The 288,358-nt window shown below is 39.9% G+C and overlaps 2 protein-coding genes and 2 long non-coding RNA genes across 9 annotated transcripts; 2 read left to right on the top strand and 2 right to left on the bottom strand.

The window, feature by feature from the left end:
* Window positions 1–54,711: 54,711 nt before the first annotated feature.
* LOC100979041 (tropomyosin alpha-3 chain-like) lies at window positions 54,712–55,999 on the bottom strand. Of its 2 annotated transcripts, XM_008973228.5 has the most exons (2): window positions 55,932–55,999; window positions 54,712–55,797 (listed from the first exon to the last, which is right to left on the bottom strand). In XM_008973228.5, the coding sequence occupies exons 1-2, from the start codon at window positions 55,997–55,999 to the stop codon at window positions 55,317–55,319; spliced, it is 549 nt and encodes a 182-aa protein (XP_008971476.1). In that variant the 3' UTR covers window positions 54,712–55,316. The 2 variants fall into 2 exon arrangements, with proteins under 2 accessions (XP_008971476.1, XP_063454060.1); XM_063597990.1 differs by having other exon boundaries at window positions 54,715–55,939.
* Window positions 56,000–96,067: 40,068 nt separating this feature from the next.
* On the bottom strand, window positions 96,068–101,637 carry LOC130540868 (uncharacterized). The gene is made up of 3 exons (XR_008954885.2): window positions 101,180–101,637; window positions 98,395–98,613; window positions 96,068–97,403 (listed from the first exon to the last, which is right to left on the bottom strand). It is a non-coding gene; the product is annotated as an uncharacterized LOC130540868 (long non-coding RNA).
* A 2,304-nt stretch (window positions 101,638–103,941) lies between these two features.
* On the top strand, window positions 103,942–159,430 carry LOC130540869 (uncharacterized). The gene is made up of 4 exons (XR_008954886.2): window positions 103,942–105,086; window positions 120,506–120,637; window positions 148,640–148,698; window positions 159,082–159,430. It is a non-coding gene; the product is annotated as an uncharacterized LOC130540869 (long non-coding RNA).
* A 3,551-nt stretch (window positions 159,431–162,981) lies between these two features.
* On the top strand, window positions 162,982–275,393 carry TOX3 (TOX high mobility group box family member 3). 5 transcript variants are annotated; one of them, XM_063597994.1, is made up of 8 exons: window positions 162,982–164,150; window positions 243,124–243,189; window positions 247,497–247,748; window positions 261,251–261,520; window positions 265,574–265,801; window positions 267,447–267,527; window positions 271,841–272,572; window positions 272,846–275,393. In XM_063597994.1, exons 1-8 carry the CDS (start codon window positions 163,938–163,940, stop codon window positions 272,897–272,899), a joined length of 1,896 nt encoding a protein of 631 aa, XP_063454064.1. In that variant the 5' UTR covers window positions 162,982–163,937; the 3' UTR covers window positions 272,900–275,393. The 5 variants fall into 5 exon arrangements, with proteins under 5 accessions (XP_063454064.1, XP_063454063.1, XP_003819867.3 ...); XM_063597993.1 differs by having other exon boundaries at window positions 247,494–247,748; XM_055099202.2 differs by lacking the exon at window positions 162,982–164,150 and adding an exon at window positions 164,545–164,880.
* Window positions 275,394–288,358: the final 12,965 nt, after the last annotated feature.

Raw genomic sequence — 288,358 nt, 5'->3', positions numbered from 1 at the left:
CTGTCTTTCTCTTTCTTTCTTTCTTTCTTTCCTTGTGACAACACTTAAGATCTACTCTCAGTAAATCTCATGTATAAAATACAGTATTGCTAACTATAGTCACATTGCTTATACAGTTTATTTTAAAACAAAAATAGAATCATATTTTGGCATCTTTCCATGTCAGGGTACATATAGATCTACTATTGCGCTTTTGATAACTACATTTAATCCACAAATATGAGCATATGTATTTAGTATTGTCATTCCCTGACTGATGGACATTTCAGTTGCCTCCATTTAAAAAAAAAAACTATTATTTTAAATTCTGCTGCAGTGAATACACTTGTGTATATATCTTTGCCACAAGGCTAAATATTTCTATAAAACAGATCTCTAGAAGTAGAATTGCAGGGGCTAGCACACTTCTCTATTTTAAAGTAAATGCATGAAAGACCATTTTTAGCACCATTAAAGGTATTCCAGTGAAATATCCTAGAGCTTGTTAGGTTTGTCTGTTTTTCCTGTGCTTAGGATCATTTGGGCACGGAGACAACGTGCCTTCTTGGTTGCGCTGGTTGTCACACTCCCGCTGGAGCCTCCTTTATATTCAAGAGCTCATCTGAGTCCCGTCTTCCCTTGAGCAGTCCAGGGCTTAGGTTTATTGTGGCAGATTTGGAGCCAGCTTCCCAAGCTGTGCACATCTGCCCTCTGAACACATGCTGGCTACCTGCAGACATCAGCTGGGGCTTGGGAGCCACTGCCCAACAAGCAGTGACTGGTTGTATCTTCAGCGATACCCACGGCCAAAGTCTGAAACCACTGTCTGTTAAGAGTACATGGGATCCAGAAGAATGGTTGCCTGAAATGGAGAGGCTGAAGGCTTACAGCCTTTGACAAAATCTCATTAATTGGTTCATTCCTTTAACAACTATTTTTTGAGCCTTTACTATGAGCCAAGCACTGTGGCCAGAGTTAGAGATACCAGAGATCACCAAAAACACATGCGGCGACCCTTCTGTCATGGTGACTCTAAAACATGCCAGTTAGGTATATTCTTTTCTCCTGTACAAGTCTGGTTTTATGTCTGGGAAACACTTTAAATGAAAAGTAAGTTTGAAAAGGTATTTTAGAAGCCAGAACGAATCAACCCAAGCTGGGTGACGACAAAACTTCCTTAAAAACTGCAGCAGAGAGTTGGCAGGACACTGGGATAAAAAAAATAAATCAAATACTGTTAATCATTTTGCCTCCATCTCCCTCTCCTCCCTCCTGTAGCGTTGTTTCCTCCACCCCAGCTGAGTGAACTATGTGACCACTTTACTCCCAGCACAGCTGATTGGACCAGGACTGAAGCCCTGACTCAGGCTCAGTCAATCAGATCCTCTCTTGGGGTGCTGATTTTGTAACGTCATGACCCAGGACAGATTTTTTAGGGCAGCCTAATTGGAAAGCATTACAAAGGTGGAACCCGTGGTGAGATGGAGCAGAGTGGACCACACTGCAGAGAAAGCGAGAATTAAACTGGTAAAAGGAAAGAAGCAGGGAAGCAAACCATGAAGCTTCTGAAAGAAACAGAGCTGGAGCGAGTATCTCCCTTTATGTCAGAATTATCTCCAGAGATCCAGAGCACTTCTTATTCTTGGATTCCCTGAGCCTTCCAACCATTCCAACAAATCCCCATTTTTTCTTGAGCTAACCCGATGGCTCCTCTTTCTGATAACCACCCTCATCCTCTGGGATAAGACAGTATTTGCTTCCTTCTTTGTACTATTGAGAAAAAGAGCAATAGAGAAGCTTCTTTTCATCCTGTTCCTCAAGGCTGAACTTGATATGTTCTTGGGAGATATATTCTCTCTGACTCTATCTGCCATTTTTCGAATGGCCTGATTGTTTTGGAGACATGATGAACTCTGTCCTCAGGGACTCCCTAACGAAGGCTCAGCTTGGAGAATTCATGAATCCATTTGTTCATCAATTAGGGAGCCCTGGAAGCAGACACACTGGGCGAGAGGCTCCTCACTGCTCTCTGCTGGGTGGAGATGGGAGACCAGGCACATCCCCTAGAGAAGCTTCCCCAGAAATGTGGCTCACTGTGGAGGCCAATGAAGCCTCTGCTATTTTCCCCTGGAGAAACTGACAACATGGACAAGCCTGTGTAACCAGAATTATAATGTAAATCCAAGCCTAGAGACTCAAAGTCAGTGAGGAAATAAGCAAATTCCCAAAGAGTTTCTGATCACTGGGTGGTGGTGGAGAGCACGGAACACAGGACTGTCCAGAAAAATACTTCCCTGACTAGGGAACCCCAGAGAGATGAAAACAAATTCCTATTTTTGCTTTAATTACACACACATGTACGCATACACAAACACACATGTAAAAAATTTTATTGCTGGATCACTGTGGAGTGAAACATATACACACTTATCATAGGAAAGCCGGAAGAACCTGGACTAAAAAGAGTGGCTTGTGTGGCTGGGTGAGTTAACAGTGAGGTTCAGTATCCCCATGAGAATCTCTGCCAAGATGAATCTCTCCTTTTCCCAGAAGCTTTGAAAGAAACAAAAACTTAATAATCTTGATAGATGAATTTGACTCAAAAGACCTGTTAAAGGACAGGGAAGCATCTTCTCTTGTCTCCCCAACCCTGACTGCCTTGTCCTTTGCCCATGCCAGTTGACAACACAAACCCCCTCTCTCTACTCCCCTTGAGGATTCAGCCTGGATGCCTTTGCCCCCTAAATTTCCATTGCCTCTAGGTCTCCTTTGTGGTTTTTCTCACTCAAACTGGCATTTTGCATACAGTGGAGAGCAGCAGGGAACTCAGGCTGGCATTAGGAGCAAATCTGGTTTCTTTCTTTGTCTTTATTCCTCCACTCCCTTCCCCCCACCCCACCACCCCCTTCCTTTAGATAGGCGCCTTCAGCTGTGTATAAATTAAGCACATTCTTCTGCCTTTGCAGGTCACATCTGGGATATTCTGGACATCTCTGGTATAAACCCTAAATTTATGAAACCAGTAATTTGCTGCTCCCAGCTTATAATGTCTGACATTGTCACTGTTTGCTTAGAGTTTTGGTATCTGATGTTCTTAATGTTAAGGTCAATTTTATTGATACTGAACTCCATGCCCTCATTTTTTCCCCATTGCATTTTGTTTGAGGCACACGCAGAAAGGGTAACTAATCTTAATATCTTGTGTTCACAATTCTATTTAGCATGAAATCAGTAACTGACATATTAATTATAATAATCTGTTAAATATACTTTACCTACATGTTAATTATGGGAGACCATTCTCATTTATTTCTCTGGGTAGCCTATTAATTCAACCCAGATGGTACAGCTTTGTGAGACGGTAACACTGAGCATTTGCAGAATAAATCATGTTGCCAAGATACAGCAGCAAAACATTATCACATCTGAATAAGCTTTAGGATGATATAACCATGAAAGAAAACCTACCTATTACTTGCAGACTGGAGCTTAGTTAAAAACAGGATCCAGATACCAAATGTTTAAAAAAAATTTGAGGGAACATGCAATGGTTTCCTCCAAAAGAGGGGATTCTTTATTTAAGCCCAGTGCCCCATAAATAATTCCAAGAGGGAGAAATGGAATCCTGACCCAGGGAGTTCATCATAACTTGGGGGGAGGGGAAGGAAGGCAGCTGTGCTCTTCTCGGACATTCTGATGTGAAGGCTGGCATTACTGGGGGAAGTGCTGAAAGACCCTTCCTGCTTTCTCCATTTTCTTGCCTTCTTTAAACTTCTTCCTGGATGTGAATAGAACTCTGGGCTTCATCTCTTGGAGGCTCTTTAGTTTGGGCCATCTTTACATCTGGGAGGCTGACTTATCTCCAAATGGAGATGATTTCAATGATAAAGCTTGTGATCAGCCAATGGGATGCCAATATAATCTTTCTGGGGAAGATCTAGTTCCACTGGCCAGAGATACTTTCAGTTCAGCAATGTAATTCAACAATTTAATTGGCACTCACTCTTTATTTGTTTCTAAGTAGACCAGTGCTAGTTCTTGGGAGCTAGTGTGGACAAGCCACACATGGGCTTTGACTTCACAGAGCTTAAGATCTGTTACAGGCAGTTATTATGAAGCATGATGAGGGAACTATGGCTGTTAGAACACATGCAAAAGACCTCAATCCAAACCTGGGCAGAGGCTCAGAGAATGCTTCCCAGAGCAGTAATCTCACCACTTGCCTCTGAAGGAGGAGCAGGAGGTAGGTAGTCAAGTAGAAGGCTAAAGAGTAACCCAGGTAGAAGCAACAGCATCTTCAAATAGCATATCATATGTTCATGGAACTGAAGAAAACTGGTGTAAGTGGACATAATCTAGTGTGGAGAGGGGGATTGTGGGGACTTTCAAGAGATGTGGCTGGATAAGTATGCAGAGGCCAGATTCTGAGGGTCTCTGTGAACTATATGAAGGAGTTCAGCTTTCATCCTGAGGATAGTAGGGGTCACGGAAGGGTTTAAGCATTGAGGTGACATTGCCAGATTTATATTGTAGGAGCTTCATTCTGGCTTCACATAGGATAGCAGGTAGTAGGCTGGAGCTGTGGTCAAAGCTAGAGATGGTGGTGTCTTGGACCAGAAGAGAGACAGGGCCTTTTTCATGTTCTTATCCTTCTCAGCCTTACCTAAATTTCTTCTTCTCTTTCTCAAAGCCTTTCCTGACATCTCCAGTCTTCTCCAAGATCTTTATTTTTTGAACTTTGCTAGCAATGTTTTAGAAAGGATTTAATTTCAGAATCTCAACTTGCTTCTCCATTCCCTTGAACACTGGTACAGGTGCATCTATCTCTGCCATGATGTTTAAGGTTGCCTAATAACTTCTCTGCCCTATCTCTCCTCCATGGACACATGGCTTTTGCATTTGACCAACTCATTGCTCATGATGCCCATGGATACTTTTGCTACATATTTATTGTGAGATTATATTTTGTGCTTGCTCCTTGACCACTCAATCTAAAAACAGCTGTCTCTCATTCTCTCTCAGATCTCCCCTGTTCCTCTCCTTCATAGCGTTGACCACAATGCGCAATTAGAGGTTATAATTTGTTTTGCTTTGCTCTTTATGCTTTTTTTCTGCCTCATCTGCTAGACTGATCCCATCAGGGCAGAGACCGTGTCTGTTTTTCCTCATTGTATTCTAAACACGTAGCACAGAGTCTGCCTGGCACATAATAGTCGTGCAACAAACTAACATTTCTTGATTGAAACACGGTATTAGTTTTCTAAAATTGAAGGCCCTTTAACTCTTGAAGGGGAGCACTTGAATCTCAGAACACATTTCAAATGTGTGCACTTTTAAGCTTAGAGGAAGAAATGAAAACCAGGGGTGCAGAAATGGAAACCACAAGCCCAAAAATGTGGCATTGTCTCAAAAGTGGCCTTCTATAGCAATGATTAGAATGTATATGAATGACAGAATGACTTGGGCACAGGATAAATTTGACAAGCCCATTAGAGAGAGGTTTACCTGAAGAGGGGGACTATAGGATAGCTGAGAAATTCTAATCATCCAAATAACTACTATAACAAGCATGTGAATTTCAGAAGGACATGATTACTTTAGAATCAGTTTTGAGTTTTAGATTCTGTCTTGATTTGTTTTCTAAGAAACAACCAACCTTCCCTCCTTCAATTCTTTCTCCCACCTACCTACCTTCTTTTGTTCATCCATTCATTCATCAAATATTCCTTGAGGGCATGAAACATCCCAGGATCTTGCTGGAAAGTGACTATTAAAAAGGCAATGAGTAAGCCTCAAGATACTGAGAGTGAAGTACACCTCTGTATTGAAGGGCCAGGAAGAGGCCTCAGTAGAAAGGTTCCCAGCTGAAAGACTGTGTTTAGCCAGGTTTGACCCCCTTGGCTTCTCTTTTGAAAAAGATATTGAGAAAGGATTGAGGGCTGACACATCTGCTGAACCCTCTGAAATCACAGCTGAGCCCCACTCGCTGGATTGAACATCAACCAGAATTCCACATCCACTACATGGTTAAGAGGAACTTCTAGCTGGGGAATATAAAATTGTAAATGGCACAGATAACGTCAGTCTGAGTTACTGTTTTCAGAATGACACAGATGTTAGGATAAGGGAGCATAAATGGAAATTAAAGAGAAACAAATTCAGAACAGATGTCAGGAAGCATTTTTTTTCATGCAGAGAATCACAAATGTGTGGAATGGCCTACCAGGCTCGATTGTTAAGGCAAAGACACAGGGGACATTCGAGGACTGATCAGATGGCATCACGGGGGAATTAAGCAGTAAAAGAGGAAATGAGCATGCATACGGCAACTGGCTTTCAGCTAATCCTCAACCATGTCCATGTTCTTATGTTCCTGGTGCTTACATACTTACCTTGGATAAACACACATAATTTCTTTGCTTTTAGTTTTCACAGATTGCACCAATCTCCAAATGGATATTTTCACATCATAAAGATGACATTGGCAGAGAAGGGGAGAGAGAGAGAGAGAAAGGGAGAGAGAGACAGAGCCTTTCCTGCAGTTATTTTATTTTTGGAAGGAAGGTGGTGTTGTTCATGAATCATGCATGAAAAATAACATTTACAATGTATATCTCTATCTAGCACCAAAGATCACGGTTTGATCATAAACCAGACAGGCCTGTGTACTGTCTTCTGGAGCTGGAGTTCTAATTTTCACTAAATTCATGGCCCACAAGGTGTCCCTTGAAGTCCTCCCCAGCTAATGGTGTCATGGTGCTCAAGTTCTTTAAAGAATATTATATGTAGGCTGGGCACGGTGGCTCATGCCTGTAATCCCAGCACTTTGGGAGGCTGAGGTGGGCAGATCACCTGAGCTCAGGAGATCGAGACCATCCTGGCCAACATGGTGAAATCCCGTCTCTACTAAAAATACAAAAATTAGCTGGGCGTGGTGGTAGGCGCCTGTAATCCCAGCCACTTGGGAGGCTGAGGCATGAGAATCGCTTGAACCCGGGAGGCAGATGTTGTAGTGAACCAAGATGGCGCCATTGCACTCCAGCCTGGGTGACAGAGTGAGACCCTGTCTCTAAAAAAAAAAATAGAATATTATATGTAAAAGAAAATGAAGCCAGTTGTCAGCATCCAACAGCTACTTACTGGAAAGAATTTGAACCAAGAATGAGGTAACAGGAAACCTGCAGCTCCACAGCCACTTGTCTTTCTTTGCATTGTGCCTTCAGAGCAGCCCTGGTGAGACTGTAACCAGGTGCCCCCTTACGGGAGTATCACTTGGAGGATATAGCTTATGATAATAGGGAAGGAGAGAGAGGAAAGCAAGGGATATATGCCTCAAGGGAAGGTAGTTGAGGATAAAAAGTAGAGTAAAACCTCATTAATCTGGACCCTGCTAATTTGGAATGTATGAATAATTCAGACCCTCTGGCTGGGCTGAAGTTTACCTTTGTACTAGATACGGAAAAAAGGGTTTGCTAGGCAAATTAATAGTGTAAACAAGATTGAGGGTAGGGAATATATAACCTATTTAAGAGAACAAATTGCTTTCACATACTTCGTAGAACCATCTGCATAGGAGCAATGAATAGGTCAATTATAAGTAATCCGGTCTATTCATTAATCTTGGTCTGCTGGGTATCCATACTTAGCAGAATTTTGTGAGCATTAGAGGGATGAAATTGAACAAGGTGGGGAGGGAGTTCTTGAAAGTTCTTATTATTTAAGGCATGATTTGGTTGATTTACATTGCCTTTTATGTCATAACTTACTTCAGATTTATAAGACCTTAAACAACTCATGACAACCCTTCTTTAGATGCCGTCTGTCCCCTCTTTCTGTTAGAGTTGAGATGATAGAAAGACCAACTTGTAAAACACAGTCCTGAGTAGTTTTGGCACCAGGACAAGTAAGAAAAGCTTGTTTGGGCAGCTTTTGCTTCATAGCCACTTAGCAAGAATAGGGTGCCACAGGTTAGAAAGCCTGAGTTCTAGTCTGGTCTGCCAATAATTACCCATTGGATTTCAGCAGACCTTTTACTCTCTCTGGGGCATCCGTTTCCACATTTATACAGTAGAATAAGACTGATGGTATCTGAAGACTCTTTCAACCCAACAATTCCATTATGGCCATTTATTATCTTCTCTGAGACAATTTCTCATCAGTAAAAAATATATAGTAATCCTCATGTTGTTTTGATAATCCGATAATACAGCAATAAAGGGCAGAGTATAATATATAATATAAGCATTAAGTAAGAAAAAAGTCAATCAGGGGAATTATCTCATCTCTGCTGCTGTCATAGGCTAAGAATGCACTCCTTTACCCTCTCCTTGGGACATGCTCACTGTCTTTTCTCCTTCCTTACTCGTGGACTTTTTTTTTTTTTTTTGAGATGGAGTCTTGCTCTGTTGCCCAGGTTGGAGTGTAGTGGCACGATCTTGGCTCACTGCAACCTCTGCCTCCCAGGCTGGGATTACAGGCGCCAGCCACCATGCCCACCTAATTTTTGCATTTTTAGTAGAGACAGGGTTTCACCATGTTGGCCATGCTGGTCTGGAACTCTGGACCTCAAGTGATCTGCTCACCTTGGCCTCCCAAAGTGCTGGGATTACAGGTGTGAGCCACTGCGCCCGGCTCCATAGACGTCTTAATAACATTTCCCATTAGGTAAGACTGGAGCTTTCACCAGTTCCGCCCCCCACCCCCTAATTTCTTTTAGCCAGTTTGCTCATCTCTTCTGGATATGGAAACCAGAGAGACAGAGCACTTCATGAAATGCAAGATGCAGAAGCAGGAGGGTCCTCTTGTTCAGCAGATCAGTGAGTGGTGAATTGGAACAGGGAAGGAGGAGGGTGGATGGTTTTCTCTCAGCCAGAGGTCTTGTTGCCACTCCCCCAGCCACTCTCAAACACACTACAGGGTTGTCCACAAACATGAAAAAATGCTCGATATCATTAATCATCTGAGAAATGCAAATTAAAATCACAAGGAGATATCATCTTTCATCAATCAGAATGGCTACTGTTAAAAAGTCAGAAAACACGTGGAGAAAAATGAACATTTTTACACTGCTGGTAGGAATATAAATTAATACAGCCTTTATGGAAAACAGTATGGAGATTTCTCAAAGAACTAAAAATAGAACTACCATTTGATCCAGCATTCCCACTACTGGGTATCTACCCAAAGGGAAAGAAATTATATGAGAAAGATATCCACACTTGTATGTTGATTGCAGCACTATTCACAGTAGCAAAGATACAGAATCAACTTAAATGTCCATCAATGGATGATTGGATAAAGAAAATGTGATATATACACCATGGAATACTACCCGGTTATAAAAAAGAATGAAATCACGTATTTTGCAGCAACACTGGTAAAACTTGAGGCCATTATCCTAAGTGAAATAATAGAACATCAGATTCTCACTCCCATGTTCTCATAAGTGGGAGCTTAAACGATGGGTACACGTGGACATACAGATGGAAAAATAGACATGGAGACTCCAAAACAGGAGAGTGGGAAGGAAGTGAGGACTGAAGATATCACATACTGGGTACAATATATTCACTATTTGGGTAATGGGTACACTAAAAGCCCAGACTTCATTCACCACTATGCAATACATGCATGTAGCAAAAATGCCTCTGTGCCCTCCAAATCAAAAAAAAACAAAACAAAACCACAAAACACACACAAAAAAATAGTTGTGCCAATTTTAGTTCTAAAGCTGGAGGTGGACATGGAGCAGCCAGTTGGCACAAGTTTGGTTTCCGACTTCAGTTCATATCAGTCTCTGTTCCTCCCAGTCACTGACTCGTAAAGTGAATTAATCAGTTAAATATTGATTTGATGTGCCATTTCTATTGACATGATTCTCAAATAATGTTTGGTCACTGTACATTCAAAATCTTTACTGCTTAAACAAATCGTCAGCTAGATCTTTTCAAAGGTGGACTCAAAGACCAAGATCATGTTGGGCTGCCTTATCTGTGCTTGACTGAAGACACTTATCTCCTTAAACGTGTTTTTGACACATAAAATCAGTTCTTTATTCTGGTATTGAGAAACTCAGTAGCAGAATAGCTTCAGAGTTGCTAAAATCATATTAAATATCATTTGTATGAGTATGTGGAGATTATGTACTATGTGCAGATTTGGGACCCTTTTTAGAAAATGAGACAAGACTGAGGGAAAAATGTGGTGCGTGCCATGAGAAGATTTTATGGGGTGAGGGTTTTTAATCAAAGCCTCCAGTCCTGCTACATTCCCCAGGCAGTAGGACCCTGCATCGCAATTACGGTTTGGGTGACCTTTATTTAAGTGAACTCACAAGGCTTAGAAAGTCAGCCTCTTCAGAACCACAAACTTTGGTTAAGTCAAATGATTTTGGTGAAGTCATTTGACATCCTTGAAAACTAATCCAAATTGATGCAATGCCCTGTGCAATTGCTGTTGCAGCATTTGTTGTGTTTCTAACATTTGTCAGCAAGACTTACTTTATTTCTCCTTTTTATTGACTGCTTGCCTTAAGTTCCACCCTGTGAAAAGTGCTTTAGGTTTTGCAGAAAAATATCTAGTTCCCCTACATTTTCAAAAGTGTACACTCTTGATGAAGAGCAAGGCACAGAGACCAAAGGCTGCAAAATGGTGGATGTGCTCTGCAGATGTATTTTCTTTGATGTGTTTAGTCTCTGACCAAAAATAAGTAAATATATAAAATAAAAACTGTATTTTTTTTGTTGCTGATATTTAGAATTTGGGACGTTTCAAGAGTCCCAAGAAAATCAAGAGTAAGGCTAGTCTTGAAAAATATCAGATGATGAAGAAACACTCATTCTGAATTCCCTCATGGCAACGACCAGCTGGACCTGAGTAGTGGCCACTTTTATGTGCTGTGAAATATACTGTCTAGTTCACCACAGTCCCTACCACACCCTGTTGTCTTACTCCAGTCTGGCTCACTCATTATATTACCTGCCTTGCATTAGCAGGCATCTGTATTTACAATCCTTGAAATAGTTATTTAAGAAAGACACAGAAACAAAAATGCAACGAAGTATATGATTCCATGATCAAATGAATGGTACAGATAAAGACTGTGGGTGGGATGTTAAGATGATTGAATTATGTGAACTTGTTTACTTGGAAGTTTCTGTTGGTCATGACTGGTTTGGGAGGTGTCTTGCAAAATGACTAATAATTAGGAACTGAAATTTTCAAATGCCTTGAAAAAAGAGAGAGAATTAATGCTGTCTCTTTAATAATATTGTTCACTGTGGCTATTCCTGTATGCTTTTGTAAGAGAAGAGAGGGTGGCATTACAGCTATTGCTAATTTGGTAGTAATACTGTGGGAAACGAGTCACTACATGTATGACTTCTGTCACGTAATATAGACGGAGAGGCTGAGGTCTTTGCAGAATTTAGTATCTGTGAGGCCTGGAAGATGACCCAGGGATAGCCATGGAACAGATACCTAGATTGTTTTCTTTCTTTTCTTTTTCTTTTTTTTCTTTTTTTCTTTTTTTTTGAGACAGGGTTTCACTATGTCACCCAGGCTGGAGTACACTGGTGCGATCTTCGCTCACTTCAACCTCCGCCTCCTGGGTTCAAGTGATTCTCCTGCCTCAACCTCCCAAGTAATTGGGAGTACAGGCATGTGCCACCACACCCAACTAATTTTTATATTTTTAGTAGAGACAAGATTTCATCATGTTGGCCAGGTTGGTCTCGAACTCCTGGCCTCAAGTCATCCACCCACCTTGGCCTCCCAAAGTGCTGGGATTACAGGCGTGAGCCACCACGCCTGGCCTGTTTTCTGATGATTGGTATGATCCCAAGATCAAGCCCTTGTCGAAAAATCAAGTAGAAGATGGTCAGCTGCGGGACATGTGCCGGGAAGGACAGGTCAGAGGAAGACTGCGAAATAATTGTTACATTTGGCAATTAAGATAGCCACAAAGTGAACATCTGTTTTTTGTGTGTGTGTTTGACATGCATTCACTTTTCTTCTGGAAACAGTAGGATGGCTTTTCTCACTCAATTCATGTGGTTCAAGTGGGCTGACTTTGCCCCCATTGCACCAAGGATGGGCGTGTAATTCAGAATCGCCAAATGAGAACTTCTGTGTCTTCTTTCCTAATAGTTTCAGGGATGGACATGTGCCCAAGCCGAGACATTAAAAAGTCAGCCTTGGGGATGTTGCTAATGCTACCAGGAGAGAAGAAGTGTTCATTCTACTGGGGTCATGCAGCTGGTAAGACCTCAGCCTGGAGTGCAAAATGTCATTCTTCTGGCCACTGGAGGAGGCTCTGCCCAACCCTAATGCCAATAGATGAAAGGAGAGATGGGTCCTGTTTATGCTACCTTGTTCCAGCCATGCCTAAACCAGACAGCTATAGTCATTGTTTCTCTCCTTTGGCACTACGCTACTCTGCTTTAGTTCAAGCTTCTCCAACCCATTGCCCATGGGCCGCATCCAGCCTAGGATGGCTTTGAATGTGGCTCAACACAAATTCGTAAACTTTCTTAGAAACACCATGAGATTTTTGAAGAATTTCTTTTTTTTTTTAGATCATCAGCTGTGGTTAGTGTTAGTGTATTTTATGTGTGACCCAAGACAATTCTTCTTCCAATGTGGCCCAGGGAAGCCAAAAATTGAACACCCCACAATTTGACTGGGCACTGCATTATCCTGCTGGAAGAGAACTTTGTCTCTGATGAATCAAGAAAATGCTTACTTTTCTGCTTACTTTTCTACTGTTGCTTTATTATTTTTTTTTTTCGAAGTCTCAAAAACTGTTACCTGGGCTGGAGTGCAATGGCGTGGTCTCAGCTCACTGCAACCTCTGCCTCCTGGGTTCAAGCGATTCTCCTGCCTCAGCCTCCTGAGCAGCTGGGATTACAGGTGCCTGCCACTACACCTGGCTAATTTTTCGTATTTTTTTTAGTAGAGATGGGGTTTCACTATGTTGGCCAAGCTGGTCTCGAACTCCTGACCTCATGATTGGCCTGCCTTGGGCTCCCAAAGTGCTGGGATTATAGGCGTGAGCTACGTGCCTGGCCTACTGTTGCATTTTGAAGCTCAATACATGTGCCTCAGTTTTCCTTCTGCTGCAATAACTCCTGGACTTCCCTAACCTGGGCTTCTGCCATTGCCTACAAGCCTCAAGCCAGTAATCCTGCAAGGTCCTTGCATTCACAAGCAGCTGTGTCTCCTCTTTCTCTCTCTCATGGCTATTGTGGAAGGAAGAATAGGCCACTGCCCCTCAATCAGAAATTGCTATTGTTTGGTCTGGAAGCTCTTTCCAGCACTTTGAAGTCTATGGATATTTTTTTACCAAAAAAAAAAAAAAAAAAAGAGGAAGGAGGTAATGTGGCTGTGGGAAGTTTCTGGAGCCAGGCAGGGCAGAATCAGAATGCCCTTTCTGTCATGTAATAACTCTTTGATCTTAGATGAGTTGCTGAACTTCTCTGAGTCTCAGTTTCCTAAATCTGTAATATGGGAATGATCATAACTACTCTGGAGGGTTGTTTTGAGGATTAAAGGATTAAATCTGGAACTCACCACAAGGCAGCTTGTGATGGTTAGTTTTTGTTTGAGTGACTAAGAGGAGGTACATCATTATAGCTCATGACACAGCTTCCAGAGTCAGACCACCTGGTTCTCATCTCATCTTCACCTCTCACATAGCATCTTTAGGCCTCATCTTTCAAAATGGGGATAACAGTAATAACAAAGTTTCTACTTTGTAAAGTTATTATGTGAATTAAATAATTTAATGCATGCGAAGCACTTAGTGCAGGGATATTGCAGCCAATAATCTGCAGTTTATTATAAGTGTAAGTCTTGTATTTAGTGGTGTACCCAGTGTCTTTAAAAACCTGAAGCAGATCATTTTTAATCCCTCTTCTCTATACAACCATATTATTTTCAATGATAATTATAATTAGTAATAATCATTATTTTATGATTTTTTCCTTTAGCTTTAAAGCAAACAACAAACAATTTTAAAAAATACATTCCAATTTTAAAGATATTTTTCAATTCAGTAAAATATTTCACATATGAACTAAAGTTTGCTTTTACCAAACAAAAGATTACGTCTAGTCATTGGTACTGTTTCATTATTTTAAACACCAATAAAAACTCCCATTGATCACCAAGGATGACAGAACTCAACTCAAATTTCTCATTTTTACATTTACTATCATTGTTTATTTTAAATCGACCTTATAAATGCAGGAATATATCACACTACAGGGCTTAGAGACACAAACTATGCAGAAAGCAAGCTCAAGGGATTTTGAACCTTTACAAAATTGTCCCCTTGAGACATACTCTGTAGCTGAGTCCTCATGGGATGGGGTCCCACTGCATAACTGGGAGTTCTCCAAATTACCTTGTATGTAGAATGCAGTATTTATTAAAGCATAGTGATAAAAATGTGCTAATTTGAAGCTTACATACATGCTGTTAAAACTTAACAGATAATGCAACAATTATTTAGAACTTACACTGAGAAAATTTTTTTTTCAGAGAGAAGTATTTATCACTGACACTGTTTAGACTGGATGGTGCATGTTGATATGAAAAAAACCCACAACTTTTAGTCAGTTTTATTGTTGTTTTTAATATCTCTACAACATGTTTCCCCACAGCTGCACCCAAGGTGGGTCATCCCCACTGCCCTGCCCTTGGGACATCCCTGCTTGTAGATCATGGAGGTGGTCAGAGAACACTTTTCAGTGACACATTATTATTGGCCACTGTCTCTCACTGATCTTTGGGTTGTTTTCATTCTGGCTTTTATTTTTTTCCTTTTTGATTAGATGGAGGGATCGGTAGCTTGGCCATGAGTAAATAGAGATGGGGCCAAGTGAGTTTCCTTGTCAATGTCAGGAGAGAACAACAGGAAATGAGGATGCTAAAAAGAAAATCAAGGATGGCTGGCCTAGGAGATAGCACACTCATGTTTTGTTCAGCTGTTATTGATCGAGTGCCAGGTATGAGCTAGGAAGTATGAATACGTACTAAGCAAGACAGGTGTAGTGGCCTGAGTGGTAGGCCCAAAAAAGACAGGTCTATATCGTGTTCTCTGGAACCTGTGAATATTGCCTTATATGGTAAAAGAGTGAATATTACCTTATATGGCAAAAGATGGAATCAAGGATATTGATAGAAGCTTATCCAGGTGGTCCTAAATCCAATGACAAGTGTCCTTCTAAGAATGAGGCAGAGGGGAGTCTTGACAGACAGAAGAGGAGGTTGCAGGCTGGGCGTGGTGGCTCACACCTATAATCCCAGCACTATGGGAGGCTGAGGTATAGAGGATAGCTTGAGCTCAGGAGTTTGAGACCAGCCTAGGCAACATGGCAAAATCCCATCTCTACAAAAAGTTAGCCAGGCATGGTGACATGCACCTGTAGTCCCAGCTTCTTGGGAGACTGAAGTGGGAGGATCCTCTGAGCCTGGGGAATCACAGCTGCAGTGAGCCATGATTGCACTACTGCATTCCAGCCTGGGTGTCACAGTGAGACATTATCACAAAAAAAAAAAAAAAAAAAAGAGAAAGAAAACAACAACAACAAAAAGAAGTGGTTGCGATGTGACCATGGAGGCAGAGGCTGGAGTGATGCAGCTGCAGCCAAGGAGCACTGCAGCCATCAGGGAAGCGGCAAGGATGGGATCCTGCCTTGCAGGCTCCAGAGGGAATGTGGCCCTCCTCCATTGCTGGCCTCCAGAACTGTGGATAATTAATGTCTGTTACTTGAAGCTATGAAGTTTGTGGTCATTTGCTGCTGTCTGCCTCAGAAGACAAATCCAGAAGTTGTGTTATTAACTTCACAGAGCTTACATTCTTGTGGATAAAACAATTAACCTATCAACCAGTCCTCATAGTTTGGTGATTGTGTAGCATCAGTCTCTCCCAGTAGACTGTGTTCTCCATTCAAGAAGAGACTGCATTTAGTTCTTTCTTGTATCATTCCATTGCCTGGTACATAACAGATGCCCACCAAATATTTATTGACATAACTAATAAAGTAGGGCAAGAGCCTTGATGAGGGAAATACCTGGTTCTAGAAGGTTCTAGAAGGGGCACCTAATCTAATCTAAGATTAAATAATCTAAATCTAAGATCAATTAATTAATTAAAAGTGGGGCAAGAGCTTTGATGAGGGAAATATCTGGTTCTAGAAGGTTATAGAAGGGGCACCTAATCTAATCTAAGAGAGTAAAGAGGGCTTTCCATGGGAAGTGACATTTAAGATGAGCTTTGAATGATGTGTAAACATCAGGCCAAAAGGGTGAGAAGCAGCACTGTGACAGAAGAAGCAACATGCACATGTGCAGAGGCCTACAGGCAGAAGAGAGAGGATTATAATGTGTCTGGAAAGGTCAGGTGGTGGAGGAGGAAGGATGAAGACAGGGAAGGGAAGAGAGCGTGAGAGAAAAAAAAATGAGAATGAGGCAAGAGCCAGGTCAAAATGCTTTGTGGGAAACTTGTCCTGAATGAAGTTTAGACATCATTCTTACGGAATTCAGAACAAGTTTTAGATATCATAGGTATTGTAGAAGGATGGTGATTAAGAGATCAGATTTCCTTTTGGAGGGGCCACTTTGACTGCATGGTGGAAAATGGATTAAAGAGAGAAAAACCCGGTGATTTGATAACTGGTTAAGAGGCCATTGGAGTAATCCAAACAAGAGACAATGATAACTTATAAAGTGTAATGGCAGGCCGAGCACGGTGGCTCACGCCTGTAATCCCAGCCCTTCAGGACGCCGAGGCGGGTGGATCACGAGGTCAGGAGTTCGGGACCAGCCTGGCCAATATGGTGGAACCCCATCTCTACTAAAAATACAAAAATTAGCCAGGCGTGGTGGTGCACGCCTGTAGTCCCAGCTACTCAGGAGGCTGAGGCAGAAGAATTGCTTGAACCCGGGAGACGGAAGTTGCAGTGAGCAGAGACTGTGCCACTGCACTACAGCCTGGGCGACAGAGCAAGACTCCATAACAAACAAACAAACAAACAAACAAACAAAGTGTAACGGCAGGGGTCTGATCATGAGAAGATGGCTTGAGAGATATATAGGAAATAGAACTGGTGTGTGGTGAGGGACTGGCAGCAGTCAAGGATGGCTCCCAGGTTTCTGGCCCAGGCCATGGGCAGACCATGGTGCCAGGAAATGATGCCGAGGAAGGCAGGAGGAGGAGCAGGTTTGGCAATGGTAATTGGAGTAGCAGGATGAAAGCAAGTTCACTTGTGGTGAGTTTGAGATGTCTGTGAGATATCTGGGTGGAGGTAACTAGAAGAGCTAGGTGTGTGCATCTGAAGCTGAGGACAGTGCTCTGGGCTGGAGAGTCAGATTTGGGAGTTATCCACACACATGCATTGAACAGTGCCAGATAGAACTGACTAGGAAGAGCATATAGACTGAGAAGAAAAGAGGCCAAGATAGAACTCTACAGAACAAAGCCTTGTTGGGATAGGTATATTTCACTAGGAGGAGTGGGCACACCAAAGGTAAATTTCTTTTTGCTTTTTTCTAAGAGTAGTCATCTCTGTTACAGAGAAGCACTTGGGATTGTTTTGTAAGCGAAACTTTCAGCCACTACCTGTTTAGATGGATGGAAAAAATCTCCTCTTGAAGGCTTGCTGTAGTTATGTAAACATAAGGTAAGCAGGCACTCCCTGGAACAGATACTGCAGGATTTCTTCTGACCTGGCAAAGGCTGCTCCTCCAAAGAATTTGTAGTGGGGAGGGAGGTGGGTATTTGGGCCATTGGGCTTCTTGGGAGAGAGTCGTGTTCTAGAAAACTTCATAGACACAACCCCCTTTGAGGTACAACATTACTAGAATCTGCCTGATAGTCTGGGATAACCCAACATGAGTTCTGTAGGTATAACTCACCATGAGGCAAGATCACCTATGATCATATGAGCTTGGTGTTTTGCATATATGTTTTTAATATATATATCACAATCTGACTACAAACTAGGTATATGATTTTGTAGAACTGGTGTTCAAGAGTGACGCTATTCCCACGTGACAAGGGGACTTACCTGATTCTCCAACACTTCCAAATAGGCCCTGGGTTTCATAGACAACTATGTAGAAGCATTTAGAAGAAAATACTGGACTCCTTCTCAATATGAGTAGATAAATGCTCAAGCAAACATTGGCAAAAGGAAACAGATTACTGTTACTGTATTTGAATCCCAAGCAGGCCAAAAAGATCACTGAACGTGAAAACCATCATGAAGACCTTCTTCAAGAATACTGTCCCTTGTACTTTACCTCCCCTAAAACCTCAGTTTTACCTACATGGAAATCTGGCAAACATTTGACTTGGACAATATAGGGACTCTTGAATATAGCTAGGAATATACGGCAGACTTTCTTTGCCCTTAAATGAATCCCACTGGATTTTGGAGTACCTTTTTTCCTCTTTGTATGTGATCTTTGAAAATTTTATAAGTATTATCACACTATATAGGTCTTGGAAAAACCTAGCACTAAAAAATGGTGTTTTTTGAAGAAATTTCCTAGAGATGTGGGTTGTGTTGTGCAGCTTCAATTACTGCTCCTTCACCCTTTGGCAAACCTCCTTAATTAATTAAAAAGAACTTTCTACTCTGACTTTTCACCATTTCTTCATGTAATGAAACATGACTGATGATTCTGAATACATGATGGGACTATATGATATATAGTCCCTTATAGTTCCTTAATTAGGAACACACTGGAAACAGTATTAATTCATTTTTATTTGTCGATAAACTTAGAGATCATTATTTATAGTACTTTTTTAAAAAGTTGCAAGATTTTTCATTGATTCAGAGAAAATGATTAGGAGTAATGCAACAGTTAAACTTAACAGATGTCCTTCTTTCCTCTGGGTGCCTGTCATTTCAACATTTTCATTTATTTCTATTAAAAATTTTAAAAGGATTTTTTAATTGTCCTTTGTCAGTAGTTACAATAGTCAAGATTTCTATTAGTTCTTAAATGTCCCATTTTATTTCCTTCATTTTTCTCATTAAAGAGATTGGCTTAGAAAAATGAATTCAATTCACTAGCCAACAACTGCTCATCCACTGTAGCTTCCACATATAAATTGAGTGTCGGTCCTTGTATCACTCTTGAGACTCCAATGATAATCTTGAAAAATCAAAGTTGATTGAAAAAAATTATCTTTAAATGTGATTTCTTAGAGAATATTGAAGACCTTAAAGAACAACTTTAAAAACACACATTGGATAGGATACAATCAAGACAGTAGTTTTGGATTAATGTCATTTATTTACATATTTCAGCCCTGCAGTAGTTGAAAAACATTTGAAACCACTCAAATGAATATAAGAAATAAAATAAAATAGAAATAAATCAGGGACTTGGGAACTGTAGATATAATAGAGGATAAGAACTGGGGGGAAAGTTAATAGAAATAAACCATATTAAGATAATATGGTTAACAAAAGTGGGCCTGATCAGGGAACCAGTTTTCTCTGTTCATCCACTTTCCTCTCTATAACTTTTGTGGAGGCACAGCAAGAGAGCCTGATAAAATGGAAAGTGAAATCACCCAGTCTCACAGTGCCTAGAGGTAAAACTTCCACTAAAGAAAGAGGCCAAAAATAAACATGAGAGAGGCTTCTGGCCTCAAGAAAATTGAAATTAGAGGTGGATTAAAACTAATTTATCCACAACTCAGCCATAACCCATCTTAATCCCTGATTGAATCAAAGTGATCAGCCTTCAACCCATCTCTTTGACAATGGAAAGGGAATACATTAATGTTAATTCTACATACTTTTATATGAGCATCTGACATATAGTAAAAATTGGACACATGAAAAGGAGAGGGAAAATATGATCCATAATTAAGAGAAAAAATAGGCAATGGAAACAGACCCACAGATGACTCAAATATTAGAACTAGCAAACAAGTACTTTAAAATAATGATTAAAGATATGTTGAAGAAAAATGAGAAAAGTGTAGAGAAATGATTGGAAAAATAGGGAATTTCAATGGAGGAATAAAATTTCTTAAAAAGAACCAAATGGACACGCTAGAACTAAATACAATCATCCCTCAGCATATGCAGATGATTGGTTCCAGGAACCCTTGCATATATGAAAATTTGTGTACATTCAAGTTCTGCAGTCAGCCCTGAGGAACCTATGTATAGGAAAAGTCAACCCTCCATATACACAGGTTTTGCATCCTACAAATACTGTATTTTTGATCAGCATTTGGTTGAAGAAAATCGTGTACAAGTGGACATGCACTGTTCAAACTCATGTTGTTTAAGGGTCAACTGTAATATATCATATGAAATTAGGGATGTAATAGGTAGACTCAATAGCACACAGTAAACAACATGAAAAAGAATTAGTAAACTTCACAATAGGTTAAAGGAAATAATCTAAACTGAAGCACAGGGTGAGAGTAAAAAAGACAAAGTAGGAACAGAGTATGACAGACACATAAACCATTGTCAACTGGTCTAACATATATGTAATTGGAAATTTAGAAGTAAAGGAGAGAAAATGAGACAGAAGTAATAATGATGATATCTTTATTGACTAGGAATTTTCCAACATTTATGCAAAATGTCAATCCACAGATTCAAGAAACTCAGCAAACCCCAAGCAAGATAACTACAAAGAAAATATCACCTTGATACATTACAGTCAATCTGCTGAAACCAAACAAAGATCAAGAGAGAAAAATCTTACAGGCAGGCAGAGTAAGTAAAAGAACATATCACTTTCCGAGACAACATTAAGAATTATGGCTGACTTCTCAGCTGAAGATATGGAAGTCAAAAGATAATAGAATAACATCTTTAATACATGAAAAGGAAAAAAAAATCTTCCAACTTATTCTACAGTAGCAAAAAAAAAAAAAATTCTTCAAAAATGAAGGAAAAGCTTCTCTTCTCTGAGAAATACCATTATGAAAGTGGAAGGAAGCTGCAGACTGAAAGAAAATAATCATAATATACATTGGATCCAGAATATATAAAGAACTCTGACAATTCAATAATAAGATAAAGAATATAATAAAAAATGGGTAACATGTTTGATCAAACACTTCATAAAAGCATATGTGCAAATGGCTAATAGACATGGGAGAAGTTGCTTAACTTTGTCAGTTATTAGGAAAATGCAAATCAAAACTACTATTCACTCACTAGAATGGCAAAAATTAAAAGGACTAATACTATCAAGGGTTGATGAGGTTGCTGTACAATTGCTACTCTCAGACGTTGCCAGTGGGAAAGTAAAATGGTACAACTCTGAATAACATTTTGTTACTTTCTTATATATTAAACATGCAATTACCTGTCAGAAGACCCAGAAATTCTATGCTCAAGTATTTACCCAAGAGAAAAGAAGACATATATCTCAAGAGATATCACAAACGTTCATAACAACTTTTTAAAAATAACCAAAACTTAGAAACAATCCAAATGTTCTTAAACAGGTGAAAGGATAAACAAGTCATTCAGGCTGAAGCAAAATATTTACAGTTGAAGGATGGACTGAAAAAAGGAACAAAGAACTCTCAAAAGGGTACATATGTAAGTATATGTAAAAGATTATGACTGCTTAAAGCAACAATAATAACAATCTTATGGCATTAATAACATATGTAAAATATAAAACCACAATACCTAAAGTATGGGGTGGTAAATCAATTTTAAGAAAAAAAATATATATATATATTTTGAGATGGAGTCTCGCTCTGTCACCCAGGCTGGAGTGCAGTGGTGCGATCATGACTCACTGCAACCTCCACCTCCCAGGTTGAAGCGATTCTCCTGCCTCAGCCTCCCGAGTAGCTGGGATTACAGGTGCCCGCCACCATGCCTGGCTAATTTTTGTAGTTTTAGTAGAGATGGGGTTTTGCCATGTTGGCCAGGCCGGTCTTGAACTTCTGACCTCAGGTGATCCACCTCCCTTGGCCTCCCAAAGTGCTGGGATTACAGGCATGAATCACCACGCCCTGCCAATTATAAGATTATCATTTTAAAATTAAAAAATTGACACTGAACCTCCTGGGAGTCAAAGCAAAATGTGAAATATTACTTTCTGAAATCATTTTGTTCATTAAAAAATCCATTTTTATTCCTCAGAAGACATAAAACTTTCTTGTGATTCCTAAAATACAATTTTAATTTGCCATTTACAAAGAGGACAATGAATACAGTGGGTGATATATTCAAAACCCCTCCTATAATAAATTAAGTAGTGGATTTATTGAGCAGTTTATTGAAGCATCTCACAACATAAGTCAAGAGTGTAATGTCCAGGCATAACTAGTTGAGGGCTACTCTATTGATGGGCAGTAAAATGTAATTTATCACTCAGCCTGAAATTGTTATCTGATTTGTCAGAAAACCATTTCTTCTAACCCTTAATCTCACATTAATATCTTGAAATGACATTCATGAACATATTTGGAACAGACAAACCCTGACATACGAACAATTACCTTAAATACAAATGGTCTAAATATACCAATTAAAAGACAGATATTGACAGAACAGATTTTATTTTTTATAAGAAAGTCTTCAGGACACAGAATGAATTTTTAAAATACCATCCAATAGATGCTGTTTATAAGAAACTTATTTGAAATACTCAATACTGGTAAAATTTTGAAACACCAAAAAGCCTGCCAAACTTATACTTTGCTCAAGTCAATAAAAATCAGTTCAAAGCATTTGTAATCTAACAAGCTGTTTATTAAAGTCTAAAATCCAAAACAAAATCAATGTAAGCACTGGCTAGTGTCAAAATTACTGTTCATTTCTCAACAACTTACAGATAAAATATATTCATGAAGTGACTATTTTGGATCAAATTGTGATCTTTTTTCTACCTATGTGACTAAAAATCCTTAGCATATTCAATCACATCATCTCTGCAATTGATCCAGTTTAGTTATTAAGGCAAAGATTTGAAAACATTGAGTTTTGAATAGAAAGCTAACTCCTTTATTCCTAGGACCATGATTATCATTGAAACTAGAATTCAATAATACAATGAAAGATAAATTATATTTTTGAACTGAAGAAGAGGAGAACTAAAGTTAACCAGAGCTCTGATCTTCTGGCATATAGTATAATACCTTTATCCTCTTATCACTATTCTACTAAAGAAGAAAAAATGCTTGCATCTACGATTTTTAATATTTTCATTTCCTTTATCTTTTCATGCTGAAGAAAATTTAAACATTTTATTTCCCATTCCTCTCAGGAATTTCTAATCGGTAGAAGATTTTGCAAAATAGTCAGTCAGCATGTTACTTAGTAGTAGAAATAGAAGTAACTTTTTAATCAATTTCAAGATATTCATATAATCTTAATACTAAAACCTGCTAAAAGAGCACAAAATAAGAAAATCAGCCTCAATTTGAAATATATAGACTATAATCCTGAATAATATATTAGCAAATATAATATCTTGAGCTCAAATCAGGAAAAAGAAAATCTCTCAGCATGAATTGCTGTACATATCTAATTACTTATGGCCTTAGACATATTGATGAAAAGATTCCCAGAAGTTGGAGTTGTCAAAACATTTTATTCCATTGTTTAAAAAAACACTTTGGAGGTAGCTAGATATTTTGAATAATGAAATATAATCCTGTCTGCTAACTGCTTTTCTATTTTTTATTGCTGCAGTAAATTATGGGCATCTTTGTAATGAGATTCTTGATTTATTTTTTAAAAGATGTTAGCCTTATTATTTATTAATTCTAACAGATTTCTTCTATAAATGCTCCATAAATATTAACATATCTAATGGATGGTGACAATCTGATGAAAGTGAAGAAAACATTATGTCTAAGATATGGTGATGATTTGACAAAATCTTCTTTTTATGTTGTTTGTTCTTTATTGTTTTTGAGAGCAAAAAAATGCAATTAATTAACAGCTCATGTCAATGAAAGAAAAAGGTGTAGTGCTAATGTTGAGAGCTTTAGATTTTTTCCACCAGGAATAAATATATTATTATTTCTAGAAGTTTCTGGTTTTATTTTTTGAAGTTTTCCTAAATTCAAATTTATAAAAAGTTTTCTTTCATTTGCTGCTAAAATTTTCAGTAGAATCAAAGTTTTTATTATTAAGCTAGAGAAATGATGAGTGTTACACAGTTATATCTTCCCTGTTGAAAAGTATTTTGAAGATGAGACAGACCTGGGGCTTCCATCTTTAAAGAAGACTTCCATAGTATGCAAGTATTAATTGAGTGTTCATTGTGGTGACAGGCTGTGTGTGTGCACATTAGAGAGAAAGAGAGAGGGACAGAGCTGGGGGAGCTGAAAAAGTAGGAGACATGATCTCCCCCTACGTGGAGAGTAACAGAGTAGAATAATAAATGCAGAAATCTATGTAGCAGAGAGTGCTAGTTTTAAAATGTCTTTTAGTAACTAATCCTATTTCTATATGTAGTCCAGAAATTTTAAAATTAAAAAGTCTGCTAACAAGTTAATATTATAGACCATTAACTTGTCATGGTGACTTCCTCTTTAAAGGAGTCCTCCAGCAATTTCAACGTGTGTATAGAAAAGGTAAATGACAAGAAACCTATCTGTAATTTCCCCATGAAGAAGAAAAATGTATGTATATATTTTAAATTTTAGCTAATATTTCTTGAGTGTCATCTATAAGCCTGGCCCTGTGCTAAGAGTCTGATATAAATTATTTTGCCTATCATACACCCAAATCTACGAGGTAGGTGCTATTATTATCTCCATTTTTTATATATGAGAGAATAAAAGCTTAGAAACAGAACATTAATGAAATTGAATTGCACACTGAGAAAGGTATTTCCTTTTAAATTGCTTCATTCCTTATGATTCCAAGGAGAAAGTCTCAGCTAGGTGCTAGTATATTTTTAACACCTCTGCAACATTTGCTAATCAATTTCTCTCAAGCTCTTTCTCTTTCTTTCAGCAAAATAGAGCAAGCCTCAGACTCAGAGCCCTGAAAAACCCATAGTTTGTAGCCAGCTTGTACCATGTTGTTTTGCATTTATTCAATTTTGAAATGTTTATTTTCAGTTTATGGACAATGATATTGGTACTCCATATGTAATAGTACCCCAAGTTGCTCTTTGAGATTAAGTAAAAAAAGCATTGGGTCATTTAAAGATATAAAGTAAATAATGGCAACTCTTATAAAAGGGGTAAGCAAAAAATGGAAGTTTGGGAAATAGTATAGAATGTTCTACTACTATTTTAGTCATATTGACAAAAGTTCATGCATACTTTAAAATCCACTTGCATCAGAGGCACACATTTTTTGCAGATTTTATAATGAAGTATATAGTGCTGGGATTTGCCATACTTGAAATGATCAATGGTTCTAAAACTTACATGTCTCTGAATATATAAATCTAAGATGACCAAACCAACGTGAACACTATGAGCATCTGTGACTTTTATTTTTGAAGGAAAGAGACATGGGAAAGAAAGAAAGTTATTAAAATTTTTGACACCTTTGAGTTAGTGAAGACAGTTCGGAACATTAGTTTTTGACTATGTAACTCCTGACATCCACATGTCATGGACATTCTCTCTAATTTTTTAACAACCATCCAAAGGTAAGTATTATTAATGCAATAATGAATGAAAGGAGTGGCTCAGAGAAGTTAAGCAACTTGTCCACAAACATATAGTTTATAAGTGGCAGAGTTGGGATTTAATCCTAAACTTCACAAATTGCATATGGTTGTGACCTCATCAGTTTTCTCTGTTTTTTTTTCTCCCTTTTTTAATTTCTAGGGAGATTAAGAGAAGAAAAAAATCTAATCTTTTATATTTATCCTCATATTCACCATTTCTGCTACTCTTCATGCCTTCCTATAGATCTGAGCTTTTATGTGGATCATGTCCATTAAGCCTGAAGAATTTCCTTCAGTATTTTTTGAAGTACAGGTTTGTTGCTTGACCAACTCTCTCAGCTTTCATTTATATGACAGTGTTTTTATTTCACTGTAATTTTTAAAGAGTATGTTTCGCTGCATATAAAATTCTGGTTTGACAGTGTTTTTCTTTCAGCATTCTGAAGATGTTAACCTATTGTTTCCTGGCTACCACTGTTTTTCGTAAGAAGTTGGCTAACATTCATATCACTATTTCTCTGGATACAATGTGTCATTTTTCTCCAGCTCTTTCAGTAAGTTCATTTTTAAAACTTTTCATTTTCAGGAGTTTGAGTAGGATTTGCTAGTTGTGGTTTCTCTGTATTCTTCTTGTGTAGGATTTGTTGAGTTTCTTAGATCTGTTTTTCATGAAATTTAGGAAATTTTACGCCATTACTTTTTTTTTTTTTGAGGCAGAGTCTCACTCAGTCACCCAGGCTGGAGTGCAGTGGCTTGATCTCCGCTCACTGCAAGCTCCACCTCCTGGGTTCACGCTATTCTCCTGCCTCAGCCTCCCGAGTAGCTGGAACTACAGGCACCTGCCACCATGCCCAGCTAATTTTTTTTTTTGTATTTTTTTAGTAGAGATGGGGTTTCACCGTGTTAGCCAGGATGGTCGTGATCTCCTGACCTCGTGATCTGCCCACCTCGGCCTCCCAAAATGCTGGGATTACAGGTGTGAGCCACCGCACCCAGCCGCCATTACTTTAAAAAAAATTTCTGTGTCATTCTCAATCTCTCCTCTCTTTTTGGTAGTCCAGTCACACATGTGTCATGTCACACTGTTGCTATTGTCCCAAAGGTTACTGAGGCTCTATTATTTTTTTCAGTTTTAAAAATACATGATATTCTTGGATTATTGCATTTGCTATTTTTAAAGGTCAGTGACCATGCTTCTTTTATTATCTCTGTTGTCCAGCCCATCCACTGAATTTCAGATATTGTCATTTTCAGTTATAGAATTTCCATTTAGTTCTCTTTATAGCTTCAATTTTCCCAGAACCCCCATGAGATTCCCTTTCTGTTTATTCAGTAAGGTCATATTTTCATTTAAGTCTTTCAGCATATTTATAATTGCTGATTTAAAGTCCTTACCTGTTATTCCAACATCTGAGTTATCTCTGCCTGTTTCTATTGATGGCCTTCTTCTTAATTATGGGTCACATTTTCCTGTTTCTTGAGGGGATTTCCACATCTGTTTTTTAAAAATTGTGTTGCTGAACATAGTAGTTGATATATTGTAAGGGGTTTGAATTATGCTACCTTCCTTTATAGACTGTTGAGTTTTGTCCTGGCAATCAACTTACTGTATGATCTTGAGTATCTCCATCACTCTCAGTGCCATAAGCAATTGTTCTCTGCAAGGCCTTGTGAGGTTGTGCCTTGCTCAGTACAGTCTAGCCTTTGAACAAGCACACAGAGTTTCCCCATACAAACTTCTGCAACACCCTCTTTGTGAAGGAGCTTCCTCTCCAGAACTCTGTTCAGCAAATGCCAGATGCTTCATTCATCTCAAATTCTAGTCTTTGTGTCCTCATCTCGGCAAGACCATCATGTTTGGCTTGAATCTTCCTGTGCTAGGATCAGGAAACTGTCCCCATAGGAAAGTACAGTAAACATGGGGTTCACTCATTTATATTCTTTATTTTTACATTCTTATGCTATATATTGCTCAATGTTTAAAAATAGTTGTCTTACATAATTTATTCAATTTTACAGCCATTTATGGTGGTTAGACAAGCCCAATATTGGTTTACTCCATCAACAAAAACAGAATCTCCCTTTTTTCCTTCCTTCATCATCTCTGCTATTTTTCCTCTTCCTCTCTTAGTTTTTTTTCTTATTCAAAGAGGTTGATGTTGCCAAAGGCCTTATATGTATCATCTTTTGTACTTTCTGAGACATGTCACTGTCACATTTCCATCTTCCAATGCTTCTATTGATGGCATTCCCACTACCCTGACTTATTTAACATTGATCAAATAAAAACATATTAAGTTTTTATGTGGGCTGGTCACTGTGCTGAATGGTGGAGATGCCAAGATAAATCACAGTGTCTGCCTTCAAAGAGTTCATGGTCTAGTGAAAGTGAGGCATAGAAATAATTAGATGTGGGTGAGATAATTGCTATTGCAGGAACAGGTAAAATATGTTACCAAAGAAACTAACTGTAATAGGGACAGAATCAGAGACCTCTTCCTAGACAGGGAGTGTTGGAGAACAGTTCTGAAAAAGTAGCAGGAGATAAACAAGAGGCAGAGAAGGCATCCCGGGCAGAGGATGTCATGTGCAGAAGCATGGTGGCATGACAAAGCATGCTGTGACAGGGCAGCCACAGTTAGTCACAGGGTCTTATGCTTTTGTGGAAAACAACAGGTCACTAGGTTGGAAAAGCAGACTTAGCTTCATTTTGAAGAACCTTTACACAAAGCCTCAGTACAATTATATAAATATAAATACTCATATTTTTCTGCTCTGGTGGCATGTTCCAGATAAACCAGAATTTCTCTCTCTATCCCATGCTGGCTTTCTAAATAAAAAAAAAAAATCTGCTGGTCTTACATCAGGATTAAAACTCGACAGGTATAAATTAGATATTGGGAAAAAAATGTATTTACCCTTATCTCACATCATACAAAAAATTAATCCCAGATAGACTGCAAGCCTAAGTGTGAATGGCAACATAATATAAGTTTTAGAGAAAAATAGGATAAAATACTTATGACCTTGGAATAGGCAAAGCTTTCTTAAACAGGACACAAAAATTGCTAACCCTGAAAGAAAGACAATTGGTAAATTGGAGTTGATTAAAGATGGAAAATGTCAGTCCATCAAAAGATACAGTAAAGTGAAAAGGCCACCTCCAAAATGTGGATATCCATGAGATTCACATAAAAATACACTTAAAACTCCTACAAATCAATATGGAAGAGAAAGATAAACTAATGGAAAAGTGAGCAAAACACTTGTACAGATAATTCACAAAAAAAGGGATCCGAATGACCAATAAACATATGAAAACGTGATGCATTTCCCTAGCCATCCAGGATACACTGATTAAAACTACAGTGCAGTATCACCTGTACATCAATCATATGGCTCAAATGGCTCAAGTGGAAAAGACAAAAAAATGCCAAGAGTTTGTGAAACCATGTGTCAACTGGAACACTGCTAGTTAGAGTGTAAATGGAAATAACCACTTTGGAGAACAGCTGGGCAATATCTACTAAAGCTGAATTTACATATATTCTGCAACACAGAAGTTCCACTCTTGCATATATATTCAGGAGAAATTCATACATGTAATTCATACCAAAGATATGTACCAAAGTGTTTACAGGAGCACAATCTGTAAGAGCCAAAAAGTAGAAACTCCTCAAATGCCCATCCACAGCCACATACATAAATAAATGTGTATGGTCTCACAATGGATAAGTAAATGGTATAGTCACACAATGGGATAATATGCATTGAGTATGAATCACCCACAATCATATGCAACAATATGAATGAATCTCATAAGCATAGGATGAAAAGAAGATACCATAGAAATATACATACTGTTTGATTCAAATTTCTATAGAATATAGTAAAATGAAGCAAAAAGTGGGGGAGGGGGAATTCTTGTTGTTGGTTATGATCTACTTTTTTTTTTTTTTTTTTTTTTTTTTTAGCGGCAGGGTCTCTCTCTGTTGTCCAAGCTGGGGTGCAGGGGTGTGATCATAGCTCACTGCAGCCTTGAACTCCTGGGCGGCAGTGATCCTCCTGCCTTAGCCTCCCAAGTAGCAGGGACAGGTGTGTGCCACCATGGCTGGCTTAATTTCTTTTTACAGAGACGGGGTCTTGCAATGTTGCCCAGGCTGGTCTGGAACTCATGGCCTCAAGCCATCCCTCCACCTCAGCCTCCCAAAGTGCTGGGATTACAGGCATGAGCCACTGCATGCAGTCATAGTCTATTATTTTTATCTGGGTGCTGTAATAAGTTGTTGAGTTGTATACATATGATTTAGGTATGTATATGTGTACATATCAAATCCCTCTGTCTCTCTCCTTCTTCATCTATCTATCTATTTATCAGATTATGTTTTCTTTAAATTGGTTGGTGGCAGAACCGGCAAAGATTAATCTTTTGGTTTCTATTGATTGAATTGAGCTGAATGAGAATTTTATGGTTACGACTGCTCTTCTGTCTTGAGTGAATGATCCAGTTTATATTTTCTACAGCCCCTGTAAGTGCCATTATAAGAATCAGAGTGGCTTGCAGTGGGCTTGGCATCTGTCCCAGCTTCTTTCTTCAAGTGGAAGGTATAATCTGAATTGCCAGCAAACATATCTTGGAAACAAGATTGTTCTTTGGCTAAGACCAATGAGCTTGAGAGCTGCTCAGCTCTGCGGAAGGCTTACTAGATGCACACAGACTTAGAGAGCTGTCATGTGGAGAAGAACTGGCTCAGATCTCCCCTTTCTCAGTGTTTTTAACTCTAGAAGAGTCCAAAGTTCCCCTGAAGAACTCCAGAAAAGTCAGCTCTAGGTGCTGCCTCTCCTGAAGAATAATTATTCCACAGGACACAATTTGGAGAATGCTTCCCTAAGTTTATTTAGGTTTGCTGATGACTTACCTTAAGCCATCTTTACAATGCCATGGTCCATAGCTTTACAGGCTGTACTGGGCACAACTTTAGAGGACATCATTCATGGTGCAATCTGCCCTTCAATAAGTAGTGATCCTAGTTTTGTACCACGTATTCTGTTTTCTAAGTAAATTGTAGTTCTCCTAAGGGCAGAGAATGTATTGTTCTTTTCCTCTTTCTACTCCTAGTACAAGACGAGCTTTCTTTGCACAATGTGGAAGTTCCTTTTGGACTTATCTTAAAAGATGATGGCTTCTCCAGTACACCAAAGCAGGTCAAATTGTGATGGAGGCAGATTTTTTTTTCTATTTTGTTCTGTGCCTCTCTTCCAATCTACTGCATGAATTATCCCATGACATTACTATGGTTTGAACACTTGTGTGCTCCTAAATTTCATATATTGAAATCTTAAGCCCAAAAGTGATGGTATTTGGAGGCGGGGTCTTTTGGAGGTGTTTAGGTCATGAAGGGGAAGCCCTCATGAATGGAATTAATGTCCTTACAAAAGAGATCCCTTGCCTTTTACTATGTGAGGTTACAGTGAAGATGAGCCTCTGTGAGGAATGGGCCTTCTCCAGACACTGAATCTGCCAGCACCTTGAACTTGGACTTTCCATCCTTCAGAGCTGTGAGAAATAAATTTCTGTTATTTATGGGCCACCTGGTTTATGGCATTTTGTTATAGCAGCCCAAAAGGACTAAGACAGATACCTTTTCCTTTCTATCATAATCAAAATAAATGTTTGCATCAGCCATTTACTCCTCTCTCCTAGAGGTATTTGTATCTCAAGGTTTATCTTCTATTGTGAAAATAAAGCTTTTGCTAAAGTTATCTCAGGCACTGGTGAGTCAGGAGGGGGCCACATTTGGGGGCACTGCCCCCACTTGCCAATCATAGGCAAATTGCCAATTTTACCTGTGATTAGGCCTAGACCTGCAGAGGACATCTATTGTTTTTGCAGTTCTGTTTCCTTTAACCTTTCTTCTGCAAGCATACCCTGATCTTCCTTCCTCTACTTTTAGCCCATGTACCAGGATAGAGCTCCATGCCTGGTCATGAATTCAGCACATCACCAAGGCCAGTCTACGAATAAGATTCTTTTGGTCATAGCAATTGGTTCAGGGATGATTTTATCAAAGTCAATAAAAAACAATCAAAGCCAATGAGACATGATAAAGTTTTTACTGGGAACCTTGGGAGAGTTATGGGACCCTAACATTAAAGCAGAGAAGATATAGGGTCTGAAACAACTGGTACCATCTTGCTCCTATATGGAAACAAAGGATGAAGCCAATACAACAAGGCTCAGTTGGAAGAGAAAGGAACTGAGTCTTCATGACACATTTTCCTCTTCCCTACTGCTTGGATATTTCTGAAGAAAGGTTTGAGCAGAAGATCTTAGTGTTTTCCAAATGGTGAGTTATACTTGTGAAATACATTCAACAGGTCATCACCAGCATTTAACAAATGAAGCAGAATGGAGAAGAATAACTGAGTTACAATGAAATGTATGTATTGTTGAGGGTCAAAAAATATTTCAAAGCCACTGCTAGTAAGTGATTAATTTTGGTAGCCTTTTCTTGTATACAAAACAATTATTCACCAGAAAAAATCAGAAGGACTTAAAAGATAATAAATAACACATTTCTCATATATATATATATATATATATGTATATATATATATATATATATATATATATCTCCATGCTGCTACTGTAGCCAGCCTTACCACTAGTCTTCTCAGTTGGGTTTGCCCAATAATTTCCTTTTTGCTTAAGCAGCCATGAGATGGATTTTCTGTCAGTTGTAACCAAACAAAATCTAACTGAAATATTAGCCAAAAAAGGTGCTCCTGGCTTTGTGGGATTTATGATTCCCCTAACTACTTGGCCTAGGGATGCATTCAGTTCATGATTGTCAAAAAAGTAATAGAAAAAAGAAAAAAAAAATTGGAAAGACCTATCCAACTTCAGTATGCAAGTGATACCTCTGGTGGAGATATAGGGGCTGACTTTTCTTTGGGGTCTACAAATATTTCATTCCTAATGCTACTTGTAGGAGCAGTACCATTTCCTCAGAAAAATCCAGGAGAAACTTAATTAACCCTTGTGCATCAACCACATGTTCACATGTTCAGTCAACACAAGAGGGAAGATGGATAGAGTGAAAGAATGCCTCTGGCATGCTTATAAAGCGTGTGGTTTGTGGCTGAGTGGCTTTAATCACAGAAAAGTGTGGTCATTTGTCCTGAAATCTCCATCAGCAAGGCTTCATTGCTATTACCAATTGAATCTACCCAGATGGACACTGTTAAAGTGAACTAAATATGGCCTGAGAAGGACTCCCTACTTATATATTTGAGTCCTTGTGGATGAACCATAACCTAAATAGGCAGACAAAATTGAAAACTTAACTTAGTAGTATGCATCTGTAACAATAGCTAAGTGTTGGCCAATCCCAGCAGCCATACTTCAACCACTCATAGACTGTTCAGAGTTCAAACTGCGTTCAAATAAGGCAAACGCTGAGCTGTAACCAATCTGTTTCTGTACCTCACTTCTGATTCCTGTATGTCACTTTACCTTTTTTGTCTATTAATTTATTCTGACCATGAGCCACCATTGGAGTCTCTCTGAATCTGCTGTGATTCTGGAGGCTTCCCGATTTGTGAATCTTTTTATTTTTTTCTCAATTAAGCTTCATCAAATTTAACTTGTCTGAAGTTTTCTTTTAACAATCTGAATGGCTACCCCTGAAACCTCTCCTAGGAAAAGGTCACCACCCACCTAGAGACCATGCCCAGAGTCTTCTGAGAGCTTCTCCATGTCCCTGTGTATTCAGTCCACCCTCAAGTTCCAAACAGTGGGGTGGATTCTTATAGGGGAGGGTAATGGGACCCCCAAGCAGTACAGAATTACCCCTCAAGAGGATGCTAGGCTCAAAAGTGTCTACGTGGCTGAAAGAAGGGGGGTTTTGGAAGAGATACCAACAAATGAAAAACTCTGGGTGACATTGTCTTCTGTCTTGTCTGTTTAATGAGTGGGGGACTGGAGGATGGGAAAAGGAGTTATTTTCTAGTTCCTCATTGAAAACTTCATAACACCAGCTCTTCAAGACAAAGGTACAAAGTAGGAAGGTGTAAAAGGAGTTTTGAAATAATTGGCAGGGAGCCCAAAGAATCAAATGATATTATTACAAAATCCTTCTCCAAGTCTAAGCAATATCCTGGCAGGGCCCAAGTGCTGCAGCTCTGTTTGTTCTGTAGTTGTTTCATTATGTATTTTTATAGATTATTTTTTCCCTCTCTCTCCTGTTGATGGAGGGCACTTAACTATTTATGGGTCTGCTTTAAGGTGATGTTTTAGATTTCCTGCCCAGAATTCTAAGTGATTAGGGGTGAGTGGGGCAAGAAGAACAGGTCACTAGTATGAACTGGGCTTGTAGGGGGGACTGGGGTCAGGCAACAGGAGGGTGAAGCTTCTGGTATCCTCTCTTGAGCCTGGCCAGTGCACATACATTATGTCACCCTACCCAGCTGCTTAAATGCTTTGGTGGTTCCCCACTGGTTCAGGATCTATACCTGAGGCCTTGGTACAGCCTATATGGTCCCCTGGGATCTGGCCCTACCTCTCTTGGCCACTTGATCCCATTTTTCCCATCTTCTCCCATGCTCCAGCCACTCTTGTCTTCTTTCGGTTTCTAAAAGCAGCCATGAGTTCTCCTGAGTCAGGGGTGTGCATATGCTGCTCTCATTGCCTGGAACACTTCCTCTGACCTCATCAGACTGGATGAGTTTCCCATTCTATGGCTTCATGACTCTCCTTCCTAGCCCTTGGTTTCAGTTTGAGTTTCTCAGAAAGCAGAACCAAGATCAAGATTTGTGAGGCACCCCAGCAAATGTAGAGAGGGAATGGTAGAAAAAGTCTGTGAAGGAAGGAAGGAAAGACAATAAGTAGTGTGTTGATGTGTGTTACGGGTGTGGGTAGCTGGGTCCATTCCCCCTAGGCACCCTCTGAGCTGCTCTAGAACAGGGGGCAGGGGCTACCTGCCTGTTTGGAAATAAAGTTGTATTGGAACACAGGCACTTCCACTTGTTCATGTATTGCCAGGAGTATACAGTTGTGACAGAAACCATATAGCCTGCAAAGTCTAAAATATTTATTTCTGGCCCTTTAAGAGAAAGTTGGCTGAATCCTGCTCTGGAACATAACTCAGAATTGTCCTACCAAGAGGCAAGGGAGCTGGGGTTTTTATCCACCGGCTTCCTTCTCTTGTTGGCTGCAAGCAGTTCCTGGGGCTATTGTTTCCCAGCACCTCTGAATGAATGGTTGGTAATAGACATGGAAACTGAGACTCAGGGAGGTTTGGTGCTTTTGCTAAGGTAAAAGAGATCTGTACCTAGACCTTTTAACAACAAACCTTGTGCATTTTCCTTTTTAGAAGACAAACTATCATGAATTGCCTAATGTGTATGAATGATGAATCAGGAAGGAGAAGGCTAGTAAGGGGTTAAGTCATCATGAAGGAGTGGGTTAGGTTGAATAAATGATCTTGTGTAGAAAGAAAAAAATCTAAGGGATCTGCTGAATTGAGTTTTCAGGAAAGACAGGAAAAGGCAGATGCAACTGCACAGAAGGTAGACTGGATGGAGCGCTATGTTCGTGGGGTCCTGGGGTGAGTCATCTCCAGAAAGCAGAAAAGGTATGCAATAAAGGTTGGATAAGTGGAGGAAGTCTGGCCACGGTGAGTCTTGCTTGTGAGACAGCACTGGGTCTTCATCTGAAGAATCAAAGTATCACTCTAGGGAAGTACCTCCCTTAGTTTACTTTTCCAGCAGAGCTGGGATTCTACTGGGGTGGGCCACCTGGACAGGTGTGTACAAGGACCAAGGTACAACAGGAACAGACTCTAACCTACCTGCAAACTCATGCATCTTGATGACTCTGGGTAAATTACTGATTTGCACTGTGGTTCTGTAAATGGCAAAATGAGTCCTGTAGGAGGAGAGTTAGGCAAACTTTGATAAATAACACCTTACATTTTTTGGGTGCTTATCCCACTGTCTCTTCTTCAATATGTTAATAATAATACTATATTAGTAATAATACTAGTATAATAGTAATAGGTAATACTTATTTAGTACTTACCATGTGCCAGGCACTGTCTAAATACTTCATATGAATTAAATTGTACTTACAACCACCTCATGAGGTAAACATTGCTATTATCATTATTTTACTAAGGAAATGAAGTCAATAAGGGGTTAGAACTCAGTCCAACATCAAACAGCTTGTAAGTGCTGGAGCCAGGATTCAAACCTAAGGAGTCTAAGAGCAGATTTGAGTTGCTCCAAACACCATAGAGACCAGCATTTCCTTCCGAAGTCTCCGCTTGGGTCCTCACTTTAAGTAATGATGTTAATCATCATAAAGTCATAAGACATTGTATTTTTGAGTCAGGCCCAGTGCTCTGTGCTCCATGTGAATGATCTTATTGTGTGTCCACAGCAACCCTGAGAAGTCAGAGCTCTTTTCACCTCCATTGTGCAGAGGAGGGAACTGAGGTTTACAGAAATTAAATAACTTGATCAAGGTCAAAGTGCTTAAGTGGTGGAACCCAGGTGAAAACCCAGGTCTGCTCCTCTCCAACTTGACTGCCATAGGTTACTGTAACACACTACCTTGAATGGATGGGGGTGAAATCATACCTATAGGCATTGGTTTGAATTCTCTGATTGTACCCTTTAGTGTATCAGGAAGTGCTAAGTCTATAACTTCCAGGCATAAAAGTTCTCATGAAACAACTTTCCCTTGGGGAAGATTTTACCTTCAATAGCATTTTCTGCCAACACATGAAGGTGGTTGGGAATCCCTGGGTAACTAATGTTGGGACCAAAGTAACTGGGACTAGAATTGCCAGAAGTCATTGTTATAATTAGGGAGCAACAGGGATCATTCCAACAAACATCCTTCCCCAGTCCTCACTGGGCACAGATATTAATTAAGATATTAATCCCAGGGAGAGTTTTAGGGAGACCCTGTTTCAGTTTAGATTACCCCAGAAGTGACTTTGAGCAAAGATTTAAGTGCAAGTAGTTCATTTGGGAGGTGCAGAGGACACTAGTGGGATAGTGGAGAAGTGGTACAAGGAAGACAAGGCAGCCAATAAAACGTGCATTGTTTGTAAGCTAGCAGAGTGGGTGGCTAGAGTCTAGCCCTAGAAGGAAATACTGAGAAACAGTGTACAACACAGGACTCAGAATTATCCCACTCAAGGGGCCAGGAAGCTGGGATGTTTATATGTCAACTCTCAAGACTCATTAGTTGAGGTCTTCTTCCCGGGTTCAATCCCTAGCACTTCTGGTCTGCTCTGCAGGGACAATACAGCCTTCTGCAGACCCAGAAAAGCTCTTCAGAGAGGCAAACACTGGCAGTTGGAAGTCAGCCACCAAACAGCTAGGGGCAGGTGATTCTCTGACAGCATCTGTGGTATCCTTTAGCTATGGCTGAAGACAAATGGTATTTCAATACTTTGGAGGAATCACACCTAGTTTTTCACCTGGGTTCCACCACTTAAACACTTCGACCTTGAGCAAGTTATTTAATTTCTCTAAACCTCAGTTCCCTCCTCTACACAATGGAGGTGAAAAGAGTTCTGACTTCTCAGGGTTGCTGTGGACACACTATGAGATCACTCACATGGAGCACAGAGCACTGGGCCTGACTCAAAAATACAATGTCTTATGACTTTACGATGATTAACATCATTACTTAAAGTGACGATCCAAGAGGAGACTTCAGAAGGAAATGCTGGTCTCTATGGAGCTTGGAGCAACTCAACACTTGCCAAACAATTTAGAGCTGTCAAAAGAATTCAAACTGTATGAGGCATCTACAAGCATTTTCTTCTTTTTCCTCCCCCAAAAGATCAAACATATGCTTGGAGTGGGACATTTCCTTCAATCACTTTCAAAATAACAATTTGTTGGAACATTTGTATTAACCTTGAAACTTGTCCAATCTGCTGAGAAATAAGAAGCTACACTGACATGTATGATAATAAAGTCCCCAACAAACCTGGCCAACAAATGACACATGGACCCTCTCTTTGCACATAATTAAATGATTTTTTAAATGCCAAAAATGATCGGCACACAGAGCTGGTCCTCTCAAGGGGGAGTGTTCATATGGCAAACTGCCAAAAGAGGATGCACTGCTTTGCTTTAATAAAGAGGTAACAGCAACAATATTTTCCTCCTTAGCCATGAGTCAGGTGTGGACTAGCATGTGGGATGGTGAGGGGTCCAAGAGCTAAAGGCCCAAAGGGGCCGAGTGCAGTGGCTCATGTCTGTAATTGCAGCATTTTGGGGGGTCGAGGCAGGAGGATCCCTTGAGTCTAGGAGTTTGAGACCAGCCAGGGCAAGATAGGGAGACTGCATCTCTCCAAAAAAAAAAAAAAAGAAAAAATTAAGTCGAGCGTGGTGGTGTGTGCCTATAATCACAGCTACTCGGGAGGCCGAGGTGGGAGGGTGCTTGAGCCTGGGAGGTCAAGGCTACAGTGAGCTACGATTGCACCACTGCACTCCAGCCTGGGCGACAGTGACCCTGTCTCGAAAAATTAAAAAACAAAAGATAAAGATGCAGAAGGACTACCTGCAGGGAGACATTTCATTGGTGAAGACCTTATGTGCTCAATTAATCAGGTGTGAGAAGGTGGTTGCCTTGTACTTGGTCTCCTGGGAACAGATTTGTATGTGGAAGGCTGGTAGGGGCGTGTTCCTAGGCAACACTCTTGTAAAGAAGTAGGGAAGGCAGCGTCAGGCAAAGGGGGAAACTGATCTCCAATATGGCTACAACTGGTGCCTCTGTCAATCTTATGGGGAGCTCTGGAGCTGAGATGGTCCTTCAGGGTTATCCCATGTTGCGGCAAGGCAGCAGGAAACAATATCTTTTTAAATTTTTTTTATATGTTGTTATTACATTTTGGCAACGTAGGAGAACAGGAATAGAATGTACTTTATTTAACAGCTTTTAGCTACATTTATAACTTGCAGACATCCAGAAACAGGCTATGTGTGCCTCTACTTGTCATCCTGCCCTGGGACCTACAAATGTTGGAGGGAGCATCAAGGAAGGTGTCCAGTCTCAGAAGCTTTGAATTCACATGCGTGATTACCTGTGTGGAGTTAGCACAAGCAAGGAAAGAAAGTTCTGCCATTTTCTGACTATGTGATTTTGTCTGCCAAAAGTGGGCACTGGTTTTATGACCCTCTTTCTCAGATGCAAAAACTGAGGATCAGAGCGCTTTATTCTCTTGCTCAAATCATGCAGCTGTTGGTAAGTGGTAGAGCCAGGACTGAATCTAGACAAACTGATCCCAGTGCCTGTACACTGAACGACTCTGTGTCCAAGGCTGAGCAGGAATTTGATCAATTCTGAAGATGCTTGCACTGGGTCCACCTCTCCACTTTCTGAAATTCTGTTAGAATTTTAAGGCACAAATGTCACCTCCTCCATGAAGCCTTTTCTGATTTTCTTCAGCCATATTTTTTTCTCCATTTAGCTTGTCTTTCTCACACATAAGCTTATGTACCCTGACTAGTATTAAAATTACCTTATATGCATCTCATCTCCCCCCAGGACTTGCATATAATTTCCTTGATGTCAGTGAGCCTGCCATATTCCCATATCTGCATCACTTTATATTAGTTTTTTCTTGCACCATAAGAAATTCTCACAATTTTATCAGTTTAAAACAACAGAGAATGAGAGAAAACATTTGCAAACTACTCATGTAACAGGAGACACATATCTAGAATATACAAGGAACCCAAACAACAGAAAAGAATTTCATTAAAAATGGGCAAAGGACATGAGTAGATATTTCTCAAAAGACATAAAAATGGCCAACAGATATATGAAAAAAATGCTCAACATCACTAATCAGGGAAATGCAAATCAAAACCACAATGAGATATCATCTTACCCCAGTTAGAATGGCTATTACTAAAAAGACAAAAAATAACAGATGTTAGTAAGGAGGTGGAGAAAAGGAAATTCCACATGGTTAATGAGAATGTAAATTAGTACAACCTTTATGGAAAACAGTATGGAGATTTCTCAAGAAAGTAAAAATAGAACTATTGCACAATCCAGCAAGCTCACTACTAGGTATGTATCCAAAGGAAAAAAAATCAATCTATCAAAGGGATACATGCACTTCCATGTTTATTGCAGCACTATTCACAATAACAAAAATATCAAATCAACCTAAGCGTCCATCAACAGATGAATGGATAAAGAAAATATGGTAGAGGTATACAATGGAATACTATGCAGCCACAAAAATGAATGCAACCCATCATTTGAAGGAACTTGGATGGAATGGGGAGATATTATGTTAAGTGAAATAAGCCAGGCACAGAAAGACAAATATTTCATGTTTTCACTCACATATGGCAGCTAAAAACATTGATTGTGTGGAGATAGAGATTGTGTGGAGATAGTGAAATGATAGATACAAGACTAGGAAAGAGGTTGTTTAATGAATACAAACATACAATTAGGCAGAGGGAATAAGTTATAAGATTTGGTAGCATTGTAGGGTGAGTATAGTTAACAACAATGTATTGCATTTTTCAAAATAGCTAGAAGAGGAGACTTGAATGTACCTAACACATAGAAATGATAAATGTTTGAGTGATAGATACCTCAAATACCCCAAATAGAATTACACATTCTTTGCATGTAACAAAATTTCACATGTACCCCATACATATGTACAAATATAATATATCAGAAATAGGTAAAGGGTAAATCTAAAAAATAAAAATAAAAGGTAAAATAATAAAACAACACAAAGTTATTATCTCATAGTTTCTGTGGGTCAGAAGTCTGGGCTCAGAGTCCTCTTCCAAATTCGCTAGTTGGCTGAATTCATTTCCTTGCATTTGTAGGACTAAGGTTCCCATGCTCCTGCTAGTTGTTGGCCAGGAACTGCCTTCAGCTCCTAGAGTCTGCCCATAGTTCCTTGCCACGTGACTCCCATAAGCAGTTCACAGCATGGGTGTTTGCTTTATTCCCAGAGAGCTGGAGTGCATCTCTGTGACTTTTCTGCAACCTGCTGAAGAAAATTTGATTTTAAAGCACTCACATGGTTAGGTCAGGCCCCCAGGATAATCTCCCTTTTGCCATAAAATTTAACAGTCACAGATATGATACAGTTATATTCACAGGTTCAACCCATACTTTAAGGGGGAGGGATTTTACAAGGATGAGGGCCCTTGGGGATCTTATAATTCTCCTACCATACTGTCTACCACCTGAAATCTATCCTGTGAAAGTTTGCAACGTAGTGAGTGATTCCTCATTTAGTTTTCCTCGTTGATTGCACGTGGCATGGAAGCAAAGTGGCATATAAGCAAAGAATAACCCGGGAGCCCCACATTCTTTCAGTCTTGGAGATAAAAGAAGGAACTTATATCAAAGGGGGCAGATGTGATTTTGGTCACTCTTATACCTCGAATTCAATGTTTCCACCAAATAAGTATACAGCTGAGGGGATGCAAGATGATTTTTAAGTGTTGCATAGGCATGATAATAAATAATATTGAAGCACAGGGTGAAAAATTTATTCCCTTCTAATTTCTTTGCCTGTGCCTCATATTACATTGAGGAGAAAGCCTCAGTTTGGTGCCACTATTTCTTTTAAGACCTCCTACATTTGGGAATCTCCCTTTTAACCAAGAGAAGGATGGCTCAGGCTCAGAAACTTAAAGAGGCAACATTAACAAAGTAGCACCGAACAGCGTTTTTGTTTATATTGGGCCCATTTTTAGTTCTTCTTAAATTATGGCCATGACACCAACTTTTACTTATAGTACTGGTAAAGTATTTGCTTATTAAACTTTTAATTAAAGAAAAAAGTCAACATTAATTTAAATAAAATTTTTATGTAAATAATAGTATGGGTGGTTTATGGATATGGCAAAAGTCATTGATATTGGATGTGAATGATGGAAGTTGGGAAAGGATGCTCGAACCCAGGGATAACACTGGCTGCAATACCTGTGCTGGGGCTAAACCTGCAGGTGAGAGTTAAAGGGAGGCTCAATTGCTAGCACTTGGGAAAAGAGTGGGATAAGACCTTGTTAATAGCCTGGGAACTGGGAGCCTGGCTTCTTATCTTAGCTCAGCCATTTACCAGCTGTGTGACTTTGTGCAACTTTGAGCATTCACTTTCCAGTCTGGACTTGTAGGGTCCTCATTGTGAAATAAGGAGTTTGGATCTCATGGTCTCCACTGTTCCTTGGAACCATGATGTTTTATGATTCTGTGAATGAGGCAGGCCATTATAGTCATTTTGACCCAATTTTAATATGTCGTTACGAAAAAAAACCCTCTTCATAGCTGATCACGTAAAGCGGGGTTTTTCAACCTCTGCACTATTGACATCAGGGGCTCAATAATTATTTGTTGTGGGAGCTGTCCTGTATGTTGTAGGACGTATAGCAGCAACCGTGGACTCTACCTGCACATAGCAGCCTACCAGTGGTGACAACCAAAAATGCCTCCGGATATTGCTAAATATCTCCTAGTGGGCAAAATTGCCCTGGTTGGAAATCGCCAGTTTAGTGAAAACTCGCCTGTTTTTGTGCGGCATCTGTTCCATTGGTTCTAATGGTATAATGCTACTCAAACTCCACCAGCAATTCTTTTAGTCTGCAAATTGCCTTCCATGGAGCAATAGGAGACACTAGGCCACTGGATTTATCAATTGATTCATTGATTAATTCACTCATGAATCATTTATTTCGCATGTACATATTGAACACCAGGCATACAATGGCGAACAAGAACTTTCAAGAACCCACAACTGGCCACCATTGATTTACGCATCATTTCTTGCAAAACATATTAATGTATTACTTGTGTGCCTATTCTACATCTAACACGTATTTCTTGCATTTCTAGTTTTTATCAAGCACTATGATGAAATACTGACACAATAAACAGAACACACATGCTACATGCCTTTAAGAAGATTCCAGTGTGCAAGGCATTCTGCTAGACATTGGTTGGCACTCGACTATAATGAACGCATATGAATATGATGGATTGAACGCTACTTCAAGTAGGCTTCAATGCAGTGAGGACAATCAGGTGCACATCTAATCGAGTCTTTAGGAAGACAAGAAATGGAGAGATTCCTTCTTGGGAGGAGAGAACTCTGCCTACTCTGGCTGGGGAGAGTACATAGACCTTTCTGGATGCATTTGAACTGATTAATTAAATACAACATTTGTAAAGTGTTACTATATACCCCTTTGAGAGATGAAAAAACTTCTTCAGAAGGTTAAAGAGGTTGTCTAAGCTTACCTAGTGGAACACAGTAAATGAAGGGAGGGGTAGGGGAAGGAACTCAAATCCAGGCCTATCTATCAGGCACCAAAGCCCCATGAATGTGTTTACATTGACAGCCAGATACTAAAGGGTGTGGGGAAATTTCTCAGAGAAAGACAGATAGAAGTTATAGAAGTGTGAGGAAGCAACATCAGTAACTAAACATCTACAGATAATCATCACTAAGAAGGCTGTGTAAAAGTAAACATATGACTCTTCCTGGTTTCAGGAGTCTAGGCTTTCCAAAAATCCAGTCCAGTGAGAAAGACATGACATGGCTGAGATGGAGAGAATATGAGGTGGCCACAGCAGAAAAGTTGAGAACAATTTGAAAGAGGAAAATTTGTGGCCAAATTCAAGGTGAGCTGCGTGGGACCTTGCTTAGTATTATCTTGCTTTTGTTGTTTTAGATCTTTGAAACCCTCTTTATGAAACCTATGAAAGTAAACTTTTTCTCATTCTTACTTTTTTAGTCTTGGTTTTTCCCCAAAATTCACTTGGAAAACAAATCCAAATCTCAAAGACTTTCCCCATTACTGGAGAAAGAAATCTCTGCAAGCTCTTTACTAGTCTCACTACTGAGTGAACTGTCTTACCACAGAGGTCATTTTACACATTTGGCTAAGGAGCAGGGGAATATTTTCAGTACATGCTGTACATAAGTGAAGCATGGGTTTCCACGACATGATTTTATGTCTATTTGCTGCCCTTCCCCAGTGATTTGTGATTTTTTCATAAATAATACAAAATCTGAGGGCAAATGAAGTAATTTTTATCTTGTTCCATCAAAGGATTTCTGTTGAAGTGAGTCCTACTCTTTTTTTTTTTTTTTTTTTGCTAATGGTCTTTAAATATCTTGAGAGACTAGTTATGTCTAGCCACAAATGCCATAATGCTAAATAGAAATTACCCAAGAATTCTATTACAGTGTGGGTCTTTAAAATGTAATAAGGTAGAACATTCGGAAGAGATCGTATTATAGCTGCATTGTTACAAATTGTCAACTTTTCAATCTTTGAGAATTGAACCTTTGGGAAACTCACTGTACTTACCTTGATGGGCTCCAAAGAACAATAAGTACTAATGCTGATGTGGGTTTCTTTTGGAAAAAAGCAAAGCAATTAATCAAAATGGGTATGTCTGTGTCTCTACTAGAATATAGGCTCAATGAGGTCAGGGAGAGGGGCTTTAGTATCTCTCATAGCACTTGGCATAGTCACTTGTATTATGGGGTGCTGGTACTGCCTGGGTATCTGTATTTAAAAGATGCAGTGATTTTCCAACCAGTTGCAAAACATTTGGTAGTTTGAAATTAGCCATAGTAGGAATATTTACTTCATAGAAGTTGGTAAACACTACCAACCAGGGTTTTTTTGTGTGTGCGTGTGTGCGTTTGTGTGTGTACTTGGTTGGTTTGTTTTGTTTTGAGAGCTGGTTTACCAGCACACTGAAGCATATAATCCAGTACCCAGGAACTGTTTGCTCATTTACAATTTAGAAGCCTCCATTTTGGGGAAATAACAACAATGAAATCCTAAACTAATGGTCAATTTAGTTAGAATTTTTTCCTTTGTTGCCTGGAACTCACTCTGTACTTCACTTCTCCCTCAATAACTTTGTTTCACACTATGTGTGAAGAGACTAGGGTAGAGAATTATCACAATTTTCCAAACATAAAAAATACTTGTCATATAGGCTATGTCTATGCAAAGAAAGCATTTCCAACTTTACTATATATTATACTCTGTTCACACTCTTTCCTCTTTAGAATTAATACTCTGATACGTCCCTCATTGTAATTAATACTCTGATTCTATTTTGGAACTCAACAGTACACAAATCACTTTCCCAGGAACCAAAGGATGCTTAGCATGACTAAGAACTAGTTTATGCTGTTTGATATTCCTTATCTGGCAGGAGGAAGAGACGATAGCATTTGAGAGAATCTGGGTATGGCCACTGTTATCTTGTTACCCTGATGTGTGGAGTCAATATCCACAGGAAGTGATAGGTCAGGGCCAGGGTCACCTCTTAGAGCTAGAACAAAAAGCATGAGACAAGGTGTAAAATCAAGTAAGGTATAGATCAGGGAGTGTCAATGCAAGAAGATTTGGTGGGGATGGTGGGGAGCTGGACTCAGTAATTCTAGAACCGAAGTCTGGGCAATGAGATAATTCCAGTATTGAGCTGTAGGCATGGGAATGGCAGTTGTTCCAGTCCTGGTGACTGTGGGCATGGGTGTGTTGAGACCATGGAGCAGGACATTAGTAAAACCTATGACTGCAAGGGGCTTGCAGCTGGCTTGAAGAGCCATTAAATATGCAGGAAAATGGATCTTATAATGGAGTCAAAAGAAGAAAGTGTTAAGTATGTGGCAAGGATTGAAATGCAGCACATCTCTGGATTAATGACTTCAAGGATGAGGTAGGATTTTAAATGGTCTTCAAAAGATGGGTAGAAAGAGGCAGTAGGTGAAAATGGTTTGAGTAAGCACAAATGAGAAAAATGCTTAATGTGATATTGGCAGATGAGGATGGTACCCGACTGACTGGAGTATAGGAAGATTTACCATGGCTACGTTTGGATAGTTACAGGTTTTGGTTAATAGGGTCACCAAAACATTGATTTTTATTAAGAATTAAAATGCCATAACATTTTAAATGTTAAAAGAACACAAAAACATATACTTGAGAATGAAACTAGATTCAACAAAACTGTGTTATCTAAAGTCCTTAAATGTGTGCACTTCATCGTGATCAACATTTTTTGTACACTTTACACATTTCTGAAGACTAAGTTGGAGGATACCAAGATAAACCATACATGGTTTTGCCTTAAAAGGGTAGGGGAGAGAGAGCTAATATATGGGTGATGGCAACACAATGAAAATCATAAATGCTTTTAGGAGGAATATGGATAAAACACTGCAGACATTATTTTTAAAATTCTTTAAATTGTCACATAATAATTGTACATACTTACAGGGTACACAGTGATGTTGCAATACATATGATGTATAGTGATGAGATTAGGGAAATTAGCATATTCATAATCTCAAACATTTATCACTTCTTTGGGCTGAGAACATTCAATATCCTCCTTCTAGCTACTTGAAACTATGTAATATATTATTGTTAACTCTAGTCATCCTACAGTGCTATAGAACACTGAAACATTCCTCCTATCCAATTGTAATTGTGTATCCTTTAACAAATCTCCTTATTCCTCCCCTTCCCCCACTCTTCCCAGCCTCTGGTATCATCTATTCTTTTTTAGTTGTATAAGATCAACTTTTTTAAAGCTTCTATATATGAGTGAGAACATGCAATGTTCAACTTTCTGTTCCTAGCTAATTTCAATTAATGTAATATCCTCTAGTTCCATTCATGTTGCCAAAAATGGCAAGATTTTTGGCATTCTTATTTTATGGCTGAATAGTATTCCACTGTGTATCTACGCCACAGTTTCTTTATCTATTCATCTGTTGTTGGACACCTAGGTTGATTCTATATCTTGGCTATTGTGAATAGTGATGCAATAAACATGGGAGTACAGGTATCTCTTCTAAGTACTGATTTTCTTTCCTTTGGATAAATGCCCAATAATGGAATAGCTGGATCATATGGTAATTCTATCTGTAGATTTTTGAGGAAACTCCATACTATTCTTCATAGTGGCTAAACTAATTTACATTTCTACCAACAGTGTATAAGAGTTCCCTTTCTCGGCATTTTCTCCAGAACTTGTTATTTTTCGTCTTTTTGATAATAGCCATCCTAACTGGGGTGAGATGATACTTCATTGTGGTTTTGATTTGCATTTCCCTGATGATTAGTTATGTTGAGCATTTTTTTCATATATTTGTTGGACATTTGTATGTCTTCTTTGAGAACTGCCTATTCAGATAATTTACTCATTTTTAAATTTTATTGTTTGTTTTTATGCTGTTGAGATGTTTGAGTTTCTTGTATATTCTGGATATTAATCCCTGGTCAGATGAATAGTTTGCAAATGTTTTCTCCCATTCTGTAGGTGGTCTTTTTACTCTATTGATTGTTACCTTTGCTGTGCAGACACTTTTTAGTTTGATATAATCTCATTTGTTTATTTTTGTTTTTGTTGGCTGGGCTTTTGAGGTCTTAGTCATAATTTTACCCCAAAACCATGTCCTGAAGCTTTTCCCTTTTGGTTTATTCTAGTACTTTTATGCTTTTGGGTCTTAGGATTAAGTCTTTGATTCATTTTGAGTTGATTTTTGTATAGGGTGAAAGGTAGAAGTCTAGTTTCATTCTTCTGCATGTAAATATCCAGTTTTTCCAGCGCTATTTATTGAAGAGACTATCCTTTCTTCAGCATACGTTCTTGGTGCCTTTGTCAAAAATCAGTTGGCTGTAGATAGGTGGATTAATTTTGGGGGGTCTCTATTCTGTGCCATTGGTATAAGTTACTGTTTTTATGCTAGTATCATGCTGTTTTGGTTACTACAGCTTTGTGGTAATTTTGAAGTCTAGTAGTGTGATGCCTCCAGCGTTTTTCTTTTTGCTCAGGATTGCTTTGGCTATTTGGGGTCTTTTCTGGCTCTATACAGATTTTAGAATTTTTTTTGGTTTCTCTGAAGAATGTCATTGGTATTTTGATAGGGCTTTCATTGAATCTGTAGATTGCTTTGGGTAGTATGGTCATTTTAAAAATATTAATTCTTCCAGTCCATGTTTTTCTATTTGTTTGTATCCTTTTCAATTTCTTTCATCAGTGTTTTGTAGTTCCACTTGTAAAGGTCTTTCACCTCCTTGGTTAAATTTATTCCTATGTATTTTATTATTTTTTGCAGCTATTATAAATCAGATTAACTTCTTGATTTCTTTTTCAGCTAGTTCATTGTGTATACAAATGCTACTGATTTTTGTACATTGATTTTGTATCTGGCAACTTAACTGAATTATCTTTTGTATCTGGCAAGTTAACTGATAACTTATCAGTTCTAAGACTTTTTTGGTACAGTCTTTAGTTTTTCTCTGTACATAAGATGATGTCATCTACAAACAAGGAAAATTTGACTTCTCCTTTCCAATTTGGATGCCCGTTATTTCTTTCTCGTGCCCAACTGCCCTGGCTAGAACTTCCAGTACTATGTTGAATAGAAGTGACATCCTTGTCTTGTTCCAGTTCTTAGAGGACCTTTAACTTTTCCCCATTCAGTATGATGTTAGCAGTGGATCTGTCACATATGGTCTTTATTATGTTGAAGTACTTTACTTTTTTTTTGTTGTTTTGTTTTTTTGAGATGGAGTCTTGCTCTGTCACCCGGGCTGCAGTGCAGTGGCGCGATCTCGGCTCACTGCAAGCTCCGCCTCCCAGGTTCATGCCGTTCTCCTGTCTCAGCCTCCTCAGCAACTGGGACTACAGGCACACGCCGCCACGCCTGGCTAATTTTTTTGTATTTTTAGTAGAGACGGGGTTTCACCATGTTAGCCAGGATGGTCTGGATCTCCTGATCTCGTGACCTGACTGCCTCTGCCTCCCAAAGCGCTGGGATTACAGGCGTGAGTCACCACACCCGGCCAAAATACTTTACTTCTATACCTGATTTATTGGGAATTTGTATCACAAAGGATGTTGAATTTTATCATAAGCGTTTTCTGCATCTATTGAGATGCATATGGGTTTTGTCCTTCATTCTATTGATGTAATGTAAGATGTTTATTATATGTTCAGCCATCCCTGCATTCCTAGGATATTCCGCTCGATCTTGAACTATTATCTTTTTGATGTCTTATCAGATTTGGTTTGCTAGTGTTGAAGATTTCTGTGTCTATGTTTATTAGGGATGTTGCCCTTTAGTTTTCTATTTTGTCGTGGGTTTCTCTGGTTTTGGTATCAGGATTATGTTATCCCTGTAAAGTGGTTGGAAAGTATTCCTTCCACTCAAGTTATCCGAAATATTTTGAGAAGATTGGTATTAATTTTTCTTTAAAGTTTCAGTAGAATTTAGCAGCAAAACAATTGGTTCTGGACTTTTCTTTTTTGGGAGACTTTTTATTACTGATTCAATCTCATGACTTGTTATTGGTCAGTTCAGGTTTTCTATTTCTTCTTGATTCAATCCCGGTAGGTTGTATATGCCTAGGAATTTATCCATTTCTTCTAGGTTTTTAAATTTATTGGCATATAGTTCATCATAGTTGTCTACATAACACTTTGTATTTCTGTGGTATCCATTGTGACATCTTCTTTTCATTTTTTGTTTCATTTATTTAGCTCTTCTCTTTCTTTCTCAGTCTAGCTTATGGTTTATCAATTTTATCTTTCCCAAAAACCGTTTTTTATGTGTTTTTGGTTTTTTTGTATTTTTTTAGTTTCAATTTCATTTATTTATCTCCAGATCTTTATTATTTATTTACTCCTACTAGTTTTTGGTTTAATTTTTCTTGCTTCTCTAGTTCCTTGAGATGTATCATTAGGTTGTTTATTTGAAATTTTTCTAGTTTTTTTTTTTTTTAAATGTAGGCATTTGTTTTTAAGAGGTCTCTTGCCTCTTTATACTGCTTTTGCTGTGTCTCATAGGTTTTGGTATGTTATGTTTCTATTTTCATTTGTTTCTAGAAATTTTTAAATTTTATTCTTAATTTCTTCCTCCACCCACTAGTCATTCAGAAGTATGTTGTTTAATGTTCAAGTATTTGTAGTTATATATATTCCTCTTGTTATTTCTTTCTAGTTTTATTACATTCTGGTTTGATAAGATACTTGATATAATTTTGATTTTGAAAAATTTTTTGAGACTTGTTTTGTGTCCTAACATATGGCCAATTCTGGAAAATGTTCTATGTGTTAATGAAAATAATGTGTATTCTGCAACTGTTGGGTGAAATCTTCTATAAATATCTGTTAGGTACATTTGGTCGATAGTACAGTTTAAATTCAATGTTTCTTTGTTGATTTCTGTCTAGATGATCTGTTCAAAGCTGAGAATAGGATGCTTTGTTGAGTAGGATGCCAAAGTCTTCAGCTATTATTGTATTAGGGTCTATATCTCCCTTTAGATCTAGTAATATTTGCTTCATATATCTGGGTGCTCCAATGTTGGATGCATATATATTTACATTTCTTATAGTTGCTTGTCAAATTAATCCCTTTATTATTATATAATGTCCTTCTTTGTTCATTTTTACAGCTTTTGACTTAAAGTCTGTTTTGTGTGATATAGATATAGTTACTCCTGCTTGCTTTTGGTTTCCATGTGCATGACATGCCTTTTTCCATCTCTTTACTTTCAGCCTAGCTGTGTCTTTACAGATTAGGTTGAGTTTCTGATAGGCAGCAAATAGTTAGGTCTTGTTTATTTGTCCATTTAGCCAGTCTGTATCTTTTAAATGAGAAATTTAATTCACTTACATTTAAGGTTATCACTGATAGGTGAAGACTTATCCTTGTCATTCTATTCATTTTTTTCCTGGTTGTTTTGTACATCCTTTGTTCCTTACTTCCTCTCTTATTGTTTATTTTTATAATTGGGTGGGGATTTTGTAATGAAAAGGTTTGATTCCTTTCTCTTTCTCCTTTGTATATGGGATCTACCAGGGAGTTTTATGGTTTAACATTCTCTCATGATGATGGTTATCAGTTTTTCACTTCCAGATGTAAGACTCTTCTGAAAATTTCTAATAAGGCCAGTGTAATGCTGATAAATTCTTTTTTTTTTTTATTGTGAAAGATTTTATCTCTCTTTCATTTCTAGAGGACAGCTTTGCTGGCTGTAATATTCTTGGTTGGTAGCTTTTATTTCTCCCTTCAGTGCTTTAAAGATATCATTCCCTTCTCTCCTGGCCTGTAAGGTTTCTGCTGAGAAATCTGCTATTAGTCTAATGGAGATTCCCTGTTATATGACTTGATGCTTTTCTCTTGCTGCTTTGAGAATTCTTTGTCTTTGCCTTTTTTTTTTTAATTTTCTGAGACAGGGTCTCACTTTGTCACCCAGGGTGGAGTGCAGTGGTGCTATCTCAGCTCACTGCAACTTTGACCTCCCAGGCTCAAGCAATCTTCCCACCTCAGTCTCTCAAGTATTTGGAACTACAGCCTTGCCCCACAATGCCCAACTAATTTTTCATGCTTTTTGTAGAGACAGGGTTTTGCCATGTTGCCCAGGCTGGTCTCAAACTCCTGAGCTCAAGCAATCTTCCTGCCTTGGCCTCCCAAAATGCTAAGATTGCAGGCATGAGCCGCCACACCTGGCTGTCATTCACTTTTGACAATTTGACTATAATGTGCCTCAGAAAGAATCTGGTTTGGTTTAACCTATTTGGAGTTCTTTGAGAATCCTGAAACTGGATATCCATCTCTCTCCCCAAACTTGGGAAGTTTTAAGCTAATGTTTCCTTAAATATATTTTCTATCCCTTTTCTCTTCTCTTTTCCTTCTACAACACCCATTAGTTTTAAGCTAATACTTCCTTAAATATATTTTCTATCCCTTTTCTCTTCTCTTTTCCTTCTGCAAAACCCTCTTTTCCTTCTGCAACACCCTCTTTTCCTTCTGCAACATGTGAATATTTGTTTGCTTAATGGTATCCCATACATCCTGTATGCTTTCTTTCTTTATTCTTTTCTAAGTATTCTTTTTTTCCTTTTCTTTTTTATCTTCCTGTGTTATTTCAAAGACCTGTCTTCAAGTTTAGAAATTTTTTCTTCTGCTTGGTCTAGTCTGTTGTTGAAGCTCTTGATTTTATATTTTATTTCATTCTTTGAATTCTTCAGCTCTAGGAGTTCTGTTTGACTCTTTTTAAAAATGGTTATCTTTGTTGAATATCTCATTCAAATCATGAATTGTTTTCCTTATTTTGTTGAATTGACTATTTGTATTATAGATAACCTTGTATCTCATTAAATTTTCTTAAGATTATTATTTTGAATTCTTTTTCTGGCATTTTCTATATTTCCTTATGATTAGGGAATTATACTGGAGAATTATTGTGTTCCTTTGGAGGTGTCATTTTTCTTTGTTTTTTCATGTTTGATGTGTTGCTACCTTGATTTCTGTGCATCTGGTGTAAAATTGCCTCTTTCAATTTATGGAGTAGGTTTCATAGGGAAAGATTTATTTGTGTAAATAGGTCTTGGGGTGTCAGTTTGGTGAGGTGTGTCAGCTTTGGTTCCAGGTGGATGCAGTAATGTAGTCTTCATGTTTGTTTCTTCAGCTGTAATTCATGCTACCGACATTTGCAAGTGTCTTAGTGGCCTAGGCTGAGAGAGTTTGTGGCAATGATGGTGTGGGTTCATGAGGGTTACGCTTGCCAGGCTATTTCTCAGGTTGGAGGTGCATGTGTACACACAGTGGGTTGGCCCACTTGGAGCTGGGGTTGGGGAGCTGGGGTTATTATTCTGAACAGCAGCATGCATGTGCACATGGCTGCTCAGCAGGCCTGGGGGCGTGCCTGCCAGGAGGGGCCCATGAGGATGTTTCTCAGGCCTGGGACTCGGGCACACAGCTGCTCAGTTGTATGTTTCTTAGGCCTGAGACATGAACACACAGCTGCTCAGCTGCTCAGGGGTGTGTTTGGCAGGGTGGGCTGTGGGGTTGTTTCTCAGGCCCAGAACATGGCTGCATGGCTTGTCAGCTGTCATGGGTACATGTCTTCTGGAGGTGGTCCATGGGATTCTTTCTCAGACCTCAGATGGGGCTGCATAACTGCTTGGCTGACCTGAGATGTGTCTGCTGGGGTGACCCATGGGGCTCCACAGGCTTGGAACATGAATGCAAAGCTGCTCAGCCTGACTGGGGGGCTGTCCCTGCTGCGGGTGGCCCACAGGGCTGTTTTTCAGGCACAGGACGTGGGCTCACAGCTGCTCAGCCAGTGTGGGGGCTGGCCCACTGGGGGAAGCCTTTGAGGGCTGTTTCTCAGCCTCAGGATGCAGGCACAGAGCTGCTTGGCTGGCCTGGGGCAAGTCTGCCGGGGCAGCCCACATAGCTGGTTCTCTGCTGTTTGCAGTTGTAGGGCCACTGGGCAGGCCAGGGGCTTGTCTGCAAGGGGTGGGGCACCACAGAGCTATTTCTGAAGTTCTGGACATGGGCACATAGCTGTTCTACTGGCCTGGGAGCCTGTTGGTGGCTTGAAGGCTTGGGGGCCTCTCTAGCTTGGGAGAGGACATACAGCAGTTTGGCCCACTCAAGGGCAGGTTAGCCCTGGCACTAACAGACTGTTCCTCTAGCTGGAACTGAGAATGGCAGAAGTTGGTTTTCCTGTGGTGCAGGACCTGAGCCACAGCCAATCCTGGGCCCAGGCTCTGTGCTACGGGGCTCGTGGTGTTCAGCCACCAGTGTGGGTTTGGCCGAATAAAGATGGAACCCCAGGACTGGAGAGGTGAAGTGGCTATTGGCCCCTAGAGGCGGGCACACTCCAGAGTGGGCTCTGGTCTCAAGAGAGTGATGTGCTGCAGCAGCTTGGCTCACAGAAGGTGGGTAGAGAGTGGGGAGTGTGCACACCTTGTGCTCCTAATCTGGGACAACGCAGCCGCATCACTTCTTGGCAGTTCTTCAGACTGGGCTGAGGGCTTGTGAGGACTGTGGGATTCTCCTTTGTTAAGGACTGTAGTGTTTGCAGTGGCAATGGGGGCTGGTAGAGTTCTTCTGCTTACCTTTTCCCTGCCATGGGAAGTCACTCCTGACTCTGGGCAGATCCAATCCAGGTGTCTGCAGAGGCTGAGTGTCTTCACACTGCCCTCCTAGACTTCTAATCACCAAAGGGGAATCTCTACTCCCCCACCCACTGCACTCCAATGCTCTTCCTTTGACAGTCCAGTCAAACCATACCATATCTGTTTATTTGTTGCTTTGGTCTTTCTTTGTGGTGAGGATGAGCACCAGGCCTCTTTAGTCAGGCATCTTGCTGACATCATTCTCAGTTATGCACTGTAGACATTATGAGAAGGAAGAGATTATCTGTGACCAGCAGGAATCAGATATGTTTCATGGAGAATAAGAAGAATGTGTGACATCCATTCAGCTTAAAAGTCATCTCCAAAGAGAGGCTTTCCTCTGCCACCTTGTTCTACCGAAACATGGCAAAAGTGTGTTTTTTTTTTTTGGAGGGACTGGTTCTTTATTTCAAAAAGACACTTGTCAATATTCAGTATCAAAACAGTTGCACTATTGATTTCTCTTTCTCCCAATCGGCCCCAAAGAGACAACATAAAAGGAGAGTACATTTTAAGCCAATAAGCTGCAGGATGTACACCTAACAGACCTCCTAGAAACCTTAGCAGAAAATGGGGACTGGGTAGGGAAAGAAATTTTAAAAGATCAGCAAACTGCCAGCCCACGGACTGCAGAGGCTGTCACAGCCAGATGGGGTGGCCAGGGTGCCACAAACCCAAAGAAGCAAAGTTTCAAAATAATATAAAATTTAAAAAGTTTTGTACATAAGCTATTCAAGATTTCTCCAGCACTGACTGATACAAAGCACAATGAGATGGCACTTCTAGAGACAGCAGCTTGAAACCCAGAAAAGGGTAATGAGATGAGTTTCACATGGCTAAATCAGTGGAGAAAACACAATCTTCTTTCTTTCAAGGAGGCAGGAAAGCAATTAAGTGGTCACCTCAACATAAGGGGGACATGATCCGTTCTGTGAGCAGTTGGGAGGGGGTAGAGATGAGAGAAAGTTTTGGTCTCAGAGGTCTTAACCATCTTAATTTGATCATTTCTAATGAAAAAACTAAAAAAATAGAAATAATATTATCCAAAGATATCTTAAAGCTGAAAACTTGAACAGCACATTTTTGTTTTTGTTGTTGTTGGGCTAACTCCTCCTGGAATCACCTTTCTGGTTTAGCTAGTACTTTGTACAGAGCAATGAGGTTTCCCACAGTGGAGTCTCCCTGGGCTCTGTTTGGCTCTCAGCAAGGCAAGCCTATACCTTTTCCTCTCCTCTATGGAGAGGGGAATATGCATTAAGGTGAAAAGTCACCTTCCAAAAGTGAGAAAGGGATTCGATTGCTGCTTCAGGGCTGTGGAATTATTTGGAATGTTTTACAAATGGTTGCTACAAAACAACAAAAAAGGTAATTACAAAATGTGTACATCACAACATGCTTTTTAAAGACATTATGCATTGTGCTCACATTCCCTTAAATGTTGTTTCCAAAAGTGCTCAGCCTCTAGCCCAGCTGGATTCTCCGGGAAGAGGCAGAGACAGTTTGGCGAAAAAGACACAGGGAAGGAGGGGGCGGTGAAAGGAGAAAGCAGCCTTCCAGTTAAAGATCAGCCCTCAGTTAAAGGTCAGCTTCTGGCAGGCTGGCCTCAGGCGGAGTCTGGGTCACAGGGAGGAGCAGCAGCAGGGTGGGACTGGGGCATTCTACATCTCATTCAGGTCAAGCAGAGTCTGGTCCAGCATCCTTTGTGTACAGAGGTGCTCCTCTTTGGTGCATTTCAGTTTATCTTCCAAGTCATCAATTGTCTTTTCCAGCTTGGCTACCGATCGCTCAGCAAACTCAGCACAGGTCTCTGCCTCCTTGGGTTTATCAGTAAAAATCTTGATTTCTTCCTCATATTTGTCTTCTTTTTGAGAGTACTTTTCTTCAGCAGCACTCAGACACTTCAGGTTCTGGTCCATCAGTCTAATCTGCTCATCCATCTCTCGGCAACGGGACTCTGTCAGCTCAGCTCGTTCCTCTGTGCGTTCCAAGTCTCCTTCAATGGTCACCAACTTACGAGCCACCTCTTCATACTTCCTATCTGCCTCTTCTGCAATGTGCTTAGCTTCTTTGAGTTGGAGTTCTTGGAGTTCCTTCTTTTCTTCATCTTTTAAAGCCCGGTTTTCAATAACCTTCATACCTCTCTCACTCTCATCAGCAGCTTTTTCTGCTTCTTCCAGCTTTTGCAGGGCAGTGGCCAGGCGCTCCTGAGCACGGTCCAGCTCTTCTTCAACCAGCTGGATCCTACGGTTCAAGGAGGCCACCTCAGCCTCAGCCTGTTTCCGGGTCCGCCTTTCTCCCTCAACTTCTTGCTGGAGGCGCTCAGCTCGCTCCTCTGCATCATCTGCCTGCTGCTGCAGAACCTGGATCTTGCGCTTCACCGCCTCAATGGTGGTGATCCCAGCCGTGGTGCCCACCCAGCTACTGCTCGCGCTCCGGTTCCTGCCTCCTCCGCTCGGTGTTGCAGCCTCCTCTCACCGGCAAAAGTTTTTGCCATGGGGAAAAATCCAAGAAGAATGAAACATTAAGGGTCTTCCGTAGCCAAGAGCTGTGTCTGGAGGTTACCACCCCCATTCTATATCCATACATATTGGTTGGTTTGATTGCACTAATTTATTCATTAAATATTTTCTGAAAGCCTTGTGCCAGATGCAGCTCTAGGAGCTGGGGATAAAGTGATTAACAAAACAGACAGTGTCCAGGCACTCATGGAATATATGTTCTGTGAGAAGACAGACATCAATCAAATAGCCATATGAATACACAGTGTCAAACTGCCAAATACTATCAAGGAAAAGGAGCTATGAGAACATGGAGCTGTGATATCTGGCCAGGTCTAGGGGCCCAGGAAGCCTTTGCAGATAACTAACCACAGTAAAAGAATGACTAGGACTTTATGTAGCAGAAAAAGACAGTGGGTAGAAGTTTTAGGCAGAAGGAACAGCAAACACAAAAGCAGTGAAATTAGAAGGTCAGTGTGGTCAGTGCGCAAGGAATGGGAGAGTGTGGGACCTACAAAAAACACACATCTAACATCATATTAGATGTAACATCGAATACTTTTGACCTAACATCAGCACTAAGACAAAGGTCTCTGTTCTTGCCATTTCTATTCAACATTGCACTGGTTCTAGCCAGAACAACTGAGTAAGAAAAATAAATAAAAGGCATCATATTTGGAAATGAAGAAGTAAAGATATCTTCATTTGCAGATGACATTATATTCAACATAGAAATTCTAAGGAATTCACAAAAAAACTGTTAGAAATAATGCACAAATTCAGGAAGGTTGGAAGATATAAAATGAAGATATGAAAATCAGTTTTGTTTCTATATACTAGCAATGAAAAATTTGAAAGTGAAATTAAGAATACAATTTATAATGGCATCAAAATAACAAAATACTTAAGAATAAATTAAACAAAAATATAAGAATTGTACATTGGAAACTACAAAATATTATCAAAAGAAATTTAAAAACATTTAAATAGATGGAAAGATATCCCATGTTTATGAATTGGAATATTTAATGTTGTTAAGATGGCAACACTCCCCCAATGTGATCTACAGATTCAATGCAATCTTACCAATATTCCAGCTGCCTATTTTGCAGAAATTGACAAGCTGATTTTAAAATTTGTTTGGAAATTCAAGGGTCCCAGAATAGCCAAAACAAGCTTGAGAAAGAAAGAGTAAGTTGGAGGACTCACAATTCCACATTTCAAAACTTACTGCCAAGCTTCAGTAATCACGGCAGTGTAGTACTATCATAACGATAAACATGTAGGTGAGTGGAATAGCAAGCAATAAGAGTCTAACAACAAATTCTTATATTATGGTCAGTTAACTGTTAATAATCTTTTCCAAAAATGGTGCTAAATTAAAAATGGATGAAAGATATTAATAGATATTTCCAATATTTCCCCCAAAAAAGTATAAAAATGGACAAAAAGCCCATGAAAAGATGCTAAACATCATTTTTGATTAGGAAAATGCAAATCAAAAGTGGTATCTCATAGACACTACTTCACATTCATTAGGATGGCTAAAATTTAAAAGTCAGACAATAAGAAATATTGGTAAGAATGTAGAGAAATCAGATTTCCTGGTGGTGGGATTGTAAAATGGTGCAGCTGCAGTGGAAAACGGTTTGGCAATTCTTCAGAAAGTTAAAAATAGAGTTACCATGTGATCTAGCCACTCTACTCCTAGGTATCTAACCAAGAAAAATGAAAGTATGTGTCCACACATAACCTTATACATAAATATTTATAACAGCCTGATTCAAAACAGACAAAAAGTAGAAACAACCCAAATGCTCATCAACTGAATGAACAGATTAAGAAAATATGTATAGCCATACAATGGCATATTATTTGCAATAAACAGGAAGGAAGTACTGATACATTGTAGAGCATTAATAACCCTTGAACCATTATGTAACTGAAAGAAGCCAGACACATATTATATGCTTTCATTCACAGGAAATGTCTAGTACAGGCAAATTAATACAGACAAAAGTAAATTAGTGATTGTCATGGAATGGAGGGAGGGAGGAATAAAGAGTAACTGCTAATAGGTATAGAGTTTCTTTTTGGAGTAATGAAAATACTCTAGAATTAGACAGTGGTGTTGGCTTCACAACTCTGTGAACATACTAAAAACGCTGAGTTGTGCTCGAAATTGTGAAATTTTTGGTTGTGAGTAGTAGGGGGAAGTGGATAATGAAGAGTTTATTAGTGGGTACAAATATACGGTTTGATAAAAGAAAGACCTAGTGTTAGATCAACAGGGTGACTATTGTTTACAATAATCTATTGTACATTTAAAAATAGCTAGAAGAGAATAATTTGAATATTTCTAGCATAAAGAAAAGACAAATATTTAATGTGATCGATATCCCAAGTACACTGACTTGAGTTTTACAAATTATATAAATGTATGACATTATTATGTATACCCCAAAACTATGTACGTCTATCAGGCATCAATAAAAATAAATAAATACATTTACAAAATGGCAGTAAAAAGCCAGTCTAATGTAATAGTCCTGGTGAGAGACGATGGTGGCATGGAAATAGGGTGACTGTGAAAATAAAGAGAAATGAGACATATGATGGAAAGCTATTCATAGGAATTTCTACTCACTGTCGCACCACCCTGTACCAACCTAGCCCAAGCCCCAGCTGTGGGGAGTGGATCTAGAAGTGATGGTGGAGTGGGTTTTATTCTGGCAGGCTTTTTTCTCCAGCCAGTAACCGAGCAGATCATAATATGAAGCTGATACAAAGCTGAAGCTAAGCAGTCTCGGTGACATCGAAGGTTGATGCACAGCACAGTTGCTTTATTTAAGGTAATTTGGACATTGATTCAACACCAGCAAGGCCAGGGTTTAATTAGTATCCCCCTCCAGCTCTCGGCTAAAATATGTCCCTCCCTTCTTCATGTCCTTATTTCACTCAACTTGTCTTGACTAAACAGCTAATGGTGTTCACTGACTGAGGCTGTGCTTCTCTTCAAGCAGTGAGCGTGGTACAAACATTGTGTCATTTAATCTCATAATAGCTCATTATTATGTCAGTTTTATAGATGAGTACACAGAAAATCAGAGGTTTAACTAACATGATCAAGATCTCCTAACCAGTTAAGTGGTGAAGTTGGAATTTTTACCCAAGTCTGTTTGCTAAATGTATGCTCTTCATCATTACATCTACATAGGACCAGCTACATAACTTGTAGCGCCCAGTGCAAAATGAAAATGTAAGTCCACTTGTTAAGAGATTATGAAGAATTTCAAGGGGATATCAGTGCATTAAACAGAGTTGGGACCTTCTGAGTTCCCTGTGTGATTGCATAGGTTGTACACCTCCGAAGCCAGCCCTGCTTCCATGTTTCTCCAGTTTACCTAATGGTAAGAATTACCTTGGGAAGGTGCTTTGATTTTACAGATTTCTATGTCTTTCTCCAGGATAATCCAATAGAGGGGGTCGGGGTGGAGCTCTGGAATCTATTCCTTTTTTTCTTTTTATTAGAAATAGAGTCTTGCTCTGTCACCCAGGCTGGAGTGCCGTGGCACAATTATGGCTCACTGCAGACTTGAACTCCTGGGCTCAAGCAATCTTCTCATCTTAGCCTTCCAAATAGCTGAGACTGCAGGTCTGGCTAATTAATGTTTTTTTTTTTTTTTTTTTTTGTAGAGATGAGGGGTCTTGCTATGTTGCACAGGCTGGTCTTGAACTCTTGGCCTCAAGTGATCCTCCCACCTTGGCCTCCCAAAGTGCTAGGATTACAAGTGTGAGCCACCACCCCTGCCCAGGAATCTGTGTTTTTAACAGGTATCTTCAGTAATTCTTATTGCAAGCAAATTGGGGAAATTGTAATATGCCGTGCATCCTGGCTGTTTTGGAGGACTTGTTTCGTGTGTAGCACTGTGCTAGGCACTGTGTGTGTGTGTGTATGTGTGTGTGTGTGTGTGTGTGGTGGGCAGGCATGGGATGCTGGTATTGTCAGGGAATTCAAATGTATACATTATGTGGGACAATCATTTTCCAAATTTGCCCTCTCTGACACCTCCAAAACCAGGAATGGGGCTCCTTTATTCCCCCGTGATTGGAACTGCTTGAATTTTAAAGCACTGCACAATTTATTCAGAGGAAGTCTTTCAAGAAGGAGTGGGAGCTAGGCCACAGGATTCTAATCTTGAATATTCAGGGAAAGCAGCATGTCCTATTCAACATGGCTGATCAATAATGAGTGCATTCACACTCTAAATGTGTGCATTATGTACAGATACAAAATATACAATGCCCCCAAAACGGGGAAAGACATTTCTGATTGAATTTTTTTGTTTGGGTTTATAAAAATAACTTGTGGTGCATCAATTACTCTCCATTTCCATGGATACAGGCAATACTTTATTATGTAACTCTACAGCTGTGCCGGTTTTTAATATAAAACCCAGATTTTTTCATCTATTTCTCTTTCATAGTTACTGAACTGAGATAATAACATCTTTTACCTATGAATGTATTCAGTTCCCCCTTTTTTTCAGCATCCTGCAAACTATTATTGATTAGAATTTCATTTTGTGGCTTTTGTAATAAAATCTGCAGTAAATGTTACCATTGCAGGCAGTAGAAGGGCGGAGTGGGGGAAGGTCATTCTTTATGTATATTGTGTGTAAATATGTATGTATAAAGAATGCCGTTTGTGTGTGCACATTCTTCCAAGTCTAACAAGTGAACGCCTGGACATTGTACTGACTTCCAATTTGCTCTAGGGCAGTTTTCAAATGGCTGTTTATGAAATGTTGAGAAAATATTCCTCTACACTTTTTTTTTAAAGACCCCATCACCCACTTTTTTGTGAACAGAACTTTATTTCTGCAGTCCTACAATTTGCAATTCAGTACCATTGTTTTCACCCTCCTGGTGATGCTCAAAGTTGATTGATATCTTGTTGTTCTTTCCGGGTCTCCCTGCACAGAAATGGCTTCCCATCATCCTAGTGGGGATTGGAACAGAGAGTGAGGGGAGAGCAAAGAAATGATGTGGAATGAAAATCTGAGACAGGCCTAAAAGGGGCAGATTAGGGAAATGGAGCTGGAGGGGATTTGAGGGGCTATAGAAAGGGATTCTGCTTCTGCAAATTATCAACCATTAGGAATTCTTCTGCTGGCAATTCAAATCCTTTGTGTAAACAGGGTTAATCTCCAGGCCTGGAATGAGCATGAAGGGTCCACCAACTCCCTGGAATTTTATGTAAAAAACTGCAAGTATGTGTGTCTGTGTACTTTTGGAGGAAAGGATCTGTTGTAGGTAGATTTGATGGTGATGGCCTGTCTTACAACAATTCTTAGAGAGGTCATTCCCCCTTTTGATGACAAAGCCAGCAAAGAGGTGGGGGCATAGCTAAGCCAGTCATCACCATCCTGATCACAGTGCTTGACTTGAGGGATGAGCACCTGACTCAAGCAGAGCCAGTTAGAGTCCTTCCCTGGGACATTTCCAACTTCATTTGGAGGAAAGAACATACTTCCCGCTTTAGCTGATGGTGTGAGGATTCAGCCATGCCTCTGCCATGTGGCAAAAGCACATCTGTAATAGAAGGGAAGTAAGCTGTCAATCAGAAAAAAGCAGAGATGAGAATGAGAGCCAGGGAGAGAGAATATAAGAGATTGCTGACAGCACTCCACTGATCCGGTTACCCCTTGGACCAGCTCCACCCATGCCCTTTCTAATTTTGCATATTTGAATCACTAAATGGACCTTTTTGGCAAAAGCTAATTCCACTTGGTACCTGTCACCACAGCCAATAAAATCTTGATAAAACATAATCCACAGCTTTCACCAGATTTGTGTGACCACCAGATGGGGTGAAAACAGCCATGTAAGACCTCCTCTCCCAGTAGTTATCTTAAATTGTCATGGCCTCTGGGAGGGATGGCTCAGAAAGTGGTAAGCCCTGGTGTGAATGGGAAGGAGTTGATTATGTACTTTTTCCATTGATAAAAGATCCTAGGAATGAAAGTGGGGGCCTCCAGTGACCCACTTACTTCACAATTTTGCTTGGAATAGTCCCTGGGCTGATGGTGCTGACTGTGAGTAAGCACTTATTAAGGACCACTACATGCACAGTTACTGTGAGATGAAAAAGATTGAGGCTATGACCCATGCCTCCAACTTATATGAGGTTGAGGTTCAGAGAATATTTTCCAGGTATGTTGCAAGTAGGAGTGTGAGATGAGGTATAGCAAAGAGCTCATGTGTGAAGGAGGAGGTGGGGCAACTAGAAAAGCCACCAGAATTATTGCTGGAATATTAATTAAATTACTTAATTGATTAATTCAAGAGATCATCACAGAATAGGATGGTAATAGAACATCATGTAATGCTCAGCATTGGGCCTTTCCCTGTATTTGTGTGGTCCTCCTTCTCAGGAGGAATCAAATGCACAGGAATTCTGCTTCAATGACTTCTTTTTAGAGGACCTCCATGTCTCAGTCTTTCTTGTCTATCAAATGGTCATAATCATTTCAGTCCCACCTACTTCACTGAGGTGTCATGAGGATCTAATGAGATCTTTAAATGTTGTTAAATGTTGTTCAAATGCCCCAAGTAGCTGCATCTATACCTGCACTAGTGTGTCTTGGTCCTGGGAGAGAGACATTCCCATATAGAAGGCCATGCCTCCTTTCTACCTGTGGAAGACATCATCAATAGATCTTAGCAGTCTTTTCTGCCTCAACTTGCTTGAGCCCAACCTCTCTGGCTCAACTTTAGAGTCTTTTTCAACACAACACTCTATGAAGCCTCTGCCACTGATGAGAGCTGGCATGTAAAATGCTATTTGCAGTCCCTGATCTAGGTTCTCAAATGATTGGTACTAGGGTGGCAGGTTGGGGATGAATTTTCTAACTACTTATGGAGGAAGGATGAAGATATCATGATGTGTTTGAAAAGAACCAAATGGCATGACTGTTAGGCAAACATAAACAGGAATTTAGGAGTTAGGAGAAGGGCTTGCCATTTTAGTTATTTAAACATCTATGTTATCATTAAAAACAAAAACGAGGAGTGTTAGCTAAAATCAGCCTAATTACTTCTCCCCAGGCACCCTAGGCTGTGATCCTAGAACTGAACATCTGATGAGTCAATACAGGGCACGGAGTAGGTAAGTCATTATTACTTTTTGCTCCTGGGGATATAAGACAGTGATATAAGAATAATCTGATGAACAGGGAACAAAAACAAATTAGCAAATTTACTTAAAAGTAAGTTTTGAGTAGTTGAAGATGAGAGCATTTGCATTCTTATTGGTATGTTTATCCAGAAGTGAGCAACCACATGCAAAACCATAACTCATCTACCACTGATTAAAAGACACAAGTGGCCTCTGGGCAGGGACTAGAAGCTTTAGCCAAACATAATTCAGAGACCCAGAGCTACTGCATTGCCTCGGGCTCTCCCCATATAGCCAGTGGCTTCTCAGAATACTCTGGACAGTGCTAATTTCCTGATTTCCACAGTGACTGATAGGCCACTGAAGACTCCCTCCAAGGCTTGTCTCAATCTTAGGGATGCTTACCCCCAGGGGTCACACCCCTACTGGCGCTATGGTCAACTGAGTCAGGGCTGGATTTCTCACCCACCCTGGCCAATCAGATTTTCTTTCCCCACATTCAGTATTAAATGACTGAATCTCTATCAGGTGTGACTAGGCTTAGTAGGTCATTTAGATGTGAGGGATAAGAGTTCAATCTTGCAGGTGGAGCAGAGACGCTTTTCTGAAGAAAGGGGTTGGGGAGAGAATTGGCTGTGCTTTCTCAAGATAAAGCCCCTTTAATTTCATCTAGCTTAATTGGGCTTCTGTTCTCTGCAAGCAAACTTGCCTCGAACCAAACTGCTTCCCCAAATCTGGAATGTGTACCCCTGGGGTGCACAAGCTGATATTTAGGCAGCGGGAGAGATGATTTTTACATGGTGCATAGCTGCAGCCTTTTAAAACATCATCATTGATTTCCATTCTGAGAAAGAAATTCCCTTTCAGTCCTTTTGATTTTCTCAGTTTGGTGCTTGTCTTTAACACCTAAGACTTGCTAATTTCCTGTTTCAACAAAGAGAGGATAGGGCTTAGGTTAAGAGCCTTCAGCAATCAACATTATCTTGCTAGACTTGAATAATATTATTTTACATTTATTTTTAGGTTGTCTTTTTTATGGTAGTTCATCTTACTATTTTCATTTCCCTCATTCTGACCTACAGAATCCGTGAGAGATATTAAAATAATTGTTGTTGTTTAAAGCCACTATGTTTAGGGGTGGTTTGTTATATGGCAATAGAGAATGGGAACAGAATCCATACCAGATAATTAAATAGAGGGGAATTAATACAGAGAATCAGTTTTTAAAAAACTGTGTTACCAGAAAGGGTCCCAATCCAGACTCCAAGTGAGGGTTCTTGGATCTCATGCAAGAAAGAATTTGGAGCGAGTCCATAGAGTAAAGTGAAAGCAAGTTTATTAAAAAAAGTAAAGGAATAAAAGTATGGCTATTCCATAGGCAGAGCAGCAGCCTGAGATGCTGGTTGGCCATTTTTATGGTTATTTCTTGATGATATGTCAAACAAAGTGTGGATTATTCATGAGTTTTCTGGGAAAGGGGTGGGCACTTCCCAGAACTGAGGGTTCCTCCCCCTTTTAGACCATACAGGATAACTTCCTGACGTTGCCATGGCATTTGTAAACTGTCATGGCTGGTGGGAGTGTCTTTAACATGATAATGCATTATAATTAGCATGTAATGAGCAGCGAGGATGACCAGAGGTCAGTCTCATTGCCATCTTGGTTTTGGTGGGTTTTGAATGGCTTCTTTACTGCAATCTGTTTGATCAGCAAGGTTTTTATGACCTCTATTTTGTACCAACCTCCTATCTCATTCTGTGACTTAGAATATGTAACCTCCTAGGAATGCAACCCAGTAAGTCTTAGCTTTATTTTACCCATCCCCTATTTAAGATGGACTTGCTCTAGTTGGAACGCCTCGGACAATTAGAAGAGTACAAAAAGCAAATAGGAGATGGTGAGGCAATCCAGATTTAGCAATGGCAAGGAAGCATTACTGCTCATAGGACTGGAGGGACAAAGAGAGCAGGACGAGTTACAAGTGTCCAGGAACCAGAGTCACCTGTGAGAGCTGGAGCCATGGTAGGGACTGCCTGGTGGGAGCTGGAATCCAAGAGGTGATGTAGCTACTGCCAAAGAGAGTCCCAAGGAGATAGGGGCATATCAATACTTTAGCTCTATCCCTTCTCCCAGTCTTTAATCTCCTGTTGGGGCTCCCATGAGACTCCTACCAAAAGCCTGTTGCTATGGAGCCTAGGCATCATAATTGGCAGGGGCCAGTCCCCCGCGATACAGAAGAGGGCAAGGCCAAGGCGGGCAAGGGATTGAAGAGCAAATGGGGCAAGTGACCAGTACACAGGACCATGTGACACAAAGCAAGGCAAAGCACTTCCCAGGAATGACTGTGACCACAATGGCTGAGCGCAGAATCGAGGACATGAAAGGCACGTGGAGTTTCATAAATTGCCCTTCAGCCAGTTCAGGTGGCACCTGCTCAATAGCCATGCCTGATTCCTGGAGATCTGACTTAATTCTTTCCACACAATGCCACTGTTCTAGTAACAATCAGGGCTCTTTTCAGTTGCAAGTGGCCCACTTTTTAAAAATATCCAGGGTAAAAAGGCTTCAGGCAGAGAAGGAAGCAGATGTTCAACGATGTCATCAGGTAACTGTATTTGCCCATCTTTTAACTCTGCTCCCCTGTCTTGTTTTTATTTTCAAACAAAAGCTCCTCATGTAGGAACAACACACCTGCCAGGAACTCCAAGTTTGCATCCATTGGCTGCATAACCCCAGTGAAAACTCAACACCTCTTCCATAGGAACTTCAATAGTTCCAGCCAAAGTGCTGGAGTTGAGTTTCATTGTTCTGGCTTGGGTCAAGTGTCCATGCCTGAGCTGACCACTAGGGCCAGGAGAGTGGAGATGTTCTGATTGTTCAGACCTGGAACATGTGCCCAGCTCTGCAGCCAGGGCATGAAGTAGGGTGGTGTAGGAGTCAGCCTCATCTGAGTGGAAAGGCATTTCATCTAAAGAAAAAAAAAGTTTTTGTCTCCAGAAGAGGGGATGCTGGGCAGGTACAAATAATAGACATCTTCCCTAACCCCTTCAGCACTTCTGTTACCAGCCATGCTCAAGTTTCCCTTTGGTCTTGAGTGGTCAAACTAGTTCTGACAACACATTATACCCCCTTCATCTCCATATCCCCACAATGTCTGACACGGTGCCAGGGACATAGTAAGTGCTCAGTAAACATTTGTGGAAATGAATTGGGTGCAACTGATTGAAGTCTGCATTCATTTCTGGGGTGCAATGGGCATTTCCATATCCTGAGGATGCAGGCTATATTTCTCGTACTTTCCCTAGGGTGAGTAGTGGGCAGAGAAGAGGGAAGCAGCAGTGGCCCAAGTGCAGCCTCCCTCCCACGTTCTGCTGCCTGATCTCTTGGGAACCCTGGCCAAACCAGCTGAGAGCTCATCTCCATTTGCTACAAATTAGAAAACCACCATTTTCCCTTCAGTCGGCCTGAGGCGCAGTCTTTCCTTTCCAATTTGAATTGCATATAAGTCCCATTTCTTCCTGTTGGACGTTTAAGAACAATCCGACACTTCAGTTGTTTGTTCTTGTCTTTCAGATTTACAGGAGAAAATACGTTTTAGAGCCCTGTTTGGTATTCTAGCCCCTTTTAGAAAGTTCCTTCAGTATCACACCACAAAACTGAAGTTCTTCAATCACTCTGCACAAATTAGCTTCAGACTCAATCTTTGCACAGGGCCACCACGTAAGCCCGGACTCCTTTAGTCACTGGCCTCCAGACCAGCCTCCCACTAAGCAGAACCATTATGGAGTCTGTTTATAACAGCACCATTAAAAATGAAGAGCTGTCAAGAATCCCTTATAATGATGTTGGAAGCTGTATTCGCAAAGATTTTTTAATGACTAGATGGTTTTTAAAAGGCAATAGAACACTTTTAATGAACTGTAATGTAATAAATCAATCACAGTTTCTCTGACTTGACTACACTGTCTTTATATTTCTTGCAACTTATGGAAAACCACACAATTAATTCTTTCCTAATTTCCCTTTCCCACACCATACACCTGCAAAACTCAAGCAGACATCTAGGTAAAGCGTATTTATATTTTAAGAGATCTAGGTTTGCCATGAATATTGGTTAACAAACTCAATCTTTAAGCTACCTATTGGAACATGGGCTCTTTTAAATTTTATTTTTAGTGTTTGTTCTTTTAAGGGTGTAGTATTAACTAGAGCATCCTAGTCATAGGCAAAAGAAACTAAGTCCAACTAACTTAAGAAGTGAACATTTATTGGAAGGATATCAGAAGCTCACAGAATTGCTGAGAGCTTTGAGCTTGATTAGAAATGGACAGGAACCAGGACAACTCTGAAGGGCTAGAAAACAGGAATTACAGAAAGTATCTTGTAGCAGAACAGAGGGACGAGAAAGCTACTACCACCTCCAAACATGAAAATACCTCTCTCCTGGTTTCACTCTCTCCTAACACAGTATGCGATTGGTTGAGTTTAAGTCATGTTCCCTGGCGGCTCCCTGGCTGTGCTGAGGAGAGGAGAGGAAAAGATAGGGTCTTTTTGGCTTCCATCATGGGAAATGAGCACCTGATTTGCTATCTCATCCAGTTGACACACAACGGACAAAGTAATTTCCCAAAAGGAAATCATGGAACTGCTCAAAAGTGGTATTAATGAAAGGAATGCCAGCTGCCATACAAGATAATATCCTCAATTTTCTGTATTGGCTTAACACAGTACAAGTTTATTTCCAACTTACATAATAGTCCATTTTGGTTGTTTCTAATTAGAAGGCTCACTTTCAAGGGGTAATTCAGGGATCTAGGTTATTTTGTCTGATACCTCTGCATCCTGACATGTAGCTCCCAAACTTACACTGTAGGTCTTCTATATTCCTGGGGTAAAGAGTTTTTTGTTTTTGTTTTTAGAGACAAGGCCTGTTGCTCAGGCTGGAGTGCAGTGGTACAATCATAACTCACTGAAACCTTTAAAGCCTGGGATCAAGAGATCCTCCTGCCTTAGTCTCCTGAATAGCTGAGATTATATGCCAGGTGCATGGCACCATGCCTGGCAAATTGCTTTTTTAATTTTTTTTTACTTTTTGTAGAGATGGGGTCTCTGTATATTGCCTAGGCTGGTCTCACACTCCTGGCTCAAGTGACCCTCTCACCCTGGCCTCCCAAAGCACTGGGATTACAGGCGTGAGCCATTGCACCCAGCGTTTCTGCCTCTTTTTAATGGGCTACATCTGAAGTGGTGGGCATCACTTCTGTTCACCTTCCATTGGCCAGAACTCACATGATCCCTTTTGAATTGCCAAGGAAGTGAGAAATACAACCCCATCTGGGAGAGCTGTTTCCTAGCAATGCTCTGCATCATGGAATGGGAAGCAGGAACCTTTGGAGGATGGAGACTAACCTTTGCCACAGCAGAGGAAATGGGAGATGGAGATGGATTGACAGCCCCTCCAATGGATAAAGGTCCACTATGGAGTTTGGGAAGGTCATGGACTTCCCTAATTTGAGCACAGGTAATTTCAGGAGGGAGAATTTTTCTAGTTTTGCCAACATATATTTCCCCCCTACAACGGGATTCTGATGCAAAAGTTCCCAGTGAGACTGGAAAGGTGTTGTTATTCCCAATTTTGCACCTGAAAATTTGAGGATTAGGGTTGATGAGGGCTAGCACTTAGCTCTTTTGACTCCTGAGAAAGTTCCCCTTTTACTACACAACCCTGTGTCCATAGCATTTTGACATCTTATTGCTTCCTTGAGTAGAGCAAAACAGAAAGTTCCATACCAGCACTGGAACCAAAACGAAATCCCATTCCCCACTCTAATGGAAAAGATTGCTGCGTACTTGTAATATCCTAAAGTAAAGCAAACTTTCCCTCATCTTCCTCTCCACATAGCTCCCCTTTAACTCGGCTCCCCAATTCAACTCTCTATCTGGGCTTGTCTCATGAATTTATTTTTTTCCCCAGAGACAAAACTTCCTTAGAACAACAACAATTTTAAAACAAAGATCTTAGTTGTTATGCAAACACAGTTTCATTTCCACAAAAGAACATTTCACAAAAAGAAAAATAAATGCACATTTTAAAATGTCAGCTAAAGAAAAGGAAAACCAAACCAAACCAAAAAAAAAAAAAACCAACGTAAACCTGCCATGGGGAATACACGGTATAATGCCATGTTGCCCAAAGAGTGATTTTACCAATGTCATTGAGGTAAGTGAAAGAGACTGGCCCTTGACCAGGAACATTCTGACAATTTAAAACGTGTGTGTGTGTGTGTGTGTATTTGTGTATATATCTACATCTATATTTATTAATATAATAGTGTGTGTATGTGTACACACATTATAGATACACTGTGACATATATATATATATAAAATATGAAAATACATATCATTTAAACCAATGCAGTATATTGGATAGAATGGTAGGCTAGGAACAGAGTAAACAGAATAAGTCACAGAGTGACTGAGGTGTCTCAGCCACCACCACCATTACCCCATCTCCTAATTTCTTGCTTCTGTATCATGGGCTTTTAATGGTAACTCCACTTAAATACATTATTAAGCAAAGTAGTAAGCTGGAAATGTAATTCTGATAAGTGCCATGCCATTTCATGGTGAGGTGGAGAAGGTCATTATTCCTGTGGCTGGAGTGTGCCTGAGTGGTGTGTGTGCTGGCTTTCAGGTTGGTAGAACTGGGTTCATGTCTCAGCCATGCCCATGACGGTGTGCACAGATCTTTATTTTTCTGGGACTCAGTTTCTCCTACCATAAAATGAAGGAGTTAGAGGAGGTGATTTTAGCATCACCTTCCAGCTCCGAATTTGTTCCCTGATTCTCAGTGCCAGAAAGTTATGGCAAAGCAAGTGTGTTGTTCTTTTCCCAAATCACAATTTGTGGCTAATTATATATCTCCCCATTTCCTCTTGCCGTAAATTTTCATTTCAACTCAGTAAGTTGTAGACCTTCGTCAACACCGGTGCAGGAACGAGTGGACATGTCTTGTTGGATTTGCTCGCTCCTGCCTCTGCCTGCTTCCTAGATCCACAGATCCACAGGATGGAAATCCTGCATTACCTGTCCTGTCTCTCACTCTACAAAAGAAGGAACGGAGGTGATAGAACAGCTCAGATACAAAAAGCTTCAGCATGGGATGGGGTTTCCCACATTACTTACTGAGCCTGTTAGTGTACAGTAGAGGGTATGGAGGTGCTTCAGTCTCCACCACCATCACCCCATCTCCTAACACTGTTGGCTGCCTCCGCCTCCCCTGGGGGTGAAGCTGCATTTCAGCATGACCTCCATTGTCCTTGTCTTTGCTCTACCCCCAGTGCTCAGTCTAACCGGTTTGGACCCACAGAATGCAATGAGTGGAATGCATGTTGGAATCGTGGAGGAGAAACCTTTGTGAAGCAAACTCTATCCAATGAGAGGAAAGAGATGGGAAAAAGTCTGCAAATAAACCCCTCCCTCTTCCTTCTTCTCACAGACAAGTTGCAAGTTGCAGAGGTTCCATAGTTTCTTGAGAGATGTCCTACTTGACCAAGCGATGGGTTGTGTTTCTTGCAAGGCTGTGGCCAGCTCAGTAAAGCACCTCCTGGTATTTTTTTCTTCCTTCCTCCCTGATGCTCATCTCTTTTTCCTCACTTTTGCTGTCCTGGTGTTGTGTGCTCCAGTAAAGCCCCAGCCCATAAGCTTTTCCTCAGGCCATTCTCCAGGGAACTGTGCTAGGACACCACCTGTCAGCTGCATCTCCCCCAATACTGGACGCTACCACCAGTGTTTGGGAGATGGTTTTAGATGTTACAGCAGATACAACGTTGAATCTGATGGCGAAGATGTTACTTCTGTCTCAATTTGCTTTCAATCCTTTTAATTGCCCCATGGAGAAAGTTTCTGTTTAAAGCTGTTTTGTCTTAGGTAATTCTCTACCACTCTTAATAAATTTCTCTTCCACAAACAGACACCTGCTCTCAGGAGGAAAGCTTTCAGTGAAAATCATAAGCACATATCATTTAATCACATTGTTTCATTTCCAGTTTATTTATTTTGTGTTTAGCTTCTCTTTAGGGAGATACTTATTTTCTGGTTATAAGTGATACACATCTTTCTTTCAAATAAATTTAACTACAAAAAGTCAATTAAAAATAACTAACCAAATAACACAGAGAGGTGATCAGGGATAGTACAGAAATATACACATGGTGTATAGGACAGGGATGTGGCCTAACCCATGAAGGTGAAACGTGATCATCTGGAATTTGGTAAACGGCTTTAGAGCAAAGGATTTTTCTTCATGCTTTAGGAGCAACAACAATTTGCCTCAACCTTCACTTCCAAATCTGCTTTGTTCCTTGTAGCCTTTCCCTGAGATCTTCACACACTCTAAGAGGCCCCTTTCCTCCCCAGGGTACAGACATCCCCTAGTCTTTAAGCAGATTTTGGCAACTGTGTTTTATACAGTGCAACAGTGAGATTCGTACTTCCCACTGTCTAGAACTACAGGCACTGAAATAACTAACAAGATTGCCAGAGAACAAGTAGGCCCCCACAGCCACCCCTGAGTTTTCTCCCTTTATTCACATGTTCCCCTACCACTCTGATCCCTAGCAATTTCTCTGAACTTGGTCTGGTTGCTGGTGTGGCCCCAGTCTTACCATCTCAGCTCACACTGCAAGGCCTACTGCAATCCATTCTTCATCTTCATTCCAGTTTAGTAGACCCAATGTTGGCCCCAAGGATGCCATTATATTGCCCCACCATTATTTGAGATGGTAACTGATGGCCTCTTAGTCTTTGTATACAGCTCTGCAACATAGTTTGGATATTTGTTCCTGCCCAAATCTCATGTTGAATTGTAATCCCCAATATTGGAGGTGGACTGGTGGATGGCATTTGGGTCATGGGGGCAGACCCCTCATCATAGCTTGGTGCTGTCCTTGCAATAGTGAGTGAGTTCTCTTGAGATCTGGTTGTTGTAAACTATGGCATCCCCCCACCCACCCAACTTTCTCTCTTGCTTCTGCCTTTGCAATGTGACATACCTTCACCTACTTCCCCTTTCCCCATGAGTAAAAGCTCCCTCAGGCCTCCCTAGAAGCTGCGTCAATTACTGTCCCATGCTTGTACAGTCTTCAGAACCATGAGCCAATTAACCCTCTTTTCTTGTTTTTTGAGATGAAGTCTCACTCTGTCACCCAGGCTGGAGTGCAGTGGCACCATCTGGGCTCACTGCAATCTCCGCCTCCCAGGTTCACGCCATTCTCCTGCCTCAGCCTCCTGAGTAGCTGGGACTACAGGCGCCCGCCACCACGCCTGGCTAATTTTTTGTATTTTTAGTAGAGACGGGGTTTCACTGTGTTAGCCAGGAAGGTCTCAATCTCCTGACCTTGTGATCTGCCCGCCTTGGCCTCCCAAAGTGCTGGAATTACAGATGTGAGCCACTGCACCCGGCCAATTAACCCTCTTTTCTTTATAAGTTACCCAGACCCAGATATTTCTTTACAGCAATGCAAGAAATAGCCTTACACACTCTGAAGGCCATCTTCAAGCCCTCCTTTCTACCAGCCTGCTTTTCCTAGACTCCTCCTATCTAGAAATTCTGTAGTTTCTGCTGAATCCTTTCCTCCGTTCCTGTGGCTCATTGCTCTAGCCCACCCCTGCTATCTGCCATTTCTCTAGGTTCTTTCCCTTCCCTCCCTCTTTCACTCTAGACCTCTCTCACCTGGTTTTCTTCTTTCAGGTTCTCTGGGCCTCTTTTTAGGCTTACCCAGTGTCCTGAAAGCATGATGTTTAAATGCCACCTTTCTTCCATAATTCATGGAGAGAGGATTCTCAGGGCTTAGAAAATGCCATTGCAAAGGCCCTTCCCCTAATACCCCATCACTTCCTTCTCCTGCACCCATGCCTTGATCCAGATGCAGAGCTCCTCTTTGCATTTCAGGAGAAAAAGGTTTGTCCCCCAAGCAACTCCCCCTCTGCCAGACCTGGAGAGGACTGTGGCTAGCAGGGCAGTGCCGTCTTACCTTCTGCTACTGCACACTGGGACTAAGGGGCCAGAGGCCTCACCAGAACAAAGGCCTAACCGGGACCCAACACAGAAGGAGCTCATGTGATCCACAGAGGGATATCTACTAAGAACCACAGGCCACATTCGTATGTCTGAGATGCCCAAGAGAGTCTTCAGGACATACAACACCTATCCTGTGGTCCCAGTTCCTTTTTTGAGAAAGAAGCCAAAAAACAAAAGGAAAGAAAGAAAGGAAAGGAAAAAAAAAGGAAAAGAAAAGATGACAGAAAGGAAGGGGAAGAAAGAAAATAAAAAGTAAAGGAGGCCTCGGCCTTGTGCTTATCATGGGAAATGCAGGTCTTGTGCAACATAATGGAGAGCTTTGGCTCTATCAGCTGTTGCCTTTAGCACCCTGGATTGACAGAACACAGCATCCAACTCCACTCTAAATCCAAGGGGGAATGACCTTGGTTGCAATTTGCTGAGGACTCTGTGGAAGTTGGAACAGCAACTCTGAACTCCAGGATTGGAAAGAATGAAGTCTTCCTGCCCTGGGATGGGCTCCCCAAAAATCTGAGGACAAGAGTTGAGGGTACCTCTTCCCCCATGTTCATATACCAAAGAAACTGGAAGGAAAGAGCCATTTTTCTATACCCTTCTTTTAATGTGGGCCCAGCACTACATCCTAGAAGCCTTCTTGGATGACCTTAGCTCATACTGAGTTTCCTTTTTGTAGGAATGGCACAACTCCTAATCTAATTATACACCATCCTGTTTTTCTTTCTGGGACATTGCCTTGTTTTTCTTTCAGCTCTGCCCTCAAATATGCGTGTTTCTCAGAAATTCACGTAGTAGGTGCTTAATAAAGACTATCTGTTGAGTAAACAAACGAGAAGAACTGTGATCTAGGTAGGAAATACTGCGGAATTCTTTGGAAACTGTGTTCCATTTTCATCTACACCATTTATTTAGCTGTATGGTCCCCTGTAAGACTAATTCTTTGACCCTGAGTTTTCTCATCTGTAAAATCAGGATAATACCTACCTTACAGGGAAGTTAAAAAACTTACAAGTGTGATAGGCAGAGCAATACCTTCCCTACAAAGATGTCCACATCCTAATCCCTGGAACTTGGGAATATGTTATGTTACATAGTAAAGAAAGGGGAATTAAACATGCAGATGGGATTAAGGATGCTAATCAGTTAACCTTAAAACAGAGAGATTATCCTGAATTATCTTCGTGGGCCCAATGTAATCATGAGGATCTTTAAAAAGGGAAAAGTGAGGCAGAAGAGAACCAGAGAGATGGCACTACAGGAAGGTGCTATAAGACTAAGATTGTTGACTTTGAAGATGGAAGAATGAGGCCACAAGCCAAGGGATGTGGGTGTCCTGGGAATTAGAAAAGGCTGGGAAATGCAGCTTGGATGACACCTGGCTTTCAGGGCAGTGAGATCCATTTTGGATTTCCAGTCTCCAGAGCTGTAGGAGAATAAAGTTATGTTGCTGTAAGCCTCTGAATATGTGGTAGTTTCTTACAGCAGCAAGTGGAAACTAATACACAGGTGTTGTGAAGCATCTGGCATACAGTGGGTGGTTGAACAGTTGGTAGGCAGAGACTGTTAGTGTTTTCCCACTAGACTATCAGCAACTTAGAGACAATGTTTCTTATTCCTTTTTTTTTTTTTTTTTGAGACAAGGTCTCACTCTGTCACCCAGGCAGAAGTGCAGTGTCAATCACAGCTCACTGTAGCCTTGGATTCTGGGCTTAAGCAATCCTCCAACCATCATCCTCCCACATAGTTTGGATGACAGGTGCACACCACTATGCCTAGTTAATTTTTTTTTTTTTTTGAGATGAGGTCTTGCTGTATTGCCCAGACTGGTCTTGAACTCCTGAGCTCAAATGATCCTCCCACCTCAGCCTCCCAAAATGTTAGGATTACAGGTGTGAGACACTGTGCTTGGCTGTTTCTTGCTTCTTTTGCATTCTTCTCAGTGCCTACCAGGTTACTGGGGACACACCAATGCTCAAAAAAGTTTCCAGACTCAGATTTAATTTTAGATTTGGGCGTTGATTCTGGCAGGAAGGATGGGAAAGAGATTCAGTGTAGAAAGGGAACAAACGGGTTATAGAAGGCAAATCGGCTTTCTCTCGAAATGTGGGTTTAGTTTGCCTTCAAAGGCATATAATACAGAAGCCAGATTTAAATATACCCAAAGAAAAATAAAGTATCTACCAAAAAGACACCTGCACTTCATGTTCATCACGGCATTATTCTCAATCACAAAGGCATGGAATCAACCTAGGTGCCCATCAACAGTGGATTGGATAAGGAAAATGTGGTACATATGCACCATGGAATACTATACAGCCATAAAAAGGAAAAAATCATATTGTTTGCAGCCACATGAATGCAGCTGGAGGCCATTTTCCTAAGCAAATTAATGCAGAAACAGAAAACCAAATATTGTATATTCTCACTTATAAGTGGGAGCTAAACACTGGGTACACATGAACATAAACATGGGCACAAAAGACACTGAGGATGGATGGAGAGAGAAGGAAGGGGGAAAAGGCTGAAAAACCACCTGTTGGATACTTTGCTCACTACTTGGGTTATGGATTCATTCATATCCCAAACTTCAGTATCATACAACATACCTTTTTATAACAAAGTTGCACATGTATCCCTGATTTTAAAAAGCTGAAAAATATTACCGCAAAAATAAATAAATAAATAAATAAATAAATAAATAAATAAATAAATACCACTGTGCCCTGAGATTCCAGGCAAAAATGTTTGGGGAAGATGTGGGGGAAAGACCTTTCACTCTTTTCCACAAAACACAAGAGGCCATCTCTCTGGGTGAGAGATGCTATTCATCAGGGGGAAAACGTTATTATGAGCAAGCCCGTTTCTATTTACCAACACTGTTTGCAGATGCATCAGTTTGAAGTCACCAGTGTGTCCAAAGGGCTGGGCCCTGGCATAGGCTAAGACAGTGAAGGCCATTGCAGAGCAGGATTTTGCAAATTTTCTTCATGTATTTGGCTCCACCCGGAACTCCAGTTTCCAAATAACAGAATCTTAGTTATGGGGATACTGCTGATCAATTGATCAGTATGATGCGGCTTCAAATCCCTGAATGTCTTCCTTCATTTTTAGAAGAAAGGAAAAAATTTTATTTCAGTTCTGAATGCATGGGGTAAGAAACCCAGAGGTCACTTTCTTTTTCTTTCCAGCTCTCTCTCACTCTCATAAATAAGGAGAAAGGCTATATTTTTCCATGGATTAAGTCCAACACAGAGAAAACTGTCACTGTGAAAACAATAGAATTTATCTCCACTGATATAGCTTGACACTGGGACAAGTGCCTGAATTGTTGCCATAGCAATAAATGTGTCGGACTTATGCATGCGTTTTCTGCTATAGGATTTTGATTAATGGTATTGACTAACTGGTGTGAAGTGGGAGAGGCCATTCAGAAGGCCCAAGGAGAGAGAGCCAGGCTGCACAGGACTTGCTGTGGCCCACTTTGGAGGGATGTCACATAGCGTTGGCTAGAAACCAGTTAAACAAGGTGCAGAATCTCTTCCGTGGAGCAGAATCCACTTGCCAGCAGTGTCTTGTGGCAGGGGCTTGGGAGGTGGGTGCAAGACACTGAGGCCAGAGCTTGATCAGAGCCAGAAAGCTATTGATATCTTACGTGTATGGTTGCTTCCTATATGCCAGGCACTGATCCAAGGACTTCGTGTCTCAACTTATTTAATCCTTACATGAACTCTATGAGTTAGATATTACTATTTTTTTCTGATAAGAAAATTGAAGCACAGAGAAGTTCATTAGCTTTTAAAAAGTCATACAGCTAGTTGGTGACAGAACCAGGATTTAAACCCAGTCAGCCTGGCTTTGGAAGGCAAGCTTAACCACCACACTGTGATTTGCTCTAGAAACAAATACTGCCCTCTTGACCTTGCTCATAGATGCTGGCAATGAGGGTAGAAGATGAGAGAGAGAGAGAGAGAGAGAGAGAGAGAATGGCTCAGTGAAAAAATCCCCACCCCTGGAAAATCAACTCAAAGCCCACACAGCTCTCTGAGGGAAGGCAGCGTATATTCCTCATTGCCAGCATTATAGGCACCCATTTAGCACCTGGGCCTGCAGTGTGCTTTCTGGAAGTCTGTACTGAATCTTTCACATTAATCAAAAAGCAGACTGGCGGGATGATCAGAGCAAGGCCTGGGAGCCAGGGAGGCTTGAAACCTGGCTGATGGCTGTCGACGTGACCTCAGGCTATTCACGTGACCTCTTTAGGCCTCCATTTCCTCATCTGCAAAATGGGTATACTAGTACAACCTTGCCTATGGTTGTGGGGATTAAATGAGATGATGTATTGTGACCACTGAATGCAGTGACTGGCACACAGTAAGTCCTAAAATTAAGTCAGATTTTTAAAAGACTCATTTTTACTAATATGCCTGGTGTTCAGAAAACCTTTTCAGTTTGCAGATTCAGACTTTCCTTGAGCTCAAACAAGTTTTCTATTATTATTTTCTTTGATTTTTTTGTTTCTGCTTCCTCTATTCTTTCCTTTTTGATCTTCCCTTTACTTTTAAACCGCACCTCCTTAGGGTGCCCGCTCATCATTCTTCTCTCTTGTTTTCATTTTCAAACTCTTTGTTCTCTTTGGAGATGAGGCTGCTTTTGTCAAGTTTGTCTTCTACTTCACTCATTGGATAGTTTTCTTCATTATTCATCCTATTGTTCATGCCTTTGAAATTATTTCTAATTTTAGGTTATTCCTTTTTGACTAGTCTAATTTCACAGATTCAAAAATAGTTTTGAAATCACTACTCAGAATTCAATTTTTCAACAATAAATCTGTATAGGAAAGGCTGCTTCTCCAAAATGTTCCTATTCTGTTGGACCACTATGTTACTGATCGGATTTCATTCATTCACTCACTCATTCACTACCTCAAGAGTAGTTTACTGTGTGTCTGTTATAAGTCCACATCATTCGTCATGTCATGGGCATAAGGACTCTGAAGGAAGATACAGCAGACTAAGGGAAACCAAGAGTGACAGGGGTAACTATTTCATGTGAAGTGGTCAGGGGAGGCCTCTCTGCACAGGCAACATTTGAGCAGACACTTGAAAAAAGTAAGGGAGTGAGAGATGTGGCTATTGAGAGGAAGAATATTCCATGTGGAGGGACATCCAGTGCAAAGACCCTGCTGTGTTTGCAGAAGCAAACCTGTTTGCTGTGGAAGACAGCTCAAGTGGAAAACTCCAAAGAGATGGTTTTCATCTGGGTAACTCTTTCTCTCTCATGGCTTGCCTGCCCTATAGATTATTGTTTTTAGTGTTTTCTTTAATTCCCAGAAATAAAGTTCTTTCCTAAGAGGGGAAATTTTGAGTGGTCCATGATGCATCCTACAATAAGATTCTATTTGTACTCCAGCAGAAATCCTTTGAGTTTGGCATGTGGATGTCATCTGTCCTACTTTCAGGGACTGTTACTGAAATGCTAATGGCTTGAAAAGGGGACTGTACCCCATACCCCACTGCAGGAGATCAGGGATGGCAAATGCATGACACAAATGCCTTGATTTCAGAGTAGATGGCACATATCAACTTAGCAGTCTTTCCTGCTGAGACAAGAAGCCACTTCAGAAATCTCTCAACAGCTCCAGTCAGTCAAGGTTGGCACCCAACATGAAACCTTTTGGCCAACCTTGATGATGATTTCTGATGAGACACCTATAAATTACATTTTTGTGTTAGGTTGAGCCACATGAAATTGCTGATAGGCAATTTTTTTATCCTCAGTAATGGTTATTTTATATGGCCCAATTTAATGCATCGAATTAAATACAACTCTGTTCAATGGACCCTTGCTGGGAAATCTTTTGCTAAGCAAAGGTCTCTTTGTCTTCTCAGAACACTTAAGCCATAATATAAACTCACTTTTCATGTATTGAATTTTCTTGCAGTGGGACTCACCTGCATTCATTAATTTGCTAACACATCTACCACAGCACCAGCTCCATTTCTGGACCTTGTCTAATTTTTTTCACTTTCTGGGACCATGAGGTGGCTGAACCTAAAATAAGAAGCCCCTGGGCTTGATGTTGTGGCTCACACCTGTAATCCCAGTACTTAGGGAGGCCGAGGTGTGTGGATCACGAGGTCAGGAGTTCGAAACCAGCCTGGCCTATATGGTGAAACCCCATCTCTACTAAAAATACAAAAATTAGCCAGGCATGGTGGCACACGCCTGTAATCCTAGTTACTTGGGAGGCTGATGCAGGAGAATCGCTTGAACCCAGGAGGCAGAGGTTGCAGTGAGTTGAGATTGCACCACTGCACTCCAACCTGGGTGACAGAAAAAAAAGGAGCCCCTAACAGACATACCAATAGACCATAGCTTTCTCCCCTAACCTCCATGTAGTTTCTGTGTTATTGTTCTCCTTTATTCACTCTCCTCCCTGTAGGAGGTTTATACTTTCCCTACCCACTGCCATGTGACTTGTGGTACTCCCTGAAGAAGTGTACTTTCCTGCCCTCTTGACCTCAAACTTGGTCATGTGACTTGCTTTGGCCAATGGAATGTGACACACAATATCTGTGTGCAGAAGTTTTAAAAGACTTTGTATGGTTCATTCACAGTGCTCTTCACCCTGAGCCATGAGACCTGCATCTCAGGTTGCAGAAAACATGTGGAGCAGAGGTACAGAGCCTTCACTTTGCTGCAGCAACAAATAAAGTGAGTGAGAAATGGACCTCCATAAGGCACTGAAAAGTTGGGGAATGTTTGTTACTGTAGCCTTACCTAGCCAAAGCTGACTGATATACCTTGTCAGCATTCAACACCATGTTAAGGAATAATTTTCCCCAGGGACTTGCTGTGGATAAGGGTCATATAGCTGTAGAGCTTGCTGGAGAGTATGTTGGTTTTCATACGTTGATATGAAGGCCATGGATGGTCCACCCTTTCTAAACATAACAAATGATGGATGTGTCAGAAACCTGTAAGAGAATGTATCCAAATCATGGAAGGATCACAGATGCTTTGCAAGAAAAAAAAAAAGAGGTTTAAGGCTCAAATAAGCTTGGAAACACTGGATTCGATGAAGTAAAACAGGTTTCTTTCCAGCAAGACTTCTCAGAGCCTTTAATCTGCTAACATGCATTGTGAAACTCCAAGAAAAGAGGGTATACATAAATTCACTGTTTTCCAAAATTGTTTGATCATAGAGCGTTTCATGGGCTTAACACTCTGCAAAAAAGTTGGCAAATGTTGCCTCTGGTGGCGGCAGAATTTTGCATATTTCTCTTGTATTTCCCATCTCTTCTAACCATCTTTTACACTGCTTGTCTTCTTCTTCTCCTCATTTGTCTTCTTTCCTCTTCTCCCACCTGTTCTTCTGCCTCTACCTGCTCTTCCACATCCTCTCATTATTCTACCTTTGCTTCCAATTTCTCCTTCTCTTTTCCTCCCTCTTTTCTTTATTCTCACCTCTCCTCCCTTTCCTATTGTTACCTCCTCCCCTCTGTTCACTCTCCTCATCCCTTTTCTCTTGTTCTCTTTGGCTTTTCAAGAAGCCAGTGAGTTTTCTTGGACTGGACGACCCAAGGGGATGTCCTGCCTGATTGACAGGTGTCATTCTTGAACAGGAAAGCCAGTGATGGTGCTGCCTGCTCTTCCCAGGTGTGGTGTCAATTTTAGAGTGATGGGCTTTAACATTGCATCAGCCTCCTTAAGGGCCGATCCTTTGTTCTAGATTCAGACAAAGCAGCACAGTCGGCCTTAAAAGAAAAAAAAAAGCTGTTTCATTTTATATTGGAAAAATACAATGTGACATCTGGAGAATAAATTGTTCAGTCAGCCAGAAATACGCCTTGTAAAAATTGCTTAGGTTTCTGTAACAAGATTATTTACTGCGAGTGTTCACCTATAATACAGCACACTTTTGAAATGGACCTTTTATGAAACACATCAAGAACTGTAGAAATGTATTCAGTGCATTAATCTACAACACTGCACACTTTACCACACTTTTAGAGCAGATTTCAAAACTCAGACCATCTAATGAGATAGAAAAAAGTTATTCTCGTCCTGTATTCATTCCAGTCATGTTCTACACCGAGCCCTTGGGATATTTAACATAATGCAATAGGTTTTTCAACATACACACACCCACACACACACTCACACACACTGTCACACACAGTCTCATGCACAAACAAAATATATGACTGTTCAGATGAGTATTCAGTTTAGAATGCACCAGGCCCATATTTCAACAGCCCACGTGCAAGGCAAAGACTGGCTATTTCAGATACCAGAACTTTATAAATATTTAAAGAACTTGATTTAATCCAAATGAGAGATCGCTCAGGTGCTGTCAGTTACTTACATAACTCCTTCTTTTCTGATCAGGGGGTGACAGTTTGGATAGCGATCTCCTGGCAATTTGAGGATCTGACTCCGTTGGAGTCTGGCAGCTGGGATCAGGCCTGAGGTAGCTGAAGCAGGTGGATTGTGGAGAAGTGGGTCAGGTAGGGGAGGCAGAGAACAGACTCCTGCTTTTCTGACCTTGACTCTTTTTTATGTATTCTGATGACAGCAATAAATTCTTCTAGCTGGGCAGCTCAGGAATAGTGATTCAAGCCCTTCTACCTCAAGGTCAACTCAACTGCCCCTTTGGTTCAGTGGATATCAGCTCTAGAAGACAGAGAACAGAGACCCTGCAAACTGGTCCTCCACGTATCCAATGAGAGGCCCAGACTCTCCACAAAATTCTACTTGGTCTCTTGACCTTAATGTTGTTGCTGGGAGAGCTAACCTGAAGGAAAGAAGCTAGCACAGAAATTCAGGAGAGAAGAAATAGAACCTTCCCTAAATTCTCTCTCCAGTGTCAAAGATTGACTAATTTCTCTGCTACCACTTCCCATCCTCTAGTCATCACCACACTACAAAAGTTGCATTATACTCAAGGTAGGGCTCGTGGCAATTGTGCATCCTCTGCACCTTGGAGGATGGAGTGCTGGAGATAGCTTGCCCAGCCCTGCTTCCTGAGGATCTCTCTCTCTCTCTCTGAAACAGGGTCTCGCTCTGTCACCCAGGCTGGAGTGCAGTGACATGATCATAGCTGCAGCCTCAATCTCCTGGGCTCAACTGATCCTCCAAACTCAGCCTCCTAAGTAGCTGAGACTACAGGTATGTGCCACTAAGCCTGGCCAAAAATTTTTTTTTTTTTGGTAGAGACAGGCTCTTGCTGTGTTTCCCATGCTGGTCCCGACCTCCTGGCCTCAAGCAATCCTCAGCCCTGAAGATCTCTTCTCTTCTTTAATTTATTAATTTTTATTTTAATAGTTTTGGCGGTTACAGGTGGTTTTTGGTTACATAATTAAGTTCTTCAGTGCTGATTTCTGAGATTTTAGGGCACCCATCTCCTGAACAGTGTACACTGTATCCAAATGTAGTCTTTTAACCCTCAACTCCCTTCCCCTCTGAGTCCCCAGAGTACATTATGACATTCTTATACCTTTGCATCCTTATAAATTAGCTCCCAATTATAAGTGAGAACATATGATATTTGATTTTCCTTTTCTGAGTTATTTCACTTAGAATAATGGCCTCCAACTTCATCCAAGTTTCTGAGAAAGATATTATTTCTTTCCTTTTTATCACTATATAGATGACATTTTCTTTATCCATTTGTTGGTTGATGGGCATTTAAGTTGGTTCCATATCTTGGCAATTGAGAATTGCATTGCTATAAACATGCACGTGCATGTGTCTTTTTCATGTAATGACTTACTTTCGTTTGGGTAGATACCCAGTAGTAGGAGTGCTGGATCAAATGGTAATTCTACTTTTGGTTCTTTAAGAAATCTCCATACTGTTTTCCTTAGTGGTAGTACTAGTTTATGTTCCAGAATAAAAGTGTTCTGAGAGCCTCTTCTTAATGGACTTCAGCATTTTCCATTTTTGTTTTTCTGAGTCTCATACTCTGGGAAACTAACAGCATCCTTGAGAAACTTTCTTCTTCTCATTGCTTCCATTCCTTTCATGGAAATGTTGTCTTCACTCTTTGTGGTCCAACTCAAGACACTTGTCCTCCTTCAAACCTTCCATGACCCTCTGGCTCCCCCTAATTTTTCATTTTTCTGCTTTTTTGAGACAGGATCTTGCTCACTGTGTTGCCAAAGCTGGAGTGCAGTGGTGTTTTCTATCATAGCTCACTGCAGCCTTGACCTCCCTCAAGTGATCCTTCCATCTAGGCCTCCCGAGTAGCTGGGATCACTGGTACACAACCATGGCTGGCTAATTTTTATTTTTCATAGAGATCGGGTTCACCCTGTACTGCGCAGGCTTATCTTGAGCTGCTGGGTGCAAGTGATCCTACAGCCTTGACCAACCGAAGTGCTGGTATCACATGAATGAGCCATCAGAACTGGTCTTCACTATTGATCCTCTCATGTAATCTACTGGACTGTGCAGTCTAGAAATCCATCAGACATAGCCTTGCCTTATATTTTACAGCATGTCTTCTCCTGTAGGTTAAGTGGAGGCATAGGGGATAGAAAGACAAGTGCACCAAGAAGAATCAAACTAGGATTCTAATTTTTCCTCCCTCACCATTTTTATTTATCATGTGAACCTTGGTCAAACACCTTAACCATTCTGAGCCTCAATTTTCTCACCTATCAAAAGAAGGCATTTCTTATATTGCTTGTCTCATCAAATAGTTATTAGTATTAAGTGAACTAATTGAGTGAAAACATTTCACAAACTGAAAATTTTGGAATGTGTACGAGTATCAAAAATACTTAGCTTCTTGTCTTACATTTGCTTTTATTTCCCCCACAGAAGCTAGAAAATGGTTGAACACAGAGTAGGAAATCAACAAATATTTGTTAATTAGAATGTCTGTTCATTCTTCATGCCCCAAGTCACCTTTCACCAGTTCTGGCTTCTGGAAGGTCTACTAAGATACACAGAGCAAGCCCTAACCAGGATGAAAAGGATTTAATGACTGCATCTATACTTTTCACAAAGATTCAGAGAGGTGGGTTTAGGTTTTCCTTTACAATTTTCTAAGAGCCTAAGTTGAAAGCTTCGTTATGGAAGATTCTCTGGAAAGATTCTGGGTGGGGCTTAAAATTAAAACTTTAACACAAACTCTGAGATGATCTTTTCCCTTCTTTCAGGAACAGAGAATACTAATAAATTAGGAAGACCATTTGATAAGCCAGATGTCACTGAGTTATTTCCTGTAAGGTTGTGACATGTCTGTACTACAGGAAAGTGAGAAACATCTAAAATTTTGGGGAGAGCCTGTCTCCGTCTGTTTTGTGTTGCTATAACAGAATACATGAGACTGGGGAATTTATGAAGAACAGAAATTTATTGGCTTACAGTTCTGGAGGCTGGGAAGTTCAAGATCAAGGTGCTGGCATCTTGTAAGGGCCTTCTTGTTTTGTCATAACCTAGCAGAAGGCATTATATGGGCTCAAGAGAGGTGGGAGGAGGCTGAACTCATCCTTCTATGAGGAACCCCCTCCTGCAATAATGACATTAATCCATTCAAGAGAGCAGAGCCCTTACGACCTAATCACCACTTAAAGGTCTGACCTCCCAACACTTCTGCACTGATGATCAAATTTCCAACACATAAACTTCGGGGACACATTCAAACCATAGCAGAGCCCATTTGATTAAAAATTCAGTTGACTTACTCCTTGGTTTTGTATTTCTCCACAAATGACCCCTCCTTTGTATTCTGAAGAGAGCAATGGATTTCACTGTGGACAACCCTATTTTCCTTCATTGCACTGGTGGCTTGGGAGAGAAATTTGGTTAAAAGGCCTTAATACTGGCCCTGAGGCTCAGAGCCACTCAGATGCTTGAAGATTTCATCTTTAGGCAGATGCTGAAATGTGTGTTGTGCCTGTATATGGTTTGGCTATTCAGATTGGGAGTAAAGGCAGGTGAATCCTTTCAGTCAATCTCACCTGGTAGTTCTAGAATCTCCACCTCATTGTGATGTAAAAGAAATAAGGTGCAGGCTGGTCCAGAGAAAAGAGATAACATCAGGATTGCCAGCCCCCATGGGAGATCCTGGGTTCTGCACTCTGGCTGAAGTAACTGTTTCCCCTGGTTCCCATGAACTGACACATCTCTAAACATAAACTAATGTGGGGGAAACTGCAGGCTCCAAACTGAAGCCCCATTCATAGAATTCACTCCATTTTCCTTCAAATGATGTCAGAAGGGGGCTGAGAAAATCGTATCTCAACATGAGCCACGTACATTGGTGAAAATTTCCCCTAAAATTTTTTTTTAAAGGCATTCATTGAAAGGATTGTAGTTTTAAAGTTTTGTAATAATAACTATGGGAGAAATAGAAACAAGTAAGATGTGATCCTTTTCTCAAATGACTCATCATCTGCAGGCGGAGACAGCTGTACAAATTCAATTATGGCTCTAGACTGTTGTAAGTGTAGTAATATATGTGCAAGTGAAGTTCACTCAAAGAGCAGGGAGGAAGGGATATGTGAGGGCTGAGGGGTCTAAGAAAACTTCTTGGAGGAGGAAGACAATCTAATGAGGGCTATCCATGGTGATGAAACCAATAGCTTCAGCCATTACATTTTAGCCATGGCTTCAGCACCAGATTGATCAATGAGGCATTTGAGGAGTATCTGGCAAGCCAGGTTGGAGAAAAGGTCCTAGAAATGGGGTGTGTTCATGCTATTTAGAAAAGAGAGGGGCAGGCACAGTGGCTAACGCCTGTAATCCCAGCACCGTGGGAGGCCAGGTCAGGAGGATTGCTTGAGCCCAGGAGTTTGAGACCAGCCTGGGCAACAAAGTGAGACTCTGTCTCTACCGAAAAAAAAAAAAAAAAAAAAAGAAAAATAATTAAAAAGTAGTGTGGCATGGTGGTGCATGCCTGTAGCTATTTAGGAGGCTGAGCTGGGAAGATTTCTTGAGCCCAGGAGGTCGAGGCTGCAGTGAGCTGTGTTCACACCACTGCACTCCAGCCTGGATAACAGAATGAGACTCCGTCTCAAAAGAAAACAAAAGGCAGGTGACTTGTTTCAGCAATATTAGTACTTGAGACTTTTTCTCCTCTCCTCCTCCATATCTTCTTAGTCTTTATGATTCCTGGTGGCCACTAGCAGGTGGGGACTCTGATTTAGGTACTGTCAAAACTATCTGGGTTTCAAGTAACAGAAGCCAACTTAAGAAAGCTCAAGCAAAAAAATATAGATTTACTAAGAATATGAATGTCTCATGGAACCCGAGGTGAGGAATATATTTGAGTCTGAGAAAGAAATTGCTCTCAAAAACTGGGAAAGCAGCTAGGAGTCCAGGCAGTGCTCCCACTCATCTCTGCTTCTCTCTGAGCATCTATGACTCTTCTCTTTATACAGCAGTTCTTTCTGCTTCTTAGTCTATATAAAAAATATGACTGTTCCAGAGTTTCTAAGTTTTTACCATGTCCTTCAAAATCTCCAGTTCACAGAGACTATGTGGTTATCTCTGAGTTCCTATTTTATTCACATTTCTGGTAAAGAGAATCTGTTTAAACTAACTTAAGCCATGTGTCTTGTCTCTCTTTGGTCCAATACATTTTGCCTGTAGGGTGGCTGTCAAGATCCTATCCTTCTGGGTGGAAATGTTGTTCTTAAAACATAAAAGGATTGCTCAAAGCATGGCCACATCACCCCCTGCCACCCTCAGCTCTCAAAAGGGTATGCCATCTACCCCATCCCAAGCTCCTGTTCTGCAGGTGAATCACAAATCATCAGTTTAGGGAAAGCTCAGTTATAGGAAGAAATAAAAAGAAAAAAAAATACTGCTGATTTGGGATGCCGTCCTTTAAGAAAACAGTGATATAAGCCTTCTCTTTTTCATAAACTCAAGCTTTCACCACATCGAGGTTGTGTTTCTGGTTGTTCCTGCTGTGCATAAAAGGCTATTTTCTTGGTCTCAATAACTTCATTTTCTACCAGTCTTATTATCCTGCCTCACAGATGTGTATATGATGCTTCTGAACAAGGCAGGTTCAGGAAGGCCCTAGTAAGTCCAAACTCTTGGTATTATACACAAGGCCATTTAAACTCTGACTCCTGACTACTTCTTCTGCCCGAACTATTACCACACTTGATCTTGCAATGAATGTTCCGGGCATTTATAATTGCTTTTAATCCCTGAAACTGCATGGTGTTTGTGACTCCATGCCTCTGAACATCCTGTTTCCTCTTTCTGAAGCCTCCTTCCCATCTGAACCTCTTTCCCATTAACTGCTACTCACCTGTTAGAACCTGGCTTACATATACCACTCCCTACCTCACTTCCAGAAAGCCCTCCCTGAGAAGGAGACTTTCTTTCTTTTCTGTCTGTCTTCTGTACTAAAATGAGATGATGAAGTGGCTTAACACAAAGTAGCACTCTGAGGCTGGATACCTCATTGCATAGCACCACCTTCCATTCCTCTCTTTTTATTTACTCACACATTATTCATATATACTAGACAACACTCTGAGCTCCCTTAGGGTATCTCTGTTCTGTTTATCTTCATATTTGTTCCTCTGCAAACACACACCTTTGTGCAAGAAAGTGTTATAGCTTGGAGATTAAGCACGAGCCCTCTCATGCCAGATGAACATGCTGGGGTTCAAATCTCAGCTTGTCCAATCCTTAGCTGTAACCCTGGGCAAGTTATCCTACCCTCTACATCCAGTTTCCATGACTATAAAATGATTATAATCATAAGACTTACCTGTAAGTGTTCTAATGTGGTGATTTAGCGAGGTAATGCATGTAATATAGTAAGCCTCAACAAATGTTGGGTACTATCCAAAAGTCTTCTGAGCAGAATTTCTCTTTTACTTGATGACTTAGAAGACACTCTATTTCAACAACCAAAAATGTATTGTGCATCTTGGGGGCCTTTACTAAAGACACTGATAAAGTATTTTTCAGTAGATGGGCCAAAGTGCTGGTTGCCAGAAGGTTCTGATCAATTAGAGAGTCTTTCTCTTACTACATTTTTTAAAGGCTTTGATTCCATTGCCCTTTTCCTAGATGGGGAAGAAATGGAAATCCAAGCAACTTTGATTTTGCATCTGGGGATCTCCTTCGACCACCATGAGACTGTTGGATGAAATGTACACCCAGAGCTGCTTGCCAGTCAAACCTCTGCCCAGTTCACCCCAGAAAAATGCTCATCTCGGAACAATAGGGGAGCTTTTGCAAAGTTCTAGAACTCTCAGTTTTTCAAGCAGAACTCAGGACAGAGGGGAATAACCTATTATTCTGAAAGAGAAAACAGAGATTAGGAAAGGAAATCTGCCCTGCTCAACACACACCTATGATTATGAGCTATAGGAATTTTGGATTTGTAAAAAAATACACCTATTTTCTAAGTCTGTGGTGACAGCTCTTCTTTCCAGATCTTATTGAGGGCTGTTCTCTGGGTGTCCCTACATCCTAAAAGGTACAAGGACTGAAGGCTTGCAGTTCCCCTGCCTCCCTTCTCATCCACCTTCTCTTGCTTTCTCTCTAGCCCCTCAGGCACTTGCTCCTTGTTTCTTCTATTTTTTTCATCTCAGTTCTCTCTGCATTTCTTCCCTCTGTATCTCCTCTCCCCAGCCCTCTCTTTTCCTCTTTCCTTCTTCCTACCTCCCTCTCTCTCAGTTATTCAAGAGGCATGTTCATTCCTGGTCATATTCTATTCTCAACTCTAGGAGATGAGATGCATTTTCAGCTCCACAAAACCAGCCCCCGGTGCTGTGTTCATCATGCGTGAGCACAGCTTTTGTGGGCAGGCATATGCCCGGAGGGATGCTGGCACTGGAACACAGCAGAGCAGCCTCTTGCCTCCTCTGTATAATTTGGACAATACTGCTCCATCCAGAAAAGCCTGCATTTCCAGAGCTGCCACTTTCAGCCCCGGCCAAGCGACTCTTTGAGCTCTTTATTTGGAAATCATGTCTTGTTGGATTCTCCAACAGTCTGTCTTGAAAGAAAGAAAAATAAAAAAAGAAAGAAAGACAAAAAGAGAGAAAGAGGGTGAGAAAGAGAGGAAGAAAGAAATAAAGAAAAGAAAGAAGAAAGAAAGAAGAAAAAGAAAGAAAGACCTGATTGCCACCTATTGATTACTGACCACGAAACACAATAGATCTCTAACATGAGGCAAATAACCATTTTAAATCTGCTGCGACTTTTCTAAATATTAGCATTAGGATTAAACAGAAATTTCTCCTGCCCAAAAAAAAAAAAAAAAAAAAAAAAAAAGAAGACTAGGTTTAGGACCAAAGGGAGTTGATTCTGACATTCATTATAGTATTTTAAAAAATATTTCAATTTGGAGAAAAGGAAATAGGGGATAACTGATGACTGGGTACAGAAGAGGTTTTTTATTTATTTATTTATTTTTTTGTGAAAGGGGGTTTGGTCTGAAGCTGTGCATGTCACAGAATTTACCCAGGCGGATGGCAAACCTGCGACAGAGTCAATTTAGTTACAAGATCAAAATCTCTTGACTCACAGGAGACAGTGTTAAAAGGTTGGGAACAGCTACAGATCTGTTAAAATCATGCTTTTGCAGCAAAATCAGATTCTGAATTGCTTTACAGGCTCTCCATTTATAAAGCCCCTTTCAAGCTGGCAGTTTTTGGTCCAAGCAGTCAGGATGTTTAGGAAGCCATTGAACCAAGGCATTGACTTCACACAGCCCTCCTCTTCTATCTCCACCCCAACTCCCAGCCCCTACCTAGGTCAGGTTCAGCTGCTTAAAAGACAAAAGGAAAAAGTAAAGGCCCAGGCAAGAACTGATTTTCTGGTGCTTATAGAATGACAGGTTGCAGAACTAATGTCCAGTGCTCCCTTGTTAATAGTAATAACAAACAAGTTAACAATAGCTAATGAACACTTACTATGTGCCAGATATTGTACCAAATATTTACAGACAAGGGTGGGCAAACTACGGCTCATGGGCCAAGTCTAATCCACTGCTTCTTTTTGTGCAGCCGGCATGCTCAGAATTGTTTTGACATATTTTAAAATAATTTTTAAAAATTCAGAAAAAGAATATTTTATGACTCATAAAAATTACATGAAAATCAAATCACAATGTCCATAAGTAAAGTTTCATTGGAACACAGTTATGTTCATTCATCCATTCAATGAACTGTGTTCATCTCTACCTATTATTTATGGCTTCTTGTGGGCTATGAAGGCGGGGTTAAGCTGTCGTAGTAGAAATCATATGACCCACAAAGCCTAAAATATTTACTGTCTGGACCTTTACAGAAAAAGCTTGCCAATCCCTATTTATGTACAACACCTTATTCTTACAAATGTCTTGGAAAATAGGGACTATGATTATCCCCATTGCTGCAGGTGGAGAGGAAATGGGGGCCAGAAAAGTCACTGCACCTGAAGTACTTCTCTTAATTTCCTCCTTGAAAAGTCTCTTTTAATGAGACTATTCTAAAAGGAAGCACTTCCTTAGATGCTAGGAAGTAGTGAAAAGTGACTGGAAAAAGTCAAAATCCACAAGAGTTTCAATCTACAGTGAAAGTCTATGGTAACTATAGCTAATGTAAATCTTCAAAGTCATAAACACTTTTTGATTTATTTAACAAGCATATATATAGAACTTAGTATGTGGCAGGTACTATTCTCAGTGCTTGGCAAATATTAACTAATTTCATTCTCTCAGCATCCCTATGAAATAAATCCTATTACTACTTCCATTTTATAGATGGGGAAACAGGCACAGAGGTGTTTGTATGTAATTAGCAGTCACACAACTAGTCAGTGGAGAGACAGGATTTGCACTTGGTTGAACTTGGTTGGAATGCCAGTGCTCTGCACCAATGTGTTATGCTGTTTCCTCCTCTCAACCTATCATTGGATCATTACAGCAACCCTGGGAGCAGAAGGCTGCTCGTTATTCCCACTTAACAGATATGGAAACTGAGGACTTATGAGGTAAATGACAGGCCCAGGAATGAACACCTATTTAATTGCAAAGCCATCCCCTGCTTACTTCACTCCACATCACTTTCTTCTTGCTGTTTGCCTTTAAGCCACTCTGACTTTCTTTCAGTTTATTGCACCTGAGATTCCTTCTGCCTGGAGCACTTCCCCTTCACTTTTCATGTGCTTAGTTCCTTTTCAACTCTCATATTAGACAGTCTTACTAAAAACAGGCCCTGCTTTCTCAACGAATAGATTTTCAAATAGCAGTGTTTCTTTCTCTCACATGCAGAAGTGTGGGTTAAAGGGTGTTAGGCAACTACACGGTCATGAAGGACCAGGCTCCTTCTTCAACATGGCTTCTGACTGGAAGTCCAGAAATGTTGCTGTAGCTCCTGCCATCACATCTGACTTCCAACCAATTAGAAGGAAGAAAAGAAAGTAGAACAACCCTCCACTTTTACTCATATCCTATTGGCTAGGATTTAGTCAGATGACCATACCTATCTGCAAAAGAGTCTGAGGGAATCTAATCTTTTTTTGTTTTGTTTTGTTTTTGAAGGCTTTATATCAGCTAAAAAGTAGAGTTCTGGTGGTGAATGAGAAAGGGAGGATGGGCACTATATGGCAACTGTCATAGAACTTTGTATTTTTCCTTTATCACACTTCTCCAATTTGTAATTAGATCTTTATTTGTGTGGTTATTACTCAATGTCTTTCTCTCTCACTGGACCAAAACTATGACCTTCTGACTCATTTCTGCTGTGTCCCCAGCACTTAGCAGAGAGCCTGGCACATTGCACCTGATCAGTAAGTATTTTTAAAATGGCTGCTGTATTAATCAAGGTTTTCCAGAGAGACAGAACCAATAGGATGGATGAATGGATGGATGGATGGATATATAGATAAGTAGATAGATAGATAGATAGATAGATGATAGATTAGATGGATAGATAAATTGTATATTAGATAATAAATAATAGATGAATTGATAGATGTACAGATAGATGAATAGATAGATGGATAGACAAATGAACAGATAAATAGATGGATGGATGGGTATATAGATGAATAGATAGATAATTAGATGGTAGGTTAGACAGGCAGACACAGAGATAGATGATAGATAGATAGATAGATAGATAGATGAATAGATAGATAAATAGATGGATAGGTTAGACAGAGAGATGAGAGATAGATAGATGTATAGATAGATAGATAGAGAGATAGAGATATAGATGTGGCTATAGAGATACAGCTAGAGATAGACATAGATATGTGAGAGGGGACTTATTAGGTGAATTGGCTCACATGATTATGGAAGCTGAGAAGACTCACCGTAGGTCATCTGGAGAACCAGGGGAGCTAATGCCAGCTCCAGAATCCAAAGGCCAGAGAATCTGAAGCTCTGATGTCCAAGGACAGGAGTAGAAGGGTATTCTGGCTCCAGAAGAGAGAGAGCATTCACTTTTCCTCTGCTTTTTTATTCTGTCCAGGCCCTCAGCTCATTAGATAGTACCCACTCACATAGGATGAGGGTGGATCTTCCTTACTCAGTCCACTGATTTAAATGCGTCTCTTCTGGAAACACCCCCACAGACACACCCAGAAATAATGCTTTACCAGCTATCTGGGTATACCTTAATGCAGTCAAATTGAGACCTAAAATTAACAATCACAGATGCCAAGCAGAGTTTGGATGCCAGACACTTATCCTATTTCCCCAACTTTAAACCAGGGTATAGGCAAAGATCACCTTATCCTTGTGAAGCTACAAGGTAAGAGAATTCCAGGCAGACTATAAATGTGAGCACTCCTTTCCTGAACCCCTGGGTAATGTTGTTTCATCTGGTTAGTAATTGTCCACTTGGCGGGAGAGACATCCAATAAGAATGTGATACTTGCCTGTACACGTCCACAGCAATGGCCTAACTTGGTAGCAAGGGGGCTGGTTTCCTGTGTGTAACCCTCTGCCCAAGTCATGCTTGGCAATTTCATTTCGTGATGCCCAGACAATAGGGAGTGTAACCGTAAGTCCATTATATGGGCAAAATTAGCACCAATCCTCCTACTTTTGAATAAGATCTCTGCTAGCCGAGGTCATTTTTCTAGCTTTCTCATAGAGGAATACCTTTTAGAGCCAAATATAATTTTCATTTTGCAGAATGTTAATTAGAGGTATCATTTGTCAACTGCCCTCTATGTGCCTGGAACATCCAGTTCCTGGAACATACATGATCTCAGAGCCCTCAACAGCTATGAGAGATTGCCAGTGTAGCCAGTGGAAGAAACAGGTTATCTTTTCACCAAATCATTTCTTTTTTTCTCTTGGGCTCTCAGGAAGGGTATATTTTTAAGATATTCCTTTTGATGGGAAGATGGAGGTGTGTGTGATAAGATCTGATCAGTGGAATGTGGGTAGGAATGACATTTGCTACCTCCAGGCCTGGCTTTTTCTTTTTCTCCATCTTCCCCTTCCGGGGCATGGAGGCCATGGGTGAAGATGGTCAGGCTGTAATATGGAAGAAGCCTATACCCTTTGTACTCACCTCCCTGGGTCTCTATGCATGAGACATCTCAAATGCACCCCTTCAGATTCTCAAGGTCTCACTTGGACAATGCTCCAGCCACTGCTATGGTTGCCGGCTCTCCATGAGAATTCAGTCATGCAACTCTTATATGTACACCAAGGGCTTCAGTGGTGCTGGAGAACATATGGAGGACAGACATGGGGACAAGTGGGAAAGCCTCGTTGGAGTAAAGTTTTGATCCAAGGGGATGGGAGCCAATGGGATAAACGCTTCACCCTTATCCTACAAGACATATAGTCTTATGGCCCATTTTATGATTTTTTTTTTGAGTCCGCAGGACCACACAGCCCACCGCCCTCAGTGGCAGACAATGCAACAAGGCAACCTTCTGCTCACTTTTCCTCTACCTGCTATACTCTCCTTGTTTTCACTGTTGTTCTCTAATACCATACTTGCTAACAAAGCACTTCCACATAAGCCTTTGCCTTTTCTCACTGTGGGACCCAGTTTAAGACACACTACTGGGTAGAAAGCTATCTGGTAGAACCACCCAACCAGGAACATAAATACTGAATTTTGTGTGAGTGAGAAATTAATTTTGATTGTATTAAACTATTGAAATTTGGGGTTTGTTTGTCAGAGCTGTTAATGCTAATTACCCTAATAGATGACTCTCCTTTTACAGATAAGAGAGCTGAGTTCAAAGAATTGAAATAACTTTTGCATAGTCACACAGTTATGTTGGAACAGAGAGTTCAAATCAAGGTCTGCTAGCTTGTAGTGATTTGTGGTAAATCACAATTTTCATGATCCATTTACAAAATGGTAATCTTTTGGAGGATGATTTCTTCATCTTTCTATCTCCCTCCTTCCAACTCCATCTCATTCAAAGGCTCATGCGTGTATTTGCTTAGCTGAGCTGAGTCCAGATAGTACTTGTATAAGCAACCTTCCCTTTTCCATGAACGAATGCCCATTGATATACTTGGCTGCTTTTTAAAAAAATAGGTTGGGTAGGGGGAAAAACTTCCTTTGAGGATTACAGAAATAAGTGAGTGTGACTTTGAAGGGGTCTTAGTTCCTAATTTTCCATACTAGGATTGTTCGGACAAACAATCATTATTTATTATATGATAAAAATGTTTTTTATTTGACACATTCAGAAAAATAGCAAAAAGAAAGAAAACTAATCTATAATATCAGGGGTTAAATGAATTATTCAAAATGAGAAGGAAAGAATTGCCTCTCCACTCCTTACAAACTCCAGCACTATCAGATTCACCTTCCAAAGAAAAGCATTGTTAAAATTATGGAGCAAAGTTATTCCTCTATCTATCTGCCTCCTATTTGCCCATCTATTTATCTATCTATTGAGATATACAATTTTGAGCAAGTTTTTCAACTACATGCATTTGAAAACAATTTTTGGATGTTACTCAAAATGGCTAAATCTTTTCTCTTAATTCTATATCATTAAAATGTTTCAATTACCATATATTCATTAATGTATACAACAAATATTTAGTGATCACTGTCTATGTGCCTGGTGTTTTTTTAGTGGTGAACAAGACAAAGCTTCTACTCTAGTGAATCATACAACAAAAATTTATATTACGATGTAATATTTCATCATATAGATGTACCAGATTTTACTTAACCAATTTCCCAAAGATGGGCATTCTAAATTGTTTCAATTTTATTTACTGTTACAAAAAATACTGTAATGAGAACACTTGCATATTTATCTTTACATACTCACACTATTATTTTTGTAGAGTAGAATCCCAGAAATAGAATTATTAGGTCACATGTAACATTTCAATAGATACTGGTAAGTTACCCTCCACAATATTGTACCAATGTTTTAATACAGTGTGAATCTGCTCTCCTCTCCCTACTGTTTCCTGCACTTAATGTTATCAATGTTGGCTTTTGGTTTTTGGCCCATCTCTTTAGTGAAAATAATCTCTTTTTTTGTACATTTCTTTAATATTAGTGAAACTGAGCACCATTTGACATGTTTGTTGCTGAAGGTGCTTCTTCTGTAAGTGGCTGCTGATAGCATCTGTCCCTGTGTCTATCTGTTTATTTTTTCTTATGAATAAATATCGAGCTCCTACCATTGTGAACGTGACAGGTATATTCCCTCATGGAGCTTCCAATCCAGCTGGGAAGATAGACCTTGACCAATGGTAAAAAGACCCAGGACGCATCTTATGAACATGTGGTATCAGGTTCTATGGGAGCACATAACAGTCTTGGGTGAAAGTGAGCAGGAAAGGCTTCTTGGTAAAGGAGATGTTCCACAGTAGGAGGAATTGGCCCCGTGGAGGTAGAGACCGGAATTAAATTAACAGGATGAAGAAGCACTAAGCAGGAAGGCGATTAGGAGTCTCTGGTTTGGCTTTATTGCTTTACATATTTATGTAAATGTAATTGCTTGTATCCACTGACTGATGAGAAACAGGTGATATTAGGATTATAATAGCAATTGTTACTTAATAATAATAGTAACTAACATTTTTGAATGTTCGGTTTATTCTAGATAATCTTATGAGCAATTTACATGTATTTTCATTTAATCCCTTCTCCATCTCTTGCACTAGCTACTCTTTCTTTTTTTCTTTTTTTTTTTGTTGTTGTCGTTTTTTTTGAGACAGAGTCTCCCTCTGTCGCCCAGACTGGAGTGCAGTGGCGCGATCTCGGCTCACTGCAAGCTCCGCCTTCCGAGTTAACTACATTCTCCTGCCTCAGCCTCCCGAGTAGCTGGGACTACAGGCACCCGCCACTGCGCACAGCTAATTTTTTGTATTTTTAGTAGAGACGGGGTTTCACTGTGGTCTCGATCTCCTGACCTCTTGATCCGCCCGCCTCGGCCTCCCAAAGTGCTGGGATTACAGGCGTGAGCCACCGCGCCCAGCCACTAGCTGCTCTTTTATTAGTCCCATTTAACTGATCAGGAAATTGAGGCACAGCTAGGAAGTAGTGGGGCCTATTCTTTGCAGTTGTATAGCAAGAATTCCCTGTAGTTAGAAAATTTCTATTTATGCTATATTCCCCTTGGTGTCCACTTTAAAACGTGGGCCTTCAGTATGCTTCCATCACATAATTGCTGAGTGATATTGAGACCACTACTCTGAGCTTTAGATTCTTCTTCTGTAAAATAAATTTAGTGATACTTAACATTGATAGATGACTTTCTGCATGGGTCAGGGGAAGCTGAGTTATACTTCAGTTGAAAAAAAAGCTTCTAGCAACAAAGTGTTATTTATTTCTCACTCATGTTACATATTGACTGGGCTGGGAGCTCTGTTCCATGTCTCCTTTCTCCAGGACTCCCTGTCTCCTTGCTCCAGCATGGCACACATGTCTAGAATCTCTGCAGCAGGGGCAGGGGCCACTTGCTTCCATTCAGCAGTGTTACATACTCTTCCTCTTTCATTGGCCAAGGCAAGTCACGTGGTCATAGCTGAGCTTCAGCAGGCAGAGAATTGCAGTCTTGTCCTGGACAGGAAAGAAGAGAAACAGTACTGTTTATGAACTACCATAATCCACGTGCCAGTTTCTGTTCTACCTGCTTTACTGTAACAATCCACTTACTTGCCAACAACCCTGTGTAGTAACTATGATTGCTATCCCCATTTTAAAGATGAAGTATCTGAACTCCCATGGTCTCTGAAGCCCTGTTCACAAGAGCCAAGAAATGGAATCAACCTAAGTGCTCATCAGTGGATGAATGGACAAAGAAAATGTTACATATAAACACAGTGGAATACTATTCGGCCATAAAAAAAGAAAGAACTCCTGTCGTTTGCAGCAAGATGGATGGAACTAGAGGTCATTGTGTTAAGTGAAATAAGAAAGGCAAAGAAAGACAAATACCATATTTGTTAGAGAGTACAGTGATGGTTATCAGAGGCATAGAAGGGTAGCGTGGAGGGTGGATGAGAAGTTGGTTAATGAATACAAACATACAGTTAAATAGAAGGAATAAGTTCTAGTATTATAGTATTAATATACTACATATTACTAATATAATATAGTATAAATATACTACGTATTACTAATATAATATAGTATATCTAATATTCTATAGAACAGTAGAGAAATTATAGTTAATAATAATTTATTGCATATTTCAAAGTAGCCAGAAGAGAAAAATTGTTCTGTTTCCAACACAAACAAATGATAAATGTTTGAGGTAATGGGTATTCCAACCCTGATTTGATCATTCTGGATTGTACACAGGTCTCAAAATATCACGTGTACCCCCAAAATATGTACAGCTATTATATATCATTTTTTAAGATGAGGAAATTGAGGGAAATAAAGATTGAGTCACTTGCCCAAGGTCACTTGGCTAGAAAGTAATAGATCAAGTTTCTACCCAAGACACAGTCTCCAGATCCCATACTCTTAAACCACCCACTGTATTTACCTTATAGGGTTATTGTGAGAATAATAGATTAGATGGGACTTGGAAAGTGTAACTTACCATAAGGGAGCATTAGCATTATTGTTGTTGCTGCTGGTCCTTCAGTGTGCTGGTCTTAGGAAGTCCTCAGGTGAGGAGATTGATTTGACTCAGCCTCTCCAGTGGCCGTCTCCAGCAACACTCTGCCAGAAAGACACAGGTTTTTGAAGGAGGTGTCACTGCCTTTGCCATGAATGATTCCCACACAAACAATCCTTTTCCAGTCCAGGTCCCATTAACCTAAAAATCATAGGCAAGTGCGGTGATTAGAATGAATCAACATCAGGCGCCGAAGGGCTGGCTCTGTGAATAAGTCATGTAGCACAATGTAAAGTGGGATAACATGTTGTAAATTAATGTTGTTAAAATGAATACTTGATAGTAATCCCAAGGAAGGCTATTTACCATCCGCACTTGAAGCGACAGGAGCTGTGTGGAAGCCAAAGCAATTTGCATTGCACAGAAACACTCAGGTTTGCTGCTGCTGCTGAATTATCAAACACTTTGGCTTCTTTCCATGTGCAGTGCTGTTTAATGTTTACCTAAAAAGCAATGGGGCAGGAATGCGCTCTGTGTACCTTGGGAATGACGAGTGACAGAGGTCAGTGGGATGAACAAAACAAAGGAAATCTATTTTAGTAGCCACCACCTTCTCTGGGCTATCACAACTGGCTTTCATTCTCTCTTGAATTTTGGATGGACTATTCCATCCTGGAGCTGGGTGAACAGAAGCACTGTCAAGACATCAGTAGTCACCTGTTCTTTCTGTCCAAGCTCACTTTCCTGGTCTGGGTCTTCTGATGTCCTGCCTCCATTTTTTAGGTGTTGGAATTTCTATATGCTTCATCAGAGAGCTGATGAATGGCACTGTTCATCAGTGCAAGTCTTGGGCAAAAATTATCTTTGTCTCTTTTAAAAAATATTCACCCCAAGATACTCAAGCTTACCTTGAATACTTTGAGTGCCACATAGAAAATAACACCCACTGTTTTTGACCTCCTCTCCTTCACGAAAATTCAACATTACCCTGTACAATAGCTTCAGAATTCTGCTGCTTATGTGCATGGTTTATTTACATGATAGGCCCAGGAGACAACCAAAAGAGGAGGAGAAAGAAAAATTTAAAAGTCCTGATGATTTTACCCACAGTTCCACTCCATGTGAGGCTGAGAAGGGGAATAGGAACTTAGTTTCCACAGGGCGTGGCGCTTGCCTTCAAGCTAACTACTTTGTCAGGAAACAGACCCAAGAATCCACAATCATTCCAGTGTTAGAAGGAGAACTTCATGTGTTGAACTCACTGAGCTTCTTCCTATGGGATTCTGAAAACCACGACTTGCTTTTCATTTTAAGAGGTAGAAACTATACTCTACTGTAATGGGAGAGTCCAATAATAAATTAACATAATTTAAGCCCATTCTTTTAAACTTAACTTTTAACAGATTTTGCACCTTCTCGGAGTTGTACCAGGAAGAATAAATGATTCCTCTTCCTGGTACTCCTTCTTCCTCCCTGCCACCACTAAAAAGCAAAATCATGTAGTCTAGAATAGGGCAGCCCATTGTTTGATTTTTATTTCATTGAGACTAGGGTTTCTCAAACTTGAGTTATATACAGACCCTTTTGAGAGGAAAATAATTACCATGGATCCCAATGAGTATATAAAAGACTTTTATTAAAATGTTAATATATAAAGTCAGATAGAAACTCTTTGTGCTTATTGTTTTAGTCAATTATGAAACCAAAACAAATTAGAAATTAAATACAAACATCAGTACAGATATAATAAAATCCAAATTAACAATATTAAATAAATATGATGAATCATGTTGTCTGGCTGAAATGGAATCTTCTCTTTAAATGTGGCTGTTGTACTTTGGGCTTTGTTACAAGTTCTCTTGGGGTAGGAGACCTAGACCACCGTGTATGAACAATGCTCTCATCTCTCTTCTCTAGTTCTCATCACTTGGCATGAATTGATCATTTCCTATGAGTTTTTGCACTGGATCTTTCTCTGTTCTTTTCTGCAGGTAACACAGGTAGTAGTATTAGGAGCCTAGAGGATGGCAAATTACAAAAGCAAAGTCTTTTCTGAAATCATATGGCTGAACTCAATGAGAAGGTGGCCATGCAAATAATCCACAACATGCTTCCATTGATTTATTCTTGCTTGTCGCTGAAACTTCATGTGAAATGAAAATTTATTTTGGAGAGAATGTGTGTGGACCCTGAGGGGCTGTGGACTCTAGTTTGGGTGCAGTGTTCTAGATGTATTCTCTTAATGACCTTCGTATTTCCCCACCAGTCATCTTCCTTTGTCCCATATACCATCAGAGCATGGTCAGTTTAAAGGATCCAGCTGGACAATTAGGAGACCCATGCTCTGGTTTTGGTTGTAGCTTTAACTACTCTCTGTCTGCAGTAAAGCCTCCTCTTAAGTCTCTACCAGTCCAAGAAAAGCCATCATTATCTCTTGCCCCAACTGGAATGGCCTCCCAACTTGCCAACCTGCTTCCATGCTTGGCCCCCTGCCCCATCCATTTTTCACCCTAGAGCAGAGGGCAATCTTCTTAAATTGTGCATTAATCATGTCACTTTCTTGTTTTATACCTCTCCACTGAAGTTCCAATTTTATTTACAATAAAACCCATGACCTACTATGCTGTAGGTCCATTTTCCACAACCCCCCCCATTTTCGTCCTACAGCAGAGGGTAATCTTAAATTATAAATTAGTCATGTCATTTCCTTGTTTAATACCCTGCCATTGAGGTTCCAGTTTTACTTACAATAAAATCTATGACCTACCAAGTTGTATGGGATCCAGTCCCACCTATCTCTCCAGCTCCAACCCCTCCTCACTTCTTCACATTCTCCGTGCGCAGTCCTAGAGTTTCATTTCAATTCTTCAAATTGCCCAACTCTTCTTTGCATGAGGTTTTTGAATGGGCTTTTTGCTCTCCCTGAAACACTCTCCATTTCTACCAGTCAGCTCCTCTCTCCCTGGTTTCTAATAATCCTTTAGAGCTTATTTTAATTCCTGCCTTTTCAGATCAGGCTCCTCTGATTACCCTACCTTGGTTAAATTTACCCTCAAACCTTGCTCTCTGTATCCATATTTTCTTGAACTCCATCATGCCACAATTTAGTTGTGTGATGTGGGCATACATTCCTTTTTGCATCTGTCTTCCTCCACTAGAATGTCAGCTCCTTGAGGGCAGCAACATTGTCTGCTCTTTTATCATGGTATCTCCCCGCACCTAAGACAGTGCAGGTATGGAGACTCTATTGAATTATTGAATTAATATTTGTGAAGGAATGAAAGCCTTCCTTCCACTGGACTCATTTCCTGGGCTTAATTTTCCTTAGCTATAAAGTGGAGCTAATAACATCTGCTTTATTTGACCTCCTTTATTTAACACAGAAAAGCCAGTTTTGTAGTCAGGCCCTTTGCTTGGTACCAGGGATACAGAGTGTATTGACAAAAGTTCAAGGGGTCTTGAAGAGAGTCAAGTGCTGGAGGTTTGGTATCAATAGCCAGGCAGAAGGTGTGGGGAGTCAGGCTGACTGCCTGGGGAGCTCCACCCCTTGGGCACCAATAGTCCAATGCCCCAGGAGCCTTCTCTCTCCTGCCAGGGATGGTCTGGCTGCCTTTGACTCAGAATGGAGCGCATTTTACGTGTATTCACTGAAGGATCATGGTCAGTTACTTAGAAGCTCTAAGTCTTTCTACCATTTTTGCCCTTTATCTCTCGTTTAACATAGCTTCTTCCTACTTTTATTCGGGAGATCCTGATGGAGTGAGTTTAGCTTGGTTCATCAGTTCATTCATTCAGTGCACACATGATGAGCACCTTCTATGTGTCAAGCACTAGGATTGTGAATTTTGCTTCTGCTACCACTGAGACAACACAGCTCTGGCCCTAACATTGGGGCTTGGTGTGCTAGTTGCTTTTCTGAAGTCCATCTTCCTTATAGAACTCTGCGGCATCATAACCACGTGGTGAGCTGGAGTGGAATTTAGGAACTCAGCCTTCTTACCTCCTTCTACAGGAACAGTGTGACATTGGGTGGGTTTCTTAACCTCTCTAAATCAAGGATTTCCTAACATGTAAAACAGGGCTATAAATTCCTGCTCCACCTACTTCTTTGGGTTCTTTTCAGACTTGAGATAATGAGCACGAGGGAGCTTAAAAGAAGCATAGAGCAAAATGAAAATATAATTAACTCAATGACTGTAAAATGCCAAGAGAGGTAAAGATAAGGAAACTAATGCTGATTACATATTTACCATGTGCTTGAGGCTTTGCTAGATGCTTCATGTGCAATACTCAAACTGTCATGAAAAGCCATTTTTCCTGGAGAGAAAACTGGGACCAAGAATGCCAGGTCACTTTTTCAAGACTGTGCAGCCAGTAAGCAATGAGGTTGGCTTTCCAACCAGATCTGGGTGACTTTTAAGGCCAATATGCCCACTGCTTCAGGCTGTCCAAAATGACTGAACATTGTGTATCATTGTGGAGGGTCGTTCAGCCTCTACCTAAATGCTTCCATATGGGCGTGGTCCGATTTCTTTGGGATCCTTACCCTGGAGACAGATAGGATAGACCTAAGGTCAGAATATCTCTCTATTGGTAAAGTTAAATCTTTTGTCCTCCCTCCATCCAGCTGGAAGTGCGCTCTAGAAGTCATGGGCTTGCTGGCAATTTGGGGAATGTCTTAAAAAATCCCTTTCTTGGCCGGGTGTGGTAGCTCATGCCTGTAATCCCAGCACTTTGGGAGGCCCAGGAGGGCAGATCACCTGAGGTCAGGAGTTTGAGAACAGCCTGACCAACATGGCGAAACCCCATCTCTACAAAAATACAAAATTAGCCAGGTGTAGTGGCACGTGCCTATAATCCAGCTACTTGGGAGGCTGAGGCAGGAGACTCCCTTGAACGTGGGAGGCGGAGGTTGCAGTGAGCTGAGATCGTGCCATTGCACTCCAGCCTAGGCAATAAGAACAAAACTCTGTCTCAAAAAAAAAAAAAAAAAAAAAAAAAAATCCCTTCTCCTTTCAGACAACTCAAGTTGCCCCAAGTCCTGGTGGTAGGCCAACAGCCTCACAATTCCAGAAATGCCTCCTTATCTGCTGAAAGCTCCAGCCCATTGACAACTGCTTTCTGAATTCTGAGGACGCTCCCTATCCTGTAGGTAATACAATAACAGGGTAGAGGCTGCAGCAAGAGAGATGAAGCCTGAAGCAATTTGGTAGCAGCTAACACCCCAAATACCCTGAGCTTCATCTGTACTCATTCTCCCCAGCGCTGTGGATGGCTCCTGTGGACTCCAGTTTATCTCAGCCTCAAAGCTAATAGAGTTAAACCAGCTGGTCAATTTAAACAGGAACTGAAGCAGTGAGATGTTACTGTATTCTGAGATGGGGCTAATAAACTTTAATAGATTTCAGCTAACAATTTGGTATAAATTAGACATTGCACTGCTGCTGAGGTAATAACTTTTGGCACTAAATAACAGAAAATCAACCTCTGTGATGTGCTTCAAAAACACCTTCATCGAGCCTCCGAGATTCAGGCAGATTTCACTATTGATTACTGCTCACTCTTCCCCAAGCTTTAAGAAAACAGCAAACTGCTCCAAAATATACCCCCTCAAAGGGGCCCAGACTTTTTCTCTCACCTGCTCAGTAACTCATTTACGTTAAAGAGCCCTTGGGCTTGAAATGGGTACAAGGTGGCTGGAAGACTTCTAAGGATGAGTCAGGAGCCAAGATATTAGACAATCCCCTTAAGAGCACTCAAACACTTGTTCATGTTTTTCTGGAATCTTCCAAAATGTTCACCAGCTGAACGAAGTCATTTCCATTAGAGTCTGTTTAACAATGGTTCCAATGTGAGCTCTGTGATGAGCATGGGTTAGGCACTAGAGTCAATGGAGTATGTGGCAAGAGGCCTGACCTGGCTTTAGGAGAACGTGCTCAGGTCTTGGCTGTGGCATTAATGATCTGCATGACCTTAGGCAAGTGATTTAACTTCCCTGAACCAGAGTTCCCACACTCACTTGCCTTAAAAGGATGTGAGGTGGGAGGAAGTTTGAGAATCCCTGAGAAAGTGCGTTGTAGGCTGGGAAGTGCTATCCAAACATATGTTGTGAGATTCAATAGGTTGTGGGACGTTTGGGTGGTCTAGGGTATACTAGGGTTCTAAAGCTCTGGGACATCATCATGAGTCTCAGAAATGGCCAGAATGTTCCTTGCTGCAGATGCATTGGCCCCATCTGCAGGTCCTCTTTGACACCTACCTTACTCTCTCCCTCCACTCACACTCTGAGAACTGTGCTCAGGGGCAGCGCTACAACTTCCACATTGGTCTTTACAGGGCTTGAGTGATTATTTCAAGAACAGAACGCTGTGTGGAAACCTTTACCATATTTCATTGTATCTAAGACACATTTTTTTTTTTTTGTAATTTAACATCTCTAAGGTTGGGTTATGTTTCTTCATCATTGTCAGGTTGGAGCTTAATCAGCAGCACTTTTTTTTAATGTCACACACAGTAATGGTGATGCATCTCACAATTGAGATCATCTTAGACATGATGGAATATGGAATCGTGTGCCTGTTACAAGCCAGGCTCTTGTCTGGGTTCTAGAGATGGTGGAAACCAAGACAGCACCATCCTCTAGTGGTGTTCACATCCCACCACAGTGGAGTCAGGTAAGTCAAACAGGAGCAAGTCAACAAGAGGATTTCATATGGTATTACATTTTGGAACAACATAATAGAAAAAAACAAAGATGATCTAGAGTTTTAAGCTACTATTAAGAGGACAGTCCATGGGGGCGTCTCAGAGGAGGTGAAATTTACACAGGAAGCTGAATGCTAGAAGGAAGTTTACCTGGTAAGGTCCAGGACCAAGAGCTTTCCAGTGTGAAGGAATAGCCAGGTCGTCCCTACAATGAGAATTGTGTTAGCAGGATGTTACTGGTAGAGTCCTTATGTGCATAATTCTCTAAATATGTGCAAATGAGAATAGTCATAGATTTCCCCAAAGATCTTGTGCGTTTATCTTTCCTTGATTTTTTTTAAAACCAAGCTCCCAATCTACCTTCATCAAGGACTGTCTTAGTTTCCTAGGGCTGCTGTAGTAAATTACCACAAACTTGAGTGGTTTAAAACAAGAGAAATTTATTTCATTATAGTTCTAGAGGCTACCAGTCTGAAATAAAGGTGTCTGTAGGGCCATACTCTCTCTGAAGGATGTAGGGGAAAATGTGTTCTATGCTTTCTCATAGTTTTTGGTGTTAGCTGGAAATCCTTGTAATTCCTTGGCTTGGAGTAGACACATTTCTCCAAGCTCTGCCTCTGTAATCACAGGGCTTTCTCCCCATGCATGTCTGTCTCTTTTCCTCTTCTTACAAAGACATCAACCATGTCGGATTGGGACCCACTCTCATTCCGTATGACCTTGTCTTCACTTGATTACATCTACAAAGACTCTATAAAAGCATAGTCACAGGTACCAGGGATTAGGACTTCAACATATGTGTTTAGAGGACACGATTGAACTCATAACAGTTTTCCTAATAATACATATCAAGAGGAGGCCTTAATGGAAATCTGATGCCACTTTGATAACATGAGACCCGAACCCTCTCACCACCAAACAGATCTCCTACATTTTGTTTACAGAGAAGAAAAGTCATGACCCCATCTTTAGGGTTTAGGATCCAAATGCCAGGTTTCCCTGCAAGCATTTTCTAATCTCTCTATTGGCCTAGGTGATTTTGGTGATAAGGTAAAAGCTTTATTTTGGTGGAAGATGGTCATCACCCTAAACCTCCCTAATGGTAATCATTGACTGCAACAATTAATGACACTATTTTTGGAGTACATGGGTGGCAGCCATAGCCAAGTGAGAAATTTCTAATAACTTGGTAGCCAGTTGTCATCAGGAGTATTAGTATTAAAATAGGTAGTTCATTCCTCTGTCTATTCCTGTTACGATATAATGCCACCTTTGGAAGTCATCATAAAATAATAGCTGGCATTTATTGAGTGCTTATCATGTGTTAGGTATTTGCCACGTGGTTTAAATGTATTGTGAACCCATTTAATTATTGCAATAACCTCATGAAGTAGGTACTATTATTCCCCTCACTTTAAGTTGTGGGGAACGAAAGTTACAAAAGCTTCTGTGTCTTGCATACTGTCACTAAGCTGGTGGGTGATGTAAAGAAGATTCAAATTTAACAGGCCTGGCTTGAAAGCTTGTGGGCGTAACCACTCTCTCTACTGCTCTTCAACAGGGCAGCCCCCTCTTTTTATGCCAGACAAGGGAAATGATGTTCTCAAGGTCACACAGCTGAAAGATACCAGAACTGATTAAAGGACCCAGATTCTTCTGATTCCCGGGCCAAGTGCTTGCTCTGCTGCCCCTTGCTTTCCCAAGGCTTCATCAGCATTCACAGCCCTGTGAAATTTCCCAGTGTGGTATCTGACCCCGATCCCTAAGAGCAAGCCTAAGATAGTCCATGAAAAGGTCCTGCTGGCAGAGGCTAGAGCCCTGACAGTGCCGCCCTGCGCAGTGGACACCAGCCCCTGTGAAGTCCAGGTGTTGCTCAGGAACGTATTGGTCATTGTAGGCAAAGGAGTGCCCCTCGATGTAAAGTGTTTTCTGGACCTCTGTCATTGCTACAGAACTAAGTCTGCTCCATCTCAGCTCACTGCTGGCTGAAGCACAGTGGGGTCACTCTTCTGAAATGGAACTAGATTCTAAATCTGATCAGTTTCACCTTTCAAAGCTATTGGTTTCCTAAAATGCTGTCTCACAAGAGATTGAGACCAGGTACCTCGGTCTCCATTTGGGGGGGGAACAGGGTGGTTTGGGGTCAGGGGTGGGAGGAAGGTTTCTCAAGTATATCTCTCCTTTTGTATTTTTTTTTTTTTTGAATGTTGTACCCTGTGAATATATGGGCTATTGAAAAGAAGGTCTGAAGTACAACCTTAGGTTGGTGAGAAAATACTAAATACATTGTAACCAATTAGCAGTGTCTGCCGTGAGTGGGGATAAAGCAGTATCAGTACATGGGCTGACATTTCTTACCTCTGGATACTTTTCATGAGATTCATAATTTATAGCTCATGAGGATAGAGCTCCTTATTTCCCAGGGAGAAGATTGCAGGGCAGTTGTCAATGTTTTGCACATTTCCAGATCTTTTTCAAAGCTCATCATAGCTATGTGAGTGTCAGAAAATGGGTTTTAACAACTTCTCAGCTGTGAGAGGAAGCAAGACCCCCGGGGATCTATTTCATGTCTAACCTCACTCCCTCTTGTTGACTGCATAAAAAATAAGGGGTGGCATTTTTTGTTTCCCTCCAGGGGTGTCCTAACCTCATGCTCCCTGGTGTCACCCCTTCCTCCTTCTGCAGGAATTAGATAGCTCTTCTTCAGGTTCCTCCCGCTACTCAGGCTCCAGCCTCCAGCAGAGGCGCACAGGAGTGAAGACTCAAGATGATCCCATTTTGGGCCAGGCACAGTGACTCATGCCTGTAATCCCAGCACTTTGGGAGGCCCCAGCGGTGGGCGGATAGCTTGAGTTCAGGAGTTCGAGGCCAGCCTGGACAACATGGTGAAACCCCGTCTCTACTAAAAATATAAGCATTAGCTGGGTGTAGTGGTGTGCACCTGTAATTCCAGCTATTTGGGTGGCTGAGGCAGGAGAAATGCTTGAACCTGGGAGGCGGAGGTTGCAGTAGCCAAGATTGCGCCACTGCACTCCAGCCTGGGAGATAGAGTGAGACTCTGTTTCAAAAAAAGAAAAGAGAAAGATGAGCCTGTTTTGATGTTTCTGCCTGGAAAAACTACCCTTGACAAACACATTTGTTGCTCGTGCTTTATCTGTTGGCTATCTACCCATGTGCCCATCTGTTGAGATGGCAGTGTGCCTGATCCCAGGCCCTGAAGCCAGCCCCAGTAAACCTAGGTGTCAATCATCAGTGAGCTGGCTGCAGGAGACTTTGCCCTCTGGGGATCCTTCTCCCAACATTGCCTTGAGAAGACTGAGCCTGCAGGCATGCTTCCGGCTTTCTAGCCTGATTCTTGGCTGGAGGTATACTCCCTGTTGGAGATTCTCAGCTTAGGATGAGAGAGACTTGTCCTGTGGAGGATGAGGCCCAGTCTAAGCTGAGACTCTGTGTTGGAGGGAGAGGAGAGGTGGTGAACTTGAGACGTGTGCTTAAGTCAAATGGGATCCTGCCTGCCTACACTGTGGAGAAAGGCAGGGATGTCAGTGTAGAGTAGAACCACATCTCTTCCACTGAATCCCATATGTGTGAGTGTGTGTATATGTGGGGTGGGGGGACTAAGTTCATCTACACCGCCAGTGACAAGTCAAATGTCTTTATTTCCCTCCCTTGTTCCAAAATGGATTTGAAGAGACAGATAAAATATGCTAACAAGGGCACATTTCCATCTCTGGTGATACATTTAGGCTCCAAAATGCACCTGGCAGGGTGGAGATAGAAAATTAACTATGGCTTATGTCTGGCGTAGCATCAGCCACACAGTATGAATGAGAATATGAATGAATGATAGAGGTTCCCTCACAGATGGCTTTGTCAATGAAATGTGATGACCTATTTGTTTACCTTATATTTTGAGGAACTACTATATGCCAGGGACCCTTCTGGGCTATTGGGAAGTAATACCAAGCAAGATAGACAAGCCCTCTGCTCTCAGAGGGCTTATCTTCTATCAGTGAACAGACAAAAACAAACAAATGAATGTGCAATGAAAACTGGGCAGAGCTCAAAAACTTTTCTCTTGCCCTGTGGAAAATAGCAGAATAGAAACTGGCATACATGTGTGTATTAATCCATTTTCATACTGCTATAAAGAAATACCTGAGACTGGATAATTTATAAAAGTAGAGGTTTAATTGACTCGCAGTTCCGCATGGCTGGGGAGGCCTCAGCAAACTTACAGTCATGGCAAAGATGAAGGGGAAGGAAGGATCTTCTTCACAAGGCAGCAGGAGGGAGAAAGAGAGAGAAGGAGGAACTTTCAAACACCTATAAAAGCATCAGATCTCGTGAGAACTCACTCACTATCATGAGAATAGCATGGGGGAAATCGCCCCCATGATCCAATCACCTTCCTCCCTGGACATGTGGGAATTACAGGTCCCTCCCTCCACACGTGGGGATTATAATTGGAGATGAGATTTGGGTGGGGACACAGAGCCAAACCATATCAACCTGTTAAGCCGTCACCTGTATTTGCTAGAAGGTTTCCAAAGAGCCCCCTGCCACAGCACACATACTCATGTATGTAAACATATACACTCACATGTACACATACTGTCTTCTTGAACTTGGAATGCTGCTGAGAGAAACATAAGTTTTTCCTGTCAAATGTGCAAAAGGCATACCTCTATGACTAGACTGGGGGTCTTGTCAAGAATCCAGAGAGATCCCAGTTTGCTTGGATCTGTTGTCAGGTTTCTGTACCTCAAATCATAACATCTGGGCATCTCTTTGGAGCCCTAACACCTGCGTGCTGACTCTGGATATGTGTGGGAAAGGGCCGTGGCTCCTGTGTCATGTCCCCCCACGTATCTACCCTGGAAAGCTGCGAAGGTGGGAGAATGGCTACTGTAGAATCAGGGCACATGAAATGTGACTTGGGAGAAATTACCACATAGGATCCTCTACTTCTTCTAAGATTCCATCTGCCTTAGAGACTGTGATTCCTGGAAGATTCAAGAGCTCTGACTTCCTTGGGTTGCTTGAATGCTCAGGGGTTTGAAGAGTGATGGGAACCATGGCTTGGTTATATGATTGAAGATATTTGGGTGTCAGGGAGACAATACCATCTAGATCTGAGGGATGGCAGTCAGAAAAATGTAATCTTCCATGGGATGGAGACTGAGTCTCCTTTTTAGCATACAAGGGCCACTCTGATTATGTCTAATAACCAAATCATCCATGAGTAGCCTGATATAGTGCTCAGTCAGCCAGGGTGGTTATCTCCAATTATACCCAGCAGGATTAAGAACCTAATGCCCATTAAGTTCTCCATGGCTGGTGAGTGAGTGCCTGTGAGAGAGAGAGAAGAGAATGTGATAATGGGACTATCTCATGTGCTGAGATGGGAGTAGACTATGAGCCCCAGGCAGTCTACTATGTAAATGGTGGGAAGGATGGTATTGTCTGTCACTATATTATCAAGATCTACCATAACAATGCTGGTCCAAGGTAGGATTCAGTAATATTGGTGTGATGAGTGAATGAATGAATGGTAGTAACTGTTCTTTTCCTCAAAATGAAGTAAATGTGATGGGAACATTTTTGATGCTAGTACCCATAGTGCAGAGAAATTGGTAGTGCTGGTGATGATGATGAGGGAGAGGGAAATTATTATTAGACTGAGAGAAAACATGCTACCTTGGTGCTGGCTGCAAAATCCCAGCATAAATCAAATTGTCACAGATAAAAAGTAATAATCACCATTGTGGGTGACAGTATGGATAGACAGGCAAGTTTCTGCAACTTTTGTAGGAGCATAATTTGATGTACTACCTCTCTGGAGATGCATGTTGGCAATGTTTCAAAAAAATTTAAATATGTGTGATGGTCCAGCTGGGCCAAGCTAAACTAGGACACATAAACTAGTTTACAGGTTTATCCTAAGATATCTAAGGATTTACATGGGTGCTTAGCTACTAGGGAGATCCTTAATACTTTGTTGAACATAGCAAAATATTGGAAATAGCTTAAACATCCTCCAAGAATGGGCTGGTTGAGTAAATGGTGGCCCTTCCATATCCTAGAATACCATGCTGCCATTTAAACAGCATTGTAGACATATTTGTCGACATAGAAGCTTGTGTATTTATTAGGATCTGGTTAGGCTGCAAGTAACAGAGAAGAAAAAATGTGTTGCTTTAACAACAGAAAAAGAAGTTGGTATCTACTGTGGCTTGAATGTTTGTTCCCTCCCAAATGTAGGTTGAAGTTTAATTATAACAGTATTAAGAGATAGGACCTTTAAAAGGTGATTAGGCCGTGAGGGCTCTGCCCTGATGAATGATTAATGCTGTTATCTCAGGAGGGAGTTCCTTACAGAAGGATGAGTTTGGCCCCCTTTTGCTTCTCTCCCTCACCCTCTCTGGCCATTCCACCATGGAATGATGCAGCTAGAACACCCTTGTCGGATGCGGGTCCCATGATCTTGGATGTCCCAGCATTTAGAACTGTGAGAAAATAAATTTCTGTTCATTATAAATGACCTAGTCTGTGGTTTTCTCTTAATGGCAAACGAACTAAGAGTTCCTCTCTTATGTGAGAGTTCAGGGTTATGTTGGGGACTCTTCAGTCTTCTAGGATCAAGCTTCCAGATTTCTGCTGTCAGGATTGTTAAAAAAAAAAAAAAAACCTTGGCACTGGGTAGCCATCAAAGTGTTACAAGCAGCACGTGGCTTTCCTCTGCCTTCTTTGCAAAGATGTCCTCATTCTTCTCAATGAAGTTGGGAGTTGTTCTAGTTTGTAGGACTCATGCAAACTCAGACAGTGCTTATGAGGACTTTAGACAAAGAAGTAAAGATATGGGGCTCCACATAGTCATGACTCTGTATCCCTGAGTAAGCTGCTTTTAATTTTTGTTGGCTGTTTCACTTCCGTTACATTCTCAGTTAATAAATAGTGAAAGTTTAGAGAAACATCTCTCTATTTTTTTTGAGCTTTGAAGCCACAATAGCAAATGAAAGGCATATGTGAAGGATAAATCAGGTTTATTTTAGTACTTCCCAGCATATCCCCATGTGTAATTGTGTTGGGTGATCTCTAAGACACCAAGAAGTGTTTGTAAAGATTTTCTTTACAAGTCTACATTTGCAGCCTTCTGTGAAAGTGAGGCAGCATTTGCTCATTAGGATGGACCCTGAAGCAAGGAAAACATCACCAGTCTTACTGGAACACTCAATTCAGTCAAATTAGATATGAGAGCATCACTTCAATACCAGCTTTGCAAGGCCATGGCCTCAAGCCAAAATAACTACCACTAAGTGTTGACTATGATTACTTCTGGGAGGCAATAGAGTTCTCGGAAGCTGGGTGGGGTATGAGAGTTAGGGGGTCCCAAAGGACTGAAGTCAATAGGGGAGGTGGTGACATGTTAGTGGTGGACAATAAAGCCTCGTTTTACTGGGTTGGAAAGAGCACAGCATTGGTCTTGATAGAGGCCTTAGCAGTTTAGCAGTTTATACTTTATTTGATAGCAACTCCCACTCTGTTGTTTTTAATAGGTCCTTTAAATTTGCATTTTCACCAGAGACACTTAAAACTAAGATAGAGAGAAGTCAATGATGAGAGTGCTTTGTTATAGAAGGGACTCTTTGGGTTGCAAAAAATGGCAATGAATTTGAGTCAGCTAATGTACAGGGAAACTTCTATCAAATAATCAGAGATAGTCCATACACCCTGGGGCAAGAAGTTTGGTGGGAGAACTATAATGCCATTAGGAGTCTGGTGAACTTAACTGACAAGTGCTCTCTGATTGTTGGTGGGAATACAGGGTCCATGGTGGCTATCACGAAATAGCTACCTTGTCCACCTTCCAAGTCTGCATCGTCCTATAGTTTCAGTGTCCAAAGTTAACTGGTACTGTTTCTTCATGCTCTGATTCAGAAATCTGAAACAATCAAATGTGACTGGCACAGTCTAGGTCAGGTGCTTATCCAATCAGCTGTGGTTGATGGGGGTGGCAGGTCATGTGGGGCTCATGAGAGCTGAGTCTTTGAAAAAATGAAAAGGGCAGATACTCTAAGAAGGAACGTGGAGTGGTTATAAATAATCAACAGAGAACATCATTTGTGTCTATAACATATTTACCTAAAAAGAGAAGCAAATATGCTAAGCTCACAGCCTACACAGTAGATTCTTAGGAGACAGGAAGACAATCTGTGTGCTGTGCTGCCCCCCTCTTTGGGCTTCTCTCCTTACTTCTTTACCAGTTTTCTAATTACTACCAGCAGAGCAATCAATACAAGGTTATCAACAATAGGAACAAGTTAATTAAGATGAGCAAATTAATCAGGTAATTAAATGGCCTTCCCTCAAAAGGTGAGCCTGTCGAGATGTTAGTGACATTAGGTCACATCAAGTTGTCTTTCTGCAGGCATACAGGAATCGTGGCAACTGTGGATCATGCCAGCCTGAACCAGGATTTATAATCCTCATCCGTGTGCACAGGATTTCTTTGGTCTTATCCACAGTAAGCTCATATTCCAATGTAAACTCCCAGAGCCTTGATTTTGTTCCCAATGTATGAGCCCTTTGTGTCAGGGGCAGACCTGGGTAGCTTAGTAACCCAATACATATTCTTTCCTTTTACCTGGTAAACAAAACTCCAGTCTATCATTAGTGTGCCTGCTTAAAGACTACATTTCCCAGCATTCCTTGCAGCTGGAAAGTAGCCAAGGAAATTAGGTGAAAATCATTGAATAGTTCTTCTGCACTTCTTTGAATGGCTGATCTGGCTAGGAGACATGCCCTTTCTATTTCTGTTTTATTTTAGAGTTTCTGCATATTTTAGAGTTCTGTGGTTTCCTTTTTTTAAAAAAATAAAAAAACTATTTTTTGCCCAGATTTTATATTTTTTTCATTTGTTTCAAGAGAATGTGTAATTCATTGTTGAAGCATTTCTGTCTCCTTTAAAATCCTTGTTAGGCAATTCCAGCATCTGATTCATCTGAGCATTGCTGTCAGTTGATGGTCTTTTTTAGTTCACTTGTGTTTTGCTTGGTTCTCAGTGTCATGGCTTTTTACTGTATACTGAACATTTTGGCTATTATATTAGGAGACTCTGGATCCTGTTTTAATCTTTTATTTTAGCAGGCAGTCAGCCTGTTTAGGTTTAGCACAGAGGTCTTGGCATACTTTCGTGGACTGTGGTTACAAAGACAGTTTAATTTTCAGAGCCTTTGTGATGTTGTTTTGGTCTGCTTGGTGTATCTGGTGCTGCTGCCTGAAGAGACAGAGGAGTTTCTGCAGACCAGCAGAAAGGTGACACTTGGTGGGGGAGGAGAATCTCAGGCCCCGTGATGAAGAACAGCACTTCTCCTGGATGCTTATTTTCAAGGAGCAAAAAAGTAGAACCCTGGTCCTGTGGACTGGAACCCACCATACCAGCTTTAGGCTAAATAAGCTTTAGGCTGCTCTTTTCTTATGTAAGAGAAAAAAAATTGTATCTTGTTTTAGCCACTGTTATTCATGTTTTCTGCAATATACTTGATATGATTTTGCTGTGTCCCCACCCAAATCTCATCTTGAATTGTAGATCCCATAATTCCTAAGTGTTGTGGGAGGGACCTGGTGGGAGAGAAATGAATCATGGGGGACAGTTTCCTCATACTGTTCTCATGGTAGTGAGTAAGTCTCACGAGATCTGATGGTTTTATAAAGAAAGATCCCCCTTTCACTTGGCTCTCATTCTCTCTTGTCTGCCACCATGTAAGACGTGACTTTTGTCTTCTGCCATGATTGTGAGGCCTCCCCAGCCATGTGGAACTCTGAGTCCATTAAACCTCTTTATTTTTTTTTTTAAAGTAAATTACCCAGTCTTTGGTATGTCTTTATCAGCCTCATGAAAATGGACTAATACACAGAACTTAATCCTATTGCCATAAGAGGGAGGGGGATAGAACAGGGAGTCCCCAAAGTTGGCTGACTCTTGTTCTTCTAGGCTAAGCAATTTGCCAGCCCCATGTCTATGGCCTATGCCACCATCCTTGGCTACAGGAATTCTCTCCTCCAAATCAGAGAATGCTTTCCTGTGTGAAGGGACAGAGTGACTATGTTTAGAGATTAAAGTATGGTCAGCCTGAGTCTGAATCCCAGCTTTATCACTGGCTTTGTGACCTCACGCATGTCACTTCAGTTACAACTGAAAAAAGGATAATAATAACTGGTTGTTATGAAGACTAAAATATATAATGCACATTTGGCCATCACCATCATCTTCTACTTGTAGCAAACATTATTTCATAAGAAATGGGTCACATAAAACACAGCATGTAAATAACCAAAGCTAACATTTACAGAGCACTTACTAAGAACCAGGCACTGGCTTACACACTTTGTGTTAACTCATTGAGTCCATACACACTCATGAGGTAGTTATTATAATTATAACCATTGTTCCCCTTTAATAAGCCAGGGGACTCAAAGGAAGCTGAGAACTTTGTCTCAGTTACACAGCTAGCAAGAACTGGAGCTGAGATGTGATCCCAGGTCTGTCCAACTCCAGAGCAAAGTTTTAACAAGATAGATTATTAAACAGAGAGATATCTCTCAGATTTGGGGATACGAACAATTAATTCACTTCATTCATTCAGCCATTCAAGTAGTATCCATTGAGTTCTTATTCTGTATCAGTTCTGTGGTAGGCACTGCTATGGTTTGAATGTTTGTGTCTTTCTAAAATTTGTGTTAAAACTTAATCACCAATGCAATGGTATTAAGAGGTGGGGCCATTAGGAGGTGATTAGGTTATGAGGCCCTGCCCTTATGAATGGAATTAGTGCCCTTGTAAAACATCTTAAAGAAGTCTGTTTAGTCCTTTTTGCTCTCTGTCATTTTGCTATGTGAGGATGCACCAAGAAGGCACCATCTTGAAAGCAGAGACAGCCCTTTGCAGACATCAAATCTTCTGGTGCCCTGTTGTTGGACTTCCCAGCCGTCAGGATTGTGAGAAATAAATCTCTATGATTTATAATTTACCAGATTTAAGGTATTTTCTTATAGCAATAGAAATGGACTAAGACAGGCACTATACATACAAAGATGTACAAAACATGGCCATGCTTTCAAGGGGCTTCCAGTGTAATTGCAGGAGGTAGACATGTAAAGAAATGTGTGCCCTAAAAATTTAGAGGCATGATGAGGTATGTATATATGGAGTTCATTTGGAGCATACAGCAGAAAGAAGTCAATTCTCAGGGAATGAAGGAATATTTGGTCCCATATCCCAGAAAGCCAATTCTGCAACATTTCCTGAAAGGTCTATTTTCTAATAGAATTTTGAAGGATCCCTAGTTTCTTGTTTTGCTTGTGACAAAGAAGCATGACAGCACGTGCCAAACATACCTGAACAAGGGCTTTTGTTAATTGTGAAGGAAAAGATCCATGCTTCGTTTAAAGCTGGAAAGTACTAGAAGGTGCCTCAGCAGACAAGGTACTTCCCTTTCTAGAGCACATGGGAAGCTCCAGGGCAGGTTAGGTTTGGCTTCTGTTTCTACTGTTGTTCCCTGACACCTCATTGGCCTTTACCCACTCACAGCTTCCACCAGTAGGCACCAGATGGTTGGGTTGATGAGGAAAAGTCCACACAGCAAGAGAGATGGCAGCCAAGTGAAAAAACAGAGGCTAAGCAGGGGTTGAAAGGCAGGTGCTCTTGAATCTTTTCACTAAGCACCACAACATTTCTTTTTCTCAAAAGCAACTTAAGTTCAAAATTTCTGTACTTAGAAAGATACTATGATGAAGCCAGTCATGGTAGCTCACGCCTGTAATCCCAGCACTTTGAGAGGCCGAGGTGGGCAGATCTCTTGAGGCCAAGAGTTAGAGACCAGGCTGGCCAGCATGGCAAAACCCTGTCTCTACTAAAAATACAAAAATTAGCTGAGTGTGGTGGCAGGTGCCTGTAATCCCGGCTGCTACATGAGAATCACTTGAACCCAGCAGGTGGAGGTTGCAGTGAGGTGAGATGGTGCCACTGCACTGCAGTCTGGGTGATGGAGTGAGACTGTCTCACCAAAAAAAAAAAAGAAAAGAAAAAGAAATAAAGGAAGAAAGAAAAGAAAGAAAGAGAAAGAAAGAAAGAAAGAAAGAAAGAAAGAAAGAAAGAAAGAAAGAAAGAAAACTATAAACAAGATGAAAATGAAAACCACAGGTTGGGAGATAATATTTGCAAAACATCTGAGAAAGGGCTTATATCCAGAATATATGAAGAACTCCTACAACTCAATAAGACAAATGACCTAATAAAAAATGAAAAGAAGATTTGAATAGTCAACTCACAAAATAAAATACCCAAGTGGAGAATAAGCACATGAAAAGATGCTCACATTCTTAATTATTAGGGGAATGTAAATTGAAACGATAATGACATATCACTACACACCTGCTAGAATGGCTAAAATTAAAATGATTGGGAAACCAAGTATTGAGAAGGAGGTGGAGCAACTAGAATTTTCATACATTGTTGCAGCGTTGTAAAATGATATAATCACTTTGGAAACAAGTTTGGTAGTTCTTTATAAAGTTAAACATTTATTTCCCATATAATCCAGCTATTTTACTCATGGAGGGTTACCCAAAACAGATGAAAGCATCTATTTATAAAAAGAAAAACTATACAATAATTTCATAGCAGCTTTATTCATAAAAGTCCAAATTAGAAACAATCTAAATGCCCTCACTATGGGTTTTATTAAATGTAAATATCCTAAATGTTTTTAATAATTATATAAGTTGTGGACCATCATTTAATTAACTGGTCTCTATTGTTTGACACCTAGGTCATTTGTGATATTTTTGTCATCTCATAAGTAAAACTACATTTTCATAGCTAAATTTGTGCACAAATCATAATTATGTCTTAAGATACATCCTAGAAGAACAATTTTTTGGTCAAAGGTTGGAAATGTTTTAAGGCTTTTGATATATTAATTTCATACATACATAGTTATTTGATAAATCATCTATAACTGGGGAGATCTGAACTGTCTTCAAATGGGATATTTTAAAGCAAGCTTGTCCTGCATGTGGCCCAGGATGGCTTTGAATGCGGCCCAACACAAATTTGTAAACTTTCTTAAAACATTATAAGAAATTTTTTGTGATTCTTTTTTTTTTTTGCCCATCAGTTATCATTGGTGTTAGTGTATTTTATGTGTGGCCCAAGACAATTCTTCTTCCAGTGTGGCCCAGGGAAGCCAAAAGACTGAACACCGCTATTTTAAAGTGTATGCCAATTGAGAAGAGGAAGATGGTATCTCATTGGTGCCTTACTATGCATTTTTCTGATTGCTTCTACCACTCTTTTCTTGCTATTTTGGCTGTAACAGGATTGGACCCAGGAGTTTATCATGACTAAGTTCAAAGGGTGGAGCAGCAGCAAACATGGATGACTTCTGACTCTCTAAGTCACCCGACCCCAGGGTCAACCAGCTAATATCGGTCTTGACGTTAAACAGATCCCCAGGCAACAGGAGTCTCTGAACCAAATCCTTAGCTCAATTGCAGCACTGGCCAGGTGGGAGAAAAATGTCTCAGTGCCCAAGGATCATGGTCCAATTTCAGACAGCTAAGACCTGAAGAAAGTGAACTAATTCACACTAAAGGGATAAGTGCTACTATGGCCAACACCCCTCCTATTATCATCTCCTTCACAAGCACACAGATCTGTTAAGACTTTGATCCAGTTACTAAGCTCTCCCTTGGGGAATCAACACCACCGAAAAGAAAAAAAAAATGTAATACTCAAGGAGCATCTCTACTTCTCTATTCTCCTTTCAGATTTATCGGAGATGGAGACCAAATAAATGCTTTCTAATATTTATAGAAAAACAAAGATCTTACTGGTAGAGGGGTCGATTTTTCTTTTCTACAACATTCCAAGCGTTAGCACATGCCCCTGACTTTTGTTCGACTTTTCCTGGCCAGAGAGAAAGTCTGTTTATCCTTCAGTCTGAAAGAAAACCTTGGGATGGGAATTCTCCATAAAGGCAGAATTGTTGGTGCTGGTAAAAGAACAATGTTGTGTATTGTGAACACGAAAATTGATGAGGTCAGAACCACCCCAGGGACATGAAAATATATATTTATGTAAGAGGCAGTGAAATTTGTCTGCAATTAAGTTTTACCAAAACTCTCAAATCTGTTGTTTGGTTTTAAGCAGATGTTGAAAAGGTTTATCCTGGATTCTGTCTTTATTGATAGGATGTCTTTTGATCTGCAGCCAAATAAGAAATCTGGATGTTATTTTGGATTTGGAAATTTCTTTTAAATAAACATATTAGTTAAGTATGTAAATCTGCTTATCATCACTTCAGGCATATTGCCAGAGTGGGAAACATCTGGGGCCTGGTGTCAGCCGACTTATTAATTCACACTTAGAGTATGTTTCACCCAGGTTACTGCTGAATACTGTTGTCTTGATTGCCTAAGTCAGCTGTGTCTTGACAACAGTTAGTTACAAGTTTCGAGGCTTAAATTTTGACTCATGAGAAATTCATGGAGTGGGGTCTGCCTGGACCTAGCGATTTAGGCTTCTAGCCCCCTTCAGGATTGATTTTGGAAATTAATTGTTAACGTTTTGGATTATAAATGACAGAGATCTGGGTTATTTATCTGAACCGACCGGCATGTAATTCCGGGAAGGGATTATATGGCCTGCTCCTGATAAGCACTGAAGTGGGGTCATTAATAGAACTTTCTGCCATAAAGCTCTCACCACTTTATGGAAGCGCCTCTCCCTCCAGTTCAAAGGATACTCAATCGACTTCAACCTGTAAGTCTAGGGTGAATCATTTTGTCTGGTGGGCTGGTAGATAATGAATGGGTACAGCCTAGCATTCTTATTAATACAGGTAATGTAGTATATAGATCCAGGGAGTGTGCTGTTCCTCATATGCTTCTATACCAAGAAATGAACACCATGGAATGAATGCGTTTGGAGAGCACCCTCGTGAATGAAGACTTTGCACTCAACAGCAAAAATGATTCTAGACATTGGTTGACAGAGCAGCTGGAATTCACATTCTGAGGCCCTGAAGAAGTGATTTGTGACAAAAAGGAATTTGAGCAAAGCTGTGTTTATGTGTGTCTTCTGGTTAGTCCTTACAAAGCATCGGAAAGACTTTTTGGTCTTCCTTGGCATTAGCTAGGGTAATTAATACTAGCTACTATAAGGAAGAGTCCTCAAATTTCCATGACATAAGAGAAATGAAATTGTGTTTCTATGTCACATTCTTGTGCAATGTGGGACAGCAGGGCAGGGAGTGGGAGCTCTGCTCCACGTGGTCATTCATGGATGACATTCTTTCTGTCTTGTCGCTTTGCCATCTTCTAGGACTTTGAAGTCCTCCATTGGATCTTCTTGGAAGATGAGGGAAATGAGAGAGTGTGGAGAGAGATTTTGTAAGTCCGGTCTGGAAGTGGTCATTGTTCAGAATCCAGCCACGTGGCTACATGGAACTGTAAGGTAAGTTGGAAAATATGCTCAAGTTGTATGCGCAACAGAAAACATTTGATATATATTTAGTCTTGCAGTAGGCATCCTGACCATAATAATAACAAAGATTATCATAACAATAGCTAACAGTTGTGGCATATGTAATACATGCCATGTTCTGAGCTAAATGTCTAGTGATGCATCATCTCATTTAATGTTATTAATTCCATTCTGTAGATGAGTAGTAAACTGAGGCTCAGGGAGCTGAAATGATCCTCACAGTCCGATAAATACTGCAGCTGAGACCTAAACCCAGAGTACACTTGACTTTGGGTCACATGAGCTCAATTATTTTCTCCCCATGCACATCTTCAGACTCCTCTGTCCAGCGCTGGGTCAACCCTGTCTCCTCTCTTCCTCTTTCTCTAGGCTGACACAGGTCGTTTTACTGACCGAGACCTAAAAATTTTCATTTAAATCCCCTGTCACTACCACGAACCTACAGTAAATCCTAGTGGGGGAAAGATACTTGAATATTCAGTCATAAACAATGCAAACTTCCTGCTCTGGGATGAGAAATGGATAAAATTGGTACCAGACATTTTAAGTCCCAAATATCACTCTAGTTAAAATTTTCCCTTTATAAGTATTTTCCCCTTTATAGGTAGAAGTAGTGATGTTTGACAAACATTTAAGTGACTCCTCAAACTCCTCATAATTCTAAAAAATAGGGGTCTTTGTATTTTTTGTTTTATTCCAAACTTTTTTTTTCAAAATAAGAAACATATTTTTCTATAAACTGTTATTTCCTCTTTACTCACAGTAACTGTCCTAGCAGTTGAGTTTCAGGACAACTTAATTTCTTTTCTCCCTCCCCCCCCTTTTCTCTAGCTCCCTCCTCCCTTCTTACCTTCCTCTTCCCTCCTTCTCTGTCTTCCTTTCATTTAATATTTTCTAACCAACAATTTCATACTAGATTTATTATAATGACAAAGATAGCCAAGGTTTCTCCTTTCAATGGGCTTACATCTGGTTTTCTACAACAAAATAAAGTTCTTAATTTCTGTAAGAGTGCTGTCCATGTGAAAAGAGATGAGGACCACAAAGTAGCTTACAACATGAGTGTGAGGAAATTTCACAAATCTCCCCAGCAAAGCAACTTGCTTGCATATATCATGTATGTGGGATTTAAATCTGAACCATACAAAAAAAGAAATTGTATTTTTTGTGCACAAACAAATATATACTTTTGAATAAATGAAAAGTAATAATACAAAATTTGTTAGTGGGATAAAAGGAGTAGAGATCAAGGAAGAAATCAGATGGAGGTAGCATAGAGACTGGATCTTCATTGTGACTAGGGAACCCTACTGGGATGGAACATAAGTGTCCGATGGCAGGAAGTAATGAGGGGTCACTCAGCTCAGTGCTATCCATGTACCAATTGCCATACTCTGTTAGGTGTGAAAGGGCCCGGGTAGAGATGAGAAGTAAATGTGACTGTCTTTAGGTCTCTTGCCATCACAAGGTCCATATTGCTGGGATAAAGAGACCAGTTCTCCTCCTACTCATTCCCTACTCTATTGTATCCTGGGCCATGTGGCTTTCCTGGAAGTGGGGAAGCCATGATCCATTGGTTGGCATGGCCTGTGGACATGGATAAACAGAACTCTGCCTGCCCTCCAGAGAGTGGCTGGAATGAGGGAAGAGATTTCTGCCAGGAGCAGGTGGAGACAGAGGTAGCAGGCACAGGACAATTTATTATCAAGGTGCTTTAGCGGCCTGAGAGCAAGTGTTCTCAGGAGCCAGGATAGATTCTAATTTGTTCTGTGTTTGCGTATGTTTGTGTTTGGGAGGACATGTGTCCTGTCATGGAACTGGTCCTCCCTTCAAGGACACCTGCTCTTCCAGTGCGTGTGTTCACTCAAGAAGGGGGAAAAAACCAGTGGAGTGTGAGGGTGGGAGTGGGACAGATGTGGGAAAACTCTCCTCACAGGGTGCAGGCAGTGAAGGGGCCATAGTCGGTATAGAATTAAAAAACAATAATCAACTAAAAGTTGTTTTGCTTTTTATTATCACCATACTCCACCAATTCTGAGCCACTCTTCCCATCAGGGTGCCATGCCACTGAAACCACATGAAGCCTGCAGGCACCCATGGGGCAGGTAACCCCTGCAGGCCAGATTGGTTCCCTGCCCCACTTCCCACACTACACCCCCACCCCCATTACTGGCCCCATGGGATGTGAAGATTCACAAAGCACAAACACCAATGACTAAGGACACATTCGTTGTAAAGACAATTAATATTTTATGAGCTAAATAATTAATATAAAATAGATTAATACTCTATTTTATTAAATAATCATTTAATGGTTGTTTTCTCTCCCAAGGCTGAGTTTCTTCATTTTTCTTTCAGTCAAGAAGTTTGCATTAAGTCCTATAATGTGCAAGGCCAGGTGCTGGGCATGGGTGGTACGACACAGTAGACCAGACAGTGACAGGGAGCCGACCTCCTAGAGCTAGAGACAGGCAGGGGGCAAGTGAGCAATCCACAAACAAGATGGTTTTAGCTGGTGTGAGCTATCACGAAGGGGCACATTGTAGGGTCATGAGATAGAAAGTGATGGGCAGGAGTGGATCTGTATTGTATAAAGGTGATCAAGGCTGGCGTCTCAGAGGAGATATTGTTTGGGCTGAGATTTCATGTTTGGGAAGGAGCCAGCTATGGCAGAAAAAACAGTGAATGCCAAGACCGGGAGCCAGGAACAAGTCTGGCCTGTTAGAGGAAATGAAGGAAGGCTTGTGTGGCTGGCAATAAGGAGGAGTCCTTTTGGGGAAGAGGCTGAAGGGATGCAGAGGCCAGGTGCAGTCAGTCAAGTAGGGTCATAAGACTGAGTTTGCACTGGGTGAGCCATGAGAAACACACCTTTGACCACTCCCCCCTTATCATCCTAATTTGCACAACTGCTTGTTTTGTGTTGTGTCTTTCATGTTTGCTAGCTTCTGCTGACCCTTTTCCCAGCACTCCAGTCTCCCCACCTCCTCTGCACTTGCTTGCACCACCTTCACTCTGTTCATGCACCTTCGAATGTCTTCTCCTTGGCACCCAATTCCACAATATGGCATCTTCTTCATGCTGCAGCCTTGTCATCTAATGAGGAAGGAAAGTTTGATTGGTTCTGACCACAAGCAATTGTCAGAACTCACATCCATTGTTGAGGTTGGAGGAGATAAACCAAATTAACCTGTGCCTTCCTTTTCTTATAAATGGAATTTCTTATCTTGGACTTTTTCTTGAGTCTTCTTGGGGAAAGAGATGTGAATGAGGAGGAGGGAGAATGAAGAAAGGAAAGATTAGGAGCTGTTGAGGCCTGGGAGAGTTCAGAGAGAAGGGTAAATGTCAGTCTGTGATTCCCTTACCTGACCTCTGTGCTGAAAGGAGTTATCTCTGTCCACCAAGTATATTTCTCTTTTCAGTCTTCAACAAAATCTTCTTCCTTTGGATCTTTGTCTGCAGATCTGAGGAAAAAAAACCCAGCCATTTAAGAATTTAAAGTGTAAACTCACTTGGGTGGGAGAAAGCCTGGTTATCCTCTTATTTAAGAATAAAAATGCTGGTGTATATCTACCTTTTTTTTCGCTCTCTCTCTCTCTACACACACACACACACACACACACACACACATGCACACATGCACACACACACACAATTTGTCAATAATTGGAGAGAAATGGCTGCTGGATTCCACTCTGACATACAGAATAGGTCAGGTGGATTCTACCTTTTTACTAAAGTAGAGGATGAATTCTATGGAATCCCTGCTTTAGTTTTTTCTTCCTTTTTTTGTGCAAAAAGAAGAAAATAAATTGCAGGAATAATGCAGCAAGTTGTAGCAATAAGTGGATGGTGTCCTGGAGGACAGGAAAGGCAGATACATCTAGACCTCTTGCCTAGAAGCACTACATGCCTTTATTTTATTTTAGAAAGAAAAAGATGACATCATTTCAGGTTTTTATAGCAAGGAGGGTAGGATTAAAGCCCAGATTTTTCTGGGTTCCCTTGAGGGAGATGGCAGAGTTGGGTTCCTTAGACACAATGTCTCAGATGTATTTGTTTTCAGTTATTGTGATGGTTGGAGAAGAGCCTTGTATCTTCCAAATTTCTGTTGAGGCTCTAAGCCAAAGAAAGTACAATTGCCCTACAGATGACATTGGAGACTCAAGAGCAAATATATTCTTTGCTCTTCAAAATGTGATTTGTGAATCTGTCAATATGACATAGTCAATCACTAAGTAGTTATTGATCAATCAGTCAGCTTTGGATCCAGATAGGGCAAGTGCTTTGGATAAGGATAAGACAGAATCCCTAACGATGCTATCTAGTGGGGGAAATAAAGACACATCTTTGATGTGTTAACAATTGTTTTATTTCAAGTCACAGAAAACCCATTCCTAACTGACTACATCAAAAATAAAATTATCGGTTCATATAAATGAAAAATTCAGGGATGGGATGTGTATCAGTTATTGATGAATAATAAATCACCTCAACATACAGTAGCTTAAAACAACTGTTTATTTCGCAGAAAATCTGCAAGTCAGCAATTTAAGCTGGGCTCAGTTGGATGTTTCTTCTGGTCTGAACTGGGCTCCCTTATTGATCTGCAGTTAGCTGTGGGTCAGCTAGGCAACACTACTTCTGGCTGTTGGCTGGGATGCCTTGGCTCTCATCCACATTGTCTCTCATCCTCCAGCAGGTTCACCTAGGCTTTTCTGCATGGTGCAGGATTCTGACAGCAAAAGTGCACACCATCACTTCCACTGGAATGCACGGGTCAAAGCAAGCTACAAGAGCAGTCCATATTCAAGGAGTAGGAAGTAGTTTCCATCTCTTAATGTTCTCAATGGGAGAACCTGCAAAGTCACATTACAAAGGGTTTAGATAAAGGAAAGTGTGAAAACTTGTCTATATTTTCTCCCAACCAATACCAGCTTTAGGCATGGCTCTATGTGGGACTTGAACAATGTCATCCTTCTACTCTGTTGACTTCAGCCTCAGGCTCCCCATATATCCACAATGGCTGCAGCAGTTCCAGCCCTCACATTCAAGCCTAGTGAGAAAGGACAGCCTGTCTAATCACTTTCCTAGAAAGTCTCATTGGCTGTAACTGGATCATTTGCCTATAATTAAACAAATCTCTCTGCCCAAGGGATACAGTATATTAATTGGTCTAGGCTTGGTCACATGTTCCACCCTTGCCACAGAGATGGAGCTCCACCAGAAGTGGAAAGTGTGAGGCTTTAAGTGTGAGAGTGAGGGAACCTCAAGTGAAAATGGGTGGCTTTTTCCAGAAGTAATGGATGCTACTTGTGATAGTCATAGTGGTGGAATGACAGCAGATGTCTGCAACCCCACAACAGAACACATTGCATTTGTTACAGCTCTATTTGCTGCTTCCATATGATAAAGCAGTAGGTTAGAAGTTCTATGAAGCCAGATTTGAATCCAGATCTTCAGATGCTAAGCCCTGCATTTTGGCCTGAATTATTTTTCTCAGCACAAAGCATAATTCTTACATGATATGAGAAATGAATAACCCTGCCTGGAAGGGCTTTTACTTTGTAATAGAAATATCACCCTGATTGATGGCAGCATTGGCTCTTCGTGATCATCTTCTAGGTGTTGCAGGATCAATAAACTTTCAAATACTAGCCCATTCACTAGAGCATTATCTCCCCAAACTTCTTTGTCCCTGCTTATATTTGTCAACTTTACAATCCTTTTATTACCAGCAAAAGCTTTGGGAAGCTACAAATAAAAGCAGGGATTATAAAAGGATTCTTATTAAAGCATGCTTTCTTTGAGGAACAGAGTACAATGTCCTCCGTTCTCCCCTTGTGAAAAGATGTGTTTTCTTGTTTAATTAGAATAGACCTCCATTCCATTAGAAGAGGACAAGTAGGGCAGCAGGGTTGAGAGTGCAGGCCCCAGGGGAAAAAAAAAGGCTTATTTATTTCAGCTCCCATCAACTTTAAGAGTGTACTGCAACTTTGTGAAATATTCTATCATATTTGGGAATGGATGAATACACGTAAACACCACCACTTCCCTGCTACAGAGTAATTGGTTGTAGTCTCCATTTTGTTGTTTTTTTGTTGTTGTTACTTTGCAATTAAAGCCTGTGTTGGAGAAATGCAAAGCCAAGTGCATCAATTAGGGTCCTAGCAAGAAACAGATGGCACACTCAATTTGGATAATTCGAGGGGAGCTTAGTAAAGGGGCTTTTTGCAAAGATGTGAGCAGGATTAAAGGAAACCACAAGGGACCGTGCTGTCCCAGAGTAAGCAACCGTGGGGAACTGTATCACTTAGAGCAGGTGTTGGCAAACCATGGCCCATGGATCAAACCTGGCCCTGTACCTGTTTCTGAAAATAAAGTTTTATTGAAACACAGCTGTGCCCATTTGTTTACATATTGTCTATGACTGCCCTCACATTTCAAAAGCAGAATTGAATACTTGCATCAGAAACTGTGTGGCCTACAAAGCCTAAAATATTTATTCTCTAGTCCTTTACAAAGGAAGTTTGCATCAAGGCCGGGACAAGGGTAAGGCAAGTGAGGTGTCCAGGGTGCAAAATTTAAGAAAGAATGGACTCTCAGGCCCTGCATTTGCATAACTCCGAGGGTAACCTTGGCTTCCGAGGCACTTTGCTTGCCACCCCTTAGTCTGGGCCTTGTTTGACAATCCCTGACCTAGAGAGTAGCTATAAGGAGACTGCTGCTTGACAAGGGTGGTGGCTTTGCCAAGAGCGAGGCTGCCAACACTTGAAAATTCTGCAGATAGATAGATAGAGAACAAAACCCACAGCCTTCATCGCCTCCTGCTTTCCAAGCCACCTGGAGGCACAGGGTGAGGGAGGCAGTTGATTGGGTCCATAAAGGTCCACCTCTTGGGGAACAGAATAGAGATATCTTAGGATTCTCTAGAGGGAAGGAACTAATAGGATAGATGTATATATAAAAGGGAGTTTATTAACGAGTATTGACTCACGGTCACAGGATGAGGTCCCACAATAGGCCGTCTGCAAGCTGAGGATCAAGGAAGCCAGAACTGAAGAACTTGGAGTCTGATGTTTGAGGGCAGGAAGCATCCAGCACAGGAGAAAGATGTAGGCCAGAAGACTAAACGAGTCTAGTCTTTTCACGTTCTTTGCCTGCTTTTATTGTGGTTACGCTGGCAACTGATTAAATTGTGCCCACCCAGATTGAGGGTGAGTCTGCCTTCCCCAGTCCACTGACTCAAATGTTAATCTCCTTTGGCAACACCTTCATAGACACTCCCAGGAACAATAATTTGCATCCTTCAATCCAATCAAGTTGACACTCAATATTAACCATCATGAAGTGGAGAAGAGTGGAGAGAATATCCATGGAGTAAACTGAAATAACCTGCTCTAAGCTCCAAGGCAATCCAGCCACTATGGAATCACAGTCTGGAGCTGGTAAGGATGACGGTGATCATTTGGCCCAAAGAAACTGCATTAAAAATAGAATACAAGGAAGAAGGCTGGTGGCTCATCTACTCAGACACTTACTTAACCATTCAGAAGTAGGAAATCCATCCCAGGTCTGAGTTATATAAAAACAGAGTGAACTCTGAATTTCTCCATAACGCACACCACAGTTATTATTAAATGATGATTCTCTCATTATTTAAAGTCTGTTTTCTCTACTGTTGGCTCTACAGTTCGTTGGTCTATGCCCAGGACCCAGACCAGTGCTTGGCACATAGTAATTGTCCAGGAAATATTTGTAGAGGGCCAGATGTGTTGGCTCATGCCTGTAACCCAGCACTTTGGGAGGCCGAGGTGGGAGGACTGCTTGAACCCAGGAGTTTGAGACCAACCTGGGCAACATAGGCAGATCCCATCTCTTTAAAAAATTTTTTAAAATAAATATTGTTGAATGAGGTAATTGGATAAAAAAAGATATGTGAAAGACCTCGCACTTAAAGGTAGCACAGTATGTCTGTGGAAGGGGAAATGGGAAAATGGCAAACAGGAAAAGTAATTATGTGAAAGTCCTTCTATCAGAAGCAATTGGGACAAATAGGTAGGGCTTGAATTCAGAAATGATTAAAAAGATCCATACTTTAAATATTTCATTTTATTTTAACACAAAACCTATACATTGTTTTGGGTTATCGTTTTGACAATCATTTGATATATGACTTAGGCTTTTAAAAAACATGGTTACATTCCATTTCTAAGACGTCTAGATTGCCTTTCTTGTATAAATCACACTCGCAATGCATTGTCCATGAATTTCAGTTCGTTTCTTTAACACAGAATGTGAAGCCTTGGGAAACTAAAAGAACATTCTGAGGGCAGGTTCCACATAGACCATAACTTTTCTCAATTTTTTGTTACAGGTCTGCCAACACTCTTTTTAGTAACTTGCTTTTATCAAATCTTTCCAAAGCGTTCTATCCAGTCTTCACAGAAATATGTTTTTTTTCTGACTCACATTACATTAATGTACATAATGACAATAAGAAATACAGTGAGCATAAACAAGCCTGGGAATGAACCTAATAGACTCTTAGTAAACATAGCACTCAAAGATGGGAGAGCAGGACCTTGGACATGCTGGACAGTAGCCTACTTGCCAAGAGCCTTTAACCTGCATTAGAAGCGTGTTTTATAGGAAAAAGGGAGAACTTTGGTTTGTTTAGTGAACTGGTTAAAAGGAGGTTATTTAGTTGAGATTCTTCCATATGCAAATTAGGAGACAATATTTTTAAGATCATATTACAAAGGTCAATCCTGCTACTACTAACTTTTGCCTTTCTATCTTGCAAAAACAATCACATGAAAGATGAACACAGGCCAGGCATGGTGGCTCACACCTATAATCCCAGCACTTTGGGAGGCCAACATGGGAAGATCGCTTGATCCCAGGAGTTAGAGACAAGATTGAGCAACATAGGGAGACCCTGTCTCTAAAAAAAAAAAAAAAAATTAAATTTGCTGGGTGGGGTAGCACGCACCTGTGGTTCTAACTACTTGGGAGGCTGAGGTAGGAGGATCGCTTGAGCCCGGGATGTTGAGGCTGCAATGAGCAGTGATTGTGCCACTGCACTCCAGCCTGGGCGATGCAGTAAGACCCTTTCTCAAACAAAAAACAAAAAACACTCAAACTGGACAATGAAGCTCCTTACAGTTGACTTCATTGAGGGTTATCACTGTGAACTTTCTCTGGTGGTTTCTGCCCCCAGCAAAGACCCAATGTCGTCATCTGCTGGCAACTGCATGTACTTGTTTTTCCTTGGCCTGATTTTTACCCAATAACTTGGATTCCTCCTGAGTGGTGGGGGAAGAGGAGTGTGAGTACAAAGCTAGATATACCAATCTGAGTATACCCAAGGGCAGGTAATTGTGCTCCAGTCCTTTTTTGGAGGAAGTGTTCTGCATTGAAGAAAGATCAGTCATTACAAGCCTTGTGCTCCAAACCTAGCCCTTCCACTTATAAACTTTGTGATCTTGGGCAGGACACTTAAACTGCTATGTCAGTGTTAAATTATCTGTAAATAGTAATTTATAAATACATAATAAATAATAGCCATTCCTTACCTTTCTCATAGGAATGCTGTGAGTCTCAAGTGAAAAAGTTGCAGTGTAGAAATGTTAACTGTTTCCCTTCACACGTCTTCCTAGCATCTGCAAGAGTGGGGATGGGCTCAGTGATGCTACAGTAGCAAGCAACCATCACACTTCAGGGGCTCAAAATAACACAAAGGTTTATTGCTTTTATCACTCTCATTATGTGTCTATCATAGGTTGGTGGGGGTCTCTGGTGAGCATATTCACTCACTATGGATACAGGTTTATGATGCAACCACCATCTTGAATATTGGCAATTTTCATGGCAGAGGAAAGAGAGATAGCTCTGTAAGGTGTCCACAAGCAATTAAATATTTGATCTGAAAATGAAACATGAAACAGCTGCTGCCAATTCATTGGCCAAACCTATTTACATGGCTCCCACCTACTTCTAAGCAGGGCAGGAAGTATAATCCTTCACATACCTCAGAGACTAAAAACTGGAGATTCTTGGTGAACAGCACTAATGACTACCACACCACCCTTTTATTTCATCTTGATTTCCTTCCCTTTTCCTTTTTTTTTTTTAAGAGAAAATAGAGTACAGTGAAAGTGTAAACTTTGAATCCAAGCCAAATACCATTTCTGTTACCCAGCAGTGTGGGTGACCTTGGGCATATCACTTAAACCTGTCGTCAGTCACCTTATCTTAAAAAGGTGCTTGTTGTGAAGATTAAATGAAGGAATACATGGAAAACCTCCAAGAACAGGGTAGAAACTTAACGAGTGTCTGTTTCCTTCCTTAATTCATCAGTTTCTCCCCTCTCCTTTCTCTGTATTTTACAAATTCTCTTTGGAAGAAAAAGGGGAAGATTTTCGGGTCTGCTGTGGATCCAGAAAGAGAAATCATTTCTGCTTTTACTATGTCCTCTACTTCCAGCCCTGTCTTCAGATAACATGAAAATGGAAGCCAGAATCAACCTTGATCACCCAAGATCATCTCAAGGTCATCTCAAGGTGTTGCAAATTGCAAGGAAATGCTTAACCAAGTAGTTGCTGGGAGATTTGCCTGAGTCACCATTCTCTCAAAAGGCAGTGTACTATCCAATAGTTCCAGTGCTTCTTAAACTTCAGTGTGTGAGAATCACTAGAGGATCTTATAAAATGTGGAGTCTTATTCTGCAGGTCTAGGGTGAGGCCCAAGATTCCAATGAGCTTCCAGGTGGCGCCAATGCTCCTGGTCCCTGGACCACACTTTGAGTAGCAAGGTTCTAGGGGAATGAAATGAAGATTTAGGGGCTGTAGACCTAAATTAGAATCCTGGATCTGCTACTCATGAGTAGCAAGGCTTGGACACCATACTTTTCTACTCCATCATTCTGTTTCCTCATCTGTACATCAGGCACCCTCACAGTGTTATCAGGAGGCCTCAATGAAATCATACATGTAAAAAGCTTTATTAACTGGAAAGCACAGTGGAGTGTTAGCTTTTAGTGGAATCTCTTCAGCTGTAAAGCACTGGGCTCTCTCTAAACCAGAAGTGATTCTGTCCTCTCCCCTTTTTTGCATTGCCTTACATACCAGATGCTGGAAGATGCCTCTTTCCCATATGCTGTGGTAAGCACTTCTCACTTCCAGAGAGATTTACCTTCTGTAACTGACAAGTGTCAGGGAAAAGTGGGAGAGGAGCGCTAAATCTAGACCAGGTACGCATACGTGTGGGCAGGGAGCATGACAGACAGCTGGGGGGTGCGTGGCCCCAAAGCTAAGCAAAGTGAGTATAAATGGTGGCCACAAAGGCATCTTAACCAAATAGAACCTGTTAAACCAGGCCATGAGCAGTGAGACCCTACTTTTTCTTATGGGATGCGGTGATAAAGAAATTACATAGTTATTTGAGAGGAACATAAATAAAGATTAATAGGTTAATGAGTTATTTTCCTTTCATTACTACACTATTGTACTTTATTATAATTGCTTTGCACTCATTTAATTAAATTTGAACTGGGGCCAACACAAGATAATTTGTTTTCCCTGTACTGAACAATGAGTATGCAGATTGGATGTACTGAAGCAGTAATCAGCCCTCTGTTTGCAACACTTTTCTACTCTGAGTAGACATTATAATTGATAATTTGATTGTTGCAGCACTCTGTGCAATATATTTTAAAGCAACATTAACATAATGGAAATTATGTTGTGAGCTTAATCTCAGCTTTTCACTGAGAGGCTATCTGGTTCCTCAGTGTAAACCAGTCAGGTTCTGACAACAGCAGGTTTCTCTCTCATTCCTTCTTTTTGTCTCTCTCTCTCTGCCTCTCTCCTTCCTTCCTTTCTTCTTTCCTCTCCTTTCTGCTCCTTCCTCCCTCGCTCCCCCCCTGCCATCTTTTGTCCCCATTCTGCCCTCCCTTTCTTCCTTTCTCTCCCATCTTTTTTCCGCTTCCCTTCTGCCCCGCTGCCTTCCCTCTGTCTTTCCTCCCTCCTTTCATAATTGCATTATTTTCTTTTCTTGCCTGCTTCTCTAGCTCTATTGAAGAAAGAAAAAAGATGAAATAAGGGTTGTTGATAGCAGCCATTCCCAGCTGCATTTCCTAATTTTGAGACCTGTTCATATCCGGGACATTTGAGAAAAGCAAACAAGAGCCTTTCCCGCAAACACCTAAGTGAGAAATTATTCCTGGTGGTCAGTGTGGTAGTCAGCACCACTCTTTGTGTTGTTGGTCAACATAGGGAATTAATTCGCAAGGCAGTCATGAGCTCTTCAAGGGCATTTCTGCACGTATGGGCAGATGAGGAAAAAGTCACTGGTGTTTCCTTTGTCCAAAGTCCATTCTTCCTTGGAGCTGCAAACACTTTCTTGAAAAGATGAGGCCTTTATCCTTACAAACACATTCTGCACACTGATTCTCTTTGGCTCAAAGATTTCCTGTCCCGTAATGGAAAGTAGGTGTGACGTTCTGTTTGATAATCCCAGGCCAGAGATCTTGGATGTAGGTGAGGAAATTTGTGCCCCTGTGACTTCTATTGAATTTTCATAACTCTGTAAATATTTGTTTCTGTGTTTGTTTTGGGAAGAAAAACACCTGTGAGTGGTTGGAAATGACTGTGTTTGTTTGGAAAAGCTGAAAGAGAGGGGTCTGAGCATTTTTTATTCTTCATTAAACTGTCCAGGCCCTGAATTTGTTGCAAAAAAATCGAATTTATTTGAAGAAAAGCCTATTCTTTAATCTCTTTGTTCTAAGGCGTGGGCACCCACACTCTAGTCGGCTGCTTTACTTTCAAACTCTCTGTCAGTGTGGAGGAAAATTCCTACAAGGAGAAGCATGTTTTTTTGGAGGGGGCAATGTTTTGGAGAAGGCAGATTTTTCTCTGACACATATTAAATTTCTCCATTGAACACTTGGGTGACATAGCTGCATCTGAGTGGCTTTTCTTTTCTCTTTCTATGTTGTTATTTTTCATAGAAAATTGGGCTAGAGCTTATTCATGAATCAATTACTGAGTTGAGAAGTAGCACTCTTAAGTTTTACTTTTTAGCTCACTATTTCCTTATCTGTTTGTGGGAGAGCGTGTTTTAGTCTCTCTTGTTATTATGAGACAGACTTCTCTCAGCTGGGTCTATTGTTCTAATTATTATTATTTTTAAAAAAATGTTTTTAACAGAAACAGGACCCAGAGAGTTAAGTTGGGTTTTGCTTTGTTTTGTGTTTACATTTTAACCTCTGTTAAAGATACAAGAAAGAAAACTTCAACTTGCCTGGATGGAGGGTGCTTCCTCTTGTGCACAGATGTTGCGTTTAAATTGAGAAGCCCACAGCTGTGATGCTGTCACAGCCTAGAGACACAACTGCAGTTTCTTGCATCAGCCCACCCATGGCTCCCTGCCCCCAGGGACATTGCTAAGCAAGCCTGTTGCCAAATAAGAACTCGAGGGTAGATTTGGAGCACAGGTATCAGACATACAGCAGCTTTCCACTGCGGGAAGCCGGGGAAAAGGACCTCTCTCCCAGTGGGCCCAAACACAAATTCCTGGCACTTGCCACGTATCTGGACATCATAGCACTTCGAAAGATTCGTCTTGGCACTTCAGTTTATATCTGTCATAATTTGGTTTCCCCAAAGCATACCTTAAGGCAAGGTTTCTTAAGGTCAGCAGCAGAAAGATGGGTCACGACAGTGCACATGAGCAGCAATGCTGAGACCAGATGGGTGGCACGGGCAGCACTGACTACAACTTTGCTGAGAAAAATCTCATGTGCACCTATTCTATCTGGACTGTAAGCTCCATGAGGCAAGTGCTGAACTTAAGTATCAGTCTGTGTTCCACAGTGCCCACCTGGATGATAACATCACCCAAGCAGCATCCATCCTGGTCCAAGCATTGTGCTGAGCACATTATAAGGGTGACCCCTGTCAATCTTCCCAACAGCCCAATGAGGTATCTCCATCTTACAGATGAGGCAAGAAGCACAGAGTTTAGTAACTTGCTGAAGTGGTAGAGTCAGGATATTTAAACTTAGGCAGCCTGGAGCCTACCCTTTTGCCACTGTGGGGACCATGTCTCATGCCTGTCTGGTTAGGAATCTGAGTCTGGAAGCTTTAGAGACCATCACCACCATAACTAGAGCTGTCCTTTGTTGAATACTTCTCATGTGCCTTGTCTTGGGATAAGTGCTTTACATTTGTTATTTTGTTTTAATTTGCTCATTGAGGCTGCTACCCCCATTTTAGAGCTAGAGACACTGAAGTTCAGAGAGATTAAACCACGCAGCTCACAAGTGGCTCTGTCCAAACTCTATCTACTCCCTGTCACCAGACACCAAAGCCATGACTTCAAGAAGTGACATTTTCTACTTGAGCCTCTGCAGCAGTAGCAGGCAAATGATGATGGAAATCAAGAAAGTTGTGTCCCCTGACTCATCTCAGAGGTAGCAGGTGGGCCACGGGTCATTCAAGAAATGGAGGTCATTGAGGACACCTTCTCCCCAGATTCCTATCACAAACCTGGCACAATCAGGTGAGGTCGTTGCTGTTTTTTTTTCCCAAATAACCTCGATAATATTCAAAGTATTTTACAGTCTGCTTCCCCTTCACCTGGTGCAGTGGCAAGGATACCGGAAAAGAGACAAACCTACCAGGCTTGCAGAAGTCACTATTCCAATTCACCTTTGAAAATCCTTTTCTCCCTATCTGTGCTCTATCTCTGCTCCATGCATGGGGGCAACAGTGAGGGTGCACAGTTGTTATTGGTGGTGGTGGGCTGTAGCAGGCAGGAGAAAGGGGTACCCACCTGTGTTCCTCTGAAAGGCATGCTGGGCACTCCCTAGGTAATAACAACTGGGGACCTTCCTCTCTCTTCCTCTCTTTCCTTCACTAGCTCTTTCTCCTCTTTTGTCACTCCTTTTTCCATGTCCTTTCTAGCAAAGGAAGCCCAGTGTGGTGGAATAAGGTCTGCCTAGGAAGCTAGGCGACCTTGCTAACCACAACAACCATGGTCACCTTGTGTTTAGCAAAGAACGATGAACACTGCATTCGGACTAGACGGCCCCAGCTCTGTGTTTCGATTGCTAACCAGTCAGGCAGCCTTTCTCTACTCCCTAGATTGCAGGCCCCAATCTACAACAAAGGGCAGATGCACTCGATTATGGTTTTCAGCTCTTTTAAGAAAAACAATAAAACTTGCCCTGTGCAGTGTTTACAATTATTCTTGAGCCTGTATTTTGTAAATGGTAGATTTTATATTAAAAACAATCAGTATCACTGGCATTCCTTTAGAAGTCAGATTTGGACAACCTGGACTCAGAGTCCTGCATGGTGCCTGTTCTTTGGCTCTGAATTCTGGCTTCCCCTTCTACCAGAGGCATGCATGTCCCATCCAGTGCCCACACAGTTTGTCCTACAGTCACCTTGCTTTCAGGTTTGCAAGAGGCTAAGGAAAGATATAACCCTAAAGGGACCTTGAAAGTTCCTGAAGTGTACATAGATAGAGAATTTACATGTCTGCATTTTTAATTTGTGAGAAAGGTGGAAAACATAGCAAAACAAAAGGCCAGCAATAACCTGGGATTGACCTTAGGTGATGGTAGAAATGATGTGCCCTGTATGTGCAATTTCAAGGTGCTGACTCACGTGGGATCCCACAGGATCCTCCAACCCGGAGAGGTTCTGCTTTCCACATTGCAAGATGAGGAACCTGCGGTGTGGAGAGGTGAAATGACTTGCCCAAAGTCACAAAGCTGCTGATCATCCAAGCCCAGGTTCAAACGCAGATTTGCTCACTCTTGGCCTGGTGTTCCTTCTCTCCACCTTGATTTTAATACTACTTGATTTTCAAAATAAGTTTCCCCATTGTCTTATCTATCTGGTTCTTCTAACACCTTGGACAGGTGTTCAGGGCAACTGTTCCTAAACACATTTTGACAGATGAGGACACTGAGGCAGTAAGGTCATTGATATAAAAGCAGAGTGAGTTGTTTTCTCTGTGGCAAAATTTGAGGGATAATAGGAAGGATATTTTTACCTCTCTTTTTCCCTCTCTCTCTAATTCTAGATGGGGTAGGACTCTAACACACTCATCCCCCTTTTTTTTAAGAAAAGGAGAGATCAAAGAGTACCAAACACCAATCTTGCTCACTTTGGAAATTTGAAAATATCACCTGAATTCTTTTCTCTTTTTCTCCTCTCCCTTCCTTCTTCCTTTCTCTTTCCTATGAAAACAAAACAAAACCAATCTAACAGTATTTTATATTTTCAAAATGCTACATGGACTTCTCGGTTATTCTTATCAAAATACTTAAAAGGAGGAGTGGAATGATGAGTTCTATTTCCCAACTTAGGATACTGAAGTCAACACCAGAACTAACATGTCCAGTTTCACTCAATGGCTTAGAAATGGGTGGAGAGTGAACCCTAGATCATTTGAGACTTCAGCCTGAGCCAAGCTAAGCTTCTAAGAACTGTTGCTTTGGTTTTGGGAGCACTTACAGTGTGCCAGGTATCTGCTGGGGACTTTATATACAAAATCTCATAAATCCATGCGATATTTCTAGGATGATGTATTATCTCTATCTTACAAGCTGAAGTGGGCCAAAGCTGCCTAGACTGCTTCCCAGGTCATCCTACAGGCCTGGGCCTGACTCCAAAGTCCATATTCCCTCTATCATGCCAATTCTGCAGTAGAAACAAAATTGTCTATAATTCTCCACCCCGACCCCCAATAATCCCATAAATCAGGCCATTTCCTTAATCCATCTGTTGCCAGTGACCCCTCTGGGGTGCTTGGTGGTTTCCTGCAGATCCTCTGGGATTGTCTGAAGGTTAGATAATGTGTGGGCCATGTTGCCATCAAGGAATCTTCAACAATATAAAAGGAAAGACAAAATCTTGCATGGTAGTCAATCGCGTACTGGAATCAGCTCCTGTTTTTCTGTGAGCTTAAAGGGCTGTCACTTTTATGTCACTTTGAAAGAGAGTAAAGCTGGTTGAAACTGAGTAACAAACATTCAGGAAGTGAAAAGCCCATGCCACACCCTTAATGTGGTGTGCTAGGGAGGAGGGAGTAAATATTAACCAGAAGGCAAATACGGAAACATCCTAGAGGCAGTGCACGGAACAAAAATCAGTGAAGCTGGGTAGCAGCAGCTAAGCTTGTGGACTTGGAAACCAGCCAAGGCCTGGGTTCAAATCCCTTCTCTGATACTTACTAGCTGCAGGCTACTAGGCCAATTACCTAACATTCTTAGCCTTAATTTTCTCTGTGAATCTGGGATGGTAATACATTTACTCTGTAAATCTGGGATGGTAATACATTCCTCTGAGTCTTATTATGTAGATTAAATGATGTAATGTGTAGAGCATATTTAGGGGAGTTACTAGTATTATTATAGGCTTAATCAATGGTAGCTCTTATTAGATACAATTAAACTACTATTAACCTATTTTCAGGCTCTTCTCTCAAATGTCTTTGCTATACTCATATTTCAAGCAAAAGTTGCATCAGGGTTTTCATTATATTATGTACTTTTAACTTCTCGAATATGTTCTGTGGACACTACAGGTGCAGACTAAATCACCTGCAAAGTGAATCTGTCAGCCCTAACAATAAGAATAGCTCTTTTATGATGAGCAGGTGAGACCAGGTAATTACCGAAGAAAGAGAGTGATGTGTTCATTGAAGTCTACTCATGGAGGAAAGAAGGTAGGCAGAAAACCAATAGGTTTTCAAAAATATATGCAGAACAGGCTTTGGGGAGAATGCCAACCCTCAGTTAACCCAAGTCCCCATCCAGGGTACGGGTATGCCGGTCAACTGATGTCCCACAAAAATGGAAACTTGGCAGAGGCCGGAAAACAGCAGCCCCAAGATACAGGGAGAAAAAGTTCCTGGTTCATAAGAGGCAGGAGGAAAGCTGACACCAGCCCTTCCTGAAAAGAGAAAATGAGGGTATCCAATAGACAGCACGTGGTATCTGCGATGAATGTGGTGATTCTGGCCAGGTACAAAAGTCTACTGTGTCATGTGGGATACCTTATTATGAAAAGGATATTGTGCCATTAGCAAGGCCCAGTGCAATACAGCCAAAGTGATTGGGGCACAAAGATCTGTGGATATTTTACAAGGGAAGTGAAACTAGGCTTGTATTCTCCAGGAAAGAAGAGATTATGAGGAGGGGATTCACTGATGACACAGCATTCTGAAGCGAAAAGAGAGAATAAAAGTGAAAAGGCTATTTGAGTTCATCGGTCCTTCTTTCTCCCTGACCCACATCTGCTTCCTCAAGCAAGACAGGACGGTCTGAAAGAACTGTATATTAGCGAGGATTTATAATGTATGAGCATTTTTAAAAAGACTAAAAATTTACCTTGGATCAAACAAGGGAAAGTGAGAAAGAGAACAATGCAATATGTAATTAAGAAAAGGAGTGCCTACAGGAACAATTCTGATGATTTTGGCATAGCACCAAATAATTGGAGGAAAAGAAAAGAAACCAAGAAATATACAATTAATATGCTGCAGAACTGGCTTTGGATTCAACCCTCGCCCATTAGCTTTGTGACTTTGGGCTGGTCCCTTCAATACTCTAAACGTTGGGAGCAACACAAGCCCCTAACTCATTGCATTTTTGGTGACGATGACGTGGCCAGGTGCAGTGGCTCATGCCTATAATTTGGGAGGCCAAAGCAGGAGGATCACTTGAGGCTAGAAGTTTGAGAACCAGCCTGGGCAATATAGCAAAACCTCAGCCTCTACAAAAAAATGAAAAAAAAATTAGCTGAAATTTGTAGTCCCAGCTATTCAGACAGGAGGCTGAGATGGTAGGATCACTTGAGCCCAGGAGTTTGAGGCTACAGTGAGCTGCAATTGCACCACTCCACCCCGGCCTGAGCAACAAAACGAGTCCATGTCTCAAAAAAAAAAAAAAAAAAAAAAAAAGAAGAGAATGTGTATAAAATGCCTAGAGTCAGGCCTGTCATGGAATGGACACCCATGGCAGGGTAACTGGTATTACTGTCATTATTATCAGTGTTGGTCTACATATCATCCCTGCAGGAGGGTTCATTTTATGCATGAGGAGAACAAGGCACCAAGGCTCAGAGAGGTTAAAGAATTTGCCCAAGGTTACACAGGAAGCAAATGTTGAAACTGGTATTTGATCCCTGTTTTGTCTGATACATTCAGTCTCCATCCTGCCTTATTACAGGTGATGAAAGGAAAAGAAAAAATCATACATACTAGCTGTGCTCAATCCATGCCTCCTTCATAGATATACATTTTTCTAGAAACCCAAATCATTAGCATATCTTTAGATGATTTCTATACCTGTGAGGGCTCTGTGGTTTTTCTGTGAAAACCTGATTTATATTTGGAGATTCTGGGGAAATGAACATCCTCAAAAGCTAAAATAAGTGGGGCACAGGAGCTGCATGCATTGTAATCAGTTAAAAACAGCATTCAAGACAATGGCTTGGAGAGAGAGGCTTCAGTGATTCACAAGTGACTATGGAGCCTCTCTGAAGATTCCTAAAGCTTCTGTGTGCATGGACATGTTTCTGCCCACAGCAAGATTACTGCCCCATAGGGGCATCTACTTACTTAAGCTGCTCTTCTTATTCACCGTGTAAAGGAAGTTGTGGCCATCCCCTCTTCTTTCTTGCCTATCGTTCAGAGCCTAGATTTTGTTCAGGACAGTGTAACCCCAGCAATGGCTCCTGCTTGGCCTTAAGCTATTTTGATGACCCATTTCCCTTTGCCAATGATAGGTCAAGGATGTGCATGTGACCCAGTTCCAGCCAATGAGGTATGAGGAAATGTCTGCAGGAAACTTCCTGGTTCTCTTTCTTGAGCAAGAGAGATACGTGAGAAGAACACTTTTCCTATGCTTGCTTTGTTCCTTCCTGGTATGCTGGTGTGAGGATGTGATGCTTGGAGCCATAGCAGCTGTTTTGCAACCATGAGGAAAGACATTGCTGATATATTGGGGATGGCAGATCAGGAAGAAAGAGCCTAGGTTCTTGGTGGCATCATTAAACTGCCATACCAACCCTGGAATAACTTATTTCCATACACTTTGCTACGTGAGTTCCTGCTTTATTGCTGACACTGTTATTACTTGGAGTTTCTGTTTCCAGATCCATAATATGAGACTATCTTGGGATGGGACCTGGGCGTGTATGATTTAAGTATTCTCAAGTCATCACGGATAGTTAGAGTGGAGAATCACTTTTCTATACCACAAACATCTCGAATACCATGAGAAGTATTAAGACCACCCAGAAGAGGTAGAGAAACTTCTTTTTGGTTGGAGCATCAGTGAAAACATCTTGGAAAAGGTAGTACTTGGTTTGCACTGAGTGGGATGGGTGGGGTCTAGACAAGTGAGGATAATGGTCTATAAGTGAGCAAAGACTTGAAAAGCAGGGGCTGTGTATCGGGAAGGACAGGTATCTCAATTCGACTGGATAATAAGATGGGAAAGGTAGGAGAGAGGCTGCAAAGATGGTTTGAGGCTGCACTGGGTGTTGGGTGATGATTTAATGCCATCTAAGGGCTTGGTGCCTGACACTGAGCTAATGGCTATAGGCAATTTAAGAGAAATTTAAGACTCAGCCTGCACATTGAAATGCTTCCAAAGCAATTAGGAAGACAAGAAATACTCATGGAATCTCTTAGAGACACAAAGAAGCCATATAATTAGGTTCCCCAAGGAATGGCACAGAGAGTAAAAGCCTCAGGATGTCAGAGTCGAGAGGAAGAGTATGGGATAGAACAGGACTATGGAATTTGAGGATGTTAGAGTAGGAAAGATACTAACTGGCTTAGTCTCTAACTTTCCAAATGACACCAGAATTCCATCTGGGATGCTCTTGGGAAATGAGCCATTGAACTCTGTCTAATCCCTTCTGGGACAAAGACTTCAGTTGTTTGCATCCATCTTTGGACAGTTCCAACGATCATCCAGTTTTTTATTACCAAAATCTATCTTCCTATAGCTTCAGACCACTGACCCTCATTTTGACCTGCTAGTCTGGAGTGGAATAAATTAAATTATTTGTTCCACTACTCTGTAATAGGAATACATGCAGTTCCCTTCCCATGGCCTCACAGTGGCTGAAGTCCCTTAAATTTGGGATGGCTTAACTTGGGCAATGGCTATTGGCAGACATGATATCAGCAGAGGCTTTTAATGCATGCACCCTCTTGTGCCTCTTCTATCACTGTAAGAAAAATATTCCCAGGGGCGCCTACTGATTCCCAAAGAAAAAGAAACACATGGAGCAAACCTGAACCCCAATCATGGCCTGGAGCCAAGCCCAGCCAAGCCTACATTAGATCAGACAAACTCCAGCTTATCTGCGAATGTATAAGAGATAAATAGATGTTATTACAAGCCAACATGGTATTAATGTGACCATAGCTGACTAAAGCATAGAGCAAAAAGAATAGGTTTACTCCCTTTTACACCTGAATGCTCATCAAATAGATGGAGGTCACTATTATTCCTGTAAAATATTATCATTTTGTTCGCATTTATCCCCGGTGCTGATAACCAGTCCTTGTGTGACATGCATTTGAAATCCCTCCTGTATGTAATTGCTCACTCTTTCACCCAGAACTGAGTACACAATACTCCAGATGTAGCCTCACAGAATCTATTAGGATCATCACTGCCCTTCGACTAAGATTTTTATTACTGCAGCCTAAAATTGCTTTAAAAAAGAAGCTGTTTCATTGTTGGATCCTATTGAACTTTGGGTTAATTAAAACCCACAGGTCTTTTCCAACTCAATTGCTGTCAATCCAACTCCCCAATCCTGTGCCAACACAACTGACTTTTTAATGTTAAATACAGATTCTATTGCTCTTAAATTGCATATGGTTGGTGTTGACCTAACATCCTGACCTGTCAGTACAATTTGAATCCTGATTCTGCCATCAAACATGCCAATGATTCCTTCCATAAATGTGGTGAGTATGCCTGCTACATCTTCTTCCAAATCATTGAGGAAAGAATATCAAACACAATAAACACAAGAGTAAAAATAAGCACCTGTGGCATATCTCTAGAGAGCTGAGTATAGTGGATTGAAATCTGCTGTACAGTCAAAAAATATTTTTGACTGTACAGTCATTCCACCTGTGTTTTGGCATGTTGTCCAGAAAAATATTATCAGTGACATGGCCAGAAGCAATGCTTAGATCAATGTATATCAGCAAAGTAATTCTATCAAAAATGGAAATTGGTTGGTACACTATGATCTATTTCTGGAGAACCAGTATTAGGTCCTAGTAATTACCTTTCTTTTCTACCTGCTCACCAACATTCTTTACCTTATAATTGTCAATAAGCAATATTAAAATAATGTCTAGTCTTGAGAATCTACTTTTAAAAATGTTTATGAAGTTTCTCCTTGGTGAAATAGCATAATGTGGTGCAATGTGCTCTAAGATGCTGTGAACTGTCAGGGCACTCCTCTTGGACTTGGCGCAGTCTCCTTTGTTAGGTTCTGGATTAGGTTTCATTTATTCACCACCCTGGATCCATCCTGGCCTTGCTTTTGGATGGGAGGCCCTGACATCAGCATGCATGCTTCCCACTGTTGTAAAGCCTGCTTACTACAGTTTCCGCCAGTGTTACAGATGGAGGAGCTCACTGGGGCAGCAGCTCCCAGACTCTCAGGGTTATCAGGCACCTCCTCTCCCCTCTCCTGCATTATGTACCACTCACTTCCTGCCCCGGGACTTTCCTGCTGCCACCAAGGTGCAAGACACCACGATCCATACTCAATAAGCACCTTTACATGGACAATGCAGAAGTGCAGAAGAGCTGAATTCCCCTGGAAATTTCTTCCTTCCTCTTTTACAGAGGCGTAATGTGTAGACAAGGTAGCTTCCTATGGTCTCCTAGAAAACATCTGATAAGACTAAAAAATCAACTTGTCGGCTGGGCACGGTGCCTCACGCCTGTAATCCCAGCACTTTGGGAGGCTGAGGCAGGTGGACCACCTGAGGTCAGGAGTTTGAGACCAGCCTGGCCAACATGGCAAAACTCCATCTCTACTAAAAATACAAAAAAAAAAAAAAAAAAAAAAAAATTAGCCAGGCTTGGTGATGAGCGCCTGTAATCCCAGCTACTTGGGAGGCTGAGGGCAGGAGAATTGCTTGAAACTGGGAGGGAGATGTTGCAGTGAACTGATATAGCGCCACTGCACTCCAGCCTGGGCAACAAGAGCAAAACTCCATCTCAAAAAAAAAAAAAAAATCATAAAGTAATGCACTTCCCTGCACGGTTCGCTCTCTCTCTCCTACCACATAAGCACACGAGTTTTTGTCTCTGGCTTTGCTGTCTAGGTAAGCAAATGCACTGACAGTGCCCTGCCTGTATCTGCTCAGTACTCACCTCCTCTACACGCTGACAACTTCCCCAGACTAGCACTTGCTCTGGTATCTCAGCCAGCAAGCAGAGCTGACTGGAAACACTGGAGAATTGTTGCCCCTGGGAGCAGAGGATAAATTCTCTAGATTCCTCCCACTTAGGATGGGACACCCTGAAACATGCCCTACAGTGTCACCCAGAGGTCCCCAGTGGGACAAAACCCCAGTTGCCCACAATGGTAACTCACAGTCCCTTCAGTGACTTCCTTTCCTTCTCTGTGTCCTTTCCCCACTTCTGTTTTGGTGCTTCCTGGGACCACTTCCCACATAGATTACTCTCATTAAAATCCTTCACTCTGAATTTGCTTCTTGGAGAACCCGACCTCAGGCACTAGGGAAGCCAATACCTTTTCCATTGTAAGAACCACCTCCCCACTGCCATCTTCCTTTCTAATAGAATAGTTGGCAAGGGTATGCATTAGCCAGATGGGTTTTAAATTCTTTCCTCTATTCTTGTATCTGATTCTGAGTAAAATTTAGGCAAAACTCGAATCATCAAGTTTAATATGATAGTGTGTTCCCATAGTGTGGTAGCTAGTTGTCTGCAACATTATATAAGCAGGCCTCACTTTTTTGTTAAAATGTTATTTCTATGGTTTGAATAAGTGATACCTGCAAATAAGGTAAAAATATGTACAAAAGGATACACAATGAAAATATGTACAAAAGGATACACAATCTCCCCTCTTCTTCAAGTCTTCCAGTCTGTTCTAATGTCTTATGTATCTTTCCAGAAATCTTCTATGCATTTACAAATTTATAGTCACACACACACACACACACATGCACATGCACGCATGCACAAATACTTACCTTCCCTTTTTTATGCAATGGCAAATCCCATACTATACCCTACAGATTCTTCTGAATCTTGCTTTGTCATGTTAGAGTAAATCTTGGTGATTTTCTTTCATGTTGGTAAACATGGATTTGCCTTCTTCTTTTAATAGTTCTGCAGTTCTCCATTGTACAGATCAATTTTTTTATTGATGGCTATTTAGGAATCTCACATACTTAACATAATCTAAACTCTAAGATCATTTAAAAACCTTAAAACATCAACTGCTTTATTTGCTTACAAACTGCAATTTGAACTGGACTTGGCTGGGCTTGTGCTGGCCTGTCAGTGGTTACTCTTGTAGATGTGCTCAGTTGGCAGATGGGTTTGGAGTGGGGCTCAGCTGGGACACTGGGATGGCTGGGTGTTGTTCTTCCTAGCTCCATGTAGTCTCAGGGTCCCTCTCTTTCTCTATGAGCTCCCCATGGCCTCTCTCCATGGCCTTCCCAGCAGGGTAGCTGGACTTTCTTACTAGTAGCTCAGGGCTCTGGAAGCCACTGTGCCTTCTTTGAGCTTATGCCAGAAACCCACCTATTCTCATCTGTGCATTCTATGCATCGAATCAGGCCATAGGCCCAGTCCAGATTCAAGGTGAAGGACCTTCACAAGAGTGTGGATATGAGAAAATGTTCACTGGGGAGTCCCCATGTGAATAGGCTACTACAAGTGGCTTCAGGGAATACTAAACCAGTTATAGGATCAGGGGTCTCAACAGAAGTACATTTCCTTTTATCAGAATTTATTTGTAATATTTAGTTTGAAAAGATAATTACACTTTTTAATGTTGAAAATCACTGAGTTACTTAATGGAGTTACATCATGTCCCTCTAAAGATTTGGAGAGATCTAACCCTTTGCCTTCATTTGACCAGTGAGGGATCTGAAAACATGTACAACATTCCTCTGACTTATGGTTCAGGGGTCTGCACCCCCAATTCTCTGCCCTTCTTTTTACTCTTACCTGCCTTCTACTGATTTCCCATCTGTGGGCTTCAACACAGTCAGTTCCTGGATCAACAAACATTTATTCAGCACCTGCTATGTTCCAGGCATATGGTCCAGAAAGTTGCTATTCCAGTTATGTAGTAATTCTAGCCTCATATATAACAGTGGAGTGCTGGGGCCGGCTTGGGCCATCTCACGAGACCTGATTATGCCTGTTCGTCTACTTCCAACTCCAAGTTCAGTGTCAGCATGTTGGTAGCTTGAAATTGGTCATGATGGGAGTATTTACATCACAATAATCGGCAAACACTACAAATTGGGACTTTTTTCCTCCCCAAAGAGTTGGTTGTTAAACATTTACCAGCACACCCTGGATTTAATCTTAGATCACATTCTCTTTCAGGCTCAGCCAGGTTCCTTTACCACAGTCCATGCTGACCTATAGGTCTCTGACTTTTCATTCATGTATTCATTCATTCAGCAAATATTTACTGATCAACTCCCATGCTATTTATACCGTGTCTAAAGGGGGCAGTCCCTACTCTTTCCCAGCTAATTATTTTCAGGAAGGAATGTGGGCCTACCATTGCTAGATGTTATTTTTTTAAGAGACATGAGTAATTCAGATTTTTATGTAGAAATTGTCCAGTTTTTAAATGTGAACAACAAATTAAAACTTTTTTAAACTACTGCCTGGGTCAAAGTAAACACATCTTTAGGTTATCTTTGTGGCTGGGTGCAGTGGCTCACGTCTGTAATCCCAGCATTTTGGGAAGCCGAGATGGGAGGACTGCTTGAGCCCAAGAATTCGAGATCAACCTGAACAACAAGGTGAGACCCCATCTCTACAAAAAAGAAAAAAAAAAAATTAGCCGGGTGGAGTGGCATGTGCCTGTAGTCCCAGCTACTCAGAAGGCTGAGGTGGGGGAGCATGGCTTGAGCCAGGGAGTTTGAGGCTGCCGCGAGCTGAGATCGTGCCACTGCACTCTAGCCTGTGTGACAGAGTGAGACTGTCTCAAAAAATAAAAAATTGAAAAAGAAAATTACATTTGCCATGGGGTCCAACAGTTTGTGACCCCTGTTCTAATCCTAACAAAAGTAGGTGACATCAAGACCTTAGCCTCTCCACTCCTTCAGTCCCGCCAGTCATGCTACAGTTCAGCCATCTGGAAACCCAGGCACACGCCTAGTACTCCACCCTCTGCCCTATGTCTGTCATGTAAGTAGTGAGTTTTAGATGTGTGTTTAAAACAATGTCCTCTCCTTAAAGGCCTTGTAGGGGTCCCCAGCAATGCTCACCTCTCAGCCTCCCATTCCACTCTCTCCTATATTATTTCCATTAGGCTGCTCTGGCCTTCTTTCAGTTTCTTGAACATCCCATGCTGCCTTCCGCCACAGGGCCTTTGCACTAGCCACTCTTTCTGGAACATTGCTCTTTTCCCTTGTGAATGTAAGACAGAGACTATTTTCTGAAACAATCTTCATTGTCCCAGACCAGATCATGTCCCTCTAATTTATCTTGTTTTTATTGTGTTTTGCTCTATTTTAGCATTGCAGTGGCCATGAGCATGTAATTCTTAGATCCCTTACTGATGGACAGCCCCAGCTGCTGTACTCCAAATCCATCACCACATGTCTGCAGAGACCACACTTCCCAATGGCTGTTCCCAGCTTGTAGCTAAGCCCAGCAGGAAAACTAAGCCAGTTCCATCCTTGAGAAAGGGGGACTCTTCTGATGGGCAAATGTGGCCTTGCCAGAACTTCCTTAGGATGACACTGAATCTAAGACCATCCATCCTCCTCTCTCCTCTTCACAGAACTACTGCCCAGTCTGATGGCTTTCCTGGCCTTCTCCAGCCTCCCCCACCATTTTCTTTTACTTTTTCTTTTCATTTATTTTATTTTATTTTATTTTATTTTTGAGACAGGGTCTCGGTCTGTTGCCCAGGCTGGAGCACAGTGGCGTGATCAAGACTCACTGTAGCCTGGAACTCCCTGGCTCAAGTGATTCTCCCACCTCAGCCTCCCAGTAGGTGGGATGACAGGCATGCGGCACCATAGCTGGCTAATTTTTGTATGTTTTTTTGTAGAGATGGGGTTTTGCTGTGTTTCCCAGGCTCATTTTGAACTCCTGGGCTCAAGCAGCCTACCTACCTCGGCCTCCCAAAGTGCTGGGATTATATGCGTGAGCCATCGTGCTTGACCTCCAATTTTCACTCACAGGCATTTCCCCCAATAAATCCCTTACCTGTTTATTCCTGTCTTAGTGTGCATCACGGAGGACCTGCACTAACACAAGTATCTATTATGGTGGTAAATTTATGTTTATATATGTAATTTTTTTAACTGACTAATTTTTATTCCTTGATCTCATTCTTCAAAGCAAACTTCTTTTTGACCTTTTTAAATTAAACAACTGAAAGCGTTTAGTTTTATACATACATACACAATCATATATGTGCGATTATTTGACAAATGCTTACCTCCCAGACTAGATATGAGGGCAGAGACCAGATTGAGCATATATTTGTCTTTGGTTTATCATTAAATCCCAGTACCTCCACCAGGGCGGAGCTCCCACACTGTGAGCTCCCACAGTGGGTGCTCATGAACATTTGTTAATTTCACAGTGATTGAAACAATTAAAAATATAGTACCTTATAAAAAATGGAAGGTATGCTTAAATGTAATGTATGCTTGTCTCAACTGTAGGCTTTATAGTTATTTTTCAACATGGGAAACTGAAATCGGGCATATCCCTGCGGAAGAAGGTAAATATAAGGCAAATGTGGTCAGTCACAATAGTCCATGTTGTAATACGGGGACTTAGAATTGGATTACATTTCAGTGTGCTTGTAGGATGGACCTCTGGTTTCTCCTTCCCTAAGCCATAATAGTCTAGTAATGGAGAATACACTAAAAAGTGCCAATCCAAATACTGACCAAGATTGAGCAAGTCAGGTAGTAGGCAATGAAAGCAGCTGGCACCGTTTTGAGACCTGACTTGCTTGAAGTGGGCTAGCTCCGGGTCTTGGGCAAGTCACTTTGCCTCTTCTGATTCCGATATTTCCATCTGTACCATGAGAGGAGTGGCCTGAGACTCTGAGGCACACCTCTAGCTTGGATTCTAAGTGGAGAGGAGAGAGAGGTCGGGGAGGAGGGACCTCTTTATTGTTCCTTACTGTGTTCCCAGTACCTACCCTGGTGCCTGCATTTTAGGAGGCACTCAAGAAATCTTGCCTGAATGAATGAATGGAAACCTAAATGGAGAACACCTCCTCTTTTGCCTGGGTACACACTGTTTCAGGGCCCCAATCTGTGCTAGCAGGGGAGGCAGGAAGCAGCTGTTTACCTTTGAGGGAGCGGCTGGGTGATCTGCCTGTGTAAACAGCCATTTACCCAGGTGTCAAGAGGAGCAACTGAAAGAGAACACACATTTACTCCCTTCCTCATGGTAATGATCCAGAAATCCTGGCTTGTCTCTGCATTTTTCCGGGCACTGCTGCAGTGGGAGCCTGGTCTTTTTCTAATGCAGCCCTGGGCCAAGCCACAAACCCCACTGCTACTGTCCTACACCTACCCCAAGTCACTCCCTCTCTAGTCACCCTGCTAGTCACCCTTTTGCCCTTCAGGACAAAAATCAGTATCTGAAGTTACCTTTTAATTGAATGTTTTGGCCTGCCTCTTGTCTATATCGTTTCCCTACAATGTAAACACCTTGAGAATAAATTGCCTTGCTCAATGCCCTGCCCTCACACCTGGAACAGTGTCTGGTACTTGGTGGGGCTGCTCAATCAATGGACATTGACTGATGGACAAGTGAGGCTTGTGTCAAGCCTGGTTTAGTACAGTCCCCAATGTGAAAGGGTGCCTGAAATTCCCATTAATAAAGTCATCTCTTGGGTTAAGTCTGCATTCGTCACTCAATCACAGCACACCACTTTTAGCTTTGTCATATTTCCTACTTTAACTTATTTCCTTAATTCATCTTCCCTCTTTAATTTAAACAAATGTATTTAAAATGCAAATTGTATGTCATGACTATAAACAGAAACCAATTGCACTTTCCGTAAGTAGAAAGTAACCATGAAAATAAATACAACAATCACAAACTGTAGTGGCAAAAGGATGGTGGATGGAACTGTATTTCAACATATTCTTTACTTTGTAATACTAGGTATTTTATTGTAAGAATTTACGAGCATTATTTTGATATAGGGTTCATAGACTTCACCAGATGTCCAAAGGAGCCCATAGCATTTTCCTTAAGAACACCAGAGTAGAGATACCAAGACATTGACTGCAAAGCTTGAGATCTTTCTCTGTTAAAAAAAAAAAAAATCAAATAGCATTAGGATGGTATAAAAGACACGTCAGCACCAAGCTGAGACTCCCTTTATGGCATAATCAGAAGGACTAAAAGGAAACAGAAAAGGGGCCAGGTATCTCACACCTATAATTCTAGCACTTTGGGAGGTAGGAGGATCACTTGAGGCCAGGAGTTTAAGACTAGCTTGGGCAACATAGTGAGACCCTGTCTTTACAAAATTTTTGTTAGAAACTTAGTTAGATATGATGATGCCTGCCTGTAGTCCCAGCTACTCAAGAGGCTGAGGCAGGAGGATCACTTGAGCCCAGGAGTTTGAGGCTGCAGTGAGCTATGATTGCACTACTGCACTACAGCCTGGACAACAGAGTGAGAACCTTCTCTTAAAAAAAATAGAAAAGAGTGACTTTCTCCATGTAATTTAGTGTCTGTGGGCTCCATTAAATCATCTCAAGGAACCTGAGGTGATTTAATGGAGCCCTCAGACAGTAAGACTTAATAGGGTGTTCAGAAACCCCAATTGCCCATATATTACTTAGGTTAAAATTGCAAATATATTAGTACCATTATTTTGGATTATCAGTTCATATCATTAAATATTTGTTGAGGGACTATTACATACACAGCTCATGTGCTAAGTCCATGTACTAAGTATCTCTTGAGTAATGTGAGTGGAGAATGACCATGTAATCACAGTTATTTTAAAGTCAATGTCTAGCAACTCCAATATCCCGACACTCTTAGGGTCCGCCCCTCTCATCTATTTCTTCAGTCATGTGGTCTTGTCTCCTTAAATGACTGGTAGTTTGAAATTAGATGCCAGATGTGTACATAAGATTAAGATAATTTGAGCCTCTTGGTAATTTTATTTTCTTTCAGGGAAGATTCATTTTTATTTTTAGTAAACTGTTAGCATAGAGGCAGATCACCTAATCCAATCAGGGATAATGTTTAATCAAAGCTAGACTTTGTTCTTTGTGAGGGTTGGTCTATTTCTGGTTCACTCCTATGTTCTAGGGTATAGCCCTTGGTGGACGTCAACAAAAACCTTGGGATGCTTATCACGGACTCTTTTCCTTTTAGGGCTCTGAATTCTAATTTTTCCCTTCAGTATGATAAGACTGCCAGAAGCTTAGCTCAGCTTCTCTGCTCTCAGCCACTACTTGTGAATCAGCTAAAGACCTTGAGAGGAAAGCAGACTGAATGTCGAGCACACTCCTTGTACTTCCCTTTTCTCAAAAATCTTAGCCCCTCAAGTCCTTGCAGACATGGTAGCTCTCTCACGCCTTCAAACCAAATGAATCAAATATTTTGTCTGGCTTTTCTAGTTGCCCTTGGCTAATGGATTGTTCTGCAAAAAACAAGTCTATCATTACAGCCTGCAGGCCGTATTATTACATGGGAAAAGCAAATTACAAAAGAATAAGTAGGGTGTGATTCTATATTCATTAAAATAAAAATATTGATAATTTGTTAGAAAATGCTCAGGAATGTAATCTGAAAGAGGAGTCATCTAATCATTTACATTGGTTATGCAGTATTTCATTTCACTTCCTATGCTATGTATTTTTTGTAATGTTTGGACTCCAGTTTTCAATAAAGATATATTTCATAATAAGAGGAAATTCATAAGGTCATTTCCAAAAGTTGAAAGAAATAAAAAAGGCATAACAAAATAGCTGGAAAGTGAGTTTATCCTTATCTCTGTGTCCTAATTTGGGAAAGCCAAACTTACAGAATATCCAGCAATATAGGGAAAGGTATGGTACCCTGGTTAGACTTATGCTATTAATTATGGTAGCCCTCCCTTACAGTATCAAGGGGCCTCTTGGTTCAGGGATTTTCAAGGTTGGTGAGTTAACTGTGGTGACTTCAAATTATTTACTGGGTCATTTAAACTACTTGATCTGCAAACAAAAGGGAAACTGAAATTATAGAAATCTTCCAACCCTAGGAAAACATTTACTTAGCCAAACTAACTTTAGCATGCGACTAATTAAAAAGGACTTCCTTCTTGGAAAGAGAGACACATATCCACAGAGTGCTATAATTTATTTAAGAGTTCATTTTGAAAACTCCATTCCATCACTTTGCAAGTGAGCACTGAAATCCAAATTTGGAAGTTAATATTTATGTGAGCTAATTTTTATCTTATTGATTCTACACAGATTTCTAGCCCTTTAAGATGATTTTGAGTCTGAATCTCATTTCTAACTATCTTAACAAAATGTTTCCATCATTTTGTCAACTAAAAATTCATAGGTATATTTTCTATGTCCTAATCTGTTTATTAAAATATTGGGAACATTAAAAAAAAATCAGAACCGAGGGCAAGATAAAGTGGGACTTTACTAAAGACTTCTTACAGCCTGTCAGTAATGAATCAACACCTTTGTGTATGACTGTTTCATCTGCTTCAAATCCACTTGACTACACTATAATTTTATCCACATTACCCTCTTCCACTAGAGCTGCTAAGGAATCTATTCCCATTCAAGTCCTCTGGGTGAGCTAACTTAGCCACAGATCACAAGAGGCAGCCCTTGTGTACCGCCTGACCCATGCCCCTGGCCACAGCCTATTGGACCAAGAATAAACACTTGATACAAACTGGGCCAATCAGATTCTCTATCTCAAGAATTTCACAAAGAGGCATGGGGCCTGAGTTTGCTAGCTAGGGGTAGCCAAACATAAGGGTCATGTGACTTAGGGGCTGAAGCCCATCATCGGGCACTCATGATGAGCTTTGTATAAGCAGAAGGGTGAGGAGAAAGAAAAAACCAAAGCATGCATGCTGAGAGAAATGTAAAATTGAAGCCATGAAGAGGGAAAAACATGAAGAGATTAGCTGCCTATTGGCTTCCCAGTTCTCTGGATGTCTGACTTTGATAAAGTGCACTTGGAGTCTGTGAGGCTTTTTTCTGAAATTTTAAACTCCTTTTTTGGCTTGAGCAAATGTTATAGGCTGAACTGTGTCCCCGACAAAATTCATATTTCGGCCAGGTGCAGTGGCTCACGCCTGTAATCCCAGCACTTTGGGAGGCCGAGGTGGGCGGATCACTTGAGGTCAAGAGTTCGAGACCAGCCTGACCAACATGGTGAAACCCATCTCTACTAAAAATACAAAAATTAGCCGGGTGTGGTGGCATGTGCCTGTAATCCCAGCTACTCGGGAGGCTGAGGCAGGAGAATCGCTTAAACACAGGAGGCAGAAGTTGCAGTGAGCCAAGATCACACTGCTGGACTCCAGCCTAGGCGACAGAGTGAGACTCCATCTCAAAAAAAAATAAAAGAAATAAAAAAAAATTCATATTTCAAAGCTCTAACCCCCAGTACCTCAGAATGTGACTGTATTTGGAGACAGAGCCTTTAAAGAGGTGGTTAGGTTAAAATGAGGCCCTTAGGGTAGGCCCTAATCAAATCTGCCTTGTGACTTTATGAGAGAGGAAGAGACACCAGAGATGTACACTCACAGAGGGAGGGCCATGTGAGGATACAGCAAGAAGGTGGCCGTCCGCAAGCCAAGTAGAGAGGCTTCAAGAGAATCTAAACCTGCTGCACCTTGATCTGGGACTTCCAGCCTTCATAACCATGAGAATATGGATTTCTGTTATGAAAGCCACCCAGCCTATAGTATTTTGTTATGGGTACCCTAATGGACTCAGTCTAAGAGGGTTTCACTGCTTTCCATTGCACGTAACAGAAAACTAGGACTCAATTAGATCAAAAGATAAGATTATGAGTTATTTCACATAACTAGAAATCAGGACAGAAGGAGCTCCAGGGTTAGTTAATCAGTGACTCCTGACATCATCAAGGATCTATGTTCTTTCCGTGTTTCTGCCCCTCCATTCTCATCTCAGCGTGTCAGCTCTGACCTCGGGCTAGAGATCCTTTCATGCTGATGAGCTGGCTGCAACATTTCGAGACATGACACTGTCCAGAAGAAGAAATTATTATATATTTTCTGAGTGTTTCTTTTTAAAAGCACAGAAACCCTTCTTAGAAGCCCTCTTACACTCTTTTCCACATCTTATCAACCAGAAACGCATCAGAGTTCATGACTACAGTAATCATTGGCAGTGAAAATAGGGCCGTTGTAAAGGATCCTCCCTAGATAAATACGGTCCCAAGGAGAAGGGCAGAACTTAAATAAAATAGAGGTAGAGTTAAGAAAAAAAAGAGGGAATGAATTTGGAGTAGATAACCAACAGGGTCTCCCTGGTTTCCTTTACCATTTCTCCCTAGACAGCAATTCCATGCAAGATTGTCATGGGAGATTTTGACAAATGTGTTACTGAAATGGCAACACATTTTTTAATGTCACTCCTCTGATCTATCAATTTATTTAATATATACCAACAACAAGTACAAAATAAATTTGGATTTTCATAACGCTGAATAACTTAAACTTTTGTATGCATTATGTGTTTTGCTACAAATAACAACTTTACAGAATGAGAAACTGAGGCTCAGAGACTTGAAATGATTTGCTTAAGAACACAAAATGTTTGTCCCTAGAACAGTGAATATAGTGACCAGGGGTCACAGGCCAGTAGTGATAGGTTAGATTGGATTAGAGCAATAAATTAGTAAAATTGTAGGAATCTAGGTGAGATTATGGGGACCTTGAATGTCAAAGGAAGGAGTTTAAAATTGATTAAATATATAATAAAGTCTTAATCTGAGGAGTGATCTGATGAAATGATATATCAGAAAGATTGATCAACCACTGGTTTCTAAAAGCAGTTAATAAGTGGTTTAACCAAATAGTAGACAGAGGCCAGACTCAATTTGAGATTCATTCATTTTCCACTAATCAAACTTTATTGAGCATATATTATGTGGGAGGTCCTGTATTCAGCAGTAGGGATAAGAGGATGTGCAAGACAGATATGGTCACTTTCCTTGTATCAATTAAAGTCAGAAGGATCTGTATTAATCAGGATAGGTTGGGCTATGCTGCTGTAACAAATAGACACTGGATATCTTGTAGTGCAATACCATCAAGACATGGTTTTGCTCATGTGAATTCTGAGGCATGAATTGTCTTCTTCTATCTGGTGCATGTGTCTTCCAAGGACACCACAGCAGGTCAAGAAAGATATGGAGGAAGCACACCAATTCTTTATTGCCTCAGCTGCTCCTCACCTAACAGCAGGAAAAACTGGGAAATACATAGTGGAGAGCATTCTGTATTTGGTTAGAAATAACTGTCTCTGTCACGAAATTTTATAATAAATACCTCAGTTAAAGATCTGTCTCTTTTTTATTCACTTATAAAGTTATACTATGCAAGGATTAGTTATATAAACATCATTTTAATTAATATGAGAAAAAGCATCATATTAACCTTGCTTTCAGACTGTGTATTTAAGGAGAAGATAAAGAATAACAAGTCAATACTAAAGAAAGGTGACATTTTAATTTCTTTGCCCTGCAGTGATGCAGTAGAAAGACCTCACTTTGCATCACAGTTCTGTGTGCTGCTTTTGTGTCCTTAAGCAAGTCATTCAACCTTGGTGAGCCTCCTTCAGCTTAACAAAGAGAATAATACTTATCTAACCCAGAGAGGTGTCATGAGGATCAAAATTTAAAATATAGATCTATGCAAATGTCTACATGCCACCACAACTGACACACAGTATAAACTAATTAAATGTTAAATGAGTCTGCTCTATATGGGTCAAAACAAACTTTAGATCAGAACTCACAGCTGCGTTTTTTCATGCCATCATACGTCCTTTTGCATCGAATCTAACTCAGCTGCCCAGCCTTCAAAACTTCATAATGTTTCACTTCCCAGCCTGTCTCCTTCCCCCTATCACTTCCCGGCATCTTATCTCACCAAACTCTTCCCCTCAACACTCACTCACTCCTTTTACTAAACAATTTTGCTTGCTGCCTGAAACTTTTGGTAGGTCTCTAAAACACTCTTTCCATGGCACCGACTACATTATTGCAAAATAGGGGACTCCTCCTTACTCTTTGCCAGACCAGTCCCTCCGGGAGGATCATACTTTCTGCCCCATTGACATGGGGCTTGGCCATCTCATTTGCTTTGCCCAGTGAAAAGTGAGCGGGAATGAGGTGAGCAGAAGCTTTGACAACTGTAGCGGGTTTCCACTCTCTCTTTTTCCTCTGCTACAAGACCCACACGCCCCAGATAGAAGCTTCTTTTTCAGCTTTGGTCCTGAGATGAAGATGTGCAAATGAACAGCAGCTGATGGGTGGTGGACTGGAACGGGGCTGAGAAATAGTCCTCTGTGCTGGTAACCCACTAAGATATTAAAGGTTATTTGTTACTGAAGCTTAATCTACCCAACAAATGGCCGATGCAACCCAAAATTCCCACCACACATGGAATATTTTCTCTTTAATAACTGTGTTCAAAACCTCCCTCCACTAGTGTATTTTTTCATCCCTTTTGCCTCACCAAAATGCTATCTACTTTCAAATGCCTTCTCCATGAAATTTCCTCTGATTATCCTGATCATGAATGATCCCCGCCTTTTCTAAGCAGCACACTAACATATTACCTGTAACAATTTCTGTAAATAAATGTTTGTTGACTACACTAGCCTGAGAATGCTTTTCCTATGGCACTCATTACAATATTTCATTATTATACTACTTTCCTCATGTCTTGTCATGTTTAGTATAAACAGGGATCATGCTTTTTCCCATTTCTGGAAACGTAGGAGCATATAGTTAGAAAGGCACAGTCAGCATTTGTTGAAAAATAAATGACACAGGTTTCAGCTGTGGGTAAGATGGGGTAATCACACTCTACTCTTTCTCACTGGCACTGAACACAGCTCTCTAACTTGGTGTTTAAGCACACAGGGGGAATTTAGTTGGTGGTTCCAGATTAAGAGGGCTCAGTCTTTCAGTTAAACAATAGTTGAAATGTGGTTTTGGACTGCAGAAGAAGTTTTAGACTGGTGAGATGCAAAAACTTTCTTAAACTCCTTTCTCTGGGCCTGAGAATTGGCCAGTTACACAAACATTAACCAGGACATTGGCTCTACAGTGGCTATAATTGTGTTGTTGTTGTTGCTGTTGTAGGTATGTGAGACACCAACCAGAGTTCGTAATTCTAATGACCTTTCCAGATTTATGGCTGCAGCATTCCCAAGAAGGGGTAGGGAGGGGCATATAATGAGCTACCCTCAGGGGATCAGAAAGAAAAGGGAAGGTGAGGAGGTATGATCTAGAATGCTCAGGGTGGTGTTTGCATGACAATCTGCATGCCTTATGAAACTGACTTTATTTCACAGTGAAGAAGACATTTTGAGGAACAGTAGAGATCCTTCTTGAATAAATAGTTACTTCCTCCTGGGGAAAAATAAAACAATTAAAGATGTAGTAGCACTGGGCAGATTGGCCAGTAAATAAGCAACTTGGATGGAAAAAAATCAAACACGGATTTTACTCTAAGGTTTAGACTAATAGAGGACACTCATGGAATTTGTTGTGGGTGAATGAAGGAGGAGACCAAATGCGGAAAGAGGCAAGATGCAGTAGGGGAGGCCAGCTTCAGAATCAGCCACACCAGAGAGTGTCATTTTCAGTCGCCATCCTACCTCAAGATGTTCCACCCAAGCACCAGTTCTGAAGAGTCTTCAAAACTCCATTACCACCTTCATTTCCTTCCTGCCCTGGGCTTCTAGATGTGTGGGTTGGGATAAGAGGTGGAAGGAAAAACAGCAATGCTATTTCATCGCACAACTCTAGGGGGCACCATCCACACTGCATTTATGTAACAGAACATTGTAATTCCCCCTTTCCTCCCTGAGGCCTCAACAGGGAGGAAACACAATGTTTTCCCTGAACCACTTTCAAAGACCACCTTTCTATTTGATTTCTATTATATATTTAACCATTCTTCAATTCCCAAAGCACTAGTTCAGAATTTTTAAATCTTTTCCTTTCCTTCAACATGTTGTTGACACAAGATAGATGGAGTAGATGAAGCTAAATGATTTTTACCTGCTGTCCTTAAAAAGAAAATCTCTTGTGCTAACTAACCTCAGTTTTTAAAACACGCATTTAAAAAAGTGCAAATCCTCTAATCTAACTTGTAAAACATTTAATATTTTGGATATGTGGCTTTAATGACCATCCAAAAGTCAGGGTGGCTGGACAATGGGAGCTGCCAGACTATTGTCCATTGGCCACAAAGCCATGAGGTGGCTCTTTTTCCTGGGTCAGGAGGTCAAGCTTCACAGCATTAATTTTGCAGAGTTTCTTTGTTATAAATAACAAACAAGGTCATTTATTTTCATTTTCTTGTTTCTAATTGCATGCATCTTCTCCCGAGGATGAACTCCATAAACAGGTGGCTGGAATGCTGGGGAGAAAACTTGAAACTGTTCCAGAAAAAGAGGGCATGTCCCATTCTGGCGAAACAGTTTGATGAGTTAGAGATTTAGTCACTGCAGGATACGCACCTGCACTATTACTCGAAAAGCAAACACTCATCTGTTTGGCATGCACAGATCTATGTAAATTAGGAGAGATTATTTTGCTGCTAGTCCTTGGCTGTTCTGTGATCAAATGCAATTGTTTCCCATTTCTTAAGAAACAGAATCTTTATTAGACTCAGTTCTTTTCTTGGTTATTTTTACAATTTTATTGTTCTATGGTTATTAAAAAATAACATGTCATATAAATTAAGCCTAGAAACATGGATGCTTATCAAAGAAAGGATTGTCATCCAAAGCACCAACTATGAGAGATATCTATGTGCAATGGTATATAGATCTGTCATAGAAGGGTTTAATTATATCTGCCTAATGATTTTCTCTCCTTAATGCCTCTATAGCTGTCCCTTAGCGAAGAATAAAACTGTGGACTGACCCCCACCCATTTGCGAAGAAAGTACTGGGTCTTCAGCTTTCATTGTTCAGCCGGTGGTCTTTGTGGACAACACCAGGGGCCCCTCCTGCTGAAGACTGTCTGGACTTCCTGATTTTCACTCCTGTATAAACCCCCTCCCCCATTACTACCTTTGTCTCCTTGGGGGAAAAAAAATGTTTTTCACTTAAGCAAAATAATAACTACCCAGTATTTGTTTCTGGAGTGAAATTATAAACTTCATTGTACATTCTTCCTGGCTTTGATGCTTATCGTGAAGAGTTCAGTGAAAATAAATTGTTTTTATGAAAGCAGAGAAACCATTTGATAAACACGCTGTCTCTGAAAATCGTTCCTGCAAAAGAGGTCATTCTTTCACTTTAAAAGAAATAGAATATATTTCAGAAAACAGGCAGGACAACATACAAATTTTTTTTTAAGGCAGAGTGTAAATACAGTGAAAACTGCACACCTCCTGATTGTGTGGAGTGTTTTGGTTTCTAAAATATCTTTATTGAAGAGCTACTTAGGTCACAAGCAAATACTTGCTGCATTCCATATTTGTGGTAATGAATTCTTGGCTTAATAGTTTTTTGCTACCAGGGTGTTGGAGGTGACTGTTCCATAATTACTATGTATCTGTCAGAACCTATGGGTGTTATCTATTCTTTGTAAAATTAATAGTCAACTGACAAAATGATTAGTTTTCTAGAGCTCTTCTTGTGCCTGGTAATACAGAGACCAATAGGACTAAAATTGTAGTAGTATGGGAAACAACCTCATGTACACAACTGAATATATATTTATTATCATGAAGGAAAAGTTTGCTTATTTTTATCCCATTTCCCAGATTTCTGTATTTTTTGGATTTCTGTATTTTTTTGACCAAAGTAAAAATATCAAAATAGCTCACATTTTCATACTAGAAGAGTTTAGATTCACTGAAAACTGAAGCTAACAATGTCTATGCTTGGGGATTTTTTTTCACACTATAATTCCTGTGTGGATCTCTCTATGGTGATTCACTTTAGGTCCTGCACTGGTAATGTGTCATCAGGTCTCCCAGGTAAGAATTCTTCCTCTATACCATGTGTAGGTTCACTATGGTGAGAGTCTTGGTAGGTTCTGACTTGCTTTTATCTGCATGTGGTTTAGACTATGCACATGAAGTGTTGATTTGCAGACACGAAACTCTCCTAAATTTCATGAGGATACACATATTAAGAATCCAGTCTGGGTAGGAATGCTACGCTTTATGACACAACACCAAGTTCAGACATAAAACTGAATATAAGATATTTTAGCAATATAATACATTAGCTGTTACTATGGGAATAGATGAGAGGAAACGTGAGTAGCCCTGGCCTTGTTAATTTCCACTTGGAGCTATCGTTAATTTGGTTACATTACGTATTGCAAGGATCATAATATTTGGATAGGATTTTTCATCACCAAAACTCAAGAGAATTAAACTGTATATACTGTTTAATAGTATTTGCATCTCATCTTGGGCAAGCAGAACACAGAGGGGTTAAATTACTTTCATAGATTCGTAAAAGTGGGGGTTCCAGTGAGGTTTTTGGTTATAAAACTCTGGCAGGTTTAATGAAGTCCTCATGGGGACTTTCTTGCATAATTTGAAACCAGATAAAGTAGAGAAAGTTTTCAGTTTCTGTCAAGATGTAAGGTAGTTTTCCCACAATGTAAAGTTTGTGTATTTTCTCCCCATTTTTAAGGGATTCTTGGATGACATCAACTATTTAATTAGAAACATCAAGTATTATAATAAGATGGACAGTTTTGATCCGAATCATCTCAAAACCCTAAAGGAATTTTCTTATGCCCAGAAGTTGTATTTTGGCTGCAGAATTGATTCTTCTGCTGCCCTTCTAAATCAATAACTGTTAGCATTGTTCAGCATAAATTCAAAGCATATTTAAGATATGTTCTTGGAGAAGGTTCTTCAAATTCAAGGCTAATCCAGTATAAAGGAAACCTTTGTCTATGGCTTTCAGAAACAAGACTGCTGACAGACTGAAAATAGTGACACCCTTAAGATAACAAATACCATGACAGTTACAATTGCATTTAATTTTTTAAAGCATTATTCTAAAGTTTTTAATGGATAGTCTTCAAAACCACTGGAACTCTTAAAATTAGATGATAGTGCGAAAGCAATGGAGAGTGTAATCAGATCAGTTCTAAAGGAAACCACATAGGATCTTAGTTTTTATGTCTGCGAAGGGTCTACAACAGCAGGGTGCAAAAGGCCCCCACCCCACCCAAAGTAGATTGTTCTAATTCACATCAGAGGTCCTGGATACACTCTTCTCAAATCCTGCCTTAAGGTTCCCTGCAAATAAATTACACTATTAAAACATTCTGTTTTTTTTTTTCTTTCTTCCTTCCCATGTTCTTTCTAAACTTTCTTTCTTTAATGAATATTTATTTCCTGCAAACAAACTATGTACCAAGCATGGTCTGAGGTTCTTGGGATCCAGCAATGATGTAGCAGTGTGCACTGCCTCATCCCTTGAGCCTTCTTATACAAATACCATGGGGGTGTAGAAGCTGGCATCCTTCACACTGTATGTGAGTTTGTTTTTCATGTCGCTTCTCTCAACAGCAGCTAGTGGCTGTGCCATGACAGTATCTCCAGGGGACTGGGATGGTTCAGGGCATGTATACACGTGTGCATGTGAGTTAGTGTGTATTTTGTGTTCCAAGAGCCCAAATCATAGTCCTCTTTGAGGACTTCTATATGTGTCATGTCGGGAATTGAATCCTCTTTCTCATTCGCAAGTGCCTAAAATCATGTCGGCACATGGTAGGTACTCAAAAAAAAAAAAAAAAAAAAACAATAAATAAAGATAGCTGCCAAATGCGTGGAGATTGGGCTAAATCGTCAAGTCAGCAGCCTTCACCAATGCCCTTTTTCTGTTCCAGTGATTTTCTCATTCTAAATGCCTCAACATACACATCTTCAGCTCATCACCCGGATTCTTCCCCTCCCTCTAAATCAAAATCTAAACTCAGATCTTTTGCTTACCTTATATCCTAAATCAAATAATAAAATGCAGACAGATGAGTATTGTTCCCTTCACAAAGGTATTTGCATCCTAACAGGGAAGGGAAATTTAAGAGAAAGACTTTTCCAAAACAATGGCCAGGAGTTAGGGATTGTCACCGAGCATTCCTAGCTCCTGAGATCCTTAGGGGTAAAGTTCTCGCTTCATTTTCTAGGCTCTACCGCCCAAAGCTGAATGCAGTACATCAGCCCACTTGCAATTCCCATTCTTGCAGCTAGCGGGTTTCCACTGCGAAGCGTATTTATATTCCTGATCCTCGAAGTCTGATTACAAGTTCAGGTTTAGTCTCTGTAACTTTGATTATACTTTTCTTCATCCTTTAATCAAGCTCAGATTGCTTCAGATGCAAAACAGAATGAGCAGAAGGTGAGGATTGTGAGTGTGCAAAGAAAAAACTTAGCTTTCCAGACTTTTGGCTCCTTGTAAGAGCTATCTGTAAAATTTTTTTTTAAAAAATTCTTTTTTGGTACCCCAGATCATCACACTGCTCCTCTCCTGTGGCCAGATCCTGCTCTGTAGGCCATTGTTAAATACTAATAGCGAAACTTAAAAGATGTTCTCTTGCGAGACAACAGGTGGCCACTGCAACCTCCAGCTCTGATTGGTGGAAAGGCCACAGGCGCCCAGTGGCCCAGAGAAAGGGCCTCCACTTCTGCGTTTCAAGAACTTACTCAATGGGGTGTTGTCCTGATAATATCTCAGCTCACTGTCAATTTGTGCAACCTGCTGGGCCATTAGGGAGCGCCGCTGGGTTGTCAACGTTAAATGGAGACTAGGGAGGGGAAACCAAAGCTTTTTCGGGAGGGCGGGGATCAGAGTCAACCCAGGGACAACGTGGGCAGTTGTTTCTTTTCTGAACACACACTGCTCTCTCATGCAGTAGTCTCCTGACCCAAGTTTTTGCTAAGAGAAGAGCAAATACACAAACTTTCACCTAATTGAAGTTTATTTTTTTCTGCTCCGTTCCAGAAAGATAATATTGAGTGAAGGTACACACACAGGTGTCACAAGCCCGATCTACTTTGGAGAACAGAAGAAATGAAAAGAAAACCCATGTCATGCTTGTCTGAAAAAGCTCAGGCCCTGGGCCAGCAAGGTGTGACCAGGGGATGAAACTGTTAGCGAGTGTCATAGGAAATATTTCAGAATGTCGCCACTCTGGTTAAAGTAGCTCGCAGATAACTAAACTGGGGAGGGCGCAGATCTCACGGCCTCTCCACAACGTTCCCATTTAGTATAAAGCCCCTTCCCTTCGCCAAGGCTGAAGGCCAAACTCTCAGATTAACTCAAAGCAATAAAGCCGATGAGAAAAAAAAAAATAAATAAAAAGACGGAGCTTAAGAAAGATAAAGAAATAAAGAGGGGTGGGTGAGTGTAGAGTGGGGAAGTTAATCAGCTAGGACCTTTTAGGAAAATAGGGACATTTTCTCTCCCAGAGCAGTGAATGATCTGCCTAGATCCAGTTACTCAAATGCCTTTCGAATACAAACAAGAGCAAAGAGAATACGAAGAGAACCGACACGAGGCTTCACCTGGGAAGCTTCAAGTCTGCCTACCTGTGAAAGGTCAGGCCCCAACACCCCTTCTGGGAAATCCTACAGGTGAACTTGGGGGTCCCGGCTCCCGGCTACCGGGAGACACTCGTGCAGGTTGGCGTCTGGGTTAGGTGTGTCCACGCAGGGGACATTCGAAAGGCAAGGCGGGGTCGAGGAGAGGGGCCCGGGGACAGGCACCCATGAAGAAGGAAGGGGGGCGTGGGGAGGAAAGCGACAGGAAGGGAGCAGACGGCTTGGGGATGCTGGGGCCCGGGGAAGCTGTGGTCGCGCAGGAGGAGGGTAGGACACACGGGACGCAGGGCTGGCGTCCGCTTCGGCCGAGGAAAGGAGGGGAGAGAGGAGCGCTCCGAGGCAGCGGGGACAAAGAGGACCGGAGCGGGAAGGGGGGCGAGGTAGGGAGAAGAGGGGCCCCGGAGAGGGGGCGGCCGCGGCGGGGGTGATGGGGCCGGCGGGGCGGGGTGGGCGCGCCCGGAGGCGGTCCGGGCCGAGGAGCGCACCGGCGGGGCGGGCGGCGCGCCAGCTGCCCGCGGTGGGAGGGGCGGAGCGGCGGCGGCGCGGGGAGGGGACCGGCGGCTGAGGCAGGAGGGGGAGAAGGAGGGGAGGGGCCGGGCCCCTTGTCTCCGCGGCTCGTCTCCTCAGTCCGCCCCGGGAGGAGAAGGAGGAGCGGGGCCAGCCGCCGCCGCCGCCGCCGTCCCAGCCTCGCCCAGCGCACCTGAACTCGCCTCGCCGACCCGGGCCCCCGCGCCGCGCCCCGCGCCCCCGGCGCCCGGCCCGCGCGCAGCGCTGCTTCGGTGCCCCGGCGGGGCGCGTCCCCCCGGCCGCCTCCCGCTCTCCCGCGGCTCGCGTGGCCGCGCCTTTGTGTGCGGCGGCCGCGGCTCCCGAGCTCCTCGGGCTCTGGTCCCGGCGCCCCTCCGGCCGCGAGTCCCGCGCGCCACCCCCGGGCGCCCTCGACGGTGGATCTAGCGGCGGCGAGGAGGCGGGTCCCGGCCCCGGCGAACCCCAGTCCCGGCCCCCGGCCCCGGGCCCAGCTTCGGCATGGATGTGAGGTTCTACCCCGCGGCGGCCGGGGACCCTGCCAGCCTGGACTTCGCGCAGTGCCTGGGGTACTACGGCTACAGCAAGGTGACCGGGCTGGGCCGGTGGGCCGGGGGGCGGGGGCCACCTCCCCATCCCGGGCGCGCCCCGCGCTCGGGCTCACCGCCTGCTGCACTTTTCTTTGGCCTCTTTCCTCCCATGTCTCCTCTACCTTTGAGCCTTCGTCTCTGTCCAGCTCTCCCCCCTTCTCTTTCTGCCCCATCCCACGCCGCTTTTTGTCCCCCAGCCGGCGTTCTCCTCAGCCCCTCCGCTCCCTCCCACCTCCCCGCCAGACTCTCCTTTGCTGCCCCAAAAAAGCGAAGAGAGCCCGAGGACTGAAAGAAGGGCTTGCGTGTGATTGTTTGTTGCTGTTATTAGTAAACACGATCGCAGCCCCCCTGGACTGAGTGGGGGCTACGCAGGGGTCCCTGATCTCCTGGTCCGATGATCTTGCCCTCCCCCACCCCCAGTCCTTCTTACCTCCCCCACCTACTCCAGAGCCGGCCTCGGGGCCGCTTACGGACGGAAAGGAACAAACTTTTGAGTATGCCTGGACAGGGGAGTGGGGGGAAGTGGTGGGACCCCGCAGGTGGCCTTTGCTGCCCTTTCGCTAGGGCACTTTGGACCTCGGAACCGGGGTGCCCGCCCCTCCCCGCTTAGAGTAAGTGGCTTCTTTCCTCTCATTTTTTTGGGGGGGCTAAGTTTTGCATTTCGGGGAGATCGGGATTGGAGACCTCCACACCACACCCTGGGGTCACCCCACCTTCTCCACCTCCCCCTGCGCCAACTTCGAGGACCGAGCGTTCCAGGTGGCGAGGTGGACCTCAGAAGGGCAGCGGGCGTCGCTCGGAGCAGCGAGGCGGGCGAGAGTCGCAGCCCTGGTACCCGGGCCGCGCGGAATTCCCCCCCACCACCCGGTGTCCTCTGTCCTCCCTGAAGCCCCCAGCGCCGAATTTGTCGAAAACATCACCCTGAGGGCGAGATTCAGAGAAACAGCCGGGCTCTGGATGGCCTGTGCGTTTTGAATGTGATTTTCTTTCCCCTTCCTCCTGCTCCTCCCTCCTCCCTCCCTTTTTCTTTCAAATCGTAGTTTGTTTGTGATTGCTTGGATAACAGGAGGAAATAAGGAGCCTGCTGAAAGAAAGGTGCTAAACAAAACTAATGAATAAATAACAGGAAGAGGAGGAATTGCATCTAGAGTGAGGAACAGTTTGCTGTGCCCCGTGGCTGATGGAGGCTCGTGTTCCTTTCTATTTGTTTATACTCCGTTCCCAACTCCAGTGCTGAAGTTTGTAAAAGACCATTAGGGTCTCTCTTGCTCGCCCTCGCGTGTCATCATCGCCCAGCTCAGCGTCTGGCACAGAGGGGCCTCCCAAAAAATATAGATCGAGGGGACTTTATTCCGTGTGCTTTAACCCTTTGGTGGTTGGAGCGTTCCTGCTCTCCGAATTCTAAGGGCTACGCTAAGCATTTATAGAGAGGCAAGAAAAGGCCGATCGCTGGAGCCAGAGTTAAGGATTAGTTTGTGTCCTCTGATTTTGGATTTACTCAGGTTATTAAATGCTTTAAAAAGTCCCCCATGTATGCTCAGTAAGGGACTTAGGCAGCCTAATTAAGTATGTAGTGTTTCTGAGAATCCACCTAATTGTTCCAGTGGGGTATTATTTATCTCCTTACAACTTAGCATGTGGATGCAAGCCTTGTATAAACTGGGCATGCTCTTATTTTTGGAAGCCATTACCTTGCCTAATGTAACTCCTTCTTTCTCTGATTTAAGATCAGCAACACTCGAATGACACCAAAATAGAAACCTATTGTACAAATGCAGTCACTGCAATGCGTGGCAAATCTCTGTTCACTGGGATCCCAAGGGTACTTCAAGGGACCAGAGGAAATTGGGGGTGTTTTGTGTGTGTCTCTTTTTTATTTTCTGAGAAAGGCTATTTTGAGTCTATTTAAGCTCAGAACATTTATTTCAGGGAGGGTATATAAAGCTTGAAAACAGACATTATTTATTGAGATGCTTGTTCAGCTTCAGAAGTGTGGATGCAAGTTGGCTTACTGTCGTATTTTCTTAATGCAGCTATTTGCCTGAAATAACTTGCTTTCTTACTTATTTAGCAATCTGATCGTCATCAGTGCTCTGTGTACCCAAGTTATGAAAGTTAGACATAGCGCTTAATATTGGTAGGAATCAAATTATACTTATTGTAAGGGATGTTTGTATTGACTTCCTTGCAAGTAAAAATATAACTATCTTATACTGAGCCACAATACTATATTTTGCTACTTTTATTTTCAGAAGTGAAAAACACAATTTTATTTCCCATAATTTTCCTTTACAGAGAATATAGTAGAAGAGGAAGTATTAACTTTATGGATATAAAGCAGCAAGTGCTAATTAAAGGTTTATAGCATTTTGTTTCACAGCTAATTTGTGTGTCTGAAGTGGTGCTGTTCAATATAGTTTATACTGAAAATGTAAAAACTACCATATAAAGACATGCATTTATTTTATTTGAAAATACTCACATTATTAATTAATCTCTAAAGACTTAACTTTCGATGACATGTATTATCTTTCTGGATGGGAAATGATGGATTTCAAAGAAAGTATGTTTCTTCCCTCTCTTGTTTTAATGACCATCTGGGAAACTTTAGAAGAAACACCGAACTCTTGGCTCTAGGCTTAACAAGTGAAAGTTAGCGCTTATCTTTAAATTTATTTACAAACCGTGAATAATAGGGTTTCATTCATTTCTCTCTTTAACAAATGACCAGAGTCCTTTGTATAAATTATATGCATGTGTATTATCTTTACATTCTGTGAGTATATGGATCCTTTTCAAATGTCAGTGCTCATGAAAGTGTACTGTGTCTGTGGAGAATGGATGAAAGAGTTTTGTGGGTTCAAAAGTCGTTGCAAGTAGGAGAATAACTTCAAATAAAATATAGCCAGGATCATTAAAATCAGTTAATAATTCATGAACCAGCCACTGATGTATAAACTTAAAGTCATCACTGTTTCCTAAGGGCTAATTTCCATTTTAATTTCAAGTAGAAAGTCGACTGTTTGAACATTTCTTTTTCTGGTGTGGTTAACAAATTAAACCCTGTAAATTAAGAAATAAAAACTCATTGTGTTGCTCAAATGATTTGGTGACTCTTTGACTATATATTTGTAATTTTTCTTTCCTGAGTTCAATTTGTCTTTTCACCAGTAAGAAAACAATACACAGAATATCAATTGGCAAATATAATTTAGCACTAATCTGAAATCCAACATACTCCAAAATCCAAAACTTTTTAGAGCACTGATGTGACAGTCAAAGGAAATGCTCATTGGAACATTTCGGATTTCAGATTTTTGGATTAGGGATGCTGAACTGGTAAGTATAATGCAAATATTCCAAAATCCAAAGAACCCCTAAATCTGAAACTTCTAGATCTAAGCATTTCAGATAAGGGATACTCAACCTGTAGTTGTCAGAATTCTGCCATCCCAAAATAAGATACTGTGTTTAATGTGGGTGTGAGGTGAAATCATACAGTGGGTTGTTAACAAACTTGGACTAAACTCTAGTTACTAGCTATTTCTGCATATTTTTAGGGCTTTTCCTTTTGAATTATGGCTATTGACCTCTCACCCTTACTTAGATTAGTGCTATGTTGTTTTTATTCTATCAGTCCCAGACTTTGCTTTCTAATTATTATGTGTATTATTTATTGATCACTCTGATTAATTAAGACATTCTTATATTAGTGCTTTGACTCCACCTGATTGGGCTTCTGCCTTGGCTAGCTTGAAGGGCAAAAGAAACTGCAGGGTAATTTGTCATTTGTCCATCTTCTTGGGGATCATGGTTCAAATTGAGAACATATTGAGAGGGAATTTGATTGAAACTCTTCTTAGATTGAGAGATTCCTGTATCGTATCATGACAGGTCTTCACGTAAGATATTGAAGCCACATTGTGAAAAAGAAATAAGGTTTTCCTAAGAGCCTTAAACCAGGGGGCATAAACTCAATTGTCTCTTGGGACAGCAAGTTAGCCTACATGGAGACAGGGTTTGCGGCCAAGTAGAGAACATACCCCATTTAAAGGGATAGCCTTCGTCAGCATTAGTAGAGTGTTGCCATGCCAACATTTGGGTCCAATATCTCTATACTTTACAATTCTTTTTTCAAGAGGATGATAATCTGGGTTTTTATGTGAATTATCATGAATTTTAAATGTTGGAATAAATTAACAAAAAATAATTAAAATCATTATGTGGGACCCTCAAAACTTGCTTGTGTGCTGATTCTTGTACTTCTTGTCTTAAATTCATATGTAGATGAGGATCCAAACATAACTTTTTAATAAGTCATTTATGGTTTACGTGCAACTATGTGGACAGTTCTGCTCCCATGTCCAACTATGTAGACAGTTGAATAGAATGGAGTAGAGCTGCGTAAAGAAATTTGTGACACCTGTGAAGACCAGACTTACCACAGAATAGTTGGCTTCAGGTTGGTACCCAGGGCCTTTTTAGAACCTTGGCAGCTCTAAGCACTATTGATCTGAGCTCCCCTCCACGCCCCATCAAACATTAAAATGCATCCACATCCTGCATTTAATCTAATGTGATATGATACCATATTCGAGTTGATATGGATCCGTTGACTTAGTTTACATTTTGTAAATATTTAGCTTCACATCTATTAGTTGTAATTTTGTAGTTTTCTGGTGATGTGTGGCGTTTATTTTTTTCTCACATTTTAAACATTGTTGTGGGCCCATGAGAAGCTTGCAGTTCTAAGTGTGTGGTGTATAGTGACTAATGGATAAAACAGTCCTGCTGCTCCTAACTGGAGGTCCACAAACTATTTGACCACTCCAGATGCTGGGCTACTGATGAAGACCCTGTGCTCAGTAGAGACTAGCATATAGTTAGCCAAAGAAAATTAATTTTAGTCATTTTAAATGAAGTCAATGCATGTAGGTGGTCACAGTTTTCAAAGTATGTGTCGATATTTCAAGGAATCTACTTCATGTCACAAACTCAGCTGGATGTGAATCCACTTGAAAATTTGTTTAATCTGCAGAGTATTAAAAAAGGCTTGGTTGTCTGTATCTAAAAAACTTTGCATATAAATCTGGATTCCAGCTTTTCTTTAGAAATCTGGCAACACTGAACCAATATCCTTGTATGGCAACATCTGCTCGGTGTCCTTCAGATGTGCCTGTACCCCATAGTTCATCACGGCCTGTTTCACAGCCTGTCTCATATTCAGACCTTTGTAATCCTCTCAGGACCTGAAGGCTTCAAGTTTGAAGATTTTGATTAAGAGGAGAAGAAACTAAAGGAGCAACAAATGATGCTCAAACCCGGAAAGGTTACTGCCACCAGACAAATTGCAGATCAAGTGCATCTCATGCTATGTACGGTAGTAGCTGAGATGGTAAAAAATAATTTGTGATCACTTTGTAGGGCAGTGTTTCTCAAACTTTACCATGCACAAGAACCACCTGGGAGCTTGTTATAACACAGGCTTTTGGACTTTGCCCTTGGAGATTCTGATTCATGGGCCCAGGGCTGGGCTCCCAGGCAATGCTAAGGTTGTGGGTCTGTAGACTACACTTTGAGTAGCACATCAAGCAGAGGGCCTTCTAAGGTCAAGAGTTTGCTCTTTCTAAGTTTATCAGTTAGAGTGCTTTGGGCTGCAGAGAACAGAAAACTCAACAAATGGTGGCATAAACCATAAAAGTCACTTGTTTACCTTCAAAGAAGTCTTTGGGTTGGCAGTGCCAGGTTGTTTTGGATGGTTCAATCATGTCTTGAAGAGCCCTTCTTTGATTTTCTTTTTATTCTGCTATCCTTGGAGTTTTATCAGTCTTCCCATGGCTACAAGTTGGCTGCTGTAGCTCTGGGTGTCACATTGTCACATGAAAACACACAAAATAAGAAGCAAGGTGATGGTGGTGGGAGTGGTCACAAATGAGTACTTTCTCTTCCTGTACATCTCTTGGCAAGAAGGAAAAGCTTTTCCACTAGACCCTCTCTTTTATCTTATTGGTCAGAAATGGGTTGCGTACCAACCCTAGGCTACTCACTAGCAAAGAGGAAGATTACTTTGATCAGTTTAGACCAATCCAATATCCCTTGAGGCTGGGCATTGCTACGTGAGCATAATTAATTAGTGTTATGCTCTGTTAGCAAGGAAGAAGGCTGTTGGAAAGTCAACGGTGTCTGCAACTGAGTGCATTCGAAGAATATATATATACACATAAATATTTTTTGAGATGGAGTCTTGCTGTGTCACCCAGGCTTGAGTGCAGTGACCATGGCTTATTGTAGTCTCAATTTCCCAGGCTCAAGAGATGCACACATACCTGTGGTCCCAGCTACTCAGGAGGCCTGAGTAGCTGGGACCACAGGTGTGTGTTCGCCATGCTTGGCTAACTTTTTCATTTTATTTTTTGCAGAGATAGGGTCTTGCTGTGTTGCCAGGGTTGGTCTTGAACTCTTGGCCACCAGTGATCCTCCTGCCTTTGACCTCCCAAAGTGCTGAGATTACAGGTGTGAAACACTGCGCCCAGCCTGAAAAATTTTAAGTGGACCGGTGGCTTGGTTAGAGTTTTACTTTTGTAAAGATTGATCTGACCTTTTGAGTAGATTGGTGTAGGCCCCGGCAAGAGTAGGAGAGACCGGGAGTAGGATGCCATCACCCAGTTGAGGTAAGGTATGGGAAGGATTTGAATCAAGGAGATGTGAATTTGGATGCAAAAGAAAAGAAAGCACTAAACAGAACCTCCCGACTGGAAGGCAGAAAGAGGAAGCAGAAATGATTGAGGGTGTTTGAATTTGGGGCCTGGACGAATGGTAAGACCTTGAGTGGAAGCAGAGCGGAGAGAGGAGAAGCTGGTTTTGAGGAAAGATAACCAGATCAAGCTCATTTTGGATATTTCAGTGGTATATTCTCACAGAGTCATGCACTGGAACTCAAGAGAGAGTTTGGGGCTGAACAACCAAAGATGGAGTCTTTCTGTTTGTAGTAAAGCAAATGAATGAAATGAATTTGAGTCCTTCAAGAGGAAGGAGACAGGAAATGCAAGGACAACATCCTTGGACCTGAGGATTGGCTGGTGTTGCCAATTCACCTTCCCAGTCAGTGAGGCAGTAATTTAGGAAGTAACATGTGAAACGGAGAATTTGGAAATCCTACTGCACTGTTAAAAACAATGACATAAACAAGGAATGTGTGCTTATGTGTGTGTTTGCATGATGAAACATCCTTTCTCTCTTAATAGTTATTTGGAAGGAAACATTCTTGAATGTGTGAAACTCGGAGAATTTGGAAATCCTACTGCACCATTAAAAACAATGACATAAACAAGGAGTGTGTGTTTATGTGTGTGTTTGCATGATGAAACATCCTTTCTCTCTTAATAGTTATTTGGAAGGAAACATTCTTGAATGTGTGAAACTTGAAGAATTTGGAAATCCTACTGCACCATTAAAAACAATGACATAAACAAGGAGTGTGTGTTTATGTGTGTGTATGCATGATGAAACATCCTTTCTCTCTTAATAGCTATTTGGAAGGAAACATTCTTAAATGGTTATTAAGGGGGAATGATGCAAAATTTGTGATAACATAATTTAAAACCATATTAGCCATTTATGAATGAAAACATTTATTTTTTTGGAAGACACATTTGTTTTGGATTTCGTGAAATGTTAATGGTGTCATAACTATTTTAGAGAATCTGTTTTGAGTATGGTTAATAAGAAAGGACAGGATTTTTGTTGAGTATACTTACAAATTCAAATATATTTTGAAGGTGGATTTAGTGCTCTAAAAAAAAAAAGAAAAATCCTGTTTAAAAATATAAGGAGTAGAGGCTTTTATTTAAGGTCCGCATGAGCCTCTCACAGGTTTAATCTTATCCCTTTGAGGTAGATCGTTTTATTTTCTTTGTTTCCTAGGTTTGTATCCTTAATCTCTTCCTCAGGGAGGCCATGTTCTCTTAAATATGTTTCATGCTTGTGTAAAACATGCCAGGCCCTGGAAAATGGCCCTTCTTGTATGATTAACATTCTATCTTTAATCTTAATTCAATTTTGCTTTGTTTGTAAAAGAAGAATTTGAAGATAGACAAATGGGCTAATATGAAGACACATTTGAGTTTTTACTCTAAATTCATATTTGAATGATATATACTCATTCTTTTGGGGGAGTGAGGTTTTAAGCTGGGTCCTTCTATTCCAAATGTTGCAAATTTAATGTAGCCTTATCTACATTGACTAAATTGTTTATGCAGAAGAATTATGTCAAAGATGGTGATAAGAGTGAGTTTTAAAATTCAATTTATTTTAAATGGATGTAGTATAACTGTACCATATTGTGAGATTTTTTCCAGCAATTTCTACAGCTAATTTGTAATAAGCAAGGGATTTACTGTAGAATAATAAAAATCCTACAGTTTCTTTAAAAAATCTCCTAGGTGTAGGAAGTAGAAGTTCAAAATGCTGACCTGACTAGAAAACTTTTATTAAATATGTATGATTGGTTGGAAGTTGATCTTCTTCAAAAGGGGATGAGTTAAATCTAGAAATATCAAACGGTTAATAAAATATACTCGGTAGATCCATCGTGCTGCTCCTTGATGGCAACTTATCTTTAATGAGAGATTCAACCCTTATTATTTGACTTATTTAAAAATTCTAATAAAAATGTTTAATGGAAAAGTGGTTAAAATGATTGTTTTAGTAAAAATGCTTTGGTTGCAAGTGAGAAAAAGACTTCAGTCAAACTGAGTTAAATAGAAAAGGGATTGTAAGTTTTGTTTCAGGCATAGCTGGATCTAGAGTCTCAAGGGATGCTATCAAGACTTTCTTATATTAGCTCTGCTTTCATCTGTTTTTTTCTTTTTCTTTCTTTCTTTTTTTTTTTTTTTATCATATCAGCCAGGCTGTACTCAAGTAGTGGGAAGTTGTCCAGCAGCAGCTCCAAGTTACATTCTCACAGCTCAGCCTCTTCAAGAGGGAGAGATTCTTTCTTGCATGTTTCAGCAGCTTTTCTGGATCAAGTCTCATTGGAGAGACTTGGGTCCCATGCCCAGGCTCGTAGCCACGTAGGCATGCCAGTGGGGGAGCTGGACACTGTCATCTTCTTGGAAGCCACACGAGCTAAGAGTATGGAGCAGTGGTTCTTCGGAGGAAAAACAAAGTGCTGATGTCACAATGAGAGAATGTGGGTGTAGGATAGGAAAGCAAAGTCCATTGAAATGGCTAACTGGAGTGAAGCTTGATGATTTTGAAGATTTCTGAGGATTTCCATTGTCTATGTTTATTATTATTCTTTGTGGAAACCAAAATGAGCCTGTGCTTATGTAATGTAAATATCATAAATATTGTTTATATTAGGAACGCCCTTCTTGTTGAGGCTGAGATTGGATGTGGTCTGCCTTCAAGAAACCTATAGGTCACATGGATATTCTATGGATATGAGATTTTCTCTTTCCATGGTGGGAGATGTGGTTGGTTGAGAACAAACTGTGGAGACACTAGAATGTCTGGTGAAAGATCCTAGGTTGTATTGAGTAGGTACTAGTAAACTGTGTATGTGTGTGTCTCGGTACATTTGCATATGTATGTGTTTACATACATATATGTGTGTATAGGTAGAGGGTGACATTTTGAAGTGGGGCTAATAAGAAGATATTTTCAAGACAATGTCTGAACATGGTTGAAGAAAAGATTAGAGAGAGAGTGAGAGAGCTATTGAATGATGGATTGGGTGGTCAGTTGCTGTTGGAATGAACACTGTAGATAAAGGAGAGTTAGCCCTTAAATGAAGCCTTGGTAACTATTTCTTTGTGATAATAGGAAAGAAAGAGAAGATGGCTGAAGATTCATATATATATAAAATATGTAAATATGTGCACACATGTGTATATATACATATATATGTACACACACACAGACACACACACCACTGCACTTCCAGCCTGGGAAACACAGCAAGACCTTGACTCTTAAAAATGTCAAGAGTTAAGGAAAAGGGCCAGTGGATTGGACTGTGGGAACAAGATTCTCAGTGGCTGTATGGATATAGAGTGAGAAATATATCTTGTTCTATATATACACACATATATATATATATATATATATAGTGTATATCTATTTCAGTAGAAAAGATGTTGGGGAAGAGAGGAGAGAGAGAGAGAACAATATTTATGGGCATGGGAATTGATTGACAAGCCTGAGATCTATCCCTGTGTACTTTTCCTACCTCATTTTCTTACCACCCCTCCCCTCTACCCTCGCTTTATGTGTTTTAACGGTACCAGCCTTCATCCCATCTTTTTGAACTTGATATTCTTTCTGTCTAGAGCCCTCTCCCCAAATGTCTTCACTTGGCTGGCCTCTTCTCAGCACCCATGTCTGAGCCCAGATATCACCTTCAAGTATGTCCTGACCATTTAAAAAATCTCAATTTCTAAAATATCCTTTTCCCCATTCCTCTAATTAATATCTGTCTACCTTCATAATTTTGTTCATAGCATGTACCCTATTTGAATTTCTTGATTATTCATTTATTCATCTGCTTCTTGTTGATGTCTTTCCACTGAAATGTAAACTTCATGAGGATAGGGGGTGTATTTACTTTGATGCACATGGAACATCTCACATTTAGAGAAGTGCCTGGCACATAAAATGTGGTAAGAAGTGAACTAGAGATGAATAAAAATACTGTTGAGCAGAAGATCTGGTTGTAGTTTAGTATTTGAGTGAATATGTGTTGACATAGTATGGGTCAGACACTTCTAGGCAATAGGAATGCAGCAGTGAAGTCACTTGTCCATTTTCAAGGAGTTGGACTACAGTTGTGATGATCCCTATTAGAAATGTTTAAGTTTACATTTTATTTTTAATTTTTTTATCAGTATTTGATGTGTTGGTGGCAGGAAGAGAACAATGGTTATGAAGATGACTTGGTGGTGGATTTTGCCTAGGCAGGGATGAGAGAAGAACAGGAGTTGAGGGAAATGTGGTATTGAAGTGACTGCTTTTAATCCAACTATTCAGGCCATTGAAGAAATGGTCAAGGAATAGGAGGCCCCCATAATAGCAAAGAGGGTACATTAGGGTTCAACTTACATGTAATAGAGAAAATCTTGAACAGCAATGTCTTAAATGAAGTAGATACTCATTTCTTGTTTCCATAACCAAATCTAGAGGGAAGTAGTCCAAGGCTAGTATGGAGGCTTCTTAAACACTGAAGAGCCAAGCTGCCTCTAGTTATCCTGTGACCCTTATCCTTATGGCTCAAGATTGACCTCTAGTCAACCTCCATGGTCTGACCAGCAAGAAGGATGAAGGGGATTGAAGGGGATCAAGGGCAAACGGAGGTTTCCAGAAGCTGCCACATGCCACTTTGCTTATATCTCAGTGGCTAGCCTTCATCACATGGCCACACCTGGGTACTCAGGAAATGTACTTTATATTGTGGCTGGCCATGTGCCCAGTGAAACTCTCAATTACTATGGAAGGAGTGAGTGGAGAGGAAGGGACACCAGGTAGTTCAGCAAGTGTGCTGTGTGTGAGTGAGCGATGGGTGAGGTCTGAGAAACCCTTCTTGGGTATCTCCAAGTTTGAAATTTTATGTATACTCTGTAGTGTTCTTGTTTTTCCTAAACTTCAAAGTTTTAGTTTTTATGTGCTTCTTGGATGATCCTCTTTTGGTGAGAGAGACACACTGTGATAAGATTTATATCTTTTCAGGCCTTTCTTCAGTTTTGGGATTTTATTTTGAGCACACTTAAAATACCCAGTGATTTATGTTCTTTGCAAGAAGCACACATCATTATGTCCTAATTTTAACTGATTACCTGCATTTTAGGCCGAAATTTCTCTTCTTTTCAAAATTTTTCCTGAGTTTTTGTAGTGCCATTTATCAAGTCCCAACTCTTGGTAACAAAATTTTGAACATTAGTTAATATTTAGTTGACATTTTAAAAACCAGTTTTTTAAAAACATGATGTTTTTCCTTTTTGATCAAACCTAGTTTATTTCTCACTTCTTATATCCCTATATCCACTGAGAATCTTGTTCCCAGAGTCCAGTCTACTGGCCTCTTCCATTAACTCTTTTTTGTTTTTTTTAAGAGTCAGGGTCTTGTTGTGTTGCCCCGGCTGGAGTGCAGTGGTGTGATCATAGCCACTGCAGCCTCAAACTCCTGGGTTCAAGCAAACCTCCTAATTTAGCTTCCTGAGTAGCTAGGACTGCAAGTGCACACCCCATACCCAGCTAATTTTTAATATTTTTGTAGAGATGGGGTCTCGCTATGTTGACCAGACTGGTCTTGAACTCCTGGCCTCAAGTGATCCTCTCGCCATGGCCCTGCAAAGAGTTGGAATTACAGACATGAGCCACTGCACCTAGCCAACCTTTGACTTTGTATGTAACCTTGACTATGAGGACTTGTCAGCTATGCTTGCCACTACTACCTAATCTCCTCTGCCCCCTTTCTTTGCTGTTGTATTTTTTGTGTCAGCCTTAGAGTTTCATTTCTCAGCTTTGGGATAAACTGTGTCCATTTTCCTAAAAATTAATGCTGCCTGACTCTCCCTGGGCCTTTGCTGCGGAATCCTTTTCATCTGTTTATTCTCTTGGGCATTGTCCACAATGGATATTCCCAGTCTTTCATACTCTTTTGCAGTCCCAGTCAAACCAACCTACCCTCATTTTAGAGGGGACCTCCAATCTTTTACTTATGAAGAATTTGATATTATCTGCCTTAGATCTCTGATTTGTCATCCTCACCCATTCAGGGACCAGTTCTTTCTTTCTTCCAGGCCCAGAGAGGGCAGCTTCTACTCTGGGATAAATCCTTCCAACAGTCCTTCCTGCCTGTTGAATATTCTTTGTTCTGCAAACAGCTCCCATCTTTCCTGTCTCTTGCCTTTCTACCTTCAAATGTGCCCAGATGTCTTCTGACTTCCACTATAGATTTTCCAGTCTTCGCTTTGAGTGCCACCTCACTTGTAACAACTTTTGCTGTCTTCTCATTTGCATCCACATTATTATATGCTACATGTTTTTATTTACCTCTTTTTTTCTCTTAAATAAATTAATGTGAAATTAAGACTACTGCAAATGGAAAACCTGATTGCTTTCCACACATAAAAGAAAATCCTAAAAATAAACACAAAAGGGGTGTAAACAGTGTTTTTCAAATCTCACTGGAGACCTTGCTTGCCTAAGGCTCTGCTCTCTGTTGAACTCTGTTGAAAAGGGAGATTTGCAAGTGTTAGGGAGGTGTCGAAGATGGCTTAGTACCAAGGCAAGACTTTGTGTTATTTTATCTGGGGGATTGAAAGGGAATTCAAAACAGAATGACTTTCTCAAGATGTCATTAAATGCTCTTCAGTTCCTTGTCTTTGTACTTCCTAGAGCAGAGCTTCTCAAACTTGAATGGCACATGGGGATGTGGATAAAAGACAGGTAGTAGGTCTGGGGTGGGCCTGAGAGTGGGCATTGCTAACAAGTTCCCAAGTGATGCTGGCATGGATGGTCCCAGCCACACTTGTGATTGTAGGGTCCTAGAGAAAGGACCATTCACATTTACACTTTTGTCCAACTCTGTTGACCTCGTCTTCAATATCTCTCTGAATGATTCTTCAAACAAGTAATCTTTACCTAGGGTTCCATATCTTTCCCACCCAGGCCCTCCTTAACACTCCATAGACCACTTCTATTCCTCGTTACGTTACTGACACTGTCTTCTCACTCTTCTCCAGCGAGCTCTGCCTTGACAGATCAAACTTCAATCATTCATGCAAAAATACCAGTGCCTTCTCTAGGCAGATTCTCTGCTAAGCCCAGTGCTATACTTCCCTGATGAGTCCTTGATTTCTCCTACCCCCACTTTTATCCTCTGTGTCCCCTGCCCCCATGTTCCTGGTTCCCTGATATTATATACTTGAATGTTTCTGATTGCCATTGCCCTGTTGTCTTGTCTACAGCTTTCCCCCTTCTTCCCAGGAATTGGGAATATCCTCCTAAAGCTTGACCTCTTACTGTTTTGCCTTCGTATGTTTTTCACTTTTTAGGCAGACCCGTGTTTGTACCAGTTATCTATCGCGAGTGATAAACCGCCTCTAAACTTTGTGACTTCAAAAACACATATTTTGTTTCTGATTCTGCATATCAGCAATTTAGGCTGGGCTCAGAAGGGCAGTGCTTCTCTTCTTCTGGGTCTCTTATGTGTTTGCAGTCAACTGCAGATTGGCAGGGAGGGTTTGCTTCAGGAGGTTGGCTGGCTGTCCACCGGGGTGCCTCAGTTCTCTGGCATGTATCTTTCACCTCCAGCACGCCAGCCTGGGCTTGTTCATGATGGCAGTATTTTGGGACAGCAGGAAAGTACACAAGAACCCTTGAGTCCAGGCCCAGAAATGGCACACTGTTCCTTCTACTACATTCTACTGGCTAAAGCAAGTCACTGGGCCAGCCCAGGTTCTAGGGGAGAGGACACAGAATCCATTTCTTGATGAGAGGACTCACAAAGTTACATTACAGAAGGGCATGGATAGACAGAGGTGTGGAGAATTGTGGCCATTTTTGCAATTTACCCCAGGGTCTCAAATCCTCATCTCTACTGTGATCTACATTTCTCATCTCCTGCATAGTGGCTCTCTCCAGGCTATGACCACTTCCCTGTCTGCCGTCAGTTCAAATCCAGCATAAGCCAGAGGGCAACCTGCATCCCCACTGCCCCCCAAACTCCCCTTTGAATTTCTGTTTTTTTCAGTGCCATATTTCCAGGTGCAAAACTTCAAAATTAATTTAGATTACTTGGCTTCTTTCATTCCCTTAGTCCAGGGAGTCTTCATGTCTTCTTTATTATCCTTCTGATAATCTTTTTCTTTTCTTTCAGCCGTCAGTATCCTAGCCCAGGCCTCTCTCCCTGCTTGTCATCTTTTCTCACCTTCAATGGAATCTATGCTTTACTTCTGGTTTAATCTTCTAAAGGATAGCTTAGACAGCTACCATTTTCCTTCTGAACACTTCCAGTGTCTTGCAATGTGTTCTCAGATTTGCTACATTCATTTCTGCTGTATCTACCTATCACTGCTATTATTTATAATTTTTTACATTGACCCACTTTTTAATTTGTATCACCATTGCATATGGCGACCCTGTATTGCTTGCAATGTGTAAAGATTACCCATACAATAAATGCATAGCTATTAAACTTTTAAAAAGTTTTTTATATACCACTTAAGTTAATCTAATATGAATAGTAGACACTGGGAACACTGGCCTGGAGGGTAAATTGCTATGTCCTCAACTTGACATTGAACACCCTCTGTATTTAGTATCAAACTTACCACCTTAAGCAAAAATAAAATTCCTTGGAAAACAGCTGGTGAGTTTTCTTAACTGTTTGAGTTCTGCTCAGGGTCACTATTGACAGTCATTGCAGTGGTAATAGATCAGCACCACAAACTAGGATTGCCTGCCTTTATATTTTTGCACCTTTCCTGGATATATTCGTTGTTTTTAAAATAGCTATTGTCCATGTGACTCAAAACCCATTGTTTACAATAAATAACTTTCTTGGTGGCATAAAAGCCTTGCTCTGTCTGCATTAATAACTTTTCAAATATCCTCCCCAATCCTGGCTTTGGCTAACGATTTCTAATTGCCAATGGGGTAAAATAATATATTACATGTTCCTCTTTTTACATCTTGTCTCAATCCTAGATTCCTAGAAGACACTGTAGTTTTGACTATACAGCTTTAATCATTGGAGCCTTTCTTCATAGTTTAAACACTGAAAACAGTGGAGCTTTAAGCAGGTACAAGATGGCAGGTGACAGCACTTTCCTTCCTCCATGTTTTTCAAGGCTGCATGATTATTAGGGTGAAGCTTGTGGAAGTCCAAGGCAGAAACCAAGTAAAGGAAAACGTAGTCAAGTTAAAAGCTAGTAAGATGAGTAAGAAGAGTGATAACAGAAGACCAAGAAGAATGCAATGGATGGGAGTGATCTAGAAGATTCTTATATCAGGGAGAAAGACCATTCAGTTGTAGAGAGGAAAAAGAGAAGGGTATAGTTAAAAAAAAAAAAGAAAAAAAAAAAAAAAGAGGGGCCAGGCATGGTGGCTCACGCCTACATTCCCAACACTTTGGGAGGCCGAAGCAGGGCATATCACCTGAGGTCAGGAGTTCCAGACCATCCTGGCCAACCATGACCAACATGGTGAAACCCCGTCTCTACTACAAATATAAAAAGTAGCCGGGCATGGTGGCAGGCACCTGTAATCCCAGCTACTCGGGAGATTGAGGCCAGAGAATTGCTTGAACCTGGGAGGCGGAGGTTGCAGTGGGTTGAGATCATGGCACTGCACTTTAGCCTGGGAAAGAGAGTGAGACACTGTCTCAAAAAAAAAAAAAGTGGGGTGGGGGGCAGTTCAACCCTAAGTTAACAGATACATTTGATGACAGGCAAAACTCATGGCCTGATTCCAGTTGCACACTAAAATTTCCATTGTAACACCACCCATACATTAGAATTCAACTTCCTGGGACGCTTTTCCTGATGATAAATGTTGCCAACATATGTAATGGTTTTGACACAGGATTTTTGTCCTTCTTGAAGTCCCTGCTGCCCAGTTTGTGTTAATAAAATCTGTTGGAAGAAATAATATATCTAAGGAGAATGGCATGAAGAAGATGCCTTGCTTCCTTCCGTTCATCCAGATAACCTAATTTGATAAGAGATTTCTGCCAGACTTGTGAGAGAGCTGAATGCTCACGATGGCATGTTATGTGGCACCCCACTTCACAGTTGCCTTCACAGGCCCTCTCTGCTTTATTGAATTGCACACTGATTAAGGCTTCACTTTGTATTGAGAGGATCATGAGTAATAGTTTCATGAACATCATTTTTTTAAAAAAGTTCCATTTACAATGTATAGCTCATTACACCTCATGGTGTCTTTTTAAATGATGATTTACAGAGAATCTTCTTAGGTTACTATATCAAGAAGAACTGAAAAAAATCCACTTCACTGTATCTTATTGGGTATTAATCTTACCATTCTTGTTCTTTCTTTGCATTGATGGCCAAGAAGCTTGGAGTCAAACAGGAAACCCATTTAGTAGCTGTCTAGGGCAGTAGGATATGCATTCCTGTGTGCTGGCCATCTAGGCTTTATTATTTTCTCAAATTTACTTTTTCCTTGCTTTGATTCACCTGTTACTTACCTTTTAAAAATCAAATATGCTTTTAAAAGTCACCTCACTTCCTTTGTAGAGAAAGGCAGGCTATGAATAAATACTTAAAGCACTTATAAGTACAATGACTATGTTTGTATAGTGTCCAGGCTAGTATTCTTATCGTTCTAAAAGGGAAATTTCCACATTAAAAAAAAAATAAAGCCTACTATGTCAATATTGTAAAACTAAAAAACAAGCTCTTATCTCTTCTTCTTTTAGTCTTTTTATAAAGGTGGATACAATTCTTTATTTACAGTACTTGCTAGAATGTATTTCTTATGGGATATTTCCCCCTAGAATTATAGAATCTACTGAAATGATGAAAACAGGAAAATTAGTATACTCTCTGAGACTTTAAATTAATGTTTTCATTCTCTTATCATTCAAAAAGTATTAATTCCTGAAAGTTGACCTCCTAACATAATCAGCATTGATCTAGATTTCACCCGAAGACTGTGCTAAGGTTAACTTGGCATTGGGGTTCCATTGGACTGGTGGCCAAGTTGTTGTCTGGTCCACATGTAAATCCCATGATCCCTGAGTTAGATCCCTAGTGGTTGCAAAGAGTTTCTGCACTCATGCAGGGCATTTGTCCTTTGAGAAAGTGGCCATTTTAGCTTCAGGAAGCCTGCCCGGTGCCTAGTGCCTGGTGCCACATGAGTCTTGCTCAAACTGAGAAGCAGTTAACCTCTTATAAAACCAGCCACCCTCTTAGATTGCTTTCAAGTGTCTCATGGCAATACAAATGTACTTCACCATTGTCTTGGGGTCACTGGTTTGTTTAATCAGTCTCTTGAATATTGGGAAACTTTTGGTAACTTTGGAAAGCAGCCTAATTCCTTCCCCCTTAGGTTGGTTCTGCTTATCTAAGGTTAGACTCAAGAGGTCTAATGGGTTTCAATGACTCCACATATGAAGCAGTTGGCCGGCTGGCAGGGTGCGAGAGAGAGAGGCTAGGGAACCAGGCAGTCTGCCCGGTTTGAACTGGGGTTCCACCATTTATTGGCCCTGTGATCTCTGGCATGTTCCTGAGCCTCTCAGCATCATCATTTCTGAAATGGAGATTTCACTCTGCTGGGTGCTGGACAGATGGTGGTGAAAAAAAAACAGATCAAGTCTTGCCCATAGCACACACTTCCTAGGGGGTTATAAACCCACCTACTCCATAGAGTTATTGTATGTGATTAATACAGTTACCTTCTGGAGGACACTAATAACATTTGCAACATAGGGTCGTTGTAAATATGCACTATAACTCTCTGTATACCAAGCATTTCATTAATGTTACCATTATCATCATTATTATTCTAAAATATTGTTAACATCCTAAGATCAGGTCAGTTTTTAACATCTGGTTAAGTTGCTAAACATAGACTCCGGGAGAAGAATCCTACTTCAGAATATTTTAACAGAACTATCTGGGGTCACCAATAGATGCCCCGCTGTTCTTTATTTAATGTATAACTTAAGCAGGATTTCTTAATCTCAGCACTGTTGATGTTTTGGGCTAAATAGGTCTTTGTTTCGGGGAACTTTCCCGTTTATCATAGGATGTTTAGCAGCATCCCTGGCCTCTACCCACTAGATGCCAGTAGCACCCCCAGTTATGACAACAAAATATGTCTTTAGATATTGCCGAACGTCCCCTGGTTCAGAGCCACTGAGCTAGAAGAATATTTTCGAAAACTTTCTGGTTCTGTCATTTAGAAAGTGCTAACTGGGATGAGTTATTCCTTTGTTACAAAGGGCATCTATCTAAATATAGGGCAGTTATTTCTCTAGGGCCTGATGGAGCTAAAAGGAGCCTCCATCATTGTGTTCCCCAGAATAGCTAAGAAGGCCAGCACTCATTCTGAGGAGTAGGTAGTCACCAGGGAAGGAGGCTCCTGGATCAGGTAAAATAATCTACGCGTGTTTCAGCACCTTGCAAATGTTTTCTTTTTCCATCTCCCTCTTTCTGTTAGAGAATATCTCTAGGTTAGCAAAAAGATGTTTCAAACTTATAAAGCTGTGTGATCTGGCGGATTGAGAAGAGAAGATCTTTGTTCATTCGAGGAAATAGTTGTCCTTCAACAGGGGACTTGCCTGAATTGGGGCTCATCTGTCTCTGGGTGCTTGGACTAAGTCACAAAGCTATTTAGGAGGAATTGTTAAAGCACCACCAATGACTGGTTCTGTGCAACGATGATATTAAAATAATAAATAGGAGCAATATGTCAAGGGTTTTGATTTCTTGTTCCATTTCTCCTAATATTGTGGGAGCACACTCTGGCTCATTATTTTGTGTGTTTGGTTCTAGTATACCTGCTAGCCTTTTCTTTTCTTTTACTTTTTTATTTTTTTATTTTTTAATCTTGAGTCACATGAACCTCAAGCTCTGAAGTCTTTTTATGCATTCATCCCTCAAATATTTATGGAATGGCTACTGTGTCTGGCATGGAGTGCACAGAGATTTAAGAAGCAGTTTTGTCTTTCCTAACTGTGATTTCCAGAGAGTAGTGACCGCTGTGTTTCGTTTGTTCGCTGCTATGTGTTTAGTGCCCAGCACTGTGCCTGGTGTGTAGGAGAATCTCAATACATAACTAGTTATGAGATTTTATGCTAACATTTAGTGTTCTTTGCTTAAAGATTTCATAAGCTGATTACACATTTTTGGAACAATTGACAGGATGTCTTAAGAAAGTCTGTAGCAATTTGTTTAAAAGAACACATTCCAAGAAAATGTATTGTTGTAGGCCAACTTTTCCCAAACAGAAAATCGCAAAGACTACCTGGTTAGAGCCTTCCCAAGCAGTTGTCACTGTGACCCTCTTCTCTCTACTACGCCTGGAATTCCCAAAGGAGAGGGGAGTGCTGAAGACAACAATGTCCCCTCTCTGGCTCTGATCAGGGGTTTATTGTCAGGAAATCCCCCTTTTCAGGGACTTCATTGTCTGTATCCTCTAACCAGCCCTCCCCCACCACCCCCATCCCCTGCCGACCAACGATTTCAAGGCTTTATGGAAATGAAAAGTTGCTCTTCTTCACAAAAAAGATTGGGGGAGATAAAGTGATTAACACTTATTTTGTTCAGGAATCCATCCGAGCTACCATCCTTGAACACTCATTTGGCTTGTTGGAAGGGTAATCTCTTTCAGAAACATTGGACAGAATTGACCAATTCATTATGTATGTAAGTCTGCTTAAGAATGTTTAATTCAGTGTGCCCTCATCTCCTGGCTTCGTAATCTCCTGCCTTGGCTATTCTGTTCTCTTTGAGTTTCTGCAACTCATTTCTCCCTGATTATTGAAGTTTTCGCTGGACATTCCAGGCAGGCTTGGTCGAATCTTGATGAATAGATTTATGAGGGAAAAAAATACCATCCTCTTTTATTTGGTTATTGATGACCAGATTGTTCTGGGGTAATTAAACTTGGGAAACTACAAATTTAGGCAGAAAAGTATGAGAATACTTAAGCCAATGGGAATGTCAGAGAATATTTCAAAGGCAGTGGGAAATTCTTATAAAAAGTAGCTACTTTGGGCAACATGGGCAGTTCCTGAACAGCCAATTCTGGAAGATCTAGATTAAAACAAACAAACCTTTAGTTCTTTGTGGGCATACTAATATTTGCACTATTTAAAAACGGTAACAAGTAATTTAATTATGGGCACCTTTCAATGCGATGTATTGCATATTTTTTTCCTAATCGTTTTCCTTTTGGGTTCATTAGGCAGGTTTCCATTAAAGTACATTATCACTGCTGCTACCCATAACAAGGAAGAGAGGGAGTGGACAAAATATGGGAAAATGTTGGAATGGTGTGCGTGTGCGTGTGTGTGTACGCAGGCATGCACACACTTGCATTTCGGCATGTGCACTCTCTAGAACTCAAATGGACTTCCCAATATTGGATAGGAGTAGAGGTGTGAGATGAGCCCCTCTTTTTAGTTATTGCCTTTGTAGTTCATGCCCCCACTGTCTTTGATAGCAAAGATACTTTGGGTTGCAGTGATAAATCCTTGACATTGCTCTTGATTTGAAATTAGCGTTTGCCCTCTGAGTATAGATGGTAATGTTACTGATTGCAGGATGCATGCTCTTAGCAAGTGTCCAAGTACCCAAAGTAGCATTTGATTATCTTCTTTTGTATGTCCTTTATTGTCTTAGTAATTTAGGTAGGCACTCCGGACTCCACATAAGGTTTTCTTCCATTCCCTTTCCAGTAGGAGAGCTTCAGGAAAAAAGGACAGAGGAAAAGATAGAGAACCCCCCTCCCCAAACTTAATTAAGTGGATCTTTAGTATACTCAAAGAAGATACATGAATAGCCCTCCACCCACAAAATATCATCAGCCTTTGCATTCGTCAGAAAGGTTCTCAAGTCATTTTATTTACTGTACCTGATTAGATTGCAGTGTGATCAGCACACACAAAGCATGGGATTGTCAGGTCCTGCAAATTTATTTTTTAAAAAGCAACAAAACAATATTCTCTTTTTTCCCTCAAATATCTTGCCTTTCAGGTTTTTGAAATCAGAATAGAACAAAGTAGGATTTTTTTTTTAAATTTAATAATGATCACTCTAGCTCAAGAGACTTTCTGGGGAGGTTACCATCACAGAAGAAGAACATTGGGGTGGGTGAGCCAGGGAGGGAAAACAGCATCATGCATAAGTGTGGAGTTGTGAAAAGGCAGAAAATAGGGGTTCTCAGAAAGGAGACCCAGAGAGGAGGGTCGAGGCCAGATTTTGAAAGGTCTTGCCTGTCGTGCTGCAGTTTAGGCTTTATCTTCTAGGCACTTTTAAGCTCAATGTGCTTCAAGGGCCATGCTGCGATTTCTGTTTGGATGGTGGCTGAAACTGGGGTGAGGGATGGACTGGGAAGAGGAAGAGAGGGAGGAGTGGCCGTGTTCTTGTAACAAGAGTGAGTCCCTTTCAGCCCTCTGTGGGAAGGGGAGGGCACTGAAGAGTTCATTTGCTTTATGTCTTGTTCAGTGAATGCTGAAATCTTCTCAATGCTCATTAAGAGACTTTGTAATTGAGTACACGTACCCGTGGTGATTGGAAATCATTTGCATTTACTGCTCCATACATGTAAATCATAGTAATTTTAGGAAGAAAGAATTGCAAACATCTAAAAAATTCATTTGAATTCATTTCTAAAATTCCATTTTTAATATATCATTTTCTTTCAGGCAGTCTAAAGTCTTATCAGAATTATTTTTTAAAACTGAAATAGACCACTTTTAGGCCCTATTGGATTCAGTGAGTTATTAAATTTCACATCTTCCAGGGTTTATTTTTTCTGATGCCATAGTTCAAGATAATGTTTTTAATACTACATGCAGAATTCTAGAGATTCATAATAGCTTATGACATCTTAATGTCCACAGTGACATTCCACTGGTCATATCCAACTGTGATAAACAGCTCTATACTGCATAAAAGACGACAGTCACTAAGTAAATGCAGAAAGATGCAAACAGCCCCTCAATCTCATGAATAATGTTACAGATCCTGAATGTTAATTTTGAAGAAAACACATGCTTAAATTTAAAGTTTATGTCTTCAATTCACAGTTCTTTTATTCTTCCAGGAAAAAAAGATATCAAGCAGCTATACTTTAAATGAATCTAATGAACTGCAAAGACTGACATTTTCACTATAAAAGTCACACTTCATTTAATGAGTAGTTAAATATTGATGCTATATTCAAATACAGGCAGAATAAAAATGGCACAATGGATTTCAAAATAGGAATTCAGGGTTCTTTTATGGTGAAAATTTCATGAACTGAAAAAAAAGTCTCGTTCATCAGGATATCTTCATAAACACAAATATTCCAGTGAAATAGAATATTAGTTTGCAGTATATAAATCCCCATAAATAAACTGAGGTAAGTCTTCCCTTTTGCTGTTTGGTTCCCTGTCAGTCTTTATTCCCACAGGACTCATTGATGTTAAACGTGGTTCCTGTCTTCAATGAGAGGGGATGATGAAATTATAGAAGGTGGGGAATCTAGTTTCCTTGGACTGACCTCCTTGAATAACAAGTCAAAACAACTAGATGTCGATGACTATTTGAGAAAAATAAGTAAGCTAGGTCCCTGTGACTCCTCTGCTTGGAGCTCTCCAATGGCTCCCTGATTCATTCAGAGGAAAGCCTGGTCTTAACTCAGTGGTGGACATTATTTCCTTGACCTCATCAAGGCCTGTCTGACTTCCCTCCCACCACATACCCCGCTCTTCTTGATCACTTGGAAACCCCTGGCACACGCCCACCTCAAGGCCCAGGTCCTGTTTTCCTCTGCCCCAAATACCATTGCATCAGATATTTGCATGGCTCAATTGTTCATTCTCTTCAAGTCTTTCCTCAGATGTCCCTTTTCTCAGGGAGGACTTTGATGGGCACCTCATTGCTTTCCCTGATACTCTCTGTCCTCCTGCCTTGCTTCCATTTTCTCCAGGCACTTACTACCATTCAACATTCCCTCTGCCTTATTTATTGATTGTCTCTCTCCTCCATGCTAGAACATAACCTGGCGAAGGCAGAGATTTCTGTCTCTTTTGTTCGTTGCTTCATCTCCAGTGTCCAGGACTGTGCCTGCTATAGAGGAGGCCTTCATCCAAGAAGTGCTTGAATAGCACATGATAAACATGAAGGAAAGTGTGTTTTGAGGCAAAAGTGGGATTCGCAAAAAACAAAAAACAAACAAACAAAAAAATGCTTCTCATGGTACTTGGAAACATGGACCAGATAGGAGAGACACTTGGATTGTAGACTTGGGAACCATCTGCACAGATAGGGTGACCATTTTTTCCCAGGTTTCCTGGGACTCTCCCTGTTGTTGCATGAAAGACCAGTGTCTTGGGAACTCCCTTGCTTTCCCAGTGGGACAGTTGTCACCCTGTCCTGCACACAGAGGACACACTTAGAGGCCTTAGAGTTTGCAGAAGGACAGGGCTCACAAACCCCTATGTCATAGGTGTGAGGAAGATGGTGCATGACTGCAACTGAACTGCCCATTTGTGTGAGACTGCAGGAGACGAGACTTCTTCAAAGGAGGTGGTTGCTCCTCCACTCTGCCTGCCAGTAGCTCTAGGGAATCCTAGAGTAGTGTTGTCTGAGGTCCTGATTTTTCAAGGGGAACCAGAAATTTTGATTTCTGTGATATTTTAACATTTTTAAATGTTAGCACTATTTGGAAACTGTCTAAAGTCGGCATCTGGCCTGTGGCCTGACATTTGGCTGTCTCTGCTGAAGTTCCACATTTCCACTTTATTAGGAGACAAAGCCTATGAACCTCATTTTGAGTGTCAAATGAAGCTTGTAGTTATTAATTGTCTTTATTATTTGGAGAAAATACTATTATTTAGCTGTAAGTAAAGGTTTTATGTAGCTTACATGGAATACTATTGATATTTGTGCAGTATTTTCAGGAACTATTCTAAGTACCCTATCTGTATTAATAAATTTAATCCTCCACGACTCTATAAGGTAAGTACTATTAATGTCCCAGTTAACAGAAACGGAAATGGAAGCATGGCTGAAATTAAATAACTTGTTCAAAGTCTCAGGCGAGGAGGTGATTGATCTGGGATTCCTTCAAATCAACAGGCAGGTTCCAGAGACTGTGCTTGTTACCCACAGGCTTTTCAAACTTCACTGAGCATCAGAGTCACCTGAAGGCCTTGTTAGAATCCACGTTGCCGCTCCACACCCAGAGTTTCTGATTCAGTAGGTCTGGGGTAGGGCCCAAGAATTTGCATTTCTAACAAGTTGCTAGGTGATGCTGATGCTGCCTTCCTGGGATCACAGTTTGAGTTCTACTGCTCAGAACCATCCAAAGGCCTCTGAAGGGACCCGGGATCATCGGAGAGATCATACTTGCATCCACTGAAGCTGTGTACACACAGTTGATCACTGCACTCGTATTTAGGTACTCTAATGGTAACAGTGTCATCGGCACAGATGGCCATGCACAAAGGCAAAACATATTTAAGGGGCATAAAGTAAAATGGGCTTTATGTAAAATGAAGCACTTCCTGGACCCCTGTGGTCTTATACCACTGAACTTTTTTTTTTTCCCAGCTGAATACTACAACCCTTGTATGTTTCCAAATATCTGGCAGAGAAGGTAGAGCTGGCCAGGGACATGAGCAAACATGGTGTGCTGTTTGGCATAGGATAGATGGAAGTTAGGCAGGTGTTACTGGGCTTCTACCATTGGTAGGCTGTAGCTTGATTTTTAGCTACAAGGATATGTTTTTAAACCATACTGAATTACATAGAAAGCATTTCCATTTTCCTTTCAGGCTTGCTTATTACATCAGTGAGAAAATCTCAGTTTGGTGCAAATATGTCTTTAACACCTAATACTTGCTAATCTCTTTTTTAGTAGAGAGATTGAGACACATTATAGGGGAAGAGAGAGAGAGGGAGAGATGGAGAAGAACATACAGGACCCAGTTACAACCCTTCTGTAGCTTTGGTTTGCTAGAATTAAATAGATTATTTTGTATTTATTGTATTTATTTTGATGGTTATGTGCTATTTATAGAAAGGAATATCAGTTTTCCATGTATGACATAAAGTGTCCTTTTGTTAACAAAAAAGCATATTAATTTTTATGCAAATGCATGAATTAAAGAAAAATAAAGGCTCACAATACTATACCTTAGCCATAATTCCAAATTCTAAATGCTCTGAAAAACAAATTAAAAAAAATGTTTATGGTTACACATTTGCATCAAAACTTGACCTGAATTCACATGAAATTTTTTTTCCTGTATTTATCTTTATGTGAATATTCAGACATTTTGCTACAAAAATGTCCACATGTTTGACTATGGGGTGCTGCCTCAGACCACTAGAGGTATTATGTAATAATGGAATATGCACCATATTACTTTTCTAAATCTTGAAAACTTTCAACTGTAAAATACATCTGGCCCTAAGGTTTTGGATAAGGAAGAGTGTGGACCTGCTTTAAATGGCAAAATGCATGAAAGTGATATACAAATAACTGAAATTTGGCAGACACTGGTCTAAGAAGATGAGCTGTCATTGAACATGAGTCTATTAACACGAGCAGAACAAACATAACACCTAATAGGGCTTCCCAGCTTTTGCTTGCTGTAAACAGCTGGCAGTGGTTACATCTATATTTGTTAAGAGGCAGAGCACTGTATTTTGTATAAGATAAGGTGCTAGTCTTGGCCAGGCTGCCAAGCATGGGCTTTTAAAATAAAAGTTTTAAAGAAAAATTATAGCATAATAAATTACACAATTTTATTGGAAAACTGAAGATGTTCAACCAATGCTAGTTTTTAAATATATTTAGAAATACTATTTCAGGAACTTTTAACTACACTCATTAGTCTTATGGATCTGATTTTTATGTTTGGATTTTATATACCGATATTTAATAAAATTAGATATATGGGACATGTCATATCTGCATCCATACTTCAGTTTCCTTCAGCCATTGGGGCATTGTATTTGTAGCTCATCTACTACTATTTCTTCTCCTTCTTCTTTTTTTTTTTTTTTGTTTTTGAGACAGAGTCTTGCTCTGTCACCCAGGCTGGAGTGCAGTGGTGTGACCAGTGCTCACTGTGCTCACCACAGCCTTGACCTCCCAGGCTCAAGCAATCCTCCCACCTCAGCCTTTTGAGTAGCTGGGACTGTGGATGCGTGCCACCCTGCTCATCTAATTTTTTAATTTTTTTTTGTAGAGATAAGCTCTCAATACATTGCCCAGGTTGGTCTTGAACTCCCAGGCCCAAGAGCTCCTGCTGTGTTGGCCTCCCAAAGTGCTGGGATTACAGGTGTGAGTGACTGCGCCCAGCCCATTCTACTACTTCTTGCTTGGTAAGAAGTGATGTCTTCTCAGTGTGACAAATAGCTGATTGCCCAACCATGTTGTTTTTTTTTTTCGTCTGCTCAGCTAGGATGCATTTCTCTCACTGAACCCCATCCAGCAGAGGACAGAAGAGTCAGAAGAGGGTAGAGAGGATTTAGATACTCATAGAAGATGTAGCGGAGGATGATTAGTGCCAACCTTGCTCGGGAGCCAGGCGCATTGAGGAGAGCCTTCATTACCTGATAACTACCTATCTGAAAGTAAGACCTAATCTTCTGGTGAGGTTTCTAATGGATCTGGACAGGCTAACCAGATAGTGTCTTTTATCAGTTTGTCTGATGAATGCACTAACCCTTACATTTCTAGTTTAAGAATAAGATGAAAGTGGTTGGGAATAATGAGGTGTAGATTCAAATATAACATGCATGAGCGAATGTCAGTTTCAGTGGCTTTAAACAATTTGTGGCCCCCGCAGTATTTGTAGATAACTGAAGACGGATTAGCCCATCCATCTGTATGGTGCATTTAGCGCTAGAACAGGTTGGTTCTACATGCCTCGCATGATACCATTTCCCTTTGATCTTCCTGGCAATAGTTGTCTTGTGAGTCGTCCTTACTATGAGGAAGGATTTCCTGATACCTGACATTTTGCTCCCTGTATCTTCTAACAGCCTCTAAATCCAGGCTCATTAATCATTGCCATTGGTGTTTACACTCAAGTGTAGATTTTGGTTGGAAAAAATGGAAATGATTTGCTCAACCACAGGATATTAATGATTATTGAAATACGATTCAAATCAGAAACATATCCAGCTACAGAAGAGAATGGGAAAGCAGTTCATTGATCATCAGGCTTGTAATCTGTGAAAACTATATCCAGCAAAGTGGTTGTTCTTTTTATTTATATTACTCAAATGAACATTAAACTCAACAATTCCAAATTACTATGAGGTGTTCTTCATCTCTGTTCCATATAGTGTTGCATTTTATCAAGATAATGTAGATATTTAAGAAATACATTGCTGACAATTCTTGTAAATATTAGAATTCTGTATGAGAATATTGATATTAAAGCTGTATTAGGAAGGATACCATTAGCAACAATATAGAGAAGATGTTTTATTAAATACTAATTTCATATGTTATTTAACAAGTAGCTGGCTTTGAACACATTAATCTCTCTTTTTAATTCAAGGTTGATGGTCTGGGTCTTACATATTGTATCCCTGAATAGGCCATTCAATAACTATGCAAAATATCTATTTCTCCCATGGGTGTTTGTGCTTTGATATATTCTGATCCTTATTAAATTTAAACAGGATCAAATTTATACAGCTCTGGCAGAGATTTATTAAAATACACTGAATGGGCAGCTTGTGGGAGTGCAGTGTACTGTAATAACATATGCCTTTTACCAGAGAATAGTAATTATTGAGAATCAAATAAATCTGTAGGAGGTTAAGTATATACGGAAAAGATATCAATTGCAGTTCTTCAAAACTAGCCTGAAATATTATTAGGAGATGTGTTACTGTGCAAAATAATGAATCTCATCTTTTTAGACTCTAAATATTTAGCAATATTTGAAAAATGCAGATCTTATTCGGGATGTTTCAAATTCCAAAAGGGGAGGGTGTGGTTCAACATTATCAGAAGTGTTACATGTATTTAGTATACTCCATCTGTAGAGGCACCTGTTTTTTACTTTGCCCTACTTTTTTTTTTTTTTTTTTTTTTTGAGACGGAGTCTCGCTCTGTCGCCCAGGCTGGAGTGCAGTGGCGCGATCTCGGCTCACTGCAAGCTCCGCCTCCCGGGTTCACGCCATTCTCCTGCCTCAGCCTCCCGAGTAGCTGGGACTACAGGCGCCCGCTACCACGCCCGTACTTTGCCCTACTTTTTATTAGATAAAATTGAAAGCACTTATATTATCCTGTTGGTAAAATATACTTTGTTTTTAGAAGCAAAAATCTGTGTCTCTTTCGGTCAGAGGTTTGGGAGAGAGATCAGAGATGGACTAAATAGAAATGTTTTTGATACTTTTAAACTGGTTTATATTTTAAAAGTATTATTTTGTTCTTAATTTAGTGTTTTCCTCCATACTTTCAGAGTGACCTTGGTGTGTTTAATCTGATCAGATTGCAATAGTTCCAATGGATTGGTCTTCTGGGTGGGGCATCACTGCAGAGGGCAGCTAGGATTTTTAATACTCAATGTGTAGGTAAGATGCATGTAGTCTACCTATTCTTTCAGAGCTCTCATGACTCTGATATTTTATCCTTCATAAATTATTTAATTATGTTACAATCATCATTAGTGCTTTTCTCTTCTCCTATTTATAGACACCCTTGAGGGTGGGCTGGGGCACCACCAAGAAGAGAGCCATCTGTGTGACAAGAGAATATTTTGCCCCAACAAACCATCCTGGCTTCCTAATACCTTCTTTTTCTTCCAGTATTTGAATCTCTTTCTCTGCCTAATCCTTTCTAGTATAGAGGCAGAGGCACAGGTGGAGGTGGGGCACCCTTCTTTCCTGGTCAAAGTTGTATGAATGTCAAGTGAAGGCTCTGGGAACCATGGGAATCTTTGAGTGCTGGTATCTAGAGGAAGTGAATTAGGAAGTGAATTAGGATACTCTCTGAAATTCCCCCAATTCTTAAATTCCATTGAATGTTGGTAAATGATAGTTATGGCAGGGGGCAGGAAATCTGTTTCTGCCATGTATTATGGTAGCTCCCCTAATTTTTGTACTCATTTCTTAACATATTGTGTATGTGTGTAGATTTTATAGGAGAATCACTGTTTATGCATACTTTATAGTGTTTTCTTGGGTCATGGTTAATATTTGAGTGTTCATGATGTTCTAGGTAAGTCTCTGTAGGAATTATTTTTAGGTGTCATGGTATAACAGAGTTTTGGTTTTTTTGGTCGGGGAGTCAGATATGTTACATACAATAAAATCTGCCAATTTTAAATGTACTATTGGTAAGTTTTGACAAACATGTACAGTTGTGAACAACCACCACATAATAAATATAGAACATTTCCATCACCACAAGTTTCCTTGTACCCCTTTGCAGTTAATCCCCTACCCCCAGCCACTGATCTGCTCATCTGTTCACATGATATGTATGATATGCATATTCATTTATATCAACTAAGTTAAACCAATAAGTACATAAATGTTTAGATATATCATATTGATAAACCTTTATGGGTAGCATATATCTGATTGTTTTTCAATCTTTCACTCCATTTTGCTCACATGAAGTCATTATCAGTAGAATAAGGAAATGTCAGAAATCTGGAGTTTGAGCAAAAAATGTATATTTTAGTGAAAAAGATTTTTAAATGCCTCCAATTATTGGCTACTTAGAAAGTAAGTATACTTGGCTCTGTTGCCAACTTTTCTCCTTCATTGCTGCTGATGAGTGAGACAGATTTTTCTAAATGCATATAACTGATGAATCCAGTTCCCTTTCTCTTGCAATTAAAAGTTTTCATTTATGTGTCTATCTGTATATTGGGAAATCTTTGTAATTTTTCTTTTATAGTGCTTGTTAGATCTATAGGACAATATAGACCTAGTTTCTGAAATTTGAAAATGGATAAAAATATTAAATGAAATGATTTTTAAAATCTAATGTCTTAATGTTAATCTTTGATTGATTTTCTTAGGTATTAATATTCATTACCATTTGGATAACTGTGAAATTTGAAAGTGATTTTATAATACCAACACTTTGGACCAGATGAACTCCAATATTCCTTCAGTTCTGTAATATGTGATTGATTCTTTGAGGATTTTTTTTTAAAACAAGTATATGTGTGTGTATTTGATTTATATGTACGGATTCAGATACACACACACACACAAGCACACATTTCAAATGGGAAAGAAAAGAGAAAAAGGTAATTGTGCTGTTTATATTTTCAAGTTAGCATTTCAGAAGATTGATTATAAAGATAAATTAAAATAATTTGTACACTTTTTGGATGTTGATTAATGCTAGTGCAAATAGTGGAGAAAATAGAAAGCTAATATAGTTTGCTATAGATATCCTTAAAAGGAAAAAGGAAGTAAAGAAACGAAAAGAAGAAATTTAGCTTATGCCATTCTTCTGTTTTACCTGCTTCTAATTTAGAGTAACGTGATCACTAGCTTCATAAATTCAAAGCTCTTAAATCGTTTGCAGTAACAAGAGCATGTTCCAGTGTTCTCAGAACTTTTGTTTGCACCTGGTGTTACACTTGATCACTGAATAATTGAGTGATAATGACTGTTATTTTTAAACTAAAGCATAACATCAGGAGAGGATGGTAAACACAAACCGCCCAGCTTCCCAAAGCTGGTAGGGAAAATATTTCTAAGTGTCAAAGCATGATAGAATTGTTGAAAGTACATGCAGCCAGCTATGTAATCTCAGAAAATAAGACATGGAATGATTTGTTCTGCAGCTTAAAAATTATACTTTTTAGTTTCATGGAGATGGAAAGTTCAAACAAAGAAAAACTAGTAGAATTTGAACACCATGAGCTAGGGTTAGGAAACCATACTATCTGGCCAAACAGTTATTCAGGACCAAGGACAAGGCCATAGGCATGCCTCTCCCCACTTAATTTTTTCTTTTTTTTTTTTTTCAACATTCATAGCTGTACTTTTAAGTTATTCATTTGCTTAATTTATTCATTCAGAAATTAAATTACATATTGAGTATCAAATAGGTAATGTGACAAAACAAGACAGACTCGAGCTCTGTTTTCATGGGACTTATATTCTCTTGGGTCCTTTTTTTTTTTTTTTTTTTGAGATGGAGTCTCGCTCTGTGGTCCAGGATGGAGTGCAGTGGCTGTCATCTCGGCTCACTGCAACCTCCACCTCCCGGGTTCATGCCATTCTCCTGCCTCAACCTCCCAAGTAGCTGGGACTACAGGCGCCCGCCACCATGCCCGGCTAATTTTTATATTGTGGTAGAGACGGGGTTTCACCGTGTTAACCAAGATGGTCTTGATCTCCTGACCTCGTGATCCACCCGCCTTGGCCTCCCAAAGTGCTGGGATTACAGGCCTAAGCCACCGCACCTGGCCCTGGGTCCTTTTATAGTTAGCTGTTATATTCTGTCTTTCTTCTTCTGGGGCTCTGCTCTTCCTTCAAGGTAATTCCTGTCTCCCATATAAGTAGCTCTTCTTAGATTCTTGACCTACTGATCTTCTTCCAATATACTCATCCTCCCATAGCCTTCACAAGCTTTTCGGCTCTATTGAACTTGCCAAAATGTTCTTATCTCAGCTTTTACAGCCGTACAGAGAAAACAATACCTATTTTTCTCATTTCTTAAATGGCTTCTTTTCAGTGTGTTATATAAATGGTTTAGTGGTTAGGCATCAATTGGGCTCAAAACTCATCATGTGAAGTTAAATTTGTAAGCATTGGCTTCTGATTCATGGTTGACATGATATTCAGAATACAAGGGAAGAAGGGCAATATTGAATCAAAAAAGTGTCTATTTAGGCCCCAATAATTTGGAATTTGTTAAACTTGTGTATTTGGGTGGCAGTCTGATAAGTGGAGCAACATGGATGTGGAGCCTAGTAAGCCAGGATTTGACTCCATTATTTAGCTCCATGTCTTTGTTTACAGTATTCTGATTCCCTTAGAAATAAGGAGATAGTAATACCTACCTCAAGTTCATTGCCAGGCCTAATGCATATAAAACGTCAAGAAAAATATATGTAAATCTCTTGCTCTCCCTTTTCTGCAGTGGTCAATGACTTTTAATTAATGAAACCCAGAATACTTCTTTCTGTACAAATATTTAGAGTTTAACTTTTCCAAGCCAAGGTTTCTGTCAAATAGAAACATACTTTCAAATTATGCTAGACATCTTGATCTTTCCATTATGGTTGAGAAACTTTTATATAAATGGTTTAATACAGGCCTCCCATTATTATTTCTTGAACTTCTAATTGAAGAATAACATATATAAAATGCACAAATCATAAGTCTACAGTTTTAAATTCACAATCACTAGGTATTTTTATTTTTAATGAGTCAAATAAGCAGTGAACATCCCCTTATTTTAAAAGTTTGACATTTTAGACTTTTCAGTTTTAGATTGGCCTATCTCAATTGTAAGTCGCTCTACTTTTATTCAGTAGAGGTTTAGCTTTAGATCTCAAGTGGGAGCAACACAGAAAAATCAGGTCACTTTTACTTTGGAAAGCAAACTAACATTTATTCAGCCCTTATAGGATTGTAGGTACTCTGTTAGGAACTTTGCATATATTATCCCATGTTAACTATAGGAATCTTTAGGTTTTAGTGTATTTTCAATTTCCATCTCATCTAGATTTCTATAATTTTAATTCATGCCTTTACCCTTGTAACAGTTCCAGTTGCATGAATATTTGGGAAGCAGAGGCCTAGTCTTAGAGATTTCTGTCCATTGAATACGCAAAGAGGAAATGATTATCATCTTTGTGATGAATATACCATACATCTCCAGTTATAACCCAAATGTTTCTATAACACAGAAGTAACATTGTATTACCTGTTGTTTGGAAGATGATGCCATTAATTGTGATAGCTCTCAGAGGGCATGAGAAGCATTGAACCAGTTGCCTTTTCTACAGCCTATGCCCTTAATATTGTTCTTTGAGTAAGGTTGTGATTTATTCAGCCTTTTGTGTTGGTGCCTGGACTTCTTTTTTCTTAAGCTCCCCAAAGAGTCAGTTGCTGTTTGTTTGCATTATAGCTCTTCTTTCCTTGTGTTCCACCGCAGTGGTGTGCAACGTGACATTATGTACTTACATGTATTTTGGCATTGGAAAAAGAAATCTGATCAGCTTTTGGATGTGAAGAATGGTATTATTTATTGTTTTCGCTTACGTTACTCACACCGTGTTCTCTAGCTCTTTCCTTCCCCTGCAAGCTCACATCTTAACACTTCTTGGCTTCACTTTGTTTAAGCCTTCTTTTCTTCTTCTTCTTCTTTTTTTAATAACATGCCAGCCACATTCCTAACTCAGAGCTTTTCCATTGATTCTTTCTTCTGCAAGGAATTCTTTCCCCAGCTCTTTGTAAGGCCAGCTCCTTGTCATTTGTGTCTCAGCTCAAAAATGTCACCTCTTCTGAGAAGCCTTTCAAAAGTATGCTACCCACCAAGTCATTTTAAGTGACATAGTCTTATTTTACTTCCTTCATCTAATATTCTTATTTATTGCCATCCACCTTTGCCTGTCCCCAGTCACCAAGGGCATGGACTTTGGCCTCTTTTGTCACTAACTGCATCTTAAGCACATAGAATGTGCCTGGCATGGGATCATGAATATGGCATTTGTTGCGTGAATGGATGTATTGAGCAGCAACTATGCTCTGAGTAAATAGAAAACAGAGGTTCACGTTGGTTGGATTATCTCTGGAGTCAAGTTCTGGGTAATAGAGCATTTTGGGTTGGAATCATTTTGAACATTCAATCTGTCAGCTTCCTAGTTTTTCCTTTGAAACCTCCTGGTACTTGGTCAACTATTTCTGGGGCAAATTTTCATCCCTTTGATTCAGGTAAAACAAAATCCCTTTGATTCAGGTAAAACAAAATCCATTTGAGCCAATATTTATGTGTCTTTACCAGAATGTGTCCTGATTTTGAGATAGGGTCATAAAAAGTATCTTGCTATCTTCATGGGCAAACTATCTTAAAGATGGACCTGCAAATACAGTTGAACAAACATAAACCACAGGGACAGTTCCTCAGACTTACTCTGGGAGGCAGATATGGCAGGATTGATCATTTTTAAAGTTGGGGAATAGGCAACCTGGTGCTTGAATGTGGAATGTCTGATTCCAAGTTCTCTTGCCCTCTGTGTTCTGCTCGTTCCCTCAGGAGTTCTGAATGTGTCCATTTAGGCATTTCCCATCCTGCTTTAAGTATTCTTTGAAATTATAAAGGCAAACATGACTTTACATTAAATACTTTTTCTCCATGCACTAAACTTTCAAGTCATTAGAATATAGGCTAACGGTTCTCAAACTACTTGTTTTCTGACTCGCTCTTCAAACTATTGCTGCCGTCTTTCATGGTATATTCCTACTTTTCTGGAACTATTTGGGTTAGAATTCTCTGCATTCATTCTGTCCTACAAACACACAAAAAGAAAAATGCAGATTCTTTCCTCATAAAGAAGCACATACTTCACAGGAGAAAGAGAATATCCTAATCTTTAAATACTTCACCATCTATTTTTAGGACATCTTATAGTCACTCTTCTTTGGTATTATGATACAAATGTGTTTTCAGTAGGCCTTATTGTTTCTTCTCCTGCCCCGAGACGGAGTCTTGCTCTGTTGCCCAGAGCTGGAGTGCAATGGCACAATCTCGGCCCACTGCAACCTCCGCCTCCCAGGTTTAAGCAATTTTCCTGCCTCAGCCTCCCGAGTAGCTGGGATTACAGGCGCTTGCCACCACAGCCAGCTAATTTTTGTATTTTTAGTAGAGACAGGGTTTCACCATGTTGGCCAGGCTGGTCTCTAACTCCTGACCTCGTGATCCACCCTTCTCGGCCTCCCAAAGTGCTGGGATTACAGTCATGAGTCACCGTGCCCAGCCAGCCTTACTGTTTCTCTTTGAGTATCCTGGACTCTCAGCTTTTATGGTATGCACTTGTTCTAATTAATTATAATTCATATTGTCATGTCGATGCTCAGATGGTCACGGCATGACCTGCGGGAGTCCCTTTAAATGTCCTCTTTGGTCCCCTTAGCATTACCCCCAGGCATTCTTGAAAGCACTGTTGTTTTCTGGGAACCACAAGTTCCAGTGGATCTTGATTTTCTCATGACCCAATACATGGAGCCAGCTATTCTCTGAGGAGCTCTGATTCCTTTGATAGAGCATAGTGGCATCCAAAATTTAGGTGCTCCGCATGATATCAAGCTGTTCCATTCAAATGCTTCTGGAAGGTAGAAATGACTCCCCAGTTAGTTCATTTTAGGGAGAGAGCTAGAAGACAAATTTTCTTCTTCTTCTTCTTCTTCTTCTTCTTCTTCTTTTTTTTTTTTTTTGAGACAGGGTCCTTCTCTGTCTGTTTCCCAGGCTGGAGTGCAGTGGTGCCATCTCGGCTCACTGCAACCTCCACCTCCCAGGTTCAAGCGGTTCTCCTGCCTCAGCGCCCCAAGCAGCTGGGACTGCAGGCATGTACCACCATGCCCAGCTAATTTTTGTATTTTTGGTAGAGATGGGATTTCACCATGTTGGCCAGGCTGGTCTCAAACTTCTGACCTCAAGTGATCTGCCTGCCTTGGCCTCCCAAAGTGCTGGGATTACAGGCGTGAGCCACCGCAGTTGGGCAAGACAAATTTTCTTTAAGGTCATGAGTTTAAACAGCTATTTCCAATTTAAATCCAGCACTACTAAATCCATTTTTATTTTGTTCTAATGTAAATTTTTAGTATCTATTTCTGCTCAACATACTTACTCTAGATTTGTAAGACCCTGGTCCCAAATATTACTTTGATTCATTTCTCTAATCATTATGTCTTGTCTATCACTTTATTTTAATCGCTTTATTGACAAACAAATATTTTGAGATTATTCATGCCTATTCTAAGAGAAAGGGGAAAAAAACAAAACACCCTGCCTTTTATCTTGTAAGTAGCGGCATTTTTTTTTTTTTTTTTTTTTTTTAACAGCAAGGCTTATATCATTGTTCTTTCCCTTGGAAATGCAACAGAAATTTTTTGAGGTATCAGAGGCGAGGGCAGATTTCCAGGGAATGAAAGAATAGAGCTGATCTTGTACTTAGAAATCCCCTCCTCATTATTACCAGCAGCAAATATCTCTGGTTTCTGGTAGGGGCAGGACTGAGGGGCCTTTTAGACTCATGTCTTGAATACCATGACTTGCCATTATTGTACCGGCCTGAGAACCACTGCTCTCGGTCTTAGACTTTGAACTTGATAATTCAAATCTAAAGGTTAATTACATTAATGAAACTACTAATATCAGTCATTATGTTTAATAAGTTGGTATGCTGCAAGCCTGTTTGTTTTAACCAATACCTAGCAATGAATGTGTTTATATGTATTTAAACATTATGCCTGTTTGTGTGTGCACATGTACATACATAAGCATACACATTAGGCCACATTGCATCATCTGGAGGAATTGTGAGTGGGCGTGTGTGATTGGCAAGTGTGAAATTGAATTTAATATGAGATTCTCTGTCTTAGGTAAAATATTTGAAAGAACGTGGATAGAGAAAAGCTGTCTAGCTTTGGAAAAAATGGCTTATGTGTTTTGGGAGCAAGAGGTCTGAATGTTAAAATTTCATTTAAATGGCAAAACACTTTTAGAACTATGCTGAAGAATTTGGTTTTAGTGGGAAAACTTTAATTTGCCTATAACATGAAGTACAAGTTATTAATTGCACCAAAGATAACATGCTAATTAAAAGGTTCATGCATAATTGTCAGAGGTTAACAGTGCACACTGACAGACTTGGAATAGAAACTAATTATATTATGTTCTCTGAAAGGAGTATTTTTACCCATGAATGTAAGATACCTTATTATAGCACTGTTTTTTCTTAGGTTGGAAAAAAATCTTTTAGATGTTCTTTGTAATGAGGCTGTAATGATAAGCATTCAAACAATGATGAAGCTATATATAAATAGCTTTATTTGAAACATGAGCTTCCAGTATACTTATAATTCCAAATAAGCATTTATTTGTATTTGCAACTTAGAAGAAGACACTCAAAGTAGAAACTTCCTAAAATTTATTTTTCTGGGGTAATAAATAATAAATGAATAATAAAGCAACCAGGATTTCTGGAAATAGTCTAATGTTCCTTTTTGAGATACTTTATGAATAACAATCATCTTTTGATTGGCAGTATGCTAGAGATTTGGGCTTGTACACTTTTTTATTGCATTTTATACCTCTGAATTGTTTTATATCTATAATACATAATATATAGCTATACATGTGAATTTAAATTATGAGCATGTTTAAATAATAATAATAAAATGATCACCTATTTGTCTAACATCCAACTTTGTTGAAAGTTATCAATAATTTTGAAGTTCTCTCTGTGCGCTTCTCAGTTGCAACTCCCTCCCTTCCTGCCCCCAGAGATAGTCACTTTCCTGAATTTTACATTTATTATTCCCTTGTTTTTTCTTTATATAAAATTTTACCATACATCTCTTTATCCCTTAATAATATATTACTTAGTTGTACATATTCCTGGTTTCTTTATATGTGGAATGATGTTATATATTTTATTTTCTGACTTGCTTTTCCCCACTTCAATATTAGTTTTGTAATATTCTGCTAAGTGGATGCAGGTGTCTTTCTTTTGGTTTGCCACTGTACAGTATTCAATGGTCTGAGTATACTCCCTCTGGACATTTGATTTGTTACCAGTGCTTTGCTATCATGGGCGGGTCCTGCAAACACCCTTGTGTATGCACTCTGTTGCACATGTGCAAGAATTGTTCTCATGTCTTTACTTGGGAGAGGAACTCATGGGTTTTAGGGAATGCTCTTGACTTGGCAACGTTGAATTATTTTCCAGAATGGTTGTATGAATTTAATACTCACACCCAGAATGTATCTGCATTATACATTTCCTCCAAATCAGCCTTCATAATAATGTCTTCAGATATTTGTATGTTTAATTGACTCTCCAATTAAACAAAGGAAACATTTTCTTATACAATGGAAACTTACAGGAGCCCTGCTATGATAGCGTATTTCTTTGCTTACAGTGCTTAGTCAAAACTGCTCGATATTTTGGATCAAATATTAAACATGTTCAGTAAGAAACCTCAAGCTCATTTATAATATTGTTATAGTTGTGCAAACATCACAGCTTAATTGTAATATAGTTCAGTCATCTGATTTACCTTCACTCCTTCCTGGGAATTCTGTTGCCTAACATGATTGAAGCCATTATTTACTTTCAAATAATGTAATCTAGAAATTCTAAAAAAGAAAGAAAAACTAGTATTAGGCTTAGTAAAATGTAATTAAGATCATAGACACACTGTAAAAATTATCTGATGTATTTCACTTCTCAGTATCTGACTTCTGGATTACCTGGTATTTTGGATTATTCATGGTATTCCTTTGCTCTATTAATATGAAAATAATTGATTATGTATCTTTTTTTAAAAAAGGTTTTTGAAGCAATATTGCTTATTTGTGACTTATTTTGCTTACCAAGCTGTGTGCATACAATTGAGTATGTTGAAGTAAAGATTTCAGTTACCTCCTTTAAGGTTTGCCTTCCTATACGTAATCACAGAAGCACTCCTGATGACAAAGAAGGCAGAGAACTTATATTCTTTAAGTCACGCAGCCTGCAGCAGTTCTTTAAAGCCTCTAGTTTCATTTTTTAATGCAAAGATATTTTTGTGTGTGTGGAGATGGGGTCTCACCCTCACTGTGTTTCTCAGTCCTGTCTTGGACTTCTGACCTCAAGGAATTCTGCCTTGGCCTACCAAAATGGTGGGATTACAGGAATGAGCCACCACCCTCTGGCATTAACAATTTTGATAATTTCTTTTACACAGGATCTCCTTGTTTGCTGTGATACAAAACAGCCCCCTCCTTTTTTTGTCATGGCTCCCTTTCTATCCCCACTTTTTGAATCAATTGTTAATCTGAGACACGATCCAGTTCATTCTGTAACTCTGGAAACTTCTAAGATGTAGGTCTTAAGTGTACATGTACCCCAGTTGAGAAGTGAAGTGCCGAACATTTTAACATTACATGTGAACTCTATGGGTCTCTTCACTTTCAGAGTCCATCACTGTTTTGTTGTCAGCTTTGAACTGTTTGAGCAGAATTCAGATTTTTATGGGCAACTCTAATCAGGGTTTCCAGCTACTTAAATCCATTAACCTTCAAGATAACCTTTTTTGAGAATTTGACACAAACAATACTACATAATAAATACTAGTGCTTCTTAGATGCAGTGGATGTTGGACATTCTAAGGAGAGTCAGAGCTCTAATTAGGAGATTGTTAACATGTGATTCAATCATGTTTTTAAATCTTTAATGTAATTATAGGTGATATCTCATTGTTGGAGGCCTCTCCAATAATTCCCCACTCCAGCATAAGTGTCCTCTTATCTGCACCCTTCCTGTAGCCTCTAAGGAGTCTGAATCACTTTATAAACCTGACCAATAAGCTTGTGGTTATGAACAATTTATGGTAGGGGGCTGGCTTCCATGACTCTGTGGGTTCTATTCCTGTCTAGAAACCCCCCTTCTTTAAAAGAAGGGCCAAGAATCCAGGAGGTCCTTGGGTTGTGCATGCCAGTTCTTTCTTAGAGTCTCCAATCCAATCTGATACATTGCTTGGTGGGTTGGGTTGAGATGAAGACATTGGTTGACTCTGTGTTGATTTCTCACCTTTGAGAGATGGTTTACCTTCTCGTTCTATCCTCTTTCTTCACCTTGGACTTGCTTCCATCAGTTGGGGGAAAATGCTCCTTTTTATCTGTCTTTTGATAGCTAGACCTTTGGACATGTGTATAAAGGAGTATGAGCATTTTGCTGTGTTTCAGGCATCAGCCTAGTGAGGCTTAAACCTGAGAGGTGCTTTGTGCATTGGTTTTAGTGTGAGAAGACTTTTAATTGCAGTGCTCCCAAAATATTGGATGTGTATAAAATAGCCTTAGCATTTAACATGACGGCTCTTGTCCTACAGTGATTGCAGTTTTCCCCAGGAATGTCAGTTCAGGGCTAAGTTAATAAAATTCATCACTGAATTTTCAGATAGGTTTAGATAAAAATTAAGACTTTCCGAGAAATTCTTTTCTTTTTTTGAGACAGGGTCTTGCTCTGTCACCCAGGCTGGAGTGCAGTGGTGTGATCATGGCTCACTACAGCCGCCATCTCCTGGGCTCAATCAATCCTCCCACCTCAGCCTCCTGGGTAGCTGGGACTACAGGCATGTGCCACCATGCCCAGCTAATTTTTATATTTTTTGTAGGACGGGGTCTCCCTATGTTGCCCAGGCTGGTCTTGAACTGCTGGGCTCAAGTGATCTGCCTGCCTCGATCTCCCAAAGTGCCGGGATCACAGACATGAGCTACTGTACCCAGCCTTCTAGAGATTCCTAATTCTTATTGTGACATAAAATTATTAATTAGTTGAATGTGATTTTGACTATTTTGTAGTTTTTGGAACTTGGGGCTTATCCATCAGGCCATTCTCTGGAAGCCAAAGCAGTTAGTGATTTTTGTGGCAAAATCCAGTCACGAGCTTCATGAAAACCCAATCTAGTGATATTGTCTAGCATCATCTGTAATTATTCCTATGCTTCCGAATTGTCAATCAGTTTGTTTAATGCTTAGTTTGGTGACTCTGGCATTCAGAGTTTATTATAGCTAAAGAAACAAGCAAACAAGTAATCCCGCTGAAGAAATGGATTAACCAGATGATTATTTTTATTGGAATGAGAAGTTAACAAAATTAGAGCTATTGGTGGCACAAATTAATCACTATGTGATTCGATATGATTGCTTTGATTCTTAACTGCATTGATGACTAACAAGAGAGTAGTGAAATGAGAAGGTTCAGGGAATCCTAGCCAGGCCTTTTCCTTCCCATGCAGTTCTCTCTTTAACGGATCTTCCTATCTTGCTTATTTAAAAGACCCTCTTCTTGGCCGGGTGCGGTGGTTCACACCTGTAATCCCAGCACTTTGTGGGGCCAAGATGAGGAGAGCATTTGAGGTCAGGAGTTCAAGACCAGCCTGGCCAACATGGTGAAACCCGTCTCTACCAAAAATACAAAAATTAGCCGGGCGTGGTGGCGCGGGCCTGAAATCCCAGCTACTTGGGTGGCTGAGGCAGGAGAATCGCTTGAACCCGGGAGGCAGAGGTTGCAGTGAGCCAAGATCATGCCACTGCACTCCAGCCTGGGCAACAGAGCAAGACTCTATCTCAAACAAACAAACAAACAAACAAAAAGACCCTCTTCTTTAAATATATCTCCAGTGACTGCCATTCCATTGGACTTCTTTCATCTCCACTCACCACTTCCTGAGATCGAGTCCCTTGCCTTGCCTTGCCTTTCTGTCTCATTGATCCTTTACTTGTCCATCCCATAAGCCCCTAAAAGCCTCCGTTACCCCATCCATGAAACAAACGCCATTTCTTCCATCCTTTAAGTCTCATCTCTGCTTTGAAATGTCACGTGAGCTGGAGGGTGGGCATGACTGTGGTCTCTAACTAATGTGTGCATGTGAGACGTTGTGTGCACATAGACATTTCTCATTTCTCTTCATTTTAGAGTGTGAACTTCTTTTTTTTTTTTTTTTGAGATGGAGTCTCGTTCTATCACCCAGGCTGGAGTACAGTGGCACGATCTCGGCTCACTGCAAGCTCCGCCTCCTGGGTTCACGCCATTCTCCTGCCTCAGCCTCCCGAGTAGCTGGAACTACAGGTGCCCACCACCACGCCTGGCTGATTTTTTTGTATTTTTAGTAGCGGGGTTTCACCGTGTTAGCCAGGATGGTCTCGATCTCCTGACCTAGTGATCCGCCTGCCTCAGCCACCCAAAGTGCTGGGATTATAGGTGTGAGCCACCGCTCCTGGCCCTTTAGAGTGTGAACTTCTTATGGGAAAATACTTGGCTTTGTTATCCTCTCCCAACACAAAAATTGTTGCTCAACTAGGAACGGCTGGCATATGCTACCCTCATATTCAATTTTGCTAAAAGAAACTACTTAATCCCTGGATTATGATGTCCTATTATTTATTAAATATCTCATCTCATGCTGTAGTGAATATGAAAGTGATGATTCTTTGGGAGAACAAATACCAGAGTATGACAATTGGATTTTACAAACAATGATAAAGCGGACTTCGGAATGATGTATTTATTTAATGTATTTATTTAAATTATTGACATGATGTACATAGATTATATGATACATTTATTCTTGGAAGTATTATTTTATAACATTGAAACTGATTAATTTACAACATGTATGTTGTTACCATAAACACATTCTTTGGTTCAAATAATGTCTTAAAATAACAGCTCTTTAAAAAAAATTTTATTGCTTATTTTTGGAAGTTGGAGAATAACAAGTTCTATAGAATTTTCCCTGGAAAACCTGTCAATACAGCTTAAATATTAATTATTGGTTCTGATTGCCTTTCCTTTTTGTAAAGCATTAAAAAACTCAGGTTATACTTTAGCTTGGAAACCAAGGTAAAATTTTGCCATTGCACTCCCTCCTTTCATTTGCTCATTCATTCAACGTGAGCACATCCTTATGCTGGCGTTATGCTGGGTGTTTTTATAGTATCATTAATGATAAGCTAGAAGAAAGTTGATAACAATTGCTATAATAGGGTAGGTACAGGGTTATCCATAACTATGCTAAGTGCTGTATGCATGTTCACTTGTGTAGTCCTTGCAGTGAGTGACCCTGTGAGGTGAGGGCTGTCAGCATCTTAATTTTACAAGTGAGGAAACTGACACCTAGAGATGGCAGATCAGTTTCCCAAAGTCACACAGCAGTCCTGGAACCCAGTCCTATTTGACTTCATAGCCCAAGGCTTGCTCTTTATTCTGTATTTTAATACTTCCCAAATCACTTTCATAAAAACATAATTTTCGTGATGGAAAGACCCTAAAAAACATCATCTTTTAAAAAAATGTAGATACTAATAATAATTTAAACCAAGTTTCAGCAAATTACCACGCATGGGCCAGTTGCCTGTTTTTATTAATAAAATGTTATTGGAACACAGTCATACTCATTTGTTTATGTATTGTCTGTCTTCTGTGGTTGCTTTCCTGCTTTTCGTATAGTTGCAACAGGGGTGATATAGTTTCTATAGTTGCAGTGTGTCTGTGGATGACCCATAGAGCTTAAAAGCTTGACTGTCTGGTACTTTAAGAAAAAAGTTTTTTGACCCCAATTTAAAGTACATTGCATTGTCATTGGTCATTGTTAGGATTATTCTAGCAAACCAATGTTATACTTAATGCAAGAAGCAATATTATTTGGTAGTGTTTTAAAATTTCTAGAAACTGCATTACCTGGGTTCATTGCTCTTTAGGATATCATGGAATTCTTATGTTGGTGTCAAAAATTTGTAATATTAAAAAATACTTCCTCTGCTTTCTTAGTTTTGTTAAAAATTGTATTTCAGAGAACTTTCTGGCATTCTTCATTTTGATGACAAAGTAATTTATTTGGTTGAACTTCAATGCTAATATTTTCTTTAAGACCTTACTGCTTTTTATTAAAAATGGCAACCTGGATCAATGATAATTTTCCTTTTTTGCTATTGAATTAGTTTCTCAATCTGTGCTTTTTTTGTTGAATATGGATTTTTAGATTTTGACTGAAAATTATTTCCCTTTCTTGAAGACCCATTCTCGTAGGTTTGACTTGCATAATATTTATTTCTGCTTGTCTTGCTGGAAACTGGCTTTCTGGCTAACATATGAGGACAGACATTTTAGAAATGGAAACTAAACTTGAAGCATGGAAAAGTGTGGCTTTTTTCCATCCATGTTAGATTTTCCTCCTATTTTTCATTTTGAAATCTTGTTCCTGAATGGCCATAGCTTTTATTTTTGTGTTCCTGGTGCTGCATACAGCCTGGCAAATAGTAGGCACTCAGGAAGTGCTTAGCTGTTTGTCTTACAGTGCCTACAGGCTTGGAAGGAACTTTTAGGAAAGAATGGAGTTGCAGTGTTTCAGAAAACTGTGTATTACTAAGCCACCTGGGAAAACGCGGCCACTTTTTCCCTCATTGGCATGGCTCAAGTTTTACTTGCGGAGGCAGGGAGGTATTTAAAGTACAGGAAACTGTGTTACCCTCCTTCTCTATTCTGTTGCTGCCTTCCTGCAGGTAATTGGGAATGGTGAGAAGAGTCCATCTTAGCCCACCCCAAGAGGGAAGGCAGAAGAACTTTACTTGTTGACATGGTTGTCTCTTACGGACCATTCTCGATAGGGAGGCTTCTTAAAAGGAATCTGTTTACATTAGTGGATTAAAGCAGTACTTTCACTAGTATAATCCACATAGCTCAGGGAGTGAGCATTAAGGTTGGAGAAGAAAATATTAGTAATCCTCTCTCTGTTTTTTTGTTTTTTTTTTGAGATAGAGTCTTGCTTTGTCACCCAGGCTGGAGTGCAGTGGCGAGGTGTCGACTCACTGCAACCTCTGCCTCCTGGGTTCAAGTGATTCTCCTGCTTCAGCCTCCCTAGTAGCTGGGATCGCCACCATGCCCGGCTAATTTTTGTATTTTTAGTAGACACGGTTTCACCATGTTGGCCAGGCTGGTCTCGAACTCCTGGCCTCAGGTGATCCGCCCGCCTCAGCCTCCCAAAGTGCTGGGATTACAGGCATGAGCCACCACGCTCAGCCATCTCTATATTTTTATTCATCATTTTTAATTATAATTTTTGGTATGTTCTGAAATACACATAATACATCAGGATGGTGGTAACTGTGTATATAGTTTATAAATAAATAAACAAACAAACCTGCATATGTTGCAATTGGGCGCCCATGTTATTAAAGAGACAGTATAGTGGCTCAGAATGTAGACTTGGAGGCCTGTTTGTCTGCATCATCATCATGTAGGCTTGGCCAAAGTCCTCAGTTTGTTCCTCTGTAGAATGGGTACAGTGATTGTACCTGTCTCATAGGCTGTTGTGAGGAATTAATGAGTTAACATATGGAAAGTGCTTTAAACTGTACTTGGCACATGGCAAGTTATATGTAAGTGTTAATTGTTATTATTTATATGAAAATCTTTAGTAGAGGTGTGTAGTAAAAAATAATTGGAGACTACTTATTTAGCACTTAAGACTTCAGACTCAAACAGTTGTTAGTTCAAGTCCAGACATTCTTGTGTGTAACTGTGGACAAGTTAGCTATAAATGGGCATGGTAATAATAGTAGCATATTTTACTGACTTAGGCACACATATTTTTGACATTTTAACATGTCTGTAGTTAGAGTATATCTTATAATCAATGGTGTCTTAGATTTTATGAAATATAATAGTTTCTACTTTCTAAGGTTGTGAGGAAGAAATAAGACGATGAATGGGAAGTGGTTAGCATAATGCCTAGAATATAGATGGTGTTTAATAAATGTTAACTGTTATTATTAAGATATATTGGCATATGCATTATTCTAAGAGGGAAATGAGAATGCAAAATGCAGTGACAATAGTTGGAAGGTCTTGATCAGCCTTTGATATCTAGTAGGATTATAGATTTTCACCTTTACAACTCTTGGAATACTTCTGTGGTACCCAGCTTGGGAAATATGGCCACCTTTTAATATTCTCCAAAAACCCTGTGAAACACTGCCATGTGATATTATTGCTTCATATGATCGAAAGCCGATTAACTGGTACCCATAGTCCTCAATTAACAGGGTATTTTTTGATTAGAAGTCTGTGCCAGGAGTTAAGGCCTAGGCTAAGATGATGTGCATGGGATGTACCTGTTTTATTTACATACTCTTTGGTTTTTGCTCCAATCGTAGTGCTGCGTCCTCTAATAACCTAAATGTTTAAAACACGCGAGAAGGAAGCATACAGATATAGAGCAACATTTGATGCGATGTGACTTCCTTTACAGACTAAACATTAATACGTTTTTAAGAATCTCTTAAATATAGCAGAATCTCTTCTGTTTGGAGGAGAAAACCATGATAAGCATTTTCATTTCCAGTATCAGAGCTCCCTGTGTCTGCAGAGGTGGAAAACTTCTGGCCAACATAAACATATCTCTTGTTACATTGGATCAGAAACAGAAATTTGTAGTTGTCACTTTGTAGCCAGCCACCCTTGTGTTCAGGCCAAAGATTGGTGCTTGTCATGGTTTTCTGCTCATCTGAGATTGTACACTCTCAGAACCTGATGGAGAAGTGACTTGGAAAGAGCTTTTATAAAGAGCTTTGCATCCTTTCCTTGTACCTGGGTGGCTGGAAAGTTGTTCAGCAGCTTCTCTGTTCACCCTCTGCCTGCCTAGGCAGGTATGTGTTTGAAGCCATAGGGAAAACATATTTTCAGCTCAGTAGAACCATGGCGTCCAGGTGAGAGTATGCTGGGGTGGGTCTTAGATCTTGCCAGGCTCCTGTGGAGGACACTGGTTTAGAAATAATCACAACTGGTTTTAGCATCCTTGTTATTTAGGGTGAGGGCCAGGTCTAAAAAAAGTCCTTTGACCTCAGGCAATTTTGTTTCTTGTGGATTCGTAGAATCAGTCTGGTTCTAAGAATCTGATTCCTGAAGTGATAGATTCTTCATACTTTCCCTAGCATCATCTCATTTATGTTTTTTGTTTGTTTGTCTTGTATTTATTTTATGAATCAGTGAATCTTGCCTTAATACTATACTCAAACACAGCTTTAGTTAACGTTTTGAGTATCTGGAACACTTGCCATGAAGAAAAACAAAAGAAAACCTCTTGAATAATTTGCAAGGACTGGGTTTTGCATGTCGTTTCGAAGTAAATGCTGCCTGGCTTCATTTGAGCAGCTGTCTGCATTGCTAAGGCTCTGGTGTGGAGCACCTAATTCCCTTCTGTTGCTTACTGGCTTTCTAATTTTTCCCCTGTGATCATAGTTATAAAACCTAATTTCCAGGGGGTCTTGTGAATCATATTAGTAGCTTTGTGTTATAATAGCAATTTTATATTGCATTGGTATTCATTTTCACTATTACGGAATAATCAAATCAGCACCTCTCTTATTATGCCGTTGAAATAGAAAATAATGGGACTGTAATGTAAAACTGCTAATGTGATGAAACTCGCTCATTGTGTTAGGGTAAGAATGTTCTCCTTTCTTGTTCCAGCTCACTTGAAACTGTGATTGAGGAAGGAAATGGAAAGCATTTCTACATCTGTGATAAGGCCCCGCGTACATCCTTCATTTGAATACGTAATTGTCTTTCGATGGCGCAGGGTGTGCTTGTTCGCACACTCGGAGGCCTTCCCTGCCACCGTGGCGATGCACGGGGAAGCAGGATATGCACGGACCAGTTTTATCCTGTGCTTTCCCTTTTAATCATGAGTTACATTGAATGTCTCTTTGTTTCCAGAAGACTTGTTTGCACCCTTTCTTGCTCATGGAGGCCTTCTTCCGGCCTTTTTTAAAACTTGAAGGGCACATTTTGACTACGTTGTTAGAAAATACAGCCTCCCCCCCCAACCCCCACAAAGGTTCAGATTTGACAGGTATGTTGGGAGGCAGGTCAAGTGACTGCCTAATGAAGATGAATGAAGAAAATTGTTGGTACCAGGATCATGCGGGGGCTCCCAGCCCAGGTTGTTGCAAGTGTGATGGAATCTCATCGCTTCATTTATCAGTGTCATATTTGGGCTAAAAGTGAGCAGTATTGTTCTCATTTTTCCCAGATGGATAGGTCAACTTTAATATTTATTGCTCTTGTATAACATTTGTTTGATGTATTTCCATTAGCTAGGCAATAATAGAAAAGCGGTGGAGAGAAACATAAAACAGTTCCCTTCCTATTCAGTTGAAATACAGTGTACACTAATGTATAACTACGGCTTGAAGTGCCATTGATTTTCCCCCCTTTTGGTTGATGACATGATTGTATATATTAAAGATTCCCATGAAAATAATGGAGAGGCAGCGTGAATGTCATATACATTGAGAGCAGCTGGCGGGGTAGAAATTGTGTTGTCTTTTTATTTTCGTGATTTGGTAACGTAATTGGTGAATTTCTCTTGGCCATATATTAAATTCTTAGCCCAATATCATATTTTAGAATGGGGAATAATGTGCAGTAGATCGCATCATCCTCTGGGTTCTACGGTGAATCTCAATAAAGCTAGAATTTTCTTCCCATTATAGAGCAAATTGTTTTCAGTTGCTGAATAATGTTGATTTTTTTCTTTATATCTTTGCGGGTGAAAAATACCTTGTTATGAAAAGTATTTTCCCCTATGTTTTGAATATATTAAAGATATGGCCCTAAACATCAAAAAAAAAAAAAAAACAAAAAAACAACTGGCTCTGTAAGGACATCTAGCTCCTGAGATATTAGTTGATGATCACATTTTGCAGTAATCTGAACATTGGGCTATTATTTTGTACTGTGGAATAAACCTAGCTCTTTGTGAGGTAGGTGTTGTCTTAAGTGCAAAGCAAACATCCTAGCCATATGTTTCTATAATTTAAATTAATTTGGTACAGTCATACTGTTAATCTTTAGTGACTTGTTGATTGGCATTTTGCAGACATATTTCTGGACGGCTCCCAATACCATTTTCTGCAGCCTTTCTGGCAGTAGCAGAGAGCAACATTTCCACAAATTGGAATCTTGTACAGCACTGGGAAGCAAGCCAAGATTTAAATTAGACAATAACCTCTGCTCTGTATATAGCTTCTATTCTTCAGCTGTAGGCAGAGTGATTTGTTTAATACAGTCAGCCCTGTAGCATATAATAGACTGATATATGAGTCACTCCTTGGCAATGTGTGTTTCTTAAATTTATATAGATTGAACAACTGGTTGGTAATGTACTTAGTTACAGTTGTACAAACAATAACTATTAGCAGGGCTGAAACAGGCCTAAAAAGGCTGCACTGGGCTGGTGTTTGTGAGGATCCCGAAGTATTGCTGATTTTCAGAATAATTCCCCTTTTGAGGCTAAGGGAGACTCTATTTCATAAACATGAGTGTGCTTTTTTAGCAAAGTAGCAATAAAAGTTTTATGTTACAGTTTTCTGTTTCTCATTTTCTATTTGCTTGAAATTGAATTGGGGAACCTAATTTGCTTCAAAAATTAAACTTAACATCCGTCTACATTAGGGGCAAGATAATTTGATTGCAGGGGTTTTGTTTTTGTTTTTAAACACTTGCTTTTTTTTAACAAATAAATAACATAGGTATAAATATGTATTTTCCATTTTTTTTCTCCCCAGGTTAGACTGTCGTGGGCACTAACTGTTCATGGGTTGAAAGAAATCTTTCTGAGCAACAAAGATCTTTTCTTAAGGGAAAAGCTTGTGCTCCAAGTTCAGTTCATGTTTATTTAAAAGATTAAAATCATTAGACCAGATCTCACTTTTTTGTCCAAAAGAAAATTGATTTTGCTTCCCATAAAAGTGGGATCTGAAAGAGGATATTCAGGAATACGCAAATAGAGGCAATGTAGAAATCTGTTTGTGCAGCTGAACAAAGCAATTCTGTTTTTACCGCTGAACATTTACTTAGCCTTGGTGTGAAAATTTCTGAACAGAATTGTCACCTGTCTTTAGAAAGTACTTCTTTTGTAAGGCAAAGAGGATCATTTTGATCTGAAATGTTTTAATGCTTTTTCTTTTTAAACTTCTGCCAACTGGAGCATTTATAAAATAACGTACCCTGTAAATATTGAACAATACAAAGACATCTTTCATAACAGTTTATAGTATGTTGCGTGTGCTCAGTGGAAGCCAGGCAGCAGTTAGTGGCAAATGATATGCCAATCAAAAATTATTACTGCAAGTATAACCTGGTATAATGCAGTATCTTATCTGGAAGTGTCAACTTGATATAAGCCAACTCTTTGTCTTTTAAAGTTAAGCTCTTGTTTGCCCTCAGTTAATTCTGTCTCCCAAAGGCTCATTTGAATTGCATAAAGGATAATCTGCTTGACAGTTTTATACATTTAAGCAATCTTGATTATATGGTATTTTACATGTTTTTTAAGCTCCCAGTTACTATTTTATTTGGCTTTTAAATCTTTAGTTAGGAAAGAATGAGAGAAACTGATAGGTAGAATTTGATACTCTTTCTGTGAACAGCATTTAGTAAAACTGATATAGCACCTCTTTTTATTGCCCCATGGTTCATGATGGTAATATTTGATAATTGTTGATGATGGGGTGGAGGTGAGAGTAAATTCTTGTGAGAATAAATGGAAGAAAATGTAGTAGCCAAATTTCATTATACTGAAATACAGATTTATAGACGATCTTTTCCTCCCTCTCAACCATGACTTAATTTGGAGAATTTCTAGATGAATTTTGGGTGAAATTTTAGGATCAAGTGCCTAGTGGAAGAATTTGGAGATTGTATATGTGTTAACTGTACTCTGGAAAGGCATGAGTTGTGTGTTAACACCGTGGTGGTAGTTAAGAGCATACCATCTGGTATTATACAGACTGGCTTCAAATTCTGCATACACCACATGTGCATGTGCTGTGTGATTTTAAAACAAGACACTAAACCTCTCTGAGAGTCTGCACCTATAACCAGAGGAGAAAGTAATACTTCCCCAATAGGGTTATGATCAAGGTGAAATGTGCTGAAATGCCAATAAATGCTACTGTTATTAAGGTCTGCCTTCCCCCACACTTTAGGCCTGGTGAGATTTGAAAAAGTTGGTCCAGAGTGGTAGCTTTAGTACTTACCTTCCTTTCACTAGCAAATTATTTGATAATCATTAGTGGAGAGTCACGTGGCGTTCTCTATATCCTGGGACGAAATGAATTTAATTTTGAAGAGAATACAAGCCATCAGGGAATTGCATTTTGGGGAATTAGGAAGCTCTTCTGTTTCCAAAAGCACGTTCTGGGCTCCCAACTCCTTTCAAAGTTTTATTATGATGTCTTAAAGGTAAAAGGGGTTTTCTTACATTGCTTTGTCAATTGATGGGCAACAATTCTACAAGTTTAGCACCAGTATTATCTTGTTTTAAAGATAAGGAAATGAGAATGTAGAGAAGGACCTTATAAAGAACATACCTAACCCCAGTAAGTGGATGGGATTTGAACCGATGCCGCTTTCACCCACAGCAGGTAGTAAGCCTGTTTCAGGAGAGTCACTTCTCCATGGAAGATCTCCCCTACCTGTATGGTACTGAGAATTGTGGTGTAAACAAGCCAATTACTAGCCATTTGACATAAACTCATACCTACTGGCCTATGCCACAGGTCGATGGTTTGTCACCAAAGAGCAAACAAACTGAAAAAAACCTCTCTCCTCTAGAATAATATAATCAGATTGGTGAAATAATTTTGCATCTGATGTAAGAGTGCTGAGTCAATATTTATTGATGGAGAGGCTGAATGGGTGATATAACCAAATGCAAGTGAATGTAGTAGAAACATCCTCAAAATGTTGAGAGGATGATCTTGAGTGGAAGTTTTTGTTAGAGAGATGGATTTAATCAGAGACTTGAAGGGCAAGAGGGGCACAGAGTAATCTAACAAATGTAGAACTACCGCGATAGCCTTAAAGGATATGGAAAGTAGAAATAAATAAATAGGATATGGTGGCTCAGTTAGAATATCGTAACAGCTGTTAACACATAAACCCACCATGTATAATGAGGTAAATGTAATAGAGGCGTATTTCCTGTTCAAGTATTAAGTTCAAGGTTGTTCTGGTAGGCAGTGGAGGAGGGACCCAGGCCGGTGGAGGCCTTGCCATCTTGTCTTAGGTTCGAACACCCAGTTGGGGTGGAACGGGACATAGAGAAGGTGGAGAAGCCACACCTGCTCAGCTGCTTTGGCCCCAAAGTGAGACACATCCTTCTGCTCACATTGCACTAGTAAGAGCTAAATTGCCTGCCCCCCAACCCGCATCAAAATGCAAGGGGGTTGGAAACAGCCCATAATGATTTATGATGGTAAGAGGAGCATGACTCTTAGAAAATAATTAGCCTAGCTGCCACATATGACAAGCAGATTTGTTTGTCAGTATTAGAAGATTCTTTGGGGAGTTGGAAGAAGAGATAATAAAATTATTATTACAGTTGTGGGTGAAAGGGTTATAGGGGAGTTTTGGATTATCAGTCAGAAAATATCTGTTCTCCTAAGATATGAAATTCAAGCCTTTCAATATTGGTGAAGATAAATGTTTAAAGAGCATGTGCCCACAGGGAGAATTATCAACAGTGGAAAAGCATCTGAAGTATTGACATTGAATATAAGGAGTGTGGCAGTGACTGAAGAACTGTCTGGGTAATTATGTGCTTAAATGGGTAGGAGTTTGGGAAATAATTACCACCTTTCCTCCAAATGAAAAGGGAGACTTTGTAGGAAATGTGGGATTTCAAGAGGTAGAAGCAAAGACTGTTTAGATGAGAAGGCTTGTTCTTTAAACTAGGCAGTGTTTTTAAGATGATTCTGTGATGGAGTAGGATAAAAATAAGAAGATATGGAGGACATTTTCTTGTGAGAAAAAAGGGGCTAGGGAGAACAAACGAGAATATTTAGGTTTGTCAAATATTTATAAGCAATTTTCTCCCTTTATTCTTGCCAGTAAGTAATTCTCTTCAGATGATATTTGGCATAAAATGTACTTTATTGCTTTGCATCACCTTGTAGTTTATATATACATTTATTTTTTAACCTCTCCTGGGAATTCACCATTACCACTTTCATTTTATGGTCCAATTTATGGATACGCTGAACTCGAATAAAAATTGCACTCTCACTTTCCCAAAGAGCTGGATTCTGAGAGGAAGAGGGCTGATATGTATGTGGTTATACGATGTGTGTGTAGGTGTGGCTATGCATATAGGTATATGCGTGTCCAAGGCGAAAGAATTCTCAGTGTTACCTTACATGTCTTTCTCACTTGCACCTTATTCTGCGCAAGTTCCTTGAAATACTGCTATTGAGATCCTGTTCCCGTTGCCCCAGTTATAAGTCACTGATTCCAGGTGCCTATTTCTTTTGTAGGACTGTAGTCTTTTGCGGGTATGAATATTGACTAAGCACAGGGAAGCTTGGTTCTGTCCACTTGCTCTGTGTTCAGTGAAAGTACAAAGTACATGTTTGTTTCACTTGTAAGTATAAAGGGGAAAAACCCACCTGTTTTGCCTTCAGAAAAATTCTTTTGATCTGACTGTTCTCAGAACGAAGCTGGAGTGAACTTTTTTTTTTTTTTGCAGTTGGGTTTTCTGATCTACCTTGTGCCTCTCATGAAAACACAATTGGGAGTTGAAAGAATCTACTGGTGAGGAAAAAAAGGAAGGGGCTTTTCATCATCCTGCAAATCAGAAGCAAAGATAGGGTCTTTTTTTTCTTTTCTTATCATATCTGATAACACCTGGTAACATGTGGAGCCCTAACTCAGCTGGGAAAATGAAGAGTAACTTAATTTTGATTGGCCATCTGTCTTAGGTCTCAGATTCAGTATATGAAAATTTAGTTTCTCATGAACATTCTACCTGAAAGGAAAAAATTAAGGAATATATATATATATATATATATATATATATATATTTATATACAACTAATATAGTGTTGTATTTTTGGTCATTTTTCAAACTAATATATAATATTATATATATCATATATTATATATATAAATTGGTCATCATATAATATATAAATATTGGTCATTTTTCAAACTAATATATATATAATATTTATGATGATAATATTTGATAATTGTTGATGATGGGATGGAGGTGAGAGTAAATTCTAGTGAGAATAAATGGAAGAAAATGTAATATCCAAATTTCATTATACTGAAATAGAGATTTATAGATGATCTTTTCCTCCCTCTCAACCATTATATATTTATATTGTATAATATATAATATAAATATATATAATATATAATATAAATATATATATTAGTTTGAAAAATGACTAATAACACAGCACTATTAAAAAGTTTCCCAAATATTGACAAAGTAATTTTGATGTTAGAATTCATTGTACAGACCCATTTTGAGAAATAGATTTCACTTACAAAGATAGGAACAACTGAAGAGGAATGCTTCAGAGTCAGCCTTTGTTGTGTCAAGGGGCCTAGTAAAGCTGTTCAAATTGGAGTCCTGCAAAAGCTCAATGCTTCCTACTGCTCCTGGCAATGTGGTGTGTAGCCCCGAGTGCAGCTTCATCTGTGGCCGTGGTACTTTCTTTCATGAGAGGCAAGAAACCATCAGAAAAATTAGAACGGAATATTGAAACATACTGGCGTGTCATCTTCTCATCTTTGATGTGAAACCCAACCAAAGGAATTCTGCTTCAGTTCCCCTTTCTAAGGATGGAGATAACACTGTGAATGACCTCAGGGGGTCATTTCTTCATCTATGCAGAAAATACATATTTAGCATCAACAGTGTTCCACATAGTGTATCCAATACTGAGAACAAAAGAGGGAGCAAAAAGAGATGTAATTCCTTTGTGACATTTCCAGTCCATGGGTAGGACAAGCAGATCAGTCCAATAATTACCCAAAGACATGTAAAATTGCAACTCTGATGATCAAACAAGGTTATACATACCAGCACATACTTAGCACTCAATACATGTGAGCTCTTGTTAGAAATATTACACAATAAGTCCTTTTCTGCTGACAAATCTAAATGAAACAAAACATTACTCCCATTTATTTAACACAGATTTGAGGAGCTGCTGTGAGTCTTCAGCTGTGTGGTAAGATTACATGTCTACTGGGGGCGCTCACAGCTTAATTAGGAAGAAAGACAAAGAAACCAATCATAGTCCAGTGTGAAAGGGCTTCAGTGTAGGGGCAGGAGGAAGAAGAGCTCACCCCATTGGATGTTAACAGAAAAGGATCCTTCTATGAAAGGGACTGGAAGAACCAAGAAGAAGAGAAGGATTATGAGAGTAGAGGTGATGAGGTTGGCAATGGAGGAGAGGAGCAGAAGGAACAGAAGGAATAGAAGGGAATGAGGCTGTATAAACAAAGTGATGTTGATTTGTAAATGGCTTTTTCCTTCAATGAGGAAAAGAGTTTTAATTAGGCTGTGGGTAACTGTGGAAGTATTTTAACCCTGACAGTGACATGTATGATCAGACTTCCATATTGGAAGACTAACCCTATTGAAAACCAATTAGGTAAATTATGCTTTAGCCATGCCTTGGCATACTGTGTTAAAAATCACATCTTAGGCCAGGTGTGGTAGCTTACAACTGTCATCCTGGTATTTTGGGAGGCTGAGGTGGGTGGATCACTTGAGCCCAGAAGTTTGAGACCAGCCTGGGCAACACAGAGAAACCTTGTCTCTACAAAAAATAAAAAATTAGCTGGGTGTGGTGGTGTGCACCTGTAGTCCCAGCTACTCAGGAGGCTGAGGTGGGAGGATTGGTTGAGTCCAGGAAGCTAAGGCTGCAGTAAGCCATGTTCATGCCACTGCACTCCAGCCTGGGTGACAGAGCAAGACCCTGTATTAAAAAAAAAAAAAAAAATTACATCCTAGAAGGTCTCAGTGAAGAAAATGATTACAGAATACTTTTCAATTTAAAAAATATACTAAATATACTTTTTGGTTCCCCCTTGTGAAGTGTTCATCTTGAGAGTGGGGTGAGAAATGCCTTTTGTGTTAGTCCTCAGGCTTTCCAGTATTTTCCATTATTTTAAACAATGCAATATAAATGACAAATGGAAATAAAGATGTATCAGTCCATTCTCACACTGCTATAAAGAACTACATGAGGCTGGGTAATTTATGAAGAAAAGAGGTTTAATTGACTCACAGTTCCACAGGCTTAACAGGAAGCATGACTGGGAGGCCTCAGGAAACTTACAATCATGGCAGAAGGCGGAAGGGAAGCAAGGACCTTCTTCACATAGTGGCAGGAGAGAGGGAGAGAGTGAAGGGGGAAGTGCCACACACTTTTACACCATCAGATTTCCTGAGAACTCACTCACTATCATGAGAACAGCAAGCGGGAAATCTTCCCCCATGATCCAGTCACCTCCTACCTTGGCATACTGCGTTAAAAAATCACATCATATGCTGGGCGCGATAGCTTACACCTGTCATCAATTCAACGTGAGATTTGGGCAGGGACACAAATCCAAACCATATCAAAGGGTAACTCCAGGTGCAGTGTGGAGGATGGGTTTGAAGGGAGGAAATTGGCATCTGAAGATTGGTTAGGATTGCTGGTACCATTAGAAAGATATGCAGTGATGTGAAAGATGTTGGTGTGGTTGGTGTAGTTGAATGACCACATGTGGAGGATAAGAGAGAATCAAAGGTCGTGGCTTTGGAAAGGAAATTTAATAGAGTGATTGATTTCTGGATGGGAGCATATCTGAGATTGGTAAAGATAAGCTCTGTATTTGATTTGTTGAATATAAGTTGGTAGTAAGTCATCCAAGGCAATATTCAGAAGGAGTTAGAAATTTGCAACTCAGTATAGTGAAAGATATTCAAACTGGAGAGTGTTCGTGGTTGATGCATTGGGACATGATGAATGTGTTAAGAAGAAGCTGAGAACCTTTCCAGGGGATAAGACCACTGGCTTAGAGTGACTGTTTCCAAATGAAAATAACTCTTTCCAGAGGGTGATAGCTGAAAATGTCAGAGGAGAAAAAGTAATCATTTGAGACCTAGATACTATGGGGGACATGTCCATGGGCTTTGGAGATTAGAAGTCCACAGTAGACTTAATGATCACAGCGCATTAAATAGAGGAAGACAAATTGTCGGAGGCTTAAAGGTGAAGGGGGACAGATCACAATGTGGAGATGGACACACAGTTAGTGGGTTTAGGGGAGGGAGGTACAAGATTAATTTGAGAGGGGCTCAGCAGTGTTTGCTCCCCTAACTCTAAGGGTGAATGGGACTGGAACATTTTGCTAGGAAGAAACAGTGGAGTGGGAAAAGATGAAGAATCAAATGAGAGGTAAATTGATAGAGCCAAACCAAACCATGGTGGAGTGGGATTCAGAACACAGATGGAAGAATATGTTTTGCTGGGCAAAGGAAAAAAAAGGGATGATTTGAAGTTCTGGTTTGGGGTGATAGTTGCAAAAGAACTGCATACCTCATGGCCTCTGTTTACTCATTGAGGGACAAAGTACATTAGTTGACAAGTGGGTGAGGTTTGGTGCTGAAAGCTTGGCAGAGCTGCTGTGGGGAAATGGGATAGGAAAAGTTACAGGTGCTGAGTGCTTGGAGAGGCTCTGCTGAGTCAGAAACCTAACAATAAAAAAGCTCATGCCTATTGGGAGAGAGACATTTTTGATGCTTATGTCTCCAAGGTATATTAATCGTGTGTGTATCTGTATGTCTCTCTCTGTGTGTATATCTATTCCATAATGAGAGCTCAGTACACATTTGTTGAATAAATGAGTCAATCATAGATTTGTGGACAATTTTTTTGGTCTACTTCCTAGAACCCAAGTAAAAATAATGCCAAGATTTGAGTCTTTTTCCTGAATCTGCTTTACTTTTTTAACTTTTGTTTTCCTTCTCTATACTTGGTATTGCCTCTTCCACTAAAAAGAAAGTTTGTGCAAGAAGAAAAAATTACATCCAAACACTTCTTGTGTCTTTTCTGTGGATAAAGCATTAGAATTGCAGAAAAGTCATGGCAACAAAATGGTCATTGCCCTTAGAAGCTTCCACTGTAGTGGGCATGGGGGTGGTGGGATGGAGCAGAGGAAGAATTAACCATTATCAACACAAGCTGTGTCATAAAAAGAGATGGAAAGGAAGAGCTTTGGACATTCCAGAGAAGGAGGTCAGTAAATCTGGTAGCTTGAGCTGAGCAAAGTTCCTGCAGTAGGTGAGGTGGTTTACACGGGACACTGATGAAAGCATGGAATTTCAGCAGGGGGCCACTGGCTAGGGGCAGGGTGTTTTAGAATGGAGGTGGCAAGAAGAAGAGTTTCCAATGGAAGAGAAAGCCTGAAGTTGGGAAAATATGGAATGTGGTCAAGAAATAAAATATACATACCAGGACACATAGGCAGATATATCCATATGCAGAAAGCACAGTGAGTTAGTTACTCATTGTCAAGTTTTGGCACTTGGAAGTTTCCCTTTGGCTTACTTAAGATAACTGATAGGACCTCAGATGAAAGGGGAAAGGATTCAATACGGGTCAGTTTCATTTTTTTAGACATATCAGAATTGTGGGGAAAAATTTGCTTTTCCCTCTTAGTCATTAAATATTTGATTCCAAAAATCACAGACTTAAATTCACATTGCTCCACAGACACAACTGTCAGTTTCAAAGGGTCCCAACATCAACATTTATCAAAACCAAATTATGTTGAACAATGGTTTCAAGTTTTGTCAGAAATTTCTTTAAATTCCCAGTTAATATTTCATGTATTAACTTTAACTGCAAACCCTCATCTGATTCTCTTGTTTTTAAGACCTTATTGAAAAGATACAGGACAACAGTAGTTTGGGGCTTATACATTTTGTTGTCCTAGAGACAAAAACAATCCTTTAATCCTGTTTCTTTTAGTAGATGTCACTTTCTTATGAACACATTCAGATACTTTCTCCTACTTAAATGACGTGGGTATATAAAATTGGGGTGGAAGTGTTTCTCGAGCAATACATGTGTGTTTAGTTTTGAACTGACCCTCCTTTAGAGCTGTTAGTTCTTGAAGTGAAAGCAATCTACATTACCTTCTGATATATGACACTCCCTAGTAGTGAAAGGGTATTGAGGAAGCTTATTTTTCTTCATTTTGCCACCATTCATGATGAAGGGATGTCTTTTTCTTTTTCTCTTTCTTTTTTTTTTTTCCATCTGACTCAGCTGCTCTGGTGGTCATGATGGAGAGGATTGTGGGATTAGGGGGTGAGCTTGGCGCCATGCATGGTCACTACCAGAAGCCAACAGTTTTCGAGTTGTACAACTGTTGTCATCCCATGGTGAACAAGGCCTTCTCACTAATCCCAAAAGATGCATCTTCTGCTTTATTATAAGAAAATCGTTTTTGTCCATTTGTTCCAAGGATTTCCATTTATGTACCATTTTGGACTCTTTATCTACACAGGGATAATTTATATGCTAGGGGCATAATGCTTATTATATTTCCCCTTAGAACAAAGCAAGATCATATGGTGGATGGTCACCACTTTTTTTCTTTTAAAAATTAATTAATTAATTAAAGACGTAGAGGCTCGCTTTGTTGCTCAGGCTGGAGTGCAGTGGTACAATCATATCTTAATACACTCTCAACTTCCAGGGCTCAAGTGATACCCCCGTCTCAGCCTCCAGAGTAGCTGGGACTACAGGTGCGCACTACCACACTCTGCTAATTTAAAATACATTTTTTGGAAAGACAGGGGTCTCAATATGTTGCCCAGGCTGGTCTCGAACTCCAGGGCTCAGCTGATTCTCCTGCCTAGGTCTCCCAAAGTGCTAGGATTACAGGCATGAGGCACTGCACCCAGCCCACAATTTCTTTATATCTATAATTCTTCCTTGGCCATAGCAGGCCTTCTTACTCTCAGCCACTTTTCCATTCTCCCACCAAAACTGGAGTTGAGTATTTGAATTTTTTTTGATATGGTTCTGTGTAGGTACATGCATGTTCGTCCTGTTTTCACAACTCCTGGAGGGCAGCTGGTGCCATCCCTCCCTTATACTTCTTCTCTGTGCTTTTGATAAATACCAAAGTGTCTTTGATGTCATTGAACCCAACAGATCTATTTCAGCCTCATTGTACTTCAAGTTTTTGCAGCATTCAACATTATTAATCACTTTCTCTTTAGTGAAGTCTTCTCTTGATGTCAGGGATCCCACCCTTGCTAGGCTTCCCTTCCACATCCCTTGCTGCCCTTTCTCAGGCTCCTTTTTGGGATCCGTGTCTTGGTCATCAGACACTGGTGTTCTTCAGGGTTCTCCTCTAGGCCTCTTCTCATCTCACTTGGGATGTTCTCCCTTCCCAATCTCACTACAGGGGGCCTCATTCATTGAACACCAGCACCCATGTGTCTCACAAAGAGTCTCACATGAAAAGATCACTGTATTCCAGACTTTTCTGGTAAATGACAGACATCTCTTGGCACCTCAACCCCAACAATGTTTAAAATGCACCCGTGCTTTGGCCCACTGCTGGAAGACTGATTCTGTTCAGCTTCCCCTGTGTTGATGAATGGCATTGCCACATATCCAGTTATGCCAGCCCCAAACCTAGAAGCTTCCTTGATGGCTCTTCTCCCTCACCCCTCTCAATTCATCATCAAGTCCAGGGAAAACACTCCAAAGGAAGTTCTTGGGATCCATCCATGACTCAACTTTCCCCATCTTTGCTCTCTTCTCTCCATTACCATCTGGGGTCATGCTCTCATCATCGCTCATCTGGTCTGAGGCACAATTTTCCTAACTGATCTGCCAGTGCTCACTCTTATTTATTCTCCATCTATATGCTTCCTTTTTTGTTAATTTTATTTTATTTTAGATTCAGGGGGTACATGTGCATGTTTGTTACATGGGTATATTCATGGGTATATTGCAACCCAACTGGTCGGGTTGGTCTTCTAGTGTACCTGTTACCCAAATAGTGAACATTGTACCTGATAGGTAATTCTGCAACCTTCATCACCCCCCAAAGTCCTTTTGGAGTCCCCAGTGTCTGCCATTTCCATTTTTTATGTCCATGTGTACCCATTATTTAGCTCTCACTTTTAAGTGACAATATGTGGTATTTGGTTTTCTGTTTCTGAGTTAAGTTTACTTAGGATAATGGCCTCCAGCTCTATCTATGTTGCTGCAAAGAACATGATTTCATTCTTTTTTTATGACTCCATAGTATTCCATGGGAGATGTATATATATATATATATACACACACACACACACACATATACACACACACTACATATACACACACACGCATATATACATACATGTATATATACACACACATATATACACACACATATGTATACACACACATATATATACATACATGTGTATATATATACACACACATACATGTATATATGTGTGTGTTTGTGTGTGTGTATATATATATATTTATCTCACATTTTCTTTATCCAGTTAGCTGCTTATATGTACTTAGGTTGGTTCCATGACTTTGCTATTGTGAATAGTGCTGCAATGAACATAACAAGTATAGATGTCATTTTTATATCATGATTTCTTTTTCTTTGGGTAGATACCCAGTTCTGGGATTGCTGGGTTGAATGGTAGCTCTATTTTTAGTTCTTTGAGAAACCTCCATACTGTTTTTCATAGAGATTGAACTAATTTCCATTCCCATCAATAGCTGTATCCTTCATGGCATAATTCACAGGAGAAGTCTCACATTCATTCATTTATTCACTTATATCTGTAGTTATTTGACTGTTATCTTATTTCTCTGCACTGGGCTAGATGCTCCATGAAGGCATAGATTTTTTTTTTCTAATGTTTTTTCACTACCTTAGCAAACTTTCTGGCACATAGGAGTTAATCAGAATATATTTGTTGTAAGAATGAGTAAATGAATCAACAGTAAAACTTGATTATTGCTGTTTGTTATTTTCAGAATTTATGTTTATTTACATGCTTCATGGCGATGGAGATTAATGAAATCCTTCTTGAGCAGTTTCATTATAAATAAATATATACTTTTTTTCTGATTGCAGAACTAGTAGGTCCTAATGTTAAAACACCTGGAAAGCATAGAAAAGCAAAAGAATAAAAGAATTCTGTCAAACTGGATATGGTTTTGAATCATGTTTTTCTGTTATACCGTGACTATTTTCCTTTGTCATTCAAACTGCTTCAGAATTGTTTAAAATTAAATTGACAAATTTGAGACCCAAAACCTTTCTAGAATATTTATCTTTGATGAATGAAAACTCTTGGAAAGACTTTGTTTAAAGAAATTTCCCTAAAGTATTGGAGTCCATAAGGTATGATGAACTTTAGGCTCCTTTTAAAATATATTACATTTTGTTTAGGGTCAAAAATGTTTTCTGCTTCAGTAACTACTGCCAGTTTATGTAACCCCATGTTATTATCTAGATATTCCATCATTCCAATTTCTCAAGGCTAGTATGAGGATTCCTTGGTTAGTATTTTTTACAAAGCAGCATTGTATATAGTTCCAGTTAACCACATTAAGTGCTAACTTCAGGTTCTACCACTAGGAATTAAATATTTCTTTGTTAAGGTTACTTTTCTTGTATTAAAAATACTGCCCTGTGGCTCCTCTCATGCCTGTAATCCCAGCACTTCGGGAGGATGAGGTGGGAGGATCACCTGAGGTCAGGAATTTGAGACCAGCCTGACCAACATGGTGAAACCCTGTCTCTAATAAAAATACAAAAATTAGCCGGGTGTGGTGGCAGGCACCTGTAATCCAAGCTACTTGGGAGGCTGAGGCAAGAGAATGACTTGAACCCAGGAGGCAGAGGTTGAAGTGAGCCGTGATCGCGCCACTGCACTCCAGCCTGGGCGACAGAGCAAGACTCTGTCTCAAAAACAAAAAAAAACCAAACTGCCCTGTCTAGTAGAGGAAGCAACGGTTCCTACCCAACGGTGAATGGGTAGGCAACATGTAGGTTTCATCTCAGCTCATTTCACAAAGGCACACGAAGGGAGATTATAACTGTACAGTGCTGGAATGAGTTACGCCCGTGGTGTTTTCCCAGCTCTCCCCTTCTAGGCAATGCAAGAGTCAAGAACTTTGACTTAATATAATGTATTTTCTGTTTTCTCTGGAGGGTTTATTTTTCCTTGGGGAATTCTGATCCCTTGTGTCTAGAGCTTTCCTTTGATATGCACCCTTTTATTTTCAGTTGTGCATTAAGATATTCAGTGTCACCACTTTACAATCTTATTAAAGTCATTAAAACATGGAAGTGAAACAGTGTGGGTGATGTGCGTCGTTGTTGAAGGCGTGGTTTTCCTGGGAGGTTTTCTTGGGAGGGCATATTTTTGGTCTGGAGTATTTAGCACAGTGGAAAAGGAGTGGCTTATGGCTAGTGCCAGATGGACATCCCTCATGGAATCTGTTACTTATCCCAGGGGCCCTATTATACGGGGTTTATTTTCAATATTAATCTTGATATGAAGGCAGCTGCAGTTCTTAAAAAAAATCATACCTCTAACTTATTTTTATTATGGCCAAAGAAATTTATAGATTGGCTTTATAGATGGATTCTACTATTCCCCTCAGTTATTAACCAGCACTGTGGAATGTGTAGTAATTTTTCCTGTGTGCCATATATATTTTTCCACTAGTAGCGATGAGAAAAATAATTCTTTTTTGTTAGGAATAAATGGAGTCAGTGTGTATGGTAATATGTACACTTTGTATAAGAGTTGCTGTAAATAAGGTGCTAACATTTTACTTTAAAGGTAAGTAGTGTGTCCCCCCTCCCTTTTTTTAGCTTCTCAACAAGAATTTTCTCTCCAAATATGCTGCATTTTTAACTGTGGCATATCCAGAGGGTTAATAAATATTTAGATAGTATATATAGTGTCTTTAGCTTAAAATGCACCCTAACTGATATTCTTTTGTGGTTGTTTTAAGAACTTTTACATCTGTTTTTCCTCCCTTTTGGTCACTTTTGCATTTACAACTTGATATAATTTGCCTAAATACAGTTGAGTCACTCTTTTAGAATTTGATTTTTGCTGAAGTGAGTAAAATTTAATATATGATTTAAGAAGAGCTACTTACAAATTGCTGTATAATCACATCTTTTTAAATGTTTGTAAGGAAATGTTAAGGTAATCTTAAATGTATTAGTATGCAGTGACTGTTTGGGATCCCAAGAATAAAATGCCTCCATTATTTAGGAATACTTAAATTCATGGTTATTTTATATAAAATGCTAAAATAAGTTGTAGCTGAACACCCGATTAAAATTTACATCTTGACTGAATTCCATTATTTTTCTTCAAGATGAAAGCCAGCAACCCCTACTTTGAAGGGATTTTATTTTATGGTTATGTTTAAGAAACCATTAGCCACATACTCAAACTAATTAAAATATAGGTTTAGCAAAAACCCTTCTTTTAAAATAAATATAAGATATAAAATCTTAAGTTACAGATTTTGGAATAGTTGGTTGGGAGGAATGTGATTTCTGTCCTTCCTGCCCTAAGACCTCGTCGGAAGTGGGATTTAGAGTCTCATGTGAGCTCTTTCCTAGTAAAAGATTTTAGAGAAACACAACTGGTAAAATACAGAGAACTAATGATAGCTATATGATCACCCATCTGGTAAAAAGTTGTCCCTACAGAATTCCGGCAATCATAAAATCACAGAAAAATGTATGTAATCAAGATATTCTTGCAGTGTGAGCAAAAGCTCTCTGCCACTATGCAGTAAAACATTAGCCCTGACATGTTTCTAAAGCCAGACTGGTACCAGTGATTTCATAGATTCCCATAATTTCTTATCAGCTATCTTAGACTTGCTCTTAAACAATGATAAATGTGAATTAAGAGACATTAATAGACCTCAGATGTAATCCTGTTCGGCTTAAGTGATTATATGTTATATATGCTTATGAACTTCTTATCATTGATGATTTGTGAGTTAAGTAGGCTTTAGGTATTTGGTTTATCAAATATGATTAAGACTGGAAAATAAACACATTCAGTCCCTTATAATACTTAAGGAAGAATTTATAGGTTTATTGATCTTTTTAAAATGTTAGCCTTAAAAGAACACGTTAAACTATTTCTGTTTCTTGGCTTATTCTCAGCAGGAACAAAAAAAGCAACCGGGTGTTTATATAAATGGAAAACTTCATTGCTGAGAACCTACTGGTTGATATATATTTGAAACACATTTAAGAGAATCTTTAATTGCAGTCAGTAATCTTATAGATATATCCAAAGGTAACACAATGCCCTCTTGAAGAAACAACACATTGTATTTGGATAGTGTAGAAGCAATGATTCTGTAATATTTATTGTAAAATACCTCGTCTCGAATTTATGTTTAATGTATGGATTGATCTATATCAGAGTTTCTCAGTCTCTGTTGATGCTTTGGATAGGGCAAGTCTTTGTTGTGGGAGGCCGCCCCATGAATTGTAGGATGTTTAGTGACACCCTGGCCTTTATCCCCTGGATGCCAGAAGTCATGACAATAAAAAAAAAAACTCTCTTCAGACATTATCAAAGGTCCCCTGAGGAATAAAATTGCCCCGGCAGAGAATCACTGATGTTTATACCTGTCTGTTTATAACTGTTTATGGCTTTATCTGCATCTGTGTATTAGCACATTAGTTTTTGGCACCTGAACGTGATTATGGTTTAAGAGCATTATATTTTATACTTTAGAAATCAAAGAATGGAAGATAGTATAGGAAGTCATTGATGTTTTGGTGGAATTCACACTAACTCATAATTAAAGGGATTTATTGAAATTAGAGAGCACATGTTTTTACTATTGGTTAGTGAAAGTTTGGTTACTGAACTAAGGGAGTTTTGTAATTCGTTAAAAGGTTTTCATTTAAAAATATTGAGGAACATTTTATTTAATTTGTTGTTCCTTTTCTACATTTCAAGTTTCACATGGTTGTGCAAGAAGTGATGCCCAGGAGACTTACTCAGGGTGTCCAGTGTAAATATATCATGTCATTAGAGGCCTGAAAGTTTGTTTTCAGCAGAAAGTCTCTAAGGTCCTTCATTGGATTGCAGCAAGAACTACGAAGTCTGGCAGTACAAGGAAAATAACTCAGATTTTATCTTACATGACTTTTTATTTCTATTTTGTTTTAAGGCTTGACAGTACTTTGGCAACCGTAATAACAGTGGTTCACCTGAATTTGATGTGGGCTGCATCATGTGCACAGAAAAATAAATGGCTTAGTAACAAGTGTCTTTAACCACATTCAAGCTGCCAAATGCAAGCCTCCCTGGGGTTGATCCTGAGGCCATTGCATTATCAATTGAGAACCTGTTGTGTGCCTGGCCCTGGTGTTGCAATGGCCAATGAGGCATTGCCTCTGCCCCCAAGGACTGTAGCAGGGAGACAGACACTGAAATGGGATCATTTTAACACAATTTAGAGCAATGCACAGGTTGCCTTGGAGCTTAAAGGAGGAGAATCCAGTCCAGCTAGGCGAGGGGAAGGTGGTGCCAAGGAAGTCTTTTCCAAAGAGTTGTTTTCTGAGCATCCTTGAAGATGATACCCACTGTGTGCATCAGTAGAACTGCTTATTATGAACGAATTCACACTAAAGTGCCCATGGCAGATGAGAGCTAAGTTGTTATTCCTCCCAGCGATATTGGGATTTATAACAGGTCACAACCATTTCTAAACCCAAGAGAGGATACTGCTAGTAATAGAAGCTTGCATGTCATATCTTTCTATGGAGAAGGGGTCTTTTCAATTCTAGCAACGTCAGAGAAAGTAACCACCTTTTCCATCTGGACTAATGGATTCTCTCAGCTGTCATTTCAGTGATTCTCACAAAAACCAAAACAGACTAAGCACATCTCTTTTGTAAGTTGCTGTCATTTTATAAGAGATGCCCAGTAGTTTGCCAAATACAAGAGAAGACACGCAGAATAGACATTATTCTTACCTTCTGAAAATTATGCCTCAAATTTTATCTTCAGCTGTCATGGTCTGATCTTCCTTCTCCTTTGTGCTTAGTTTCTTCTCTACCTGCAAACATTCCCAAGTCTCCTTTTATTCATAAGCATGTTCAAGCTAAGCCTCCCCTAAGCACAGTGTATACTTGCAGGCTCCTATATCAGCCTTGTCTCTGTCCTTCCTGCCTAGAATGCATACATCTTCATTTCTTGGTATGCAAGGCTCACTTTGATGACATTAGGTAGGCCTTTGCCCAAGTAGTTTTATCTACCAAAGTGCTTTTGTCTTACAGGTGAGATCCTACACATCCTTCAAGACCCCACTCCAGTGGCTCCTCTTCTTTGAAAACTTATGCTGACTTTCAAGGGGGAGTACTTCAAATACCTCCTCCACGTAGTACCTGTCATGAGGAGTCATATATGTCTTTTCTGTTAGAGCTGTTCTTGGGTAGAAACTGGGTCTTATTCACATTTTTAGCCCAATATTTACCATTGTATCTTTTATATTGTAGGCACTTAATAAATGTTATACAGAATGTTTCAATGACCCATTCATTTTCCCCAGATCATTGAACTTCTGTCTTCCCAGGCTTCTCATTTCCAACTCTGACATTTATCAAGTGCCTCTCTGTATGACATCCTTTCCTGGGAGTTTGTGTTGTCTCCCTTCTTCTTGCAAAGCCCAGTCCCATATAGTTCTATGCTTTCCTCCTTAGAAATGAGGAAACAGAAGTTCAGAGAGGTAACATGAAGCAACTTACCTGATGATACCCCGCTTGTAAGTGGTAGAGCTGGGCTTTGAATTTGGATGTTTCTGGCTCACTCATTCACTTATGCATTCAACAGAAACATACTGAGCAGCTCCTGTGGGCCAGATACTCTTCCAAGGAAACAGCATTGAACTAGACAAATGGACTGCCTATTCTAGAATGGAGAGAAATAGTAAATGGACAAATAAATCCAGTACATTAGTCAGTGATGAGTGACTTTGTGTCTCTGATGAGATATAAAGGAAGAGAATGGGCAAGAGACAGGGAGGGCACATAGAGGTCCTTTTAGCTAAGCTGACCTGGGAGGACTCCCTGAGGAGTGAACATTGAGCAGAAACCTACGTAAAGTAGGGATAGAAGGGAGAGCGGCCCAGGCAAGAACAGCAAGTTCAGTGAGTGGCCCAGAGAAAGAACTGAGGACCAGGCAGTGCAGTGTTTCTGGAGCTTAGTGGGTGGCAGCTGCTCTCTCAGGAGGGAGTTTGGAGAAGGAGCCAGCACCCAGATGATATAGGGACTTGTAGCCCATGGCAAGGAGTTTGAATTTTACTCTAAGTGTCTTTGGGAAGCCATTGGATTTCTCTAAATAGTAAAATTCTCTTGCACTGCCATATAAGCTATAGCAGTTTGTAAAACAGATATGCTTGGTCTCTGTTGGTTTCTTCAAAACTCATTGAAATGTCACCTGGCCATTAGTATAGATACAAAAGGTGGCTTTAAGCCTGGCATGGTGGCACATGCCTGTAATCCAAGTGACTTGGGAGGCTTAAGTGGGAGGATCATTTGAGCCTAGGAGTTTGAGGCCACAGTGAGCTATGATAGCACCATTGCACTCCATTCTGGGCAACAGTGCAAGACTCTGTCTCTTAAAAAAATTAAACATTTTTGAAAAAGAAAAGGTGACATTATAATACTTACCCATTTAATCCTCAAAACCCCTGTGATGTGGCAAATACTGTTCTTATCCCTGTTTTATTGATGGGAAAATTGAAACACATGGAGAGTAAACAGCTTGTACACAATGACCCCTAGCAAGCAGTTCAGCTGGAAGCTGAACTTGTTCTTAAGGCAAGTAAGACAGCTTGCCTGCCATCCCACAACTAGTTTGGTGCTAGGATTGGAATTCAAAGTTAGTCTGACTCCTGTAAAGCGCTTTCTGAATTTTGTTCTTCCTACTGTTGCCTCTGCCCAGTCTAGACACTTTCAACCTCCTGCCAGCCTTGAAGTGTTCTTCACTGGTCTCCTTGGCACCAGCCTTTCTTAATACTACTGTTGTGCATCTCACACTATTGATAAGTTCAGGTGTGGGCTTTACATCTCTCTCTCTCTGCCTCCTTCCTCTAACAAAATCCTTTGTGGACACTCTTATTTAATATATTTCAAAATATTTAGGTTAGCCTTCAAGGCCCACCAGAGCCTGGCTTCCTACCATCTCCTCCAGCTTTCTTCCTTTTCTTCTGTAGCCAAATTGCTCTCTGCTTTGTTCTTTGAACACAGCCTGTGTACAAGTAGGTCTGAAGCTTCACTCACTCCCTCCTTTTTGCCTGGGACTCCCCCTCTGTCTGCCTTCTTTCTTGGTTAAAGACTTGTTCCTAACTATTGGGTACTATGCTCAGTACCTAGCTGACGGGATCATTCATATCCCAAACCTCAGCATCATGCAATATACCCATGTAACAAACATGTACATCTACTCCCTGAATCTAAAATAAAAGGTGAAATTACATATTGAAAAAAGACTTGTTCCTCTGAAAGGCCATTCCTTTTTGACTCCTCCTCCTAGATTTGCAAGCCACTTGTCACTGAGTTGGCCCTTAGCTTGATATATTTTTTTGTCTCATCACCCCAACTGAGTTTTCACCCCTTAAAATCAACAGTCATATCTTCTACTTCTCTGCATCTACAGAGAAGTAGATAATATATTCCACTAAATATATCCTATTAAGTAGCATTTAATAGGGACTCAGTTAAGTGTTGGTAAGGCTTTCAGGCAGAAGGGAGGGAGACAAACTGGAATTAACACAAAAGATGTAGTCACTTCGCAACATATGTGTTACCATTGGCTTTTTTTGTGGGTGTGTATTTGAAGAGAACCAGAGATCAGAGGCCTTCTCTTCCTGTTCTCCGAATATTGGTGATGATTGGTTGCTTGGCCAATCTCAAAGATGGCCCCATTTTTGCTAAAAAAAAAAAAAAGCAAGAAAAAACTCCCCAAAACAAAACAAAAAAGCCCCCTTAATTCTGGAACCTTAGTATCCACTCCTACTTATATTTGTTTTCCTGATATTAAACAAGTGCAGTTGGGTTTGAGAGGGTGTTTTTTCTTTCTTGCCACTTTTAACTAGTCCAGATGGTTATGCGATTCACAGACTCAAATGTGTCCAGATCATGAAAATCCCAAGGCCTCCGTGTTTGAGCAGAGTCCATATGTTTAGGCATTGTTGTTACTTGTGTGGGTCCACAGAACTTGTTGAAGAATCCAACAGTGGAACTTGTGTTCCTACTTGATCCAAGTTTGGATGTTCCCATCCTTTCTCCTGGTGATATGGGTAGAAGGGGCTGGATGGTCACTTCACAAATGGTTGCATGTCCCTATCATCCAGGAAAGTGAGAGGAGATTGTAAATATGCGTGCCAAGCCTTCATTGCTATCAACAAAACAGCCTGTGCTCTATCAGCATTTCTGTGAGATGTGTAGAAATGTTTATTTTAAAAAAAGGAATTTCCATATTAGTCTAAAATGAACTAGGCTAGTCGTTCTCAAATATTAGAGTGCTTTGGAGTTCCTTCAAAGCTGGTTAAAAATACATGTATTAGGGTCCCACCGCCTAGAGATTCTGCTACAGTAAATCCAGAGTGGGGAGCGGGTAATACGCATTTTTAACAGCCATCTGGTTGTTCTGCAGTCCTTAGCACAACACTTGGAGAAACCCTGACCTATAATATAAAGCAGCTTTTTTAGAAGAGGAAATTTTAAATTAGAAAAAAAAAATTAGCTGTCAAATCTAACACTTGAATCCTTGCCCCCATTGACTTTATGCTGTTGGTTCTCTCTTCTCTCAGCATTTTGCCTGCAGGCTAGAATCTGTGTTGTTCATTGCAGTTTGTGCTCAGCCACGGAAAGCACCTATCCCTAGCACCCAACCCCCATCCACCTAGGGCTCTATAAAAAGGTTAGTGCATTTTCTAGAATAAAGCCTTTTTCTAGGTAGATAGTTCTGGGGTTCAGAATGGGACTTTATTATAACACAGAAGCCTTAATGTTACCATATTTTTCCCATAGATGTAGTTTGGGGAGTGACTGGCGGTGTTGGCTGCTGGACATCTTATTTTCACTTGGATTTCAAGTACTGTGTCTGGATGGGCTTGGACAGCAGTTCTGAGTATCATTATTTTGCACCCAGAAATTCATTTGTGCCTATTGAACACCTACTATTTACCAAACACTCTTCTTCTTACTGGGACATCAGTGTAAAAGGCAGACAAAACATTCTTATCTTTATTGAATTTATATTCTAGTGGGAGGAGAAAGGCAGTAATGATATTGTTGGATGTTGAAAACTATTCATGGAAAAAGTAGACTTGGGGAAGAGGGATAGAGAGTGTTGGAGGTGGAGGAGGGTAGTCAGAGAGAAGGTGACATCTGAGAAAAGACTCTAAAGGCAGGGAGTGAACGAACCCTGGGAACATTTACAGGGACAATAGTCCAGACAGAAGAAACAGCCAGTGCAAAGGCCCTGGGGTGGGAACATGTCTGGGGTGGTGAAGGAACAATAGGAAGCCAGTAGGCTAGAGGAGTGTGAGAAAGGGGAAGGACGATGGCCAAAAGGTAAGAAGAAATGGGGCAATTGTAAGGATTGGGCATCTCCCTTGAATGAATCGGAAGCCATTGGAGAGTTCTGAGCAGAAGAGTGACATGGTCTGAGTTAGATTTACTCCCTCCCTCCCTTCCTTCCCTCCTTCCTTAGTTCTTTTCTTCCTTCCCTCCGTCTCTTACTTTCTCTTTCTTTTCCTCTGTCCCTCTCTCCCTCCCTTCTTTCTTCCTTTCCTTCATTTTCTTTCTTTCCTCTTTCTTCTTTTTTTTTTTTGAGACAGGGTCTCACTTTGTCACTCTGGCTAGAGTGCAGTGGCAGAGTCATAGCTTATTGCAGCCTCAAACTCCTGGGCTCAAGCAATCCTCCCATCTCAGCCTCCTGTGTAGCTGAAACTACAGGCGTGTGCCAACATGCCTATAATTTTTTTTTAGTAGAGATGGGGTCTCACTATGTTGCCCAGGCTAAACTTAGATTTTCGAAAGGCCTCTTTGTCTCTGTGTTGAGGATAGTCTGTTGGGAACTATGGTAGAACCAGAGGGACTTGCTGGGAAGGTAGTTGCAGAGGTCCAGGAGGAAATGGATGGCTTGGGCCTGGGTGGATCCCGAAAGGCAGGCACACATGGTCCATTTTGGGTACAGTTGGAAAGATAAGCCAGCAGAATCTCCTGATGATTGGATGAAGGAAGGGAGACAGAGAGAGAGGATTTAAGAATGATATTTGGCCTGAGTCACCAAAAGTGAGTCATTTCCCCATCAAAGACTGTGGGTGGAGCAGGCTTTGAGGAGAAGATGAGGAATTCAGTTTTGGACGTAGGTCTAAGATGTTTACTGACATCCAATTGGAAGGGCTGTAGACCGTTGGATGTATGAGTGTGGTGCTCAGGGGATCCTCATCTAGGAGTTTTAGCATGTGGACATGTGTGTGTGTGATTATATGTATGTGTGTGTAAATCTATATAATTGTATGTACATAATTAGCAGAATTGTGTGCATATATGCTTGTGTGTATACATAACTATATATGATTATATATAGATTCCTATATTATACCTCATAGCCTGTTGTTTGCAATGTTTTGTTTCTAAAGTATTGTTGAACCTCCAGCCTTTGGTGTAGATGGTCTTTAGTCACAAAGTCATGCTTTGCTTCCTAATGTGGTGCTCCAGACCCATCCACGATAATCATCAGTATTCATCATCATCTGCCATATTGGCTTGTTTTCACTCCTTTGGGCTTTGTGTCTTGAAACAGATTACTAATGCTGAAAATGGTTGAACCTTGATGATCTCTCCTAAGTTCTCTTCCAGGGGGTAGTTAACCGAGCCTTCACGTGCGTGTGGACTTTGCAGTCCTGCCTCTGCCAGCATGTGACCGTGCTTGGCACACTTGATCCATCATGGCACAGTTCATTTGTGTAAGTGACTTTACGGACGTCCATAGTGAGGCATCAAGTTGGATGGTGTCTGCTAATAAATCTAATGGGGGAAAAAGAAAAGAGAATTCGAAGGATTATCTTTTTTTTTTTAGGATTAAGTTTGTGCCATTTAGCTGTTTGAGACCCTGTAGTTAATGCTGCTTTATTAGAAGCCTATACAATTCTTCACATGGGTGTCAAAATAATTTCAGTGAAAATGATGTTGTGTGGACGCATCAAGCTGAAGTATTCGTCTTGTGATTACAGATGGGTTTTTGTCTGGGCTGTTCCACTTTCTTCCGGCCCCTTTGCTGGACTAGCTAGACTTAACAATCCACATTAATTTACTTTGGCACTTCACATGGTCAAATAGGCCACAAACACGATGGTCCTTAATAAATTTCTAAAAAATCCTGCGGTGCTCCTTTTTAATTGACATCCTTCATAAATTGTATTTGCCCAAGCTATAATTACTCATCAAGCAGCAAAGGCAAATCTACCTCCAAGTACAATGAAGATGTTCTTTTTGAAATTATTAAGATACAGAAGTTCAACGCAGAGTAATTTAGTTCTGCTTTATAATGATATCTTTGGGGACTCTATCTTTGGGGATCACATCTATTAGAGCCTATCAGCACGGAAAAGGACCTATTACCACCAGTGTGCCTCATAAATGCCAAATACCCCTGATTCCCAGTGACCATTTATGTGTCTTTAAAACAGTTGGAATTGCCTGATTTCTTTAATGTTTGTATACGACCTTTAGAACAATTAACTACTTTACCTGATATTCATTTAGTTTATTTGGAATATTTTGTTTTGACTCTTGAAATTGCATAGAAGGCCCCATATATGGTTGAGTAGGGGATCTTTGAGGGAACATCAGTGGAGGGTTATAATCTAGAAAGTTTAGAAATAGACCAAGTTAAGGTGACTTAGAATGAATAATTAAAAATTCTTATTTAGTTGATTCATATTAATAAAACAAATACATTTTACCATGGTGTAAAATTAGGATATTAGCTTTCCTAAGAAAGATTCAGGGGAAATAAAATAATATTGTCAATAAAGGGCTTAGAACAAGCCTTCCCAAACTGTGTTTTCACAGGGTATTGCAGGGGAAACAGAAGCAAGTGATCCACAGCTTGTTGTTTGTTTGTTTCCTGTCTCCCCCTTAAAGAAAAATGTAAGCTTCATCCAAGTAGAAAATTTGTCATCTTTTCCATCATATTGCCTCCAGTGCCTAGCACAGCCCCTTGTACATAATAGGCACACAAATATTTGTTGGATGAAGGAACTGTGGGACTTCTCAGAGCCTTTAACTTTATAGCGAGCATCGTGACTCATCAACGGGAAGTCAGCCTTTCCCAAACTTACTGGACCATGGAACCATTTCTTGAGGAGCATTTTACTAGACTTGAGTACCTCTGGGAAATTCTAACTTTGAGTAAAATAGATAAAAAAGTAAAACTGAATTGATCACTGAGTGAAATACTCAAGCTTTTGCAGATACCGGAATGTAAATGATAGAGATCATGAGGCAGGGAGGAGGCTAGACTTCCATGGTTGAATCTATAACCTTCGGCAAGTTACTTGAGCCCTAGAAGCCTCAGTCTACTGATCCATAAAATAGGGATGATAATTATCTTACTGGGTGTTGGGAAAATAGATTATGATTAGTCCCAGTTTGGAAAACTAAATGAAATAAAGTATGTAGAGGGTGTCACTGGGCTAAATACTTATTACTATCATCTTTTAAAAAGTAAGTGAAAATGACTCCAGTTAGGATGGGCGATTAGGAGGCATTGAAGTTTATGTGTGATCAACCTTTCTCCCTCTCTCCCTTCAACAAATACTAGAGTGCTTATAATATTCCAGACATTGTTAGTTCTGGGAGAGATGTCAGTGAACACAGTTAAGGCCCCTTCCCCATGGACCTATGGGGTTTTGTACTATAATGTGTTTACTGATGTCACTGCCTCTTAGAACATAAAGTAAATTTAATTGTACACAATTCACTTAAAGTTAATTGTTCTGAGGTCATTATATTAGGGACCTGCCCCAAAGGAGCACTTTTTCTCTCAGAATCAGATCTGTTCTTACACCAAATGACTAAAGCAGGATTCATAGGTCACATTTTAAAATAAAACAAATAAGATCAAGCTAGCATTACTAGGTAAGGTAATCAAATGAAAATACCACCCTTTCATTCTGATTAGTTTAACCACCACGGTAGGGTAGCCAGATTTACCAAATAAAAATACACAGCACCCAATTAAATTTGAATCTCAGATAAATAAAGAATAGTTCTTTTAATATAAGTATACCCCAAATAGTGCGTGGGATATACTTATACTAAAGCAAATTTGCTGTTTATTCAATAAATTTAACTGGGTGTCCTGTATATTATCTAACTACCTTGCCACACTGAACTAGGGTCCCAGGTACCTATGCAGGAGAAAGACAATTGCCTGCAACAAGTCAATATTTAAAGCCCCCTTTGTAGAGGGGATGTTTTACCCAATACAGAATAGAAACCTTTAGTTCTGTTTGAAATGATTTATAACTGTTCCCGCCTGATCAGCAAGTGTTTCCAAATTAAAAGCCATTAATTAAGGCCTTCTATAGATACAAAAGATATGCAAGGAGTGCTTTGTAATGCTAGCTCAGTACTTCAGGTGAGAGCGTTTCAAATTACCTGGACCACTGGAGCCACCTGCTTGACTAAACGCTGCGTGGCCTGCTCTGCTCATCAGTGTGCACTGCGGTGCCAGCGTTGTTACTGATTTTTCTCATTTCTCCAGGGCAAATACTAATTAATGGATACAATTCACAGCTGATTAGCTGTAGTTTCTTCAGTAATTACATTCGCATACTAACTGTTCAGAAGAGGATTTCTAACCCAGTTCTTATTTCACTTCAAGCTTAATTTGTTTTTTGAATTGTTTAGGCCTTTAGTTTAATAGCCATTTTATTTTTCTTTGTTGTTTTAGGTGCTATTAGATAATAAGTAAGTTTAATCTTAAAAAATACTCTGTGATAATGAGCTGTTTGCTTTAAATGGATTTCTAATTCCCCAACAAAACCTACATTTAAATAACATTGAGGTTGAGATATATGCTGTTAGGCGGTTTGGGGGGCCAGGACTGGTGCATGGAATACTCATCTTGCACCCAGGTTCTCATAAATATCCAAAAGGAACATTTGCATGGAGACCTGAGATTTTAACTCTAGCATCATTCATTCATCAAAAATTTCATGATAGAAAATAAAATACTTAAAATACTTTTTCTTGCATGTATTTAACATTGTAGAAAAACAAGGGAAAATATGTGTGTGAGTGTGTGTGTGCCCATGTGCAGCCATGCACATGTTTCTGATATCACATGCCTTCAGAGAAACCAGATAAAGGTCTTTCTTAAGCACCAATTCATCTTTCAGAAATCCTTATAAAGATATTTACCTAAATGAAGCTGAGTGCTCAGTGAGAGCTTGTCGGATGACTCATTGTATGTGCATTTTGGTGTGTTGGCTGTTGTGGGATACTCTGGAACCATTAGAGTCTTTCATATAAATCCTGCTTAGTTCTTGGATCCCTGACATGATAAAGTGTAGCATGTCAATCCTGCTTCTGGGTATAAGTCCTTCAGAGTCAGGGATTGAGAGCCCCCCAGAAATAAGTGTTAGTTTATTGAGGAAGAGGATTATATGAGTCTTCCATATCTATGTATCTCTCTCCATATTCTATTTATTCTCAATATTTATCTGTGTATTTATCTATGTACCTACCCATTTATCTCCATCCATCCATCTCTCACTCTCCTTGGGAAAATTGTATCTTTAAATAATTACTAGTTTTATTTATATTAGAGAATAGATATACACATTTCACCCTTTGGAGACCAAACCTATGTTTTATTTGATGCATTCAAGGAAGGAAATAATACACTTTATAAAAAGGACATTCTTTTACCAGTTAAAAATCATGAAAATAATATAGCTCTAGATTATTATACTCACAGAGCCTTTCCATATTACCAGACTGTTAATGGAATGTTTAAAGCAACAAAATGTGCCGATTTAGACCATTTGAACCTGAAAATACATTTCTGCCAAAATCCAAGTTTTACGTTTTGATAACAGGTCCCTAGAAGTAAAGAGCTTAAGTCTGAAATGCTGATACGGTCTTATTTGTGATGATATGAATGGCCCATTGTGTTAGCGAATGAAATAAAAATTGCTGTGTTCATGAGATCCCGCTTATTTTTAAACCTCTTTGCACTTAATGTTACATTGAGAGATTAAATATCACTGTTTTCAGCAACTCTGATGGATATAGATATCGCTTTAAGCTCTGTTTGGAGATTTTAAAAATATTATTTAGTCTTATAATTTATTTATATTCATGCCACACCCCATTCACTAGAAAATAGAATTTGAGTCCTGGGAATTGAATTTTATTCCCTTTAATTCACATTTTAACCTACCCACACTTGTGACATCTGTTCTTGAAAACTAAGCTATAAAATCCTTACATGCTTTTAAAATGTGTCAAGGTGATTTTCTTGGAAACTCTTTTCCCTCTCACCTCTCACAAATGCCAGGTCAATAAGCAACACACACTGGTGACCAGTTGGCTTAATGTTTGTAATCCTTTCCCTTCACTGTAGTCTTGATGAGAAGCAAAACTATTTTATAGAATTATTGAGTTAGCTTAACTCTGTGCTTTATTTTCTGAGGGAACCAGCTGACAGTATAGCCTTGAAACCTTTGTCATGTTTTGCATTTGGGCTGATAAAACTGTCTTTTATTTAGCAACACCAGCATTCTTTCCAAATCACAGCCAGAATGCTTTATTATGCCGCATATTAACGTAAAACAATCTGTTTTCTTTCAGTTTGGAAATAATAATAACTATATGAATATGGCTGAGGCGAACAATGCGTTCTTCGCTGCCAGTGAGGTAGGTGACTGTCTTAATGTGTTTGTTCCTGTTTTTTGTGTTATTGAGATAATTTAATAGGCTTGAAGGGAAAAACAAAGTATCAAATTTATCTCTCTCTTATGTGGCACAAGGTAACGACTTTGGAGGAGAAATGAGAAAAGCTTATTGGAAAAGAAAACCTGATAAGTCTTTTATCACTTGTCTGTAGACTGTTACTAATGTTAGTAACTTCATACGAATCTTTTGATTAAAAAATAATGCAAACAAAAAGTAAATATATAAGAATGTATGTTAAAACACACACACACATATACAGTGTTGGTATCTAAGCAGATAAGTGGTTATTTTTTTAGATACCAGGCCAGAAGTGACTTTTAATGGAAAATAGTTGAACTTCACATATATCTAGGGATAATTAAGTGTCATTAAGTTGTCATGGTTTGGGAAACTATGCGACAGAAGAGTATTATAGTTTCCTGGGGCTTGGGGTGATGTGAAAGGAGTGTTGTAATTTGTTGCTAGATCCCCACAGCCCAGTACAGTGCCTGGCAGTAGTAGGTGCTCAATAAATATTTATAGAATGAATGAATGAGTGGCTGGCATGCTCCAAGACTTGGTCATAGCTGGGGAAACTGGGTGATGGAATCTAAATGCAGCACCTCATTGTCTCTGGGTCTGTCTTCAGTTTACAGGTGCAGATGAAACAAGCATCATCTTCTTGCTGCTGTTTTTACTGCATTTCCTATTATTGATTTTGGGCTGCTGTTTGGTCTCATTGGCCTGCCCTCCAGAAAAACCTCAATCTTGATTAGATACAACATGGTTTCCTAAAAATGGTAGACTGTGTGAGATTTAAGATTTTAGAACAAGAACAAACAGAAGTGAAATTGGCCCAAATGGAACATTTCCTCTTGTGGTTCATGTAATATAAAGTCCTCATTTTCCAGATACATTCAAATACAGGAAACTGAACTAGCTTGACCCCAGAGAATGAAAATAATAATGGCTTCATAAATGATCTTGGTAAAGGGAGGCAAGTGTTATGAAAGAAATTAACTTTGAGAAATTATTAGAATAAATGGGGAATCAAGAATTAAAGGTATTCCTAGATTAATCATTTTTATAGTGACCATCATCTCTCTAACCAAGAAGACAGTTTAGATAAGGGAATATTGTTTGGCACTGGCTGCTGTGTTGTTTGTGGTAATGAACACAAACCCCATCTGTAAGGACAACATGATGTTTCATTCTGTAGGATTTTTTTTCCCTACATTTGAATCAAACATTGATGAAAGCTCTACTGCCAGCAGCTGTTCAGAGACAATTTAATTCCAGCTGTGATAATTCACCGTGTCAGACATTGGCTGTTATATGTTGATACAACAGTTCTCCAGATTTGCATTTTTATCAAAAGGAACAAATGTTTTGAACATTTCAGTACAGATGGTATTTAACCATGTACATACTACTTTAACATGTTCAAGGTAAACATTGAAAAGTCAATATCTGTAAAAAATAATCACGTAAACTCTAAATGATTAATCTGATATTGGTCAGATGGCACAGTTACTAAAGTCAGTGTGTCTTTTTGTTGTTTTTGTTGTTATTGATGCCATATGTGGTTATTTTTTTATAATCTCAGATATCCAGCATTTTGGATTCCTTTTTTTCTCTAAGGAAAGCTTAATTTTAATATATTACCTGCCTTTAAAGGTACTTTAACATTTTAACATTTTCTTGGTTATTTCAGTGGATTATTATATTAGGTTAGGATATTGTAATATGCTTAATTGAAATTAATTTGTCGTTAAAAAAATTATACCATAGGGACATATTGCATATGACATCTCTCTCTGTTCCTTAACAAAAATAAAAACCTTCCTAATTGTGACTGCTTAGCATAGACATGTTTTATGTTAGTTTTTGAAGTAATCTTATGTAATGATTTCTCTGTACATCTTTTCTTGAACAAAAAATAAAGCCCAAGTAAATGTTAATGCTACATTATAGCATGTGCCTAATTTCCCAGTCGCTGCATTAAAAGTAAATTTACTTGGTTTTTTAACATTTTAATGAGTGTAAACTAATTCAGGAAGTCTTTAGGTTTGCATGCTGTAAAGTCTAAATTGTGCCTGAAACCAATTCCCTTCACATGGATATTGTCCTGTAGATAACACTACAGGGACTAGGATACTCTGAGTTTGAAATTCACACATTTGCTTTATGTTTTCTATCTGTGTCATGATTACTCTGACCATTTTTAAAGTACTTTAAATATTTATTGAAATAATATTTCAAGTGTTAATTACAGTGGTAATGAAAACAGCCAAATGCCACATATCAAGAATGAGTGTTTATCCGTATTGTTAATGTGATATGTTAGATTTCATTAAGCAGTAATGGGGTAGCAAATGAGTCACAAATTACAGTTGCATCTGTTACTAGACCATATTAGTGCCAAAATAACGGCAAATGCAACCATAGGGTTATGCTCATTAGCCAACCACGTTTGTGGCCAATTCATCCCTTTGTGTTTGGGAACTAGGGGTTCCACAGTTAGAAACTGACAGCTTTTGGGGTCATTATTAGAATGCATGTGTCAGAAAATCCAATATTTTAGTCTAGCATTCAAATGTATTATTCTGCTATGATGTTTTGCATATATTGAGCCTGCTAAGAACCTCAAGATGTTCAGTTGTCCCACCATAGACTGCCATAGCTCGTGACCTCTTTTTTTCTGGTGAGATACAAATAACATTTGACAGGTTCTATATGTAAGAAATGTTTTTTTTTGTTTTTTTTTTTCTTGAGTTTTTCTTTTCCCTCAAGTGGTCATTACATTATATCATGATTGATAGCTTGAAGAATGATGATTTTCAACACTTAATTAGTCCTCTTAACTGATAATAGCAGACTCAAATTATCTTGCACCAGTTCATTCTTTCAAATACTATTAATAATAAATGAACTATAAGTTTGACTCTCTGAGCTAGGAATAAAAAATATGAGTAGTCCCCCAAACCCTCCACCTGACCAAAAAAAAAGAAACAAAAAAATCCTAGACCTTGCCACTCCCCCAGAACCTCTCGCCAAAAAAATTCCCCCAAAAATGGTTAGTGTGGTTGGGTGGAGCAACACTGATTTATATCACAAGGCCCTATTTTAAAACACTGCCTTTAAGAATCTCAGTATTGGCTGGGCACGGTGGCTCACTCCTGTAATCCCAGCACTTTGGGAGGCCGAGGTGGGTGGATCACAAGGTCAGGAGATCGAGACCATCCTGCCTAACACGGTGAAACCCCGTCTCTACTAAAAAATTCAAAAATTAGCCGGGTATGGTGGCGGGCCGCCTGTAGTCCCAGCTACTCGAGAGGCTGAGGCAGGAGAATGGCGTGAATCCGGGAGGCGGAGCTTGCAGTGAGCCGAGATGGCACCACTGCCCTCCAGCCTGGGAGACAGAGCGAGACTCTGTCTCAAAAAAAAAAAAAAAAAAAAAAAAAAAAAAAAATGCATTAAGACTTACTTAGGTCTTGAGATATAATACTTGTCTAAGTAAGCGAACAGCATCAAATCTAGTTAGTATTTCTTTATCAATAGAGCTCTATGCTCTCTAGATCATCTTTAAAAAGTAGAAGACTGGTAGAAAATGTTCAGATAAATACATATTAAAATGTTCATGTAAAAGAAAATAACCCTCTCTGTAGTTTAAATAAAAGCACTGGCATCTTTTAATATGAACTATGATAATCCTTATATAAAACATTGTATTACACACAGTAACAATTTCCATGGAAGTAGTCATTGCACTTGGGAATATACCAATGAGGAAATTAAAAAAGCAAACCACAAATTTAATATTACTTGTTTTATATGTTGTGGCAGAAAGTAAATATATGTAATGTTCACTTCTGGATTAATATGTCTGTGTGTGTGTGCATGCCACAAAATCATCAGCATTTTATAAAGTATGTGGATAGTGTCAGCGGTTTGAGCTGTTTCACTAACATATCAATAAAGTAGCAATTTGTTATATGCTCCAACTAACAACAAAGACAGATGTTGCTAATTAAGTAGGCATTAAAAAACTGTTAATACTGATACTCCATTAAAACCATATGATAATGAGACTTAAATCTTTAATCAGAATGATCAGCAAAACTTTATATATGGAAATCTGTGTTTAAGATGTTTTCATTTGAGAAATAAATATTTGGCCTAGATATGTATGTAGTGTTTTCATGCAATGTCTTTCTCTTTCCCTCCCCGGAGGAATAAGATATAGGAACAGAATATGAAGATACCTATATTTCGTTTCCTTTTAGCAGACATTCCACACACCAAGCCTTGGGGACGAGGAATTCGAAATTCCACCAATCACGCCTCCTCCAGAGTCAGACCCTGCCCTAGGCATGCCGGATGTACTGCTACCCTTTCAAGCCCTCAGCGATCCATTGCCTTCCCAGGGAAGTGAATTCACACCCCAGTTTCCCCCTCAAAGCCTGGACCTCCCTTCCATTACAATCTCAAGAAATCTCGTGGAACAAGATGGCGTGCTTCATAGCAGTGGGTTGCATATGGTAGGCACCACATTTATTACTTAAATTATTTTTTATCATTTGCACAAATCATAGAAAAAATCTGAGAGTCCATGTTCTGAAACGTGCTCTTGCCTGTTCCTACTGGATTGATCCTAGCGCTATTTACATGCAGGGACTGGATCGCTGCCTGGTATTGAACAAAGGGGTATTGGGTTGGTTGACAGTAACCAAAAAGAGGATGATCCAAAAAGAGTCTGCTGATTTAAAATGATTTTTTTTTTAAAGTCTAATTCATTAGTTTGGAAGTAGCCAATCTTCCCTTGCTGTTGGCTTAACACAAAGGTGTGCTTGAGTTGAAAGTTTGCCTAGGCAAGATTTTAGAAATGGAAGTCCTTATCAGGTGCCTAAGTCTTTTGAGTTTTTAGTATTATAATGCTTACGATACACGATTCACTCTTATTGCAAATGAAATACCAAACTGAGATACCAAAAAAGGAAAAAAGTATAATTGCTTATAACCAGCAGAGAAAAATATAGAACAAGCGATTATGTGAAATACACCTAATTGTGTTATTTATTGTCATAAACATCGATTAAGGCACTCCAGAGAGCCAAGATAACTAATGCAATAATTTTGGTTCTATTTTTCTTAGTGTGCAATTATAGTCAGCAATCACTAGAGTAAATCTGCTTAAGTATTTTAAACTCTTCTGCTGGGATTTTTCTTTTTTTTCCATCATAGCATATAATGCATTTGTGTCTATCTAGGTGAGGTACTAAGTAGACATTTTTAAAAGAAGATTAATAGTTTATAGAGCTTTTTTTAAAAAAACCCTGATAAAATGAAACAGATGTGTTGGTATAACAAAAAACAAATCCTCTTGCTTGTTTACGTATTTCTCTGCACATTAGGACCATGCCAGTGATGTTTATTGGCTTCATTGTTAATTCCCCAGATAACAACATATGATTGCAAAACATGTAGTGGATTAGTGGTGCAAAGATTCAAAGTGCTCTCTGAAATATAAGATTGCTTTCCCAAATAGGATTGCAGCAATATAATTTTCTTTGCCTGTGATCTTTTGTGTTTGAGCTGAACATCGGGGTTTTTATTTTTTACTTTTTTTTTTTGATCAGAAAAGAATTCAGTGAACAGTCGGAAATAGTCATTAAGTATTCATAAACGTTACTAGACATCACAAATAATTGTTTCCTGGGGACTTTCTTATATTTTTGTACCTTTGACACTGGAATGGAGGGTTCTATTCTCTGTTTCTCTACAGCCAGGCTTGCAATGTTTTGCTTAGAAAAGAATAAAAATAAAATGGGTGTGTTTAGTCACCAAGGCAGTTTGCCAGGGTTCACCATCATTCATAGATGCTCAGCGAGGCTCATTTAAGTTGCAGAAATAGTTAAATGTATGTTAAAATGTGTACTTTCTTAAATTGGTAAATATTTATTAATAATATAAGAATCTGCCTTTAAATTAAACATCTGATGAATTACCTTGCCTTAAAGCTATAAAACTGTTATTGCTGCCATAAAAAAGTGTAAAGGAGGCATTTTGACTATGAAATTTCATTTCATGGTCAATTGAATTTACTATATTGGAAAGAACTAAAGATGCAATCATAAAATAATTATGATATTCACATACACTTAAAGAACAATGCTTTCACGGACTGGCGTTGGGAAAGAGGACTCAATTTTTAATGCTTCTTTTGTAATGTATGGCTAATCACTAAAGCAGTTGAATTATTTCATTGATTTTTAAAAGTATAGGTACTTTAGCTAAGTGCAGGCTGTTGTCATGGTATTTACATGGACCTCATCACATTTATTGGTGCCTTTTTGAAGTTTTGCTGAACCTGAGTGATATTTATTTTGGCTTGAAACAAACTAATCTTGTTGAAAATTCTAGTAGAATTTCACCTTGAAGAAATGCCATGGGATTTTAAATCACAAATGTTGGAAAAAAATAAAATGTACTAGGACAGAATTATGATGAATACAATGTGTCGTTGGCTTTGTTCTATGTACTACCTGACATGTTCACCTATAAACTTGAATTCAGAATCGCCAGAGGCATGGTTAAAAATTGGTTATGTCAGGGTTCTTCTATATCTCCCTCCGGGTACTGAGTTGGCTGGCTACATCATAACACTCCACAGAAGCCTCCTCAGAGATTTCCCTTAGGAAAGTCACCAGAAAAATAATAAATAATACTTTATACATCATGCATTCAGCTTCCCAGTGTGTGTTGGATATTTCATACCTTATGCAAGTAAGAAGTTTTATTATCCAAACGAATATGGCTGTCTGTTAAGGATTGCTATGGTGAATTAAGACTATCATATAAGAAGAAAAGCCGACTTGTTGATGTTGTATTGAACCAGCTTTTCTTCAGAGCTTCATCGGTTTTCCTTTAGAAAGAGTGACAGTTTGTCACATTACTGATTAGCTGCATTATTGTTGGCAACAAGCACAACATGTTTATCTTCGTTAAATTTATGCCATTATATTTAAAAACAGAAGGCAGGAACAAAAAAGGGGGATTAAAAAGAGTCCAGTGATTAGCATTCACATTTCAAAATATGCAAATAATGCCCCAGTATTCAAAAGCGAATTGCTGAAAAATTGAATGTCGATGCATTTGTGACTTCAAAGAACAACCTTGATTTGCTTGTCGTGAATACGTGTATTTTAAAACAGGATGTGGTTGGCAAGTCAAAATCAACAGTATATTTTGGTTAAAAATTTGTTACCTCTAAGTGTTATTGTCAGTTCAGATGATCAGAGGAAATTGTTTTAATCCACAAAAGATTGCAATTCTAAAAATCTACAATGTGAGTTCCAAAGGGTTGTGTGTTTTTTTTTTTTAACACCTCTCTATAATCTGCCCAGCCTGCTGAGTAGCATTGACATCAGTAGTACATCAATTTCAGAAAGTGGATTATTTTTACTAGACAGCTATTGTGACATATTGGGTCAGTCATAAATGAAAGATATTCATGCAAGCATGCAATACTTGTAATGAAGTCTCACTCTGACCTTCTGTATGATTGATTCTGTAATTTAGTTTTCTCAGGCAGTGCCTGAAATGAAATGAAATCATGTTGAACAAGTTTTGAATACCCACAGTGCACCAGGAGAAGAAAAATCTGCAGCCCTAGAGGCTTGAGAGAGAGCAGATGAACGATTTATCTCTATGCTATTATAGCCTTTGCCAGAATTCAACATTTCTTTTTTTTTTTCTTATTTGGCTTAAGTACTTAATTCTGCAGGTAGCTGTAAATGGGAAAATAAAATGCTGTTCAGATTTAAAATGACAGGACAGGAGTATGTGCAAGGGACTGATAAAATATCTTGAATAGAACTGACCTTTCATGTAGCTGAAAGTTACTGGGGGATTCATCCTCATAATTACCATATAGATTATTTTTATTTCTTTCCTGCAATGAAACATTTCAGAGAGCAGTAGTGCTGATTGAATGAAAATTGAACTTGTTAACATTCTTTTCAGCTTAGCCTGTTGTACATAACAGAAGGTTAGCTTTGATGAATTTCAAAATTCTCTTTGATATCTAAGAAACAGACAGTAAAATAATTGTCTCTGGTCTGATATTTTGTATGCCCCCCAAAAGAGAATTTATAAAACACACTGATAATTCACATACTTTTCTTCATATATTATATTTCCATGTTTAGAGGACTGACATTTTCTGTTTGATATTACTTTGGATTTAATTGTGATCACACATATTTATAGAAAATGCTATAGTGGTGCTCTAGCAATATCAAACGGAGTATTAGAAAACTGAAAAAGATGGAAGTAAGGAAAGTATCTGAGTATGGTAGTATTCGTACCTGTTAAAGGGAAGAGAAAAAGAGAAGAAAAGGTCCTATAGGAGACACTTATGCAGAGAAGAAAATTATGAGCTTTTAAAATATTCATAAGACTCTTAAGTCATAATCCAGACAGATATCATTTTTGACAGAAAAATGGCAATTTATCAAAATATTACATCTAAAATTACCAGGCTTATTTTAGAAGTTTTTTTTTTATTATTATACTTGGCATGGCTCTAATTTTGAAGTTGAATTATTATATTTATTTTTAAGAAAATGACTTTCATGCCATTTTTATACTTAAAAAAGTCTTACGTTAAGAGAAATAGCAGACTTTCAACTAATACGTTGTTTTTAGCAACGTTGCTTAATGTGTTACAGATAAAGCCGTTATTTCATGGGTCATTAATGTGTTTAATGCATGGAACGTTCTATTAAAACAAGCCTTTATTATTGTTATGAACGCATTCATTGCCATTGTCAATAGAGGCTGGGGAGCTAAAGTTCACAGGATGATGACTATTTAGCCATGGGGGGACAAGCAATTTCTCATACAAATTGAATGCTTACAAATTTATCATACATATTGAATAATTTTGGTCAAGTTACGGTCGAAAACTATTTTATTATAAATTAACAATGTAAAGGTCACAACTTACCTAGGCAAAAATACACATTGAATGGAATAAGACCTATCTGCGTGAACTCTAAATTATAAAACTGAAGCCATATATTAACCTTCAATGAATATTTACTGAGCACCTACTAAGTGCTGTATATTGTTTGCTGTTTTTTTTTTAATTTTACTTATTTTTTAGAGAGAGGATCTTACTCTGTCACTCAGGCTGAGGTACAGTGGTATGATCATAGCTCATTGCAGTCTCGAACTCCCGTGTTCAAGCGATCCTCAGCTTCTCGAGTATCTGGGACTACAGGTGTGTGCCACCATGTCCAGCTAGTTTTTAAAATTTTTATAGAGACAGGGCCTTGCTGTCAGTTGCCCAGGCTGGTCTTGAATTCCTGGCTTCCAGCTGTTCTCCTGTCTTGGCCTCCCAAAGTGCTGTGATTAGAGGCATGAGCCACTGCACCTGGTCTGTTTTTAATCATTAGAGATTGATTATACTGTTTGTGAAATTGTTTTGTTTTTTTTTTTTTTTTTGACTACCAGTGTCCCCTCAATGAATTACAGAGATTCAATCTGACTGCTGCCTGAAAGAAGCTTATTGTCAAAAACCAACTTTAATTTAGCTGTTACTATACCTTGATAATTGTCTTCCAAAAATACCCAGGCCATAGACACTTTTACAAGCTGCCTTCTTTGTAGAGCCTTGTACCACACTAAGCTTAAAATAAATATTCTTTATTCTTGGCCTGTGCATACTACTGACTCTGAACAGATAGGAATTGTCTTTAGGGCTGAGTTAACCTGAGGGTCATCTGTCAAAGTAGGACTGTGTTCCAAACTTCTACTAAACCTAATTAGACCTTGTGCAGTGTGATACATGATTATTGTTTAGTTTATAACATTTAAAGGAAAGTGTTATGAGAAGGCTGACTGTGGTTTATTTCCCTGTATCTTCTTTTTAACATAGATCATCTACAGTTAAGTATTGTAGTACTTAGTGATGGTTCAGAGACAGCAAAGACACCCTTTTACAGCACTTAGATTCCCACATAAGACTAACACGATGGCTCAAATATTTTTTGGAGAGGTGAGAGTTACTCTGTATGCCATTACCCCTGTTCCTTTTATTCACAGCCCTTGTCGTCCTTTGCAATGGTTTCCTTTGCTTGCTTCCCATCTGTCTCCTCCCTACCAGAATAGAAGCTCCAGGAAGGCAAGTGCTCCTTGGGTCTGTTTGGTGTCATCCCTGGGCCTGGAATATACTTGGCTTTCAATAAATATTTCATTTGTTCAATATATAAATGAATAAAAGGACAATGAAAGAACATTTACTTGTTATTAAGAGCATACTTAGACTGCTAAGTTAAAATGGAGGGGAGGGGGCTTGAAGTATCAACAGCTATAAAAAGTGGAATTGCTCTTTAAAATTTTAATTTAGGACTGAATAAAATAAGTGTGGAGTTGTCCCTTTGGTAAAACAAAGGCAGTTGCAGGGTACATGAGTAAACTACCATTAAGTGTTCATAATAAACTCTTGAAAATTTTATTTTGCCAAGAAACTATTAATTAACTTTAGGGAACACTGTTTTTTACAAAACTTTCATGGGTAGGTATGTCTGATTACAACCCTGAGAGTAGTTATTAAGTAAAAATGATCTATTTCAGTGCAGATATTTTGATGAGTATAAAGGTGGTGGTATGCAGGTCTGTAATTATCATTGGTATGCATTTGGCATTACTGTGTCAGGGTCCATTGGAGTTACAAAAGTAGTAGCTATGCATAACTATTTGATCGTTGTTAATTTGGAGATAAAATTTTAACATTGCTATAAGACATAACTAAATAATTGAACATAAAATTACTGGCCTGCATTTCCTATTTGCAGTTAACTCTGATATTTATGAATACAGAGTAATTTTTATTGCTGATAATTGTTTAATTACTTCATTTCTCAAGAAATATTGATTAAAAACTGGCACAGTGAAAATATATTTAGTCACACTCTAATATATTTGGGTTAGTTGCTTCTTAATTGGATGTTATGCTCTATTTTGAAAACCTAATATTGGATCGTTATGGAGAATATTTATGTGTAAGTATAGATAGAAGATGCATTAAACACATTTGCATATTAGAATTTAAAAAAATTTTAATGATGAAATCAACCCAAGTGTAAGTGCCATTGTAATAAGTATAAACAGATAATATAGAATAATAATGTATGATATTTACAATAAAATGTCAGGGTGGAAGCTTATATCTTAGATTTGCAAAAAGAAACAAAACAAAGCAAGACCATAGTATGTATAGCTATGGACTACTAATTGTGCAGCACAAAGATAAATGTAGCACGGCTCCAGGCCTGAAAAAATGAGTGAAAAGGATTTAAATATGTAGAGTTTTCTCATTTAAGGAAATTAGAGCAAGTTTTATCCATTCTCTTCTCATATCCTGCTACCCTAAGACATATCTTCATATGAAGTACAAACATGATATTATACCATAGTGACTTACACAGTAAGGAAGTTTTTCACCTTTCAATTCTCTTTTAATCTTGATTAAGTCCAGGAGAAAGACTCAGTTTGGGGCTAATTAAGTCTTTCACACCTTCCTTTTGCCTTCTTAAGTTAAAGAAAGCAGAACTCAGGCCCAGAGCCTTAGGCAGGCCCCAGTATCCACACTGACTATAACAGTATTGTTTTCTTTTCCTGGTGTTTTTTTGGCATTCCATTGGCCATGAGTGATTTTAATTTTTCATTTATGCTAGTGATCTAAAGTTTCCTTATTAATATAACATTATTCAGATTTTAACCGTTCACTCAAATGATTAATGTTCAATAATAGACTGGGTTTCAGGCAATTTAAGAAAATGAGGGATTGCTACCCAAAATATCCATTCATTGGATTTTTCCTGTTTAAAAAAGACAAAGAGGCTCTTTCATCAGGTGGAGAGAGAGGCGAGCCTCCGCCAGGCACTCCCCTACCCCCACCAAGACATACAGAAACCAGAAGGCTTTGTTGAACACCACAGGCATGAATCATATAGGCCAATAGATAGAAGGCAGTGCCCCTCCTATTAGTCAGAGCATTTTATGAGATCCATGGCCCACCCATTCTGAGTGACCTTCTGTGACTGCAAATATTAATCTTTGGGTATTCTTCGAAACACAGATTGAGGTGGCAGGCTATACATTTATATTTAAACTAAATAGAAATGTCCGCAATTGATTTAGATGGGTTGGTTGTCCATGAGGTATGGTCAGTTAATATTTATTGCAATGAATAGTCCCACTAGATATATACCATGCTTTAAACTTTCAATGGCAGCCTTCTACACTGTGAATATAATCCAGACTTCCTAACCCAGACAATAAACCTTGTCACTTTATGGCCATGACTTGCCGTTCCAGCCTCATAGCCAGCTGTGCTCTTCCTGGCCCAGTCACACTGGACTGTCATTTCCTTATCGGCAGTATGTTTGCCCATGCCCCAGGTTTGGGTACATGTTCATCTCTGTCTGGGATGCCCTGGCTTGGTTAGTTTCTACTTCCCTTTATACCTCAGTATAGTAGGTCACCTCTTCGGGGAAGCATCCCATGATTTCCCCACCTTACACAATGAGGCCAGTCTCTCCAAGCCTATTGCATTTCACCCTTTACCTTGCCTACCCTGCACTCAGCTTTCCTGTCCACCTTTTCATTTCTCAAGCATGTCAAGATCTCTCCCACTTCAGACCTTGCACATGCTGTTCCCTCTGCGTGAGACATGCTTTTCCCTTCACTTCACAGTTGGCTTCTCCTCATCCTTCAGCATCAGCTCAAATACTATCTTTTTTGAGAGGCCTTTCCTATTGACCCAATCAAATGTAGCCATCCTTCCCCAATAACTCTTTTTTGTATAACCTATTTATTTTCTTCCCAATATTTATCACAGTTGGAATCTTGTTTATGTGGATGCTTTCTATTTTTAGGAAAAGAACATAAGCTTTGAACATTCACTACCTGCCTCCCCCAAGGAGATGATTTTTATGATATTTGTCTAATACAGTAATTTGCAAATGAAGGGGATTTTGACATTTGCTAATGTCTGTATACATTTTGGTTGTCACAGCCCGGTAGGGAAAGGGCGGCTACTGGTATCTAGTGGGTAGAGACCAGAGATGCTGCTAAATATTCCATAATGTACAGAATGCCCCTCCCCCAACAAAGGATCATCCAGACCCAAATGTCAGTACCACTCAGGTTGAGAAACTCTTATCTAATATCGCCAATTAGAAGACAAAACGAGACAAGGCAGAGAGAATGAGTTTTTCCCAAATACTGAAAAATTTAGGAAACTATATAAAGGAACATTACATATAAAATGTAATTGTGAAAGGAGTTGAAAAAGCTACCAGCATTCAGCTCTTATTGTTGGTTATGATAGTGGGCAATCTCTTAGAACCCAATAGCTGCTTTGCCTTTAAATGATCACTGGTAAATCTTTCAGGACTTAATTTTTGTAAGTAAGAAGTAATATTAACAAAAGCACATTAAATTTCTCTGGGCTATATTCATAGTTATACATTTCCTTATTGTGTAATTACTACTGGGAAAAATTGTGAGCAATTTTGGTGGGAGTATATAAAAATTATTCTGGCCTACGTTATGTTGTAGTAAATTTGTTCATCCGTTCAGGATTTTGTTTAATGTGTAAAATAATCACATGGTAATTTCCTGGTTCTCAAAGATATAAGGTTTGATATATTGCCTTCTCTGGCCTGATACATAGTAGGGGCTCAGTAAATACTTTTATACTGAGCTGACATCTTTCTCTTTTTATGTGGTAGTCCTAAGATCAAGGGTAACATCTTTTAAAGGTTACTTTTATGGAAAATGATTGGAGCTGTTGAGGATCCTCAAGTTCCCCAAGGCAGTTGTTAATAATTTGTGGCCCTAAAGGAGCTTGAATTTCCAAAGAGACACTTTAGCCATTAATCGTCTTATACTATAATCTTCACTCATAGGAAGTGATTATGGGATAACTGTGAACCGTGGTGAGTGGTAGCCCATTTTGATGCATCAATTATGTGGGTCAGAGGTTACTTTAAAAATAGTCTAGAGGCCCTTGGTATCTTGTCCAGTGGGAGATGGCATCTTTTTGGATCTGAAGACTATGTGGATGACTCTAAGTTTTGGCAAGGCCTTGGCCCCACCACCAGTACTCTTCAGGAGTGGTTTCCATACTGTCACACTGCAAAAGAATCTTTTTTTTTTTGTAATGAAATATTATGAGGAACCCCAATTTATAAAACAAATGGAAATGGAGTTGATTTTGTTAAAGGGGGATGATGGCAGTGGAGATCCCAGAGTCTTATTCATCTCTCTCTGCCGGGACACGGCTCTACCGTGAAGATACCATGGCTCTCTAGGGCCCAGGTTTTCTGTCAAGCATTCACTAGCTAGCTTGGGGGCCTGGGGAATCATTCTTATCTAAGAATGAGTATAGTACTAGTATCTAATGCAGAAAGCAATCTAGGGGATTAAATTAGAAAGTGCATATTAAACTTAGCACAAATGCTGGCGCATAGTAATAAACACACAGTAAAACTTCCTTTTTAGTACAGTGAACCTTGGCTGTCTATCAACAGGAGCTCCCCAGCAACAAGATCCATAATAAAGGCATAAATTGCAGATGGAATTCAGGAAGGGCTGACAAAGCCAAGGAGACATGCTTGTGTTTGGCCATGAAAGCCATCTGAAAAATGCTCTAGGTGTGGGGTGAGTCAATCGAGCACCTATATGTGCAAATTTTCACAGGCATTGGAGCAAAGAGAGCAAAGTAACTCTCTGCTAATGAGAAAACTGCATAAATCAGATGATCACATTTCATGGCCATACCAGTTAACTAATTTAGTATTATACAGTCAGAATTAAAATACTTCATTTAAATGTGCCCTAGAATTTGCCTGTAGATACTTTAAAACATCTAGATTTAAATAAGATGGAAAGATTTTTAAAAAGCATTCTGGGCCGGGCGCGGTGCCTCATGCCTCTAATCCCAGCACTTTGGGAGGCCGAGACTGGCAGATCACTTGAGGTCAGGAGTTCGAGACAAGCCTGACCAACATGGTGAAACCCCGTCTCTAGTAAAAATACAAAAATTAGCTGGGTATGGTAGTGCGTGCCTGTAATTTCAGCTACTCAGGAGGCTAAGGAAGGAGAATCACTTGAACCTGGGAGGTGGAGGTTGCAGTGAGCCGAGATGGCACCACTGCACTCCAGCCTGGGCAACAGAGCGAGACTCCATCTAAAAAAAAAAAAAAAAGCATTCTGAAAGACATATATGTAGACGAAAATTTAGAATAAGCTAGATGGCGTAATTACCAGTAGTCTGGGGGTGGAAGTTATGTCAGTGAGCAGTGATTACACTTCAAGAGAACATGGAAGACTGAATAGATAGCTCAGATTTTCTAGGAGAAATGAGCAAATGTGGTAGAATTCCAATAAAAAAAGATAATTAGGATGAACAGATAACATAAAATCCACACAATCTGTAGAAAGACACCTGCAAGTAGAACGTAATATTGTAGGAACAACGAAGGAGAACATTGCCAGTGGTATAAGGGAGTGTGGTGTTCTGATACTTGTGACACTTTCCTCCAGGATTTCACAGTAATTATTCGGAAATTATTAAGAAATGGGAAATGTATGTATTTAATATTCTAACACTTGTTGACAGACTCTTTTAACCACTTGCATTATCTTCCTTTTTTTTCTGATTAAAGTGTTTTAGTTTTTGTTTACTTTTTTTTTCCATTTCTTTTTTTTTATTATTATTATACTTTAAGTTTTAGGGTACATGTGCACAATGTGCAGGTTTGTTATATATGTATACACATGCCATGTTGGTGTGCTGCACCCATTAACTCGTCATTTAGCATTAGGTATATCTCCTAATGCTATCCCTCCCCATTCCCCCCACCCCACAACAATAACAAAGACTTGGAACCAACCCAAATGTCCAACAACGATAGACTGGATTAAGAAAATGTGGCACATATACACCATGGAATACTATGCAGCCATAAGAAATGAAGAGTTCATGTCCTTTATAGGCACATGGATGAAACTGGAAACCATTGTTCTCAGCAATCTATCACAAGGACAAAAAACCAAACACCGCATGTTCTCACTCATAGGTGGGAATTGAACAATGTTTACTTTTGTATTGTGGTCACAGCTTATCAAAACGGCATACACATGTACGTAGAAAAAGTTGAAACTCTCCCCTCCTTGCCCCTCCCATTCTACCCCTTATAATGTAACCATTGTTAATGTTAGGATACACTTTTTTTTTTCCCAAAGAAAACAAGGCTGTCCTGTATAGTTATTTTTTAACTTGCCTTTTATGTACTGTATCTTGGGTAGGTTAGTGGTTCTCAACTGGGAGTGGTTTTGCCCCGCCTGGGGCAAAGTCTGGAGACATTTTTCATTGTCATGACTGGTACGGGGAGGGACGTTGTTAGCATCTAGTGGGAAGAGGCTGGGGATGCATCTGAGTACCTACAATATGCAGGACAAGCCCCCTCAATATGCAGGACAAGCCCCTACAATAAAAATTATCTTGTCCAAAATGTCAAGAGAGCTGAAATTGAGAAACTCTGCCCTAGGTCAACGCACATAAATCTAATTCATTATTTTTAAAAGCTTCATAACACTTTGACGTATGGGTAGACCATAATTTATTCAACTAGTTTTCTTTGATAGATCTTCTCATTGAGTGGCATTTATATATTTAATATGAAGAAACCAAATGCTCCAATTTAGTTATTTACAATTCATTCCGCTTCTTTAAAGAGCAAAAATAAGCCTTATCGGAAGGACTCAAAAAAGGAACAGTTAAGAATTCATAGGCTTGTGTATAAAATTAGATTCTGGGTCACTGTGAGTCAAGAGAATTTGGTTTCAGCAAAATCACAGACTCACTCCAAATGACATGTCTTAAAGTAAGTCATTTGAAAAACATGTCTTCATTTTTTGATTCTTTGGAATTAAAAAAAAAATAGAGAATAAGCAGTAACAACTATAAGGCCTTTCTGTATGACTACCAAGAACAGAGAAAGCTGCATTTGAAGTAACTGCAATAAGTTTCAGAAAAAGCTATTTCTGATGGTCTCTACCATCTTTTTTTACGTATTTATGAAAAAATTCATTAGTACATTAAATCATGATGGATTGAACAAAAGAAAACAAAGTAAGTTTAAGTGAAAAAAGTGATATCCAATCCAAAAGACACTGAATGACTTCCAGATGCCGCTGACAATGTAATTCAGAATCGGAATGACCGTCTGGTTAACCACAGAGGATTTCACAGAAAGGGTGCCCTAAAGCAAACAGATGTTTGCTCTGTGAAACTAAAGCTCTGTGCTTTGCTGGCCCATCCTCTGCGTGCCCTGTGCATTTCTGGGAGAATAAAATGAAGAATGGCTTCGCCTTCTCTCATAACAGCTACATGTTTGGGAAGGATGGTAAACTAATGGATGAGCCTAAATGGGTGCGGTCTTTGCTTCAGCCCTTTCCCTGCCACCAGTTTACTCAATAAGAAACAAGAGATGAAAGATTATATTTAGTTTTGCTAATTTCCTTTCTTCTTTTTTTCCTTCCTTCCTTCCTTCCTTCCTTCCTTCCTTCCTTCCTTCCCTCCCTCCCTCCCTCCCTCCCTCCCTCCCTCCCTCCCTCCCTCCTTCCTTCCTTCCTTCCCTCCCTCCCTCCCTCCCTCCCTCCCTCCCTCCCTCCCTCCCTCCCTCCCTCCTTCCTTCCTTCCTTCCTTCCTTCCTTCCACATCCACTGACAGTTCTATAATGAAATATTCTGTGCTGGATATTTGGATTTTGTGCTTCTCAACTTTCAACTTCTTGGCATGGGTCCTTATACTTAATAAATGAACGGAGACCATCATCCTGCAATAGGTCAGACCTATCAACATTGCAACAGTTCAAACCTATCTAAGGAGATGCTAACCTGATAAGTTCACTGATATCTGGAAAAGCTGAAATATTTTCCCCCTTTGTTGCTGCCTTTCTAGGATCAGAGCCACACACAAGTGTCCCAGTACCGGCAGGATCCCTCCCTGATCATGCGGTCCATCGTCCACATGACCGATGCTGCGCGTTCTGGGGTCATGCCTCCTGCCCAGCTCACCACCATCAACCAGTCTCAGCTCAGCGCCCAGTTGGGGTTGAATTTGGGAGGTGCCAGTATGCCTCACACGTCTCCTTCACCTCCAGCAAGCAAATCAGCCACTCCCTCCCCTTCCAGCTCCATCAATGAAGAGGATGCTGATGAAGCCAACAGAGTAAGTTAGAACTGCCTTAGTGTGTAACCTGCCAGAGAATATGGGATTACCCCATGCTGTTTGAATTTCATTCATGGTGTTACCTTGTTTGTCTTCATGGATTTGGAGTAGCATTTAAATGTATGATGGTTTGTTGTTTTTCTTCACTCTTTCATTTATTTTCTGTAGAAAGTATATTGGACTGGAAATTGAGAGATCTGGCTTCTCCTACTATAGCTGTAAGGCATTGGACATGTTATTTAATTCTTGTAGGCCCAATTTTTCTAATCTGCAAAAGGAAGGCTTGGACTCCCTGCTACAAATTTCCAGAAATTCTAGACATTCCAGAAATTCTAAACTGCTCTGGTTCTAAGTTAATGTCCATGTGAGCAAGTTTCATCCAGTGTGTTGGTCAAGCTGCTGCCACATTTGACAGCCTTGCGGCTTCAGTGATGTTTATCGCTGAGTTCATCCTCATCATCTTACATTTTTGCCTTTGTCATGGGAAATGTATAATTTGAAATGATACGAAGTTTGAAATAAAAACTGTGTTCCAGTATGACTTTTCCAAATGCTTAGAATAATGAAAAAGAGTACTGTAATCGTACATAATTACTCATTAGTCACTCATTAATTATGTGCTGTATACCTACTCTGTGCTTGGCATTTTGTTTGGTTCTTGTGATAGAAAGATTTATAAGAGAATTACTGCTAATGAGATTCCCCTTTGGGGATGAATAGCAATGTTTAAAACTAGCTCCAGATGTGATTAGTGATATAATTGATGTATCTGTGTGCTGAGATTCTAATCGATTCTGCTTGGGAGAGTGATTTGAGGAAGACTTTACTGAGAAAGTGATATTTGAATTAGGTCTAAGAGGATGAATAAAAGTTTGTGAGGCAGAAGACAGAGGCCAGCATTTTGGTGGGGGGCTAGTGAGGAACAGTGGAAGTACATGCTATTTATGGGTATAGTGAAGTTTGATATGGGGGAAGAGAGAAATAGAAGTTGAAGAACGAAATGGCTTAAATGTGGTGGTCTTTCTTCTGTTGGTAGCTGAGAGCTGATTAATTATTTGCATCGAGGAATGGCATAAGTAATTTATGCTTTAGAGAGACAACTTTGGCTATATATAGAATGCCTTATAAAGGGAGGGACCAAAGAAAAGGAAATTAATTAGAAGACTCTTTTGTTATGTTTCCTTTCATCAAGGGAGGGAATGAACAGAAGGTACCAGATTAGCAGGCATTTTAGGAGTGAAAATCATAAAGATTTTAAGGATTTGGTGATCCACTGGAATTTGAAGAAGAGACAAATTGGGTTTTAGTTTGAGAGCCAGAATGGCTATCAGCAAATGAGAGGAGCAACCCACAAAGAGAGGAGTGTTCTCCCCCAAGGGGAACATGAGAGTTTGGGATGTTAGAGTTGAATTTGACGTGCTTACATTGGAGTCTAGAACTCAGTCATGGGAACTGGAACTATAGATTTTGGGACCATCAGCACATGGATGAGAAGATGTGAAAGTAATCAGGACTTCTCAGAGAGTATTAAGGAGCAAGTCAAGGACAGAACCCTGAGCATCATCTATTTCTAAGTAGCAAAAGAAAGAAGAGGAGCTAGAGAAGATTAAGAGTGATGAGGAACAGAGGAGGGAGGTTCAAGTGATGCTGCAGAAATTGAAGGGGTTTCAAGATGAAGGGTTTATTCTATAACATCATGTTAGCACCCCCATTGGGCCCAGGAATGGTAAATGCACTGACAGTCTTCTCACAGTCACAGAACTTCAGTCCAGAGGATTGAGAAGTAATGGTTAAAGACTCTTGAGGGATATGATCAGATGGGGTTAGGTAACAGCTTAGCCATTACAGTTGAGAGGGATTCCTTTCCCTCCAATCACACATCCGCTGATCTTCATACTTGCCACTGTACCAAACTGAAATTGTCATGTCTTAAAGAGGAACTCTTATGGGACTCCTAGCTTGCTCCATTTTAAGCGAGGGTCTAGGTTTTGTGTAAAGGCAATACAGCCAATGTATCTTCATTGAACCTTAGCTGAGAAAGGAAGATTAAAACTATCATTGATTATGTCTCTTTGGGGTAAATCTTTTTCTCCAGTTTTCTGTCTCAACCCTTTTAAGTCAATGACACAAAAATTTCCTTAGGAGAATTAATTCTGAATTTTTGTTTAAAATGTGAGACTCCACATTTCTTGTTTATTCTTAAAAAGTAATAATGATTAGGGCACATCATGGTTATCCAAGAAAGGCGTCAAAGGTGGTCGACATTTGAATATTGTTTTACAGAGAATGAAATTGAACTCCTCTTATTTGGAAAAAAAGCTCCTCTGGAAAGTAATAGCATCTTGCCATTGGTCAGGGTACTGTGGCACTAACAGTGCCAGATTTTCTTCCAGGAGAAGAATATAGTTGTTTGACTCAACTAGAAAAATATGTGTGTCTGTATATAGTTTTTCTTGTTTAAATAATGTTTTTCATTGAAGGAAAACTTGGCTCCAGGTGAAGCTCTAACTGAAAGGCATCTGACTCTCTTGGAAATTCACATTCATTAAGTAGAATTAAACAAGTGTCACTTATTTTGAAAATTTAGAAAAAAGACTATGGGCTCTAGAGAATCGTTGAATCAATTGTGTGAGTTATGAAAGATGGCATTTTGGAGGAGAAGTGAGATATGACTTAAAACCATCTGAAGCTTGTAAACTACTCAGATAAAGTGTGGATGCTGTTATCACTTAAATAGTGCAAACAGTAGGCTCACCTAGAGGTAGGCCAGTGGTTTCTTAACACTTTGAGTGTTCAGAGCTCTCTAAGAAAAGTTCCTTATCCGTTTCCCCCCTAAGAATTTTAGTAAATGGTAAAAATTTAGTGAAAGTTCCAAGTGACCCTCATTTAGAAAGTAAATAATACTCTAGGAAAATTTGAATTAGAATTCAAGCCATTAAAAGCCTATCTGTTAGTAACTTGAATCTATCTTGGTTGATCTTGCCCAAGGCTGGCTTTGAAAACAGATTTTGTCAAACATTGCAGGATTCTTGATGAAGTTAACTGCAAAATTATCTTCGAAATTGTAATCTAGGGGAATAAAACAAGGTTTACAAATCATTTCCCTGCTTCTCTGATAAGTATGTTAAATGATCAGTGAACTTAGATGGTGGTAGCTGGTGAGTATGGAGCTTAGTCATCTTTAAATTGGGAAACTATACCCATATCAGTTTGTGGTTCTGATCTCTCAGAGTTCATATGGTCAATGTGTGTGAGTCTCTATGGAGTATTCTTGTGAGCAGGGTTACTTGCCATAAATAACAAACATCTTCTTTTTAGTCTTCTTAGTGATTTTTAAGTATCAACTATTGCTCTTTTTTTTTACACGTTTTTAATTTTACGGAGAGTATCAATTTCCCTTTTATCTCCACTTAAAGTAGTTTTGACATCTTTACATTTGCTGTTAATCTTCAGAAAATTATTTTTAGAAAATAAAGATGACCTTTTCCTAATGCTGCAAGTATAGAAATTGGAGCTAATTTCCATTTGAATTTCTGGAGAGCCATTAGCACAGTAACATTCTGGTAAAATTAAAAAATCAGCCTCAAAAAAAAAATCAATTCAGGCAGATCACACATATGGCATGTGACTATGGCTAGGGACCTCATTTAAAATATTTGAATATGATCAACATCCTGAATATTATTTAGGTTTTACTTCTAAAACCTCTGAAGATATAAAATATTTTGCTGATGTATGTATGTGTAGTATAGCATATATATAGCATTGCCTGGTACAGAGTGTTCTGTTTTTCATTACTCATAATTGCTATTTAGAGCATATGTTGGGAACGTATTGAAGATACTTCTGGGTCTCATTAATCGATGTTCTAAATGCTAATCTCTGCTGTCTGGTTAACTCCAAGCAAGTTTACCCCTCCCCCGCTTTTGGTGGTGATTCATCTGTTGATGATGCCTAACAAAACCTTCAAAGAACAATTATGGATCTGAGTTAAGTCTTGTTGCATTCTCTGCAAGTACATTCTAGGCAGTGAATTTTCTTCCTGCTTTGCAGGCCATTGGAGAGAAAAGAGCTGCTCCAGACTCTGGCAAGAAGCCCAAGACTCCAAAGAAAAAGAAAAAGAAAGATCCCAATGAGCCACAGAAGCCAGTGTCAGCATATGCCCTGTTTTTCAGAGACACACAGGCTGCAATTAAAGGTCAAAACCCCAATGCAACCTTTGGAGAGGTCTCAAAAATTGTAGCATCTATGTGGGACAGCCTTGGAGAAGAACAAAAGCAGGTGAGACAAAGACCCATCAAGGCTCCATAAATAAACCTCATGATCATTTAAAATATTCCTCACACCTTTTCCGAGTGCATGTGTTCACTTAATATGATTGCTTCTTTTGAAATCCTTTTCTAAGCAATGGAATTTAAAAACCCAGACATATAAATCTAAACAACTCTCCAGTTATATTGATTTCTCTGTCAGCTTATGGGTGCATGTTCAGAACCCATTCAGAGGAAGGTTGGAAGAAATCCAGGCAGTATCCTGCAAGCATAAACTTTTGATGATAATCTTTTCATTTTAAATAATGTGGAATTTTTTCCCCTTTGTTCAAAAAGGGCACTACAAAGGGATTAGGTCCATCCCGCTTGCCTTTCCATTGATCATCTTTCTGAACCCGTGTGCTGTCCTGGTGGGTTTCCAAACTTTGAAGCTGCCTCTGCGTGTCTCATTATTGTCACCGGGCATTTGAAATGTTATTCCAAGTTCATTTTAAAGCAAGGCAGTATGAGAGGTATTCAGAAATTAGCCATGCTTGTGGGAGATACTTCCTTGGGGGCTTCGTCTCCTCTCCTTCCCCTTGCAACTCCTCCACACAAATGAAGGGAAGAATGGGTTCCTTGGGGGTCGATCCCCCCCTTACTCCTTGCATGAAACTCCAATTACCATTAAAAGAAGTTAACTTTTACATATCCACAGAAGAATAGATCAATCCCTATGAGTGATAAAATAGAATAATTGTTTTCAAGAATGAAGAGTGGAAAGTCCTTGATTTTGTTTACAAATCATGAACTTATTTCAGGAACTCATTCCTAGAAGCTTGTTTTGTTGGGAAGGTGCAACATTAGAAATTTCTTGTTAGTTTGCACTGAGTTTATTACTGTAGATAGCAGACTGATTTTCTGTCCCAGAAATATAATTCTGAGGGACTGGAAAAGTGCTGCACCTAACTTTTAAACTCTGGAGAGAAAGATGCATGTTGATTGAACACCCAGCCATCAGACCACTTAAGAAAAGGAGAAGCCCAAATCATGTTTAGTATGCTGGAATTTTATTTATGTAACTCAGTGGGGTCACTAATGGAAATCTCCTAGCTTGGATGATTTCTGACTTTTAATTTTGCTCCAAAAGAAAACCAACATTGAAATGCTTTGCTCTTTTCTCTTCTGTCTTCATCATTCTACCTGTTGTTTTTATCCTCTTGTTTGGTATAGTTTAGAAAGGTATCTGAGGGAAAGAAGACATTGATGGAGAAACTCATTACTTTCTCTAAAGTAAGCCATTTGCAGGAAAGCTTATTCTTCTTGCTACCTTATTTATTGCCTTAGCATGAGGTTGTCAGCTGTTCTCAAGAAAAAGTGATTCTCAAGTAATCTGTATTGCATCCAGAAATCTTTTTCTTATTTGTGATAGTAAATATAAAAATTGTGCTCCAGTGAGGGTGGCAGGGTTCTGTTTTGTTTTAATATCCGTGTGTGTGTGTGTGTATGTGTGTGTGTGTGTGTGTGTGTGTGCACGCGCTAACATTTAAAAATCAAAGCCAAGGAGACCAACCTTTTTATGTGAGTTGTGTTTATGTGACCTAATTTGTGCAGCAGTTATTTTATAGCTGAGAATTTATACGCTAAAGGTGGTGCTAATTGTGGTCTTTTAATAGGTATATAAAAGGAAAACAGAAGCTGCCAAAAAAGAATACCTGAAGGCCCTGGCGGCATACAGGGCCAGCCTCGTTTCTAAGGTAAACCTGGGCAGGGGCGACCAGGCTCCACAATAGTTACAGCATGGAAAACAGCCCTCAAGCATTGAAAACATACTTGTAGCTCCCCTAAAAGTTGATGGAAAGGCATCTTGAACAACTTGTAAACTTAGGCGTTTCCATTAGAGATTACCCAAGTGATGATCTGAAAATATGAGTTAATTTAAGCAGCCGAGTCTAAGTTGTTTCTGAAAGATTTCCCTGATCTTTATATATGTGTATGTAGCTATATACATAAATTTTAAATAGGCTCTTATGCTTTCTTCTGGTCGGGGATTGGGACCTGTGCTAATGTCCTCTGTTTAAACTGGGAGGTATGTTTGTCACACATTTTTGGACATCATATTATAAATTCTTCTGTGGTTATATTATTACAATAGGGGGGCATTGCATTTTTGACCAAACTGTTCCATATCATATAAATAAATAAACCTCATGATCATTTAAAATGAAATTATACTCCAAGTACTAAACAAAACCTACATGTATTATATAGAGAGTATACAGTGGACCCTGGTGTGTTATAAAATATCCCAATATCCCAAGCAAATGTCACTCTAGCAAATGAATCCAAAGGAATATGAGCTAATACATTATATTAACATTTAATTAGCTTTTTCTCTTGCCTTTCTAGATTTTAGAGGTTTTGGAAAGGATAATTTGATCTAATATATTTTTGCTCTAGATAAATTTTTTCTGACAAGTAGGGATACAATTTCATTGTCACTGTTGCTGTCTCAAGTACAACCTGGGGTCTCAAAGCCATTTAAAAAGGGTTCATTCCTTTTTTTCTCTTTTCACCTGAGTTGCTTCTTCTTTATATTATCTGTATTAAGTATTTGTATCAAGATCTACCATTTGCAGCTGCTCAGAATCAGATCAACAGAGGTCCTCCTCTCTTTATTGACAGCTATTAGGACACTTCCCACTTCATTAGATAGATAAAACATTTATCAGGTCAATAGCAAAACCTCTTTCTCAGACTCTGGAAGACACATTCTGGAAGATATACTGATGTTGTACTCAGACTTGCACATTGGCAGAAAACAGCTGACTGTGTGGGCTGCAGATGTTAAGAATTAAAGTATAGTTGGTTAACTAGATGGAGTGAAGTGAATAGAGTAACAGTGTGCATGTACTTCTTAAGTGGATCATTTATTCATTCATTTATCCAGAGCAGGTATAGGTGATTTTGTGCATTAAAGCATGAATAATTGACCGTATATGGATTTATACCAAGATCCGGTATCTCAAAAGGCATTCAGGGAATATTAACCATGATTGGGCTCATGAAGCCTGTGACTGACTTAGAGGGGATAACTTAAAACTTACACATTGCATACTAGAATCAGGATTCAGAAATACTTCCAGGTGGAATTCAATGACACCAAAAAAGAGAAAAAAAATCAATAGGATAGAATTTAGAAGGAATAAATTTAAAATACTAGGGTTTGGTTTGTTTGTTTTTTAATTCAGTAAATGCACTTTGAGAGGATCCTAAATCTCTATTCAAAGAACTGTGAGGCAACTAATATAGTCCTTTAGGTATAAGTTTAGAATAATTTCAGCCTGAACCCAAACTGTGAAGTAGCTGCTAATATAGTGATCGCACAGGAAGCAGCATTGAATTGTACAGTGATTATTAGACCGCTTCTAAAGAATTGGTTCTGTTTTGGATCCCACAGTTTAAAGAGAGATGACAATCAATTGATGTCTCTCTAGAGCATTGCCTCCATGATAGTGAGGACTGAAAATCACATCATGTTAGAATAACTGAAAGAATCAGGGAGGCAAGGACTTGGAGGCATATGATCTTAGTCCTCAAATATAAGGGCCGTTATATAAGGGAAATGAAGTCGATCTTTGTGCCCAAGAGAGGAGAACTCATCCAAGGGGTGAGCTTACAGGGAGTGAGAGTTCAGCCCCAGCATCAGAAATATCAATAGGGTTGCATCATATACACATTTAACTTATGCCTCTGCACGCAGAGCCTCAGACCTCCCCCCTTAAGATACGACTCTGCTATCACTTTTAATCTTTACAATAACCAAAGAAATTCATGGAAGCTTACTATTAAGCCATAAAGGAACAAGAAGGCAGGCAAGGAAGAACTCTGTGCAATCATCCACCCATCTCCATTTACCATTAAGGCAGCATCTTAAAGGCACAATAGTGCAACTGAGCTGCCCAGGTGTTGAAATACAGACTTTCTTTGTGTTTTTTTCTTTAAGACAGCTTGTTAATTTTTAACTACTAGAGTATATAAGAATTATGTACATGTTTATTGTGTGTATTCAACTTTATGGGTGATTTAATGGTTTTTTGAAGACAAATTTGAATATTTATAGGCTGCTTCTTACCCTAAGACCTTAGAACATGACGGTTCAGGAACATGCAGCCCCACTGAGTTTTGTAATGTGGAGAGCTGCCCACTGAAGGGGAGTGCCTTATAATGATGACATGTGTTCAAACAGAAAACATCAGAGATGGCTTTTCCTACACTGGATGACTCTCTATATGAGGTTACATCTCAGTTTCTTTCCAACAGCAGGATTTTATAAATCGGAGTCATAAAAATTTAGAAATATAAAATTATTGAAGATAATGGATGGCTGCTTGATGTCTCCTAGGTGCCCCTACAACACACCCCCAAAAACATCCTAATCAAATGAAAAATACAAGGAAAAAATCGTCTCTGGAATGAATCATTCCAATCACTGTTGCATTAGTGGAAGAATTTCTTTTTGTAGAGGCAGTGAAGTGTTTTTAGTACAAAATGTAATAGATAGTTTCTCTCTATGTTCAGCCCTAGATCTGCTGTTTATCTTTTAACAGGTGATTTGGTCCCATGAAGTTGAACATTTTCCCCTTATCTATGACTCCTTTGATAAATTCTAGAAATCTTCAAAAATAGTTGATGAACTAAAACATTTCTAAAATTGTGAAAACTTCAATTTGGTATCTCTGAGGAAACCAATAATGGTTTTCTTATACTTGAGTGAACCTTGTTATAAATAATCACACAACACAGGGCTTTCAAGTATTCCAGTGGCCATTTTCTGGTAATAGTAACTGTTAACTAATAAAAATAGCTAATATTTATTGCTTCCTATGGACCAGGCGCTTTCCTAAATGCTTAACATGTGAGTTCATTTAATTCTCACAACCTCTGCACAAGAAAAATACCATATAACCTGGCCAGGGGTAGTGGCTCACGCCTGTAATGACAGCACTTTGGGAGGCCGAGGTGGGCAGATCACGAGGTCAGGAGATCGAGACCATCCTGGCTAACATGGTAAAACCCTGTCTCTACTAAAAAATACAAAAAAATTAGCTGGGTGTGGTGGTGGGCGCCTGTAGTGCCAGCTACTTGGGAGGCTGAGGCAGGAGAATGGCACAAACCCAGGAGGCAGAGGTTGCAGTGAGCTGAGATCGCGCTGCTGCACTCCAGCCTGGGTGACAGAGAGAGACTCCACCTCAAAAAAAAAAAAAAAAAAAAAGAAAGAAAGAAAGAAAGAAAGAAAAATACCATATAACCCAATGTTTCAGATAAGGAAACAGGAAGAGATGAGTAAATTAACTTGCCCAATGTCACAAAGTTGTTAAGTCAGAGAACTGCATTTGAACTCAGGCAGCCTGTACTCTGTTGTCTTTAAACATATGGTACTCGATGGTAAAGTCGTTAGTACAGACTTAAATGCAGAAGAATTGTTGCTCTTAAATATGTGTATCGGTTATCTTTTGCCACAATAGTGCTGTGTAACAACCATCCCCAAAGCTCAATGATGTGATATAAGATGAGCATTTATCCTCAGAGAGTGCCAGTTAGCTGGCTGGTTCTTCAGATCTAGGCCAGGATTGGTAGAACCAGCTAGTCTTGCTTTTCTGTCTGGGGTCAGCTTGCATGTTGGAGGGGGCTGGACTCATTCACATTGATCACAGTTGGCTGGCTGGCAGTGAACTGACTCTTGAGGGGGGTAATTGGGCCACATGTCTGTCATCATGCACATGGCAGGGGCAGGCTTGAAGCCTCATCTTGGAACTGGAGCAGTATCACTGTCATCACATTCTGTTAGCCAAAGCAAAGGCACAAGAGCAGCCCAGACTCAAGGAGGTAGAAGATTTGACTCCACCTCTGGGAGGAGTGAAAAAGTCACGAGACAAAGAGTACAGATACAGGAGGGCATGAATAATGGTGGCCGTTAAAAAAATCAATTTATAATATCTAAAAATGCTTAAATATTTTAAATACTTATGTGTTGTAACAGTCTGGAATTTTCTCCCCCAAAATGCAGGCTGCTGCTGAGTCAGCAGAAGCCCAGACCATCCGTTCTGTTCAGCAGACCCTGGCGTCGACCAATCTAACATCCTCTCTCCTTCTCAACACTCCACTGTCTCAACATGGAACAGTGTCAGCATCACCTCAGACTCTCCAGCAATCCCTCCCTAGGTCAATCGCTCCCAAACCCTTAACCATGAGACTCCCCATGAACCAGATTGTCACATCAGTCACCATTGCAGCCAACATGCCCTCGAACATTGGGGCTCCACTGATAAGCTCCATGGGAACGACCATGGTTGGCTCAGCACCCTCCACCCAAGTGAGTCCTTCGGTGCAAACCCAGCAGCATCAGATGCAATTGCAGCAGCAGCAGCAGCAGCAGCAACAACAACAGATGCAACAGATGCAGCAGCAGCAACTCCAGCAGCACCAAATGCATCAGCAAATCCAGCAGCAGATGCAGCAGCAGCATTTCCAGCACCACATGCAGCAGCACCTGCAGCAGCAGCAGCAGCATCTCCAGCAGCAAATTAATCAACAGCAGCTGCAGCAGCAGCTGCAGCAGCGCCTCCAGCTGCAGCAGCTGCAACACATGCAGCACCAGTCTCAGCCTTCTCCTCGGCAGCACTCCCCCGTCGCCTCTCAGATAACATCCCCCATCCCTGCCATCGGGAGCCCCCAGCCAGCCTCTCAGCAGCACCAGTCGCAAATACAGTCTCAGACACAGACTCAAGTATTATCGCAGGTCAGTATTTTCTGAAGACGCATGTGGCAGATGGATTTGCGTATACCGAGGAGAGTGGCATAGGAGGGAAAAGCATATGTGGCTGAAACCTGTAAGTTGGTGTTGGTTATGCAGAAATGTGTAACAGATCAAACGGTCCTCTCAAGTGTCTATTAGATAGGCAATAAGAACTGCAGTGTAGCTGAGTAACATCTTTTAGCTGACTATAAATCACTTTGTTTTTAAACAAGAAAAGCTGTGCTCTTTTATGTGATGCCTTTTTTATTTATTCAGGCTATACCTACAATATGTGAATCAAACTGTTTAATGAATCCTGGGACATACTGATGACTATAAACTGGCCTCTCTGAGTCATAGAAAAATGGCCTTATTTCTCCAGAAGTGAGTAAACCACACTTCCAGGCTATCTGAACTTCTGAAGCCCTAAAAATAAAAAGCACAGTTGTAACTACCTGAAATATGAAGATCCAGTTTCATACAAACATTTGTATGACGTGAATAGTTGATGGCATTTTTTTGTCATGAAAAAAATAATGTAAATCACAGACTTTTGCCAAAGCTCTTATTTTTTTTTCCTAAATGTCTCCAGAAAAAAAATGCAAGTGATTAAATTCAATTATTGACTAATTTCCACTTTTTATCCATGACTTCTCCAAATCAAACCACAGTATATGTTGTAACAATATCTATGACCACTGTTAGCCCATTATATTCATTCCAATTAGAAGAAAAGAAATGTGAATATTATATTCCGTGTTTTGAGTGACAAGTTTCGAAAAATAAAAACACTGTATTTTTAAAAGGGAAATGCACTTAAATGAAAACAGTTATTACAAAAGTTAAGATTTAAAAAGAAAAAGCAAGAGTTTTTATTATGATGTAATACCAGTAGAATATTTAAAAGGCACACCACATCTGAATAATCAATGTAAATATTTTCTTTCAAAGTTGTAAGTTTTCATATCATGTGCTGTAAAGTTTTCCTAAATGAGGCTTTAACGTAAACACTGGTGACATAAACCATTCATTGCTATGTTGCTTATTGTGTTTTTATGCTGTTTTATACTTTTTTATGAGTTATGATAGCAGCAATTAAGTTGTTTGTATTTTGCTTAACTAAAACAAAAATGCTTTTATCTTGCTATAGAATAAACACATTTCAGTAAAAACTGTGGACTGTATTTTGATGCAACAACAAAGAAACTGTTCACTTTTCAAATAAAATGATATGTCAGATTTCATTTTTGGTTCCTTGAATACATGTAAGATGGGGAAATATGCCACATACCAAGTTTCATTTTAGCCCAATCATCATCTTCCATTTTTCAATTGGAAATATGATATTTATGGCCAAGAATATGCATTGCATAGCCTGAAATGAAGATCCTTGAAAAAACCAAAACAACGCATTGGAAATATTTGTGTAATTGTCTTTTTTTTTTTTTTTTTAAGATGCAAGTACAAGGTAAGTATAGAGAAAAAAGTAATCGCTTTTTTGAGGGGGCTAGAACTAGCTGGGTATTGTAATGTTATTGCGATTAAAATAGATGGTGAATGCTAATTCTTAAGCCAAAATAATTATTTCGGTGCCCATTTATTCCCCCCTTTTCTTGCTCTGTAGCGGTTCCTCTTTGAGAGCAGTGTGACCACTATCCCCAGTTGTCTTGCATGATTAATTACAGCATCTGTCCTGTCAGAAGCTATAATGAAGAGGTCTTGATAAAAATTGCAAATTACCACTGGCAACAGTCTTAAACTGCTTATGATAAAATGAAAATTAAAAACAGCAAGTGTCAACCCTGACCAGAATCCTAATCTGGAAAGAATGAGGGTGTGCGTGGTGCGCTCCACAGCTACTATGTGCAAGACATTCAAAAATAATGGAATATGGATCCCTCAAAGTTGTTGTATTTCAGAGAATATTTACTGTATGTTGTGGGTTATGAATAATGAATTCAGCTTTCAATATTTCATAATCCTCTCCTACTCTGTATTATGTACAAATATTGAACAGCAAGAGATTCTAATTATAAATTTATGGATTTCTTGCTGTAGAAAAATTTATGTCTAAATTGAAGCTTTTCATAAGATGTATTAGTTGACAGGTATCAGTGTTCAAACAGCCTTAGAATGATGCCTAATTACATCTACAAGGGAGTGATTGTATTCCACAAAGAAATGATGTGCTAGCATCAGACCCTTCAGAAGTAGAGCTCGAATGGTAAAAGATTTTCTGTGAATTGAAACTAACATTACATAACAATAACCATTTTATATTCTGTTGTGAAACCTTTAGACAAATGTCTTCAAAATTAATTGCTAAACTACATGTGACAGTAATTGTGTATTAGTTCTGTAATTGTCATTTTGAAAACCCATGAAGTATTGCTTGGAAAAAAATGTCACTAGTGATAAGACTTAATTGCAAGTGAAGTCTGTTTTCAACTGTTTGCAGTTAGAAGCAGGTGTTGTAACATCTATTAAATGATTTTATAAATCTTAGCTTTTATCACATTTGATTAAATGCTGCTAAGCCACTGATGGTCAATTCCAGAGGAAAAAAAAGTTTAATGACTACAGTTTATAAAATTAATCACCAGGCAAAACTACATATTTAAAATGTCAAAAGGCTTGAATCATGAAAAGAATTCCTCAACCTTGCTACCAAATTATTGTTTTCAGGATTCACAAAGCATGTTATATATCCATTTATATTTCAGTTTATGCATATGACTGGTTTCTATTCCTGAGACTTAAGTAAGTACTTGGTGCACTTTTTCTTTTGTTACAGGTCAGAAATAAATCAGGATAATGAAAAATAGTCATGAGAAATGTGGTATCTGATTAGTGTCATATCTAAATGGCCTAAATGCCTTCCCTCTTAAGTGGTCTACAGACACCCCCGCCACCCCCACCACCTCCATTTTTCTCTCTCTCTCTCTCACACACACACACACACACACCCCTTGTCTCTCCCAATGCCACGTAGACATTATTTTATTACTCTGGCTAAACATGTTCTCTCTTTGCATTAACCTGTACTGCTCTATGATGAAAGAACATAAGGCATTTTCATTTTTAGCTGACAAGGGGTCATTAGTTCCCGAGTCAGAGAACAAAAGCTTAAATGCCTTCGTGCAGCATAGTTTCTGCAATATTTTACCACCTGATGGAGGTTTGAAGGCTTTCTAGACAGATGGATTAATATCTCAAGTTTAAGTAGAAGTCCTCCACTGTGTCCATTCAGTGAGTTTTAGACATCTGAATGGTTTCTTTCCCATTTCTCACTTCATGGAGCATTTTTCAGCACTGGACTTCAATATAACCTTTCCTCCCCGCCCCCCCCAACCCCCCTTTGTTTGGCTTTTGTTTTGCAACAGCTGTTATTATCGTTTTTGGTCAGCTGTGATTGCTGGAGGCAAAATAGGACCAGATGGTGTTTTGCTATGCATGAATGGAGAGTTAGAGGAGTTGGGATTGAATAGGCCAAGTTTGAATGGTGTCTATGCACCACCTGCCTGCCTTAGCTGTGGCGTACACATCACAGTAGCATGATCCGTCTCAGACCTACTAGAATCGGATGGGAAAGTGGAGAGCTGGGGTGGCTTTTCCTCATATTTATTGATCTTCCATGCACTAACAGAATAATGCAGTGTACAGTCAATTTGAGATAATTGGATATGACACAGCATGGACATGTAATCTATCACTCCAGAATTCTGGTTCACTTTAAGGATCTGACTGCTCTCCCAAATACACGCACACACACACACACACATGCATACACACACACACTCATTCACTCAGTAGTAGCAAAAAATGGGCTAAGTAGGCACAAGTTAAAAAATATATAAAATAGACTTTTAGGAGTCTGAGGTTTTGGGAAGGGAAGACGTTGAAAAATGTGAATGCAAAGTGAAGAAAACCTGGTATTAATAGAAAGCCCTCATATTTGTACATTATTCTTCAGGTATTACACATTTATAAAAAAAGTGCCTTACTAAGAAAATCAAACAGATATACAACCAGACTTGAATTCTCTTAGAAAATAGTCTTAAATATATAAATGTTTTCTCCCCATCCCCTCAAATGCAGTTAGCTTTACTGATGATCTGAACTGACCTCAGAATAAAGACTTTCCCTGAATTTTAAAGCCAGTGAGCGGGTTTAATCCTTGTAGATTGTGATCCTACAGGTGTATGGGTTGTGTGTGTGTGTGACTGAGGAAAAGTTTAACCATCCAGGAGACAATGGCATCAGATATGCAGACAGACAGCTCCATTTGCCTAAGGCTCTAATTACTTAAATTTACCTCTGCTACATGCAAAACACTGTGATAGGTCCCAAAGAGATGCAAAAACAAACAGTGCCTTCTGTTTATTTTGTATATGTTTGAAATTTTTCATAATAAATGTTTAAAAAATAAAATAATAAAATAAAGCCATTCTGACCTTTAGGAGCTTTCATTTTTTATTGGGGTGGAAAAGATACCCACCAGACACAATGATTTGTGTGCCCATAAGAGCCATTTTTAAAGTGTGTTTTTTAATCTGAGAAAATTAAAATGTATTTAGAAAAGGGAGAGATTGCCATTGGTTAGGGGTATTAAGGAAAGCTACATGAAATTATGGGCATTTAAGATGTGCCTTGGAGGTTGTGTAGGATCTGAACAGGCCAAGATAAAAGTCATCCTGGTAGATGTAGAAGACATCTCCCGCCATGGGGAGAGCAGAGAAAATCCATTCAGGTTGAAAGCACAGGCACCTCAAAACAGCAGAAGAGAATCAAACAAAATTGGATAAACTGCTTTTGTGGAGGTGAGTAGGAAAAGCACTGGAGAGGAAGTGTGGGGTCAGATTTGTAGAAGATCTGCTGGGGAATTATGATGAACTCAAAAAGCACTGAAGGCATCCAAATAAGGCAGGTATGATGAGAATTAATTGAATGCATGAAGGCTGAAGGGTTTAATCTATTTTTTTAAGGGAGTGTCCAGGGGACACCGAAAGCTGAAAGAAAAGTGGAACAAGATGATCACTTGAAAATGTATCTCAATATTTAATTATTCATATGGATAAATGAAGCGGTCACTTCATGTGCTTTCTCCTCTTTCTCTTGACACTCCCATCTTCCTGGTGCAAGAACACACCATCAACAAAGCCAAAGCAAATCAATCAAGGTGTTTTTTTCATGTGTGTGTGTGTGTGATGGCAACTGTAGAATAAGCCTTATCCTTCCATTAGCATCAAGAGAGAGATCATTTTCTGTGTTTCTGCTGTGAAAAGAAAGCTATTTTCACCACTGGTAAAAAGTACCTCTTGGTGCTTGAACTCAAATGTGATGAAGGATGAAAGAAGCCCTTGCTTTGTTGCTGAGTAAAACCTCAGGCAGCACTGGGAGAGATGTTGGTTACGGTCTCAATTTAATTTCAAAGAAGAACCTTCACAGAAAACGTGAATGTGGATGTACCCTTCTTAGCAAAGGAATAATGCTCTTTTGTGAAACATATCATTATCCCTGGCATTTGTATAGCACTCTGGACTTTTCAAAGCAGTTTTCTGTGTATTACTTCATTTGGTTCCCTTTCTAGGTAGGGTAGAGTTAACCTCATGTAACAAATTAGGAAACTGAGGAACAGAGGGGTGGTGGCGGCTTGTTTCAACATCTCTTTGTTTTTAAGAGGGACAGCCAGAAATGGAATGGATATGTCCTCGCTCTAGGTCAAATATTCGTATATGTATGACATATATATTTGATATAGATTTATGCCTATCATATATTTGTATATAAGATGTGTAAATATATGTTTGTGTGTGTAGCTAGCTAGATGAAACATCCATCACAACACTGAACAGAAACATTACTCCGTGCTTTCCACATGGCGAGGCAGGCAGTAAGGCAGAGTGAATGCCACAAGTAGTAGCCGACGTTCTCAATGGGGCTTAATGCCACATGGCACTTTTTTTGGTGTGAATGGTTTCCAGTCTATTTTCCCTACTTCTCTGTCATTGTTTTATAGTCAAGCAAACAGCTTTGCCTTGTGGGGTTCAAGTGTTATGGCTGGAGGTATACAAAAGTGCCAAGGCATAGTATCCTTCTATACGTTTAAAAAGAAAAACAAGATTTAAGGAAGCTTGAGATGGGTGAGCATCGGGTAGGTGTTCATTGTTATACATTATTTAAGGAATCCAATGAACCGCTTCAATGTTGAGCATGAAAAATCTAACAGTATAGGGGATGTATCTTCCCAGGAATTATGCAGTAACAACACTGTATACTGCTTCATGAGTTACCATTCAATTTCTGAGACCACATGCTCCTTACTAAGTGCAGTGCATGCTACCACTCATTTGTCAAAGGAGATATGTCCCAAGTCCACAAGATTTTATTATTGTCTTAGTTTTAAATGAACAGTACACTAAAGCTACCTTGAAAATGGTCACTTGCTAAAACTGGTAGAAGTGAATGACAGTTTTGAACATATTCATCCAGACACCAGGTATGAGCATTCTGGTATTTGAGGCTTTAATTTGCAAGGTGTTTGAGTGACTTATCCAGAGGCAACTGAGTAGTGGTTTTTCTGAGATCCAGGTCTTATGTTTATTTTCAGATTTTTGGCCTATTTTTTCTTACCAGGCAGTTTGCCTTGTGTCTAAGGATATATTGTTACCAGGAAAGATGCTTCTGATAGCATTTCTTGTTCTGTCATTACTGTCATCCTTCTGACATGCAGAGAGAGCCTTAATTTCCAGTTTGTCACAGTGAGCAAAAATGATGCCATGTTCTAAACCTGCCTTAATTGGTAATTTGCAAATTTGATATAAGATCTTAGTCCAAATCATTCAGGCCTGCTGTTGCAGCCCTCACCCTTTTGGCCTATTCTTAATCCTCTCCTCTATAATTGGTATTGCGTATGTGGGATCCCAGGGGACAAATAATAGCATCTGAGGAAATTACCTACATACAGTCTGACCCCTTGTGTGTATTTTGGATGCCAAATTAAGACATCCATCTTTGGATATTTGGACAGTTACCTGGAAGGAATGGCACCATTTTGTCCATAATAACACTTTTATAAATTGTGTCCAAATGCTGGCATACCTAGCTTTCATCTTTTAAATGATGTTCAGAATATTTTGGCCAAACAATGTGAATATAGCTATAGTTCTTTCCAAATCAGAAACTAATTCCATGGGGGAAATGCAATATCCTTTTGCATGCAACAAAACCATTGCTTATGCTGCTTGGAGGTAGAAATTTGGTAACAAAAAAAAAGAGAGAAGAAACAGTATGTTTTTTCATAGCTTAAATCCTAAAGTCTTAGTTAGCAAGGAGATCAGGCTTTCTAATAAGGAAAATTTTCCAGACTAAAATATGCTAAAGGCCAGGCACAGTGGCTCACTCCTGTAATCCCAGCACTTTGGGAGGCCGAGGCAGGCAGATCACGAGGTCAGGAGATCGAGATCATCCTGGCTAACACGGTGAAACCCCGTCTCTACTAAAAATACAAAAAATTAGCCAGGCGTGGTGGCGGGCACCTGTAGTCCCAGCTACTAGGGAGGCTAAGGCAGGAGAATCGTGTGAACCCGGGAGGTGGAGCTTGCAGTGAGCTGAGATCATGCCACTGCACTCCAGCCTGGGTGACACAGCGAGAAAACATCTAAAAAAAAAATGCTAAAAAGGTGACAATGATATTGATTTCTAGATCATCAGACACCTGGAAATGTGCTGACTGGGCTCAGTCAATGGCTAAAGACAAGCAACAAATCTGAGCAGAATGACTTTTGAGAATGGGCACAGCTTATCTTTCTTAGATTGGGTTAAATTTCTGAGAAGATATTTTTGTTTATTTGCAGGTTGTATCTGAAGTTTGTTTCCTGATGAAGAACCACTTATCTGTTGGAGACAAAATGTGTACTTTGTTCAGTCTTCTCAAAGTCAGGCTGTCTTGAGTAGGTTAGATAGCTGTCAATAGAGATTTAAATTCTCAGACCAAAGATTGTTCAGAGATCAGTCATATTTTAAAAGTTGCTGTTCTGTTTAATTGTTAAAACTTTTTACATAGTGAGGGGGCCTCTTCAGGGGGAAAACTTCATTTGATGATTTCTGGAGGAACAGCTTGGAAGGGGCACCGAAAGACCCTGATAGCACTTCATGAAGGGAAATTTAGGAAGCATTCCTGTTGGCCAAATTTAAGGACCTAAATCTGTATCACACATATAGGAAATGAGCCGAAATCTGTAGCAAAAAGTAAGTGCACTTAATGCTGAACAGAACTGCAGAGGTGTGTCAACATTCCAGGCATGTGGGCCATGATTTCTGCCATGATCCTAAGCTATCAAGGTAACCAGGCTTCAAGTCAAAGAAACAGAACGCAGCTGGAGAAGATCATCGGACTCATGTGGATTGTGGAAGCCTACGCAATAGCCATGAAACTGCTTGGCCCCAGAACTAATAAGCTACATTTTGTAAGCCCGTATTCTTACAACAACTAAGAGTTTTATGTTTGATACAGATGGTGTTTATATAGAGTATGTGAGCTCAGCGTGAGAAGTAGTCATAAAACAGACTGGGGTTTGGTATAATTATTCACAATTACTATTGTATAATTGAATGCCATAACTATTATATAAAAAATATTTTAAGAAGTAGACTCTCTTATACTTCCACAATAGTTCTTAACAATAAGAGACATATGCTGTAAACATCATAACATATTTTATGGTGTTTACAAACTTACACAAGGTTTGGCGAAGTTGCAAATATAAAAGGGCGGGTTCTCCTTCTTGCATCCTTAGGGGAATCAGCTGCCCTTACTCACCCGCAGCAGCAAGCTCCCCTTCTAGTCACCTGTGGACTTGAGAAGTCAACTGCATTGGACCACCCAAATGAATGAATGAATGTGGATAACAATATTTTGGCAGATACAAAAGAGAAGAGAAGAACGGGCATGTTCTGTGGAAAATACACAGTTCTCTATCTTTCTCCAAGTGAGCAAAGGAGAGTTCTGTTGGGCCAAATTATGGCAATTGGCACATGAGCATAATGCTTATTTTAATATTTCTGGATGAAATTAGTGAATGTATAGTGTCTAATTGTTATGTGCATAATCTCCTATGTTTTCTAATAGAAAGATAAGCCTGTGTCCCTATCACCCCCCAAGCTACAAAACAACCAAAAATAAAATTCATTAGAGTTTTAAGTGAAACTTCATTTCTTTTTAATTGCATATGCAAAACAGGTCTGTGTTCATAAGCATGGCAACTCTTCATGCAGGGAACAGTAGAGCACAGGAAGCGAACCTCAGAATAAATGACTTTGTGATAGTTTTGTTTTCTAACACACCTGTAATGGGTATGGAAATCATGCCCTCCTTTGCTCCTACTCATGGGTGGCATCCATTGCTAAACTTTTGCCTGTTACTCTGGAGGCTAATTGCTAAGCTTTGATGACACAGTAGTTTCAAGAGATGTCCAATATGTGCTATGTTAGCATTGAGAATGAGAAGCATCTTTATTGTCTGGACCCCTCTCCAATTTCCATGATTCCTAATGCAGAGGAGCACATGCCAGGCTGGAGACCATTACTCGCGCAAGCCCATCTTCTGTTGTCATAATGATGGTGCTTTTGAATATTTATCTGCCAGATGACAAACAGGACATCTTGTGCCTTAGCAGCCTGGGAAAGTGAGAGTAAGCTCTCTTGTTGTATTGGAAGCCAAGACTTAATGTTCCAAGTCTGAACTGAAACAACCTGTCTTAGGTATGGTTTCCAAAGAGAGTGCTTCCAAATGTCCTCCTTGGCCCTGGAGGAGGGAGGCAGTGAAGTATGGCTTTAGTACCTTTACACCTGAGTGTGTAGCTTCAGCCTTTAGGAGATTCTCAGCTATCTTGCTGTTTCCTACACCTGGAAGATGGCCAAGAAGGCTACTGACTCAATGAGAGCAACAACACATACAGTGAACTCCAGGATCAGAGTTCCTGAGAAAGAGAATGTGAATGCTTAGTGAGCAAGGATGCTTGGGGTTTCGCCTACCTGAGTCTGGACTGGCTCACCCTAATTTTTTTTTGCAGGTGGAACACAAGCATACATATTTATGTACTGCTAAGTTGGACCTACGCGTTACAGCTGTTTCTTTATGATTGTATAGTGCCACTTTTTACCAACCTGGCTTAATTCTATGGTGCAAGTAGCCCAAGGGACTGTTAATAAAAGAGAACCGTTGTGCTTTCTGATGTCAACCTCAGTGCTTAGGATTTTATTTCAAACATTCTAGCTTCCATTAATAGCTTGCTGTGAATGCATTACCTATTAATTATTCTCACCTTGTCATGTTTACAAACGTTGTTGTTTTTCTCTAAGCTTTATAAAATAATCTATTTATTTGACTTTTTACCCTTTATCCCATCATCTCATTGGCTTACATGCCAGCATAATATTATCCAATTGAGTCATTCACTTACGCATTCATTTAGCAAATATTTACATGGAGCCTTCTCTCATGGAGTTATATTCTGATGGGGGAATGCAGTTTTATTCAGTAAGTATTTGGGAACCCAATAAATGCCATGAATAAAAATAAGCATGGAAGGGGGAGAAGGAGGGTATGAGGTGGATAGGGGATGAGCTACAAGTTTAAATAGGGTAGACAAGGAGGGGCTTATTGAAAAAGTGACAATGGATGAAGGATGAATCTGTGTGTTTATATGGGAGAAGATCAACCTAGACAGAGAAAAGGTGACTAAAGGCTCCCAGGTATGCAGTGTTTGAGATGCTGCAAGGCAGCCCCTGTGGTTTGAGGGGAATGAAAGAGAGAAAAAGCAGTGGATGAGGTCTAAATGGGAAGCCCCAAGGCAGGCTGTGTAGGGCAGTGGTTCTCCATCCTTGCAGTGGATCACAATAGCTGTACATTCTTCCTTAGATGTGTTAATGACATTGTGGTTATGTTGGAAGAAAAATGAATTCTTAATTTATTGAGTTGCATTCTGAAATATTTATAGATATTGATAATCTAGATAATGACTATCTGGATAATGCAATGATGTCTGAATTTGCTCCATAGTAATACAAGACAGGGGAACTGGATGGGGATGTGGAGGGGGCAGGATTGGCCATGGGTTGAGACATGGCTGGATGATGGATACACAGAGGTCAAAGTGCTAGCTTGTCTACTTTAGTGTATGTTCAAAATTCTCCATAATAATAACATTAAAAAGAATTACCTGGGGGGCCTGTTAGAAAAATAACAGCTCCAGGAATTGATGTAATTAGTTTTGGGTGGGTGCAGCATTGACATTGCTTGCTTGTTTGTTTTTCATAAGCCTCTCTAGGTTTTGTTAATTTCCTATTAGTAGGAGAACCACTGGTATAGGGTCTTCTAGGTCATTCTTAGGGCTTGCGATTTTACTGTGAGTGAGAAATGAAGTCAATGGAGAATTTTGAACAGTCGACTGACACAATCTGCCTTTTGTATAAGACAGATCATTCTGGATGCTGGGTTGAGGATAAACCATAGAGGAACAAGCGCAGAGGCCAGCAGATCCAGCAAATTATAGACAAAAGTAATTACAAAACAGTTTGGTGAGGGCTGCGATAGGAGAGAGCATAGGGCACATAGAAAGGTAGGCTGAACACACATATTGTCAATCCACCCAACCACTGCTCAGCAAAGAGGGACATTCCAAAATATGCTGGGATGATGTACTGTGAAGGAGTAATGATATTTCAGGTCTTGGATAGAATATAGTATGTGAGAGAGAGTGAGATGACCTAGGAAACCTCCCATTGCAGGGGAAAGTCACTCGTTCTTAAAGACCTTTGATTTCCTTTACCCAAAGTAATTAATGCATTGCAGTTATTTGTCCAATCTTCACTCTTATTTCTGATTTTTAATGAATACGACAAGACTAGGAGGGGTAGAAAGAAGAAATGTTTTCAGAGTCCAATATACAGAAACTTAGCCTCTCATCTTTCACTCACTTGTGAATGTACAGAAGGCTTTGGAAGTCCAGCCAAACCATTCAAACCACAGTCTTCAATGACAGTTACGGCATTTTCCCCACACGACGAAATCTTGCACATTTAGAAGCAGAGCATTGCCCATCACTCTGGGCTGTATATTCCAAATATTACTCCCAGACACCTTCTTCAGTAAATCTTCTATAATCCCCAGCAATATATGGAGTGAGCCTTTGTAAGGTTCTGTATTGGATCTAGCAGGGAACAAATTGCCTGAAATGCAAGTTTTGCTTTCAGGTAGCTTTTTAAAATGTATGATTATTGCTATTATTATTATTTTATTTGTACAAGTTGATGGGTTATATGAACAATTTTGTTAAATGCATGGTTTGCATAGCAGTCAAGTCAAGGCTTTTAGGGTATTCATCACCCGATTAACATACGTCGTACCCATTAACAACTTCTCATCATGTACCTCTCTCCCATCCCCTCATCCATCCCAGTCTCCACTATCTATCACTCCACTCTCTATGCACACATGTACACATTTTTTAGTACCCACTTATGAGTGAGAACATATGATGGTTGACTTCCTATGCTTGGTTTATTTAACTGAAGATAATGACCTCCAGTTCCATCCACGTTGCTGCAAAAGATGTGATTTCATTCTTTTTTATGGCTGAATCATGTAGGGAGCTGACATTCTGATCCTCCCTCTTTTCACGCTAACCATTGCACTTTATTGGGTACACATACAAGCATTTGCTGATAATCTAATTTGTTATATAGGTCACTACTGATTGTAAAGCTCATGGGATACAGGGTCCGTGTCTTACACATGAATGTTTACATTCCCCTCATCACAAGGTGGGCCCACAATAGATGCTTAAAGATGTTGATTGACTGATTTCTAGATAATTTTTATGTGAAGTCAGTAATAGGATGCAGAGTTCAAGAATAGTGCATCTTCAAAGTTATTGTAGGGGGATATTGAGATGACTATAGCTGATCTGACTTAACCCTGGAGCATCTGGAGAGCTCTCCAAATCCAACACACCAAAAAGCACGTGGGAGGGGAAGCTGAATTGTTAGATTTCCCAGTGGCATCTAAGAGGATTGTGGTGTTGGCCAAGACTCTTACTGCTGTCTCAAGCATAAACCCTTTGGCCCAAACCCATCTGGCTAAGAGGGGGAAGAAATAACCAAATTTGACATTGACCCAGCTTATCTCTCCTCCAAGAAAACTACACCTCTGCCTTCCATGTTGACTTTTCTCTTTGGACCACCTCAGCCCTTCTGTATTTCATTTGCTACATAAACCCCTTTTTATTGCTATAAGTAGATATTATGCTATACTTTGTGCATGTATAAACACTGTCTTTCCTTTAGCACTTCAGAAGGACAATGCCTTCTACTTCTTCAGAAGCCCAAAGCACATGCTCAATAGTTTTAAAAGAAATAGAACTTAACACAATGCATTATTCTGTTTATTCCTGTTTTAATTAGGACTCTCAATTACAAGGATAAAAACACAAATCAAATTGGCTGAGGGAAAGTAAGCGCATTTATTTGCTTGTATAACTGTGAAGTCCAGGGACATAAGTAGCTTCAGACACAACTGGTGCCAAGAGTGCAAACATGTCATCAGCACTCATTTTCTCTCTATGTCTTTGTTCTGTGTTCTACTGGGGTGTTTTCATTCTCTGTTTTCACTCAATGACTTCTGGAAGCCCAGCTCAAATATCTGTACTGCTAGCATTTCCAGCAGAAAAGAGAATGGTCTCTTCTCTCACCACCTTAATAAAATCTCTGTGTTTAGCTGGGTCTAATTGGGTCTTGTGCTCAAGTATAAAGCAATGACGATGAGCTAGTGTAGGGTACTGATCTAATTTGTTAGGCTCAAGTCACCTGCTCATCCCTGGAACTGAGGATGGGTTCAACTCCATGAGAAGTACATGGGGTAAGAACAGAGAGAAGTGCTTCTCCTGTGAAAAACGAGACCCCTGTTGTCAAAAGAAAAGTGAGTGGAATTGCAAAGAAAATTCTTTTCAGAGAGTTGGCTGATAACAAAGCATTTATCAGGAGTCTGGGAAAAGGAAAAACTCACTTTTGGTTTAGGCCAAAATAATTAGTTTTATGGCTTTTGGAAGGTGTTCTCTTACTCTCAGCCTGCCTTTTATGTGAGGACATTGCCTAGAGTCAACTCCAACAGTCTATTCTTCAAAGTGAGGCCATATGACCTGCCTCTTGTTCAGATTCCCTCCTTGGCTTTACGCACAAAATAAGAAGAAAAACTCTCCTTTGCAAAACCCACCAAACATCCATATCACACTTGCCTCCTCTTGTTAGCTTCCCCGTGTGGCTGTTGAATAAATGATTGAACATAGGGCAGCACTTAATCTTCCTAACAATAGCCCTCCAAACATCCAACACTGTCAGATGCTTTCCTGGCATTTGAAAATATGCCTGCAGCAAAACTTTCTATTGAACTTTCACAGTGACTAAGACCTTGCGGACAAAGAAGACTGTCTGTTAAGCTGCCATCATTTGGCAAAATCAGTGGCCATGGGGCCTCTGGGGGAAGAGCAGAAGACATGGATGGTAACCCCCAAAAGCCAGCCAGGAGTGGGGTGCTGGGGCTTTCCCAAGCTTGTACACTGACTTAATGACTTGATTGCACTCCAATTTGGGGACATTTCAGGGTGGGGGCTTGGAGGTTGGGAAGAGGGGTAGCCCTCCATAGTATAAGTGGTGTCTGAGATGTCTTAGATGTAGCATTCATCACTGTAAGCCTCTGTGTCTTGGCTGTTTTCCTCTTGCTCCGTGCAAACTCTTGATCAAGGTTGGATTTGCCACCGGGATACTTCCTCCAATTTTCCAGCACAGCATCATTTTATAATTTCAAAAAATAGTTGATATAATATTTCAGAATGCTAAATGAGATTTAAAGACTGGATAGTGAAATGTACATAGCTTTGGCTTATTTTGTTGGTAATAGACACTACTTAGCAGTGATTCTCTGCTCTTGGTGATTTCTCCTTCTCTGGCACTGGCCCGTGATACACTGGACAGTGTTTTCCAATACACAGTCTTTCTGGCCATAGCTGATGGACTCAGGGGCAGACACCTGTCCGTGGGTGAGCCAATCAGCTTATCCCTTCCTGGAATTTGCCAGTTGAAGCAGAGCCTGAGGTTCAATGGAGTGGAGTTAATATTAGCACTGTCTTCAGTGTTTCTTGGTCTTTTCTATTAAATATACAGATTCCAGCATACCCCCAGCCCAAAGTTCTGATTCAGCAGGTGTGGGTTAGACCCAGCAATCAGTGTTTTAACAAACACTTCTAAGTGAGTCCTATCATCAAGTTGACTTGGAAAACGCTTGTTAGAGAAGGTTTAGGAATTTTCACTGTGGGATTTCCTTAGCAGGCTTGGTCCTTCCTTCCCAAGTCCTTGCAAGTGTTCCACTCTTCATTCCATAAATAAGCCTACTACTTCCTCTTTTGTCTTTATTTATTTACTTTACTAGTGTTCATTTCTATTGCTTACAATAAAAGACTATGAATTTGAAAATATATCATTTCTTGAGGGACCAGACAAAGGGTATTTCATGTTGAAATCAGAAGAGGAAAGAAACCGTAGATGCATACGCCAGAAGTAGATGAGCTAATTGAACTCAGCTCATAGCTGAGTGGGGGAAGACTCCATACTAGAATATGCTCTACATTCATTTTCCCTGGAAAGAAGAAAAACATAACAAATGAGGGACTCTGGCCTTTTAAGAAAATTGACAAGCTGTAGCTATTGTTTTTGCAGATGTATGTGACCTATTAT

This window comes from Pan paniscus, chromosome 18 (genome assembly GCF_029289425.2).
Source record: "Pan paniscus chromosome 18, NHGRI_mPanPan1-v2.0_pri, whole genome shotgun sequence".
In the NCBI taxonomy this organism is placed as follows: Eukaryota; Metazoa; Chordata; class Mammalia; order Primates; family Hominidae; genus Pan; species Pan paniscus.
The sequence above is the reverse complement of the archived record's forward strand: the minus strand, read 5'-3'. Positions and strand labels throughout refer to the sequence as shown.

Coding starts and splice junctions, on each gene's coding strand:
- LOC100979041 (XM_008973228.5), bottom strand. CDS start 55,999: ATGATGCAGAGGAGCGAGCTGAGCGCCTCCAGCAAGAAGTTGAGGGAG. Junction 55,798..55,931: donor AAAGGCGGACCCGGAAACAG/GCTGAGGCTGAG, acceptor TGAGAGTGAGAG/AGGTATGAAGGTTATTGAAA.
- TOX3 (XM_063597993.1), top strand. CDS start 163,938: ATGAAGAAGGAAGGGGGGCGTGGGGAGGAAAGCGACAGGAAGGGAGCA. Junction 265,802..267,446: donor TTGGAGAAGAACAAAAGCAG/GTGAGACAAAGA, acceptor GTCTTTTAATAG/GTATATAAAAGGAAAACAGA. Junction 272,573..272,845: donor AGACTCAAGTATTATCGCAG/GTCAGTATTTTC, acceptor TTATTTATTCAG/GCTATACCTACAATATGTGA.